This window comes from Centrocercus urophasianus, unplaced genomic scaffold (genome assembly GCF_019232065.1).
Source record: "Centrocercus urophasianus isolate 14NV4802_14NV808 unplaced genomic scaffold, USGS_Curo_1.0 seq_10, whole genome shotgun sequence".
In the NCBI taxonomy this organism is placed as follows: domain Eukaryota; kingdom Metazoa; phylum Chordata; class Aves; order Galliformes; family Phasianidae; genus Centrocercus; species Centrocercus urophasianus.
Genome location: NW_024884142.1, coordinates 77,781,142 through 78,069,499, shown reverse-complemented (window position 1 = coordinate 78,069,499; position 288,358 = coordinate 77,781,142). Strand labels below are relative to the sequence as shown.

The window sequence follows — 288,358 nt, the reverse complement described above, 5'->3', positions numbered from 1 at the left end:
TTCAGCATTTTGAAGTGTGCAGCTGAATCATAAAAGGATGGAAATTTTAATCTTTTAAAAAATGATCCTGTTCTTTGTAATTTCCATATGTGGAGTCAACCCAGTCCATTACAATTCAATTCACTGATTCCAACAGCAAAGAAAACAGCCATTAGCTAGCAATCTATAAAGATTTCCTTTCTTCACATAGTTCAGAGCCTTTAATCTTTTAGCAAGTGCAAGTAGCTGCTGAAGAGCATTTGTTCAGAGCTCAGTTTAACATGTGGATTAATGGAGTTGTAATACTACAGAAAATGAGGATCTTTAGCACTCTTCCTAAATGTTACAGCTTGTCTGCATTAGGGTAGATTCTTTTAAAACAGAACTACAGATATTTCTGAGAGTTGAGTGTCCAGTTGTTTGCCCTTTTTAGAAAAAGAATCAAAAGGCAGTTTAGCTGTAATTGAAATTTTGCTATGCAGCAACTGCTGTAATTAGAAAGCCTCCGTTTTTCAAACCTCTCATAACAACATAGAATAGCAACTGTTAATGGAAATATTAAAAAAAGAAAAAAAGAATAAAGAAAAATAACCACTACATCAAAAGGTAATATAGTTCTTCTTTTAGAAAAATGAGTCTTAAATAATGTCCTGAAATGGGTAACAGACAATCAGTCATTTTCAGTAATGACAACAGGTAATTTATTGTCATGAGCACGCCACGCAGTTAACAAAGGGGTCAGCTCTAGGTGTGTTAGCAGCAGGATTTCTTGAAATAGATGTGCAAGGAACAGTCACAGTAGTCTAAAAATTGGCAAAGATTTTCTACTTTTTGTTTTAAGCCATTCTTTATTAGAACAGCAAAACTTAGGTGTTATATATACCTACACCTATAATAACAGACATTATATATATTAACAGATTACTCCCTGATGGGAATACAGAGCCTACACAGGACGATTAAAAAAAAGCCATGCCAAAACAACGAAAGCAAGAATGAAAAAGTCTGATAGGCTACATTCTTAAAAATTGAGTCATTTTAAGTATTCAAGAGGAGATAATCTATTAATATAGCCAGATTATCTCAATTTGGGTTCAGCATTCTGTGGGAACAAGACTTCGTAAGGGGTTTCAGGTAATTCCCACAAAGGCAGGGCTTCAGGAAACATACCTGTTGGTTCTTGTGCAGATATGTTGTGAGCCCATAAACAGGTACTGAAGTGGTCAGGTTCACGCAGTGATCAGCCCTCAGCAGGTTCCTGCACTGCTGGAGTTCTGCATGTCAGTGTTTGTGCAACCAACGTGTCTGCTCCGCAGGCTTCCTGCCTCCTTTGAGAGAAGGATCCTTTAACGACATTATTACACAGAAAACCCACAATGTGGTCATACTCGGTCTTAAAGTACAACTGCACTATTTCCACCAAAACTGAATTGCCCTCCAAGTGAAACTAATACAGAAAGTACCTGGAAACCTGGCCATCAGAACAATGCCTCTCATTATTACTGTATATAAAGTCATTGGAAAGAATCTGGATGATCCCTCGTGGAAACCAGTTGCCAGTGCTCCCCAAAGCCTTTACTCACCTTGTGAACACCAGCTGGGATTCATAAGAAGCTGAGACTTGCTGCCTTCATAATTTCACCAGCTTGGTGACATGTTATGAATAGGAGAAATATTAGAAATAATTTTAAGCATTCCTTCTCTGATGCTCCAAATGCCTTGTTTACTTTATTGCCTGAGAGCTGTCAGATTGACCCGTGAATTGACGAGACTTGAAGTTGAGTGAAGCTGTCAAACAGTGATTTGCAGTAGGCAGCCATCTCTGAAGGGTTTCAGTACACAGGAATTCTAAGAGAAACGATGATAACCTTTCAAACTCTCCCAGCTTTCTTCTGTTTGACATGCACAGAGTTTGAAGCAATGCCATTTAACACAAAGACATCAGACTTAAAGTAATTACTCAGCTGCACGAGAAGAGGTAGAAAAATACTTTCCTTTTTTTAAACAAGATTCCAGGTGGTGCTGATCTGATCTTGAAATTCAGAAAGTTTTATCAGATTTTATCAACACCAAAGCCTGGAAAAATACAGCTATAAACAAGCTTCTATTGCAATAACAATGCAATTATAGACATCAGTCCAAATTATTAAATTCAAATCCAAGTATGAATTGACCCAAAAATTTGAGTTTGTTTGGTCTGGAAATTTGATGAAGTTTAAACTCTCTCTCTTCCTGTATATGAACATAGAGAACATCTACACAGTTTAGATGCTTCTTATTTACACAGAGAGAATGGTTAAACTTGATCTGGAACTTATCCACAACTTCTTACCCAGGAATGGTCCTTCAGAATCCTCTCTGGACGTTGCATGGACTATTTCATTTTTGAACTCTGTTCTTTAAACAGCATTTTTAAGAGGGCCTTGAAGTTTGGTTAGTATTTCAGAAAAGTGCATACACTTTTCAATAATAAATCCATCATTAAATTTCTTGGCCTCGTGGCCTGCATCTCTTAACACCTTGTGCCATTTGTATGTGCTCTGAAAGGATGCTGTAGGTTGACAGGGTTTTGTTAGCAGCTCCACATTCAAAAAGGTATAGCAAGCTTTTTTTAGTAAGCTTTGCACACATTGCTGAGATATAAAAAGAAATATATTTAGCAAGAAAGTGCTTAATCTCAGTTTAGAGTCTGAGAGAGCAAAATAGCCTTGTTTGAATATACTCATGCTTACAACATATTTGTACATATATAACAAAATTGTGTGTATAAAGGCACGAATGGAGAGGAATTCCTAGTGCTTTATGAAGGTGGAAGTGTCTTCTAGGGTTTTGTAGAATATTGTACCTTTGCATGCTGTTAATTTTTAATAAAATGCACATGTGATTTATGGACTCTATAAAAATTTCACAAAAACAACTGTGCAGGTAATGCCTCTTTTATTAAATTAATTAAATCATCAGACAATCTTTCTCCTTCAGGCCATAAAGAAGAGAGCAGAATTCCTTATTACGTGATTTTCTTTAAAACTGGTCTAATAGAAGGAAATTGTTTTCAAAGTGATTGTATGGAAGCTATGGATTCATTACGTCCTTTTGTTTTGCAGAACTGTTATCCGCTATGGCCTTTGGTATGATGCTGAGCCATCTTCCACTTCAGCTTACTCATAAGGGTAGAAGGGGATTCAAGTAGCATTAGACATTTCAACTATATAAATCTTGTTCTTTTATTTTATACAGTGCTTACAAAAGTCTACTTTTAAATGAAGAGATTTCTGGCAACCTGATGCTACCCAAATGGCAATAGCAAACCCTAATCCTTTACAGGAGAAAATCTAGTTAAACGTAGTCCAAGTAACATGCACTGGATGAGAACTAACACCATTCCTAGCCAGAGGAAAAGATGCAACAAAAAGTGACAGATGCTTAATATCACTCCTGTCAGCCGGCAATTGACTGCAAACCACTCAAGGATTGTCCTGACACAAGAATGCAGAACTACACTCCTGGCATTGTGAAAAGCAAAAATTATCAAAAGGCAGCCAAACAAAGCCAAACAAAGCACCTGCAGCATGAATTTCTGGGCTTTGGCATGAGAATTAGATCATAGGACAACAATTAGGAAGGGAGTTTTTAGGCTCATAATTAAAGAGTTAAGGGCTTACCAAGCCCTGAGTTGCAGATACATTACGTGCCATAAAAGGTGTCAAGAAAAGTTCAGGATAGTTGTGAAGAAGTTCTGCCAAAACTCATGCCTGAACACATTTAATAACAAAATATGTGTACAAGACAAGCATGTCTGACAGTTTGGTTTTCTAGACACTACATCGTGTTTTGAAGAAACATTACATGCTGGTAGATCAGCTTTTTAAATTTAGTAGTACATATTGAAAGGAAAGAAGTGATAAACATTGCAGAACCAAACCAAAACGCTAATGTAGTTTCTTTCTCATAAAACCTTGGCAGCAAAACTTTTTCTTTTTTTCAAAGTAACTGACATACAGATATTGTGATCCTGTTGTAAGAACCATGTTAGGTTGCTGAAAATTAACAGTATTCATTTCAGTTTTGGATACTGCACTGCTTCTCCTCCGGCTCCATATTTGTTACTTGTTGAAACAAGAGATGTACTTCCATCCATCACAGCTGCTAAAAATGTCATGTTTTTAGTGTGCTTCATCTCAAACTGTTTGTGGTGATGGTAAGAAGAGGGGATCCACTCCTTCCAATGCACATGCATAAAGGTCTCTGTACCCCAACAGCAACCCTGAATCATGAGAATCTTTGGTGTGAGTGCTGGGGTTGTTCAACAATCTGCTGAACAATCAACTGCTTGAAATCCATGTATACATACTTGCAGACATACTTGCGGATATTATACAAACAAGCCTGTGACATTTAGTCTCAGAGATGGTGGTGCTCTCACATGCAAGACAGGGCCTCTTACAATACGACACATACCATAGGCATAATATAATCTTGTATCCCCAGCTGGAGTAACTGGTTTGAAGGGAGCAAAGCTATACTTGTGATTTGGTGATTGGAGCTTTGGGAAAATGTTAACACTAAGAAGGCTAACAGGAATGAGATGTGAGCATATTTTCCCAAGAAAAGCAAATTAAAAATGACATGATGTTAGAATAAGTCAGTCCAGAAAAAAAAAAAAAGAAAGTTCACCTGTAAGTAATCTTAATGTTGAGCGGTCAACACTGTCTCACAAATTGTCCCATGTTTAACTTGAAGTCCATTTGTTAATTTTGTAAACACTGCTGCTTCCATTTTGCACTGACATGCTATTGACAGTGCAACTCTAATCCTGCCAGGAAGGAAATATCAGGTTTCGGGCAGCTTCAGGGCACTTCTCAAGTCTATCTTCATCTGAAGGGCCTTGCCAAAAGTTACAGACAGAAGGAAATTTCACGCAGCATAGGCTCCATGTGAATGAAAGCCACCTAACATTTTCAAGCAGGTGTTAGGAAACATTGTGCAGTCAGTGCCTACAGTCAGCTCAAGTGGCCTTTGTGGCAGCAGATTTGTGTCTGTTGGTCATCATGGCACTGCCAGCATCCAAGACCTGCTATGGCTTCCAGCAGGTTGGCTGGGAGATCTTCATGTGGCCCCAGGGATGGCACCTTCAGAATTTGCACCTGCTGCCAACAATCTGCACGAGTTTGCCAGTACGATCCATAGAATCACAGAATGGCTAAGGTTGGAAGGGATCTTAAAAGATCATCAAGCTCCAACTCTGTGCCATGGACAGGGTTGCCAACCACTAGATCAGACTGCCCAGGGCCACATCTAAACTAGCCATTATCTCTCCTGTTTAGGGTAATGAAATGCTGGCTGAGCCAGAACTGTCCTCAGTAATGCAGACACCCTGGCTTAGAGGTCATGTGGGAGGTTATGACATCACACTTTCCTTGTTTTAAGCAAAAAGATTTCAAATAGAAGGCCTAGTGTCATGACTTTTAAATAGTTTCCCACTGGAGGATTATATTCAGATTGCTCAGGATCTGAGAAAAGAAATTCCACATCTATGATACTGGAAACCATAGACCTATATTATGTTAATAATGCAGACATGAAGGTACCCTAGGCAACTGGTACTGAATAAATACTAAATTAAGAATAAACTAGCTTCTAGCCTGAGCACTGGCAATCCCAGTCAGATCATTTTGAATTACAAATAGAAACGATTGTACACTATTTGATTAAATACAGGCTCTTGCTAGCTTTAGGCTAGTAGGTCCATATGTTGACTTTGAAAGTTAAAATAAATGTTTTGTTCTAAAATACAGGACACAGCAATTTGACAAGGGATGGGAAACTCTTCAGACTAGCAGTGTTTAGCAGGTTCTAGGCATCACTGCAAACTGTGTGCTGGCTCCAGGAGGTCTCCCATCTTGGGACAGTGATCATCCCTATCTGAATGCCTCAGACATGCTGCGGGTGGACAGGGTTACCCAGGTCTGGGACATGGCCACAGCCATATCACAGTCAAGTCACACCAGCTGCTGAAGGCAAACCTTCCATCACAGCCACCCTCTGCATTTCTCACTTCACCTTAGTGATTAGGACACGTTCTTTGAGGACTGACACGCAGCTTCTCTGTGGATTCAGCTCCAGAAAGAGAGGCCAAGTGGTACATATGTCTATGCCATGAAAATCTTTCAAGCTATTTGGTGCAATCAATTTCTGAGTGTAACACAGAGGACCACATTTTCATTTTTAAGACACAACCCCTTTTCCCTCCATTTACGTTATTTTTCTTTTAAGCCTTCCTTCTTTCCTTATTTGTACCTCAGGTATATATGGCATGAAGGACTAATCTTAAACATTTACAGCCTGAGGTTGGTTTGCGGTATTTATTTCAACTTATTATATATTATAGTATGTTTTTGATTATCTTTGACAATCAATTTGCTGAAATTTATAGCTCTCTGACTAATATGCTTTCATGTTGTACTTGCCCTTAATTTGTGGATTTTATGGAGAGTTTACTGAGGTTGTATTTCCTGCTTCTCTTCCCATTTGCATTTTCTTTTTAAATTTCTCTATGTGTGAATATATGACAGAGAAACAAAGTATATGAAAGCTTAATGGTCATAAAAAGTGCTAGATAAATGATCTCACAGAATAAAATCCACAGAACAGCCACAGAGCAGTCTTCTCTGCTCTGGTGCCATTCAGATGCCGGTTAGTGGCAATCCAATTTACCTTTGAGTTTGGACTTCTGGGCAGACATCTCTTGAACACGTGCAGGACCCGAGACAGCATCAGCAGAGGAGAAGAGGCCAAGGGCAAGAGCGGACTTGATCCAGTCCAGCAAGCAACACAGATGAATTTAACCCTTCCTGGCATAGCATCCTCAGCGTCCTCCTTTCTGTGTGCTTTCTTATTTCGACAGGTTTTAGGTAGCCTCCAAGCAGTTCCTGTTTAATGTTTCAGACAAGAGAAAAAAACGTTCAAGATTTTCCATAAACAGGATTTGACATAGTTCATGTTGGTGTGTTAAGACAATGAGCATCCAAAGTACAGTAAATAAGCTACAAGCAGAAGAAAACTAGTGAAAGAAGGAGGCAAGAATCCTACTGTGAATGGGGCATAGAAGAAAATGCAGGGCTCTCAGACAGTCTACCCACAGGCAGTGTTTACAGAAGTGAATAACTTTGAGAAGCATGTAACAACCATGGTATCCTTCTGCACAGAGATGCCTGACCTGGCTGCATGCCTTCCCTGAGCTGTCTGCTTGTACACATCAAAGGGAGAGCGGCACAGTTACTGCTGTGAGCTCTATCAAGGGAACGATAGGAGATGACACCTGGTAGGAGAGAGGGTGAGACCTATTAGAGCCTGAGGCTGCACTCTGTTCCATTGCCAAAGGGTCAAGCAGACATGGAGAAGCCAGATGAGATCACGACACAATGCATGTCCTACTCACCAGAGCAGGGGATGCTGTACCTAGCTAGATATGGAGTATGAACACTGACTTTTGCTGATCTCTCCTAAATTCTCAATTCAGAAAGCCTGGGAGCTGTACCCAAAGCCTGGCCAACAGAAAAAAAAAAAAAAAAAAAAAAAAAAAAAAAAAGAAAAAATAAAAAAAAAAAAAAAAGGAAAAGAGGAGGAGGTGTAGAAGTAATCAGAAAAGGGAAAATGTAGTCACCAAGGAGTCCAGGTCACAATAAAACTTAATGGGATTGAAATTTCATTGTTACTGAAATGCTTATTAAAATCTGACAACAAATATCTTCTGGCCACAGATAGCACACAAAATATAAAGCAGCTTAGAATTTAGCAAAGAAAACAGCTTTACTGGAAAATTCTCTAATGGATCTCTAAAGTTTAAAATACTTTACAGAAAAAGAAACAAGCTTTTAAAAAAATAAATATGGATTTTTTTTTTTTTTTAATTACATTTAATTAATTAATTTTCTGAAGATCTTTGCAATGGCACCACTGCTGTTAAACATGATTGGGCTTTTCCCACATCCTTTCTAGTGCCCGGCCTCTCTGTCCAGATTCTGCCCCTCTTTCAGAATAATTCTGCTTTGGGAAGTTGGTGTTTCCCACTAAAACACTGTGAGCTTTCTGAGTCATTCATTTTTAGCATCATTCTAATTCAAACTGCATCACCTGTTGAGAGGGAGGAGGGAAAGCATTCTGATGAGGGAATTTCCAGGGCTGAACAGCAATTGCTAAGTGCCTTTTGGGTGTGCAGTGTGACAAGAAAAGGGAAAGCACACAATCATTGCCCAGTATCGTGGACCTTGCTTTTCCTTTTTTGATATCCTCACTGAAAAGATTATAGAAAATTACTAGACTCCACAAGGACTGTAAAATGCTTTACTTCACTCAAAAGAGGGATTAAGTGTATTTTACCTTATGACACTACAGATCTCATGACACCACAGACTGGGTGAATATTTTGGGACATCTGCTCTTCTGAGCTCCTGCCTCAAGCTATTTCTCATTATTTACTGCTAACTAATGAGCAGTCAGGTGGCTGATTCTTTTAACAGAGGGCACCGTTTAGACTGCTGTATACCCTCGAGCGCCATTTACCATCTCACACTTTGGTCTGGGCTTTTCATTTAGGCAATATCTCTCTTCCCTGAAACACTGCTGGATATAACAGATAGAGAGGCAGCCATGTACCAAAATAGACATATTTCTAAACATTTCCAGCTGCTTTTAGGGCCCATATAGTATATGAGGTGAGATACTGTGAGGTTTCACCACACAGTAAAGAGCAGCCAAAGGGCATTTTCTAAACTTTTTTTCCTACTGTCTTCCATTTGATGAAAGACTTGTGGTTAAACCTTTATCTTCTATAAACATTTAAAAGTAGGTAACCTTTATTTTCACGTCTCACTTTTGTTTCATTGTAAGACAGGTTATACTGCAGTAATTGAGGTGATTGATACTTTGGATCACCTTCAGAAAAGAGATGTTAATGATCTGTATCTCTGTATCCCAGCACAGATGTGCGCACAGATGTATTTGCATGCAAGATGCCCACAAAGCTGCGTTTCTTTCGAATGGCATTTTTTCCTTGCTTTTACAGAAGGTAGCTCCTGTGCATATGATATGCATGCCTCTAGGAGCAGTGTTTCTGTGAAATAGCTCTCACTTTCCCTTTTACTTCCCACTCCTCAGGAAGAATCTCCATGTCAACTACCTAATTATTTTAATGCTGGACTGTTGCTGTTTCTGTGGCACACATACCGATGTGGCTTCCTATCAAGAAATTCCACAAATGAAAAAAAGGCTTTTCCTCTGTTTCCTTGGAGTGATTTGGCTGTACCAGCTGTTATTCCTAAATTTTGTCCGCCAGTTCCTGCTGCAGTCTCATCACTGAGGAAAAGAAGTAACATGTAGCCCACAGGTGGGCAGACATTTCCTGTCATTTTAAAAGAACAGCTAACCCTGTTTAGCACCAACCCACACCACACAGCTGCCCAAGCAGCAGCTGTGGCTTACACCAGTAATGTCACCCTTAAAAAAGGGGGGTGATCACATAGGGCCTCTGGAAATCATCAAATGCAAATGGCTCATGTTAGGTGTTTACTATCAATAATATTGTCTCCCTTCTCCCAGAGAAGAAACCACAATGGCTCTACTTACAGCACATTGAACACATGCGCTGAACAGGAAGGAGTTATCAATAATGAAGAAATGCCTAAAAAGTTTCAAAAATCAACACTGAATAAAAGCTGCACATCTGCATGAACATTACTTCTTCAGTAAGTAGATGATGCATAACAACTTCATAGGTAAACTGTTAATAAAACAGAATCTCACACAGGAGAGCTGGAAATAGTGAAAAAAAAAAAAAAAAAAAACAAAAAAAAAAAAAAAAAAAACCAGAAAGCAACAACAGATTTCAAACCTCTCTTGTCTTCAAATTTTATTTTTCCTTAGCAACAAGACTCAGAAGTCTAGAGATGCCAGAAAACTATGAACTTACTTTAAATGAGCTGTGGAAATCTCCCGCTGTCCCATGTGTCTCTGCCTGAAGTTATGACCTTCCTGTCCTAATGTCATGTGTCTGATAATATAAAGAAATAATTCATAGCACACTTCTCACATTTTACATGTTAATCAAAAGATTGAAATTACATTACATTATATCTTATTTTTGTTCAGTCCTAGTCAACACCCAATGTTGAAAAAGTGTGGGATTTTTTAAAATGTTTGTTTGGTTGTTCAGTTTTTTTAATCAGTTTTTGCACATTTGCAAAACATCAAGATGCTGACCTGGAGAAAAGAGTTGTTGGTGACTTCAGGAGAGAATACGTAATTAATTGGTTAAAGGAAAAGAGTGCAAGCTCAAAGCTTTCAGAAATGTATGTACAATAGAACTGTCTGAAGTATGCTTTAAATAAGTCTGCTAGAAGCGTATCAAAGAAAAAGGCAAACAAACCCTAAAGTCCTCTTAAAATCAAAGATCCGTGATTGAAATAGGTGCTTTTGTTTACTAAATCCAAATATTTTTCCTCAAATGAAAAAGCTTTTACATAAAAGTCATTTCCTAACCCAGGTAGTTAGGTCTGTTACAGTAGCAGTTTTAACTTAAAAAGAGATTCTGTTTTGAATATATGTCCTTACAACTGTGAGAGACAGATGAGCTCTTTCTTCTCAGCAATCCCCACCTCCCTTTTAGATGTCCCCTTCAGTAACACCGATGCCAGAGTAATAATTCAAATGATGGTTGATCTATAGTTTGAGAACACAGGGAAAAAAATCCATGGAAAAATTAAACAGCAGCAGACAGGTGCTTCCGTGAAAGCAGCCCAGGATTTCAAACTTCAGCCCCAAGAGCTGTGGCATCTTACATGAGAAAATCAGTGTGTGATTAATTGATAGCACTTCAGTCTCTTGAGCTTTAGTTTGAAAGTCTTTAAAAAGGGCTCTTGAGGGAAATACAGATTTCTCTAGTGAAAGAAAAGGAAACTGCAGATTGTTTTCTCTGCTGCTCTTTAACTTAGTCAGCCAACTTTCTATGTTTATTAATCAATTCAGTTAATCAGCAAAATAAGTCGGGGGGGGGGGGGGTTCCATTCATTTGAACAACGTGTGAATGTTGGATCTACGGGACTGCTGCTCAGGGGGAATGAACTTGTCTTGCATAGTTTGGAGAATGACTTGGCAGAAATAATACGCTTCAAGGAATACTGTCAGGACCTTTTCCACAGCAAACAGGAAATCTTGCTAAAACACCCAGGAAGAATAACACATATTTTGCTAAAGCATATGCAATAAAGTGAAAGCTTGGCAATTTTAATTTCAGTAGTCTGGCAGTTTATTTCTATCTGAGATAAGACAGCTTGCAAATAATAAAAAAAAAAAAGAAAAAAAGAAAAAAAGAAGAAAAAAAGAAGAAAAAAGCTACCTAGTGATCTGTATAATTCACCACTAACAAAAGAACAGTCTTGCTATTCAACTGTATGAGTCTTGAGAGATGTTGGATGAGACCAGTGAAGAAATGCCTCCATTAACACACTCCCACACATCTAATCCCCAACTCCCTCCCTCCTATGCTTAAGGAACACTTAGAAGTCTCCTAGCTTTACTGCGAGCACGAAGTCCCTTCTCTCTCTTTTATACATTTTTGTCACTTGGTGCTGATAACCAGTCTTGCCTCCAGATCACACATGTGAACAGAGAATTATGAGTAATAGCAGCTTCCAGTCTTGCCTTTTCAATCTAAGCTTCATGGGAAGGCAGAAGAGTGTTTCTGAGCATTCCCAAACCTGCCTGGAGGAGCTGGGTCACCAAGGGCCAACCAGAGGAGAGGAGCCAGCACTGGCTTATAAAGTTTCCTTATAATACTGTTAGTCACTCACATTTTCTTTCTCTTGTTGTCAAATATGGATTCATAGAATCATTAAGGTGAGAAAAAGCCTCTAAGATCATCTAATCCAACATATATTGAGTCCAGAATACATGTCCCACTCAAACATGTGATCACAACACACTTCTGCCTGTGACTACATTTGATCTTATACTGTAGGTTGTGCTGCTGTACCATCCTGAACACAAAATCTTCACATTCAGAAGCTGTCAGACACACAGCAGCACTGGTTCCATGCACACAGATATGAAAGTACAAAAATCTCAAATAGTTGGCCTGTCTGATCGTTACTCTTTAGCTTTAGCTTTGCTTCAGTGGCTCCCAGTGAGTTCATTCCCACAGCCATACTAGTGCTGTTAAATGTCCAATTTCTTGTGTCAAGTAATTAATCAAATCTAAAAAGCAGTTAATTCCCCCCAAAAATGGCTTCTGCTTGGGGTCATGCTTGATCTTCTTTAATGGATAGTCTTTCTCTTTCAGCTCCCTCACTGTCATCTATCTCCTTTAAAAACAACCCGTCAAAGAAAAATTTTACTAAAATAATGCAGCCTTCCTCTCTCTGCCTGTGGCTGCAGCTGAGGTTGCTGATCTTTGTTGGCTCCATGGTATGACTAGGAATTAATACTTTCTTTTCCCTGCTAAAGGAACACATCTATAATTTTGGGGCACAGAGAAAAGAGGCTGTCACCCATGAGTTGGAAAAGCTGTTGGCAGTGGCAAGGTCAATCAAAGGCTCCACACTGTCAGTAGGATAAGTGCTAATATTAGTTCTGTTGCAAGTTGTCAAACTGATTCCTTGTCTCAGACTGCTGATATTCTGATAAAAGGCTGAACCAGCTCAATTATTAGGCCTGACAAAACTTAGAGCAGCAATGAATGCCTTGTATCGAGAAAAAGCTCTGCCACCTATTGCTGCCTTCCAGGAATAAAATATTAACTCACTGAAGGAAAACACAGATGTTGCTGCTAGAGAGATGACCCAAGTCAGACAGGCAACTGTATCCACATCTTGGGGCCAAGACTGAGGAAGAAAGTTTCCCGAACTACATCACCTCTCCCCTTTAGCAGTGACCCCAAGCTACATGTTACACCATTACACACTTCACATCATCTCCACTGCAAGCTGCAGCACTAAAATCCAGACACTAGAACCACATGGGAGACATCAGTCCCTACTGTTAATTCTGTATAATCATAGACAGATTGGGTACTCTAAGACATTTGTCCTATGTCTTTGAACTTTGTCCCAATTTACAGTGAACAGCAGTGCTCACATTTGCTAGGTAGCTAGGTAGACAGAGGACATCAGAGAACCAATCCATATTTGTGCCAAGGCTTTGTAAATTCTTAGTTCAAGCTAGAGCTTAAACAGCCTCCTTACAAGGCAAGCCACACTTGCAGGATGTGGCTGCAAGGAGACGTAGGCGACATTGCTCAGTAGGCAGAATCCCAACCACAGCACAGCACAAATGCCCAGTCATTCCTTTCCTGGTCCACAGCCTGCCAGGGGGTGTTTAGGTTGCAAGTTAAATGCAAACTGTTTTATGATTTTCTCATCAAGAGAGCTTAAAGTCAGAAACAATTTACTAAAAACACCCAAAGAAATTTCCCAATCAATTATTGATTACTGCACATAAATTCGTAAGCAGAAATGTACAGCAGTCCCATAAAGTCATTCTTATATTTTAAGACAGACTTTGACATTGAGGCTAGGAAAAATTTGTCTCATTTTGAGTCACGTTTTCAAAGATTTATGTACCAACTTGCTCCATGGAAAAAATCACATACACAAATGGAGCCATTACTTACATTCTTGCAACTGCCTGATTTTCACTCTCCTTACCTGCAGAGACAAGCACACAAGTTTTCATGTTGCTGAACGAAACCACTTGACATAATCCTTTTGGCAAAACTCCATCCATATACAAATAAAAAGCTCAGACTCATTATAAAGGGGGAAAAATATTGATTTTTAAGTGATTAGTAGCTTACACTACATTTAAAAGCACAAGTTCGGATTACATTTATAAGATGTTATATCTGCAGGGTAATGAGGTGCACCCATGCTAGCCAAGAATAAAACTCTATTTTAAGGCCTAGGACACCCTTGAAAACTTTAGGAACTCTCTCCTTTCAACCCCTGCCTCCTGGGAGGCAGCAGCAGGGACCAACAGATCTGACACTTCCAAATGCACCACCTCAAGGAAAGCAACACATCCAAGCCTGGCTATCTGCTCTGTTCTGCTGTAGCTTTGCTGCAGGAAGGGGCTGTTTAATCAGTACTTGTCAAGTCCTGACCTCCTATAACAGGGGCCCAGAGTGCTAGTACAATAAAAGTAATAAATTTGTACATCTGGACAAATGAGTTCGCCTTTTTCCTTCAGCGTTGTCACCTTGACTTGCACGCTCCCTTCAGAGATGTGAACAACTGGCAGCTCTGCTCAGGGAGATCACTGATCTAATTTATTTTCCCTCTCCCTTTAGGGAATGCTATCACAATGCTCTAAGATCATTGCCTCGTACATCTCACTCCCCTCCCCTGATGAAATGGCTCTGAAATGTCACTACCTGATGTGCGGGGGAAGCTGCACCCTCACAAGCCCTTCCATTAACTATGCCTGCTGACAGCTTGTAGCTTCGTTGGTGAGCTGTCTGTCCTCACCCAAGGGAGTGCTTTTGCAGGACCTTCACAGCTGGCTTTTAACAGCCCTCTAATCACAGCTCACAACACACTGGTTGACACAATCCTGTGTTATTAATATTTTATCCTTGACACTAGCTTTTCTGTGATGTTGCTCAGCTTTAACTCAGAGATGTTACTTCCATGCCACCTCTCGAAGTGTCCAATGCTTAACAGCAAGAGACATGTTTGAAAACCTAAATAACTCCTCTGAGATCTCAGATTATGCTATTTTTTCTCATTCATGTGAATGCTCTCAAGAAGGAGAGGAATTTTACAAGTCTGTGCTTGTTCTCACAGTATATTTGTTCTGAAAAATCTTCTTCTAAATGGCTGATTTGGGGTTGTATTCAAACTGGAAAGCATCTTGGAACAGTTGGATAGGGAATGCGTTAAAGTGAATGCAAACAGTCATCTGGAGGAGTTGCTCCTTGGGGGTCACCAGCCTGTACTGACAGAAGAATGTCAGTCTTGGTTGGAAAGCCATAATAATGAAACACAGGAAGCCCTTTTTCTACAAACTGGTAATTTTCAGTGCCCATGCAATACCTCCCTGCCTTGTATTCTTGCATTCTTCCAGTCTGGTCCCTGTCTCTGAGATGACTTTTCTACTCCAGCTCAGAGAAGGAATATTTTAAAAAATAAATATTATATATTTTTTTCTTTATCAGCAAAGAAGTTCCTGCATGACTTTCAACCACGCACATGATCTCCCATGGCAGCATATTTTAGTAGCGCACAAGTTATACATCAACTTAGCTGTTGGGCATCAAGAGCTTCAATGAATAATAGAGCTGGTGTTTTTAGAGCTCTCTATGTTATGAAGTATGGCTTTTTTTTCTTGCACTGGGACTAGGAAACTGGGAGCTTGTTCTCCATCTTCACTCAGAGCATTCATTTTAAAAAGCAGTTCACAAAAGCACCTTTTTTTGATCTATGAGAATTCACTAGAGCTTACCTTACCCAGGTTTTAACGAGCTCAGTTCTGCATTTTCCCATATTTATCTCCAATTCTGTAACATCAAGTAGAAATCAGACATTAACACAGTAGCATTAGGTACTTCAAGACAAAAATAGTTAATTGATGCAAAAAAATTTGTTAATTTGTCATTATTAAAGTCTTATCTTACTCCTACAAATTAATAGCTAGGTTCTACATAATGGAAGTAAATATTCTGGTCATTTAAAAAAAATAAATATTAACTTAAATTAAAATTCTTTAAAATTGTACCTAAAAATAGAACTCAATGCACATGTCCAGCATAGGCAATTATCCATTAATCATAGAATCTTAGAATCATAAAATGGTCTGGGTTGAAAAGGACCACAATGATCATAGAGTGGCCTGGATTGAAAAGAACCTCAATAACCATCTAGCTTCAACACCCTGCTACATGCAGGATTGCCAACCACCAGACCAGGCTGCTCAGAGCCACATCCAGCGTGGCCTTGAATGCCTCCAGGGATGAGGCATCCACAACCTCCTTGGGCAACCTGTTTCTTTGCTTCACCACCCTCTGAGTGAAAAACTTCCTCCTAATATCTAACCAAAACCTCACTTGTCTCAGTGTAAAACCATCCCCCCTTGTCCTATCACTATCCATCCTTTTAAAAGCCGTTCCCCCTTCTGTTTATATGCTCCATTCAAGTATTGGAAGGTCACAATGAGGTTTCCCCAGGGCCTTCTCTTTTCTAAGCTAAACAAGCCCAGTTCCCTCAACCTTTCTTCTTAGTGGTTCTCCTCTGGACTCATTCCAAGATCTCTGTGTCTTTCCTGTACTGGGGGCTTCAGGCCTGGATGCAGTACTCCAGAAATCTCCCATTGCTCATTAAAATGCATGAAGATATTTTTAAATATCATTGAAAACAACAAATTTATATAAATTCACTATATGAAATTACTGAAAGTAGAGACTTTAAATGTATTAGCTGAAGTACTATTTCACACAGCTGCCAGAATCTGTTTACATACATATGCATGTGTCTGTATATACATATACATATAGAACACATATGTATATGTTCTTCTATGTATGTACTTCTATATATATATGCATGTATAAAAGATAAGCACAACGCAGAGAAAAGAACTTGGCAACCACAGAAGGCAGGTGTTTCCCATGGCTTTTTGTTAAGGAGCATACTGCAGTTAATGATGTTGTGAAAGTCTGTCTGTAGACCAGAAACATATGCATCAGCAGAAGACTAGAGCCATGAAAGATCTGCAGGTATACTGGTAAGAAAACAAAGCCAAACATCAGCACACTCAATATCTCAATCCTATGTCAAAAGCATCTTTAAACAAAGCTGGTGCCGTCTAGAATGATATATGCACTAGTAATGTGGGAGCTAAAAACACTGCTACTTCTGCTCTGGAATAAAATCAAAGGCTAAGGGCCAGATTCCTTTAAAATAATGTTCAGTATCCCACTTCCCTCTTAGGTTACATATAAGAGAAAGTATTGTGTAGGGTCAGATTCGGGTCTTTTAGCTGTACAAAAGACCTTATTGAAGATGCTATGTAAAAATAAGCAGCTCCCTACCATGCCATTTTCTACACAACATTTCTGTCACTTCTAACTGGAATGAACTGTGGGCCTGAAAGCTGTCAGCTTTCTGGGCTTTAGACCAAACACTGGACTGCAGAGGGAGTCTGACGGGCAGGAGGTCCTGTCACACTCAGTTCTCCTCCTGGTAAAGTTCCCAGCCCACTCTGTGGTGTTAGTTACAACACATCTTAATATGCAGCAGGAATTACCTTTCAAGAAATAAAGGTAATTCGATAAAAGAAAATTTGAAAATGCACACCTTGGTTAATGCCCTGATCATATGTTCATAGCTTGTCTGGCCCACAGCAAAGAACTGGGCAGTAATCCTACCAGGCAAACAGAGGTCTGAGGAGTGGTGCAGCCTTGCAGCCTGGACTAATTCATCTGCCCAGGGTTATCTCTTTCTTCCAAAGCCAATCATTGCCCCTCCTTAGACCTAGCCTGGCCTTTTTATAGTCAAAGATCCAATAATGCACATCAAAAATGATTCACAATACAGCTGGCTTTCCAAATCTGGTAGCCAGCAATGGCTTATTTCTAGCTGTAAGTATTGCTCTTCCTGAAAAAAAAAAAAACAAGCCACAAATCCATATATCTATGTATCTATATACATTTTCCTTTAGTTATAAAAAATAAAATAAAAAAATCTGCTTTCTCTATAAAAGACAACATTAAGACTCAAGCATCTCCCACAGGAAATGATTTTCAACCCAAGAAAATAGCAAATGCGAGGTATTTTCAGATGGGTGTAGTTCATGTTGGTCTCTCATAATGTAACCCAAAACTAGAAACCCCAGTCTTATCATAACCCACATAGTTTCTTTGTCTTTACCTGTGTAGGCTCTAATCACCTGTGGAACATCTGTTGGTACTCTAACGCTACTGGCGAGACACCAAAATAACTGTATTCTGTACAACAAACATTTGTTTTCATTTCTCTCCTGGTAAGCCTGTTCTGATTTCAGAATCCAGAATAAACTCTTCCTGTCTGCCAGGATAGGAGATGTCCCTTCAAGGGTGTGATAGAAACCAGAACCTCATGATTATGGTATTTATTTAAAAATATATCTTTGGGTAATTTTCAATTCCTGTATGAAAGAGTAGAATTGGATGATAAAATGTAAACCACAATCAGAACAGCAAAGTCAAATGCCAGGCCTCTCTGGATGAGAACTCAGAAGCACTAAAAGGGACAACTAGCTATATCCTTCATACGTTTACAGTCCATCAACAGCCACAATTCCACTTTTGAAACACATGCACAGATATGTTACCAGGTTTGGGGGCACCTCTTGTTACTGTATGACAGCATCATGTAAGAGGAAACACAACCACTGCGGTGAAACATTTCCATATGTGCAGTGTCCCACTCTTAAAGGGTGTGCAATTAAAACAGACCATGGAGAAGAGCACAGGGAAAAAATCAAAATCTTACTCAGGTTTGCAGGGCAGGCTGTAGCTAGGAAGGAGACAATGTCTTCTTTCCTAGGTCTGTGGATTTCTGGAGACCATGGCAAAAATGACATCAATACTGTTGAGGCTCTCAGGGTCTTCCTTTTCATTCATCTTTTCCCATCCCTCCAATTCCCTACAGCGGACATTTCAAAAGATCTGAAGGGCCGCAGTCCTGTCCACCAAATCACAGAGCAAGTAGGTGCTCCACCCCTCAGGAAGAACATAAATCCTTCCACCGTTCACCATCCAGCTCCATCAGCTTCACATCCTCCCCACAGGCAGGGATCAAAGAGAGAACCTTCCAGCTACAACCCAAGTGTGAGACCCAGCTGCGATGACGGAAGTGTCCAGGCACACAAAAAACTGCAGTTGTCATATCCGCTGCTTACAGTTCTAGGAAAAACAAAACAAAGTTATAGGATTACATGAACACTGGAGGATTACAGGGGGCCATAACACAACGCTGATTAAGATCAGTAAAGTTAACTGAAGAAAACACAAAGAAGGTCGTGTATGCTTATATTTTCAATTTATAGCTTACTTTCTCCTCTTGATTTCCTTCTCATATCGTCCAAGGTGAAAACAAAAAGACAAACAAATCCCCCAAGGGAGAGCACAAGAAGTACATGTGGTTGAGGAAAATAACATGCTTGTCTATTTCTGAAAATATTTCACACACTTAATTATTTCAGGTTTTCCTCAGAATTTACACAGATGTTGCCAACCATTTCCCTTTTATACTGATCAGCTTTTTCCAGGAAACATTTTCCAAAAACACTCCTTTCCTTCCTGAAGAGGTCTGTTTCATGATAAAGGATGTTTCTGTCAGAGTTAAGACAGAGTTATTTTTAAGATGAAAATCTTATGTAGAAAGTGACCACCCAAGACTTGTGAAAAGAATAGCTTGGGAAAAAGAAAAAGTGTTTTAAAACTATCAGTTTTATTTTTTTTGAAGAAGGCCATTTTTAATTGGTTTTGAATAAATATAATTTCATCTGTTCATCTCATACAGAAAACGTTCATATCAAATATTCTAAAAATATTTTGATAGGTTAAGAGCACATAGGAGTAGAAAGGAGCTTTTCTCAGCAACAAGAGAACTGTCATACACTACAGGTGTGTTGATTCCTGCTAAAGACTAAGATTAGCATGATATGTATTTGGTATTTCTGGGATGGGAAGCGGTGCAAAATTTTTCGAACTCATGGGACTTTTTCTGACTCTTTTCTGCTTCCTAATACCATTACCAAAATTGTTAAAACAGTACTAAAGAAAAATCACATATATAAAACATAGAAGCAGCTTGAAAAAAATCACAAACTCAGGGGAGGTTGTGTTACTGTAAGCTATTTTCATTTCAGAATTACTATTTTACAAAACTTGAAGCAGCCAAAAATTCAGCTCTGAAGTTTAGGAAAATCACCACTCAATCCACAAAACTACTGAAAGACCACAGCCTACAGGCCATGCTAGCTGTCAGGTTTTTTTCACTCTATTCAACATAAGTTTCAGTTTTCTCACTGCCCCCATCATGCTCAAAAGGAGAAGCCTCACTGCCACTGAGGAACCAGGGGGACTGAGGAGGTTATCAGCGATTTCCCAGTTCAAGTCATAAACCTGACTCACTTGTTCAGATGTGACTGAAATCTTGCAGATTAGCAGACACCACCATGCAGCAGTTTGCAGCAGTCAAGGGCAGAACTCTGGCATTTACTCCTTCAATTGCCAATTATTCTCCTCTTTTTGGTAACGTCTTCCTTGATAACACACCCTGTCTGGCTTGAAATGGGAGGGATCTGTCAGGCTCTTGTAAGTCCCTAAAGAAACGTATAACAATTTGTGAGTTAGCGTGGGCTGGTTAGGCTAGCTGGTCCTTGTAGGGTCTTTTTGCTCACTGAGAATTTATAGCCTTTAGTTTCCTGTACTAGTGCCTTCCCTGTTAATCTCATTCACCAGTGGTATGATACAGCCATAAAAATAATACTCAATTGTCACTCTCTTGGTTTGGGGTTTCTTACCCAAGTGATGCTGGCAATGCAAAAATCACATTTCCTGGTATGTTACAATGGCTGTGAGCGCGCACATGCTCACATCTACCGTGGGCACATGAAACCACACACTGGAGCCATCTGTCATAATCAGTTTCTAAAATATAAAAACATTATTAGCACAGAGACAGGAAGGAGCCTCAGGAGCAAGGGGAAAAATTGCTCAGATAATGACTTTCCCCTAAATAACCTGACAATCTCGCCTTCTTTGGCATTTTTTAATCATTTAGAAAGACAGAACATAACTAGGCAACTCACGTGACCAGTGCCACTGGTTTAGGGTTTCTTCAAGCAGCTGAATTTATACTGCTGTAGGGTAGAATAACTTTACTTTTTAAGCTTAGCTTATAACTATGGAAAATCCTTTATAAGCATACTTCCTCTTAACACACAGTATCTATCCAATCTATCATGAAGCATGAACACTGACCCATATTCTTCCTTTCAAAAATGGCTGCAATCCAAGGAATTTTTCCACTCCTGAGTTTTTGAGACATCATTTTGTGTTTAGGGGCTCCTTTCTTCCTACTTGCTGGGCTCTACAAAACCAAGACAAGTCTTTTGAAAGCAGACAGTCCTGAGCAAAAGGCACTGTCATCATGAGGCATTTCTTGCCTGCACATCCCTTGGGAACATGGTTGGAAAAATACAAGAAGTTTATCATTAGTGCAAAACACCCATCATGTGGCAATGCTACAAATGCAGTGCCAGGCTGGTATGGGTAGATCCACTGTAGAGCTCTAATGGAGCTTAGAGGCCCATTCAAAGACAAAGATAGCACGGGAAATAAGAGAGCAGAGTGCAAATGCAAAATAAATTTGTTTATTCAGTGTGTAAGCAAAGCACAGCAGAGCTGCATAAAAGCACCAGATGACGTGGTCAATGGGAAAGAAAATACCGAGCATATAGTCCTAGGCGAACAAAGATAATCCATCAATCTAAGGCTGAAGAAAATGGAAAATATGATCACAAATCTCATTTAAAAGGGGGAAGGTACTCTGATAATTTCACTCCATTCAGTGAACCTTCAATTTTTCACTTAATCATTGAAACAAAGAAGGGAGCTTGCTGTTGATGTCTGTTCGGCTGTTCTTAATGTAAGACATTAAGTGGATTTCTTATGGATGTTACAGTGAATGCTGCAGTGAAAACACTACATTAGATCCTAAGCAGCCAGCAACCTGATCAGCAGATAGAGATCATTCTGCATGTATTTTACTTCCTTTTCACTTAAAAAATACCTCAGCATTTTTTTCCACCCTCTGGGAATTTTAGTAATTGTTGTGACATTCATTGAAAAAGTTAACAAAATCTTCCTTTAAGTTTTATGGAGAGAATAGATTTCATTTACAGATATGCAAATGAAGACTGAAAGTACTGTTATGGCTAAGGAGTATCTCAGAGCCACATTTTGTTGTTGCAATAGCCATTTGCCACACAGTGATGATTTTTCATAACCATAGTGAGCTGTGAGCAGCTTAGCCCAGAGGGGACTAAAGATGCTCTGCACATTTCCAGCGAATTATTCACACTTTTTTAGAAATAGGCTTTTGTATTTGTAGCAACTTGAATCAAAGATGAACTACTAGAAGGGGGGAAAATACTTTTCATAGACAGATCTGAGCTGCAGGCTTCATCCCAGCATCTTGTTACAAGTATCCCTCTAGCTGCCTTAATAAATTTGAAGGAGCTCTCATTGCAGGACAGTTCTATTTGAAGGAAGATATTTATCTTAAGATCGATGTGCAATTATGCTTTATGTTAAAGAGTCTTTTCTTCTCCAATAACTCTGCAAGTATGAAGCAGTGCATAAATGCTTCATAGAACAACTTTAGTTGACTTATAATGAAGGAAAGGCATTTATTAAAAAAAAAAGAGTCAGTCTATTTGGCTCCATACTGTAAAATTATTTTATGTGAATATAAGACCAACAAAAATTGTTCCAACACTTACCTTTCATTTTCTATTACTTATTCTATAATAAATTAATATACGCAGCAAGATTCACACATTAACAAAAACATTCTGTGAACTTTTCTTACAATACTCATGGTTAGATGTATAAACTTGTTTTTATTATTCTCACTCTCTCACTGTCTTCGGAAGCAGTGTGCTACTTAGCTAAATTAATTTGTCTATGTAGAAGGCTCAATGCAAACTCTTTGCTGCTGGCAGCTGAGCCAAAGTCTGGTCTAAACAGCACAATTGTGCCACATACGTAAGCCTGTGGGAGTTCTATCAGAGAAACTGGTTAAATGTTCTCTTTTTCCACCACGCAAGTTGAGAGTAGACATTGGCTCTGTGTAGACTTAGCCCGAAACAGATAGAGGCCATCTTGGTATCTCAACACTTTCTGGTATCAAAAGCCTCCTCCCCTCTGTAGGGTTTTGTCTGTTCTCAGAATTACGCATAGATTCCCATCAGGCTCCCATCGAGACAGCTGCCAGATGCAGCCAATAACACAGGGAATCAGGAGGCAGTGCTGGTGTTTGCACCGAGTTGACTGTTTTTGAGACATAACAGACTTCAGAATTGCAAATATTCTTATTCTTTTCCTTTATTTTTCTACTTCTTCTTCTTTTTTTTCCCCTTCATTATTTCATTATTTTATTTTATTTGTTTATTCAGGATGTCTGTTGCATAAAAGCGTCCTGGTTGGCTGAGGGCTCCACTGACTATGGAAAGATAAAACTTAGGCTCAGCAACAGAAGTCTTTTGGAACCAGCTCCTTATATTTTTAATATTACAAGAAATTCTGAAGAACACAAAGTCCAGCATGGAAATCAAAGTAAAAAAAAACAACAAAAAACCAATAAGTTAAACAGATGAGCATGTGTTAAAACTGACTGCTCAGTGGAAGAACATTTTTACAAGTAATACAAAAAGCAATGAAAAGGTTCTCACTAGATTTATAGAAATATCTCTAGGGAAAATCCATTAGAAATACATTTTCAATCAGTCCAGTATCAAATTTCTACTGTAAATGTGGCAATTAAGGAGGTCGAGTTACCTGAGATTATATAAGAGCATGATGAGCAGTTAAAAAGGAATTTACGTTGAGAGAAGTTTGTATACACTTTGTCTTTTATTCCCTATTAAAAAGAGTCACACTTTCTCTTATTTGTTACATGCCACATTCACAATAATAGGCTACTGCTATAATGACCAATTGCTGGTTTGCTAATCTCTATATTGCAGATGCTTCAAAATTGTGCTTGAATCTGATGCGCTGATTAGCTGTGAGCTGAACTCATGCCAATAAGAGAACAGCTATAAATTGTTGGATGAGTGTAAATCATACCCACACCAGTGGTGTAGCAGGGAAAAATATGTAACTTGAGATTATGAATGTCCTGCTGTGCCATAAATAGAGAGGAAAGACACTTAGTCCAAGGAGGGCTGTAAACGGAGGGTTTAAATCCATGAGTCCAACTAATGTGTATGGGTAGAAAACTGATTAAGGAAGTGACTATCCTCTGGTGCACTGTGGTTTCTCAATAAGAGAATTCCAGGAGCAATCCTCCCTTTACTCACACACCACTATGCATCATAGTCACAGTTGTGCCCACAGATCCATCTGGGAAAACGCACAATGAACTAGATCTACAAACACACCCGTACCTGCAGGTAAACCACCTTCCTCAAAGATCAGAAATAATTTTGAACCAGGATCTGTTCATCCCTACAATTATTACTCACACCGAAGTAGCCTGTAGGTAAAATGCAGCTAATCCAGAAGACAGGTGCAATGAATATGTGCACAACTACAAACTCATGCAGTGTTCACAGCTCTTGGAAAAGTGACTGCTTGAACCTAAGATGGCAAGAAGATCCAGCAGCTCACAAATCTCATCACTCAATGACACAGATCCAGCACTACAGTAGAGCTGCTGCCCACGGCAGCAAGCGGTGACAAGAATGTGAGCAGATTTGTTCTGACCCCTTTATTAACAGCATGTGGGTGGAAAAAAAGGTAGAATAAGAAGCCTAAAAAGAGGTGGCACCAAGAAAACACAAATAGAACACAGAAACTGCAGTGTGTGGTGGTGGAAATAAGTAATCTGCAGCTTCCAAGAAACCTTTTGGAAGATTGCAGGGAGTAAACAGTAACCATCTCCAAAGGACAGACTCTAAGAATGAAATCAGACCCTCAGAGAGGGTGCAGTATGAAGGCAGCACCAAAATCCCCACCCATTGCCTCCAGCACGTGGTCACCAGACTGGAGAGAGTTTTGATTATGTGTGGGGAGACTGATCCTTACTGTGAATGAGTCAGGACTAGAGAATAGCATGGATGTGGCTCCTTCAGGTGTTTAATGTGTTTACTTGTTTCCCCTCAGTGCACTGCCAAAGCACTTCATAGTCACTGAAGACTTTTTCCACAAGACATCTCTCTGGAGACAGCATGTTATACCCATCCTGCAGGAAGGAAGGTGAAGAGGATCAGTGTTGCTTACCCATGTAATAGAGGACACCTGGAGCAGAGCAAGGAAGTGAAATCAGGTTTCCTAAGTTCTCCCATCATATCCTGCTTTATCCTTTTCTTTTTCTTTCTCATCTCTTTTGAATGGACAATGATCCAATTTCCCTAGAAGTCAGTATTTCCCCTGAAAAGAAAACAACTTCAGCTAAACAGTGCATGCATTCAGTCAACGGCAAACCAAAGGTGATAATTAGAGAATAAAAATTTATAGATAAATAACAATAAGAAGGAATGGATAGCAATTCATTCTAATTTAGTTATGATTCTTAACAAAACATATATGTAAAAGAAAATAAAGACTTCAGGAATCGTATGAGATAGACAGATTTCAGCCAGAAGAATAAAGATGAAGGCCTTTTGTTTATAAACAAAAAATTAGTCCATGTATCCTTGCTTTCTGTAGAGAGAAAAAAAGCATACGTGCTGACACTGTATACAAGATTAAGAGAAGGTATTTATTATCTTTTTTTCTTGTTTAGTACCCAAAAAGAAGGATGATTTAAATGCAAGGATGAAGGAATACTTCTCAAGCAAGTGTTTAGCCAAATATTTAATTGGTAGGTGATGGATATGTCCCTCTAATAGAATATATCTGAGTCAAACAACAACAGCTAGAAATAAATATTTTTAAACCTTCTGTCCTGAACAAACTGCACCTCTTAAATCTATCAGAGTGTTGGCCAATGAGAGCTTGGCTCCAGACTTCGCAGCACAATAAAGTTTCAGGAGGTCATGTAGGCTGATATTCAATGCATAGGACATTAAACCTAAGCAAAATAATGTTAAAGTTAACAAAATTACAGTAAATAAGGCCTGCTCATGAAGCATGCTTTCACTTTTTATTAGCATTATAAATGTGATTGATAAAAGTTCTGTGAAATTTTGCAAAGGATTTGAACCAGCGTTACAAATACCCTAATGGTAAATGGCAAACAGCTTTCAGAAATAAGGTGTTGATGAGGAGCTGCCATTCACTGGTTCAAGAAGTCAGCGCTAACACAGATCATATTCAAATTTTCATTAAAAAACCCCTAGTAAACATAAAATCTCTGCTGTTTCAATGTGTGGGCAGCAGAAAATTGATATTGTAAAGAAATGATGAGAACGACAGTTTTATCAAATTGTTTGGATCATTTGATGACCAAAACGGTTACAAACAATAGAAAGAAATGGCTGAAGACTAGGAAAAGAGAGAAAGGAATTCACTCAAATACTGAAGGAATATTCTTACTTACAGACTGAAAATGACATTTCTCAGTTTTATCTTTAAAATCTTCAAAACTTATTTTAAGATATTCCTCCCCCACCCCCCTTTTTTTCTTTTTTTTTTTTTTTTTACCTTTCTTTTCCTTCAACCTTTTCACATTTTTTTTCTTTTTTGATTTTCTTCAAGATAAATGCAAAAAAAAAAATTTTTTTCCCCCTACTTCTAGGACTTTAGCAACTGCAGAAACAGCCCCTGAAGATTAAAAAGTCTTCATGCAAAAGTAAATTTAATTCGCAAACTTTAAAATTAGCTTTGTTCACACTGTTCATGCACTTTTATATCAATTGCAATGGAATTTTCCTCTGGCCTTAGGATTTCAAGGAACTCTGTTCCTATGTTTGATCCACACCGCTGCATTGAATATGTGGTCTTTTAATGTCCCGTAGATGTAGCCTTATGGTTTTGACTGGAAATAGAATGTTATGGCTGACTTTCCACATTTCTATGAGGAATTCACTTCCAGCTGACATATTCTCGTTTCCCTGGTCATTCACACAAATGGCTTTGCCAACAGAAAGATCACACATAGCTTCAGAAAATTCACAAAACTTGAGAAATTACTGATTACTGTAATCCTGAAACAAAAGTGTTTCCATTTCAATTTCCAGTAGTGTTTTCATTTTCCCGAGAACAAGAAAATTCACAAGGCTCTTACTTCCTCTGAAATAGATTCTGCTGGCAGCCAGGAAGTTTCCAATTCCACACTGGCTTTAAACTACAGCCATATCAATCTGTATCAATAAATGTAAATAACCTCTTTGCTATCCACAATCATGCCCATATGTTTAGATAAGGTTTCCTTCAAACTCATGTCCTTACCTTATAGGATACAGACAAACACTGCATGAGATGAGAGTAACACCTTAATTAGCAGTGTCACTGACACATTTTCTGCAAGAAAATCTTCCACTGAACCAGAAATTTCCCATATGCTTCTTTATCTTGATTTGCACCTGCTGTTGCTTCATTGCCAACAAGTACCTGAATAGAGTATGAAGCTAATACACAGGTCGTGTGGTACAACCAGTTCCCTAAACTGGAGTCATTTAGAGCCACCAGGCACCAGGAACAGCAATGCAAACTCTAGCAGGATGAAAAGATGAAACTTGCCCAGTGCCAACTCAGCACCAGTACTCACCCTGAGTAAGTAAACATTAGTGTTCATCTAAATGTCTCCAGAGAGAGCAAGTCCAGCCATCAACCAGGGAATGCTTATAGTCAAATACAAATGGAACAAAAACAGCGCACAACAGTCCATGTCACCCAACATGTACCACATTCCATCTCTTTCTGCTCACATTCCTGACCCTACTATACCAACTGGGTGCTGGGAATAGTATTTTGGAGCCATAGTGGGCATTGCTTTTCAAAAAAGTGTCCATTCAAGGTTCTTAAATCACAAAAATCACAAGATGTCACTATACAGTATATTGTTGGAGCTTGATTATCCTGGATGTCCCTTCCAGTCCAAACCATTTTATGATTCTATCACTGACACTAGCATTTACTTCAAACACTTTGTATATATACCTTTTTTTTTTTTTTTTTTTTTTTTTTTTTAATGTCAGTGGAGACAACCGCCTGTCTCACACTCTGCACTTCTGCAGTGGTAGATACACACACCAGAATCTGATTCTGCAGTTCTTTATAGTAATTAATTTATTATTTTGGCACCTCTTTGTACCAGCCTGGAGACTGGTACAATGGTGGTATAGTGGTATAGAGACTGGTATAATGTGGAGTAATGCTTATATTATATAATATATATTTAAATATATTTAAATATATAAAATATATAATCATATTATATAATGCTTATATAATGCTTAATAATGTGGAGCACACACTTAAGCGATGACCAAAGTGAGATTCAGTCTGATTATACTATATCTACTATATTCATTGAAAAATGCAACTAGTATACGCAGTCCTCTGATCAGAAGTGCCTTCTAGTAAAGCCATCACATAAATGAGAGAATTATATTCTAGGATACACATATATAGTTACTCTTAGCCAAAGCAAACAAACCCATCCACTCTGCTTCAAGGGCCAGTTTTCCCTTTACCATCAACATAGACTAGTTCAGTTCACTTGGCTTGTATTTTTGGCACAAGAGGCAGACCTGAACTTCTTCCATGTGACTACTATTTGAGGCCAGTAAAAAGCATTTCTGGCCTTTCTCTGAGGTTTTCCAATCCCTAAATGACCTTCATATGTCTTTTATATATTTTTCAGTAACACCTTAGGAATTACCATCCTACTGCTTTTAAGCAAAATTCCATACAGAGCTAAGAGCTCTTCCTTCACTTTCTAACGGGTTCCAGTAGTATGCTACCTAGCCAACAGCTTGCCAAAAATTTGACTGCAAAGAAAAATTGAAAGCCTCATCTTCTGCTGGTATAACACCAGTCCTCCTCTTACTTGAAACTGAACAACAGATATTTGTTTATCTATTTATGTAGCATTTATCTAGCACAGATCTTTAGGAACACAAAAATTTTCCCTTATTTTTTATTCAAGGAGCTAATATAGCTGAAAAAAGAACCTCATGAAGAAAAGAGATGATAGAAAACTGTGCAACTGCAGATCATGTACTTGAGTCCTTTGACTTTTTCTGGTTATGCATACACACCAAATCTCCTATTTTTAACATAATTAAAAAAAAAAGTATAGCATATACCAACTGGAGGCATAGATATTGCCCAACTTATCTAATACCCAGTTCATATTATCATCAGGAACACTGCAGTGTTCCCTCTTTTACAAAGAAAAGGAAATCCTCAAGTCTCAGATAACATCTCAGTGTCCAACACAGTCCAGAGGGCTGATGAAGAAACCATTTTCCATAATATTGCATTGATGGAACCTGTTCTGTAAAAGAAAACCTTGGACACATGTTCAACACCTAAAATGTTCTCCTGCTTCTCTTTTTATAAAATGTAGTTTCCCAAACTGTTATCTAACTCTCATCTCTATTACCTAAACAAGATTGCCATGTGAGACTAGCTTTTGTCTTAAAGGTAAGTCTCATTTCTCCCAGTATTAAACAAGGGCAATATTGACTCATGTCTGAGTGTTCAACAGAAGATTTTAAACAGTCTCTTTTGCTTTCAGATAAAAGTTCTGTTTTGCTGCAACATTGCCCATCACTCCTATGAAGAGTTCTTTTCATGCTGCATGCATTTTGTCATCAGCCACGTGCTATGCTGAGCTTAATTCAGTATCCTTTACTTTCTGCTGCCTTTGGAATCTATGGCTTCTCACTTCAGGTACACCTCTATAATCCTATACATTTTTTATTTCATCCAAGTTATCTTACTTCTTACCAAGGATACACCCTGCACGTACAGGAAGAAAACCATGCATTAAGGTTGGATCAGCCCCCCATGTGAGTACACCCATCACTCATTTTAAATGTAGCCTTAACTTCCTAAATGTAGCTCTTAATCTTAGATCACTTACATGGATTTTTCGCTTTTGTTTTCATAATCGCAATTTAAAACACATAATTCACATGCTGGGAGGAGGGGTACAGTGGAATGCAGTACTTCCCAAATGTGTACTGTGTAGAGTAATAGTCAGTCTCCGTTGTCCAAGTTAGATTAAACCTAGGAAAAACAAGAGGAATGACAGAAATAAGGGCATCTTATAATTGCATTCCCTTAGCAGGGCACCTGCTTCCTACAGCTCCAGAGAAGTGCTGGTAAAGCTGCCTTCAGCTGTCTCCACATCTCTGGAGAGTTTCAATTTCTGATGGATTTTAAGAGCTTCACAGCTTCACCCAGATATTTTGTGGGTTTGTTTTACATCTGGAATATGTGCAGGTAAACACACAGCAACACTGCAGAGAGACAGAACACGCTGAGGTCTGACAAATGAACATCCAGCAGCTCCAGCTCCTGCACAGCATCATGAGCGGAGCACAACAACAGCTCTGCGGATCTCCACCAAGTGGGCCAGCTCCAGCTGCCCCTGTCACCCTCCTACAGTTTTGGTTGGGATTGAGAGTCCCTAGTTTCCTGATAATGGGAAATTAAACTGCATAAAGCCTCAGAACTGGATTAGGAACTAAGATCAGGCCAGTACCATTTGCATTTAAAAGGAATTGCACCTGAAAGGATTGCCAGTGTACCTACCACTCGTCCTTGCCCAGACTGCAGTGCCTGCTTCACTGAACTAGGATTCCTGGGGTTAATTCCATTGTCTGGGAGGCCAATTGGCTGTTTACTTAAAACTCGATTTTATTTTTAAAGGTTTATTTTAAATGGCCCCTGTAAACGAATTCTAATTTGGCCTCTAATTTGAACTAATGATCAGTACTAATATGTACATGAACCAGACATGGGGCAGTTCATAAATCTGGGATCAATTCTTTTTTAATTATTTGCTCACTGGGACTTACACATAAACTACAATACGCCACAGACTGTTAACAAACATGCTCTCTCCTTATGGATCAAAAGTCAAAGTGTTCCTCACTCTCCTATTCATTTCTTGGTCTTCTCCAAATGCATTCAAACTTTATCCAATAAGTGTCAGTAAGTGACAGTCATATTGAATAAATGCAGAATTTGTAAACCCTCTAATTCCAAAGTGTTTAGCTTTAGAGAACAAGAAGTTAAACACTTTCCTGCAACACATTGTAAACATGTCAATGTGTTTAACATTTTAAATGTGTTCTGTTCCCTTGTGCATGTGTTTAGAAAAGAAGCAGGTTATGATATTTAACTAGTGAATGGATATATGCGCTCATTCCTACCAACACTTTTTAAACACTTGTGGACGCTTAAAATTATGATGTGTTTAAGATTTGAACACGTTTGCTTTTCTACACTCCTAATCCAATGAACGTTTGATGCACTTATTTAGAACAGCAAGGTTTTGTCAGGCAAGCAAAACATACAACTTGTAAACAGCAGCACTTCATTTTTTTTTCCTAATTATTTCTTTATTTTGCTCAAAACTAGACACTAAGCAGGTAAGATTTTAACACAGGATAAGAAGATTTTTCTGACCGATACTATTGTGCAAAGCTGAAGCTGCTTTCTGCTGTGAAATGCAGAAGCAGTGACAGTTTCTAGAACAGGCATCTTTTCTCAGAAAAGATGCATGGGAAACACAGGGAAACTGGAATGAAAAATGCAAAAAGAGAACATCTGCATACATTTGAGGGCTTTTTATTACGTGCTCTGTAGTTGGATAAAAACATAAATTATCAGGGAATAAACCGGCTGTGCTACCCCTGTACGAGCATCTGTGAGGAAATGGCTATGCCCCTGTGCCTTAGACTGCTGCTCCACCTGTATTCTGCTCACCCATCTAGCTTTGCTTGGGCTATTTCTAACACTCCAAACCACAAAACAGCTGCTAACAGCTGTCAAAAAAAAAAAAAAAAAAAAAAAAAAAAAAAAGGAAGGAAAAGAAACAAATGCCAGCAATAAAATTTTATCTATCATTCCTCTAAATTAGCTTAACCAGAGGCCAAGCACAGGCAATGCTCAGCACTTACACCCATGACATGCTATTTCAGGACTCGTGAATGATAAAAATGGGTTCTTTTTTAGTGTGATAATTCCAATTTCCCTGTAAAATCCAATTGCAGTGGTTGTCAACCATTTCCAAACATGATCCTATTACAACAAAAGAATAGTTTTATGTCCTCTCTCCTGCTTCTCCTCCCATCTTCCACTCTTAAATGTATCTACAGCAAAATCAGGACCACTCGAGATTCCCTGAAAGACCTTTATAAGCCAGAAGAACAACATTTAAAGTCTTTCCAGGATTAGGAATAGACACATAACATTCCAGTATGTAGAAAGGCAAAGTTAAATCTATTGTATCTAATGTGTCTAAATCATTTTGTTCTTCAAGAGCCAACAAACATGGATAATTCTGGAAAACATAGGCTATTTTCAATTTTATTTGTGTCCCAGACACACCAATTTTATGTATAAGTCTTGGTTATTCAGTAGTGCGAGTAAATTCAGAAACCAAGATGCCACTGTCCTAGGAGCTGCTGGGGGAGACCAGGCATCCGTGAAGAGCCAAAGCACAGAGCACCAACTTTTCCAGTTGCTACCAAGGACAGGGGAAAAAGAGCTCAGCTCCTTTTCATTACCTTATGTGGCACGTTACATCACCATACTGCAGAGCCACGCTGCAGGAAGGGAATGGGTGGACGGCTTACCATGGCCAAAGAAACCAAAATGCTCACATGAACCTTGTGTCAGCCTGTGAGATGGGTAACCTCACTGCTGAATTGTCAGCAGAGGCTTCACCTCACCATTTTACAGAACCATGAATGTTGGAATGACCACTAAGATCAGCTAGTTCAACTGTCAACCCATCCCCACCATGCACACTAACCACGTCCCTCAGTGCCATGTCTACACATTTCTTGAACACCTGCAGGAACTTGTGACTCTACTGCTTCCCTGGGCAGCCTGTGCCAATGCATCACTAATCTTTCTGAGAAGAAATTTCTCATTGGCCATCTAGCCTGAGCACAGACCTTCTGGAGCTCTGTCCTGAGAGAGGGAGCCTTGGACTGCTGCAGGATCTAGATATCTCTGTCTGGGGGCAAGACTGTACCCAGGGCACTTGTACTTGCCTGCATCGTAATTATCCGGAGTGCTTCTTGCAGTTTGTTTTCAATGACAAGGAAACGAAGGAGATGGGATTTGATCACATGGTAGGTACAAGTTTACCATGGAACAGGACTCAGAGGCACGTTCTGAAAACTTTCAGCCTTTGCCTAAGTAACAGCAGTGTAAAAGCTCAGCAGCGGAGCCCTTTAAACCTAGCATGCCAGCTGCATTTTTATTGGCAGTCTGCAACTTCAAAGGCCTTTCCTGCCTGGCTGCTCAGACAGGTAGCCTGCACCAAAATCCCTCTGCCATGCTGACACACTGATTTTGAACTGATTTTATCTGCAGGCATGCCAGTTTCCACGCATGCCTGAAAATGTACCTTAAACATATTGGGGCTGAAACGAATTTCAGCATCTTATAGTTCAGCTAGAGCACTGACACTTAATCAGGCAGGGGAAGGTTCATCTAAAACATATAGTAAAGATGTTCTTTGTACTCGTGTAACCCTTCATTGCTTATCCAAGAATTTAAGACAAGAACTTCAGAAAAGCAGACATGCTGCTGCTGCGCCAAGATTTTATTTGTAAGAACAGGGAACAATGAGGAAATTCAGTTGGATGCTTAATGTATTTTTCAGTTTCAACAAACTGGTCTTTACTATACCACTTTATAAGAGCATCTAAAGTCCTCATCCCAGATCAGGACCCCATGTGACTGCTTGCTTTGCTATAATAAGAGACAGACCTTGCTACAGAGAGCTTGCAGTCTAAGTGGCGGAACTGCACACCAGTGTAGTGTTCCATATACCATCTGTCCATAGGAGAAAGGAAATTTTGTCGCCATATAGTGACATTTGCCTTAACATGTGAAAATGGAGGGATTATTCAAGATGCACTGGGCCATAGTCCTTCTGGTGCCACAAATAGCCTGAGGCATCTCTAAACCCTGTTTCACTGCATGACTGGAATGAGCTAAAAGACTCCAAACTGTTGCAGACATGTAGTCATGATTGAACATATAAAACTCTGATCTTGAGATGCTGTTGACCCATAAGGAACTCCACAGAAACCAGTTTTATAATAAAACGTTGGTTGTATGGCAAAGATACTATTAAGAAAAAGTCATTTCTAAATGATAACTTAAAAATGCAGTGAGCTCACTTATTTCAAGACTACCAGCAGAATATTAAATTTTGATCTTATTAAAATACTGGGATTCAGTGAAGTGGTCTGAAATAGCATTCATTATTCATTATGCTGAATATCTGAAATCAGAACCTCAGTATACCTCAGTATAACAGTGATTTTAATATATACAGATGAATCTTTCAAGTGAATTTCAAAACCTACCTGATGTCCTTGATTTCCAGGAGGAAAGCAGGTATCTCAGTGATTCCTCCTTAGCTATTTGGAGTAACATGTTCAAGGAGATGAGGAGATCTCATCTTCAGTGATACTCAGAGCCCAATATTTCTTTCTGCTCGTACAAAGAACCTTGACACAGAATATCTGTTAAAAAAGAGGGAAGATTGAGATCCTCCATTTGTGAGCAGGGAGGGAAATCTTTTCAGCAGGCACGTGCCAAAGTAATAACATTAAAGATAATTTTCAAGTGGGAGAGGGAAGAGGAAAAATGGGGCTTTAGCACATTTGGGGCAAATCTCTTTTTACTGTCTGCTTGTCATCACATGAGTTTAATGCTGGAAGCAGAAACAAACACCCTGTCAAAATACTTCAGGCATCTGCTACTTAAATAGATCTCTTTGACAGGTGAAACAACAGACAGAGTTGGAGAAGGGGGGAAAAAGTGATGCGTATTTATTAACGACATAAGCATTTAAAAAATCTTCAGCAGATCAACAGGAATGTACTTTCAGGATGATTTTACACTGAAAAGAAATCCACAGGCTTGTAGGTAAAGCCATGTTGAGAATCAATAAGTCAGCAAAGGAGAGTTTGGGGCAGTCAGCAGTACCTGTCTGGACTTTAGAGCAGGAAAGCCTTTGAAGTTGCAGACGGCCAATAAAAATGCAGCTGGCATGCAAGGCTTACACATCTCAGCATAGTATTTATATTAGTAATGTTTAAACCAAAGTTGACCAGCTTGAGCGCACATACAGTTGGTAATCAGGCTGGACACTACTTCAACACATACAATCTAAACAGCATAGACAGCATATTTATTGTGCATGCACACTTTCAAGGAAAGCTCAATTGCCCATCTTTACATCTTCCTGCATAGCAGTGTTTTCTAAACTGCCCAGTTTTGGCTTTGCTATGAAGACATTTATGAGTAAATCATGTTTTAAACATGCAAAATATACTTTACAACTCTTTCATTATAATACCACAGGAAACTCTCTTGTCTATTGTTTCTTTTTTTTTTTTTTTTTAAAAAAAATTCTATAGAATTCATATTATTTTTGAGAAGTACTTCTACTTTGGATTAGATTTTACTGTATCGTTTATCAGATAGGCAGTCCACTAACAATGACGAACTACGAATCCTATCTGTATTTTAATAAATTTATTTAGATGTATATATGCTGGAGGAAAGGAGGTTCTTCTTCAGCATTTCATTGGTAGAATGGCCTCCCAGTGAAAGCAGAACTGGCCCAGTAAAATAACAATGTCTGCTATTTTGACTTTCATCTTTACGTGTACAGATCTCAGGGTTTCCAACTGATCTGACAGAACACTTCCTGCTTAGGAAATAAATGTGTCAAAAGATTTCTTGATTTAAAGTGATGGATCACAGTAGCTCTCTGTACTGCAGGGGTGCTATTCTCATAAAACATATGCAACCTTTATTACTGAAATGAAGGGGAATTACTCCAATATCACTTAGGGCAATTTCCTCAGCAATCATCACATATCTCCAATGCCACAAATCCCAAAAGGAACAGAAGGAGGAGTGGGAGTCGAAGGTAGTTCGAATCCTCTGCTTATTTTGGTGGGGTAGAAAGGAAAACTAGCATGTTATATTTGGAATTGATGTAGTTCAATTTAAAAGAAGAAACTGAAGCCCTTCTTGAAAATAAAAGTTAAAGTTCTATGTCTTATATAAGCTTTATGACATTTATTTCTAGAATCTCTGTGACGCTCATAAAGTTCAACACAAAGTTGATGCAGTGGTGAATGAGGGTAATGATAGGTCTTTCATACAGTATGATCCAAGTTGCCTAATGAAAAGGGAGGAAAATCATGTTTTTTAATAATATTCATCACGACTTTAGAACTCAGAAAAAAGAACTAGGTCTTTCATATATGATTGAAAACAAGAGGACAGTGCCTTGAAAAAGGACTAAATGGGGAAAAAAGAGTTACCAGGTATGTAACTAAGCAGGTTAACATGTCTAGGTCAACCAAGCAGAAAAATATTTAGTAAGACTACTGAGGGCTTACTTCCCATCATTTATAGCGAAAGTGATGTTCTCATCACTGTGGACCAACAGAAAGCAAGAAACAACATTCCAAACAGGTCTTAATACATAATACTGGAAAAGAAGATGAAAATGACAAATAGCTTGAAAATACTAAGAATGCTATGTATGCCCGAATGGAAATCTACTGACCTAGACTACGTCCAGATGTGAAGAGAACTTGGTCATAGTCTGCACATACTCACAGGGCAGCAGATATATTGAAGGAGAGAGCACTTTCATACACTGTATAGACATAATAAGACTTCATATTTGATATAGGAATTTAACTGAATTTGTATGACCTGTCCCTCACACATTTCTGCAGATGAAGTGATCACAGTGACTACCTCTTTTCTTAGTGCTAGAGAACAGCTTTTTGCTAGTTCCCCACGAAAAGCAGTATCAGTACTTTCAGCAGGAAGAAAACAAATTGCCTAGTGTCTCCACTCACAGCAAATTACAGAAATGTTCAAGCAGAGTTGCATAAGACGAAAAATTGAGTAAATATATCAGAAATCTTATCTTATTCCCTTAAAACAATCTGATTTTATTTGAATAATCAGATAATCCACAGGGTTAGCGTTCAAACAATCCCTGATGCAGACGCTTTGTAATACTCTTCCTGTGCTAATGAGATGTGCAGCATTAGAAAAGATCTCATTTTATCTTATTTCCTTGCAGCACCATTTCTGAATCAAAGTGCTAAAGTCAATTCCTTCCAGGCTCTTTTCTAGGCCAGAATTGGGCTGATCCATTTGCTCCATGGTTGCCAAAACAGACTTCTCAAGCTTGATTCCTACAGATTACCTTACAATTCATGAAATTAGTTGGAATTTAAAAGGTAAAGTAACCTATTGTATGACTGACATTAGCATTCACATGCTTATATGAAGACAACCTAGGCCTTGGTCTTTTGACTCAGTTTTACTCAGTGTTCACACAAGCACAGCAAGAAAGCACATCTGTTCTAGTTTTTTGTGCAGTGAGTACAACAATATGCAGCCTACTTGACTACAACAGAATTGCTAAAATAACACAGGCACTCCTTACCAGCAATACAGGAAAAGGGAAGAATGTAATCTAGAGGGATATTCATTCTTGTTTATGTAAAAACTAGCAACCACCATGTGAATTTGGTTTGGGACGTCTCCTGTAATTGCATCCTATATTTGCTAGACAGGTCTTTGTTGAAAAGCTGAGCAACTTACCACAGAAAAAGGAACAGAGGTGACTCTTGTTCTCTTGCCTTTTTCCTGTAAGAGAAGACACTAAAAAAATTTTTCTGAAGGAAAACATGAATTTATTCTACAAATAACACAGTGCCAGTAAACTGTCTTTGAAATGTATCAATGACAATTGAAAAAGGGAGGGCTTTTTATTGCTACTTGGGAAGAATATCAGTTCTAAAGAAATTGATTGTAAGATACTGCCTTAACACACAGGACATGTGACAATTCATAAAAATTACTGCATGGAAGTCCACCGACTACTAAGTCATCTTGCATTTTATATCGTCTAGAAATATATTCACTAAAAGACAAGACTAGACAAAGGAGGCATCAAGTTAATTTTGAAGGAGAAAACATCAAGAAAAATGCCATGCTTCAGAAGCAGGAGAGGAAACAAATTGCTTTTTAATTTCCTACTCAAATTACTTCAGCACTTCAACTCACTGAAATCAGAAGCCCTTGAGACTTGACACTGTAAAACACTTCTTCCTGAGGAGCTTCTCATTAAGTGCTGGAGACAGAGTTGGCAGAACACCCAAAGTGATTTATCCATCTTCAATCCATAGGACAGTGGCAAAAGCAAGTTTAGGAAGCCCCTTCATTGACTTATAGTCCATGTCCTTTTTTTGGTTTCCTCCCCTCTTCAACCAGACATGCTGTTAACACCGGTAGTAAGTGGCTCCATAGAAACAATCAGATTTCGTAACAGGGAAAAAGCTGTGAAAAATACTTACTAGAAGGAGAGAGGGGAAAAGGACACAAATTAGCAACAAGTCTGTCTGTTTTAGCAAGTGAACACTTTAGCCTGCTAAACAGGAGGCTAAAATACAAAAGACAGGACAGCTACCAACTACTGCTCCTCTTTCTATGAAACATGAGTTTTGTATCTTAAGCAAAGTTGCACTTTCCGTTTTAGCAAATAGAAATAATCCTCTCATTGATATCCACAACAGCATAAGAGTATGAATTATTGATACTCTTTGACTTTAATATTTTATGCTGCTGTGAAAATAGATAGCAGAGCCAAATTGCAGTCTGCAACTAAATTATGAAGGTCATCTAAAAGAATGTTAAGCAACAAATGTCTGCTTCTCTAGATCAAAGGAATGTCTGCAAATTTTCAGTTGAGTTATACTTTCCTCTATTCCTTATCAGTCATAAAGCTGAGCAAGGTTTGAAATAAAACATTAGAATATGAAATGCATTCCAGGAAAAAAGGCTTGCTGTCATCAGCACATGCTAGTGACTGCAGCATTTTGTAATGACCTGTAATTTTCTGTAACAATCATTTACTTTTTTGACAGAGTTCAAACCAACTTCTTGCAAAATAGACTGAAGTAACATCCAAGTGGCAATGCTAATTGCAAGCTTACTAGGTAAAAACAAAACGTGTAGCTGAAGATGGTGACCAAATGTCATTAACTGCTGACGTTTCAGATTTCTCAGAGATCTTTACAATTAGAGATCATATTCAATAGCTTACCACACCATCTACAATACTTGAGAAAAAATAGCATCTGTAGCACAGCTGGAACAGCTGTGTTGGAAAATCAATCATTGCCTGGCAACTGAACAACTGATTTTCCATCAATCAATACACAAGGCATTCTGTTAGGTTTATAAAACACATAAATTTGTTGCAGTGTCTGCAAATGCAATAAGTGGGTTAGAAATGTAAGAGCAATTGATAAAAGACAGTTTTAAAGCAGCTATCAGGCTTAATAAGAAAAGAGCAGTATTTATGCATGCTATATATACAATATTATGGTAAACGAGCATATGAACTGCTCAGCGTGATTAAGTCTGACAACAGATAGAGTCAAGAGTAATCCAGAAACAAGGACTTATTCCACCAGAGCACACATCTTGTGCTATAGAACTCCGTAATTTTTCTTTTTGATAAAATGAACATTCATGGAAACAGTTACTCATACTTGTGCCAAGAACTCATAAATCCCTGTAAAATCCTGCAGCTTAAGCTGTTTTCTAGAATTTTATTGGTCTAACTGAGCCCGTCAGTAATACTGCAAATCTTATCATTCTGTTGAGATCACACCACTTCTTACAATAATTTCTCCAAGCTCATTTTTAAAGGACAATAAAGATGTTAACTGTTCTAAATCCAACATAAAAGAAGAGGTGAGGATGGTGGAGTTATATCAGAAATTGTAGAAGTTATTACTACAGCTATGATATTTTAATACTCATAAAACATAAACCTATTGCTGAGTGTCAAGCCTCAGAAAACAGGCAGAGATACATCCATGTGCGAAGTAATAGCCATACTTATTCACCTCATCCAACATCCCTAGTAGCCAACACAAGAGCCCAAGCTGGCAATTCTTGCCAAGGTGATTTCCTTCCCTTTGGAGACACCTGCTCCTTTCTGGCATGGCCATCTAGAAGGCAATAGTCTCATCATATAGCTTTCCAATCTAATGTTTGGAAGCTCCATCACTCCTGACTCCATTTAATTCAGGAGCACTACCTATACTCTGCTGAGCCCAGCCTTTCTTCTTGGTGTCCTTCAAACCATTCCACAGTGACATCAAGTTGATTCACAGCTGTGGAATATTTCATAGTCTTAGGAAAGTGAAAATAACAAAGATCCATTCAATACACCTGCCTCAAGCGTGCCCAGTGGAAGAAATATTACAACGGTTTTAGAAAAATATAATGAATGCAGCTAATGCTTAGTATTGCACAAAGAATGAGCCAGTTAGTTATTAATACAGTGAGGGAACTGCAGACAGAATAAAAAGGTAGATGTAGACAATTCAGAACAGAGAAAAGCTGCTTTCAACATTAATTATTATAAAACTGTTAGTATAATTGACAAAACCCTTTCAGAAACAACAGTCTGGGCACCTGGGAGATACAAAGAATAGCATAGGGGCTGTTTCCTCTACAGAACGAGTCATTTTCTAATTCAGGCATTATGTGATCCACTTAATCCTTTCATCAGTTATAGGATTGCTTCAAACAGTTGATTTGAGACAGTTATTTCTAAGGCTGATAGGTTTACTGGTCACTATGCCATATACCGAGAACTTAAAATATGAAGACTAGAATGGTATACCAGAAAAAAACATAAGACTGGTAAAAAGCAGCTTAATCTTTATACAATCCTCAGCAGTAAAATCCTAACATGTGGTGCCATCATGTACAGTCCTATAACAATACAAAGACTGAAAGTGTCTGACTTAGCCAGACCAATTCAGGTAGCACATCAGCAACGGGGTTTTTACTTTACATTCACAGATATTGTTATCTAAAACTTCTGAGACTGCAGCATTGAATTGTCCTTTGTAGAACAGTATTTAGGAAAATTTCAGATGCCTGAAACAAAAACAACTCTTTTGGCAACTAATAAAAAATTTCAGTAATTTAATATTTATCCAGCCCACAAGAACACTTCCCCACTAACATCTGTAGGAATGTTGACACAGCATCTTCTTTTTAAAAGTGAAACAAAATACGCATTTCTAGTTATTTTCTACACATTTCCCCCACAGTCTACTAATTTGAAAAATTTGTAAACAGGATTCAAGATCCTTAAAGCTCAGGGCAAATTAGAATGCCAAACAGGACTCAAACATTCCACTGACAAAAGATTTCCAGTTAGCACTAGCTTTGCAGCTCAGAAGACAAAATTAATTTGCAACATATTCATAAATACCTGTTAACTCTAGAAGTCTTTGACGTTAGTTCCTACTCTAACAGACAAGAAAATGCAGAGGCACATTTTAATTACCTGTCAGGAACTAAATAAAAGATTCGTTTTATTGAATACTCCCTGTGTGTAATATAACTATGGAAACAAGTCTGAAATCCAATTGACTTTCTATTTACAGGCTCCTAAAGAGCTATTAAAACATAAAAGTGAACTGCTTAAAACCTGTTTGAAGTTTTATTCTTCTTTAATGTATTTTTCACCTGTTTGATGATTGTTTATACTTTGTAGCATGATGAACTGTGACATTTTTTGCCATTTCATGATGTCAAAGACTTTGCTATATTTCAATCAAGACAAAACAATGTTTGCCACCAAAAAAAAGAAAAAAGCTGTTGGAAGAAAGCTGACCAGAATGCGTTTCAAGCCAACAGTGACAGAGCTCTTCATGTTTATTTTTAGGCTCTTACTTCAGTCCCTTTTCAAATGCGAAGAATGGGGTAGTTTTTCAACAGAAGAAGGGATCATCTAGAAGCAGTCAGGTTAGAAACAATAAGAAAGAGGAGATGTTCTTACCACTGTTGCAGATACAGTAAAATGAAGCCCACAAAGGCAACTGACTAGCAGAATAGTTCTTCATGGATCACGGTGGCAGGAATTGAACTGCCTATTGCCATGCCAGTCAGTAAGTAAACACCAGCAATTATTTACATCCATATTAGCAGTGAAGAAATGATTACCAGATGATCACTTTAAAACAACATAATTCTCCTTGAATAAGCATCCCTATCATGAAATGCCATGCTGTGATCTCTGTGGCTACTAGAAAGAAAATAGTCTGTGTCCTCACAGAAGATCAAATGCAAGATGTTGGTCTCCACAGAGTAGATATTTTGGGTCTCACTTTGGGTAAACTTCCAAATCTAGCCAGAGCACTGCATAGGTCTAGTGCAATATATAGTTCTTGGCTTTCTAGCAGATTGTAACGTATTTTCTTTTCAACTGTAAACTGCTTTACTGATTCATTTTGAACAATTCTTCCATTTGTCCTATTCCAAAACAGCTGAACAAGCAACATGCCACCAAGATTCAGATTACCAACAGTGCTTGCTTTATTTATTATTCAACTTGTATTACCGTTCTTTACTATCAGTTAGTGCCAGAATCTGTAATAAGACTGTGGATGAATACCTGGTGGCAGAAGTACATCTTATGGGCAAAATAAATTACTTCTGAGAACATACAGCCCTTATTTATTTTCCTTTGGTTAGTTCCACATTTTAGAAACACTGATGTTTCAAGTGGATATTAAACTGCAAGTAAAAACAAACAAGCAATTCTTCTATCATTTCCCTTGTTGGCTGAGGGGAAATGATACTCCATTCTATCCCATCAGGTGATAACCTGCATTTACTCACATTATGTCTTCATTGGGAATGGGCTATGGCATTGTGACATAACGACATAGGAAGTACTCAGAACTTCAGAAACTTAAGCTCTTTTCAGTTACTAGAATACCTCAGCAACAAGTTATAGTTGTGGCTGCTCTGAGCAGGGAGATTAGGCTAGACAGTTCCCTGTTGTGCCACTTCCTATATAGTTGCATGTTTTTTTATTCCATTTCATTTAATTCCATTTCATTTAATTATGAGTATAACCTTAGTCTAAAACTACTAGTCTTAAATCTGCAGTGAGGTATTACAGGGGTAGTTCTATTAATTTTCAATTTCAGTGAACCTCATTCATTGTGTTCCAAAGCCCACGAAAGATGCACACTTTTAGAATATCCCTTTCTCATATTAATGGAAACTACAGCAATACACAAAATTCAAGTTCTACTAGCCATGCTGCATACAGTTTGCCTCGAAACTTGCAGTCTCCTGAGCTTTGTCTTTGGATGCAGAGAAAAATGACAGTGCTGGCAGTGGCAGTCATAGATTTTATGGACAGTGGGGCTTCTGATATTTCAACTCATTCCTCTTTTCATGCAATATAGCCCAAGTACAACATTATTCTGACCACACAACATATGCCCTGCTCATTTGTATCTGTAGCTGAAGTCACAGTTTGAGCTCAGAGACAGTCTTTTACAGTAAGTAGAGGGAATGCTATCATTTTATTGGACGTTAGCTCAATTTAATTCTGTTTCTAGACCATGTAACATGCATACCGGCTGAGAGGAGTGATTAGCTGGAAACTGTTCAGCACAGTTTTGGAAGCTCTGTGTCAGTAGTCTAGAACTATTCGGGACTGTATATTGGGTTAACCCCTGGGAAATTACCTTCAGCAATTATCTAATTAGGCAGAGTTTTCTCTCACTCCTTTTCCATCGATATCCCATCTCTATCGCCATCCTAGCTGTCATCTCATTTGTAACAGTCATCCAAGAAACATATAACGAGGAGTTCTCTGGCCAAGTTTCCCACTGCTTGTACAAAAATGACAGATTTGAAACACATTACATTCCAAAGGTAGCCCCAAATACTCATTCCTATTATGTGAAATCCATACTCTGCTACGAAGATGGGAAAGTCATACAGCTCACAAAAATTGTTGAACAAATTTTTCAGAAATTTTGCATGCATATGCTAATACACTCACTCTGCTTAGGTAGAGGTGCTCCCTGTAGCATCGCTGATTATCAGATTATCTAGGAGACACCACATTTTTAATTTAGCTCTGTTTTTTATAAGCTGCGCTAATAAAATCTGCACCCTATGGAAACCCCCTGCTCATTAGCTATTACCCTGCCTCAGGCAGCACAAGTCTGTTTACATTACAAATAAAAGATAAAATATGCTCATTGCCAGCTTTCCCCTTCCCTAGGGACACTTGTCATGAATCTATCCTGCAAAACTCTCTCTTCACTACTCTCCCCTGACTTCCTCTTGCCCCAGGATACTTTGCCTTCATTTATCTCTTTCGGACTTAACAAACCACTACAACTACCTTAGATCAATTTCTCAAATCACAGTTTAATTATTTAGAAGGAAGTGAGCTTTTGCTCTCCATTAAAACAACAATCCTTGCCCCCAAGGAACAACATTAAATCATTGTTTAATCCTTATTACTGCCTTAGGCCTCCCTTGGTACCGCAGTGTTGTTGAAACTTCATTTCAATATTTACCACTTAGATCACTTAAGGGCTGTCAGCTTTAATAAAATTTTATCAATTGGATACTTATATTATTCACAGTTTCATAAAAATAACAGGACCTGTCTTGGTGTTTCACTCAAATATGGGCTAATTCTTTTGACTGCTGGGGGATTTCGTTATTAGCGTTTATATACAACGTGAGTGATTTTTTAAGCTGATATATATTGCATGGATTTAGCAAACCAAGTCACTGACTTACATGCATTTTAGAATATGCATCACTCAGTTTACAACTGCGATACATACAAATGAAACTGACAAGGCAGATTTCACTGTGCAGCCTCCTAAACCCCTGAACTTTACATAGCTTTGTCCATCTTAAACTCTCTCCATAGAACATAGTCCAGTGACAACTCTTTACAGTGGGTGCGCAGTACAGATATCCTAATTTCCAGTTTTGCAGATGATTTTGTTGTCAAGGAACATGTTCATGTGTCTTCCTATAGTAAGTGAACAAAGTACACCAATATCATCCAACAGAGAATGCACCAGCTCAATCAATATGTTGCTAGTAATATTATAATATTTCATATTACCTCTCAGATCTGAGGTGTGAGCTATACCAGCACTGAAATTCTGAAGGAAATTCCAGACTTCCAGGATTCAATGACATTCATTTAACTATGGATGGATAATTTCAGTATTCTCCTACAAGTCTTTCTTTGAAAAGAGAGATTTGTCTTAAATACTACAGCTACAGCCCTTGCACTTCCCAAATTTCTCATGCAAGCGTGTAGCTTGTGACTAGCAATACCACAATCTGTTTAAAGCCAGGAACTACAGTTACTATGGGTCTGCACTATGTTTCTCTGAACATGTATATCGCCATACATCTGTAAGATAGATGTCTCTCTGGACTGGTACTTCTGGCAGAGTCAGCACCATGTTGATGAGATATCAGCTTTGCACAGACCTGGCTTCCTTATCTTATAGCAGAACTTCAGACTTTCTTTTAAAGGAATGGGCATGATTTTTCCCAGCTGTATGTGAATTTACAGACAGAGATACTGCATTTTAAGAATAAATATATTGCACAAAATGATGAGTAAACTGAACAGTTCAGTGCTAGAGAAGAAAAATCTACACATCGTTACAGAAGATGATTCTTATTTTTTTCCAAAATGAGTGATTAAAGAGCAACTAACATTCCAGAGGGCATTCATGTCTATCCGTTTTGCCTTTGCCTGAAAACATCTCCCACTCCACACCTGAGTTTCTTTCTAGGCTTGCCTCCTTTTATTATTCATACTATTATACTCTTAGCTCTATTTTTAATAGGTTCTCATTGTGGCAGACTGTCTTCTCTATTTCTTCTTTTCATTTTCTGACCTCCATCAAAATAGAAATTTCCTGCAGATGGTTTTGGCTTTTTCACCAATTTAAATCCCTCTGGTTGAAGAACCTATGTATTTAAAGAACTTAGATTAAACTTCGAAGACAACATAGAGGACAGTGAAAATCCCATTTTGTTTTAAATATTGAAACATACACATAGGAGGCTGAATCTGAAAACATCATTTAGAGGTCAGGATGCCATTAAGTCACTTCCAGATACAGGATTCTTGACAGCTTTCTTACACATAGTCAAGAGTATTTATTCAGAATTTACATGAAACTGGATCAAATTGAACAGTAAAAACATCTTCCTGGGGAATAACAACTACTGTATTTTACTTTTATAGTTTGTCACCTCGCTTTTAATTTGAATTCACTTTTGAACATAGACTAAAGTACCAAAGTCACATGGCTGCTTGCAGATCTACCATCACTCAGATCTGGTGAGCAAGACTTGATTTTGCATTTTAGAAGTGATAGGAAAAAGTCAATGAAAAAAAAAAGTAAATGAGGAGTTACTTGCATTACACTCCTTCAAATTCAGCATCATTTTGAAAACAAATTTTGCCAGCTATAACCAGTCAACTCTGCTACAGACATACACTCTACACTCATATGTGCAGACTTTCATTATCTCATCAAAAATGGTGATTTCAATTTTGAAAAGAGTAGGGCAACTATATTTGGGAAACACCACTGGTTTATCTGAGGTTGTAGGGATGAATTTGCACACACAGCCATTTACAAAACAAGAGCGACAACTGCACCCCAATCTTGGATACGTTGATGGAAATTCTGCCATCAGTTTCAACTGAAGCTAGGCTATATCTGTGAATTGTTAGTATGTTTATTATCATGTATTATTATCACAGGAACATCACAGAATCACAGAATTGTAGGGGTTGGAAGGGACATCCAGAAGGAGATGGAGACTCCACAACCTCCCTGGGCAGCCTGTTCCAGTGCTCTGTCACCCTCACTGTAAAGAAGTTCTTGGGCACATTTGTGCAGAACTTCCTATGCTGCAGTTTCCAGCCGTTTCCCCTTGTCCTGTCTCCACACACTGCTGAAAACAGTCTGGCCTCTCCACTCTGCCCCCCACACCTCAGATATTTATAGATCTGGATCAGGTCCCCTCTCAGTCTTCTTTTCTCAAGGCTGAACAGACCCAGTTCACTCAGCCATTCTTCATAGCAGAGATGCTCCAGACCCTCCGCTTTGTGGCCCTCCATCTTTGTGGCCCTCCACTGGACTCTTTCCAAGAGATCCCTGTCTTTTTTGTACTGGGGGGCCCAGAACTGGACACAGTACACCAGATGAGGTCTTACCAGGGCAGAGTAGAGGGGGAGGATCACCTCCCTCGACCTGCTGGCCACGATCTTTTTAATGCACCCCAGAATGCCATTGGCCCTCTTGGCCACAAGGGCACACTGCTGGCTCATGGCCAACCTGTCATCCACCAGGACACCCAGGTCCCTTTCCACAGAGCTCCTCTCCAGCAGGTCATCCCCCAACCTGTACTGGTGCATGCAATTATTCCTCCCCAGATGCAACACTCTACACTTGCTTTTGTTAAACCTCATCTGGTTTCTTACTGCCCAGCTCTCCAGTCTGCCCAGATCTCGCTGGATGGCAACACAGCCTTCAGGTGAGTCAGCCAATCCTCCCAACTTCATATCATCAGCAAACTTGCTGAGGGTGGCCATTATCCCCTCATCAAGGTCACTGATGAAGATGTTGAACAAGATCGGACCCAGCACTGACCCCTAAGGAACACCACTAGTTTACAGGTCTCCAACTGGACTCCGTACTGGCAATGACAACCCTCTGCACTCTGCCAGTCATCCAGTTCTCAACCCCCCTCACTGTCCACTCATCTATTCTACACTTCCTCAGCTTTATTGTAAGCATATAGTGGGAGACAAATAGCTGGAAACTGGTACTTCCAACAAATTCAGCAATATGTCAAAGAGCTTTCAGCCTACAAATAAGCCATATCAATGCAACTGAGGTACACAATCAAGAAAACAGTGCAGCTCTTCTGAGCTGTGTAATATGCACTGGTCAGTTACCCAGCTGCCTAGGGCTTTATAGTAATTAAAAGACACCAAGAAAGGCTTAACTTTCAGTGTAGCCTCATAATTAACATTAAAGTTGAAAGAGTAGTAAACCAGACAGCATGACAATTAAACATGCCTGAGAATGTAGATCTATGGATATGAAGTGCAGAGTGAATGTTGCCAATTTTCAAGTCAATTTTCCCAGTGAAAGCTCTAGTGGGGCAGACAAAAAGCAGAGCTTATAAAGGAACATGGTTGCAACCTTAGCCACAGAGACTTGACCACAGCTCCATAATAAAATTACTACTATATTAAGCATGTGAATGTGGGGTGATACAAAAAAGAAGATGGGGGCCCCAAGGCTTGCTGGCACGCCAACTGTGGTTTTAACTAAAAGCAGATGCATTTCAAGAGAGAATAGGTGCAACTTGCTCTTTTATGCAAGTCACGCTCAATTCACAGCCATTTTCTTAGATGTACACCTTCAGCACAGGAGTTCATGTGGCCTAAATTGAATGTAATAATCCAGATGGGAGTATAGTGATTCTGCATCCTTTCAACTAGAGGGTCATGTTACGCAGCTCTCCTATTTAAAAGCATATAAAAACGTGAGACATTCAGTGTGCAGCTGAAAGTGCAAGAGCTTTAATCTTTACACTGTCCATATGAACGTGCTTTCTATTTTTGTTTATTGTGCCATACAAATCTAATTGCTGTGGCTTTAGAATGAGCAACCACTAAAGAACAACAAATAACTTCAAGCAACGGTAACACCAACTGACTTTCTGGCCACAAGATTTCACTTAACCCAGGTCAACTGGAGCTGAAAGCTGTCACTAGTTGGTGGCACATGCAAAACCAGAGGTCTGAATCCACCTGCTCACATAAAAGAGAGCAAAAGAATGCCCAGAAATAGCTGCACAGTGGACTGAACAGCAGTGTGAGTGGGTAAACTGAACTGCATCCATTTCTAAGAAGGATCCCTCTATGCGAAGGTGAATTGAAGAGCTGCCCTCATTTCATAAAACACTATCAAGCTCTGTGAATGGATTTCAGGCTCTGGGATCTCCAGACTCAGCCAGTTTGCTGAAGGACAAAGCCCTGCCAGCATCACAGAGCTGTAGCCTTACTTTGCCAATCATTACTTTCTTAGCCAGCACTGCAATTTAAACACACTTTCTTTATCATTTCAAGTGAAATTTATTTGCTCAATTGATAAAATTTACAAGATGTTTCCTTGTTTAGGTGCAGCTTATTCAAATTCCTTGATAAAGGGTTGGTGGGAGAAAATCTGGTGAACTACTTTATCTTTTTTTTTTTTCCCCTCACACTTTCCATTACTAGATTGTAATATGCCAAACCACACCAGTTGGTACCTTATGGAGATTCCTACTCACAAGAAGCATCTTTTGTTACATATGGAGGTGTTAATCCTTTGGCAATCAACAGCTTAATTAGCTCGTAATGAAGATGGAAAGCTCCCTGATTTGTGTTGTTGCTGATCCTTCTTGTTTTATGTTATTCAAAGAACTATGTATGGGGTGTTAACAACTCCTGCAATAAATCAAATGAAAACAAGGCCAACTGGTAGCTTCATTCTGGATGTTGTTCACACTAGGAAAGGCAGTTTGGCCTTGTTGCAGGCTCATTACTACATGCCCATGCAGTGAAAGAAGCACAAAAACTTCTACACTTATGTCTCCTGACCTTCCTTCTGTGTAAACTTATCTATTAATACAAGCATGTCACATTAGCCATTTTCCATTACAAGTGACCCCATAGCTCCAGAAAGAAAGAGATTAGAACAAACAGAAAATAGTTAGGGTGTAATTCTTGCCTCATACGTCCTCCATGTCTGTGATTTGGACCAAATTTATGAGTGATCATAGAAAGGTCAGATATTCACAGCTCATCTGAATTTTGTCTTGTTCAAAGTAGAAGATGGGGCTGGATGTTCATAAATGTATATTTTCACCAACTCCTCACAGACACATTTCCGAAAAAGATGAGATTTAACCAACTCTGCCGCCACTTATAGAATGATTTATTCTTTTTACTGAAAAATTATACCATTAAAATACCTTTAAGAAAATACAATAAAACTTTCAAGTCAACTTTTAGTCACCTTTTTTTTTCTTTTTTTTTTTTCTTCCCCAGAGCATCCCTTCAAGGTGGTATACAGTGGGAAATCTGAGCCACAGAAAAATTGACAGAACTCACCAGAAAAACCCAGAAAGTGTCTAAGTATCTCAAGTCTAATTGCAGCAACAAGCATTTTTTTAACTTTGAAATATTTCTACAGCTTTTACAGCTGCTAGCATGGCACCATCTAATTTTCAAACCATGTGTAAACTGAATTTACACCTGGGTAATAAGGTAATAAATAAAAATAATATTATGTGCTTCCTACCATGTGGGAAACAGTACAAATGTGCAATTCTCTTAACTGGCTGACAGCAAATTGCAGCGCAAAAATGCAAAATGATTTCAATAAAATGATGTCTTTCATTGGTTGCCCCTTCTTGATAATAGGAATGGAAATCCTACAATCAGGATTCAGACTTGCAGAAATGGCTCTGTGGCCCCTGCAAGAACTCAATAGGAATTTCAAATTTTAAAACAGCTTTTATGCATGTGAACAAGGACTGCAGGCTCATGTTTAAACAGTCTTGAAGATAGGTTTATATTTCAATTTCATGTGAAAGAAATGTTCACTTCCGATCAGTCTTCATTTAAAGGGTGGGTTACAATCAAAGACACAATGCAATTTCGTGTTATAAAGTGATCAAAATAAAGGAAGGGAAAGATAAATCAAAATGCACAAAATCAAATCTATTTATGTTATTTGGAGACACAGTGGACTTGTCAGTTACTCTAGAAGAATTTTATGAAAATATAATTTAACTCCAAAATCAAATCACTTTTTTCCTTCATTATATATAGGCCACTTTATAACAAGGCACATCAGGAAACCTGCCTTGATTTCATGATGAAAAAAATCCTGTTTACTATTATTATCAAGCATCATATTAAGAACTGTAGCCTGCAAGTGCCACACTACCTTTTAAAGAAACTAATTGCAAGCCACTTTCAATATTTCTTCTGTTTTTAATTTAATATCCTCAGAGAGACATAATTGGGCTGGAAGGGAGAGTATTCACTGAAGTCATGAATTTGCTGTATAAATACAAACAAGGAGGAAAGCTAATACAGTAAGGGACTATGGGATTAATTTTGAAATTGTCTGATTAGTGGATTGTTGCCCACCAATAATTGCCTTATATTTTCCCAAGGCCTCATCTTTATTGGAGTCTGGCAAGCACATCTGCCTACAGACTGCATCAATCAGCTCCTGCAGCTGGGAGGACCTTCAGAGGGATCCCAATTGTGAGTCTGCTGGGGCAAGTTGTTAGACAAAGCAATATATACCAGGCGAGATGAACAGTCAGTCTCCGTTCCATTGATAACATTTCACTTCCTAAACACCTTTCATACACAGTTTGGTATAAGCTCCTTCAAGAATTGTTACTGTGAAGTACCATTTACCTGAGTTCAAACGAAAAAATAACATGGGTGGTTCTGTGGGATACTATGAGAACACAACACACTTCAATAAGAGTACACTTGTGTGTGCCTTGCCTTTCTCTTTTTTTTTTTCTTTTTTACTTTTCTGGGTGAGATGAGTCTTGTTCTCTTAGGGTGCTAATAGGAGAAGTATGCAATACCAGAATTTCACAAGTTCACAAGAAAACTGTAGAAGTCACCCACAGATTGAAACAGATGTTGTGAAGGTGCAAATTCATTTAATTAACTCTTTATATAAGTAATTGCCATAAGCAGTTCTAACTTCAGAAAGCGAAACAACAGCCAAAATGCAAAACCTCAGCCAAATGAAATTTGAACAAGTATTGCATTGCATGTTGAACTGCTGATCTGCAGAGTGAAGATCTGATGACCAAAACAATCCCATTTTCAAAACCACTAAAATGCATCTTTTAAAAACCTCTGGATAGTTTGTTTATGGCATGACCATTCCTAGACATATTTATGTCTATCTAGATAGCAATAAGCCAGAAACAGAAAAAATAGATTTGCCTATGAAGATAGCTTACAAACAGAAATGAAATAATGGAACAGAGATGTCATACATATCTATACTTCTGGTCTGTGATGAGTATATTGCACACCCATTTTTCAGCTACATTTACACTTTCTATAATCATCAAGATACACAAAAGCTCCTGGAATGCTGTAATTGATTTACACACAATGGAAAGTTAACCACATCTGCCTCCAAATCCAGTGTTCTTTGTTTTACAATAGCCAAAAAAGCTTCTGTTTCAAATGCTGAGCAGCAACATAAATGTTGTATCTAACAGTACTTTGACAAGAGGCTGATATGTCTGAAACACAGCTTTGTCCATACTGAAACACACCACCTTAATGTAAACCTCATCTGAACACTCACAGCGCCATTCAGATGCAACAAAAACTCACTGAAGTTTCACTGAAGTTGTGTTGGGGTCCCCGCTTTTTCTTAATTGCAGAATAGCTTTTGCCAAATAAAATTGCCAAAGTGGTTTCTAAAAGGAACTCAGTAGACTTACTGAAAAGATTTTGTGGTGGGATGCTTGTGATGGAATGACATTGAGTCCAAAGGAACCTGTATTCAAGACTGTCTTCCTACCTTCTGCTTCTAATTAGTTTTTACTCCTTTGGTCTCTAAGTAAGTCAGGAAAGGACATTAAAATGCCTCCGAAGACCTTCCTTTAGACTGCAAAGTCAAGCACTTAGTGGCTAGGAAATACCATTTGCATTTACTTTTTACTTCCTAGAATTACAAGTTAGATTTACGCTGTTCTACTGCCTTGACTTAAACAGCATAATCATACAACATTTTTTCCAGTGGAAGCCATGCCTCATTTAGTTCAGAGGATGGGCTCACTAAAGGACAACCTTAAACACCTCCCAGCTTTCAGATAGCTGATTTGTCAATTTAAGTACAATTCCTTTATTATGTTAGATTTTAAAATCTATTTTCTCAACACGCCCTCTGTGAGCTGAGACAGTCTGCAGTTAAGCCTTCCCACGTGACTGTGATCTGGTAATTCAGTTAACATCATAATTATTGCTCTGATTATTAGGCAAATGTTCTAGTATTTCTCACAATGAACTCAGATAGGAATAACAGGTAAAGGACAAAGAATATACGCTGAAAATGACATTTGGAAATAGAGCTCTGCAGTGCTCTATCTTATATTTGAGTACATACCTGAATGCAAAGAATTTAAAAAAAAAAAAAACAACAGTAAAAGTAGCACAGAAAAACATTCTGTTCAATAAGAAAGAACTGATTTGAAGCCATTCCTCTCACAACAGGAAAAGAAGCAGGACTGTTTCAGAGGGTTTTGACTGTGGCCAGTCTTGGTTTCAGAGATGAGTCAAAGCTCGACTCCATAGGAGGGATTTTTATTGTTGTTTTGCCTTAACCAGGGCCAGATTGTCGCTGGCACAGTAAAGTCTGCAAGCAATGGAAGGAAAACACAAAGTGACATTGGTCTCCCAAGAAACACACTACTGCAATTTGATCCAAGTGAGAAGCTTAACATTATGAAATGTGGGAAAGAAATTGTGACAGAGCCTGCCAGGCAGACAGTTGCCAGTTATATCATTTTGAATATATTTATTTTTCATATAAGCTTTACAGCTCAACCTTTCCTTCCACAAACTATGCCCACAGAAAGTCACCACACACAATAAACTAAGAGACTGTAAACAGCAAACATAGGAAGATAATTCTTTTAGCTCTTAGATTATCAATCCCTTGTGCGTCTGAGAAAACAGAAGGTTGATGTGCTCAGGCTGCTTTAGACTAATTCTAAACAACACGTTACATACAAGACAACATGCTCTAATTTAAAACTGAGTAACCTGTCTCAACCATAGAGTACACCAGGACATATGGTTTTTGTGAGATACAAAGATTTTCCTTTAGAGGCTAACAACCATGTGCTAACAAAAAAAGTTTACAAAACAGAGCAGATCCCAAACAACTGATTTCATATGCTCTTACAAAAAATGCCACCAATCTAAACACCAGGCATATAGCTGGATTTTCTTCTATTTTCATCTTCTGACCTATTCTGTGCCTATCATCATGCACTGACGATAACAGCACACTAGCTTCAAGAGCTCCAAGGAAACTGTGACAAACTACTTCCAAGGACTTTTCCCACCAGGTGCAAACAGGTAAAAGTTCTGGTGGCTGCTGCCCACTATTGCAGGAACATTCCACAATCCCTTCTGTCGATGGATGACACACATGTTACATGACAGCTGCACGCCTGCCATCAGAAGTAATGAGTAAAGACTGATCTATTTGCAATAAACTAATCAGAAACAGCAACACGAGGAAATGAGAAACAAACCAGCCAACAGCACATAATTTGTGGTTCCCTCACTCAAAGTCAAATGATTCTATGCTACTTGTTAGTAGCAACATGCATTGCTATGTGACAGACAAACTTCTTCAACTATGGTGAGTTATTATATGCATCCTTTTTACCTTCATATGAGGAACAAAGAGTAATAGACAACTGGGCTCAGAATCCATTACCACAATACTGCCATCACATTAATACCTTCTTCAACATCATAACTTCATTCCTATAAGTTCATTTACATCTCCAAGATGTTCTTCCCCAATCCCTCCATTTCGTTCCATTTCCTCTTTCCTGTCCCTCTTTCTCTTCATCACATGAAAACAGCATTCACACTGCCAATATGCAGCCTATGGTGTGACAGTTTCCTCTCTGCCAAGCCATTGCATACGTTTAATTTTGAGGTGAAAATGTACTTTCCTAAGATTTCATTTGTATGCAGACTTTTAAGTGACCCCCATATTACTTCTTATGACACCATTTCACATACCTCATCATGAGTCAGTGCAATAAATAAATAAATAAATAAATAATCATTACTTAACCACCAATGAAGACATGGTATTTAGTAGAAACATGACTGATGAGATACAAGAATGAGAAATTCCAACTTAGCTAACTGAATATTGAAAACACACTTTATAACACTCAGGCATAGTAGGGTAAATGGGTTTGTAAGATAATGAGAAAAAAGCACCTACATTAACTTTTCTGAAGTGGAAATCTTCTGATTACTTGTTGAAGACAGACAGCCTCTTTACAAAAAGAGTCTGAACTCAACCAGATTTAACAAAGCTAAGAATAGCATATAGCTGCTCAACTTACTAAGCTTTCTATTCTTTGTTGTCCCTGGAGGACAAGAACCAGATGAAAACAGAGAAAAAAAAAATCTTTCATGACATTGCTTGGACTGACATGTTGTTCATGCTTTAATAGCCTTCAACTCTAGAAGAATACAAGTAACGTAAAAGCACTAACAAGCAAAACATGGAGTAAGCATGACTATTTCAAGAGCTGGTTGGCTCCTAAACAGGCACAAAGAGCCCATGAAATGAGCAGGCCTGAGTGCTTTACTCAGAACTTCTGGTTATACTTACATTTATCAGTAGGATGAGAGTTGTCCTGCTCTGGGTATGGCTACCAGTCCTCTCTCATTTCTAAGGAGTCGTAAATCTCTAAGAACTGTTGATGGAACTAGGAGAGACCCAACGGCCATAGGAACATCAAGAACCCCGGCAGATTGATTACCAGCAACAAGGCATGCTATACAAACTCACAAAAAAGCATTGGTCCAGCACTGGTTCTTTCCAGCCTAAAAAAAAATTGACAGTCAATCTCCAAGCTGTAGTAAGACTGAGATGCAATAGTGTCACATGGGCTTTTTAAGATTTGCTGTTCAACTGTAGCTCTGTGGAAGTTGCTATGAAGTGCAGAAAAAGTTTATGAGAACAGGTTGATCTGTTATGAGTGATTCATGTCTAGCTGGAACTATAGCCGACCAGTGAAAGTTACAAGATTAGATGGAAGCAACTTAGTTTTTAGAAACACCTCTGAACAAGCAGCACTCTTCAGTCACCTCTTGACCAGAGGTACCCACACAGCCAGGATAGTGTGACAATCTCCCTTAGAAGCTCAACTGGAAACGAGTTTCTCTTAAAGCTAGTCAGTTAGTTTCTCTTGTAGGAAATGTATTTAGTCTTTCATGAAGCTTTGTGGCATATGGATTCACAAGGATTTCTCAAAATTGACCACCACTAAACATTTATAGCTTCTATATGTGAGGATGGTGAAGAGCAGTTTGGACCAGTGAACAGAAGTGCTCTGAAACCTGTAGGTGGTCCCTAAAGGGGAAGGATGGAATTACTGACTTGGTTAGCTGTTACATACACCAACAGGCACTCCAATGCCTTCATAGCTGTTGAGGAACCCTTGAACAGAAGGGAGTGACAGAGAATAATGGGGACTGGCATAACCAACAGGATCCTACCACTACTTTAATGGGACTGATACTCTTGAAGTTGGAAGTTCTTAAATGAAGCCAGTTGGCTATACAAATTACCCTCCGGAAGACTAGGAAAGCAAAATTACTATTCAGTTTGAACCAAGAACTCCACACTCGCTTCAGAGGTGAGGCTCCTTATGCATAAAGCTCTGAAATTAAGCAAATATAATTCATTTGTTTTGTAGCTTCCAGGCATAAAATTTCTGAGTACATTTGTTGTTAAATAAATACAGACACCAAGTTCAAGGCAAACTACCACAAAACTGCTAGATTATTTATTCTCCTGAATTATGCATTACCTTCACTCGGTATGCAATTTTTCTAATGGAAGTACCCCACAAAGCCCCAAATTCCAGCATGTCTATGTGCCATATGGGCAAGCTTCTCCAACTGTCTGCTCCTCATGGAAATTCTATTTGTTTTCTTATTGATTTTATTATGTTTAACAGCATACTAAATCATTCCTGAGTTTGACAAGTTTCTGGAAAATTGATATATGCTGTCTAAAACTGCCTGGGGCAGGAATAAAACCAAAACAAATGACTTCTTTTAAACTCTTGATTTGCATTACTACAGCTCAGCATACAAGTGGCATCTTGTTTGGTAGAATTCTTCTCCTCTGAACAACATTTAAAGTACAGAATATCTTTAGAAGCTCTTCTTTTGGTTCTGTATATCAGAGGAAGGAGATTGCAAAATTCCACTATTAGATTGAGAGAGGGACTAAAAATAAAGTAGACTGTCAGCTAAGGGAACGGGCTGGTTTTTCTCGTGGAGAGGTGAGACAGCGTGTAAATGCCTTGGAATCTCCAGCTCAAGGAGAAATAAAATTGTGCTTAATTCTTCACCTGAGAAACCATACCTGGAAATTTTTGCGTAAGATTACGTTGAAGCAGTGATTTTTTGTTTTGAATCCTGGGAACATCATCACTAAGGGATACAGAAACTTGTTCCAAAGACTGAGCTGCACAGGGAAAAGCACTGTTTATCTAAAAGGAAAGAAAACAGCAAGTAATCCTTTTCTTTGGTCAGAAACTAAAGATAAAATTGAATACAAAAAAACACACTCTTGTTGCATTGCTGTCAGATGTTTGAAAGCCATAAGAATTCAAAAGTAAAATGGATTGAGAAGGTAGAATTTTAATATTTCCAGACATAAACTGACAAAAACTGGAAGGGCCATTTAAACACACATTCATCCTTGGTAGAATCTCATGAAGATTTTAAAAAGGCCATTTTTGGGTAAAGAAAAAAAAACCCAAACTTATGAAATATTTTTGTGGCAAGCAATATATTGAATTAACTGATATATTGAATTAACTGATAAATGATCGGACTAAATTTGCAGAGCTGCAGACACTTAGGATGTTAGTAGCCAAACTTCCCATTTTGGTGCGATTCAAAAATTCAGAGAGACTTTTTCCAGTAGTGTCTTTGATGCCACAGAGACCAAGATTCTGAGTTCTCCTAAGGAGCAGCCTAATCTCATGAGCCAGGCACTATTAGACAGAAACAACGTGCACTGTTATTAATACAGAAATCTAGACAAGCTTTGCAAACATCTACAGATAGCAGAGTTTATTAAGGAGAATCATATCTTTCTGAGAATCATTACTTTCTGTGAGGGCAAATATTGAAAAATTATTCTCCACTCAGAAAAATAAATTCTGACAGACAGCAATGAATGTCACACGAAAAGAGTTCAAGACAGACTAATAGAACTATCTTAGAAAAGCAGGACACTGTAAGCTTATGATGTGTTCAGAGATACAGGCAAGAAAGTACCTAGGAAAAACTGACCCATCTAGCCATATTAGCCTGATTTCGCTAAGGCATACATCCAGCTTCCAAGAATGAACAGATTTTTAATATGAAATTTAAAATATTATAAATACAATGAAGGCAAAAATCTCCCGATCTTACTGACCGTACTTAAAAGATTTCTAAATTGTGGAGACTGTTTTTCTGCTACCACTTCAGAATGCCTTCTTTCTTTGTATCTTATGGGACCAACCTGTAAGTAAATTCTACAGAATTTCCAGTAGTTCTTGTTTCTTCAAGACTTATAATAATTAAAAAAAAAAATTAAAAAATTACCTTTTTCATTTTCAGTGGTTGCTTCTTGTTCATCATGAAAGAGGGATCAGGAAGCACCACTTCCTTTTTCACCTGCAGTACAGACAGACCCTGCTAGTTTCCTTACATGATCCTGCTAATCAGAACATCAACTACAATGGAAGAAACTACCCTGTCTGTGAAGAAAAAGAAATTCAGATGTCTACCAAAGAAACTTGCCCCACAGGAAATGTTCTCAGCTCATTTAGCCTTTTTCCATTTGAGAGAACTGCTTAGGCTACTTCTCTATTACTTAAATCCAGTTCTTAAGATATCTTCCACAAAATCAACATGGTGTAAAGAGTAGATGGTTTGACTGATTGTCTTAATGTACTGTGGACTCTCACATCTAACCTCTATACAAATGATATTTCTGACAGCTAGAGAGAATCTTCCTATCACTTATGAGATTTTATTATGCTTTTTTTTTTTTTCCCCAGACAAGTCTGATCTTATACTTCAAGTCTCAAGAATATTCTATTTCCATTGATTATACTGAAAAAAAACCAGAAGGCTCAATTCATGGGAAGACAAAACCTAAGGGAAGACATTTTGACAACTGCATCCTCAAAAATTGCATTCTTAAATTGAAATATTAATAATATAACATGTCAGAAAGAACAAGAAAGGATAGTTAAAACACTTTTAGAACAAGTACACTGAGAAAAGGTGGACAGAAATGTTTTTATTTTGTACATGTATAGTACAACATAACATCTTTGAGCAACGTTTCTTAAACCCTAAGGTATATCCAAGTGTGTTAATCAATACAATAACTGAACAAGCAATTGTAAGAGAGGAAAACAGACCTCCTAGCATTGTTGCTCAAATAAAATGGAATATTTCTGAACCGTCAATAGTATTAGCAGATGTTCTTTTCTTCAGTCAACTTTTGAATCGATATCATCACCATCTAACCTAATAAGATCACTTTTTTCTACAACTAGGTAACCCTTTTTCTGAGTCTCTTCCAGAAAACACGGAAATTATATCACTGTTTTTTGAAGGGGAACAGTAGATGTCTGCTGGTATAGTACTGACCAATAATTAAGACAGCAAATCTTGCACAGACAGAACAGGTAAGAGATGTGTCTGACAGCACACTGCAATTTCGTTTGTTCTGCAGACAAAATAACCAGGTTTCTTGGAGGTAACCCAATAAACTGCTCTAGAAATTATTAACAGAAAGGATTCAAGAAATGGGGAAAAACTGTTTCACTTTCAACATTCTCAAATGTTTGAATATCTAAAACCCTATTAACACTTAAAATGAAAACTCAATCATAAAAAAAAAAAAACAACACCCTCTCATAAAACACGAATAAGATCCAATGTTATCCTTAATCGAGGAATATCGACATTAAGCACTTTAACTTCCACTCTTTCTCCAGGACCTAACCCAAGGCTTCTTCTCTTCTTCACTTTAGAAAGTTTAGATTCTGTTATGTTTCGCACTGGAATCAAACCTGCTTTTCCCACACCAATATCAACAAAAACTCCAAATGGTGTTGCATTTTCAACTTTTCCAGTCAGAACAGTACCAACACTTAAGTCTTCAAAGCAGACAATGCTCCTCTTGAAGTCAGGTTTATCAAAATCTGTTATAAGAAACAAGAAACAAAAATAAGACACTGGAGAAGAACTCTGTATTAAGATTTGTTTCCAGTTAAAAGTTTCTAATTAAGAAATCATGCCAAAGTAGATCTAAAGCACCAAGTACTGCCTCACCTATAAAAACAAAGACACAGATTTTAAAATGAAGAAAAACAACTTCTTCTATGTTATTAGACACCTTAAAGGGCTGTGATAAATAGAATAATAAGTACAATGAACTCAGTGGTATGAAACTATCATACAGTATGTATGTAGTGGAAGTATGTAGTATATTAGCAAGTGATTGAAAAACTCCTTTAATGTTCTTGGAGCTAGTAAGAAAAGACTCAAGGTGACTTTTACTTGAGCTGCATAAATTACATACATCATTCTTTTCAGGTCACAGATTTGCATACAATAAGGTGAATACCCAGTCTTCATCACATACTATGCAGAAAAATCAAGAATGCACTGTTCTTAGGCATGCTGTTCACCTGCACACAGAGTCACATCACAGAGTCTAATGCGACAACTTAAAAATCAGATGTGTTTTCAATAGGTAACAACCTAATATATTAAGTTCACATTCTACAGTTACAGGCACAGATAGATTTTGTTAAATTGTCATTACTTTCTTACCACTTCCTGCTCCCACAAAAAAACTCTCTGAGCCATCTTAAAAACTTCTCTTTTCCTCCTGCTGTTTTACCTTTTACAGTAGCGCTAAGATTTTCCACAGAGTACACCACGAAATATTGATTCCAAATATTTTCCTCTATTTTATTTTTTTAGGCAAATATAATCTGAACAAATGTATAGCTAAAAGGTGCTTTGGCAGGCTGTGGATCAGACCCCAACTTAATACAGAATCTTCTCATGGCATCGATAGGTTTTGAATGACATGAATGTTTCCAAAGAATGAATGCACCTAATTGCCCAAAACTGAACAATTCTTTTTCACATTACATCACCAGTAGCACTTCAAACAAACAAAAAAACTCCAACAATTTGACAGCTACTCAGGACAATGACCATAAAGTTCAGAGGAAATATGGGAATTCTTTTCATTGATTGAATTTTTTCCCCCACTCTGGCAGATTTATCACAGTTACCAGATTAGTTCAGCTTTAACATTAAAAAGATTTTCTTGCAAGAAATTCTTTGTAAAACTTTTAGAAGAAAAAGACTTTCAGAATATGATAAAATGTTCCATCTTTTCAGTTTCATCCCCAGAATCTTGCAATTTTCCTTTGTACTAATACCATTCAGAAAAAATAAGCAACATTTAAAAGGATAGAGAGGAGAACTCTTTCTCTGTAATTTTCTTATGCCACATCTCCACTGTTGGGAACAACATCAGAATTTAATGTTAAATCAAGATATATATATATATTTTTAATTGGGATAGAATATAAACTATTCAGTCTGCCTAAGTCCTGTTTGGTGTGATTCATTTCTTCACTAATTAAATCATTTATTCACTAACAGATTTCTTCATATGTTTATACTTCATCCTATCACAATTTAGACTGAGATGCAAAAACACCAGAATGAATGGAGACATGAAATACTCATTTTCAAGACCACTAGTTGGAAATATTTCTAAAACCTACAAGGAAACTATTCATGAAGCCAAAATGTAGACAAAAATGTTACTTTTTTAAGCACAGGTTTGTTATTTGTTATTACAAACCTGCATCTTTGCTGTCTTTTCTTAATCTCTTGCTACTATAAGCTTCAGTAAACAGCATCTCCAGATTTTTTACTTTACTGCCTACTTTATCTTTCTTTCCCCACCACTTCAAACTACTCAGCATTACCACAAAGTTTTAACCTAAATTCTGTCACAAGCTGTGTGCTCCAATTACTCTAGTCTCCAAGAACTAGTGTAATAAAAGCAGAACTACACTCTACTAAACTACTGTTCCACAGACTTTTATTACTACTATTTCAGCAGCATTCTTCCCGTGATGGAAAACCAACACAGATTTAATCAGTATCGAGTCAACATATTGAAACTATTTCATTTGTTAACAGCCATACAACTCCCTCTTCCTATGTCTGAAAAGGCCATGATTTGAGACAGGATTCACACTCCTTACTTACTGGATATGGAAAAAAACATCTGATTATGATACAGTCTTTATCTAAGAAAAAAAAGAGAGGTACCCATTCACGAAAGTCTGTCTCTGACTTTAGAAGATGAAAACATACTGATTTAAAGCTGGTAAGATGAACAACTGAAAAGAGATTATGGCCCTCTAAACAAGAGTTTACCTGTTCGGATGTCAAAGCCTTCAGGCTGAGTCAGACCATCAATGATTAGCTGCAACGTGTGCACTGTTGTATTTAGCCTTTTGGCTGTCCCTTCCAGTCCTTCCTTTTGAATTACTGCGTTTACTTTTTGCTGCATATCTGATTTTCCTATTTCATTTGTGTTTCCTCCAATGAAGGATAAAAATCTGTGAAATTCAAACAGAGATGCAGAGAGATTTGTAACATCCTTCAGTAGGAACTGAACTTGTACAACACAAACATTCTCATCTTTTGTAATTGTTGCATACATAAATAAATTGTATATTGAGAGAAGAGTGACATCTAAAAAGACTACAAAGAAATACTTGATGAAAAAGCATTGATCTGAGATCTCTTGAAAAAAAAAAAAAGTTGAAAAAATCTCAGGACAATTATTGAAATTTTTGTTCAACAATGTTGGAACATATGCTAAGAAGCAGATAAACAGTGACAAAAACACACATGCAGACTCTATTCCTATTTTCAAAAGTGATAGCATAACAATTTTTATTTATCACTGAGTAAACATCCTTATTTTGGTGAAACACTTAAACATGGAAAATAAGCGTTTAATATATATAAGCCAAAGATATGACACAGCTCATACAAGTCACATTTACACTGTACTAAGTATTGCAGTTTGTCTTTCTCAGTTAACATTTCAACGAGCTGTCCAGGCACCAAGCTCCACAACTCAAAGTTCCATGAATAAATCTCTCCCACCCTGCTTTATCATGCTCTTGGTGTTTGAGAGTTGTAGATTTTTTTGGCATGTTCTCCACAGGAGATAGGTAGAATAATTTTTCCTATTTTCCAGACTTTGAGTGAAAGTTCCCCTTACAAATTGCTAGACAAGATCCCTACTTCCTACTATTATCCTGCATCATAACAGGTGTAAACTACAATGAGAAAAAGAAGTGTTGATCAGTAGGTGCATGCCCTGCACTTGGGAGCAGTGGGAGGCATTCAGTCTCCAAAAGAAAGCAAGCGTCCTGGTACTCAGCCTGATACTTTAGATTTTTAAGAGTGCTTGCTGTATTTTATGTAGAACCAGACGCTGATATTGCTTTTGGCAGGAAACTAAACTTTTATTTATTTATTTATTTACCTGAGTAACTCAACTGACAGGATTCCAGGTAGTAATTCATTAAATGTTATATGCACTGAAATATGTCAGACTTACTTTTGAGAGAGCAGAAATCAAAGGAACATAATTAATGCAATATCAGATTTTTCAGTAAATCATGGTTCATATTTGTGCCTAAGAGCAAATCTTCATTCCAAAGTGCCCAATGATTTCATCTATAGAAAGACAGCAGTCTAAAATTGGCTGTCAAGACTCCACTCCTTTACTGAACTCAAATACAATCATAGTGATTCAAGCGTAAGGTAGTGTTAGCAGAAATGCATACATTTTACTTAACAATGATAGAAACAATTTTTCACATTAACTTTCATGGTCTCTAGAGATCATCCCTATGGCTGCATATGAAGAAAAGAAATTCAGTAGACGAGATTTTACTCAGAACTCACTGAATTTTAAATGACCAGATTTCAACTTTGACATCACTGAAGGTTTTCGGGTTTTTTTTTTGCTTTGTTTTTAAGTAAATTGAGGTGGTTTAGAAACAAACTTAATATCAAAACAAATAAAATTGTTTAATATTAAAAATAATTTTTTAATTTTTTGTATGCTAACAACACTACCACACAAATATTTTTCCAATAAAAGCCTATTTACAAAAATACCAGAATTTTATGAAAACATCTTCTGTCAGTTGCAATGTCATGACAGCAATATTGCTGGAACCACGTGTAGGCCCAGGGAAGGCAATCCTCACAAAGCTACTCAGAGCTGCAGACTGCTACCATTGATAGACGGACAATGCCACCCACTCTGGCCACTAGTGACAGGAAGCAGCTGTCTGAGCTGTGAGTGATGTCAGATGTAGCATGACAAACCCAACCAGCCTCATGATTCAGCCTTCTACTTAACATATGCTTTAGCCAGTGCTCCCATAAACAAGTTTGCTGACGTTCATGTACTTTGCTTTATCTCACTTCAAATGGATACGCAGCATGCGTACCTCCAAGTAACATTTTTTCACCATCAGAGTTTCATATGAGCAAATCCATGCTGTAAATCGGTAACAGTGTGGGTTCCACTGTTAGTAAGTACAACCACATGGAACAGTCACCAATGTGTAAAACACCTTATGTACAAAACTTTCAAATGTGTGGATAAATGTGCACTACATTACGTGCAGGCTACTGGAAAGAAAACCAGCACAAAACAGGACACAGCCCAGATGCCTGATCCCTCAATTACTATTCATGAAAGTTATTTGCCTCCTCCACTCCTACCTCTTCTTCTCCAGCTCCTAGAAAGCATTTATCTGATATTATACAGGATTTTTTATTTGAGCTAGGATAGTGCCTCTGGGCCCTTTGTTATCAATTGTAGTTATTTAAATAACTTATTAACATGGTTACTACTCAGAATAAAAATTTGTCTCCAGCCAAAAGCAGCTTAAATATTCTCTCAGCTCTAAGGATGTAAAAAAAGTCCTACTGCCCTCACCTAAATCACTCAAGTTCAGCATTTGCTCGAAAATATTTCAAAATTATATGCTGCATATAGGCTTAGCAGATCACTGCAACAAGGCAACAGATACACAAATGAAAAAAAAACATAATACAAGCAGCACAAATTTATTTTGGATATTTTCATCTTTGTCAGTTTAGTAAGAACAATTACGCACTAAAGTATTTCCAATTAAAAGTAATTTCTTATGGATTACAGACAAAATCTTTTAAAAATACTGTTGAATCTAATTACATATTTAATGTATCATTTTCACTCAAACACAGCTTGAGGGCACAGACTAAAAATCAATACGAAGCATAAGTCTAAGGCAGAACACTGGTGCATTATACTGATCATTTCTAACCATAAATGTCATTGCTACGAATACAGTTTCCTTATTTAAAAAAGCAACCCAACTTCCTTTGAAAGTTACTTAAAGTCAAAAAAATATAAGAGGATATAGTCAGCAACAAGACAGACTGTGACATGGCTACTGTGGAAAAAAGAGGTTTCCCTTAATTTCCTTATTTTGATCTTTGTAATGGTAAACTATCTCACTACAGTCTTAAAAAAAAAAAATCCCACCCAATTTGTAAATGACAGTTCCAGTTGTATAACCATAAGAACACGAATGGTCTGTGTAAAAATGTAAGCCCTTTAAGCATTTTCCTGGCTACATAAGTGAACTAAATTACATGCTGCAGCAGTTCAAGTGCTATGTTTATCTACCAGAAAGATTAAACCTAAAGAAAAGTTAACAAAAATGGAAATGTGAAAGACAAGATGCTTTCTCAGAAGTGAAGTCATTCTTACAAGTTGTACTATCCTTATTTCCTCAAATGAGTGTGAGTGTATGGTGAACTTTCTGCTCAAGGAACAGCCAGTCAGAGAAAAGTCTTCCAGGACTGTCATTCAGAACAGAATGGGATTTAGCTATTTTATGGATTTAGAGTTTTGGAGTCTTGAGATTTAGATGATACTTAGAAACCTTTGCAATCCTGGTAATTTAAAATGCTTGTTTGCAGACTTACAGGACCTACAGAGAATGGTCATGGCTAAATCACTGATGGTTTTTATTTAATACATAATTTCATCCATCTTACCTAGATAAAGAAAGAAAAGTAGCATAAATGTAACAAATAAGCACATCATGTTCACTTAACATACACATCTGCACAAAATTATAGCACAGACCTTGCAATGCTCTAAAAGATAATGCAAATTTCAGTGGAATGTAAATAAAGTCTAAAAAGAGTAAAATGGTAATATATTAAGGGAAGTTTTCAGAACAATTTTAAGTCACCTCAGACCCCCCCCACAAAATGAAACAAAAAAAGCTTCTTACAATATGCAGGAGTTCTAAAGCTTTGCAAGGGTTTTAGTCACAGTCGTTCTGTTTTATGTAATCATTTCCAGCAACACAACTTAAGAGCTGGGAGTACTGGATTCATTACATTAAAGCAACATGATATGCCATTACATCGTGTCACAGTGCACACATGAATTAATGGTAATGCAACATAATCACTCTGAAAACAAAACAACTTTGCATTAGCATGTGCTTTGTTAAGTAAAACGTACATTCATGACAGTAGCAAACTTAAATTATGCAGGCATTGATGTTTTAGTAATGTTTTGAAATACAAAAGCATCATTTGTATAATGCAGATGTTGGACTGTTCTTGTTTTCACTAGTCATGCAGGTCCTCAACGTTTCAAATGGTGATGGGGATTATAAATCAAACACTATCTGTGCGTTATTCTGCAATTACACAGTTGCTGGACACAAAGTTAAGGTTTCAAATCTATTCAGAACTTTCTATATGGTTTAGTCAGATAAGGATATTTAACCAGTGCTTTTCCTCAAATGAATAATTTATTAACTTTATGTATGATCTGAGTGCATGCAGAAGACCACAAAGTGCTCAGTTTACATTTTGAAAGGATGCATCAGGAAACAATGAGCTTCTAACTGAGAAGAAATTCAAAGACCATTAGATTACAGCATGGCCACTTTGCAACAATGCTGCTAGGCATACTGTTGTTAGCTGTTCTCATAACTACCAATATATCACATAACTGAAATGTAACCTGAGATACTGAACAGTGAAATTCCATCAGTTATCCACCAAAAAAAAAACCAAAACAAAACAAAAAACAAACAGTACAAGATACATGAGATAATTCCATTGAAGTTCTTTTTATTTGTGCATTTTAGTCACATAATGGCAATTAGCACTGAAAGCCTTTTTTCTGCTATTTAATTAACCAAGACAATATTTCAAAAAATGTCCTCAAAAATCCAGCTACTGATAGACTTGAAAATGAGCAGATGTTCCACAATGACAAATATGAATACCTATTGGACTTAATGCCCCTCAATCTGCAAGTGCTCTTAATTAGGGGCAGACATTTCCTACTGGAAATAAACAAAATCATTTAATTTACTGACCATAAGTTTTTCTAACTTTCTTAAAAACAAACAAACAACAAAAAAAACTACTCTAGCTGTGTACATTCTAATTGAAGCAGACAATGATGATTTTGAAATAAAGCACTTTTACAGTGCTTTACTGTCAGTCGATTTCCGTTGCTCAAACACCACACCAAGTAAGTGATCCATCACATCCCTGATTTCTATTTTCCTGAAGGACAGAATTGAGCCAGGCTGGCAGGGATCTGGAATTGCTGTCAAAAGACAAACATGCCATTGTATAATGGGCTGAAGAGGAAGACCTTTCTTTACAAGGAGAGTGGTTAGGCCCTGGAACGGGCTGCCCAGGGAGGTTGTGGATGTCCCGTCCTTGGACGTGTTCAAGGCCAGGTTGGACGGGGTCCTGGGCAACCTGATCTGAATGTGTGTGTTTGGTGGCCCTGCTAGGCAGGGGGGTTGGAACTACATGATCCTTGAGGTCCCTTCCAACCCGGGTGATTCTGTGATCTATCTTTTGTTGGTCTCTTCAATCAACAGTACTGATTCTGCACTTTCTTAACTGTCCGTACTTGGCTTCAAAGCTAGCTAGTGCAGCTACCTGGCGCAAGTTCTCAACAGAACAGAGATGTAATGGATTATTTGCTGAATCCACCCATGTACCAGAGTGGTACAAACACTAGAAACTTTTGAAAACTGATCCATAGTGAGCAACGATGAAATATAAATCATTATCAACATGATGGTCATTTCAGCAAAGCGTCTAACTCCAAATATTTATTTTGGTCAAGAATAAACACATGAATACAAGCTTTGCTGAATATTCTTGGGATTTTGAAGTCCTTTTGGGGATATCAACAAGCACTATCAACACAGAAACAAACAGCAAGACTGCTCTTACTGTCTGTCAAAACCTGTTCTTGAGGCAGAACCATCCACAGCAACCAGTACTGTCTCCTAGCAGGCAAGGTCCTGAAATGTTGGCCAGCCAAAGAAGACACCCATCTGTGTTATGGTAAATCATAACTTTAGATCTGTTAGAAATGGTTTACCAATATTTGTAAGTCAGACTGACTGGAATACAACCTGTCTGCCAGATGCTTCGATATGTGAGATGTCAATATACGTTCTGATTGCCAACTTTTAGCAGAGAGTATTTTTATGACATTTCTATAAATTCAGTAAATGGTAAGATCCAGTTATATGAGACTAACTGCACCCAACAGACTGATACAACAAAGGAATGACACTGCCATTTCTTCCCAGCATTTTGGTTTATAAGCATAACCTGGTTGTAACTTCTTGGGACTGCCTAAATGTTTCCTCAGTTTTCCTAGCAGTTCTTTTACATTTTGTACCAAGAAACTGGATATGTTCTACATGTTGTATTAATTGCACGTAGAAGATCCTGCCTCTAAAAACTGTTTTTCACATATAGACTTCTCAGAGATTTAAAACAGCTCTGCTTTGCAGGAAAATATGCTGCATACAAAGTATTTTAAAAGAATTTTTTTTCTTTAATGTTCAGGAAATTATGATTCATAATAAAGCTTGATCACTGCACGTGACACAGTCAAGCTTTGACAGCGTGGAAACCATAGCAAAAATGTTTTGGTCATCTACAGAGTGTGTAAAATCACCAGGGGGATGTTTTCCAGTTATTTTATAGAAATTGTACAGAATTGAAGTTAAATTGTCTAAGTGCCATAAATCAACCATACCAGCACTATTTGTGCCACTGTAGTAAAGATTACATCAGTGTTTCCATTATAAAAAAAAAAAACAAAAAAAAACAAACAAAAAAAAAAAAACAACCAAAAAAAACTTTTTCAGGGGTTTCTAATTCAGCCATTAAAATTGGCTCCAGTCTAAAACTCGGCAACCAAATTCACCACTTGGGAGCAATTCTTTTAACCATTTTTTTTTAATGGCTTTGGCTTTCACGCTACAAAATACTTCTGAAAAAGAAAATTCGTGGTTTCAAATTTTGGTGAACTTCCACCTCTCAAAAACATTGTTTTAAAAACTGATAATTTTGCGTGACATAAATCTGTAATGTGGACTACTGCCTCCGGGTAATTCAAATAGAAGCAGTGTATAAAAATTGATGGCTTGTTTTGCTTAAAAATAAGTGCAATTTCCCATGAAAACTTTTAATCCAATAAAATTTTGATGAAAGTCTTTCTTATGGTAAAATGTGGTAGACATTACACGAGGAAGCCTTTATGATTAATTTACGCAACATCAATTCCATCCATTTTGATTTCTGTGGTAACAGATACTGTATTTTGATGCCTTGAATTAAATCTGTCCATCATATTCATCAGAAAAATTCTCCTTTTGTTAGCACAGATGCACCTGTGATCATGACACGGTAACTGATAAATTGTGCAAAGAGCAGAAGAGAAAATGACACTTTAAAAGCAGCAAAAAAAAATAGGTAAAATGAAATGGATTTTGTTTAAAAACATTTGTATTGAGCTCTGATTTGAACCCACTTCTAACAGTCTCAATGATTCTCATGAACAGTAGATTTAAATTACGTTTTAAACCATAGAAGAGTTAGTTTAGTACTCTCATCTTAAGAAGTCTTTCAGACTTGGTTTTTTTTGAGAAGTCATTTAAAACACAATCGTTACTAAGTTATATTAGATGACTGAGGGCAGGATAGTATGATATCTGCTTCATATTTAGCCCATATTTTATTTTTTTTATCATATTTTATTTTTTTATACTATATTGCTTGGTTTGCTTTTTTTTTGTTTTGTTTTGTTTTGTTCTGCCAGTTTGCTGCAGAGCTATTCTTTTCATATGGCTATTTGCAAAATAAAAATATTAGAAATATTTCCCCCCTACCTTCCTTGCATTACTTTGGGGGATCAAGCTATGCCAGGTTACCACCTTCATATTTCATGAACTTTCAAGAAAAACATTTTTCTATTGAAAGAAAAATAACATTGAACATAGACTACATTCATAGAAAACACTCTGAGACGTTTTTATTTAAATGTAAGAAGTAAGATAACAGAAAAAGTCCAAAGGAAATAGAAAAGACTGATTCTATTACAGGAACAGATGCTATGCTTATTACTTAAGGTGTTTCATTAACAAATGTTATTATATTTTTATACTTGTTTTGTTATCAGTTGACTTTTTTTGTGTAATGAAACTTTATGGTATAATACCTACACAATGTGCACTTGGATTTAAATATTTCACCTGAAAATTCAGTCAAGGAAGGCAAAGTGTTTGGTAAGAAACAAAGAGCAGACAGTGGCACAGCTGGAATCCTACTTTTGAGAAACTGCACTAGACAAAGAGAAATGAAACATAGCATTGGTCTGTAGCCACATCGTACTTCTCTAATGGCTTTGCAGCTCTCAAAGCCCACTAAGTTTGACAGGGAGCTTATTCTAAGAAACTCCAATGTATCTCTAAGCAATGTTGGCAGGACAATAGGTGCCAGCCCCCTCGCATAAGCCTGCAACTCCAACCACCTACTAAAACTGTCTCCAGAATTTCAGTTATACGTGAATATGTGAACTACCCCATACAGCAATACTATTCACTATTTCAGATATAAATTAACCTGTGTTAATTTAGCTTCTGTGATGGCATAGTACTAGATAAAACCCTATAATATTTTACCACTAACTGACTACTGTTTTCTGCCCTGAATTAGTCTTTCCACATCAACCAACCCTTGAGCGAAGCTGGTAACACTATGAACACTTTCTTCGATTATATTGTTGTGCTAGAGCTGGAAAGCCAAATGAAACAAATCCTGACTACTTAATATTTAAATACTTAATATTTAAATTGAATGAAATACAATGTGGTAGATCAGCATTAGTGTTTGCTTATTTACCTACATTAAATTCACTCTGAAAAAATCTGAAGTAAGGATGTCTAAGGTTTCTCACACTCTAAATCCTAATCGTAGGATCCCTGATATCAGGATCTTGTTTTTTAATTTTTTTTATTTCATTTATTCAGCTATGGATAGGACAGAGAAATAGTAACAAATGGTGATGTATTAGAAAAATGGAGAAAGAAGGAGCAAAATAAGAATCCAAAATTACCTATACATTGTCAAAAGAGTAGGGACGCTGGTAGTCAGCTTCACACTGGCCCAAGAATCACGGCCAAAAGAGAAGAATATGTGGCATGGAGTGGACAGGAACAAAAGTGCCAAGCAGAAGGAAAGAATGTTCACCTATGTAGAGGAAATTGTATATGCAATTACCTCTTCTAGAGAGCTAACAAAGCATGCACTGTAGGGAAAGTATTCTAGAAAAGCAAGGTTAAGAAACTTGAGCTTCATGAACTCAGAAACTCAGCATCTCTCACTGGGGCTTAGAGATTGTTTTGTTATGAACAGGTAGCAGAACGATGTTTCTCCAGGAGTAATATTCTCAGATATCATGAGAACTCTGAAAGCATTTAACTGCTGATGAAATTATCTCCAGCATGCCTTAAGAAAAGAACCTGTTCACCGCAAATCACTTACAAAAATAAATATGTGCTGGTTTATGGTAGGAAATAATGTTTTCTCAAGAGGACAAGCTGAGTCTAATTTCAACCAGGACTGATGATAGGAAAGATCAAATCTTATACTAGCATTCACCAGCTGCAGTACCTCCCTGAAGAGAGGCACACATGGGTTCCTAATTACTTCGTATGACCTACAGAAAAAACATTCTCTTCTTTTAGCTGAAGGTCACATACTAAAACCACCATGACATTCATGTATTTGGAAACTTAATATAGACATCTTAATCAGATCTCGCAACATCAGAATTTAATTGTAGAACTTCATAATAATGAGGCGTGCTTATATATGCCCATGCATTCATGTGCACAATCATGCATAAACAAATTGTGGCCAAAATTCATGGAGAAGGAAGTTTGTTTGGCACATGCTGACCTCAAGTCATGAAATAAAAGCAGTTGTTAACGATACAGAAGTATTAAACTACCACTACCTGAAAATTTGCACAGTGTTTAAATGAGATTATTTTTTAAGAACAAATACAATTATTTTTTATTTAAGATCCTGAGCAAAGTAATACATGAAGCACAATCAATAATGCAGCACAAGATGAATTAGATGCTTTCTACTAATTTGCTCAGAGCATAAAATGAGCTAGTACACTATATTGCAAAGTTTTAAAATAATCCACTGATTTCTCTGAAATTAGATGTCTTACTAACAAACTTGAGGCCAACAATGAAACTGCATATGCATCAAAAACACCTAAATGCTTCAAGTTTCATCAGATTCGGTAGAATATCTTGATACTTGGGCATTCAAAGATACCAGAAAACATTCTCCAGTATTTGTGTAAATTCAGCAATGAAGTGGTCAAACCTAGTTGTACATGCATTTGCTGAAGGGAAACATTTTTTCCTAATAAAGTCAGTGGTATTGCCGGGTAAGTTTAAATGCATGGAAAAAATGGGAAGTATTCCTACATGAAAAAAGTTATCCCCCCAAAATTCTTTAGATAGGATTTGAGGGCAAGGGTAAAGACTAAAATCAGTTGGAACAAATGATTGGTTTCCACACTTTGTGAATTAAAAGTAGTAATGCTAATATTTGGCATAAGAAAAGCTGCCAAACAAAAGGAAATTGAAAAAAGTAGTCTCAGTAAGGGGGAAAACGGTGATATGAAGTAAGAGTAATGAGTGAAACATCTAGCAAACTTTAGAAAACTTACTAGTTCCCACATTGAAAAACAACTGTGAAAACTAAAAGCAAAAAAAACCTGCTAACCAACTAAAAATTTGCATGCAAATCTTTTACCTACAAAGATAAATATTCCTGCCTCAAAAGACTGAAAAGGCTGTTATCAGAAAAAAAAGCAAAACAGTAATTGCATTTTTTTTATATCGATGGTTCAAAAACTTTTCCACTGCTTACCTCATTGCAATGCTGTAAGACTCTGGATGGATACAAGTTTGGTCCAAAGGATTGGGTTGGTATGAGGCACTTGGTGTCGGCTTGCTCTTCTTTTTACCTTGCTTCTCACTGGTGAGTTGTGTACCTGCTTTAGTGAAAAGTGCATGACTTCCAAGCTGAGTTTTCTTATTACTGTCAGAAATAGAAAAAATGGGCATGTCATTCAAACTGAACAAGGTCCTAGCACAGTTCTTAAGCATTAAAATTGCTAATCAGATTTTTATCTGATGTTCACTCTCATCAAAAAGTATATCACTCCTAAATGGTCAATGTGGATGAATCTTTACAACATCACAGCATAAAAATCTATCATATAGTTTTATGCATAAATTAATATAGAATAAACAGACTGTGTTTCATCAAAAAGTCTGTGCAATGCCAACATTAAAAAAAAGTAACATATGAAGTAAAAAAAAAAAACAAACAATTTGTAATATTAAAGCAAATGAGAAAATGAGAATATGAAAGTGCTGATAGTGTAAAATTCCACAATATACAACCTACTGTTTAGTCTGCAAACTGGATAGTACCTTCTGTTTGTAAAACAGGTACAATTGTATTTACCTACTTGATAAAGATCATGTGAGGAAAACTTTCACAATAAATTGTCCGTTCTTAGATTGCCATTTAAAATAAAAGGGATACAATTAGAAAAAACTACAACAAAATATCTTGTTCACAGCGCCTTTAGGTAAGCAAATTGCAGAACAAAGTCACAATGTTTAAATAAAGTCCTTGAATAACATTACTTCACTCTCTACATTTAAGCTTCTGAAAACGTATGCTCAAATATGGGTCAGGTTTAAACATGAAAAATTTCAAATATGAAAAACTTAAACCAGTAAAAACCTAAGGGCCAAACCTACCACTATTTCAGAATTTAGAAATAAGTACCAGAAAGGTAAATGTCATGTTCTGTACTTCGGATGGAATAACACCAATCACATATGTAGACTGGAAAACAAGTGGCTGGAGAGCTGCTCTGCAGAAAAAGATCTTGGGGTGCTGGTCAACACTAAGTATAACATGAGCCTGCAGCATGCCCAGGCAGCCAAGAGGGCAAACCATGTCTTGAGATGCAATAAATACAGCATTGCCAGCTAGTCAAAAGAGGTGATCCTGTTGTTCTATGCCTAGTGCCAGTGTGGCCTCACTTTGAGTACTTTGTGCACTTCTGGGATCCACAGCATAAAAAGGATGTTAAAGTCTGTGAAAGCATCCCTAAGAAGTTATCAAAGCTAGAAGAAAGGTTGGAAGTTGTGTTTTGTGAGGAAATTACAACACTTGGGCCATCCAGTCCAGAGAAAGGAGGCTTAGACTGCTATTAAACTGCTATTCTCTACAGTTCCCTGAGAAAGGAAGCAGGAGAATCTCTGCTCCTGGGAACCAATGGCAAGATGGGAATGGTACAAAGCTGTGACAGAGAAGGCTCATACCAGACATTAGGAAACATTTATTTACTACGAGGATGGTCAAACCCTGGAGCAGACTTTCTGGAGAGATGTCCCAAGCTTATCAGTGTTTAACAGACATCTGGGTAATGCTCTCTGTAAGATGCTTTAACTTTTGGTTTGCTCTGAAATGCTCAAGTAGTTAGGCTTCAAGATTGTTGAATATCCTTCTCTACAAAACTACTATATTCTGGTTTTGCAAAAGTGTCCTAATACAGCCTTCCTTAAAACAGTGATTACAATCTTGACTCCTAGTCGGTTATATTCAGCTACCATTTGAGTTGATCTGTTTTTCTTTAACTGGCAGGATAATAAAGGTTCCAAAGTCTCAGGGAGCCCCATGGACAGATTTGCCCACAATGGCAGGAGGACTATATATAACAGCAATGCTGCAACAGAGGAGAAGAAAGAAAAAGACCTGTTACAGATAGCATTCACACTTCACGCTCTAACACGGAACATACGCAGAAATGTAGGCATAGCTTTTTCTTTCAATATCAGTATTTTAAATAATGACTATTGAAAAACCACTAACTATATAGTGGCCCTTCAATACCTCAAAGGGAGCTACAAGAAAGAAGGGACAGACTCTCTTTAGCAGGGTCTGTGGTGACAGAACAAGGGGAAATGGTTTCAAACTTAGATGAGGGTAGATTTAGGTTGGATATTAGGAAAAAAAATCTTTTACAGTGAGGGTAGTGATGCACTGGAACAGGTTGCCCAGAGAGGTGGTGGAAGTCCTGTTCCTGGAGACATTCAAGGCCAGGCTGGAGGAGCTCTGAGCAACCTGATCCAGCTGTAGGTGCCCCTGTTCATTGCAGGAGAATTGGACTAGATGACCTTTAAAGGTCCCTTCCACCTCCAAGGATTCTGTGATTCTATTTGCTAACTTGCAAGTACAAAGTACAAAAACTAATTCACACAGCACTCTATAGCCATCAACATGACTGGAGAGGACAAAAATAAAATCCTCCCAAAGTCCATTTCAGAAACTTTTGATCTTGCTATCTGGGCCCATATGGACTGTTGCGCAGGCAATGCCTTTAGAGCTTTATTCTGGCCTCAAACTCTGAAGCTATACCAGATTTTTCAAGTTATACAGTGTTTTCAAGTTTTATGGAATCAGACTAACATCAGAAGTGTGCTCAAGAAAGGAAAAAAAAAATGGTGTTGTTAAACATTTCCTTAGTGAACTTCAGAAAAAAAAACACCAACATGGCATCAGCCTTCCTTTCCTCTATTGTACTGCCACATTCACTAGAACAGATCTGTTCAACATAAGGCCTATAGATCATTTGCAGCCTCAAAAATAAGTTCTTTGGTCTTCTGGTGATTAGTGTGCACTATTTGGCCTGCAGCATGCGCCTTCTTGCCAGATGGGCAACCAATCTGTATCCCTTCCACTCGGGCGGTATGCCAGTCCTAATGTGCCTACCTCCTGCTTGGAAGTTACACATGTTCAGTTTGGCCAGCAGCAACTGGGAATACAGTATTGCTTCTGAGAACAGGGTTGGAAAAAGAATAACATGTGCTTCCCTGGAAAATATTTCTGTGGAGATGAGAAAGCAGCAAAAGGGTGGGGATAGTGCTATCACTCTGTCCCTTCTTAGTTCTTTATATTGGATAGAGAAATGGGAAAGACAGGAGAAGGAAAAGAGATGCTGTCCTACAATGGGCATTTTCTGTTACGGCAAGGAAGCATTTTGGATGAAGAAAAAAAGCAGAATAAACTTGCAAGAGGAAAAGGCTTGATACAGAAATGGGAAGTGAGACGGAAAGGAAAAGTATGACTCAGTGTTGACAAACTGGAGTTAGTAATGGGCTTCTTACATATTTGAGAAAGCAAGAAGTCACATCATGCCTTATAGGCACAGCAGAGCCTAGCCCAGACAGCTTATTTAACTTTCTCTCTCCAGGCACTGGAATTGAAACTCTCCAAAAATCCACTCTAGTTTACTACCAATGTGTTCTGCAGAGTATCAATCTTCACCACACTGAAATGGATTTAACAATCTCTAAGTTAAATATGAAGCACTGGGCTGTAAGATTTTAATACCTCATAGATAATGACACTGCCACATGTCAAGTTTTTTCTGTTGATTCAGTTGAAGAATTTGCCATTAAACTTGTATTCTTATAGAGACTCTAACTTAGAGAACTAGACTAATAAACCATGGTGATGCAATGCAAAAGCTATGTTCGACAACTGACTTAAAGAATTTAATTTATTTCTTTCAAAGTCTGAAGACCCAGTATTCCTCAAGTTTCAAATCTGAATACAAAACAGAAGGTAAAGGAGTCTTCCCGTAACATTTTGGAAAATGTTGTCATGATGGCTAACATCATTTTTACCTGCAGAAAGTCTTTATATAATCTTGATTGAATCTGATGAAGCCAGCACACTGTTGGAAAGTTTTGGGACCCAAACCTTTAACTTCCTTGAGCTGTTCTCGATTTATAAATGGTCCATTCTTCTCTCGCCATTCAATAATATTTCTAGCTCTGGTGGCATTCAATCCTGCAATATGTCTGAGAGTAAAGTTTACAAAATACATTTTCACCATTGAATAGTCATTAATACAAGTCTAATCCATTTCAAGTACACGCATTACTGCAGAAAATTTGGTTTGAAAAACCTACAAAAATTAAACACAGCTAAGAACGTTGTAAAGAGACTCCTAGAGCAAAGGAACAGTCTGAAAAAGGTTCTTTTCTCTGAATTCTGTGGAAGGAATCCTATGCAGTCAACAAAACTTTGTACAGCAATAGGGTTCTGCACATGCCTAACTAGTAAGCCAGGAACTCATAATTTATGATCTGTGGGCTATTTCTGTAATACCAATTTGATTTGTCATGTCTTATGGCCTGCCCCCAGCTGCCCTCTTCAGGAAACTACGTGGGAGGAAGGTTCAGGACAGACGAATTACTCCTGTGAGAGTAGCCCCTCTCAGCTATTATCTTCCAGTGATACTGCAACACCTTGCCCCAACATGAGGCACTGGCGTCTGCTACCCAGAAAGAGAGTAACTGAGAGCAGCTTGCCTTCCTTACACGATTTCACAGATCCACACAGCTTGTTCCTTTTCTCTCAGCTGCTCTTGAAATATAAGACCAGCTGGGAACTGACTTCATGAGTTGTTCTGAGGGCAACTTAGATCTGGCAGAGAACATACCTGTACAGCGTAACTGCAATAAGCCATATTCCTTCAGGAAGCAGTGTGTTTGTTGCATCTCTTCTATATGTACATACACACAAAGTTATATCCAGAGTACAACAGTCACAGAAAGAGATAAAAACTGTGTTGGGCATTTATTTCTGGAGAAGAAAATGTCACCCAGATGCCCACATGGGTCCGAATATGAGATATTGCTTTAAGAGACCTGTCTGTGGAATAAAACTGATTCTAGAAAAAACAAACTTGGCAGAAATAGCTGAAATGGGGAGTGAGAATAAAAGAAAAAAAAATCTGCTATTCTCATTTTTAAGCAGAAGTATAAAAAGAAATCCAAAGTCAGCAAAAACTGAGACACCTCTTTAACCATAGACACTATATTAGGCATAGAATTTATTCCAAAAATTTCATAGAAACATTAGGAAACACAGCTTATTTTCACTGTCAAAGCACTTGATGATCTTAAGTCTTTCAAGTAAAACACTCAAAAGTCATGCAGGTACTGTAATGTTGTCACCCTTTCTAAGCGTAATATCTAGCAACAAGTGCACTTGATGCATAGGAAAGCATTATCAGGAGAGAAATAAGGAGAGAACGAGATTTCTAACCCAGAGAAATAATATTCAGAATATTTTTCCAAATAATTATGGAAAAATTACTTAAAAAAATCATGTTAAAAAAAAGAATCCACTTGCAGAAAATTTCCCCTTAAATTCTTCCCTTTCTCCTTTGCCCACTAGATTTTTATATTCTTCTTTGCTTAATACATACAAAAATACCTTTGAATGGACAGAAGGTACAGTTGAAAAATCCTTTCTTACTGCAGAAATACGCACTGGTTATATTCAAGTTTTTCTAAATTGCAGTGTTGGTTCAAATTTTTTTAACCTGTTCTCCTCCAAGGTATAGTTTTATTTGGAGAATCACACATACCCTTAAAAACTGAATTCCAAGGACAGTGAAATACTGTGTTACTGTGTCATTTTCTTGTAATTGGAAATTTAACACAAGACCCATTTGCTTCAGCTGAGTTGAAGTCAGATGGCAGACTAAACAGAGACTCTGTGATCCGGAGCCATGTAATTACTGGAATAGGAAAATGTTTGACTCACCTTAATAGTATTTCTGAGCAGATGTTAATATCAACTCCTACAAAGCTGACACACTCTTCAACCACACTGTCCAGAGTTGCTTTGAGCAAGGTCTGTGATACATCATGCTGAGAAACAAAAGTGGAGATATCAGGTTACTGAAATATTGAAGCATACTATTGTTTAAAGTTCTTACTTATGTAACGTTAATGCAATCCTTGCTGGAACTTATCAATAACTTACGTGATGGTACCTGTTAAAATCAAACAGTAGAATGCTTTTTTTTTAAAAATGTCTTTAATGTTTTTTCTTGCCACACTTCTGTCATAATAAAAATCCCTAGAATAAGTCTCTCCTCATATCAGCTTTTCTTTCTTGTTTAATAACTATTTATCCAAATTACATAAAAAGCAAAAATACATTAAACATATAATGCTTTCTTTAAAGGAGTAATCTTTCTGCTCATTCATTGTCTTTAATCTGACATTTATGTATAACCTCACTTTGAGTTATTAAAAATAATACTTTTCAAAATAAGGTATTTGGAGAAAAGATCATAAATGCTGCTCTTTTTCACCCACATATGCATTTGTGAAATTGTCCTATATATTACCATCATACTACAGTACAGGCACTAGAATAACAAACTAAGTGTGGATAATACATTAGGTACATATCAACCCCGCAGCAATGATGTGTTTCAGATTTTAAACAGATTTCTAGGGAGATTGGCAGTCCCTTGACAGAAGCACCACTAAAGGAAATTCTTCAATTTTTTCCATTACTGTTAATAACGCTTCCTCTTTTGCTCCACCCCTTCAAAAAAAAAAAAAAAAAAAAAGAAAAAGAAAAAAAAAAGAAAATCTATCACACTTGTCAAAGATAAAAGATAAAAGTTCTGAAGCTCTAAGATTTCTTTCCCTTCCCAGCACAGGCATACTTCAATCTGTAACTTCTAGCTCCCCACACATATCCATCAGTGCTTAGAAGTCTAACCTGGAGGGAGAAGCCTCTCTGAATGCAGGAGCTAATTCAATCACTATGTTGGCTTAGCTTCAGGGCTCTTATACGTCACTCATGTAAATCTGAGTTGATCTGTTGTGGTTTTGTGATGCATTCATTTAGGACACCAGACTGGAATTGAGCCAAGGCACCAAACACTTCATCCACTACTTTGTTTAAACTTCTAAAAGCTATTCAGATCTTTTAAAGTTTTCGTAATTAAATTTAACATGCCAACAGTATCAACTTCCATTTACTAATATTGGTAGTTCATTAATGAGTGATTAGTTAATACCTATACAGAGCCTAAAACTTATGTCAGTGTATCTCTTAGACCTTCATTCCAAGAAAATGCGAATGTGTTTTATTATGATACCACTTACTATGACATTTTATTGCAACATACATAAAATGTCCTGAAACAAACACAAGAAAACCAACAAAAAAAACCCCATCGTCTTATATTTCTATACTTATGTCTTTCTGAAGATGCAGCTTCTCTTAGTAATTACGTTCTATATATTCCTTCCTTTTGTCATCAGTTGGGTATGTACTAGAGGATTCCAGCTCACACACACACACACCGATGTATTTACGTAAACAAAACAGTAATACCAGACTAACAGATGGGCATGAGAATAAAATACCAAAATTGTTTAGGAACACCTGAATTTTCTGTTCTTTGACAAGTACAGCTGCAAAATACAGAATTTGATTTTCCATGAAGAAGCACAAAGTTAAATTTAGTAATGTAAATATATTTAACATTTTTCTTTATGATGGAGGAAGGCAAAAAGCGTTAAAAATGCACAGTACTCAAAACATCCTTCTGCTTTTGAGAAAGGACACTGACTCAATCGAACGCACTTGGAAGCTGATTCACAAATTCACAATTCTTGATCACTCTTTTAATATATATATATATATTAATATATTATATATATTATATATAAAAATATATATATAATTTGTTTGTTTAAAAATTAATTAGAATAAAAAACAGCAAGTCTGTGATAATGATTGGGTAGAATGCTGTTTCCATAGCTTTCAGTCTCACTCCTTAAAATGATGATTATTCTTCAGTAGCAGACATATACAGCCATTCAAATCAAAATTGAGACATTCATCATCATCTCCACAATACTTAGTAGACTGGAGTACAGCAAAGAAGGTAAGGAAATATATAGATTTGGCCAAATCTTTCTAAGCAGTTCTTTGTATGAGACTTGATTCAGCAAGAGCATTATTTCCATTTCTGCTAACAGTGAACTCAGAAACAAATCGATCAACTATACTACAAATAAAGTGGGAAATGGTATATTATAACCCAAAATAAAGCATTTGGAAATACTTATGTTAATGAAAGAAAGATCAGTGCTCGTGATTCCTCAGGTTCGTAAGTGAAAGTGGCATTTATCTGAAAATTTAAGATTGTGGATACAGTACTTTGTGTAAAATTCAAGTAACAGAATGCAAACAATTTGGCAAAAATAAAAAATAAGAAAAAATGTAACCGTTATTTCTTTGGCCAAGAACTCCTGCTCCTAACAAGGAATTCTCAGGTCTCTCAAAGATTATTTGCATCTTTTAACTTTATTGGCGCTTGACAGTCACATTAAAAACAGACAAATATCGAAGGAGCAAATAAACACAACAAAGCAGGGCATGCACAAACTCTTTAGTACCAATATCTGACAGAAATACCACTTGGAATGCATATCCCTGCACCTACGTCAAGGCACGAATGAGGAAAAAGCTGAAAGGTGTGACAGATAAAGATAAACATAAGACAGTGCAGCTGTCTTAGTAAACATGTCTCAAAGCTACCAATACCTCTCAGATGTAAAATACATTCGAGCTAGAGAATGAAATCAAGTTGCAAATGACAGAAAACTCTCCAGACAACAAATTTGCCTTTCAAGACCTTCACAGCTTCCTTTTGCTGTGATGGAGAAGTTTCTACATCCCTCTTTACGTTGATATGAAGCAAAGGGTAGCGTTACAAGCACAGTTTCTGAAAGTAGTTAAAAGCATTACTTTATGATCCTAATATCTTTGTAAAGACTTTCTACTGCTAACAGATTATACTTTAGAAAGGTTTAAACATCTTTCTGTCTTCCAGAAAATTTATTTGCCTTCTCCAGTATCAGAGGTTTGATATTATATACTTCTGTATACTATTTATATGCACTAGGGTGATATCATATTATTCAGACACTACTAGAAGCCATGCTACTCACTTGCTTCAAATAAAAACTGTGACCCTCTCAACGAAAGAAAGTAATCTGTGCTTAGAAATATCAGACACTGTAACAGTATTTTAGTATTTGTTTTCTAAGGAATTACCCAGCAATGATTGCTGTCTTGCTCACTCTGAAGAGCTATGTGCACTCACTGGAAATAATTAATGCTACTAAAAACCTTGAGATGGTGCTACAACACCAATTGAGAGCCATTTTTCAAAAACCTGTTGTAGAGATCTCCAGCAATATAGTCCCTATAAAAGTATGTGTGTCATTAGCACCAGAAATTTATGAAAGGATACTGTTCACGTGTAGTCTGGAGGTGTGCTGCATGTGTATGAGAATGGATGGTGGACAAATACCCTGACCAAACTCTCAGAGTACCATAGCTAGATTAGAACAACCCTAACCTGCAGCATTTTGTGACAGTAGCATCAAACAAACAATGTACATAACCAGTACACTCAGTAACCTTTTCCAACGCTGTTATAAAAATCATACTTTCAGGAAATAAATTAGGATTGTGTTTTGTGTGAAAGAAATAGTTTAAAATTCTACTGCAAAACACAGTGACTTTTAAATACATATATTTTATATTTATTAAATTAGTAGAAATCAACAAGACCAGCCCACACTTCATTATTAATTTACAATACCCAGGAGTCGAGCCAGCCACCTTCCAGCCCAGTTGGAAAGGAATCAGCCACTCCCCAGTGCCCACAGGCTCAGCACAGACATGACCTAATGCTGCTGCCCACGAAGTAGCAGGGAGGGGAAGAGCTCACGACCCTGTGTAACAGGCATCAGGTTATGGATTCAGGCCAGGAGGAACAGTAACACGGCCAACATTTCTGATCAAATTATACCTCACTTGTCCTTTGAATCCAAGTCAGCCTTCAATGAGCAAAGAAGTAAATGCTTTTTTTTCCCCCCTTAAGTTCTGAAACACTTCTAGCAGCTCATAAAACATTATTTTGTTGGTACCTACCATTAACTTCTGTACCCACAAATTTTAATATTGGCATGTGAGACTAGCCAACATTGCCCTTAAAAACATATATACTTTCTGTAAAAAGAAGTATAATCTTGCAGCCTGAATGACATTTACTGAATGAGAAATTAGGTGAGACAACACATGCTAAGCAAAGTTCAGAACTATATCACGTTATAGAGAGTCAATCCATAGAAATGTGTTTTGCTTAAAATTTTTAGAAGGGAAAAACATTCCCTGCTAGTGCTGTGGCTAATATACAATCAGTTGCACTTCAAATGCTTGTGAAAGCTGGAAGCAAAACGTATTCAAGACAAGCTCTTAAGTACAGCAGGACTAACGCAATGAAAATAGTCTAATGATGAGTAGTTTTCATGAGCAGAATTAGAAGAAAATTAAAAGTGTACCTTTTTCACCTTTGTCAGGCAGAAATACTGGAAAATTCAGACTAGGGTTTTAATTTCTAGCATCCTCTGGAAAATCCCTTTCAGTTAAGATTCTTAAGAAAACAAGCTTACTCCTCTGATGTTTGATAAAAGGCCCTAACTTAAAGAATTTCTTTTGAAGACTGTGGCTTCTCCAAATGTTATATTGTTATAAGATATATTGTTATCTTAGGTACTTAACTCTGATTCATTTCTTGTTTTCAAAAATCTGAATTCTGTTTATTTTAATGGCACATTACTATTACTGAAATACCCCAAGAGAAATAGATTTCTGTTTTCAAAGAAAATGATAAAACAAAAACAATGTCTGTTAAGATTCAACACTGAAAAAGAAAACAAAAATGCACACTTGATCGCGTCAGTGCTTCAAGTCACTTGCATGCTGCTGAAATTCATCTTCTATTTGCTATTTACTATTTACTTCTTCTTGCACCCTACCAGATGCAGTAAAAGTGATATTCCAGAAGTCTAGGAAGAAAATGTACATTCCCATTTCTGTACAAAACATCCTAGGGTTGAAGCTCCTATGGAGATTATCTGCAATACTAGATGAAGACAAAGCAGGGAACATCAGGAGCTTCACAGGTGATTTCAGACTTCTGAAATGCAAGTGTCATTCAGGGATTGTTCTGGAAAATGGCAAAGTATAAAAGAGGAAAACAGAAAAAAGTAAAAATAAAAATAAAATTTACACTCAGCTTCTATTCCTTTTTCAGAGGGAGAAGGAACTGTGTCTTTCCAGAGGAATGCGGGAATTCTGTTTAGTCTGAAGCCAGTGACCATCCCTCTGCACCCAAAAGGGTGAAGAACAGCAGCAATAGATATAAAATTCCAACCGGTCTCATTCAGGGCAAAGTGAGACCCCAGAAGATGTTAAGAGCTTGACAAAAGTGTGTACAAACAGAAGGCCTCCGCAGAAGCCATACTGCAATTCCTCCTACTTGACTCTCATAAGAAATGTGATACTTACAACACTATCAACTACAGCAAAAAAAAAAAAAAACCAAACAAATCCATTTAAGGGTATACACAGTTGATGCACATTTTACTGCATTCTGCAGTTCTAATATAAAGAACTTCTCATGCTCACTGGCTTTCCCAGTGTTAATGTACACACACTTAGCAACTGCTCTGTGTGGTGATTAACATGGTATTCATATCAGCAATGGAAAGAATTTATTTTTAAAAATTACACATCCATTCTCTCACTAGAAAAAAAAAAAGTATGTATGCCGAACAATGACTTTCAGAGGTTTTCTAATCTCATACCAACAGGATTAGTTATGACATGATTAAGTAAAAAGAAATATTTTTATCTTATGTGAAAACACTCATGAGACCCTTTCATCCCTCTCACCTCAACCCCTTTTCTTTTTTAAACAGATCTGTTCAAATTAAATATCCTTAAAGAACAGCTTCAAATCCTGTTCTTCACTTCTCTCTCAATTCTCTTTATCTCCTCCTTTGCTTTCATTGAACACTCCTCTCTTCAATTCCAAACTCTTCCACTGCATAGCTCAAGGCAAAAATACACTAGGAATGAAACAAAAGGCAAGGCACTGTTCTGTAGAAAGCACAGGCAAACTTAAATAAAGCAAGCTTATTTTCTCTCCTTGCTAAAAAGCAGGCACTTGATTTTGATTGACATACGGCATCACAAAAGAGTCAACCAGAGTAGTGTTTATTGAATGACCCATGAAAGACAAAGCTGACAGAAAAATCAGGAAATGTGAAAAAAACAGAAGTTTGTTCAGCACCAGTGTTTATGGATTCAACAGGCACAGTACATAAGCACCCATTGTGTCATTCACATCTTTGATAACTGAAACCAATTTCGGCACCACTTATTACATATGACAGCAAAGTTATATTTAAAGCAAAAGTACAAAACCCCCTCCATGATATAGGAAACTTGTGCCGGCTCTGCACTAAGATTAACAAACTTTGCATTAAAATGTGTATTCAGTTCTTTTCCTATTACGCATATAACACAAGAAAAACGTTTGCATATTGAAAAGTTGACAGGACTGAATAATAAACCAACTGCACTAACTTTTCAGCAACAAAAATTACGCTGTGACAACTTTTTACAAGTGAACGAGAATATCAATGTTTTTCCCATTCTCAAAATGAAGCAGCACTTCAGACCCACCACTGCTGTTGATAGCACGTGATAATTACCAATGAAGTACTTAGCATAATATAAAAAACTGAGATCAAACTAGATGAATGGTATTAACAACAGCAAACAAAAGCATTTATTATACTGTACGTTGAGATAACACAATTGACTCCTTTTGTAATGCTCTTTTTTTTTTTTTTTCTTTTTTGAACAGAAGTTTTCAGCAGGTATGAGGAAAAAGCACAATCAAAGAGCAGTAGATTTCCAGTATTTCTGTCAGATAGATACTGCTTTGTAGCCTTGTACCATAACCCCTTTTTCTTTTTTTAATTCAAGGTCTGGAAATTCCTTCAAAAGGCTTTTTGCAAACATAAAAATACAGTTTTTAAATATAACTATCAAAGTAGAAAATAATATAAAATTCTGTAGAGTAACAAATTAATCAAACACAAGTATTCTCTAGTGGAAGATTTGAAGATAAACATCATTGCTGCATTATTGTTATTGACTTAAAGTTCACAAAGTTTAAGCCTCTAATGTCTGAATATGAATATATTCATTGTGAACATATTTAAATATATTTAATTTGACAACAGAGATAAAAATCACATCTTAAAAACTCATCTTTTCCCCTTCAAAAAAAATCTTTCTTCATTTTTTAATTAATTAATTTAATTTATGTTCAATAATTAATTTTACACATGGTTAAAAGTAATCATGAAATATTAAAATAAAAAAGGTATTAGAAAATGTAAGGTTTATGGCTTTGAAACTCTTAAAAACTATAATTTTAAAAGCATATGTATTAGCTTCAATTATTAAAGGAATTATTCAAAGAGGCAACTGTTGTGCATTCCAGGACTGCCTCAGGTTTGTTTTTGCTCAAGTGTAAAAGGAAGGGAGAATAGAGATCTCTATTTGAACAAACTTTTAGAACTGCAAGCTGAGAGACCGGAATATCATCAAGATCGAAAAGAACCAAAACTACTTTTGATTTAGTATCACACGTGTCCACCTCCCAGTATTCCAAAAGCACACCACTACTTCATGATGAGGAGAGCAACACAGAATCAAACCTGTTCCACTGAAGTCATCAACTGATGTGGTTATTAACGGCACAACTTCAATATCAGTTTTATCTGTGATTTGCAGGATTGACAGTTAAGGGATGAGATATCAGATGGCTCCAAGCAAATCAGAAAAGTACCTTCAGTGTGTGCCTTATTACTGCTCAAGAACCCAGAATTTTCAAATATGAAAAAAACTTAATGATTGTATATTCCTTTCTGTACCAAAAGACAGTCGTTATTCTGAACAAGAATCAACAGAAGCATGAAGCTTCTGACTTTCCATCACATGAGGTAGAAATTGCTCTGATCAGAAATTAGACAACTGAGACTCCTTCAGTCAGCTGTGACCAAACTTCAACTTCTAGACTACACAAAGCTTGGCAAAAAAGCTCAAGTGAAAGTCCTGCAGGGAGGTCTGCAGCATGTGCCTGGCTAGGCTGGCAAAAGAAGTGAATTTAACACACTTATGATGGGAGGAGGTAGAGAACTTAGCCTGGCAAGTCCTTGTCACCAGCCATGGCCCAAGTTCTATCATCCATCACAAAAGAAGGACGCATTCTCAACAACTAAAGTCGTTTCGTAAAACATTAGAAGTAATCTATTCTCCCAAACATTCAGGGAGACAAAAGAGATAGCCGGTACTATGGAGATAGCAAGTAGTAACTTTTGGTATTGGCGTACCAGTTCTTTGGTCAAAGATTGCTTTGACCTAGAGTAACAGTTCTGATTTTGCTAGAATATCTTGAAAACACAACAGCAATAACATCCCTTGCAGACATATGCAAAAACAATGCAGAATCTTTCACCTTCACACTAAGATATAGGTACATAAGAATAGTCCCAGTTTTACAGATGAAAAACTAAAGACATAAAAACTTAGTAATTTCCCTTAAGCCATACAGAAAGTCAATGAAATGTAGTCAATGAGAATTCAATTCTTCATTTCCTGTCTGCAACCTAAGCATAATTACCCAGTAACATACATACTATACTCCCCAAATTTTATTATGTTCATGCACTCAGCATTATGTTCTCTAATTGTGTGGTTCAGGGGCAGCTTACAAATGTTTTTTGCATCTTTGCTTTGAGTTGTGGTATACATACATTGATGGGAAACTTTTTTTTTTTTAAATAAAGAATTCTCAGTTTTAGGACCTAAAAGTCATTTCCCATTGAGCACTTGTCTTAGTTATTACAGCTGGAGAGAAAAATGCTGCAACTGAATCCATTATATTTTGGTCCTGGGGAAGGGTCTATATGCCCACCCTAGAGGTCAAAATTAGGCTGCTCCGTTTTATAAATTGTTTCCAGACAGGTATCAAGACTTAGATGAAATTAGGCTATATCATTAGACTAAAGATTTAAGATCTCAGTGAGAACTGCTATTTAATAGCAATTTAATTAAATACTAAGAATGTGAATTTACAACCCTAAAAGCTGATCCCAAGCCCTGATGATGCCAACTATCTGCTAAAATCCTCAACGAAATCAGCTTACATGCATAACCAAACAGGATGAATACCTCCAAAATTGTCCAAGGTAATTTTATTCTTAAGATACTGATTTTGTAAAACAGGTAGAAAAGTTAAAAATGGCCCATGCTGGGCTATTTAGAGAGGATTTAAAAGGAGGAGATTTTTATTATTGCATGTATGCTTCAGAAAGAGAACAGGGAAACCAGCATCCAAATGGTTCCCAGACTGATTACTGTTTCTTATGCTCAGCTGTTCACTTAAAATAAATTCCTTTTCATTAAGTGGAAAAAAAACTTGATAGCTGAATACATACATTCCTCTGTTTTTATTTCAAAGTGGTAGGAAGAGGCCGAAAAATTATTTACACAATTTTGTCTTGCACTTTCCATCCTGTCCAAATTAGAAAGGCAACTAGTTGTTACGGGATCACGACTTCTATGACTTCATTCAAAGTCTCAAAGATAGCCTTTCACATTTCTAATATACATTGTATAACAGTTCACCAAAAAATAAGTTGAATTACCACGGTTTCCATTTCCTCTGAGGCATATTTATTAGAAAAATGTGCGCCCTTGTTGAGTAACTTGTTAATAAACTTAAAAACAACAACAAAAAAAGCAAAAGATGTCACAATAAGCAAACATCTAGTCAGTAGTCTGTGGTACTTGTGGCTCTGTACCTTTCCCCTCTGCAGGAGAGATGTGAAAAAGGCTAGTTTCCTCTAATGCCTGAGCTGAGAGTTGTATTTTCTCTGGCACAATAAAATAACTGTAGTTTGCCATTAAACCATACAGATCATGAGTTGCACACAGGTTTTCTCCAAAGGCAAACCAACTGAGATATATTTTATTCACCACTTCGCTAAATCAGCAGACGATGAGCTTTCAAGATAGCAAATGCACACAGTATTTTAGATGTGAAAAACTGAACTCATATTTTGTAAATGAAGGGGAAAAAAAAGGCATAACAACACATCCTCTCCCCTCAAAAAATAAAACATTTCTAAAAATCAGGATGCAGACTTTCAAAAAAACCAGAAACCTTAGCTCTTAGCTAACTTCTTCCCAAAACCCTCAAAATTAAACTCCACAACGCATTAAAATATGCCTTTACCTGGGGCACTGGCTTTTCGGAAAAGATTATGAACGAAGGACACTGGCTGAGTAAATAGAGCTGGGAAATTATATAGTACCTAGTAACAACAGATCAGATATCAGGATGCGATAAAAAAGAAAGACAGTATAATGATGTGTGCTCAGAGGGAAGGAATGCTAAGAAAAGAAAGCACAGACATCCTATTTTGCATGTACCTCAGGAAAATTCTGGGGCTGTTATCCTTCTTATTCACATCCAGCAGAATATCTGTGTTCCTTAACAGTTCTATTCAGAGGTACTTCTAACAGCACACTAAAAGTAGGTCGCACTGAACGTAATGCCTCCTATTAATGACCATGGAAACTACAACAGATACAAAAAGTACAATAACACTGTTTGATAGAGCACACTTCCAGCTACATAACACTAGTTTTCAACACAGTCACTACCATCAGCTGTGCATTTTCACCCACAGTGAACAAGAGCCTGCATGCCACACTTGTAAAAATCTGCATCAGCAAAGGTAATCTACTGTTGCTGTCACCACTGCTGAAACACACCACCCACTGCTTCACTGTGCTCACATCCACTGTCCAGTCTCCATAAACATTCAGCAAGCATCAGTGAATGTCAACAGGTGCCATTTTTTCCTCAAGAAGAAACCAGCTCTGCACCTTTGCTTCGTACGCAGTTCCACATCAGATGCCATTCTGTCAGGCTGCCTCTCTGCTGCCATCTGTCACACAGCAACAAAACGTAATGGAATATCGGTGGGAAGGTTCGACCTCTACAACCAACATGCAGCTCTGATGTTGTGGGCCAACATAATCAAATTATTTCATTATTTTCAGAGCAACCCTTGTAGACAAAAGGAGTACAGGTAATCAAGAAAAATCTATGGCTAAAATATTTAGATCTCCATAATATTACTTCATCAAAGCATATACAAATAACATTGATGCAACATGTTTTTACTACCACTGTAGGGAGTTGCACTAGCAGAGACGAAAGGATGGGAACCTGGCCATCTTACACTTTCTGAGAAGACAGGACTAATGTGCCCTTTGAAAAGCTAAGAGAACAGCTTTTCCTGGAAAAATGCATTTATTATTAATATATAGATGCAGTCAACATGCTATGCTGTAAAGACTATCTACAGCACAGTGATCAGAAAATCACTGCAGTGCATTAGAAAAACAGAGAGGCGCAGAAGAGGCAAATCAGAACTGAGGAGGATTCTACAGGGACATAAGTTCAAAATAACTTTTTTCCATTACGTATAAGTGGTAAACAAGATACAGTTCTCTGAACACGCAGAGGAAAGAAACACCAAAAGCTGCATACAAAGACAGATATTTGACAACCCAGTCAAAAGGTATGCCAGCAAGTTCTGCTCTGCTACAGAGCAGCCAGGCCAAAGCTGGGTTTGCCTTCAGTTTGAAGTCTCCAGTTGTTGTACTCTACCACTGGGGACAGCAAATATTTGAAATAGGAAACTATGAAAAATATTACTAAAAAGACTCATTGTAGCCAGACATATACACTAAGATAACACTTAAAACTGAATTGATGGTCCTTCACATCATGTTCGTTCTCTTCATCAATGGAAAGTGGATTTTTTTTTTCTCATCTATGGAAAGCACTCAATAGCAATATCTGAAAATCCTGTTGGTTATTACGTAGCAACCTTAGGTAGTTTAAAACATATGTGAAAACTGAAGAAAAATACTTGAGCAACTGTATCAAGAATGATATTTTTATTATTCTTTATCAATAATTTCTTAACGTTCTGTCAATTCTCTAGATCCCCTTTCACTAGATACTGCCAAAGAGACAACAGAACAATGTATTGTTTAATAGGGATAACTAATGCTTGAAAGGTTGCCACGTAACACCTACGTAGCAAAAGCTTCTGGCAACATGCATTCAGCTTACTGCTGAACATGAAGCTTATTAATTTAATACACACGTCTGTAAAAAGTTACAAAGGTTCTGGACACCCAAGTGCTGGACTGAGTAAAGAAGGCATTATGGCTTCTTCAAAGCAAATTTCAAAAATCTTCCAGTAAAAGAACAAAAGCACACCAGAGTAAAAGTAAATATGTTGACCTGATCATGTTGATCAAGTACTTCAGCTTCTTTAGAATGGACATCTTGAGCAAAAAACTTGCAGGGCAGTTAGATGATGAAGGACCTAGCAGTAACCCACCAGGCTCACACCTGCCCAAAGCCAGCACTCTGCAGATATAATCCAATGAGTACTAAAAAGAAAGGGTAACAGCAATTGGATTGCATTGCCAGGAACTGGTAAACTGAAGAGTACTCAAACAATTCTGTCAAAAAGATCTCTCACATCACCAGTTTACAGCGGCTGGAAGGAGAATGGTAATGAAGGCTAAACCTGAGAAGCATTGCCTGGTAGGAACACTCACTCTGACCTCCTATATTACAAAAACTTAACTGTTTCTTGTAAAGGAGTAAGAATATGTGAGCAGCTGTAAGAGCATGAAAGCATGCACAAGAAAACACAAGCTGCAGGAGAACAGAAATGCAGAACTGAGCTACAGCTTCAGAAATTACTCCACATGCATGCATTTGGGCACAATACATGTGGTGATGGAACAAGGAAAAATATGCACAAAATAATTCCCTCTACAGACTTGCAGAAGTGTAAGGGAAACTAAAGGATGAAAAGTGAAGGACAGTATATCCACTGTGCAACTACAGGCCACGGCCTGCATTTCATCATTATTCAGGAGAAAATGGGATCTGTAACGGAAAAGATAAAAATTTCAGAGGACAAAATAAAAACCATGTCCTCAGCTTCTCACCCCTACAGCTCTTTCATACATAGTTGCATCCATCAACCCAGTTAAAACAAAATAAAGGAGAACTACGCATCAACAAAAAAGAGTGGGGAAAAGAATATCTAGACAGAAATAACCAGTCTCCAAGAACATTTATTTTGCTCTGTAATAATAATAAACGCTACGTACACCACTGTCAATGAGGATAACACTTGTTCTAAAGCGAGTCTGAAGATCCTAAATACATGTTTGCCTGGTTAAAATGAATGCTTTTCTTTAAAGTTTCATTTTATACTCTCAAGATTTCTGTGACTGCAAACCATTCCAATGTTTCAGACCTTAATTTATTGATGAACATTGTCTCTACAGATTCTTCCAAAAAAAAAAAAAAAAAAAAAAGTGACTATATAATAAAAGCAAAGTAGCAATATTAAATGTTTAGTCCTATTGCTGAAGTAGAAATGGGAAAAATTGAACACTGTGAAGCAGCAGCACACTGATCAGTCTCTCCTGCTGTCTACATCCTCCCATGCATTTTAAGTGAAGACTGGTCATTTACAAGTAAAAAAGAAAAAAAAAGTCTATTTTCAGATTAGAAAAATAACATGGGGAACAGCATATCAAAATTTTAACTATATTGCACTGTTTTCAACAGTACAATAGCCATTTACTTCTTGTATATGCTAGTGCAGTACAAGGTCCCACACTGTCCTCTGCATTCTACGTTTGCAAGGGCTCAACTTTCCCTTGAAATGCTGCCACGCTTGGTCTGTTTAAGAATGAAAACTGCTTGCCCTTAGGGCTTGATAGAGTTAAAGGGCAAAATCCTGGCTCCATTTAAAGTCAGTGGGCAGTTTGCCATTTAATTCAATTGGTCTAGTATTTCACAGGGACCTTATGGGTATACTGAAAAGCTTGTACCCATGTATCTTTCTTTTGCTTGGAGGAATAGCAGCAGCATGTATTAGATTCTAAGAGTAAAGTCTGGGTGGTAACCATAGGACACTGGCTTTTACTTTCAAAGCTCACATCAAGCTCAAAAGCATTCATTCAAAATTCTGAGATAAAACTAAGTATTGGTTCACCTAAAGTAAGCTTCTAGTTGGTACTCAAAAATTTATTCTAAAATTTAGAAACTACAGTAAAGGCATCTGAGAAAACATTCACTTTCATTTAGTTCAGATGACTTAAAAGAAAAGGATCACAAAAATCACATTTTATTTCACAGCAGGAAGGCACATGTTATTCAATACTAGCAAAAATGTGGCTGTTCCCAGTGCTATACTGCAACTGGCTTGGGAGATATTTGCAGAGACAGCATAGGCAGGACATTTTAGATGACCCCAACCTCAGCATTCTAAACAGACTATAAAATGTAACTAACAATTCACAGCAATAATTACACTTTCATATTTACTTTTAGAATTGTACCTCCAACATACCTCTAACAACCTAAGAGGTACAAACCTTCAAACGAATCATGGGGAAATATCTGTTTAGATCCTTAAGACTTATCTGTTTTTATTTAACCTTTTGTTTATTCTGAGACTTTCACCCTGGTGCCACACAGACATGTTCCTAGCACCAAAATATCTGGAAGTTCAAATCAACATATAAGAAATACCTCTTTGACTAGGAAGATGAGATGACACGCAGAACTCCCAAAGAAAAAAATGCACACACTCTTCAAAAAGTAATTACTTCACTAATATAGGGTTGCATAAGGACATCAATTTATGTCAGGTGCAAATAATTGCAAGGTTTTACTTCTTGCACTCAATTAAAAAAACAGTAAACACAAGCAATGGATACCAGGAAGTTCAAATTTCTAGGCCTTATTCTTTTTCCCCAGTTCCTTTACATAAATAGTCATCTGTTTTGAAGTTAAAAATACTTCTCCTCTCAGCTAATGCATATGGGTATTCCTATATCTGTCTTCAGAAGTTTGGAAATAGATGCAGAGGGTAACTGATTTTGCATAATGTCTCTAATTCCACTGTCAACATTCTGGCATAATATAAAGACCAACCTGGTAAAGACAAGGGGAGAATAATTATGTTATGCACTGTTTCCTCATTTTCAATTGGAAATTAAATTAGTAGCCATTGTTCAGAAGATTTGTTAATATCATAAGCTTGCCCTCACCCCCAACACTTCAAAAATTAGAAGCAATAAAACCTGCAGATAGCCACTTTTATCTGAATTCATACAGGCTGTGGGATCTTTAAATTCATAAAATCCATTTTCCATTTATTTTCATCATGTCAAATGAAAATATATTCCAACACTTGAACTGGAAGTGCAACCTGACAAAACCTGATAGCTCAAGAAAGAAAAAGAAAGGGAATGCCAATTAATGCAATTACTCACAGAAAAGATATGAGGATGAGTACCTATCAGGTCAGGTTCAAAAACATATCAGAAGCACCAGTGTTAAAAAGAAAATGAAAAAAAATCTTGCACTCTCTATGTTGAGTAGCACTATTAAATTCAGATGCAGGGCTCTGTTTAGATTGGACAGGCCCCAACAGTAGAACAAAGTCAGTCTGTCTTAGTACCATAACCAAATTCTACAAGTTAACAGCTTTTCATGAAAAGCTGCCATTTCAAAATGTCAATCAAACCTGAATATAAGTGGGAACTCCTGCAGAAATAACCAGCTGCAGGTTTAAAAAACATTTTTCACTGAAAGTGGAAACACAAAAGATGTTTGAATGAGATCTCTTTTCATTCCTGTAACAGTAGACGGTCATTTTCACAACATCAAGGACAAAAACACAAGACAAAATTGCAAATAATGTCTTGAAAGAACCATTTGCAGGGGTGATGAATGATTCAAGTTACAAATGACAGAATTATTGGCAAATGGAAACTCATTAATATGAAAAAGCTTCTCTTACTAGGCTATAGCTTGACTCCACTTTTTTTTTATTGCATCTGAATGATTAGGATGTATGTATTTATTTCAATCCATTTAATGTTCACTTTCTCACCTTGAGGCAGCTGCTTGCACCATGGACATCTAACTTGCAACAAAAGCAGCATGTCTATGCTATTGTGTGTGCTTATTAAACAAATATTTTCAGTTAATCAAAACACAAATTCTAACAGAATGAAGTTAAAAATTTATGTCCTGCCCACTGAAAGAACAAGTTTTCTCATCAAGTAAATATGTGTTTTTATTCAATATACAAGGACAAAATATTATTTACACTAGCATGTACTGTAATGGAACATAAGCTTAGTAATAACACTTTGGATACATTCTCTTTTTTAAAGGATATAGCAGGAACAAATTATTTTTCCTATTCTCTGAAAAATATGGACTCTGAAAATTAATTTGCTACCTAAATGCCAGCTTCATCCATTTTCTCATGTAATAGATCGATGTAATCATTGATGTATTTACAATTGTAATTACATTGATGTATTTACAAACTTCTACATTCGATCATGGGAAATAGATTCATCTAATAAGGAAGGCTTCCTGAATATCAGATATTCCTGCCCTAAGAAAGGTCAGAACACCCATACTATAAAATCAGCATTCATTACACAGTTCTTAACATAAACATATAAATAAGTGAATATACTGCAAAGCAGATGAACACCGCAGTATGTCATACAGTTTACAGTATTAGTGTAGACATTCTGCTTCACATATATTTGCCTCCTTCCCAGTGTGACTATCACTGGCAATGACTGCTGTGCAAATGGTATAACATTAACTCTTCTGAGCAACAGCACTCAGGTTATGCTTCTCAGTAAAAGGAAAACAAAACTTATGAAGTGACATAAAATTCAGAAATAGTAACAAGATAAATTAGCACAGCTGTATTAAATAATTCAACCTATAGGAATTAAAAGTTGAATGAGTAACGAAAGTTTAAAGATATGCATCTTCAGCAGCATTCACAGAAACTAAGATGTTGCACAGCATTACATTCAAACAACTCATCACTGCAACCTTGGTGTACTGAGACATTAGTCACATCAACTTGTCTCACACTATAGCACCGTCTTCTATAGCATGCCAACATCTTGTGATATCTAAATCCTTAATCCTTATATTAGATCAAGCTGCATTTCTCTAACTGTAGGTTCCAGTCTCGCACAAAAGTTACCTGAGAAGGCTTTTGTTACACTCCAGCTTCAGTAGAATCAGAACAGAAGCTTATCAGTAAGGCTTGTGACAAGAAAACAAGAAATATACGGAGAATTTTCATTCTCAATCTGCATTGCCAGCATTTGCTTCCAAATAAGCTGCAGCATATAATGTCTACTCCAGTTTTCAGGGACTAATAATTAGTATAAATAAACAAAGTAAGATTAACTCAGCCAGATAATGTTGCTACCAAGCCTATTTAAAAATTGAGACAGAAAATAAAGGGAAAGGAGGAAAAAGAAAAACGGTGCCAAGCCTACTGCCTTAGTAAGCAGAGTAGTTTTTGAACATTCTCAAAAGCATAAGGATTTCCTATTTACTTCAGGAAGCAGCTTACAAGTCAAAACGTCCTGGAGGGTTTTTTTTTTTATTTTGTCAGGAGCTGCCAATTGTTAGTTAAGATTATTATTCATTTTACAGGAGTGTTAAGAATGCAAATGGTTAACAGCAGTATAAACTATATACTTGGTTTAAGTTTGAATGTCTAAAACTATTACACACTGCATTCATCTGCATTCCCTGTTTATGGGAATGAAATATGTAGTCATTTGAAGTCCACAATATGTATACTGTGTTTGTAATAACTGCAGATTTTACAAGCACATTATTCTTTCCATTAGGATTAAAACCTCACCGAATAGCAATTTGTGAAAGAATTCTAGCAGGGCCCTGAGCCCAGAACTCTGACCTCTGATGAGATGCTTGGCAGCAACAAACTCTAGGTCTAAGCAAAACATCTGGTTTGAGTTAGACTTCCTGAAAAAATAGCCCCTGTACTGGGGAAACTGGTATTCACTCAGCTTTGTCTATACACTTTGACTGACTTCAGCGCTGCTGCAGGAAAAAAAAAGCTTTGCCAGAATGCATGTCAATCACTGTAGACTTCTTGGTGGCCTCCAAAGAGCCAGGCACTTACATTAAGAGATTCTTTTCTTGCTTCTTGGGCTTTTTCCTATTGTACTTCATAGCAGCATTTGTTTCAGAATTAGTGCCAACACTGAATTATCTAATCCAAAACTACAGTCAAGCTCAAAACATAAATTATTCCTGAAATAGTTTCTGCATTTTTTTTTTTTTAAACCATAATTATTTTGACTTAATTTTTCTTGCAAATTTAGACAATCACTGTCACCATGAAATAAAGGGGAATATTCCTGAAAGAAATACAAACTGGAACTGCCAAGAAATTGGTAAGAACAGCAAGATCTTTTGACTGGCTCCCAAAACATTTTCTGTGTTCATTTCACAGACAATAGAAACACAGAATAAGTGTAGTAAGAATGCTGATAAACTGGGTCAAGGTATGCTGAGTCTATTGCTGTGTGTGACCACCACAAGCTCCAGCAAGGAAGGATGAGGAAAGGACAGAGCTTACTTCTCCTTTTCCTGAAATGAAAGGTGCATTGTATCACAGGAAAGGTGAAAATGAAGAAATGAACAATACCTTGCAGGCTCAGTAAAAATTGCACTTTGTTAAAATTGATGACCTGGGTAGTGAATAGCTCAGAGCAGAGAGTAAGATGCAACTTCCATTACACATGAGAAGTACAAGGCCAAACAGTGCTACACTCACTGGAGATTTTCTGTTTTTAAATATCATTGGGAAACTTTTGAAACTATTTAAGCTATAATAATGAACCAGCATCGATACCTACTAAGATGTGTTAACTAACAGATATAGAATGGCATCAGTTGTCTAATTTAGGAGTAAGAAACTAAAAAATAATTGAATTTCAAATTAACAGATACTGAATTTAATGGAGAGTTCTGCCAACACATCAACTGATGATGCATAACGTGCACGTACACAAGAGATGTATAATACCACAGTATCCACACACACAAAGGTGAATTCACCTCTGCTTGCACTAGTAATAGGATGTCATTCTATCAGCATACATCTTTTCTGTACATCCTCTATTGCCTACCTTGATTAAAAAAAAAGAATGGTTTGGTGAAAAAAAGAACCTGAAAGAATATTTTCTTTCATCTGCTCTACTTTACACAAGTCTGCTGCGTTACTGTATATTGCTAATTTACACATAGTTTATTACTTCCTTTGATTGCTAATGCAATAATACTTTTATGCCTGACCTAGTAGTAACTCCATACTGGAATTAAATGCCAATTTTTATTTTTCACCCCAAAAATTCCGAACTAAATGCCATACATATGAACCCCTGCATTCAAGCAAAATGCAGCCACCAACCCACAAAGGTACACTTATAACATGAGCCTTGCTTGTTTGAACTGCAACACTGCTGTCACTGGAGTTTCACCCGGGAGACATAAATAAATAAAAATAAACCGAAGTAATAAACACCATGTTTTATGGAGTTGTGCACGCACACAAACAGAATTCCTCCTGGCAAACTTAATAGATCAGACTTAAAAGCTGCCTCTCTCATTCCGGAAAACTCCTGGCCTGGACTACTCAGAGACCCTTGGGCAAGCCCAGCAGCTCAAGCAGCCCCATTCTGCCTCTGCACCGCGACGTGGCTGCCCTGCCGCTGGACCATGGCTTGTGGCAAAATGGAGCCATGCTCCCAATTCAGTCAGAGTAGAGATTGCCTGGTGCAACTGGAATAATGAATCCCCTTGCTAAAGTCTCTAGCAGCAGAAGGTATGCTTGAAAAAACTGCCTTCTAGCCATCTAGTTTGCAGAACATAACATATTGCTGAGATGTTATGTCCTCTGAGGAGTTCATGTATTCAACTACTGATGGTATTCCAGTGGCCATGTTATTCACATTCTGAAGTGAAACTGTTTATTTACTTTTTTTTTTGAGGAAATAACACACATTTGTCCATAGACTTTCAGATTTTGGAAGACTGAACATAATTTTAGAATCATCATCATCAGCTGGCTGACAGCAATAAAGACAACATTCACTTTAAATAACCCTGAATTATGTACAGTTGAGTAAATTTGAATTTGTTTTGATTTAAGGTCTTCCAAAGTTGAGGCCAACATGCTGAACAAAAATATTAAACTATCTATAACCCTGTGTCAACATATGATGCTACTGGGAATGGTAAGCGAATTAATTTTCCAAGGAAAATTAATTACTTATGACTTACAGTTGTAAAAGCAAACAACGTAACTCTGGATTAGGACACATTTAATTTCTGTTTGGAGTAGTGATTAAATTAATTTCATATAATTCATGGTATGTAATGGAAAGCAGAACAAAGATGAAATCTTAGACAATGACTGACATAGAAAAAAGTGTATATTTATGTTCGTGATCCAAAAATAAAGGTCACAGATATTAATCACTGTCTAGAAAAACATGAGTTTAGTTTCTGAAGCGATGACTTTTTTTCCAAAACTGTTTGTTAAAAAAGTGTTATTAGCAAGATAAAATCTAAAAAGCAACAAATTTTAAAAAAAAAAGAAAAGAGCAACTTGCATTTTACATCTCAGAGAAAAGTACAATTTTCAGTGATAACAGCTGAACGATAATAACGGTCACAGGATTATTCTGAGGAACACCAAAACTGAATTATTTTACACTAATTTGAATTCATATTAATTTAAAGGCAAAATGGAATAATTTGGTCACAGATCCAATACGCATACAAATACATGTATTAGTACCACATTGTAACTTCAACCCTAATGTAGGATTTTTATCAGTAACTGAATTTTTCTAATAAGCAGTTAATGTGAAAAATAAATCAGTAGCTAAATGAAACTAGGAAAGAGTTCTTGCAGCATTCCATAATTTCGTATTTGATCAAAGAAAGATTTTTTTAATGTATTTCAGTATGAAACATACGAGTTCTTAGTTTAGATATTTAATCACAGAAACCACACATATTAAGCAACAGTTTAAAAATTCAAATTCATCAAAATGCCAAAGGTCATTTTTGGTGTCCTTCTGAAAGCAAATATTAATTTATTGCTGATTTCAGGTTTGTTTGTTTTTTTTTTTTTTTTTTTAATATCAAGTCAACAGCTGCTATGCCATGAACTACATTCGAAACACTCAAACTATGATAATATTATTATTTTTCCATGCGTCAAGTGAATATACTGTTAATTCATACAACCAAAACAACAGATGCAATGCAACCATTCACAGCAAACAGTAACTATGGAATTCCACTAACGAAGAAAAGCTACATTCAAAATGTTTAAGTTTACCACACACGCACATTCAAAGCAAGCGATTCACATCGACTGCCACTTTTACTTGCCTTTCAGCAACAGGGAGATGCTTTCACTACAGTCATAGTTTAATAAATTTTATAATTTAAATATTTAAATTAAAATCTGACTAGAACTTTTAAAGGATGAAATTACTTCACACAAAAGATTAATGTTTGGAGTCAAATTGCAAGTTCTATGTATATGACAAATATTACATCAGGGATATAGATAATGTCAGTAGTAATTTCCAGTGCACTAGCTGTTATTTTACTATAGGATTTTCAAGAATGCTTCAGAAATTGTAAAGATATTATGAAAATTTAAAGCAAACCTAGATGAAAGGAGCTGCAAAATTGTTCTTTGATAAAATTGTATGTTTTTTACCCAAGGTAACTAAACACTTTAAATGTAAACAGAAAACACAGTATCTTCTCTCACATTTAGGAAACTGATCAGTCAATACACTTTTGAAAAAAAGATAGGCTTTATTGCTCTATTTTGTTTCAGCTGTTAGATTATTGTTTCCAAACTGATGCACAGATGAGCCACGGTGAGACAATTTCTGAATCCCAGACTTGCAATTCACATTTTGCTCCTCTTTCCACTTGGCTTCTGCATCATAATATAGTCTTGCAGGAGTCTAAATCTACCCTGTTGGCTCATAACTGATCTAGCCTGTATTTGAACTAGCTCTGCCCAAGTACACTTACGGAAAGGCAATTCCATCTGAAATATTAAACAGCCTAGCACAGAGCATACACTGTACCTGAGGAATTTTGCACAGGAGCTCATATCTGCTTCCTTTGTGAAAGTAAACAACTTTCTCACCTATTTTACGGGAAACTATAGGCTGTGTAATTTTAATACAAGAGTGCAAATCATGTGAGAAATTTTTCACCAGTCTATTTTCATTTGCTGACAAAAAGCTTCCTAATAAGCTTCTGCTACTAGAATCAGTAATTAAGCAATCAGAAAGAAACTGACAAGTGAGGACAAACCTGTCAAACAGCTGTTTCCTATCAGCAGGCTTAGGTTATTCCCCCTCCATATAGCAACATCTTTTCCAAAACTTTCCTACTTTTGTTAAAGTCTCAAAAGCTATGAAAAATACACATATGCAGTCATAATATTAAGTAGGAGCAATGCAAGATGGGTATTATTAAAGTCTAAAATTTACCTGCTTTCACGGAAACATCTCTGACAGTTTTCACATGCTTTCTACTACGCATTTTTGTGACAGCAGTGAAAAATAGATGCAATCCATTGGCAGCTTCATGAGTGACATGTGCAGATGCAATGATACTGCTGTGCTCTTGCACTCTTTGTAAATACACAAGCAGAATTTTACTTCATTTCCTTAAAGGGACAGTATCGCACCTCACTGAGCTGGAATGTGTCCTAGGGGATGCCAGGATTTACAAAATCATTAATAACAAATGCCATCTATTTTTTCTACATATATTTTTTTCCTCATTATAACCAGATACAACAGATTATCTAAAGATTACTGTATTATTGCTGTGCTATTTGCCCAGCAGAGAATAGGTAGCCACAAGCAAAGAGACTGCCAAGTTATCAGAGGTATAAACCATACCCAAGCATCAGAAAAAGTCTCTGAAAATTGGTTTAAGTTATGCAAATCTGCCAGGTGTTAACTTTTCTTTTTTTTCTTTTCTTTCTTTTTTATTTTTTTTTTTTTAAGAGAGGAACCAACTTCACTGAGATGAAGAAACATCCAAAAACCATTATAGACTGCCCGCCTCTTTTTTGACAAAGCTGTCTTCAGAGATTTTCTTCCCATAGGTGTTAGATGGCTTAGTTCACAGAAATTTACTCTTCAAAATGAAAAGCACATTATTCACCCTCAAAGTGGTGTTGGGCAAGAACATGTATGATTTTTGCTTAGTTTCCTAACAGAGCTAATACTTTACCACTACCGCGCTATAATTAAGAGATTTTGCAGCCAGCAAATTGATGGTCTGCAAAACTTAGCTGAAGGTTGGATAGCTAATCCTAGCAAAAAGATTCCGTAATTTCCTGTGCATTAGAATTCCTGAACTGAGCACAGACGTGTGTACCCATCCATTTACTTTGCACACCTCTTCCCCACTGACATTCCTTTGCCTGCCTTTAATGAGATTTTATGAGGAAAACCACCACACTCAAAGTTTTTTGTACACTTCAAAAATTGGAAGAGTACCCCCCACCCTTTCCTCAAATTTCAGAGCAACTCTTTAGAAAAAAAATAAGAAATTGTGAGAATAGTCCTCTTTACAGGAGCCTAGGGGTTCAGGAGAGAGATTAAATTTTCCTTTATTGAAAAGTTGAGCTAAGAGCATTCTTGTGCAATACTATCCCACTTGCCCATCTTTAAAGTCACAATGAATTTGTTCAGAGATGAGGCCTAAGTAGAGGAATTAACTGGGCAAATCTGTGCTTTTTTTTTTTTTTTTTCTTTAAATAATGGCAACATATCCTCTAGTCTACACTGTTTATCAGAATTAGCCACTTTCTCCTACAATGCTCTACAGTTACAGGCAGAATCCAATCTACAACAAATTTCATGGTTTTTTTTCCAACTTGAAGTACATTTCCAGTTAACCAGTTGACACAAGATGGCCAAAAGCTGTGATAACAATAACATCACAATAATCAGATTGCCAATAATAAGTAATATACCTAGAACTAAACACACTGGCATACATAGACAACGACTGTTTAAGCAAAGTTTTCTTTATGCAGACATTTCAGTTAAAGTACAAAAAATCATAAGCAAACTCACAAAAAAATATATTATAGCAGATCCAGTTCTGTGCCTAGCTGCATGCCTAAATTCAGTGTAGTAATAAAGAAAGAATGCTAAAGCATTTTGTAGACAGGCTGTTCAGCTTACTGTTGAAACCTGAAATCTATAGTTCCAACCATCAAATAACATTCCTGCTGAACTGAGTTTTCCACAGGAGCTACGTGAATCATAGAATATAAAAAGCACTGTTCACCTAATAAATAAGATGTCCTGTTTTCTTAAACACAAAAAATTAAGTTGCAAACCAACACAAATTTGTTTTGATAAGCTTAATAAGGCAAGTTCAATTTTAAGCTTGTTTTGACAATCACGCCTCAGAGATTAAGAAGTCTGCTCTCTTGCACGTCATAAATCGTCATATTCTCACATCACTTATAAGTGATCCTCCTATGCGATCCAAGTAATACACCTAACAATTCATATACCCTATGGGTCAATTAATCCAAAAAATAGAAAAAGGAAATAAAGTTCTTAAATACTGAAATGAAAAATGTACATATCTGATTGAAGGAACAGCCATCTCCAGTAGTTTGGTCCACATTATTTAAAATGTAGAGTGCTCCACAAGTAAGATCGCCTATTAATTTCCATGGAAACCACAACAGATACAAAGAGCACAATAATGCTATTTGATAGAGCACATTCCCAGCTATAAAACACTGCTTTCAACACAGTCACCACCATTAGCTGTGCGTCTGCATCAGCAATGAACAAGAGCCTACATGCTACAATTACAAAAATCTGCACTGCTGAAATTCACCACCCACCCCTTCACTATGCTCATATCCACTGTCTGGTCTCCACAAATGTTCTGCAAGTGTCAATGAATGTCTGAATAGAGGAAACTCAGTAACACACCTTTGCTTCATACGCACTTCCACGTTAGATGCCATTTTGTCAGATTGTTCCCCTCTGTTGCACAGCAACTAGATGTAACAAAATATTGTTGGGAAGGTTCAGCCTCTGCCACCACACCACCAACATCCACCTCTGATGTTGTGGGCCAACATAATCATATAGAAGGTGTTATTTTCAGAACAGCCCTCATAAAAGCATAAGACGCACAGGATTGATATTCAAAATCAGATATCAGTAAGTATGCCTCCTGTTTTTCATCATCAAAATTTTGTATAATTTTAACAAAAAATGACGGTGAAGTTTTTCTTAAACTGTACACCAATTTTTTCTTGTGATGGCCAGCATTAAGACAACGAAGATGCTTGTTTGTACTTATCAGATACTTCACAGCTTTTCTTTTTGCTAGCAGTTTCTTGTTTAAATATGAAATTTCCAAGTTTGTACTTTTAGAGACAATACAACAATGCTTAATTTACCCAAAATACTGAGTTCAATACTAAAGAAATTCATCTAATGATAAAGTTTAAGCCTCAAAATAGCTTAAATAAAGCTAGCAAGTTATCTTTGCTAGAGTTTTGTAAGAATAGGCTGACAAATGTCCCTTTCATCGCAGACAAGCCAGAATTTCTGGCAGAAAAGACAGCCCATGGAAATAATGCAGAGAGTTGTTCACCCCACAGTTGCATCAGGCTGACCAAATTGTATTTGATCTTACTGCTGGATTTAGAGATACCCTTTAAGTTTCTTTGAGTTCTGCATTTTTAATGTTTTGCTACAGTTTGGCTCTCAGGTATCTCCAAAATTATTAAACCTTAAACATTAATTACACTTAATAAATACATTGCCTCAAGTGAATATTTTTCACGATAGGCGTGCAGAACAGTAATAAAATTTAAAATGATGCCACTGTCAAAAATTAGGTTAACGCTTCAATTTTTTAATACCTAATCTGTCACCACAGACAACAACTGCAGGTTAAAAAAAACATGACATGCAATGCCATGGACATATTTGGAGAGAAGAAAATTAAAGAATGGAACAAAATGAAAGAGCTGCCTCAGTTTAAGCTGCATGCAAGACAGGCCAGTAATGTTCTTGCAGCACTGCCCACCAGTTTTGCATCATGTGGGAGCTGGCAAAGAAAGATGCAGGGACAGCCTGCAAAAAAGCTGCATCCTAAATTACTAAGGGTCCCACTGCAACAAGACAACAATGGGAGAGAAAGTGTTCTACACAGTTTCATATGAGAAAGGAACAAAATCTCTTCCTTCCAACAGAATCTGAGGTATTACTTCAGTTGGATGCCTCCCTGTTAACTAATGGGCTGTGTTTACACCTACACCACACCATAATTAAGATGCAACCAAGCCTATTAAATAAAATGCATATCTGATTAAAAGTATTTCTTAAATCACATTGCCATTTAATGCAACACGTCCATCCTCTAGGGTAAAAAAAAAAAAAAAAAAAAAAAACCAAAACACCACAATTCAATGACTGTCAAATTTCACCTGAAACAATAAAATGTCACACAAGTAATCAAATACTAAAACTGATACACTTCAATAACAAGCAGAATTTCAAGAAAGAAAAAGATGAGAGGGACAAAAAAGGCATTTCTAGAGTTTTAACTCGTATTATTATTTATGCAAATTAGGCTTTATGAAATTCTCTTCAGAAATGTAAAGAGACTAAAGCAAGAATTGGCTCAACTTTTTTTTTTTTTTTTTTCCTTCCTGAGAGCCACTGCTGAAGATTTATCAGTCATAAATTCTATTTCTTTGACAAAAAATGTTCCAGCTACATCTGGACTCAATGCACTTTGGAGGTTAGAAAGCTGCATATATTATACCTTACATTCTTTTGGAATGTTAATTCTCCAAATGCGTTAAATAATAATTATGCTACCACAGTCAAAAATATATCATGATGAGGGTTTTGCACTATAAAGACCAAATATGATTTTGCAATTCAAAATCAGAGATATAACGCATTTGTTAATAATTATAGCTTGTCAAACACTTTTATCCTTCAACACATACCATATATTGTATTCCTAGATGAGCTCCACTGCCACGACTATTTTCTCTGTTGAGGTTACTGTTTTTCCAGCATCCAAGAATTTTGCATGTCAAATCAAAAGCAAAGGACAAGCCAAACTTAACCTAATCTCTTAGCATTCTTTTTCCCTTCTCTGTATTGTAATACACATTCATACACATTCTTATTTTGACTTTTAAAAGCTTTACTAATTTAATTCCCCTTTTACCTGGGGTTATTTTGTTTCTAATAGAGAACAGTGAACACTGTGCTTATCCCAGTGCTGGTTTATTCTCCTACCAAAATTTAAGTTAGTTTTCAATTTGAGAGGAAGGATTTTGGTGCTATAGTTTGTTTTTGTTTTGTTTCCCTCTAGGATTCTACTTTTTAATCCGTTTTCTTTTGTCTAGAATTGAAATCCCTAGCCACAGTCTTTGTGAAGAAGCTTTTTTCTCAGCTCTTATCTACACCATCCAAGCACATAACAATTGCTGCGGTGATTCAACAGCCAAAATTCAGCTTGCAGTACAATATAGTACTTGAGCTACTAGCTGCTTCACACATAGGAATTAAGCTTTGAACTGAAATTGGGAGGTGACAAAGCAAACACATACTGCATCAGGCAGGGCCTGGGCATCATCCTTGTGCTTGACTACAGAAGAAATCATACTAATATGGCCCGAAGGTGATAAATTAATTTTGGCTAGGTTCCTGTCTGAAAGAACGATTTTCCTAATGAGATAAAGATGAAAGAAGACAAGGACCTCTAGGCAACTGGAATTTTGGACTGAGAGAAACTGTAATAAATCAGGTGATTCTTTCTCTCGGTTTAAAAAAGTACTTGTTAAGAGATCAGGGGTCTGTTTATTTTTTTCTGACAAACCAAGCTTTTGCAGCAGTTTCAAACTCAGATTCATAACTTGAAAGGAGAATAAAATCAGCTGGTCATGTATTCAATTCTTGTTGGACATCTAAAGGAAGAAAACACAAATCACAGCTAACCAGGCTCAATTTCCAGAGATCTGCTGCTACCTGGAAACTCAGATTGAAGTACTCATACCCAAACACGAAAATTTGCTCGGAAAGCTTCTGCTAGCAAGAGAAGAAAACATCCATGAACAGACATGCATGTGAAGAGGCACTAACAGTACCAAGAGGACAGGAAGTGGGAGGGATCCAAAATGACATGGAAGCAGTGACTACAAAAGGCTTGGCTCCTTCACACAGCACTTACACAAGAGGGTGACTCAGTTGACCATACACACCTATCCTGTGCCACAGTTTGTGAATATCTCACTGTAAAAGCTACAGCCTATGTCAGCTAGGTTCTTCATAATCTATCTCTTACTTCAGAGAACAAACTCCCAGAAAAGATGGCAAAATTCTCATCTCTTGGCTACTATCTTTCAAACAGTAGAGTAGTCTGGGGCCTCTGTGTTAAGCTGATAGAAAGGTCATATCCATTTGGTGGAAGTATTTAAAACAACAACAACAACAACAAAAAAAAGACCACGACCACTACTTCAGGGAGCCAACATTTTGGTTCACGTACAGTAAGTGTGCAACCATCTCTCATGAAATCACATTTCTGATTTGCTACAAGGCTTTCACGGCAGTCAACCTCAGTTGCCTCTATCTGAGGAGTAATGAGCTGACTGAGCACAGGACTACGCACTGTCTGTCCTTCAGGACAAGAAAGTCCAAGTCTAAATTTGTCCAATTTCGATTTATCAACTTCACAATCTTTAACAAAAGAGATGTCATATGCAAATACTAGGTTTACAGTTACAGTGGGCTGATAAAGTAACTCCAGTTATATTTTTGATCTAGACTGCACTTCTCATATTTCATCAAAGAAATTAATAAAAAATTACAGGTAGCAATCAGGTTATAAATTAAAGTACAATAAAATCTCTTGTATAATACCAAATTCTGTACCTAATGTACTCTTTATCTGGAGGAGTCTATCAGCTGTTAATCTGGCATTGTCCATAGGATAAAATCACTTTTTTGATGCCTGGCTTCTGAGATGAAAACAACTGTTCTCTTGAAGGAGAGCAAGTCATAATCCTCACACCTTCTTTTTACTTGTTTGTTTTCTGCCTTTGAGCAAATATGCTATGGCTTCTGGGATGACACTTAAAAATCTCGATGAGGTTATGTCCTTCTCAGGGGACTTAACAAAACTATGATGAGACTTAGAAGTGCAGGCAGGTGGGGAAGAGCAACTTCAGGGATTTTACCCTTACCAAGCTTTTATATTTCTTCAAAACTTTTCATATAACCATTTTGGACATGGAAAAAATAACATAGTTAGATGTTTATTAGTAAAGCATCACCAGTGGATCGAGAATCTTCCAGAAAGAGACAGAAAAACAGCACTTATCAGTACCATTACAGTCTCAAGTAAATCAGTCTCAAGTAAATCACACAGGCTTCAGCAGTAAAGAGCCACTACAATATGGTTATTGCAATAATGCTCCCCAAAACACACAGTTACCACCAACTCCTTGCCTTTTTTTTTTTTTCAGTGTATGCTTGTACAAGTTGCACATGGGTCACAGTAGATAGTGTACATCTAAATCAATGCCTTCTAGCCAAGTAATGAAAATTAGGAGCACTGAGGAATCCACAGTATATAATTCAAAGATAACAGTTTTTAATTTTTGAATAGACTTTAAAAAAAAATTGTTAAAAATAATGAATTTTTACTCGAAGGGCTTATATTAGGACATCACATTTCAAGTTTTTTTTTTGTTTGTTTTGTTTTAAAAGAAGAACACCGTACTTTCTTCTACCTTAAAACCAAGACCAAGGATAATCTGTATGATTTGTTAATACTGCTACTTTAAAAATTAAAGCAAGCTATCTCCACAAGTGAAAAACAAAACAAGTATGCTTCAGACTGAATCTTCTTTTTGCCAGAAGACCACCCCAGTTTTGGCTGCCACCATTAAAACCTACTTTTACTGAAAATCTGGATACCTAAGTTAAAGAACACTTCAGTATTTCAACCTTTATATCTAACCTTCCTCATAAGCTGTGGTATATTTCATAGTGACAGATTATGACATAAGCTAATTTTACTGCTAAGTTCCACAGTTAGCAAGGAACTTGAGAACATAAAACGTAGACTCTGGCAATATAAGTACAGCTTGCAAAAACAGCACTGAGTACTACTTCTACCAACCAAAATGTTGACCTCGGTTCCCTCTAAAAAAAGCCAAATAGTACAATAATCCATGATACACATCTCTTCAAAACCTGTCACGTGACAGTAAATGATTCTAGTCTCTTAATTGTAGCCCACCCCATTAACACTCACACACCGATCCAAAAAAAGTTAGAGTACTTTCCTTTTTGACTCCCATTTCAGTCTTTCAAATTTACTTACATTCTCTACTCTCAAAAATAGAGATAAGCACATACTAAAGTTTCTATTTTATTTTTTTTTTAAACTTCTCTGTTTGCTTGGAATAAAGTATGTGAATAAATGTTTCCCAGCATCGATGCTAATGTACTAGAAAATGACAATGTCCTATGTACCACTTCTGAACGATATTCCCTTGGTAAATACACTCTGAAGGTAGATGATACTTCCAAGAAATAACCTACAAAGATGTAGGAAAATAAATGAGTTGCCAAACTTTTTCCAGATCAACTTTAGTAAATGCAAAACTTCAAAACAAAAGTTTTTATTATAAACTTCAGAGAAATGTATCAAATAGCACAAATTAAGGGCTTCTAAATGAGGGATCAATATCCTATTGTATTTTACACAAAGAGCTAAAACCCCATTGCTGTAACAATGGGGAAAAAAGGTTTTACGTATCAAATTACCTGTCTGATTTGATGTTTTTAATAGACTATAAATCTGGCTACAGCAGTTTCTGAGTCTCAATCACAATCGTTAAAACTAGAGATTAGAGAAGACGCATTCTTTGACTTTTTCAAAAGCATTTTATTACTACTTCACGAATTCTACAAATATCCCTTAAAGGAGACGTAACTAGTTGGCACTTGATTATAAAAAAGCATTTTGGTTTTGCCTTCTATCATGATGGATTACTTAAATGATATGTATTATCTTACCTGATACATTCCAACTCCTATGTGCTTGGGCTCAATTTTCACTAGCTCAGCTAGTGGGTCTTGTACGCGTCTAGCTATGGAAACTGAAAAATAGAATTAGAAAACAACAATTGTTTAAACAGAAAATCACAAGCATATAACAGTTTTTGCTATTTTTTCCCGTGTTCTATGTATTTAATTTTTTTTTAATCTGGAAATTATCAATAATAAAATTATTTTCCACTGTTAGACACAGGAGATAAAGAGTGTGTTAATCAAACATTTTTTAATTGAATAATTCAAACAAAGATCTTAAGAAGATTTCATACTGTAATACAACATCATATCCAATACTCAGGCCACAAAGTTAAACAGAACTGCGTACAGTAAATTTCTCCCTTGTCTCAATACTAACATTTATAAACATTTAACAATTTAAATTACACTCTTTAATGTTAAATCAAAGATATGTAGCAACAAATATGCACTAAAAAAAATGAATGGAGTAGCCATCCAATATTTCTCAAATACTGTATTTTCTAAGTTAACCTGCACATTTAGAGTTGAAACTTTTTATATAATTCAACCACAAAATTCAGTATCGACTTCAGAGAAAGTTCTCAGGTAGTTGACTCCTTTGCTATCTTTTAATCAAATCTGCATACCAAAACACATCAATATACAGACTGTCATTGCCATAACCAGGTAGGAAAAAATAAAGCTATTTCCAACATTATTGCCATGGAAGAGCACAGGGGAAAAATTTCTGTTTTTCTACATCCTAATACTTGAAACAAGCCTGAAATTTTCAAGTCTACTTTAATGATTACTACTTTACTTATCATAATCTTAGAGAAAATACCTATCTACAAATTTCAAACTTCAAATTCTCAACCTTTGTCCAACTCTGCTGATACTGAGCTACATTCATATTTACAACTGTGCTCCCTCCTACAAACACTGAAAGAGGTATGTTCCACTGTTCAGCATTACATTTATAAGCTTCCTCTCCCCCAATTCATTTTTATATCAAAGAAAACATTAACAAACAATACTAGAACCTGGAGTTACTCTTAATACTGAAAAACAAACAAAGAACACCCTAAACAACTACCAAAAAAAAAAAAAAAAAAAAAGCAGAAAATGAAGTGCACAAAGCAAACCTAGCCCAGAGATCTAAAAAATTTGATAAACTCAGCAAAACTGAGTTTCACTGGAGCACAGCTTTTCTTAACTAAGTTTTCAAAGGCCAGGTCTTGTTGCCAAAACTGCTTTACCCTCCAGATGTACTTGTGTAAGAGCGAGAAAAGTAGGACAGAAGATGACTGCACTACTTTGAAAACTCTCTCCAGAAGGAACCCCGCACTTCAAGAGGTGATTTCTAAAATTTATTTTACCTCTGAATTCATTTTTAAGAAAATGAACAGTGGGTCAGAGGGAGAACAGACAAGAATCAGGAATAAAAATATATATGCAATTGGTAATTTGGCCAAAAATACCTACGTAATCATTTAGAAAAAAAAAAAAGCAAGTGGAGATAATTTTATGTATTTATATACACATATATACATTAGCATACAATTAAATGACACACAATTATACACATATAGTTAAGTAAAATATTTCATACATATAAAGCTTTAGATAGCTTTCTACAGCTAGGTATAAAGTAAATATAAGAGATAGAGAAGCTTTACATAGAATTGTTTACATTCAACAGGATCTTTTGAGATTGTTTTATCACACTTCTTGTTTTCACGCAAAGTAACCTAGAGAAGATTGTCCAAGACTGTGTCAAGTTGGGTTTTGAGCATCTCCATGGATGGAGGCTCTACAGTCTCCGGGCAGCTTTTGCCACTCTATACACTCACACACAGTAAATAAGTAGTTTTTGTTTGTTTGTTTGTTTGTTTTTTTTTTTGTGTGTGTGTGTGTGTGTGTGTGTGTGTGTGTGTGTGTGTGTGTGTTCAGGTGGAATCTTCTGTTTCAATATGCCTGTCCTTTTGTCCTGTCAGTGGGAACTACTGAGAGTTTGCCTTGTTCTTCATTCTCTCACAGGTATTTCCACAAATCAGTGACATCCCTCCAAGCCTTCTCTTCTCTAGGATGAAGGGTCACAGCTCTCATCTGTTCCTTGTATGAAAAGTGCCTCAACCCTTTAATCAGCTTGGAGGCCCTAATTTAAATGACAGCTACCGCTACTGCAGATTGTTAAAGACTTGACAGCATTTTGTAAAAGAACTCGACTAAACTTTGATACTTGAAGCCAAAACAGTATACCTAATGCTTATTAGTTATGCAAGCTCCTCGAACCATAACCACAAAACTTATCATTTGAGTACAGCATTAGAGATTTCAGTTTTAAGGATTTGCACTGGTAAATGTACAGTTAGCACAAAGTTCACTGCTCGGTCATGCAAGACTTTTTCATACCTTCTATTATCAATTTTAACATGCTGACAATGGCAGTTTGCTAGCTCAGCTCAGAGAGCACTATACTGGTGACATCTGATACATGTGCTTCTCCAAGAGAGAAGTTCTGCATTCAAAGGCTATCACATATGCCTTCTTGTCAAAAATCAGAAAAGGTCAACCAGTGCAAGTACACTGATTATAGCTCACACAAGTATAGCTTACTACAGAAATGCTTTCCTGTAAGTACTGCATTAATTACTTTGAAACACTAGAGGTACCTATCATCAGTCCCCTAACAAACAAAAATGGAGCACAACACCCTTGAAAGCAGTGTGGATCCAGAACATTCAAAAGATTTTTCCTAGCCAAATGCATGCACCAAACATTTTGTTTACCAAAAAGTTGTCATAAAATCAATATCCAAATAAGTTTTTACAGAATTTTTTTTTTTACTTCATACGAAAAACATTTCAAAAATTGCATTTTAGACAAGCTGAGTGCAAACATCTGTCACTGCCCGTATGTCCTTTCATTACATCTTTTAGGACATTTCCAAATATAAACTTCTCTAAAGAACCTTCAGATAAAAGGAAAACTTAGATACCACTTTTCTTAAGTTAGGTTGACAGTGTCATTGTATCCCAATGAAGTTTCCAGCAGAGATGTGGGTCTTGACCCAGACAAGCCCTTCAGCACAGATGCATGGTAGTATTCCCACCCAAACCAGAGAAACTCTTCACATGCATAAAGTCACACATAGTTAAGTGCTTGCCTGGATGATACAGGAAATCGTTACAATATCAAAGATTAGCGGTCAGTTGTATGGTTTAAGGGATGCAGTTACTACATGTGCCAGTGAGACGCTGACCTGCAGTTTCCACTGCACTATTTTATTCCAGAACATTTCAAATTCAAAAGGAAAAAAAGCAGAACAAGGAAAACAATAAGAGTACGCTATCTCTAGGAACCAATTCACTTCTACACTGAATTAAGATGAAAATCTGCTGTCCCCTGTATAGGCAAAGCCACCTTTTCTTACAGAAATAGAATGCTTCAATAGGCGTATCTTTTCAGGTGGCAATAAGGCTCCACTCTGTTTCAGCCATGATCTAGATTCCTGCAATACAAGCACAGTCTTACTGAAATCATGAGGGGTCTGCAGATATGCAAGGTCTGCTCCCTACAGACCAGACTGCAAAATCATAGGTAGTAAAACCTGACGGTCTTACATCACTACATTTTGAGCATTTTTCATACTGAAATACTACACTAATATTTATTACACTTCAATATTTATTAAAGACATTTTTGTATGTTTGAAATACATTTCAGGAATGGCTACAAATAATGAATTTTTAGAATAATGACAATGAATTAGGCGGTACATTCTTACTTCCACTATTAAGGTATGTTTCAATTTTGCTCCAAAAATTCAAAAATATCATGACTGCATGTAGGGCAAGAACAGAAAACAGGATTTCTCAAAGTAATCAGTGAACCAAACATGAGACATTTGAAATACAATTTGCAAAATATGATAAAATGGAGAAAGAAGTTATTCAATATTAAAGGGTATTAATATTGTGGATACATGGGCTTCTTGGAGAAAACCACAAAAACTGCATACCAGATAGATGCAAAGCTTCTTCAAGTTGTCAATTAAGAAAAAAACAGCATTGCAATATTTGGAATGACAGCAACATATTGTGCTGCCATGCAGTAAATTTATATAAAATTTTAAAGCTAGAGGGGACAAGATTGCCTAGGCGGTCCTCTGACTTCAATGCAGATGAACTTCACCTCCAAACAGAAAGAAAAAGAAGGTTGCAGAAAGCATATTTACCCAAATCCTGCAATGTCATTAGGACCTTCTCTGTTGTTTTGGGAAAAAAAAAAAAAAAGAAAAAAAAAAAGGTAATTTAACTGTTTGGTGGTCTCAGTTCACACCATCCTTTGGTTATTTGACAAGACAAAATGATAGTTATGTCTTTTTGCCTGTCAGTGATGACAGTGCGGTGGGTGAAAAGTTTGCGTAAGAGCTACTTGCATGACTCATGTAAGTCCCAGACTCATCTTTACAGAAAAAAACAGGATTATATTAAAATGTTTTGTTTACTGATAGCTAATGAGAAGATGTGCCCTCCTGAGCTTGCAAAAATACTTCATTATCTGGATACCCCTATCTAAAAACAGTAAGTCTCTCATCATCCCCAACTAAAAAAAATCTAAAATTAAGACTACACTGTCCTCACAAACACAATTACGTATTTAAACTTTGTTTTTACTAATACTTTCTACAATCAGCAATATCATTTTTCACAGAGATTAGAAAGCAGCATCCGCTGTCAATGACTGATAAGACTTATAAATTGGGGTACCTGCTTCCCCTGAGTAGTGGAATAGATGTCAACTAACAATTATGGCCAAAGTTGTATGCGTACTCTTATAAAGGTTCAAGAGCAGCAAGAAAGCTTGTCAATTACATAACGAAATAGATAATAAATAATCTTAAGTATTGCACCTACTTTTGGGGCAGCATGCCAATTTTTGTGGTCCAGACAATCACATATTGTAGTAGTGCTATATGCAAGAGCCATGCTGAAGCAAAAGCATAATGCCTGTGGACAGGGAGTGAAAATGAGCCAGGAATGACCATGGGTGGAAAGAGAAAAAAAAACCTCAAATCTCTTTAGTTACAGTGGAATTCAAGTGCTGCTTGCTATGACAAGCAGCAAAATAATTTTGGACACCAAGTCCCAAGTTTTATGGCGGCATCTCTTTAACACCCATACATATAGGTTTTACCTAAAGAATAAAGAAAAGAACGTGCCCCCAGCAGCAGCCGTGATGATTTTTCTGCCTCAAGAGTGGGAACACTCATCTATGTTTTGAAACAATGAAGATATGAAGGTAATGGGTCATGTTACATTATCATTATTTTTAATAAATAGATAGCAGCCACAAGCTACAACTTCAATTTTGTCATAAATGACATTTTTTTGTGTTATTATTATAATTCCTGTATTTTGTTTCGATTGAGACATGCAACTACAAGTGCTTCAAACTAAACAAATCCCCTTCCCATTTTTAACTTAACCTTTACACCTTAAAAGTCTGGGTGAAACAGAAAATGTCAATTAAATAAAAATAATGTATTAATGTAATCAAAGACTAACTCATAAATGCACATGTAATTACTGCCAATATATCATATGAGGGTAGATATGGAAACATTACGACTTATTTAAATCCTTTTATAAAGCTTATTATTGTGTTCAAGATCAATTACTCTCCATAAGTATCTGCAATAATGTTTACTCAGTGATCGATCGTTTGGGTTTCCTGAGTCCTGGAAGCTTTCTATCCTGTTGACCTGAATTTCACCCTCCTTGCAAAGGATACAGTGAAATGTACAGTAGTCTTTTCATTAAGCATTCTTTCTCAGTAGGTCAGGATTTGTGACACAGTTTTGAATCCTCATATATCTTCTTGGTGGGTTTAAAGTATGCAATTTATTTTAAGCAACTGCTCAACAGCTGCATTTCATCCAAAATTCTTCTGTGGCAAGTGAGCAGGTTTTTGTTTTAAAAAGGTTACATTTTAGTTTACTTTTAACTCCATAAAACTGATAATCTGTTATTTGCTTAAGATTAATGAAATAATGAATGACAATGTTCTATTTACTTACTACAAAAATCTTTAAAAGAGACTGCTCAAATACAAAAAGCAAGGAAGAAATAAGAGAATTAAGAGAAAACCCTCAGTAAGTGAGTATTGCAATGCAGATTTTTAAGTCACTATTTCCTTCTTAGAAACACCCCAAAAACCCACTTTTCTTTAGTATTAACACTTTTTATATCTCAGTCTATATCATGGGGTTAATAGTTTTGCTTTGTTTTGTATGTTTTTCTCCGAATTCAATCTTAGGTGGGAGATACATAACCATTTAACTGAAGCATGATGTGATTGTTCTGCCCTAGAAATCAGTTAGTCTTGCAGGATGGTTTGAATTCAGAAAACTATTTCCCATCTGCTCAGCTTAAGAGGTAAAAACTGTCAGTACACTTTTCACATTCAGATCTCTGGTCCTAATTTTAACTGCATCACCGTGGCACTGATTATTATGACTACAAAATGTGAAAACTTGAAGTTCCATACCTTACAAGAGTTATTTATTTATTCCAGCAACGAAAATAAACATTTCTGAAGTGACCAAAATGTCCTTTTCTATGCCTATAGTTAAAAAAGAAAACAGCAGCAGTTTGCGTGAATTGTACTGCTGCACTAAAAGCAAAGCAAAAATCTTCTCCAATTAGAGAGCAGCCTTGTATTTGTCACTCCCCTGGCTCAATGCTTCAAGGGGGTAACAAGGTCTTTTAAGGAAAGTACATATAATACATGTACATAATACATATGCATAGATCTACATGCACAGGGAGGGAAACAAACCATTTTCAAATCTAACACTAATGGCAACTGCCTTTACCAGAGCCTGGACTAAAGCTCTACTTGAGGAGATTGCTTTTAGGTAGGACTGGTGGCATATTTTCAGATTGATCGTAAGTGCAGCAAGTAATACTCTACATAGAAGACAAATAGAAGAAGACAAAGTCCATCAGCTGAACTCAGATCCAGATAAGCACATGAGAGGAAGGTGAATGTCACATCTTTCCACAAAATATGCAAAGATTACATATCAGTTGCAGACTTTAAAACCCATTCAGAGAACGGCTACATGCATAAACCTTTCTTAGCTTGGTGAAAATACTTATTCAATACAGTGAAATAGGAGAGTTTTCATCAAGCTCAGGATAACCACCCATTTTTTCATGGCAGGAGTCTAGAGGAATTGCAGAGGGTCTGGATTTCAGAAGACCAAACTCCTCCAACTCCACTGCTACATTCTACTGCTTCAGAGGAAACAGTGCAGATTAGAAGGATGTTGATACAAATACACATATATCTCATGTATGCCATCAAGTATGCATAGATTGGAAACATGTTAGATTCCTGTCTAGAATAACAAGAATAACAAGACTGACAAACATCTCTGACAGCTGTGTAACAATTCATTCAGAACTAGCACTATATTACTACTGTTCTGCTTAACTCAAATCCATTTCCCTATTTCTCAAAAAGAACCCTGATGCTGGTACACGTGTTCATGAACAACTTTAAGAAGCCCCATCATTTTCAGACAACCTGTATTTATGGACTGTTGCTTAAGCAGTAGAATCCAGCTCCCACTTTCAGACCAGCTTCTGCTCACTTCTAAGAGCAGTCCTGGCGGAGAGAAGGAACAAGCCCTCCCTCCCTCCTGATGCTGTTCATCAACCATCCTGTTTCCAACCATTGCACCTTCTGACTTTCAACAGCACAATAAACTCATTTTTAAATGTAGAATGCAGCTCATGTAATACAAAACGTAATTTCTTTCTCTTCACCTGGAATTGCATGCAACCCAACTAAACAGGTATGACTTTGTAGCAGAAGTAAAATGTTTTTAATGCACACAAAATTCAGAGCTTACTTTCCTTTCTTCTAACTCTTTCTGAAAACTTGCAGATCTTGCACCAATCATCTACAGAAAGCTGTAGAAGTAAGCTTCCACTCAGAAAGCAGCATGAACAGTTTAACCATAAGATTTCTGTCCAATAAAGTTTTTGAGAAATGACCTTCTCTCTTGGGTTGCCAAGGGCGAGTAGTGCTCTTTTAAGAAGATGAAGAAATTAGCTCAAGAAGACAACAAGGCACGATGTCCCACACATCTAATCATCAAACTGTTTTACTTTCCTTAAGATAAAGTCAAAAGAAATTATATTTTTTCTGATCTTTACCTTCTATCTGCTGGCCATGATGACAGCTCTGAACTGCATGTCTCTATCTTTAACAGCACCCAAGGGAATAAAACCCTGTAGGCGTGACAGTCTCAAAGTCCTAACAAGCCCCAAAAGCCTGTAAGGCTTTCTTTTGCAAAGAAAAGTGCAAGTGGTTTGCTGAACTTTGAGTGTACAATAATCCAATGTATTCTGCCCTGTGGAGAGAAGACAAGCAGATGGGATTTGACAATGCTAAGGCAAGCTGTGCTGTGTGACCTTTTGGTCTCCTAGACTCTTTATCCTCAGAAATCATCCTTTAGAAACAACACAGTTTCTGTACGAGATCATACCTGTGCATGCCGCATGACACACATTCTGGCCCTCTCACTACACCAAATCTTTTCAAAAAGTAATCTTATGCAGCACTTTACCTACAGTCATTATTTTTCTAACTGGGTGACGTGGCTGGGGGAAAATGAGCACTACACAATGTTACCTTACGCACAGTATGTAACTTTTGTTTCAGCAGCTGAGCAGAGAAGGGCAAATTAAAATCCAAATGCATTGGATCATATTCAATTATGGAAGTAAATGAGGCTTCACACAAGATCACTTCTGAGAAGAGTTAATACAAATACAATGTCTGAAAAGACATGCCCATTCCCACCTCATTCCATGTTTAAATAAGTCTAGTACTTATGCTTGTTATGCATGACTTTCATGAATCTGTGCAGTGAACATATTTTTTAATTTCCTTTTTAAAGAGTGAAAGAAGCCTGCTTGCTTGTTAGAATGGTCATATAAAAATGAAAGGTAATTCATCAATTTAATGAAATAATTCCTCACTTAATGTTACTGAGTGTGTATCTGATTGGGGATACACAATTACCTCATAGCAATTCTCCAACATCAGGTCAGATCTCAGCAGTTTTCTGTTTCTTAAGTGTTTTTAAGCCTCTTCAAAAAGTGGCTTAAAAAAAAAGGTGAGTATTCCAATGGATCAACTGTCTTTTTACAGAGCAGAAAATAAAAATTCTGATTTGAATATATGCCAAACAATGGTGCATCACTTTGCACCAAGAACAATAACAAAACACTATTTAAGATACAGCTCAAGAAATTTTTCAGGTCTCTGGGAAGGACATAAATTCTGTCTTTCCGCACATCAACCCTTCAATGCTGAGAAGGGCCACACGTACATATATTTCCTGTACAACTTACACTGTCTCTCCCCATCCTCCCATTTGGTCTAGTGAACCTTATTCAACCAAAAATTCTGCAATAAAAAGGAATTACAGAAGTGGAAGAAAAAAAAAAAAGTATATTAAAAAGTCTGGTGGCATCTACACAATGACAGCCACATGGATTCATTTCATTTCTTTTCCTAAGAAACCTAACTTTCTCAGCATTACAGATTCTGCACATCAAAATAAACCCATGGGCAAAATTACACAGAAAAGGATGGAAGTAAAACAAAATACCAAGTTTTGGAAGATCCAAATTCCATCGCTCACAGGCTCAGTGACACCAACCAAAACCAAGCTGATATTGACTGCCACAAAGCACATCTGAAAGTGGCATGGAGTTTAGCTTTTTTCTTTCACTCATGCAAAGACAATCTTCTGAACCAATGGTGATGGCGTGAATAATGACTGATATATTTATACTGTTACACAAGTTCACTGAACGTGGTTCCTACAGATACTTCAAAAGGAAACTAGCATTCAGCCTTCCAGTAAGAAAAGCTCGAGCAAATCTCAACCAGAGAGCCCCTCAGTCTATTCTAAAGCTTCAGGGATGGAGAATACAAGGAAGCCTTTTACCCTCTTCACTCTCAAGTGGCAATTCGATTGCCAGTTCATCCAAAACTCCCAGCCATTGCACCCCAGTAGACAAGCTTTTAGACAAGCTTTTAGACAAGCTACCTCCTCAACTGCTGCAGCTGAACTTCCTCAGCCTACCAAGTAGGAAATCTTTTTTACTTCTCTGTCCTACAAGCTCTTATCTCCTAATTCTGTAGGGCTGAAAAAAAATAGCTGTTGTGCTCATTAATCCTATAATGACTATCAAATGGTCATATATACCTTCTCACACTACTAAAATAGAAATAACTAGATTTCATCAAGTTCTTTACTATGTACTTAGTTGAATCCCCCTCTACACAATTTTACAGGAAATGAACCTGAAGTACAGAAGCTTCTACGGTTTCATGAAATATTCACATTTAGTGCTACAAAGATTATAAGAGAACCTGGTTCAACATAAAGAATTAATGTCACAGCTCATAATGCCTAAGGCCAGAAAGAGGTACCCACCTGTGGATGACGTTTCTAAAACTGGACAAATCCTCCTCCATCGACTGCAACATGAATACAAGCTTTTTTGCTTATGAAGTGAGCTTTTTTTTTTTTTAACTAACCACAACAGTGGTAAAAAGCACTGTATGAATGACTATAAAGAATTTCCACTCTAGTTTAAGTATGTATAATTAGTTTACCTTTCCTATTTATTTTAGGCACCCACTCATTCTACAATCTTCAAAGGCAGCTCAAAGAGAATAAAAATAACCAGTAGAATTCTTGACTTAACTAATATATCCAATTAGCAATCCCAATAAATGCATTTTCCCCCCTATACACTTAGCCAAGGAGTTACTAGGATAATAGATTTATTTATTCAAAAGTAGGATTTATGTGTTCTATTTCTATCTGTAAATATATGAAATAATATATGGAATTTATTACAGTTGCTAAACTGCAAATGTCAGATTTCACAAGATTTGAAAGTTCTAATATTGTATGTTTAATATTTTACATCCATGTACCTGGCAAACATAAGCCTACCTGTGTAACTAAAAAAAACCTTAAGTTTGCATTGAGAGAAATGTTAAAGTGGCAAACTGTGTTAAGATATCTCACATCAGTTGTACCTTTTATTTTAACTATAAATGTCACACTTCATCGTGCAGCTGTCAGCTTCTTTTTGTGTATTAAATGCTATCATGTAAGCACAGAACTTGACATGATGTAACACAACAATTAAAATAAAAAACAAGTCAGCTTTGACACCATGTCACTTTTCCATTTGGTGCAAATTAAACAAAGGAAAAATCAAAAGCACAAAAGTTAAAGCTATTAAAAACATTTGCAAAGAAAGACAATGGCAGTTACTATTTCCCTCTAATGTTGTCACATTTTTCTGTTTAGCTAAAAAAAAAAAAAAAAAGTGTCTTCAACTTCAGTTCAGCTAATTACAAATTGACACCAAAAGACATCTAGAAAAATGTCAGAAGTCTAAAACTTCCAGAAAGATTCTGCTGTAGAAAATACATTTCTCACTGTCATTTCCAAAAAAGCTGGCAGCCACTGATCTATGCAATTATTTTGTTTTCTTTCTACAGTATCGTATTTTAATTGATATCCATTCCGTGGTACTGCTGTGGCAGATTAAAAGAGTTGATTCTTTTCAAACTTTTCAAATGCAATAATGTTCAAGTTATGCCTGAAGCAACCTCATAGTAATAATGGAGAAATGATGAATACTAGATAATTAATACTGAAATCAATCATGTATTACAAATTTGATTTTCATTTACTGTATTGTGTCACGCAACACAAAATAAAAGCGTCTGAACATTTCAGAAACTAACTTCAGTAAAAAAGGAAAACTGCCTATATTTGGAAAAGTAAACTGTTAATAAGTAGACTTTCCCCTTCGGAGTGTTCCTCCGTACATTTATATCAACTCAAATAACAACAGAAAAAACTTCAGCCCATGGGAAAGTTAGTGGCATCTGTCACAAACATATAAATGTCACATGCCTAATGTTTGCTCAGGTCATACCATGACACAAGCAAAATCTCTTTGGCCCAGGGACAAAACGATGAGAGTGGAACCAGTTTGCAAGCGGGAAGGAATGAGTCAAGCAGAAAAAGGCTTGAGGTCTGTCTTGGGAAGGGAATGGCTGATGCAGAGGTTCGAAACAAAATCCTTGCAAAAGCTTTCTCTTAAAACATTGAATTAACACAAATTCCCTTTTCTTTTTGTGGAAATGGGAGTAAAGAGGAACATGGGAAATCCTGGAAAGTTTTACCCTCAGATACCACATAACTTCAGAGCTGTTTTCTGATGACCAATTTTGATGCATTCCTAACAATTTCCTGGCCAAAAGGTTACTAAAAAAGATTAAGAATATCATCATTTGGAGATTTATCTAAGAGCTCTACTGCAATTTTAACTGTGCTTTACTGGATTGAGTATGATAGCAAATTGTAGGAAAAGCAAAAAAATGAATAAAAACAAGCACAAGAAGACACATGAGCAAAAATATACAAGTGAAGTAATACAAAATAACCATAGACCTGTCCTTACAGATGTTTCCCAATCAACAAACTCCACAAGTAGTTCAGACAGCAGTGAATTTGCCAGGAATTTCATCTTTGAAGACCATTCCTTAAGAAAACTCTGAAAACGGTAACACTGACACTTGCATATTTCTAAGAAATTACACTGCATTACCTGAGTAATATTCATGCTGAATGGTATAAAAAATAAGAACTAAATAGTATTTCTGGAGTACTACATTCCATTGCATGAAGTCCTGGAAAGTAGTCACAACAAATGCAAAGAAAGAGACATGATCATCCTTCAAGATGACAAAATCTTAAAATAATCTGTTCTCTACTCTCAAGTTTTTCTAGGCCATAAAATGTTTAATTATCACAGACACTTGTTTACCTACAAGGAAAAAGAGAGAAGAACTTGCTCGTGTGGGCACGAACATGTGAAAGTTTACACAATACATCAGCCATATTTAATCCCTCAAAACTCTCCTTTACCATTTTGGTATGGGACTGTATCCAATGGAGCCTCCACACTGCAGGCCTTGCTAGACAATGACGTCACTGATTTGAACACCTAGGATCTGAGATGTGAAGTGATCTAAGAACTTAAGTTCAAAAAGAAAGCAGACTTCTTTTTTTTTTAAATATACTTAGACTGTTATTAAACATTATATTATAAGCAGTGCAGTCTGAGAATTGAGCTTCACGCTGAAAAATGCACAATACCTGCACTTCTTAAGTTAGGGTCGAGGTCTGGCATTTCCTTGGATGCTTCTGGACTCACGCTGTAGATAGATGCTCCTGCTTCACTGACAATGCTGCAAAATAAAATGGTGAACAATCAAACAACAACTGAGAACAACGCACCTGAAAGACCTACTGTTTACCTAATTTAACATGTTCATTTTTTTTTAAAAGCGTCACAGCTTTAACAGTTTTTCAATGAAACGAATACCTATAAAATTAAGATAGTGCAAAGGAAAACATCTCTAAGCCAAAACACCCATCCCTAGCCCACAACATCCGGTATTTTTCAGTTTTGTATTATAAATATCAATCTCTGTAACACTTTCATAACATAAAAAAATGCGTAACCAGAACTCAGCAGACAAACAGGCTTCCAGACACAAAACAAGCAAACAAAAACCTACCTGATAATTTCATTAAAAACACCTTTATGGATGGGAAGTTTAATATCTGTTCATTGACTGTGTGAATGAAAGTCATGTGTGTGCACACCTTGTCTAATGCTAACTGCCTGACATGCTCAGGACAAAGCCTCACCTCTGCACAGACAGAGCTGCTGAACTGCAGTTTGCTCCTCAGTGAGCATTTAATTCTGTCTTCTCCACGCTCTTAATGTCATCCCAAAAGAAAACTGCAGACGGAATATCTTTTGCTACTAACTGTAGCAATCTCAGCTACAGTTTGTGTATCTGCAGCACACCTCAAGCTCATTCTGGAATGATAAACTCAGCGATTCAAATCGCAGCATGCAATTAAAAAAACCCTGGAGTGCTCAGTTTCACTCAAGAGAAAACTGCACTCAAATATTCGCAGTCTAAGTTTATTTGCAGCAGGGAAATTTTGACACCACTGAATAAACAGCATATTTCTTCACAAAACTTCAACAGAACTCGAATTTCAGGTTGATAATTAAAACATGGTACAACATCTACACCGAAAGAGTTACTATTAGTTTCAGAACTGCTTTTACTTTTATTATTTCACCCATTATAATAACTTCATCATTGCTGTAAGAAGGGAAACCTCAACCCTTAAGCAGCTGACCTTTCAATAAATTCAGAACTTTGCTTTATAGAGTTTTTCTTTAAACGAGGCTATAAATTTTTCTTTAAAGAACTTTTAGTACATCAAATGTAGGAATAAAAAAACTGAAATTTAGAAACGCCCTCCTTTAGAAAAAGCTGGAGAATAGTAGGGAGATAAGACACATCCCTATCGGTGTTACAAGCATGTTAAGCTTTAAATAATATAAAATGCAAAGATAAAAGTGATGTACATTTCTTATGGTTGCTGCATACTGTAATGCTGTATTGTTTGCTACTCAATCTAGGCTTGATTTTTTTGCTGACACACTGACTTTGTAGTTACTGGAATCTCAAAAACTATTCAATATGACAAACAGATTGGATCATTCAAAAACACAGAGAATAAAATCCCATGCATTCCTGTAATTTCAGAACCTCTTGAACAACTGGTTTAACAGAGCAAAAAACTGCCTGGACCCGATGGGCAGCAGTCTGGATACAGCAAATGGAACCAAGACTCAGAAGATTCAGCATTGGGAGCATAACTACAATATAAATGGCATATGTCCTCCAACAGAAAGAACTGACAGCCACCAGAAAAACTAGTTGCAGAACACAGTCTGAGATCACAAAAACACGACTGCTGAAAAATGAAGATGTTGACAGAAGCCATAAACTGATTTTCCTGAGAAACTGGTAGTTTAAAGAACAACGCAACAGAATGTATTTCTTAACCTGTTCACACATTATAAAGGCAGCATCTGGCGAGTTCTCCCTTTCTTCGTAAAAGAGAAATTGCTTCCAAAAACCCACACACATTAGCACATACTTCCAACAGCTTTAACTAACCTCTATTCAATCTTTTTATTCCAACAGGTCCAAAAGTTAACCTCTTGAGCAACTTCTAAATGTAGCGTCTTTTCTACTGGTACTGCCTTCCAATAAAAAATTGCTATTCACATTCATTATTTTCCACGCTATTTTTAAATTACTATTAGCTAAGCAATGCTGTACTATAAACTGTATTACTGCACAGAACACTGCCTGATAGCCCTCAGTACTTTGTCTGTTAACAACAACAACAAAAAAAAAAACAACACAAAAGATTTGGATGGGGACTTAAGGACACTTAACATTTTATTGATTCTCATTAATGCTGCATAGACAATGTTCAGAAATGAGGAATGTGGTAATACTCAGATTCTGCAGTAGTAAAAGGAAATCACTGTGCCAAATTTTAAAGTAGGTAGAACTAGAGCTCCTTACTACAATAAGTAAATAAAATTCAGTTCAGGATGAGAGAGAAAAAACAGTCGAAAAGAGCACATTTCCTTTTCTCACGTGCAAGAAAACTTATTCACAGGGCAAAGGGGTGGGGGGAAAGCCAAGAAAAGAAAAGAAACATATCTCAAGCAGGAAAACAACATACAAAAAACACTTTCAGAAGACGCATACACAGGATATTTGACAGCCACTGTGAGATGGCTTTGTATATGCACACGACTATCCCACAAACTATTTGGTGGAGCAGACTTGAAATAGGAGGGGGAACAGACCCGCACTGCTGCCCAAGGACAGCGAAATCCAGATGTTAAATACATTGAAGTCGTTACCCACAGTAAATGCACAGGACCACAAATGCCAAAGAAACCATTCTCTGGGTCAAGCAACCGTAGCAAAGCAAGATCCTACGGACATATTAGCGGCTGTTGAGAGGTTTTACTCACTGTTTTTAGCTACAGCGAGGTGGTTGCTAATGTGACACTGGCACACACAGCGCTCGAGCATGGAGCTTCGCCACAGTACAGGATTACAAGCAAAACAGGTTTGGGGATTCGCGTTTGCCGTTTTCCTGGATTTTGTTTTTTTGACTGGGTGAGAGTGCCACTTTGGTGCGGAAATAATCTGGGGGACTGTTTTTATTCTTCTTTATTTAACAATTCAGTGCTATCTAGGACAATTTTACAGTAATTTAATGTTGTAAAATGCTCTGCTTTCAAAGAACATGTTTTTTTTTAATGTCAGAGCACTTTAAGCCAAAACCAAACCTGCTCAAATTACTGGGCCACATAAATTTATGGTGCTCCACGCAGTTCTTTACACACCAACTTTTTTTTTTTTTTTTTTTTTTTTTCTTTTCTTTTCTAAAGGATGCAATTTAACAAGAGCCAGAAGTACTCAGGACCCCAGTAAGAGTTGTTAAAAATGGCACCTAAAATCTGTAGGTAAACATGTATTCAAAAATAAGCATATATCTATATTTTTTTCTCCAAATGTTCAAGCCAAATAATCTAATGAAAAATTATTTCCCCTTTCCAAGGAAAATTAAAACATAAATGAGACTAATTTCTGTACATTCCTTAGAAGGACAATTCTCGTACTGAGTAAAATGACAGCAGTTAAAACAGTATTAACAAAAGTTTTGCTACTGAAAGTCATTGTGTGGTAGAAGAATAAGCAAGTGATCATAATAGGCTATACTCATAATACACCGATAAGCAAGTTTCATGTAGTGCTCTCTTTATTAAAAAAAAAAAAAAAAAAAAAAAAAAAAAAAAGATGGTCTCTTCCACCTATAACACAATTCATTATTATTATTTTTAATAAGAAGAGTCCAAAACAAAGCTGCTATACAATATTTCAATTTAGCCATGGTAAAGTAGTTTTGTTAAATAGATAATAAATGTTTGTACATCATGCTGGTCTCATTTATGCTCTATTTCAGACATTTCATGTACCACTAATGCAACATAAAGTGTATTCCATTAGCACCACCTGGTGGTCTCTCAGCTTTATGCCAGAAATCACACCACACAAGCTGTATTCAAATGCTTTAAGTATGTCTAAGATACTAGGACAAATAATCTTCTCACTGAGCCTAAATAAGCATTACGTAGTTGATATGAAGAATCGTTCAAATTGTGCACATTTCTAATCTCTTGATTTTTTTTTTTTTTCCAGGAAAACTAAAAGATCAAATAACTAAAAAATGCCAAGATATTAAATACCTACAAAATGCATAATAATAAAGAATACATTTATAACAAATATATTCAAAGTTAAATCTTGCAACTTCATGTACATGTGTATAACAGTACTTTTTAAATATTTTTAAAGAAACTTGGGAGTTTTTCGGTAAGTTTTTAATGAAAGCCTTTTGAAAACTGTAAAAATCTAAGGTGCCTTTAAGGAAAGACATACACAAACCCTTACACATACACACATCCCAGTCCAGAGGTTTCTTGAGTTAAAGACATATACAGTTCCTGACATTTTCATTAACATTACCAGTATTTTGGACTGCTGTATTAAATTGAAGTCAATTTCTCACAATCAAATGCAATGCCAGATTAATAACAAACATAAAAGTAACTTTAAACAATTTTCCACAATCTCCAAAATCCTGATTTACAACTAAAAGCCTTTAAAATAACATTTCGAGAAATGGACACATCACAAAGAATTGACCAGTGTTACTATTTGGAAGAATGTTGTGGTCAACCTAAAAGCAAAGGGCACACTGACCTCAAAACGGGTGCAAGTTTTCTTCTTTGATTATAATAAGATTATCTGCACCAAAATACAACTGCCCTCACAATCAAAGTTTAATTCTGACTGTGGTTAACTAACCTAACAAAACTTTAAACAAATTACCTAAGAAATCTATTCTTCATAAACCTGTGTCGACAAAACCAAAGGCTCTGCTTGAGGAAGGAAGAAATAAAAGATTATTGCGTGACTTCTTCAAATAACTGATAAGAATTATACAGGGGAGGAAGAAATCCAATGATGAAAGGTCTGCTAGAAAAGAATACTACTTTACATTTATATGGAAGTCCACCATGCAGTAATCAGTCATAGAATCACAGAATGGTCTGGGTTGAAAAGGACCAGAATGATCATCCAGTTTAAACCCCCCTGCTATGCGCAGGGTCACCAACTACTAGATCAGTCTGAGCAGAGATCCAGCCTGGCCTTGAATGCCTCTAGGCATGAAGTATTGCAGTCTCAGAAGAGCTTACAGGGACTGCCAATCAATCAACTCTGGAGAGAGGAATGACAAGTTTTAAAGAAGAGGTCCCACTAAGGAGCTCCGTAGGGCACAAGCTGCCCTCACACAGCCCACATGTTTATGAGTGATACAGATCCCACATTTTTGCTCAGTCACGTTCTGTAATTCCCCATAGAAAATACTAGTTGAAACTGCTCACAGTCTTCCAAATTAACTAAAAAAAAAAAAAAAAAAAAAAAAAAAAAAAAAAAGTCTATATATGTTTCTATCCAAAATGAAAGAACTTGCTCAGTCTTTTGCCAAGTTTACCAGAAACTGCAGCATGCAAAGAAGAAAGCAATCTCAACTTGACCAACTCAACCTACTTCTTGGAATAAAAATTATACTGTTTCAAATCAAGATAGTCATGCAGCAAATTCAAATACAGGACAACAGTATGACTTTCAGTCACTAACCCTACATTTCCAAAAGCTTTCTGAACTACGGCAGGGGCAATAATCAGCTGATAGACCAGCTTCTGAAGTGTCAGAATTTCAAGGCAGCCATCACCACATCAAAGTTAACATAACCAATTTTTCTTCTCTTAATACATGGTATTACATATATTACCTGACCCGCACCAGGCAGGTCAATGGCATTCTTAGTAGACAGCTCAGATTTTTAGAACCTATTGAACAGAACAATAGAGAAGTTAAAAGGAATTCCAGAAATCAAAGCCAGTTTAACTATGCAGTCTGGTTGAAGAGCAACAGTCAGATCATAAAGAACAGGTGAAATGTGTGACCAATACTGGAAAGATGGAATTATATTCAAAAATGCAGTTACTGAAATCATTATTTTCAAGTACTACCTACTTTCTTGTAAGCTGGAAAATATTAGGACTATCAAGTGCCATTTTACACTCTTTGGAGTGGAGAAGAGGACAGCAAGTTGATTTTATGTATTCTGCATGTACTCAAAGACAAAAGGCTATTTCAAAAAAAAAAAAAGAATGACTACACTGAGACATACCATGCGACTGCCTTGCCTCTTCATGAGCACAAAGCAGGTTTCAACAACATGAGGGAAGCAAATGTGGCACAGGATTTAAAAGCTTCTTCTTTAAAATAGTAATTACTTTGGAATATGTAGTCCCACTCTGTTAGCTTTCTGACTTAGATGAACACAGAGAAACTGTCCTACATGAAACACTTCATCGACTAAAAGAGTTCAAAATGTTCTCATTCTAATCTTTATCTACCATCATTCCTGCCTGTCCCCAAAATCCACTGGTGAGAAATATCTTGAGTTAAAACAGTGGAACAATTGCTATACTTTACCCGTGCAATAAAATAGGTTGTAGAACCCCTGCAAGATGTAACAATGAGTTATCATGCTTTAATATTTTCCATATTAGCTGTTCCGTAAGCCCCTAAATCAAACAGAAACTACTTAATGTACTAAACTAATAAAACTAACTGTATAGTTATGGCCTGAAACCCTTTATTCATTTGTCTACAAACCATGCCCTCTGCACATCTCTGTGAAGGGAAGAATGATCAGATATCTGTCTTCATCTTGTCTGAAAACGATGACATTTTTCAGTAAGAAAAGGGTCCAAATGGCAGGTGTCAAAGAGCTTTAGCTTCACACGTGCTGCTAGGAGGCAGAAAAAACAACAGCAGCGTGTGGCCATGTCAGAGCTGTACAGAAGCTGCCGTACAAGTGCATATCTGAAAAGAGCAAACCTCATAGCCTGTTAAATCAATCTAGTGCCAGATGCTGTTATCAGAACAAAACTGGTGCTACGGATTCATCCCCAGAAGAAATACATGTCCCATGCCCATAGTGAAAAGTGAGCGACCTAGTGTGGCACATCTTGAGACTGAAAGTGACAGCTACCTGCGACTGCCCCCACCGTTTTTATTGACAGTTTCAGAAAACAGATTCTGTCATTGCTCATAAAACAGCTGGAGCGGAAGCATCCTTCTGCTCCTGCAGAGAACTTTAAAATCCGAACTACATGTTCAAAATCTACTTCCAAGTTAATCATCCAACTAAAAAGCAGTTGGGTCATTTACTTTTCCTTTAGACACTGTAGTATAAGAGACAGAATCAACTACAGCTCCTCTCCCTGTTGCAGCAATGCTATGGAAAGGAATCACTGCAGTGTAGATCTTATAGAATGCTACACTACCTTAATGTAAGACAAGTTGAATTAAAAAAAAGCACCTTTCATGTGATTACAGTATGACAGCATTTAAGTCAATCTAGAATCAGTAACAGTAAATGCTTTTACATCTCTTAAAAATCTTTCCTTTTTATAGCCAATTAACATCAATATGAGAACAAAGGAAAGACAATAGAAAAGGTTTCAGTATTGATAGGGGAAATGAAACTCCAATTAAAGAAACAAAACAGACGTGAGAACTGGTTGTTCTTTATGAATACACCCAAAAATTTTAAGACCACTCCTGCCAAAGCTCAGTCAGTTTTAAACAACAGAATTATCCCAATGTCCTCAGCAAAACAAACATTGAGGATTTTACCTAACTTCATTCTACCCTCAGGGGTTGAAGTGGGAGCAAGGGAGTCAAAAACACAACTGATAAATGTAAGTATGGCTTCAAAAAGAAGAGAAACACTAGCGATGCAAAATGCTCATGTTAGATATGTTCACAGACTTTTAAAACAATACGGCCTAGATGCGTTCCCAAAAAGATTACACTGTTCCCCACAAAGCGTAGCAAAATCATCCCAAACCAAAGAGCACAACAAGCCTTTTCAACCCTTACCCCTATCAGGTCCTGCAAGCCCAGCTGGGCCAGAGCCTGCAACAGCCCATAGGGAGCTTGAGGCACCGATAAGGAGCCCACTGGCAGCACTGCCCTGCCAGCAGCCCCAGATTGGCTCAGCCGAGCGGAAAGCCCTGCAGCAGCACGTGGGGAAAGCTGGTGGGTCATGCAGCCTGACTGCAGCAGAGCAGGATCCTGCAGATGTAGGAGCCAGCCTGGCTGCTCTGAGAAACAGCAAATGGTGCAAATCCTGGAATGCATCAGTTATACATTCACGCAGCATTATAAATCTCACAGAGAACTGCAGTCTAAAGGAACAAGTAAAAGGCTGAATTATTTAATTTAAAAAGTGATTTCTGCCAATAACGAAATAACTATAAACTTGGTACTATTTGTATTTCGTGATGTCATCAAGTTTTCTAATTGGGAAAATTGATGTCTACCTGATTTCTAAGATGTTTCTCTGCTGCATGCATGCACTGTCCTATCCACAGCATTGTTCTAGTATGGGACACCAGTCATTCAAGATACGGATGATCTCTGAAGGAAGATCACAGAATCACAGAATGGCCAGGGTTGGAAGGGACCTCAAGGATCATGAATCTCCAACCCCTCTGCCACATGCAGGGCCACCAACCTCCACGTTCAATACTAGACCAGGGCCTCATCTAGTCTGGGCCTGAACACCTCCAGGGATGGGGCATCCACAACCTCTCTGGGCAGCCTGTTCCAGCACCTCACCACTCTCTCTGTAAAGAATTTCCCCCGACATCCAACCTAAATCTTCCCTCCCTCAACTTAAAACCATTTCCCCTTGTCCTGCAGTTACCAACCCTTTCAAAGAGTTGATTCCCTTCCTGTTTGTAGGCTCCCTTCAGGTGCAGCTTCTTTGCCTAAGACTTTAAAGAGAACACTGAATTAGTCCTACACAAAGTGTATCAAGAACTGTTACATACTATCTATTGAAATTATCTAGGAAGGCTACAATGAAACATGCTACTCAGTTGCTACATTTTTATCTGGAAAATGGGCAACAGGGAGGCAAGAGTTGAGACAAAAGTCCTGTTAGCCAGATAGATGCTGAAACTTCAGGTGATGTTAACTCTCACAGAGACTCTGTCCTTAGAGAGGAGACAAGACCACAACATATGGGAAAAAACGTCTCTTGGAGGGCTGTACCACTAGCAACTCCCATTCTCTTCATCACTCATTTAAAGTCCTTTGGAGGAAGCCCAGTATGTGTTCTAGTGCAACCAGTACCCAGATTCACACAATTCTGACCTGTATCTTTGGCCTGCTTCCTTTTCCTTATGACATCTCTGATCTTGTATTTCTCCTTAGCAAGTTACCCTCTCCGAGGTGCACACTGACTATGGGAAGCTGTATGGTTCGCTATGTCTGCGCCCCCCCTGCAAAGGCTGTGCAATACCATACAGACTGCTGAGAGGTAACTGCTCTTCTCACACTGCTCCCCTCCCCAACCCTATTAAGAACTAGGCTGTATTTGACAACACTATTTTAAATATTTCCAAATTACAGACAGTCCCCAGCACAGCACACTGAGCTCTGAGGTACCAAGATTTCCCACAAACTTGGAATAAATTAAGAATGATTGCTGGCAAGAAAGCACCTTTGATGTATTGTATCATAAAGAAAAAGTGTAACTATTACTATATAACTTTTCTGGCATTGATGTTTTTTCTTACTTTTCTTCTATTTGGAATTCACCTAGAAAACTGTCTGCTCCAGCTCACAGCAGATATGGCCAGATATGTTTATTCTCTAACTCAACACTCTTGAGACAAATGTTATATAGAGTAAATGGTGCTTTAAGAAGACCTTGTTAAAATTATATACTGCTGCCTCGAAAGTAATTTCTGCAAACTTAATCATCACAATGTTCTTACAATGTTTGAAGTCCCCATTTTTCTTTCTTTCTTTCTTTTTTAATGCAGGAAAAACATTGGCTTTTACACTTTTATTTTATGAAAATTCAAAGCTGACATTGATAAAAAAAAAAGCGTTCCACTTTGTCCATCAACTGAATAATTTTCTTTACTGGAAGCCTGTAAAGTAAGGTGCTATTTTAGTACTTCCAGCAAAATCTACTATTACACACCTGTAAAGGAATAACAGCATTATAATAAAGAAAATATCACAGCAGATAAGAAAGAAAGTCAAGAGAAATGCACACACACAAAAAGGCGTTACTCTTATTCTTCAGAAAGTATCTTTCCTCATGTAAAATTCAGAAAAACTAGCATATTCTGATAGTTCAAAAAATATACAATTTGCCTGTAATCAGAAAAAGCTTCTTAGCATTTTTTTTTTTTAATAGCTCACCTTCTTTCAAAAGCAAGATGTTCTGTTTAAAATTAATCTTTCCTTACAGTCACTTTCCTCAGCCATAGATTTAAAGACAATGACAACCTAAGTGTCTATAGAGCATCACGAGTAGATCTGATGCTTTGTTTATTAAACTATACATTTCTCTCCTTTGGGGCCTCTAGGGTTCTTTCATGTCTTCTCTAGTGCTCCTCACTGTCATGGGTTTAAATATTGTTATTTCACTGATAAAATATGCAACCACTGGGCACCTACAGTAAGTGATGTGAATCTGAATCAAGTGTGTCTCCAGAAGAAAGCGAGCTCCTGTTGTCCACTGCTTAATCATTTAAAACAGTAATACCTTCTTATTTTTCTTTACAAAGCCTCACATATCAGTGGAAAAACAAAACAAGAACCCCCAGACACCCACAATTGTGAAACAAATTCTGAATAAGCATGCAATTCATGAAAACATAAATTCCTTTAATAAGAATCAAACCAAAGAAAAAAAGCTGACTCAATTAAAAAAAAAAAAAAAACCAAACCAAACAAATCAGTAAAATAAAAGTTCAGTTAGGCAGTGCTACACTTGTTCCCACCCACCCCCACTCACACTGCCTTTTATTCCCCCCCCCCCCCCCCCTTTAAAGAGGGAATAATTTGTTCCCTCAGGTTGTGACAGATCCACACTGGAGACTTTCCATGAGCAGTATCACTAGAACTGGCATAAACATATGCTCAAAGACCACTTCATTTAAAACACATTTTTCATCCACTTACAAACACTTCAAAAAAACTTCCTCTTCTGCACAGAAATTCCTTATGCTTCATTTCTAACTAATTACTTTTAAACTGGAAAAAAGTCAAGTAGAAACTTTTTTTTCTATTTAGTTATCCAAATATGAAAGCATAGGATAAGACAGATTTCTTACTACTGAAGAGCTGGTCTTATATCTGAATCATCAGAACACAATGTAATTATTTGATGTCCTATTTTTTTACACCACCATTTGCAAAGTGTTCTTCTACTCATAGATATATCCCACAGTATCCAGGTAGTCAATCACCTGCAATTCTAGCAGTAAAAATCTGTTTAAAACAGTGTAGAGTTATGTTAATACATTAACATGTATTATGAGTCCAAGTATAAATATTTTGTTTAAAGAAATCTTGGAACTACATCTTTTTAATCACTTTAATCCTTCTTGAGGCCCATTTTTTAAGAAGAAAAAAATTTCTTAGAAACACATAAGGACTTGTAGGTGACAAATACACAACTCTAAACAAACGCACCAATGAAAATCAAATCTTTTTCAAATACAACTAGGTTGTTTTCTCTAACAGAAAAGTCCACATCAGAAAGGTTGGAAAAGACCTACAAGATCATCTAGTCCAACCGTCCTCCCATTAATTGCTACCAGAAGCTACTAAACCATATCTCATAGCTCCTCACCCAGACGCCTCTTGAACATTACCATGTACAGTGACTCCACCACCTCCCTGGGCAGCCCATTCCAGTGCCTGACCACCCTCTGAGAGAAATAGTTTTTCTTATGTCTAATCTAAACCTCCCCTGGGACAGCTTGCGGCCATTTCCTTCGGTCCTGTTTGTTGCCTGGGAAAAGAGTAAGAAGGAGAAGGGGAATCACACACATCACTTCAAAATGAGAGCAAATTGTTTCAAAACTTTCCTCCCCATTCATATCCAGAGAGCATGTGGCAAAGCCAGACTGCAACTTCATGGGAGGGTCTTTGGGAAAGCATTCTGTTGGAAGAGAACATGATCTGAACCCACTCCTAGGAACACCAGCAGAATTTCAGGTACTATGTCACATAGGCCATGCACACGGACTCTGAGTGCAGTGGCTCAGTCATTGGACTCTCATGTCTGGATCCATCAAGATAAACAAGCAATGAAGAAACAGGGCCTTGCAGTGATTCTTTAGATTTCAGAAAAGCTGGCTTAGCCTGACAAACAAATGGAGCCTTAGAAAGTAAACAGCACTGCACTGGAAAAATTCGAGCTTCCTCAGATGCCATAAACAAGAAACAAAACCTATAATTCTTTGGAAATTGTTCAGAAATGAATAGAAATATTTGTACTTCTGATCCTTGCAGTAAAAAGCCCACTTAATATTGAGTGTAAAGACTCTTGTAGATAATAACTAACTATCTGTTATTTAAAAACAACAATAGCATGGATATCATGGGTGCAGAAGAAGAGAATACAATGTCACAACAGTAATCGTCCAGATGAGAACAAGAGTTCATGTGAGACTCAATGGCAGTGCTGAGCCAGAGGCTGCAGCAGGCAACTCCTGCAGGGGGTTACAGAGAAGATATGCCAGCATGGAACGCACAGTACCCTGCAATGCAGCCAATCATCCCATGCCCTCAGGCACCCGCTCATTCTGCTGGCTAGCGTGGTGGGTGGAAGAGCCAAGCCTCCTCCTTGGCCTGCCCCTGCAACACAGGCCGGGTGATCGCTGCCTCAGCAGCCGTCAGCCAAGAGGGCACGAGGCTGCCACCACTCAAAAGCACTGTCATGTGCCACGATCCATGCTGGGTCATGCCAAGGCTTTTTCTAGCAAGGCTGTTTCAAGACTGGGAGCACTTCCTACACCCACTGCAGAGATGGTGTAAAAAGCTCCTCCTCCACCACTAGTGCCAGATGGAAAAGCACAAGGCAACAAACATCAAGTATCTACCCCCAGAGGAAGGATATGCTGCCAAGTCTGAGCACAAATACAAGTTCAACTAATTCAGCTTTTAATTCTGTTAAAATGTAGATTTTAATATTAAGGGTCCAATTACCACCTGCCCTCAATTTATTTCTCCCCCTTAAAAACTGAGAACAACCTAATCCTAAATACCACTAATCCCAAATGCCTCTGAAATACATATTTGGAAATCTGTTTCCAAAGTTACCTAAAGGCAGATGTGTTCAGCATTCTGTTCAAGCTGAAACATTCTCCTGCACAATACAAACAGAAGTTTGAAGTTACAAACACCTCACACCAGAGGGGGCCGGATTTGGGTTTCATCAGACCCAGAGAACCAGAATCAGCATTTCACAAGCACTAAGTCAGGATTTCCCCTGAAAGTCAGAAGGGCTTGCAACCGCATCAGCACCACAGTGATTTATGCAGTTTATTTACATCAACTGTGTAGTAAAGGAGAAACTGCAAAATGACATTTTGTCACAAAATCCAGTCGAAGCTAACTCACAAATCCATTGTTATTCATAAATAAATAACAAGTAGACACAAACTTAACTCATACCAAATTTTCAAATTCAGACCTGTTTTTAAGAGTTTCACCCTCTGTAGAGTACAAAAGTATGTAAATGAGCTGTTTCATCCTAATCTTATTGTAATGATTATATATTTTTATCACAATCTAGAATTAAGCAAAATCATTCTTTTTTTTGCCTATGATACTGATATTTGAGTTCAGCTAGAAACTAATCCATTTTGCCCTTATTGCACTGCATAGTAAATTAGATGTACTTACACAAGTCATGAACAGCATCTAATTTGAATCTTTAATTTACAAAGAGCTAGAAGAAATATCTTACACATGATAAAATGTAAGACCGTGCTCCAAATTAGATGTCACCAGTTTCTTCTTACTAAGCAATGGAAGAACTATTTTTTCTTATTTAATTCTCATCTCAGAAAACACTGCTCCTGTTGGAAGCCAACCCACAGCAACAGGTTTACCAAAAAGAATCCAGTGAGAGGAAAACTGATTTCCTCTGACTTGCCCTGCTCATAGCACTCAGCAGTGGTGCCGCTGGTACCTGAAGAAAGAGGATATATTAAAAGGATACTATATCATGATTTCAGAATTATTTTGCTTTACAACATCTGAATTGACAATGTCTCTTGCTATTTATTTTTACAGGAAGAAAATGTTAAATCTTCAGGGAGAGAATCACTGAGAGGAAACACAGGAACATCCACTACGATTTACTTAAAAATGACAAACTAACTTCCAGAAAATAATTTGAATAAAAACACAGCAAACTTTGAGGTGCAATTATACGTTATGAGGTAGAAATAGGCCAGGAAGAAGTAATAAAGACATCACTGCTTTTTACTGAATGTCCACTTCCAAAGCATATTTACAGTACAAAATCATAGTAGTGACAAGAGAACCATCCAGGGAAGCTGTATGTCTGAATTGTTTTTCTGAAACACTGATGTCAAGTTCAAATGTCAAAATGTATTTTATTCAACTGATACTTCCAGCACACTCCAATAAAAGGGCTGAAAAGGCAGTGGGCATGTTGCCTTGTCTGCCAAGAATGAAATATAAAAATGATACAACATAATGAAATACAAAAATGAGCAATGAAATATAAAAATTATATAAGTTTGAGAGATAATTTTTATGTAACACTGATTTAAAATTAGCAATAGCGATTAGCTGCATCTCGATGGACATCTCTCTCTCTCCCACCCAGTTTTATATTTGGAAAGCTCCACAGAAAACTAAGCTGCCTGAATAGCATTTGATGTTATTTTATATAACACCACACAATTGGAAGTCGTAATCTTACTTGTAATTACAAACAGGATTAAGATGAAACCATTACTTCTGTCTCAGTTGCACACTTGCTTTCAGGACTTCTTAAAGGAATGGAAAATAAATAATATACAGAATGGCTTAGAAAGTCACAATTTCCATCTCTACCTGATGCCATCAAAGCAGCAGGCTTATACCAAAACTGAAAAGAACAGGAGAAAGAACCTTCCTCTTCCCTTTCCCTACCCAGTTCCAGTTGTCCTCGTTGCTCCAGTGAGAAACTGAAGGAAGTGCTTCACAGAAGCTTGTGCTTTTTGATGTCTCTTTTCAGACATCTTTCTTGTCTTCATATCACACACTATGACAAATGGATCATTTCTTACTCCCTCCACTTACTCATCATTGACAAAACCACTGGAATCCAGTTATAGAAAGGAATTACTCTCAATAGGCACCTTCAGTTACAAATGTCTGACACTGCAGTCATCTAAATCTAATCCTTTTTCAAGCTGAAATAAGCTACTCAAAGGCCCTTTGAGACACAGCACGTCTACATTCTTTGTCTCTCAAGTCCTGAAAACATCACAAGTGTGCTGAAGCATCTCCTGTTGCTGTGGCTTCTTTCAGCATCATTCATGAAGCTTTTAAGACTGCCATACACTTTCTTGATATGAAAAATGAGCCTAGACTAGCACAACTCCGTTTCAGCACTGAACAATAGTACACCAGCTTCATGTGTGACACAGTAGTAGCAAGCAGCTCTGCACTGCCAACAGACTCCATGAACAAATAATCTGAAATGAGGGATAAAAATGAGAATTTATATAACTACAGAGTAAAAGAGCTCTAGCTTTACTAACCAAGGCATTGTATTTACTTTTCTTCTTCCCAGACAATTTTCAGTCTATCAGACCTGAAAAGTCACTGAAGAATATTTTGCAGATGTCCTTAAAATTCAAGTAATTTTCTTTTTTTATTGAGGCTTTTAATAGCTGATCTTGTGGCACCAGGGGGAGCTTGTTAGTAGCTGTACAGATGTCTGATTCATTAGGTTTACTATTCAAAACAAACCTCAAAACAGACTGTCAGAAGGAGAGACAGAGTTTTTTCTCCAAACTTGGGATGTGACAGATGAATACCACTGATGCTTCAGAAAATAAAGAAACCCTCTTCCCCATTAAATGACAGTATTTGTATATATGTGCACTGTGCACTCAATTACTTCAAGATTCCCAACTGTTCTATAAAAAAATATATTAAATCTGCACAGATACGCTCTAACAGAGATCTAGAATGAAGAATTTAATCCCAAAGATAACTGACAGTTTAAAGCCACTGAAATTAGGGTATATCATGTAGAGCACTAAGCAGCCTAATGTAACCTGAACACCTAACTTAAGCTTCTGCTATCAGCATCAGTGATAATAGCACGACATAGGCTTAAATAAATAAATCTGTATATCACAATAAAGGAAGCCCCAAAAGAACTGAAAGGCAGAACACCAAACGTGGTTTCACAAATGAATAGGTATGAAGTTTGGCAGAATCTCAACTTAACTAAAAACACATTACTGGCAATCTCACACAAATGGAAAAATGCTTACTTTCCCCTTCTGTTCCAACAGAACGTCTGCTTAAAGACAAAACACTACCCAAACATGCAAACAGGTCAGACTGTGCCATAATACTCTGGCTTAGTACCTCACAAATCAAGGAATACGTCTTGTATTTATATCATTTTAATCTGGACGCTATCAATATTAATCATTCTTTATATTTTGATGCTTGTACTTAAATTCTCTCCTGACAGGTTTCCACAAGTAATTCCTCCTGGAGTCTTTTTACATAGTGAAGAGCCTAAATGAGTTTTCCTAGCATTTATACTAGTAGAAAATTTACCAGTTGTCACAGCTATTTAATGACAGTGACTTAAAGTACACGTGTATTTCTGGCATTTCTAAGACAGAGAATAACAGAATAGAACCCCGAATACCAACGAGAGGAAGAATTTCTTAAACATGATTTCACCTATTTCAAATCCAAATTTCTGAGTCTTTCTATTTTTTATTACTTCCAGTTGTTTTCATCCTATGGCTCACAGCTATCTTCCAAAAGGGTCCACGGTGGAGAAGGAAGGAAGCTAGTCTCCTGTTAGTAGGGTTACACTCTCAGGAGCTGGTGAGCCAAGAGCCACCCCAAGGTTCAACAACCCTTTCAAGAATCAAAGAAGCCCTTCAAGGAAATATCTTTGAAATCAAACTTTATGGCATTGACCAAATAGCACAGACTTCCAAAGGCTGTAATCATATTAAACAATAACCTAAAACATTTCAGTCTGAAACAGAAACCCACTAGATACGCTACCACCTCAAAAATACCACACATGCAAATGAGCTAGTTTATTTTACTGTCACAATCTAGCACATTTAAGATGTAGTTATTCATTTTTCTTTTAATCCATCATTTCTGGGCCTTGGAAGTAGGTTTGAACACAAGACTTCGTGCCTCAGTAACTGTTTATGGCAGAAATAGTAGCATTTGCTTATTGCGTATCCTTTGCACATCTTCTTTAAATAACCTTTTACCTTTACAATTTCTTCTTATGTCTCTATGTATTTTGAATGCTTCCTATGTAATTTGCAAGAGCTGATTTGAGATCAGCACGTTTCCAATTGAATAGCACACAAAACTATTCATAAACATTTTGTCACAAGCTTAATAGCTTTTTGTCTCAAAATCTTCCCTAATTACATAAAAGTTAATTTTCTGCTTTTTTCTATAGTGTCTTTAGAAGGTCTGAAGACATTCACACATTCAAAATATGTAACTTCTTAAACATGACATTACTGTTGGTGAGATTTTCTCTCAGAAAGAGAAAAGAAAGAAGGGAAGTCATACGAATTTCCTCTTACCTTCCCCCAACTCTTTTCCCACATACTGTTCAAGATCTAAGTCAAACAACATGATCTACTGGTCTGGAAAAACTGACTTTTTCCTCAAGATTTAGATTTCTTCCATTATTTACATTTACTTCCTGTCCACCACCACTTCCCCACCATTGCACTGTTGAAGTCCAGACTCCCTATATATCTTACTCTTTCTATACTTAAGGCATTCATAATTTCCTTAATCACACTGATGTACTTCCAACTAGACTTTGTTTTTAAGTTAAAAAACTGCAAATCTGTTTGCCTATAATAGAATTCAGCAGATAGTATTCCATAATTATCTCTCAAGTGATATAAAAATATAGAGTTATGAAGTTTATTTAAACTTATAAAGTTTATTTAAACAACTTCAAAAATCATACTTCAAATTATCATCTCCTATTTCACCTGTCCCATTATGTTTCATTATTGCTTACGTTGTTTTTTTTTTTTTTCTTCTCCTCTGAGATAAGGAAAATATAAGAAAAGAAGAAAAGACTACAGACTGCAATGATTTCTACAGCAAACTTTCAAAACAAGTAATGTAGCCAGGACAACCTTTGCTTTTTTGGATTGTTTTCAAATCCAAGATGACTTCTGAAAATCTCTTCTCTAAATACTACAGTCTCAACTCATCTTTGATACCAGACTGTGGATGGATCATGAACAAACGTCAAGTGCTATTTTGAATGGAGACACTTATTCCATTCACATTATGCTGAATATCAGACTAATTACTAGCTAAAATAATGATAATCAAGAATAACAGGAGGAGAAAGTTTCTATGCAGACTGAATATCTTATTTACAACAGTCTGAAATATAAAGATACGCAAAAAAGTTTTTAATTTGAAACATACACATTTGTTATGTCCAACTGTTGTGGTAAGTAATCAGAAATATACTAATTTTAGATAAGAGGCAGAGCACAGTTTGGTTGGAAAGCGTGATTTAAAATATTTTCACTGATTATGTTTTCACACACATTTTTAACTTATTTCTTCCTCACAGTATTTCTTTGTTGTTTAGGACTCCACTACAGTCTGCAACAAGCGAAAGCAGAACAAAAGGTCTTCAGTGCATATTTCAGATGTCTGCAGATTCTGTGAAATATGTATTCCTTTCACAATATCTCTCCCTACAGTCTTCTACGTTTTGAATTGGGTTTCTACTGACCTAAGGTGTGTAAGTGCAAGCATATGTCATCAAAAACAACTTAAAAGATAATAAAAAAGAAATAGGAATAAAGTTTCCCATATTCCTACCTCCTTTGTACTCTCGACAGACTTGAAACAACTGCATTAATGCAGCAAGCAATAGCTTGTAAAAGGATGCAAACCAGCTGAAACATTTGACAGACAGTGTTAAATACCAGAGGATTCATATCAACCACTTTATTTGAAAAGGTGCTTTGATGTTGTCTATCTTTCATGTACCTCTTTCATGGCACATTAATAAGGAAAACTGAGATGGGGTAAATTAAGTCCCAAGGTCATATCTAGAGTTACAGCACCGTGGGTACCCGATGAAATACGGATTAATGCTGCATGAGCACTGAATAAATAAAACCACTTCTGTTAACCACTTAAACAAGTTTTACAAGTAGTTCTGAACTTTATTCGGCAACTAGACTTCAGACATCTTAATCCCCCCACACTGCTTTGAAACCTAATTATCATAATGTGAACCCGAATGTTAGGTCCCTTTCAAACTGCGAGTGCTATGAAGCAGAAAAGTAATGGGAATTAAGCTAGTGTAACATTAGAAATGTAGAGGCACGGAACTTGAAAGTGGCATTTGTTAAAGCTGAGAGAGCATAATGTAGATATTCAACAACATAAAACACACATTTAAATTGAAAAGGATATTTAAAGCATGTGCAGACACCTATAAAATACAAGCGGACCTGAAATCCCATAGAACAAACATTTCTAAATCAATTTCTTGCCACCAAGGTCCAACTTCAAAAGGTATTAAACAGTCCTATTCTACCTTAGCAGAACTTTACTAAGTATTCTATAGCAGACAATTTAAACATTAAAGAAAACCAAATGAGAACTTCACAAGACATTACAGACTTTCCCCTATTTGTCACAGTACAGAAGTGTTTGAACTTAAACAGCAGTAAATTATTAATTACACCGCTTATAAAGCCTCAAGAGCAAGAAAAGATTTTGCTGAAAGCAGTAGAAAAAGATTTCAAATCAAGTTAAATCTAAGCATAACAGAAAAAGAACACCAAGCTGTTGAAAACAACCCTATAAAAATACATTTGCCTAGCAGCAGTGCCTGATACCTAACAAACTTACTTTATTTCCCAAAAATGAGATGGAATAATACAATTTAAGTGTGCATTAATAAAACAAGCATGGAGGAAAAGCTGGACTAGGAGTGCTTATATTGTGACAATGCAACCACAGAGGCAGAATGAAAAACTGTGACTTCGTTTTTCCAAATACGATGACTGAGCTGCTCACGGCATCCAGTTTTGGTATTCACCTGTCGTTCAAACAGTTTTCATTTCCAAGAACAGGCAGCAATTAAAGAAAAACAGTTGCAGTGATCTAAATATGGAATAAGATTGGTGACTTTTTTTCTAGATTTTTATTTAATCCAAAATGGTCAATGAAATCCTAAAAGTTTATAGTCTGCAATGTAAATGCTGAACACACTGTTGTCTCATTTGCATTTCTGGTCCTGCTGAAACAAATACACTTGTCTAAAAGAGAACATCTGTTTTGGTTATAATACAATGTATCTTTGGCAGACTCACAATAGAACTAAGAGAAATAATCAAGAATATTTATTGAACCTTGTAACGAAAACTGATTTGTAACAAAAAACCTGAAGACTAGATATGACGGTCTCTGGGCTCTAGTCCAGTTCTAATCTAAGTCAATAAACATTGACTCTAAAAGGAAAACTGCACTTGCAAAAGAATCCTGAAGTTATTTAGGTTGGATGTAGGTACTGAAAGTGTGTTGGTTATAAAAATAGTGAAAAATATTTGCTTTAAATCAAAAACTGTCAAACTGAGTCCAGACAGGTTTTAAGGCTGCAAGAAAAAGTATGCTACATACCTTATATTCCTATCATTATCTTAACTCATTTGTCTTCTCTCTGGAAAGCTTCAGTAAAAACTTCATTAATAATCGCCATTGCTGAGAACCTGGTATTCTAACAGACTGCATTTTGTCTATTTATTAGCACTAGAAAAATATAAACTAGTCATCAAATAAAATAGTTGAGAAAAACTGGGTCCTATAAACAAAACTGTTTGGGAAATCTCCTTTGATATCAATGCAACTGAAATATTCTAAAGTGAGAATCAGTTAACCTAATTATTGCCCCTACTTCACCTCTTTAACTGTGTGCTTTAGTTGAGGTTTGTGGTTATATGCTCATCGAGTTAAATTCTGAAGTCAAGGATATCTTCATGCACAACTCTGAAACAATTGCACAGGGCTTGACCCCTAGAGAGAAATTCAGCATATTTCTGCATGTAATGCACATACATGCAGTCACTAAGTATTCAACTGGCGTTATTTGCCAGAGAAGCCAAAGTCTGCAATACCGCTCTATTTTTCTGAATGTCATTTCTGAGCAATAGCTTACGGAGCTGACTGGGGCTTTGGTTTTAAGACACTATAAAACAACAAAGTCTGGTCATTTTACATTTGGATTTCTTCAAGAAAAGGACTGTAAATGTAAATACCATTGGCAATTCTCTGAAACTTGTACAGAACAACTAAGAGTTCAGTTTTGTCAGGCAAGCATTTCCACCTTCACACAGTTCAGTGCCTTACCAAGATGTACAATGCTTTGCCAAAGGTATCACGTAAGATGTAATTGATGCATTCTGTAAGTTTCAGTACGGTGAGATTTTTTTTTTTTTTGCCTGTTTTTGTTATTTTTCTGTACAAATACTCAATTGATTTGTAATTTCATTTTTCATTTAAAATTGCCTAAGCACTCCCTTAATAATGAACTATAATGTACTTAAATTCACTTGATCCAAAAGCATACAGTGGGTTTCCACTGAATTAAACTGAACTGTGTTCAGGCTACATACAATGCTCTTACTTTTCCCGTGGTGAAAAAACGCATATGAGAAAACAACCTAATCAAAAGATGACTTTCTAGAGCCAGAAAGCAAAGGAACTTTGCAAGATTCAGAAGCATCTCTGGGCAACTGTGGTACTGGTTAAGGCAACGAGATGCATGTAAACTAGTTTAGCAGAAATAGCAACATGGGAATCACAATCCTCAAGAAATAAACTGTCTAAACAGTTAAACTAAACACTAAGACTGCAGATCCAGCTTACTTTGTAGAATCATAGAATAAACTTAAATAAATATAGGCAACTTCAATAAACTTAAATACATACAGGCACACACAAACAGTATGACTCCATATAGGTCAACAGAAGCAAGCATCCCATATAGTATACCACACAACAACAACCACCTTACGTTTTTTGACTGTATTTTCTAAGCAGGATCTCAGTGTTCTACATACAGAACCTGACATAAGGACCAGCTTCTCATCACAAAGGAGCAAAACAAGGAAACGACTACTACTATGAAAATATAAACACCGAACAAAAGCAAAAACTGTTTTCATTCTGCTAATTTTCACTCCCAGGAAATCTTGGAGGTGAAGATTGCATTTATATACTTTGATTGCTCCAGAAGTAATGCTTTCTATTTAATTCCATGAAAACTACAACAGATACAAAGAGTAAAATAACATTGTTTGATAGAACAAGTTTTTCAACATAATCAACAATATTAGATATGTATTTTTGCCAGCAATAAACAAGGACCTGCACGTCATGCTCATATAAATCTGCACCAGCAGAGATTTATCTACTTTTCATCGGCCCAAACACATGAAAGCTAGAAGGCACTAAATCCAGACTACAGATCTGGTGTGATAGGACAGCCAAGCCAAAACTGATAATACGCTCCATATTCCTCAGACTGGTATAGGGCCTGGCTGCAGAAAAAAAGGTTTTCTTCTTTAGGCTGACACTAGAAGTCTGAGCCTTCAGCCTAATCCACATCGTAATGTAGCAGTCAGAGATGGTGACATGTCTGGAAATCTAGAAGGATCATCTGTTTCTTATCCCAGAAATGTGCACATTACTTTACCTTCTGAGGGCTGTATTTTTTTATTTTTTATTTTTAATGTGGAATTCACAGGTAACCACAACATAGACTACCATTTTGACTCCAGCTTGCAGTAGCAACACCACATCTCATCACCAGTAATGATGTGATCCAGGTAACTATCACCTTCAGCTTTGTATTCATTCAATAGGCCCTGATGAACTTGCATACAGTGTTCTTTCTACTCCTACTGTGTGAGCATTTGTGGGATCCACCTGATGCAAACTTTCCAAGATCTCAACATTGCCGCCATTGTTTCCAACACACTGCAGCCAGCTTTCAGCTCTGTACACAACTCCCTGGACATAATCTGCCAATTCATGCAGATGAACTGATCAAGATGTTCCTCCTTTTGTGGTGTGACCATCCAGAACACGGCTTGTCTTTCATGCTGCTGTTGCCAGTGCAGAAATGTACCACACACTACCTGACAGTGCTCACATCCACTGTTTGGTCTTCAGAAACATTCTGCAAGTGCCAGTGAATATCAACGGATGCCTTTTTTTCCACACGGAATTCAATTACACACAACCATACGCACTTCTATGTCAGATGTCATTCTGTCACACATCTCTTAGCTGCCATTTGTCACACAGCAACTATATGTAATAAAATATCGGTGGGAAAGTTCAACCTCTACTGCCACACACACCATTAACATCCATCTCTGATATTGTGGGCCAACATAATAAAATAATAGGCATTACTTTTGCAGCAGTCCTTGTATTTTTTTCTACAAATATCACCAAAAGTTTTGGAAAAAATGAAAGATAGAAAATGATCAGATACTAATACAAAAAGCAACTAACTTGGTAACCTGCATGACTTCTGCCTCAGAGCATTTATACCGATTCCTAAAGCTTTTATTCACTTCTAAATGCTATTGCTCCTGCCCCAATCAATACTTTGTTATCTTGCAGATTCTATAATCTTGCTTTACAATATTAAAAATATTAAAGCAACCCAAGAAAAGAATGTGAAAATGATCTGCCACAGAATAGCAGAAATATATTCTTCTTGTATAGGCTAAACAGTCATTTTCATTTTGTATATGATATCAGATCATTACTGCCTTCAGACAAAATGCTTATGTTAACATAATTGATGTTTAAACTACATAAAGTGAACAAAACTAACATAAATATTTGCCAGAAAACACACAGTAAGAAGTGCTTGTCATTTTCTACTGACTATAAAAATTCACCGTTTTAGAATTGGTTTCCTGAAGCAGATGCATAATTTCTCAGAAGTGTGAACAGTCTCCATCCTTTGCAGAAAAAAACCCATATGCCCCCCCCCCCCCCCCCGCTTGCCTCCCTTCCCCCCCAAAAAAGCCCACCAAACCCATCACAACAGAAACACTGCCTAACAACATCAGAAAATCCCTGTCTCTTAAGCAGCAGATGCAATTTTGCATGGAAAAAAACAATATGGTTCCATACAAATAAAAGGTAGAATAGTTAGAATTTGACAAACTAATGGATGATGTTTTAAAATTAAAGAAGATAAATACCTTCACTACTTTCTGCTAGCTATACATAGGGTATTTAATTCCAGACAAATTAATATTAAGGGGATTAGTAAATATTCCATACAACAGTCAGACAACACAAGGTTTAACTTGATTTATCAAGAAACGAATATATGATCCTTGAGCTACAATTCTCACAGACTTCAGCGTGATAACAGCAACAGTATGAACTTCAGAAAGAGAAAAACTGCTTCAGTGAGTCTCTTGCAGACTTAATCTACCTTCATGCTCCAAAGAGCTACACTCCTTTTCCTTCGGCTAAAAGGATGGATCAAGCTTGACTTAAACACAGATAAAGTAACCAAAAGAATAACTTAACAAACATTACACTTAAAAACAGCTGTTAGGTTAAAAGAGGTTGAACAGCTGAACATCACAAAAAGCAAAGTAATCTTACCAGTAAACAACATCCAGTGGTGCAAAGTATTTCTTCATAATTAAATCAGCAAAGTAAGCTTCTGTTTCTCTGCAAGCCGTGCCATTGCCAATCACAACAGTGCTACAGCTTTGAATGGAGTAGAAAAAAAATTTTTTTTCAACTATTGTTTTAGACTTTTTCACACAATGCTCAACGTACAATGACCTATACACCTTACTTTACATAATAGGATAACTGCATTTAATAAAAACATTCCTAATAATACCACATTTTGCTTAAAAGCTTTTCAATACAACTTAAAAAGACGAGTCAAAAACGTCACTCACTTGTAATGAATTTGAAGAGTTCAAAAATAATAATATTGATATTTATATAAGAAAGGTCACGTGTTTACAGTCCTCAGATCAACTCACTTGATATTTCCTTCATCTACTATAAATCATGAAAAAGTAGGTGCCAAAGCAATCAGAATCTTAGTTACAGATTATGTCTTGGAATGCCCCAGTACAGTCAACTAGTCACCAAATCATGAGGTTTAAAGCCAATCCAATGCTTAAAAACAAATTGGCTCATATACCCTGGCAGTTCAGCAGCTGATTCACTGGACAAGATGTCTGCCCATTGGGGTTCCCAAAGCATGTAAATACAATAACCTTGTAATTGTGTTCCCTGTTTGCTATTCCATCTGGAGATCAATCTGGGTACGATTTCCTTTGCTTAATAAACTTCTTTCAAAAATTGTATCTGGCTTTTGGAACAGGAAAGGATCAATGAGTAGGTTCAGGGTGGGAAGAAGGAAGACAGCATGTCTAAATTTATTCCTTAATGTTAATTTCTAATCCTAAACATAAATAGAATGACAGAGTTTTATGGAAATACATTAATAGCATGCAATCTTAGTCATACTCGTTGCTTCATTTCATATCCTTCTATCATACGCAAAAAAGTAAAAAGCATGAATACATTAAGAAAAAATAAGCTCTAAACTACAGAGAAGGATAATTCCATTAAAATCCATAGTATTTTGATTCTACCCAAAGGCCAGTATCGATGCAGCAAAGATTTTTCATTATGTTAAGTAAGAATAATAAGTTTCCTCAACATACCTGAACTGCAGCAAAAGCCTCTTTATCTTCTCAGCTTCACGAAATCCTTGACCAGAATGTAAGTATACAATATCGGTATGGAGTATCTGACCTAGAACAACAACAACAAAAAGCTATTGAATACTTTTTTTAAAAAGACATTCCAAGGCTATTTCCTCCTCAATTACTGAAGTGAATTTGATGATTTACAAATAAAGCGTTTTAAAATGACATCTTTTATTTTTGTCTCTGATTAGATGAAAAGTATGGTAGGCTGCCAAAGCTAGACAAGTTGATATACTTTGTATTTCCCTGAGGACATATCCAAATAAGAAATAATGAGCAGCAAATTATATAATACTTTATACTCTTAATATTATCAAAGAGAACAAAATTCACTGCAAAAAATGTAGTGCTATAGTCTACTAATTTTTATTTACTTGTTTTAAAAGAGATCCATCAAAGAGAGATGAAAATTAAGAATCCATTTTAAGGACTAGAAATACAGGAGCTCTAGAACTTCAAGGCTCACTGCTCATTCCTGCCATATTCCCATAACAAATTTGGAAATAAGCCTGTATTAAACAATACCGATAGCTAACGGTATAATGCAAGCTAAAAACTATTTACCTCCATTTCATTGCCATTTTAAGACATAATAAGAGCATATCTTCTCTCATTCCCTCACTGGGTATGTATATTCTCAGCCAAAAGTCAGAGACAAAAGAAAAAAGATTCCTCACAGCATCTAAAAAAGCATGGATCCCCAGATCAGACTAGGATGCACTGGAAAGGCTATGATTTTTATCTATCTAGAAACTGAATAATATAAGTTCTGCAAGTAAAAAAACATTTCTGATTTCTCATGTTAACACATAACCCTAATCAAAAGCCCTGATGAAGTGTCCAGATGTTCAAGATGCTACCCAGGAAAAAGCTAAGTTATAGCAAGCACTTAAATCCAAACTCTTTGTTAACAATAAAAATGCCAGGTGTTCTTACATACTACTGAGAGGCACAGTTATTTGAATCCATATTCAAGAAGGCTGAGGGAATTTGAAATTCTATTTTATTGAGGAGTAGTAATATCACAAGAGACACTAGAATGCATGTGCAAAAAATTTAACCTTATATCTGAAGAAAGGAATTTCTAAGACAGGATGTGTGGAAATTACTAAAAACTTAAGAAACAAGCAAACATATATTTGATAAAATGAACGTAGGTTACTCTGAAAGTAGTGCCTTCTATTTATTTCTACGAAAACTACAACAGAGCACAATAATGCTATTTCATAAAGCAAATTTTCAGCTACAAAACACTTCTTCAAAACAGTCACCATCATTAGCTATGCATCTGCAGCAGCTATGAACAAGAGTCTATATACCGCACTTGTGAAAATCTGCATGGCCATCTGGAATGTGACTCATCGCTCACATCACTGTCGCCACTGCTGAAATGCACCACTCACTGCTTCACTGTACTCATATCTACTACTTAGTCTCCAGAAACATTCAGCAATTGTCAATGAATATATATATATTTTTTTTTTTTTGCATAGAGGAATTCAATTCTATCTCCTTGCTTCGTACACACCACCAAGACAGATGCTATTCTGTCAGACTGCCCCTCTGCTGCCACCTGTCACACGGCAACAAAATGGAATGGGATATTGGCAGGAAGGTGCAGTCTCTGCTGTCATGTTATCAACATCCACCTCTGATGCTATGGGCCAACATAAACAAATAGGAGGCATTACTTTTGGAGCAGTACTCATAGCTTTTTGAAACTACACTTTCCCATAATTGAATACATGTTTTTTTAAACAGTCCTTCCAAACCTAATAATAACAAAAATTTGTATTGAAACTCACTGGTTGGTGAAATAATAGCCAACTTGCAGCCATGCTTGTATCCAGGATCTACTCCCATCAAAGTACGACCTCTCACAGGGCTGGTCAGAAGCAACTGCCGGAGATTTCTTCCAAACATCATCACAGATTCCTTTTCTGCATCAGATGTCAACTTTGATCTTAGAAGGATGAAAGCAGAAGTCATTTTTACTTCAAATTTCCTTTATGCACTTTCAATAGTTCCAAAGTCATAAATTTTTCCACTTCTGCTTTCATGCTCTCTAATTAAACATTACACTTTCAGTCATATTTTTTACACTTTCTTTTTTATAGGGGTCAGTTAGAACCAGATTGAGAGGACTGTATAAGAAAATAAGAAAGAATAACAACAGAAATACCTATTAAAAGTGTGTATACACAAACTAAAATTCAAACCTCAATTTTGACTGGAGGATAGCTTCCTAAAGAGCTGATATCTACTTGCAGAGATTTGAGGAAGGCTTGGATTGAACTTAGAGTAACTTCCCACTTCTTGAGAAAAATCACGACCCAGCAAAAACAGGACAATCATTTAGTCCAGGAGATACCAGAGGGAGCCTGGAAGGACTAACACATTACAATTCTTGAGCCACACAGCTTCATCTACGAATTAAGTTCTTTGACAGGAATTGGAGAATCATGCAGATTTGACACGTCTGTGAGGTTATCCTGCTTCCTCAAAACCAAAGCAGGAAGTTGACAGAGTTAATTCTCCATGTTCTTCAACAGAAAGAAGAGTTGGTGCACCAACAATTTGATTTTGATGACTTCAAGAATACATGCACAGCACTACATGAGACAAATCACAGCCGTGTTGAATGAAGGTACAGAAGATGCATGATATTCGTCAGAAGTGGACACTGAGAGAATGACTATCAAGAACAAGCATTTTTGACACTGTATGGCATCTTAAATATAAAAAGCCAAACTGAAAAAGCAACAAGGACACAAATATTCATTATGTAGTAGATTGTTCCTATTTTGCAGGCAGTCATTACCATTTTCATCCGTATTGCAGTGACAATAACTACAAGAATTTAGACAAGCAAAAGCCTTCACAGAACTTTAAGGGTTGCCAAGGCCCTTAATAAGCTTTTCTTTCCACCCATTACTGAAAAAAGTAAGCTCTAAGTGCATTTTCTACAGAGAAAATACCTGCATTGCAGTAAACCAAACCCTGTAAAAACAAGTGACTGAAATTGTTCAGGTCAACCAATGCCAGACAAGCAGGTTACAAAGAGTCCAAATAACTCACAAAGGCCATTTGACATGACTCAATATGAAGCTGTTCAGAGTAACAGAAAACCTAGCCGAGAACCTTAAGTCTGATTTAAGCATCCCCAGGATCCAGCAAACACACAGCTCAGCACTGTACCACTCCACAGTGGCAGAGATGGATCTGGAAACTCTGCATTGGCTGTCACTTGCAGACTAGAGGTCCTCTTGCTAGTCTGTGGTAATGCTCTCTCTCTGCAACTCTCATTCATTCCTGCATTTGAGTTCAGAAAGTCATGCTGCTGTCAGCAGTAAATTCTACAATCCTGGGAGCACTTCACAATACGTAGGCCATGGCCAGCCCATTGTGACCATTTTGAAAGTCAGAGCAACCACGGAAAAGAAAATGAGAAAATAAGTGAACATATTGACTGCAACACACAAGTACTGGCTTTGGAACACACAGACAAGTGGTACACAGGTACACTAAACTTCAGTTTCATGGCTTCCTGTTAAAGTTAATCAGCTGTTCTCTTTCTCACATCACTGTGAGAGCATTTGCTGAGGAACTGTGCAATAGCAAAATGCATCCCCTTTTTAAAAAAAAAAAAAAAAAAAAAAAAGCAAAAAAACCTCTCTACGTATCGACTATACCAAATTAACATAGATATTACTCAAATCAGTATGGTTAAAGTTACACAATGCTCCCAAATTTTATTCTAGCCTCCAATTATTTTCATCTCAGTATTTCTGAGCTTGACATAGCTCGTTTCTTTAGCAGCTGACAACAAATCTCTTGTCCAGTTACTCTATCAACCCACACACATCTTGTGTTCTCAAAGTGCTTTAGCAGCAAGGTCTGCAGGTCTATCACAAACTGCAAAGAGCTGACTTTTTTGTTGGAGGCTTGGTCTGTTTAATTTTTAAGGTTGGCCTAGATAGCAGAAGAGTGAAAGTTATCCTTGAAAATTCTGCACCATTCTTCGCACTCCACCTCAGTAAGTCTTCTCTTTACTAAGCTGAGTCATCACTTACTTGATGCTGAAAAATTACTTGAAAATAAATAAATAAATAAATAAATTACACCTTTCTATCTTCAATACCTTCCATTCACTGGGAGATTTCCAGACCTAATAAAAATACAAAGAGATAGCTATTCATTATTTTTTCTGAGATGAGGAAATCAGAATTCCAAATATTGGCAAACTATACCAATTATTTTGTTCTGATTTTACCCTGCAACTAAATAATCTTATCTTCTGAATGCTTAGCAACTACATGGAAATACCTTCCACAGTGCCAAAGACTGTCAGGGCAGTTCAGAGTTCATCATTTTATATATAAAAAGAGAATTACTCGAATGTCACTTTACTGTCGTTTCAGTTGCCATTTCATTTCCTGCCATTCAGTCTTGCAGCGTCCTTCTGTAATGCAATACAGTTCATACCACCCTTAAAGTGTTAAATAGCCCAAACCACAGAACCACTCTTTTCCAGAGGGAGTCCAGGGATATTGGTGGAGGTGCCAGTTGAATTCTTGCCCATAAAATTACCATAAGTACTTGATGTATTTTGTGAAAGACCAGCAACAAAAAAAGCAAACACTTAAGCCTCCCTCAAAACTGCATGGATCTTCTACATACATGCACAACTAAGGTTCAGATTGCACATGTGTGCAGAAACAAAGTTAAAATTTGTCTGTAAACAACAGAAGATTTGAAGCTCTTGAACTAGAGACTTTGTACACAGACAGGCTGAATTCCATCTCTTCATCTATCCCACAGATATGGGCTCCCTACAGCCCACAAGGCTGAGTCCTCCCACACTGCAAATTCACGTCAGTCTATCTGTGAAGGGAGCCTTGTGCTGGAATTAAAATTGCCCCTAAACACATGCTATTAGTTATGTGCACCTTATGGAAATGGCATTTAAAATTGGCATGGATAAATGGATATACCAAAACTTTTATAGTAACAGGAAATGTTACTGAAAGTGCCAGGTGCGTAGGGGGAACATAATGTATGTCCTTTCTATTACATAATATCCTGTATTTTTTAATTTCAAATATAGATGTTCCTTTTCCCTCTAACTGTCTCTCACTCAACACTTGTGTCAATGACATGATCTACTGTTGCAAGTATTGGCCCTTCATTTTGAAGTTGGAATAGTCATTTGATCCTTGAACAAATATTAAACTACCTCAAACAATGTAATATCTTGCTGTTTTTCACTGTACCATTAGTTTCTTCCAAATGGCAAGATGCCCAGACTCATGTTTTTCCAATTTGTGACAATTCTCATTAATGAGGTAGAGATATAACACAGAAGAGGATAGCAGCCCTTCTCCTCAAACAATCAAAGAGCAATTCTGTAAAAAAATATTTTTTAAAAGCTGCAGTTGCTAATTTACTAAAAAGTACTGACAGCCAGAATTTCATGTTCCTTCTTTGAACTCTAAAAAGCACTCAGATTGTATATCACTAATAGTTACACTGTAATAAAAGCAAATAACCTAATTGTGACCTATTTGCTTCTATATTCAAAGTATGATGAGTGTGTCTTTAAACTGAGATTTAGAAGTCCCCACTTCCATACACAGTCTAAGAGGTTACCCCTTCCCTGGAAAAATGTCTGCAAACTAGCTTCAGGTGTGAAACAAGATATACAGAGAAACGTTTGTGTCCCTGAAGACAGAGGAGAGAAAGTACTCGCTTCAAAAAAGCATGGAAAATTAGGAAAGGATTATCCATTAAGAAACGTCCATGCCACATCACTTGCATCAAATCCTTATGGAATCCTCCCATGAAGGACTGCAACAAAATAAAATGTATTTCAAAGTGCCAAAAGCAACACTGGACATTATTATACCAGATATAAAAAATTATGGTATCTGACAGAGTGGAAGAAAGGAAATTAAACAATAAATAAGGTAACTCCTGCTGGCAAGTTTTATCCTTCTGATCACTACATGCACTAGAAATTTCAATACATTCTTGGCAACTTTCTGTTCCAATGTTTAATGACAATAAAAAGAAAAGAGAAAGAACAGTATGGGGTGGATTGCAGATATTAATGCTGAAAGTAGGTATTGAGTATTTTAGCAGCCCTTTGCAAGAGTCCTAAAAATCAGCTCCCGGTGTGGGGGAAGGGAATGAAAGAAGGATAAGGGTTAAGTGGTTATGCACCAGGAATACTACCGGCAGGTTCCATGCATTCTCCTCTGTGGGAGCAGCTTCAGCTTTTTCTAGTCAGACACTGCCAATCATACTGAACTATCACAGCGAGTAAAATACAAACAGGCAACCACTCAGGAACAAACAGCAAGATTTGTATTCTTTAAATTTATGCCTTATACACTTCATCTAGAAAGTAGTAGGGAAATAAGATGTTCTTGTTACAAGGTTTTCTGTTCATTTAAATACAAAATAACCTACTGCTGCAGTAGCCCTCATAATGTTACACACAATACCTCTCCTTAAGATCTGAATAAAAAGTTAAATGTGTTAAGCCATGAGAATCCTGTGATAGGAATCATGAAGCAAAAATATGAGAAAAGAACCATTATGTCACAGTTTGACTATTTATTTTATGATATCAGACTTACCTTTCAGGTGAGTTTGGTTTTATTTGCATTAATAGAGTCTGAATGTGGACAAGGCTAGGAATGACAAATACTTTCACACCCATTTGACAGAAGCCAATACTTGCACACACTGGCCATGAGATGTTCCTCACCTTGGCCAAACAATAGGTAGTGCCTTCCCTCAAGCAGCTAAAGATACTAAGGTCACAAAAATGAGTCAATTCAGCACTTCAAAAACTTGTGAAATTCACACACACACACAAAAAAACCACTACACAAAACACAGGCTCACCATGGAGTGACTAAACAAAAGACGTGAAGCAATTTCACTTGCAAAAAAAAAAAAAAAAAAAAAAAAAAAAAGACCAAACACAGCATGCTGCAGTGAAGAAATCCAAAAGCCATGACAAACGTCTGCTGTTCAAAACATATAGAACATTCATCCAACAACGCTCTGAGAAGCAAATGCCAGGAAAACTGCTCCAACTTGAACCAAAACAGAAGAGCATAGCCAGGCTGGGAGGGAAGAACTATATATCAGAATGTGACTGAGGATTTCAGGTACTTACTATGCTGAATAACCAATACAAGTTTCAACATTTATGATCTCAGAAATAAGGTCTCTTTAATAAACTCCAATTGAACTGCTTCAAAACAGACTTTAAAACCTAAAGATCACGTATCAGGAAGCCTCTCCCAAATCAAACACACTGCCTGGGCAGTTTCTCTTGCATTCAAAAAAATAAGCATCACATGATCAGTACTGTTAGCCAATCTGACAATATTCTTGTCAGGTGATTTTGGGGAAAGAGAAGGCCTATTCTTACTCAGGAAGGAACAGAGTTCATTTCATCTCACATGCTATGATTAATTCAGAAGGGTGGAAAAAAAAAAAAAAACAGTTGTAATATGGACGGGTAAGATGTAGCAGGAATGTGCTTTTGGCCAGCTACATCCTCAGAGGAAGAACAGACTTTGTTACTCTTCCCATCTCATGCTTTAATTACGAAACACAGGAGGCGTGACCTTTCTCCTTCTCATGAGAATAGTCTGGTAAGTGGTCTGACAGTCAAATCTCTAGCCATAAGGAAAACTTCAAATACAGATCAAGCCCAACATCTCATTTGAAGACAATTCTGGAAAGTAAACTTTCTGACATATTCAATCATTTCAATTATGCAGTAAACTCTTTCACTTCACCATGAAAATACCTTACCTAAAGTTACTTAGATTCTAAGCTTTAAGCTTCCTTTCAGTTTAGAACAACAAAATAGGTCTTACAAGCGACAATGTCTAATGACATCATTACTACGGTACCACCAGAAATAACACTGACTTCTCTAGAGACAATTACAATTTAAAATGAATAAATAAATAGCACTAAATAGTACCTCTACCACAAACTTCAGATGGCAAACATGAGGAACGCTTTCAGCCACAGTAACTACTTTCTTCGTTTCTTTTAAACAAGTAAAAGAAATGGTGTCTGAAAAGTGTGACTGACACTGCTTTAATATGAAGGGATCCTGCGCAAATTCAGGAATGTAAAACTTAGATGTTAATATGAGAATAATTATATAATTCTGCCATGGCCATGTAACTCCGTACTATACTTTAAATAAAGATGGAAACATGCAAAACATTCAAATTGTCTTAAGAGAAATGATTTCCTTATCCAAGTCTAAACCAAGAAAGGTCACACATTTAATCAACAGAACCAAGACTACACAGTTCTGAAAATACAGAGAGCAAAAACTTTCCAATATTTTCAAATGTATAAAAGATATTCTAATAACAAGTTAAAGAGAACAGTTAAGAATTCAGTAGTATGAAAGTACGCATTCATTCTGGGATTACCTGAATTCTCTGCAAAGAAGAGGATATATGAGGCGTTTGTATGCATCCTCTACTGAGTTTCTTAGTATCCTCATTAACTCTGGTTTTAAAAATTGTTTCGGTCTCCATCTGTATAGGAATAGAAAAACAGAAATAAAAATTGCTTTAAGCACATACATGAAAATAAAAAGGGGATTTTCAAAAGTCTATTAAATTGAGTGCTTAAATGCAGTGTTCCATAAACTGTAAAATTACTACAATAATTAGGCAATGAAGTCATAGTTTTAAATGTGACTAGAATCATATCTAGTTCTTTTCTACCGTCAGACAATGTAGGAGGCCTGTCTTTTTCTTATGTTAAAATGCAATAATATTTTACAATTTTAAACAATTAAAAAATTACTCTTCACTTTGAGAAGCCAAACTGTCTCAATTGAATAAGAAACTTTAACCGATATTACAATTAACACTGTTATTTACTGTACCTTCATACAATAAAAAAAATGCTGAAACATCTTTTTTGAACATCATCAGAGCTCTTGATACAAGGCAACTGTGTCCAGACAGAAATTCAAGTGCTAAAATAATATCAATTAATAAAATCCAATTCTAATACAATTTTGAATGTGCTGAGTACTCTATTCAAATCCAATGAAATCTACCCATTTGGCAGCAGTCCCATTTTAAAAAACAAACAAATAAAAAACCACCCCAAACAATTAGGAAATGAATTCTCAATAAGAAATATCCAACAGAACTAAGATCATTTCCCATCATTTTCTAAACCAAACTCTTCAGAGTACACAGTTTTTTTAGAGAGAATTTGCACAGTATTCATAACAACAATGACCATTTCTTTAAATTTTGACCTGAAGTACACCTCAGCTTCAAAGCTAACATTCAGAGTTTCCTTCCCCTACTGTATCTTTCACATGCCTGGGTCTTTAACTGCAAAAGAATTAGAATACATTTTTAAATGCCTGGATGCATTTTATAAAGAAAAACAGGACTGAACTTAACTTTTGACTCTATTTAGTTTACCTGCACTCACTCAGAAATACTAAGACTCCTAAACTGACTGGTCCTACCCAGGCAGTTCTTCAGCTATTTAATGGAATTCCACAATTTCCCAAGATAGCTTTTCTCTTCTAAGTCTATGTAACAGCTGAGAAATGTGTGATGAAGTCAACACTGTATCAACACACAGCCATAGGAGCAGAATTAGGCTTGCCATTTAGTTTTACAGCTTTCAGAGTTTTGAGTGTTTAGCCACATGACCTTATCACTTTGCTAATAGTTTTTGCAAAAACTTTTTTGCTACTAGCGACTCTTTCCATACATATGTAAAATTGTCAAAGGCTTCAAATTCCCTTATTGCCATCCATTTCAATAAACATAAAATTCATACAGGTGGTAAACATAACTACATTCCCCCCAGAAGATATCCTCAGAGCAAATAAGCACCAATTTTGAAACTGGTAGTTCTTTAGCCCTTCTCTTCTATGCATTATTGCTAGCCAGCTTGTATTTTATCTGTAAATAGGTTATCACAGCAGATGTTTTTATTACCTACATACACAACAAAAAATGATGGGCAATTTCTATTAAAATCCTAAACTGCTACAAATTAAAAAATAGCCCAGCAGTAATTTCAATTCATAGCAAATACTGTATTTCAATCATTCCAGTACTGCATAAAGAAGAAAATCCACTCTTATGACAGTACAAGCATGTGCATTTAATAATTAAGCTTTCCTATAATTGCAGATTTTCCTCAATTATTTAATCAAGAACTGACAAAAGCCCTTTAAATAAAGCCCTATTAAGCAAAGCTCCATATAAATGATAACTTACTCAACTCATCACCTCTATGTGCACTTGTGCTTCCAACAAGGATCACCATAAACATAAATGGCTCAGACTACTGATACACCTCAAAGGGTGAAACTATACATTAACAAAATCAATGGAGAGCATGTTAAGGACTACTAACATTAATTAACAACTATTACAGGAAGAGCACAGTCAGGCTTTTAAGCCTGAAGCACAGAAAGCAGAACTTTGTTTTCCTCCAAGATATCATATGAAACTTGTATGAAATCAGTGATCTCATGTAAAGCCTGTAACATGGGCTTTACACAGCATCTGAGAATTCTGTCTAGAAATGGAACAAAAACACTGTCAGATCCTGAACTTCATTTCCAAGGGGTCAATCCACACCTTTATGCTCAAATCCAGATCAAGCAGCTTCTCATTGCTCATTCACCCACCTCCCACTTCACATGCAAACCTTCAGGATCAGTGCAGTTCTAGTATTAATTGACATACGCTGTCAACCGAGAGACGCTGTTTTGTGGGAGAAGTTCATCCCACAAGGTCTGATATAAGGGTACTCCTGAATTTTCAGTGCAATCTCAAATTTCAAGAAAACTTAGATGGTACTACAGGCATAAATTAAATGTCCTAAATTTGTGAAGAAAATATAGTTTTTATAGAAAATGTCTGTGTAGAGCTGAATGCAGCGGTAAGGAATTTTAGTCTTTCAAACCCATCTTCCGTTCTGGTGGTATGCAATACTAAAAAAGCCTCAGAAGAACAAGAAAAGGTCAGTGTATTTACTACTAATTCAAAAAACAATATATGATACAGTCTACAATCTAGGACATTGGTCAAAGGTGGTGTTTATGCTTCTACACCTGACTATGTCCGCGAACTTCTGAAAACGAGTGAGTACAGTGGTAAAGTTTTGAACTCTTTATCCCAAACAAATGTCTTGACCTTCTGCTCTAACCAATAAATGAACACACTGAAAGTAATGCAAATCTTGGACTGCCACCTCCATGCTTGTAAAGCAGAAGGCACATTAAGTAGGAAATATCTGTCTATTTTGTAACAGTTGTCAATCTAATGAAAAAGTTGAATCTGTCACAGATGTTAACACACCAATATCTAAAATCATTCCTTCTAAAGTTTTCTAGTGCTGAAGAAACTGCCTTAAATAGTAAAAAAAATTGAGCATGCATAGCTACATACATAGAATTCAGTTGCTTTCTTCACTAATTTAAAATTTGAGCCAGTCTTTATTCATTATAATCATGCATATGAAGTTATTTTTCACAAGTTAGAAGTATGTTCTAGGGTGGATTCTTCAAATTCCTTTCAGTAAAGAGCTACATGAATAGCTACATGAATGTTAAGTACTAATAAGTAGTTCCATTTCCAAGGTCAATATTCTTTTTATCTCAGAATGACTCACAAAAGTGTAACCAACTAAAAATATCCCAATTTACATCCCACTTTAATTTGTGTAGCAGCGACAAGCTGTTCCATTATCTGTAGCTCACAGATGCAGTAAAACCAAGAATGATGGTCATCTTCTGCCTACAGAACATACAGTGTGAGGAATATGGAATTCCATTGAATATATTAAATCTAAAATGATACTTATGTGTGTTTATTAATCCTCATACTTTAACAAGAAATAACTTCCTGTTAGTACTAGATCATATTATGTTATCTGGCAAAGCGGAACTAAGTCTTTCAGAGGTTTCCATGTTGGAAGAACAATTTTTTTTTTTCCCCCCACAGTGGAAGGGTATGTGTATATATATATATGTATATATATATATATATATATATACACACATACACATAAATATATACACATATACACATAAATATATACGCATAAATATATATACATATGTATATATATATATATATATATATTTTTTTTTTTTTTTAACCACATCCCTTTCTTGGACTTACTGTAGAATGAAAGTACTTGCTTTTAGATATTAAAAAGCCTTCATACCTCCCCTCTCCCCCCCCATCTTGTTTTCTCTGTTTGGTAATTGAATTTTAAGACACAAACTTCAAGGTTTCTATAACATCCTCATAACAATGCTCCATATCTCAGTTAACAAAGATAAATCTGTATTTCATACGCGCAAGGAAGATGCAGAGTTTGGACAACAATATTCTTCAGTGGAAAGCATCGAGGTAAAGTACAGTTTCCAAGAAAATGAGTATCAGAGATATTGCCTAAAACTATGCATATTCAACCAAAACTTCATTAAAAAATTGTACACCACTAAATGTGCTTCACTACAAACATAAAAAAGTACTTGTCAGAAAAAATAAGCAAGAAAAAAACCAATCTCCCAGAATTTAGAGCCTGGTTTTCTGAAATAGCCAGAGATCAGAAAGCAAGAATCAAGTCACAAAGTATGTGAGAATTACGGATCGAAGACAGCCACTTTTAGGTTGTCAGTTAAATCCAATAGATTTTCTTATTTTTTTTAAACCAGATCAATGAATGCAGTTCCTCACATACACAGAATTCAGTTGCTTTCTTTACTAATTTAAAATTTGAGGCAATCTTTATTCATTATAATCATGCATATGAAGTTATTTTTCACAAGTTAGAAGTATGTTCTAGGGTGGATTCTTCAAATTCCTTTCAGTAAAGAGTACTGGATGTAATGCATATTGCAAATTAAAAATACATTCACATTTCATCATGTCTTTGTTTTTTAAAAATTCAATTGCTTGAAGAATGGTGCCAGAATTCCCCAAATAATGCCAAAGGCACATTTTTTTTTTTTTTTTTGGTGTAGTGCCACAACAGTGGGAAATGTAGAATAAGAATTATCCATATGTTAGTTTCATCTAATAAGCAGTTGTTTAAATCAGTCCCTTAATGTAAGAAGACATGTGAGGTACATTTCAGCATGTAGGTGTCTACAGTAAAAAAAAATAAAAATAAAAATTCTGTAAGAATATGTATCCATGCAGACCTTTCATTGACGCACCACCAACAGAATTCATTCTTCACCCCGTCAGGAATGTTGACCTTCACTGTCAGGATCTTCAGATTTTCCCCTCGGTTAATGGCCAGAATCTGAGTGCAAACATAAATGGCAGAGACAGATGACACACAAAATATCCAAAAGATAAACTTATCAACATTTGTGTACGCGCTTGCTTGACATTCTGTAGCAAATCATGATGGTGGTACAGTAAATCAGTTCACCAAGTACTAGGTTGTACAGATAACATCCACAATTTAAACACAGATTAAATCATGCTGTGGCATAACAAAGCATGCCTTTTTCCCTGAGTCTGCAATCCCAAGATCCAGTTTTATCTTAAACACTTAAAAGCACAAGTCAGCATGAACTGAATTGGTCGGATAAATTCATAAGATAAATTAAAACTCAAAATTGAGTTGAAAAAGCGATTACAATCAGAATAAGAAGAAAAAAGTTAGTTCTATGATTCAGGCTTCATTCTACTTCCCGAGAGCATCACAAATTTAAAAGTAATTATGAATCAAAATTTGAAACACAAAAATGCTCAGCCTCATTTGATAGAGGATTAATTTCAGTTATTCATGCTTTGCTCATGAACAACTGAAAATATTATAGGTATGTTCTCTATATTAAGGCTCCAGCCTTTCAGCATATGCACAAATTTCTGGCAGTCTTGTGTAACACAACTGCATCTTCATGGTGTGAGCATAAATCTCACTGTAGAAGTGATAACTGTATACAGATTTTTATTTCAAATGGGTGTAACCATTTAAAACCAGGACGACAACCAAGTGGTGGATCCCAGTGGGTATCTCCTACTCTACCCTCACTCTGAAGATGAGGAGTAGCCACCTAAAGCAGACCTTTTAGCATTTTGCATTTCAGAAACAAAGTAACAAAAGCAGCTACAAACAAAATACATTTTTAGAGCTCATTTTCCCTTCACAAGTACTTTAAAAAGTGCAAAAATAAAAATAAGAAATCTGCTGCAAGTTGACATTCCTGTATTACTACACATGTTGCTGTACGTAGCAGGCCCAAAGCACTGTCACAACAGAGCAGTCCGTGTCAATCATGAACTTTAATTCAATCACTAGCTAACTCAGACATGTCACATATGTTAAATACAATGGTTTTAAATGACTCCAGGACATAGTACCAATTTATATTCCTCAGCCTTACTGCTCCTGTGACATACCAGGCCTGACATATCATTGAACAACAAAGCTAATAATAAAGATTGCATGTGAAATATTATAGCATCTGGTACCTTGACTGCCAAAGCAAATGTTTTCATGTAGAGATTAGAAAGACACATTTTAACAAATCAAATGCTTTCATGTTTATTCTGATTTTATTTTAAAAAAAGCGAGAAAGCTAAATGTCAAGCTAAAACGAAATCAAAGTGATGCTCAGGACAAAGAATGCATCTGATAGAATTATAATGTCATCATTCACCGTGCTGTTAGCAGGGTCAAGATTTGCATCACATGCTGTCTATGGGCACTGTCTGTAGAATGTGCCAGTCACCTGAACTTAAAACAACTGCACAGCACCAACGCTTTCTTACATTTTTAATCTCATAATAAAAATGCTAATCTGACTCTCCTCTTTGAAGTCATGTGTTCAGAGAAGGACTATCATCTAGGAAATGCTCAATTCAGAAAGCAATTAGTCAATTTCTCCTCTTAAGATAACAAGGCTATTTATTATTGTTATTTAATTAACATTCATAAGAACTATTCTAGACAAAAGTAACCTTTCAGTTCTGGAAAACAGACTGCTTTTAATCCACACTGGAACAGATCCAGAGGACGAGTTAATGGTGGAAAAATACACACTTCAAAGCAAGAACAAAAAGTGGATCTAGTTGCAAAATGCATCAAATCTAATTTTGTTTATCAGAAAAATGCAAAACCCTTTCTATTCAAAGCTCTCCTCTGTCCCAGATTTACTTACACACACTAAGTTTTGTATATTTTGCCAAGGACATTAATTTCCAATTCCTTTTTAAGTATGAGATTGAAAATAGAGCACTTGCCTCAAACATTATACTTCATGAATAAATTCTTTTCCTCCCACAAATTCAGACTTTTCCAAATAGAGGAAAGCAACTTCAAGGCATGCACAACAGCTGAAAAAATCAAATACACTCCTGAAGAACTTTTTCCTTAGTCGCGGCAGCATTTGCACATCCTCAAAGAGCCCATTTGGGTTCTCTGCTGCCAGGTGAAGGAACCATGGCTAAACTTCCTGAGAGCAAAACCTTCCAGCCGTAATTACCCACAGCCATCCAGCTGTGTCAAAACCTGGAGTTGGACTCATTATACAAACAAGTTTTCTTATTTCAGGTTCAGTATTTTAACTTTTTCAATCAGAATCTTGGCTCCATCTCTCCTAATTATTTCACAGTATGTCTCAACACACAGAATTATGCTTTCAATAAACAAAGAAAACACTAAACTACTACACATGCAATTACAGATGCACACAGCTGTACAACCACAGAACCCAAGTACAGCTTATTGCACACCATTCTACCTTTTAATATAGTTTTAAAGGCATTCTCATGGCTTCAAATACTTCGTCATAAAGACAGTCTATCCTCTTATGGGTGACACTAGTCTACTGCCTTTTACCACAGGAACTCTAGAGATATTTAACATACAGTCCTGTAGGATTAGGATTTTTTTTTTTTTTAATAAAAAAAACAAAACCAAAGTCTTCTTCAAGTTTCAAGCCTCTCTACATTTTCTTTCTTTCATTTTTTGGTCCTGAACCAAACTAGAGTACTTCTTCAGTTGATTAAACCCAGACATTTCCCAAAGTATATTTAAAAAACCACCATTTAACACAACTTTCTGAATGCAGAGAAGACTTCAGTGAAGGAGATGCTAAAGATACAGGCATTAAAAAAGGAAGGTTCAAAACAGAGAAAAAAAGAAAAAACGATCACTTGTATTAGCAAGGTAATAAGGCTGGGTAATAAAGAAACTGAAAGTTATGAGAAAGATTTCAAGAACTGCAATATTACAGTATAGGCTAAAGGAAGAAATGGCAGACTACAAAAAAAAGGCCACCCCTGTTTTTCTTTCCTTATTTTATCATCAAAACACAGAAGTTAAAGAAATGAACTGGAAAACAAATAAGGAAGCAAAAAATCAACAAGAAATAGAACAAAATATTTTTAGAAAACAAGCAACTTAAAACACAAAGTGCACACATGCTTTTTTTCTTTTATTTGTCTAGCATAAGCAAGCCCTGAGATACCCAGGGCCTCAGTGAACTGCAAACAAGATTTATGCCAGAAAAGTAATCAATACATTAGGATAGGCAATAACAGTAATATGCAGAAAACAAAAGACTGCAAGTAGGACTACAGAATCACCCAGGAGCAGCAGCAGCAAGAACAGTGGTTATTTCTTTACTAGAGAGTAGAAACTGGCACAGAGGCATTAAGGTTACTGAGAGACAAAAGGAGAAATAAACCGAAACATACTGAATTAATCTTGACATCAAAACCACAAAATCAGTACACATCCTGGATGATAAACAATACAGCCACAGGGTCAGAGTGCCAATCAGGTTTGAGAAATCTGGTTTTGAGTCCTGTCTCCATCTGAGCAACAGTTTTCCTCACTGGTGGAAGAAAAGGATGCCTTGTCCTTTTTCTTCTGAAGTAATTCGTATCAGAAAACACTTGTATGGCCAGTACACCCTGCATATAAAGATTGAACATTTGAAGCTCTCAGTGCAGGAAAAACTATATAGTTTTTGGTTGCTGAAGTATCCATTCAACAGAAAAACAACCAAACAAGACGCAACCTTTTTCTCACCTAAGAGCATACATATTGGGATGTCCAGGGAAGCGTGTATGAAGTTAGCTCACACATGTTGTGAAATGATTTTCATGATAAATTCATTTCAATACACGCAAGAAAATACTTTATTAATTCAAATATGTCACTGCTTTGAAATGGCAAGGAGAGAAAAAAAGAGTAAACAATAGATATTCTGCAGTGCAATAAGGCAGGCAAAGGATATGTCTGGTTAGAAGCAGCTGACATTGTTCTTTGCTTGTTTTAAAGCTACATACACAACCATGACCAAACCAGAAGACAAATCACTCTGTGATTTATGATGAATTAGAGCAAAGGCCTTGACAACTGTATTGAGTGCAGCCCGCTACAACCTTTGAAGTGCAGTTACTGGGGCAGCCTTACAAAACATCAGTTGATCTTCAGCCAGTAAGCTTACTCTGTGGCCCATTACTTTTCCTAGCCACATAGACTGGGGCTTGGGGCACAGGATAACTTAAGGATGTATCAGAGGAAAGAATGCTGATGATATGCAGAACACACTCGTTTTCAGGGGCAGTGCACTGTTCCACTGAGCCTGTTTGGACTGTTTAACTTTTACATTAAGTTGCTGTTGACAAGAACTGCTTTTGTAGATCACCTCTGATTTCAGTTTTCTGGATCCTCCCTTGGCACTTTTCACCAGCTTAATCTGACAGGCTTAGTACCAAATGCTTGCTTCAAATACTTACGCTTTAACCAAGCACCTTCTAATACCACGTAACACCCTATTTTCAGATTTTACAGATGATAAATTATCACTCCGCCTTTATACCTATCCTGATAACACTTGCCACATACTCATCACTGCTGGAAGGGAGGGTGAGCGTGCTGAAAATAAATCACACCAGTATAGAAATTCCAATACCTAAGCCATTATAAATATTCATTCAATAAGAATTAGTTAGACAATAGACATACTCAAGACATGGACCTCTGTCCTGTTTCTTAATGAAAAGATTAACATCTCAGACCTGTGTTTGAAGAATTTGAAACTCTATTGCCTTTGGTAACTGGAAAGGGGAAAAAAAAATAATCAAGAATCATTTAAATCAGTTTCAAGCAACTTAATCTGAAAGCAAAGTCACCCATGCTACAGCTACAATTATAAGAAGAAAATAATTTGTAGGAGTACCTGATGATGTTGAATGTTCTTTATATTACAAGAAAACTCATGGTATATTTGAAATTTATCAATATCTTTTTCATTGCTATTTTTGGATGACACTTTTGCCAATGCTGACTGGATACAAATGTATCTTTGCTGGCATCTGAATGAAAGAAACAAATGTCATTAAGTTACTTTACCATGAAACTTGTAAAGAGTTGTTAGTGTTTGTATTAAATAAAAACCAAAGTTTGCACTATTATAAACTACGTCAACTCTGTAATCACTTGCAGACTTTAATGCTGAGGCTGACATGACATATACTGACTTGGAACACACTAAGAGAAGAAATGCAAAGAGACATCCAAAAAAGCTGAACGCTGTCTTCTCATGAAAGGAATAGACAATCAAAAGCCACCATCTGCACTTCAGTGTGGTCAACTTATTCTAGAAAGTTTTGGGAAGTTAAAAAAACATTAGAGTAGTCATTTACAATATAAAAAGATCTATAGATATATACTGTATAGATATAATGTAACCTTACATTATTAGAAAAACTGAATCAGCATGCTAGGAGACCAAATTTTACCATGTAACCTAGAAAGTTTATAAAGTGAAATTTAAACTTACAATCTCCTGATAAAATCCAGTGTATCTTTATCCTTAGCGAAGATATCTGCTAGAATATGCTGAACTCCAGCCTCTACTTCCTGAATATTTGCAAGCCCTTCAAAGGGGAAAAAAACAGTCAGCAATTGTAAAAAAAAACTAATAAAAATACACAAACATAGAAGCACTAGGAAAATACACACAAGCTGAAAAAAATTCATGCAAGTTATCAATCAGATTTACAGAGGTTTTGATGAAGAATACTTGTTCAATGATTTACTTTTTTTTTTTAAATGGAGCTTCTTTTCCAAGGCATCTGAAACTGCTACATTTTTAATGAATATAAACTGTCTCACGCAGCCTCACAAACTGAAATGACATTAAAAGTAATAATTTTATGTTTGATACTAACAGATTTTTACATTTAGGATACAGATTAAATATTTCCATTAGTAAAATTGAATACTGAAGTATAACTTGTGAGATTGTAATGAGACAATCATAGAAGAGACAATTCGTAGATGATATGAGACAATAGATGAGACGTAGATGAGACAATCGTAGAAGGTTACACATTTTGCTCGTGATATGCAAATAGCCCCAGATCCTTGCAGGTAATTCTGTCCTTTCCCTGTGTAATAGTTTTATACTTCCTTCAGTTCATAGCAGGAGCTTGTACAGGTCCAGGTACCCTCACTCACTACCACAAAACACTGTTCAAAGAGTGAAGTTACAAAACGTCTCTGCAGACAAATTATTACAGGGACCCAACAGCAGAATCATTTAAGCACACAGAACCATCCCCCACTTCTGAAGACAAAAATAACACATTATTCCACCTCACACTGCAATTGTTCTTCACCAGAACAAAATAAAAGAATAAAAAATAAAATCTTGTATATTAAAAAAATCAATCTATATAATCCTATTCCTAACAGTGGTCAGTAACAAATGCGTCAGAAAAAAAAAGCACAAATCCTACTTTGGCAGGGGCTGGATTAACCATCTCCCACAAAGCACGGTTTGTAATTGCTTTCTGGTAGCCAAGAGTATCTTGAAAGAGATACTTCTGAGTCATTTAAAAAAAATTTGCATAGCTGATAACTAATACTTCTACAGAATTCTTAACCAGTAGGAAGCTGAAGGCACCCTTTTCACTGTTGGGTTACAGCAGATGGAGAAAATTGAATATTTGTCTTCTCCAGACCACTTTTTTTTTTTTTAACATAACTTAAAAAGATTTGCTGAAAACCTTTCTGCACAACAAAGCACTCATCCCTTTAACAAAGATTCCCTCTGATCTCAAGCTTGCGTATAGGCTGTCAAACTAGTTTTCAAGTTGATAAAAGTGATCCCATTTTTGTGTGTATATACATACATACAGTTTCTGATGCACTCCTCAAAACGATTATATAAACCCAACTACACTATTTTTAACACAGAAGTGAAAATAAGTACACTGGCTTAAAAAAAAATAATTGAAATGCTGCAACGAACAGCACTCTCATCTAAAGTACTTCTAAATAATTCATTTGAACTTTCAAAGTGAAGATTTTATTTTGGCTCTTGAGAAGTCCAGAATAGCCAAATATGTGGTTGCAATATACCACTTCATGAAATAATGACATGTTTTTTTTGAAAACTAGATAGTAAGTAAATAATCAGAATAGTTGGTAACTGATTTTTCAATGCAAAGTTGTGAACATTTTATAAATAAACAGCTGAAGTCGTAAGAGTCAGAATCAGCCTCACAAGGAAGTTCACCACTTTTACGTTCAAATTCAAAAAGTATCAAGAGGACGGAAAAGAAAAACAATTTCACTTTGACACCACACAGAGGGTTGTAACAATTTCCATGTTTTATTGTCAGAGATTGCCCCCTACAGATTCACCTGTAACTGCATTCACAAGGAAACAATTCTGCAGTCTATGTAAGCAGCACATTGTTTGAGTTCCTGCTCAAACTTCAGAGATTAAAAATCTTCTGTAACCCCTACTGTCATGCCATACAACAGCAACATTTCTCCTGCTCATTCCAAGCCATGAAGATCTGCTGTTATTAAAATATACTCTGAGAGATTAAATTAAATTTAGTAAACAGTAAGAGCGTAAGTCTCTTCGTTACACAACCAGAGTTAAAACTTCAGTTGACATTCAAACATAAGCAGAACCACAGAGATGTCTCAGGTATGAAGTAACCTTTCTCTCTCTTAACAGTAAATACAGACTTGGACTATTACACCTCCCAGACTTTTGACTCTTGCATTACAAGAGAAAATACTATTTATAACGTAAAAAGACAGGAAAGGGTGGGGAGCTATGGCAGTAAATGTAAGTTCTATTGTATCTTGCTAGAAGGTACAAAAGTATTTTACAGTGAGAATAGTGAGGCACTTGGACAGGCTGCTCAGAGATGTGTTTGATGCCCCATCCCTGGAGACTTCAAAGTGAGGCTGGATCCAGCCCTGGGCAACTTGATCCAGCTGTGCATGTCCCTGCTCACTGCAGGAGAGTTGGACTAGATGGCCTTTAAATGTTCCTTCCAACATTCTATGATTCTAAGATCTCTGGAATTTAAAGTAGTTGTAGAACTACTAATACAATTACATTTATTTATAGTAATTTACATTACTATATACAATTACATAATCCCCATCATATAAACTACTAAAAGTTTAGGATATTGCTGCTCATAGAAGCAAAGAGCTTACCTTTGGTACTGGGTCTAATATAAGAGAAGAGATTGAGTTCCATAGGACTCTGCAGAAGAGAAAGAGCTGCAGGTTCTAATCCCAGCTGCTTGGCCCTCTGGGCTTTGGTGCCTTTACTCCCCGTTTTATAAGGTGTAGTCTTAAGACAAAGCAAAACTAACACAGTTACTAAAAGGCAAAGAAGTGTTTAAATCACACTATCGGCATTTACTTGATGTGCTATTTAGTATAAGAATACATTTAAACTAAAAAAGGACTAGCATACTGACCACATGGTCCAATTCTTCCAAAGTTCTGCAATTTAATAATGATGTAAACAGGCATCCTGATAGTTTCCCTTCTTTCTTCAACTTCTGTATCACTGTATGTGTCTTCTTAGCAACAGTACTAAAATACAAGAGATTTATATTATCAGCCACACTTCACGGTGGATTAAAGTGCCTTTTAATTATGACTCTTATCTAGCACACTGATAAAGCACTCAGAAAACACTCAAGATTAAATCTCACACTAATCTTCAAAACTTGACAACTCGAAAAAAAGTGAGTTCCTATTATCCTCTCTCTTTAATTCAAAATATTATCAAAATATATTGTGGTGGCCTTAAGAAAATTAATCAAATAATAGTCATAATCATTAATGTTATCAACTCTTTTTTTTCTTTTTTTTTTTTTTTTTTTAAAAATTATTGGTTTTAAAGCCAAAAAAGGAAAATTCAAAAGATAAATCCAATGTCAATGAGCACTAATAGCTGTATTTCGTATCAAGAGAGTTCTGCAGCATGAAGTGCAAGGTACCACATTTTAAGCTCTTAAATGTTTTGTAAGGTACCTGTGACATTATCTTACTGCAGACAGTAAAGGTATTTTGCTATGATTTAAGTAACTTCTTCAGACTACCTCAGGCCACGTTCCCTCTTTGGAAAAAAACTTTTCCCAGAGGATATCCACAGAGTATGAGTATATGCAAATGCAATGGTCCAGGATGGTTTAACCAACTCTCCTGTATACTACAACCTCAAGTAGTACCCATGACTAGAAGCTTTGCTGTTCCAGGCAGGGACTTGAGGGATTCTTAGCAGTTTTCAAGGGGCACAGTTTACATCTAGTTGGACTACATATTTCCAGGATCTGTAAGCTACTAAAATTCCAGACAGATTAATATCTTATTTTTTCTTTGACAATAAGTGATGTTAAATTTCGTGTTACTTAAGAGTGGAAAAAAAAAAGACAAGGCACCAAGCATAGTTAACTCAGCTTTAAAATTTCTTCTTTACTAATTTCTTCATAATTGCAGCGTGTGCAAAATGACAAAAGAAGGGGATACAGAAGCAGCAGCAGGCTGCTTCCTACTCACCTCCTTCTCCAGATACCCCCTTCCATTAGCTTACTTACCGTAGCTCTTCTAATGTTTGCTGCACTTCTCGCAAGGCATCAGCCTCCAGGTTATTGATGAGCTCTTTTCGATACCGAACAATAAAAGGAATTGTATTTTCTTCTTTGAAGAGGTGAATTAAGTTTGCACATACCCATGGCTCAACATTTGTTCTATCTGACAAAACCTGCCACAAGCAAAAACAAGTAAACTGAATTAAAAAACATTTCAGAAAGGCAGTATGTTACTTTAAAGAGCCTCATAATCAAGTTCTAAGCCTCATCCAGAATAATATGTTGACCAGCAGCGTCTACTGTCATCTCTAAAACAGGTTTTCAGGTTTCCCATGCATCCAACAACCATGTCAAAATCAGACATGTAGCAACCAGTGGTTCCAAAGCCTTGTAACTACAACAAAAGGGAAGGAAAAAGTAAAGAGGAGTCTCTCTTGGAAATTTAAAGAAATTCAAATTTTTAAAATTCTTTAAAGAAATTAAAGAATTTAAAATAAATAAATAAATAAATAAAATCATTAAGAAACAAACCATCCAACTCAAAAATTCTGAAACAGTTCCTTTTAAGCCAATCTCACAGTTAAACAAAGCAAAAGAAATCCAAAGATGATCCGAAATCCATTTTGCCAATTGTTAGAAACTAGCACAGTATTACTACAGGTTTCAAAATGAATCAAATTTTCTACCTTTTTATGCAGGTAATATTGAATATGATGAATAGGATAAACCCAATCTATTCCCATGCAGCTCATATTAAAACATTCCATAGCAATAGACAGTCCCCGAGAATGAGAGCTGTCATTATTTGAATGGCTCCAAAGTTAGCATCCTACAAAAGCAAAGATGATATCTCCCTTGATGTCACTGTTGTTCCAAGGGAAGCAGCTGAGGGAACTGTGATTTTTCAGTCTGGAGAAGAGGAGGTTCAGGAGAGACCTTACTGCTCTCTACAATTGCCTGAAAGGTGGTTGTAACAAGGTGGGGGTTGGCCTCTTCTCCCAGATAACTACTGGTGGTGAGGGGTTGACAGTTCAACTTGATTATCTTAGAGGTCTTTTCCAGCCTTAATGAGTCTATGAATTCTACTAATTCCTCCTCCATGGTAATGCAAATTGATATACACAATCAGGTGAACCTTTACAATAATGCTCCTAAAGTTCTGAAAACCCAACTCTTTCAGCATGCATTCCTGTAGGAGGTTTAGTTGACCACATCTACCCAAAAAGAAATGAACAAAAAAAACCCAACACAACAAACCACATGTGCTAATAAGGAAAAAATATGCAGGAACCTATTACAAGCAAGCTTTGTACTAAGGACTGCATAAGCCATAGATGTTAGAAAAATGTTGAAGTTTGAACTTCTAAGTTATCTACCAATACTTACACACGTATTATGCCAATCTAATCAGAGGTTAAGCGAGTTCTTCACAGCACAATGACTTTGATGTTCCAACTGATGCCAAGAGGATTCAAATTGTATGTTAGATTGCAAAATCAAATTATGTAGGAAACTGTAACACTGGCAATTCAAAAAAGGAAAAGATCTTATACCTGTACAATATCCCAGTTCATTTCAAATTCTTCTTTCACTTTATTGCCTCCTAGACTCTTTACTGGCTTTCCTTCAGGAGATGTAGCCGATTTCATCTTTTTTAAAGGTGGTTCATCAAATGCAAAATCCTCCTCAGATTTCTCATGTTTCACTTGATTTTCTACTACAGGAGCACTCGTTGAAGGTTTTTCATCACTCTCTAAACTTTTTACATTCATTCCTTGGAATGGACTTACTTCAGGCTTTTTGGGCAGTACAGGCATTTGCTTTAAAGTGTTCAATTTACTGCCTACATTTTCTTCCTTAGGCTTTTGAAGTTGTACCTTGTTATCTTCTGCAGGAGCAATAGGAAACGATACATCCTACCAAGAAGATGTGAAACTGTATTAAGCACTGACTGATGTAAACGAGCTCAACAACATTTCGATTAAAATCACAAAAAATTTGAAACCAGATATTTTCTCCAGTGATGTCTCTGTCTGGTAGGGAAATGCCAAGATAGACATCAAGTGACACGAAATATTCCTTGTGTGAAAGAAATGAAAGGAAAAACATGCCAAACAGAGTCGTGATTTGCAAGATCAAATTTAACTATCTGAGCAAGACTTATTCAGGGCTCTCCTTCAGAAGATATTGACCTACAGTGCTTACTTCCACTAATCTGAACAAGACTGGAAATAGTGTGGCAAGGAAGCAAACTTCCAACAGAATACAGGGTGCAAAACAGGGGACTGGAACTACGGTTTGGTCTGCTAAGATACTATTTTGCCTTAAACAAGCCACACATTAATTCCTGAGAGATTCTTAGGGTCTGAGAACGTATTTCTCAATATGCCACATACATCAAAACATTCAGTAACGTTAATATAAACTAGAAGGACTAGCTTCTGCCATGACCTAATCTAACTCTTCATATTAAACTTTGACAATAGAAACAAATTTCTGATAGCAGCGTATCTTATATTTATCATAACTTCTATTCTTACTGAGTTGAACAACCATGCAAAGAAACTTAAGTACAGGCCTTCTTTTTATTGTGGCACTGAGCTGGTAAAAACATAGAAGATATCAAAGGTGCAAGACAGAAACCAGAGACAAAGAGACATTAGAATGTTTAGGCTTTGTTATAGAAAGAATAGGGGGGTTTATTTATTTCTGTTGTAGAAAGAGAATTTCATAGAGATCAAGGCAATAACCAGTAGACAAAATTTTAAAGGACAGGCCTTTAGATTTGGAATACAAATATGTAAGAAAGCCATGTTTGTCATACACATTTGATGATCCAATCATTCAGTCAGGCAATCAACTGAACCAGAGTTGAAAAAATTCAGATTATGTTACTTGCCCTCCACAGGCATTAAATTTCTCTTGCGTGCAGATAGACACTCACCATTTCCTTTTTTATTGCTATCTTCTTGACTTTTTTCCCAGCCACTCCTGACCGTGGAGCAGCAATTCTTTTAGGTTTTACCTCGTTTTTCTTTGGCAACCGAGCTCTTTTGGCAGTTTTGCTTTTTGGCTCCCATTCCTCTTCTTCCTCCTCTGATTCAGAGCTCCTGGAAAAATAAACAAGTAAACAACACTGTTAGTTAGATGAATAGAAAGTACATAAGAAAGCCTGTCTGGGTGCTTTCTGACATTAAAGAAAGTGAACAGGAAAAGTGAACAGAAAGGAGGCAGACTCAAAGAACACAGGTCTGCGCTTCTGTTGCAGAGTCAGTGGCTGGAACAGTTCATCAGGTTTTCCTGAAGCTGGTCACCAGCATGCATACACGTTTGATTCTGTTTGGACAATTGGTCTAAACAGTTTCAATTCAGTTTTACCCTATCATCACTGTAAACACAAAACAGAAAAAGTAATTTGTGCTTTACAACTGAATAGAAACTTTATGAATTAATTTTATCCAACCTCCCAGAAACTGAGTGTTATTCTTATTCTACCACTCAAGCTTAGTACAAACCTTTGAAGAAAACTGTTGTAAACATATATGCAAAAAAAATAATACCAAAGAAAATATATAGATAGTGCATAAACAACACACACACACATAAAACCAACAAACCCCCAATCTAAGAAAGCAGTAATCTTACGAATTAAGAAATGAGGGTAGTTCATCAACTTCTGAGGTAAGGGCTTTGGCTTCAGATTTCACCCTCCTTGGTAGAGATGTCATCTGAAACAGAGCACAGAAGAGAGAAATCAAACATTTGGTTGAAGTTAGCCTCTTATTCAGCCCTTTAATTCCCTGCCAAGTGCGTCCTTACAACATCTTCACCAATCAAAAATCTCTTCCAGAGTAAGTTCACATTTCATAGTATCCAAGAATTCAGGCCACAGCAGCAGACATCCAACAATGATTTCAACTAAGCCAATAAACAAACCAGCACTAAATTATTTTTCTCAATTGGAGATAATTATTCCAGCTGCATGCAAAGCTACCCTAGCAAAATGAATACTGGTTCTCAGACGTATTACTGTGTGTTATGTACTGTGCCAGTCCTGCCTCCATCAGTCTTCTAAGAAACAATAAAAGTAAGATCCAATAATGTAAGCTAGCATATGGTTTTGATGTGAACAGTATTACAAGGACATTTTCCATTTAGATCTTGAATTTCATCTTTAAAGACTAGCTGTTGCTTGTGTGCATATTAAAAACAAAAGTTCCTTGTATTCTTCGTAAAGCGGTTCCAGAGTTAAGTTACTTAAGTGACGGTTGTCAGCACCATAGCAGAAGAACTATTGGAGATCTATATCAATTAGCACAACCTAGTAATTACCTTGCTTGCAACATACAAGTATGTAGTAAACATCAGAGGCAACAACAGGTCAACTCTCCTGTGCTGTTTCATTGACTGAAATGCTATTGTGTGAATGGTCAAAACACAGGTATATCACAGGAAGACAAATCTCCTCTGAATGCACAAAAAATTACTTTATTACCTTATTAGCTTTCTGCTGACTTTTCTTCACTTGGAGTCCTGAAACAACTGGCAACTTCACCCAGACACTCTGCTCTCCCTTTTTCTTTGCTCTTCACAGCTAAACAGTTATTAATCACAGGCCTGAATTAATTGTACATTTCTTCCTGTTGCCTCAGGGGCATGAAAATAATGTTTCCATTCTATACTGTATTTTAATCTGTGAAAGGGAGAATCAAAAACATTATTGATGTTTGCAAAACTGAGATTTCAAGAATTAAGAAACACATTAGTCAGATGGATTTCTGATTTTGCAGGCACAGGAACACGTTTCAGAATGGTCAAGTTTTACAGTTCTTTCCATTTTCAAACTGGTATTCACTAGAATACACTAGATTAAATATATCACTATCAGTCAAGCTCCTTCAGCTAATCCAACTAGTATTTTGTGGTGTTCCAGGCAATTTTTGAAGGTAGTAACCAGCTTTTAAGCAGTCAAAACAGCTTCTTCATGATCACTCCTTCACCACAGGGAGGAAAAAGGAACAAATCTGAGGTGAGCATTCCCCTTAGATAACACTGCCCTTTTAACTTCCCTGCAAGTTTTGGTCACTCAGCACATTACCTTAATAGTTTCGAGCTTGCTCAAAAGCCTCAGTAAAAGGAAAAACTCATTTGGATTACCATTTTTTTTTCTGCTAGTATTTCCTTATCACCTCAAGTGTCCAAGAGTCGGGTGTCTAAGCATCTCAATATTTGTATTCTATACTAAGCAAGAACCAGGGCAAAGCAAAAGTTTCAGCTCTACTTCCTGTCAGTTAAGTCTTTGACTCTTGGTGTGAGCAAAAGAATAGAGATGAGCTCCCTTTTTTTTTTTTTTTTTTCCAAAGCCAGACATTTTCCATGTTCTTCATAAACAGATCAGTATTTGCTCCTGCATGCTTAAGTTTTTATCCAGCACACCAAATGAAGCAGAAAAAATACAGCAAATATATATAAAAAAAGGGGGGGGGGGGCATAAGAAAGCATGAAATAGAATAGAAAGTGATACGCAATACAGCTAAGTTTCTATGTAACAATTCAATGTTTATTTTTCTTTTGTTTTTGATCCCCCGAATTTTCCATTCACAAAGTATTTTGACTGTTTTCTCCCCTTTTAATGCAGTCCTTCACAAAACTGGAGAAATACCAAATACACGTGGCCAGATAGATCAGCACAGAACCTGTCCTCTGCCCCACCTATCAGTAACATGCCAGTTCTTAAATACAGGTACTGAGATAGGACTCAGATAGATTCATAGTATTTAATTAAATAGTAAAAGTTTAGTTTATCTACTAGATTTTCTACCATAACTTGTTCCTGAAGGTGTTTGTACATACACTTAAAACTAATTTGGACTACCATAAGTTGTGAATATTAAGTACAACACTTATTTCTAAATAACTCTGTGAAATAGACAAGCTATGCTCAAAAGCTAAAATGGAATTATACAACTCTACAGCTCAAAGTAAAAGCTGAATACCGTAGACCATCAAAGCATGGGGATCACCAAGGAAAAAGTTGGGATACTTCAAGGTGAGGTGGGGTCTAATCAAAAACAACTCCTCTTCCAATAAATGTATACACCAAACTAGCTATAGTCCTAGAAAAACAATCTTGTCCTTGCTACATATATTCTTTTTATTTGCATAGAATCATCTTTTTAAGTCCACAAACATACTTGTGATTCCAAATTGTCAGACAGCTGTCTGCTAAATTTTACTCCTGACCTGCCTGCACTAGAGTGTGCTAACACCCACAGTTAATGACTAAGAAAAACTGTCCTTCTGTGATTCACTGCAGAGGGAGGCAGGGAAGACGAGAAAGCAACGAGTCTAAATGCCACTGATGATGATGAACAATTTTATTATTTTCTTTTTAAGCTTAAGCTTTCTTTTTGTAGGTGAAGCAAAGCAAGAAGACTCAAGAAACAAACACAGATACGCTTCACAAGGGTACCTAAAATGTTCACTGCACAGACTAGACAACAAAGCACTCACAAGCCATTGCCTGCTTTGCTCTCCTTTACTACTTGGATGTGATTCCCTGTGTTCCATGAAGTAGACTTCCCAAGACAAGTGAAAAAAAGTTTCTGTCCCGAATGCAGAGTGAGTTAGGAAGGGCTTCATTCACTCCACAGTACATTGGAATCAAGACAGCACGAAGTTAGCCTCTCGTCTATTATATTCTCTGGTTAGACTGACCTCAGAGGCAAAACTGCCTTAATGACTTCCCTCTCTGTAGCCTCCAGCTAAGTGAAGGCTGTTTCTGCCTCAGGAAAGAAACTCTAGCTTATACAGAAATGTATTCCTTGCTCAAAGACAAAAAGCAGGAGAGCCAATTACACGGCTGACTTCCTGAAAAATGAAGAACAGAATTTATGCCAGAGAGAGAAGTCAGAACAAATGTTTTCCCCCCCCCTACCTGAGCCTCTGTTGAGTGTTGCTGTACCTTATGGCAGGCGCTTGCAGTGCCTGGATTCTGGAACTATCCAGCAAGGCACATAACTAGTTAACCACACTATGCACCATTTCACTGGCCTGCCATTCAGTGTTTTGAACTCCTACAACTTGGTTCTAGCAGTTCTCCCTAGCAGCCAAAGCCAGCAAACCTCCAAGTGACATTTGTTAGCATATTATTTTTAGTTATTTTATGTGCTTGTCAGAAGTTTCGTGGTAATTAAAAATGCTCTTCCCTGAGAAAAAGAGCTCTTAACAACCATCTCACCAACAGTATTTTTGTTAAAGGGCAATCCAGGTTTCATTCAGAAACTTTAAAAAGGATGATATATTTCCAGTCTCTATATTCATGCAAAGATATAGCCCATTAAATATAAATTTCATCAAATGTGAATCCAAGTGGCATAAGCAACTATTCGTAAAATAATTTAAACTCCTAACAATTAGAATCAGATGAAAAAGTCTCTCTAAAAAAATAAAACCAAAAGGCTATTAAAAAAAAAAAAAGCCAACAAAACCCACCATTACCACAAGGCTGTGTAGCTCAACTGCTAGAGCTACAACTTGCAAAATCAGAAATTGCTCCACTGATCCTAACAGACAGTGATACCTTCTACAGTGATACCTTCCCTATCTTCTAAAGAAAAGAGTTGTAGAAAATATTCTACCTTTGAAGCATGATCAAGCAAACGTCATCACGGTAGGCTTACATCTCACAGCCTTACTACACTAAGTGACATAAGCACCGCAAAGAGAAAGAGAAATATAGATGATAGAAGATCTATACCGAGATCAAAGACAACAAAGGCACTGCATCTTAAAACCCAAAGTTTTTTCTACCTGAAGATACAATATTTACAAAACAAAACTACTAAGAGGCCAAACATACACTTGGAATTTTATTCCAGGACCTGTGAAAAGATCTTCTCCAGCAAAAAGAATACTACTGAAACTTCTAAAGCTTTGATTCAAAATAACACATTCTTTCCAGGAAGGAAATCTGCCTTCTCAAAAAAGTCTTCTCAATCACTGCTCTGCTGCCTCCAATTTCGTAAGGTGAAGAAAATGCAAGGATAATAACATTTGATATGTTAACGTAAAGCACACAGTCCTAGCCAACCAACAGCTTATTATAACATCAAGCATCTGGAGCAGGACAGAAAAAGCACTACAAATCCCACATGACAAGCGGATTTCAGACCATTATTAGCAGCATCAGTAGAACAGCCCTCTCTTATAACCCTATTGAGGCTTTAACAGTTGGGTTTTGCTCATCATTTTAAAACACCTCCATCGAATGCTAGAACTAAGATGAAAATACAATGTGAGCATATAGTCCAGCAACAAAGAGGAGAGAATGAGGCACAGACCAGTGGTAAGGAATTATACTGAAATTGTTCTATGCTCCACAAGGTTTTTGTCACCTTTAACAACTGTGTTGTACTTCAAACATAAACTCAACTTACAGTGATCCTCCTGAGGCCCAAACCTTGGAGAACTGCCAGGGGTACTGCACAGCAGAGCTGGCGCAGCAGATTTCCAAGGGCTTTTTCTCCTGCACAAAGTCAGTCAAGGCTACCTAGGAGAGGGATCAGATGCACACTGTGGGGGCTCCAGAACCACCTGGAAAGTTAAAGCCAGAGACAGACACGTATAAGGCACACACATACAGAAAACAGTCATCAGTGCTAATCACAAAAGGTGTATGACTGCTAGGAGATGCAAAAAAGTATCACCACAGTGGCAACACGTCAAGGCTACACCATAAGGAAACACAATTCACCCAGACCATCTCAACCCCGGGGACATGAGGGACATAAGATAGTGCTGTCATTGAACTGGGAGAGGCGCCTCGGAAGGAATGCCTGAGCACCTCCATGTGCTTACCAGACTACACACAAGCAGGTGACACCGGCCCAAGCAAGGCTAGGGGGGGCTGTTCTGCTTCATGACAGCAGCCGGCAGCGTGTTAGCGGCTTCCTCCAACTCAGCAAAGCAGCCATAAAGCAACACTCCCGTTCGGTTTAGTATAAGGGGCTGCCTTATTTCCTAAGGACAACGAAGCCGTGCACCTCTTCCCTTTGGCAACGACCGCAGAATGTGTGACCATGCCGCGTTACCGTACGCCAAGCACCAGCCAGCTGCGAGCAAAGCAGACTCGGTGCTGTCGTCCACCAGCACCGCACCACTGCTCGTGGCCCAGAGACGTGGCTGGGCTCCAAACACCCACTATGCCCTCGGAGCCCAGCTCTCTACCCCGGAACCACCTCCCGCGCCGTGATACGCTGCCGGCCGGGAGCATCTCCCCTCCAGGAGACCCCAACAGCGGAACAAAAGAGAACCTTCCGGGGCCAGCGAGGCCCCCGGGGCCACAGGCCGCTCTCCGCTGCCGCCGGCAGCCCTGCCCTGCTCCTGCCCACGGCCCAGCGCCCCGTGGGGAGGGCGGTGTCCCCAAACTTTACCCCTGCTGCCGCGTTTGAAAGGGCCGCCAGGGCTTCCGCGGCGGAGCCGGCCGCGCCGCGGGGAGGAGCAGGAAGCGGCGGCCGCGCCGCGTTGCAGGAAGCGGGCAGCGAGCGGGGCGGGAAGGCTGCGAGCCCCGCCCTCCGCTCCGCCTCGCGGTGCCCGCGGCCGGCAGGGTGGCGGCCCCGCTGGTCCTGTCCGTGGGGACCACTTAGGGTTCGCCGCCGTTAGGCGGCGCTGGTGGCCGGTTCCTTGGGATGGGACTGGGGCCCGGCTAGGGGTAGGGAATCGGTGTGGGCGCGTTCGGGCTGCTGACAGTCGTGAGCCTGAATCACAGCATCGTTAAGGTTGGAAAAGACCTCTAAGATCATCCAGTCCAACTGCCCAGCTACCACCAATATTGCCCACTAAACCGTGTTCCTTGGTACATCTACACACCCTCAGGGACAGCAACTCCACAGAATCACAGAATGACAGAATCACCCGGGTTGGAAGGGACCTCAAGGATCATGTAGTTCCAACCCCCCTGCCTAGCAGGGCCACCAAACATACACATTCAGATCAGGTTGCCCAGGACCCCGTCCAACCTGGCCTTAAACACGTCCAAGGACGGGGCATCCGATCCACCACCTCCCTGGGCAGTCTGTTCCAGCACCTCAACACTCTGAGAATATTTTTTCTCCTAATATCCAACCTGAACCTCCCCTGGTGTAACTTAAAGCCATTCCCTCACGCCCTATGGCTGTTTGCTGGGAGAAGAGGCTGACAACCACCTCACCTCAACTTCCTTTCAGGCTGCTGTATGGAGCAATAATGTCATTCATCCCTGCCTCCTCCAGGCTGAACAATCACAGCTCCCTCAGATGATCCCCATAAGACTCCAGACCCATCACAGCTTCACTGCCCTTCTCTGGACAGACACAATCCAGGGCCTCTAAGTTTTTCTTGTAGTGAGGGGCCCCAAAGTAAACACAGTGCTGGAGGTGCAGCCCCACCGGTGCTGAGTACAGAGGGACAATTACCTCCCTGCTCCTGACTGATAGGAGTTCAGAAACTGCTAGAAGTGTCTTTACTTCCTTCGGATCAGAACCCACCGATACTGCGCATCATTTCTTTCTCTCTGAAGTGAGGTTAGTTGTTTTCACAGGGATAGTGGGAAGCAAAGACCATATGTGTGTGATGCTGAGATACCACAGAATGGGTGGCCACATAAGACATGTAAGTAAATACATATTCTTTCCCTCAGCCCACAGCAGTAGCATGAGATCTATATAGATCCTGTTGTTCCTTTACCTCCTGCTAACTAGATCCTGTGTTTCTTTCTTTTTCTTTTTCTTTTTCTTTTTTTTTTTAACTACACCACAAACATCTGCACTGTTCTGTTAGAAAAATTGTCAACATCATGATCCTGGCATGAAGTTTCAGATGAACTTATGCTTTCTTGTGATCCCCATATTTATTCCTTTCTCATTGTATGTAAGTTCATCTGCTTTCAGCAGTGATCCTGTGAAGCCTGTCTCTTATGTGGAAGTTAATGGGTTCTGGTTTTCTGAAATCATTGCTCCAGGAGTGCAGCAGTAAGCTGTTACACTGAAGCTGCCTTTAATTCTTCCATTACCCTAAAAGGTCTTCTGCTTTGTATAATAAATATTTGTAACTTGTGGTCATAACTACCAGCCAGCTGTCCTTGTGTCCTGGAATGGTAACTTCTTAAATAGAACTAAGGTGTAATGAACTTAAATAATTCATAATTTTTCATCTTGACTTCATAATAAATCTATGTTTAACATCTAGAATTACTTTAAACACAGTAATGTTCAATGCATTCTCTGTCTTTTCATGAAGTTCACCTGACCTCTATAGCTTTCAGGGGCCCAGACACAGAATTACGCACACGTATGTCTATGCATGTAGTTATATCTATGGTGCCAAATCTGCAGCTGATATAAACTGTCATAGCCCTGCTGATTCAAATAGGGCCTGTGATTTACACAAGTTGAGGACCTGACTTGTAGACCTCGATAGGATTTTTTATATGTTTAAAGGCAATTGAGTGCATGCGTTTGCAGGCGCAGAGCTGTTTCACTTGGAGCTTTGTCCTATTAAGAGCCATTGCTACAACTAAATTTCTGTAATCTTACTGGCTAATGTGATATGTATTAAGTCACATTAGAACTTCAGACAGTTATTCAACTGAAATATCTTCATTTGTAATAGGTAAGATTCTGATTTGTTATGTTTCAGCTCAGATGCTGCTCTTACACCAACAGGGAAGTAACCTTGAAATACAAGAACCCAGTGCACTATGTAGATAAGGACAAAAGATTGTGATTATAAATAGCTTAGAAATCACATTTAAGTAGTTGGTGTGATTACATTTTGTAAGACTTACAGTGAAACTTTGCATTGTATAAAAATACTGCGTCATCTGACTCCTTTGATGCATTGCATTAAAATTCCTATCCCTGAGTACATATCAAGGAGTCAACTTTATTTCTGTTCTATTAATACTCTGAAATTAGGTCACCACTCTTACAAGGAAAAGCTAAGTCTGTACAGCTGATTTCAGAGAAATTATATGGATAAAAATGTTCTTTTTTCATGTTCATATGCAGTGACACTTTCTTACTTATATCCAGTAATTTTCCTATCTGTTCTGATACATGTATTTCATGCTGGCAGAGTTTTGTAGATTTGTTTATAGTGACCCCTGCTGCAAAGGATTAAGATTGACTTTTCTCTAAGCCTCTAAAAAGGCATTTACCCCATTATTTCAGAGGTCAGTTCAAAAGAACCGGCCAGTTGTAAATTCAAGTTAGGAATATAACATTTGAAACTCCCTAATGTGGATCATTCTAAATAAAATCCATAGTTAATTATTTTCTCAAATGTGTAAGATGTACTTTCTAATGCAATGCAATTTAGTTACAAAGTGAAATAGCTTTTCATGCCCCAGATGCAATGCTTACTTTTGTGTTATTGTTCTGTGATAAGAGTTAGACTTCACACCAAAAAAAACATTGTCTGAACTGCTGTGTGTCAATGGGTTTAGAGTTCCACTGAGGAAAGCACATATTTATGTTTATTCAGGATAGCAAAATGGTAAAAAAGCAGATTAAGGCATATAACTAAGTTTAAGTATTGATTAACCATCTTGTTTCTGAGGGACTTAAATGTCAGTCTATTCCTGTATTACCCCAAATAGAATGCTTTTTCAAACTTGGGCTTAAAGATATTTCAGTATTAGGTAAGGGTATGCAGCCTTTTACAAGCAAAAGATCAATCTATGCTCTGCACTGGCCAAAAGCCATGTAGCTGGTGCGTCACTTAACCTGAACAACTAGAACATGCAAATGGCAAATATATGAGCTGCAGCTTTGTGCTGTTGTGGCTACCTAGAGGTCTGCAGGATGGACGAAACACATTTATACTTGCTTGCAAAAGTCACTCCAGGTATATCCACAGAAAAATCCTCCATCTATGTATTAGTGTTAATGCTATTTTACAAATATATACGCTTGATGCATTTTTTTTTTTAAAGTTGTGTTTACAGAATATCATTGAGGCTGCAAAGCCAAACCAAAAAGCATATTTAGAACTACCTATGTTACCTTCATTCTGCCCACTGTGCAAATATTTACTGATAAAGGTAGGCATCCCATAGAAAAATGTGAGAATAGCATAGTGAAATAACCACAAGGAAATGAAATTACCATCTCAGAAGCAACTTGAGTTTTACTTATCCCTCACACTGAGTCCTTCATTTTCCATTCTCAGTAGCTTTCTCGCATGGCTGAGTGGAATTTCTTAAACTTGACAGAAATGTAAAAACTAAATTGAGTGCACTTGTGTCGTATACTGCATTACCAGTGGGGTTTGAATCCAGTATCTTTTCCCCAGTTGCCATAGTTCAATACAAAACCATTGGAATTTGCCATCTTAGTGTAGGAGCAATGGATTATGGATCCTAACAGCAGTCAGTGGGAAGAAATACAGCAGATTCTCTTTTTCCATGAGCTGTAAAAATCATGTCACCTGAAGTGCCAGGTGAACCACTAAAGCAATGCGTTTGGGTCTTTCTCTCTCCTCCTGGAGAACTGAAAGCAATCCAGTCCTTCACAGTGTTCCCAAAAATCAACCACTGGGGACAGATGCTGGATTACTTATGGTATGAGAGTGCAGCCTGGTTCTTGGCTATGATGCAGGAACATGCTGAAGCTCGTATGGTCTATACTCAGGCTACACGAATGTGTCATCCATACTTCTGTTTTCCACCTCACCGTTGTGGCAGCTCATGAGTTAGCTTCTTTTGCAGCCACTAGTGCTGCTTTGGTGGCAGTTTGAGCTGAACCATGAGGTGCTCATGCGTTTTGTTATCATCTTGGTAAACTGACAAAAATTTCCTTAGGAGTGTAACAGGGAGAAGAGGGAGAAGGTGTTTTTTAACAGACTATTTCTCAACAAAAGGTAGTAGAATGTTGTGATGCCTGTACACAGGGAAAGCCAGACAAACATGAGAATTCTGCCTGTGCCCTGAGCTTGTCAGACAGAGGAAGGATCCCATCCAGAAGTAAGATAACTGAGCCTCAGCTAATAAGCACTGCTGAGAGTCAGGGTATGTTGGTTTGGGTACAGTGCCACATTAACATGACTGTATATCCTCCAGAAAGATGCTAACTTATATCTGGGAAACTCAGAGCATGAGTACAGCTTGCTTGTATCTGTCTGCACCTGTTTGTATAACCTTGCAGAAGAAAAATGTAGTAACTCCCCAATTAATCAGAAAAAGCCTCTTGCAAGCAATGCAGGGATGAGAGCATTTGTGAAAAACATGTCCTGCTTTAAAACTTCCTTGATTTTTCTATGTCTTCAAGTCCTAGAAGAATATGGCTAGTGAAGTAATAGTCGATCTTGCCAATATAATCTCAAAATGCCTTTGCAATCCCCATCTGTTTTTGTTTTCTTCTGTTCCTTCCTGTCTTATATTTATACTGAATTGTCTCTGAGAGGAAGACCATCTGACTGCCTGTGCCTGTACAAAAATATGGTGTGATGGTATCTTCATCTGTGCCTCTGACTTCTGACCACTATCGTGTGTCTAGCAGTGAAATAGGTGATCTGCATTAAATAACCACTTGTTTTGGTACTGATAACATCAGTCAGCAAAAGCTGAGATCTGTCAGAAAATAATTTTCACTGTATTCGTACTTTCTACTTGCCAGCTGGACAAGGCACTGCTATTTTTATTTGGTGTTGTAATGTGTGCCTGTAAATCAAAGCTATGTCACTATCCTTCATCACTACAGTAATCTTATTGCTTTAGTCAGGCCCTAATTTCATCTATGCCCTGCCTATCCAGAAAACTAATGTGACCACAAGTGCAGAATGGGAGTCCTCCATGCTCAGATCCACTTTGAAGAATACACTGCAACCAGCTTTCATAGTCCAGCACCGCATCCAGGACAATATCCTACATCTTCAAAATCCATTGGTATTCCATACCTGATCTGTTAATTGCACAGCTGCATGGCATACTATAGTATGGTTCTTCCCTCAGTCAATCCTGGCGACTTTTTTTGCAGAATTACTCCTGAATCTCTGTTATGTGTTAATACATCAAGACTGTATATGTAAGGAGATGAGAAAAGAAATCATGGAAGGAAAGTCAGGGATGAAAAAATGTTTAGACTGAAGTATAGGCTGTTGTCCATGAGTTTCCACACACATCTAATTCAAAGAAGATGGTCTTTTCAGAATCAGAAGTAAGAGGTAGCTTAGGGATTTCTAGAGGGCAGTTCTATGTCTGTAGAAATCAGTTCTGATTTCTGTAAATAAGTGTGCTTAAGATTATTCTGAAGTTCTTTGGGGCTTACAACAGTTTTTTTGAAACAGTTTCAATTGGCAGAATCAGAAGTAAAGTATTTCACTTAAAGTTAGTCCATCCAACCAACAAAACCCAGCATTTCTGAACTACCCATATAATACAGTAATAGGGAAAATATTATCCACATAAAATCCTCTATCCTGTTTACTTTATCATATGTATTTTTCCATATGCATTTGCCTAGCAGTTCTCTCTATGTGGGACTAGGAAGTCTCAGAGACAAATCAGTCTGTTTCCTTTTTTGCCTCTGTGGAAGCGCCCAGGTCAGGACCTTCAGCAGCCACAAGGCCATGTGACTCGTTATGGACAGATTAAATCCATCTCTTCTGAAAGCAGGAGATGATGTTGCCAAGAAGAGTGGCCTCAGAAAGTGTGCATTATTCCCATCTGTTCGAGTAGCAGTTAAGTGCTTGCAAATTGATCAGATGCTTTCAGCAAGATATGAAAAGGGCTTTGGTCTAGGGAACATTAATCTGAATCTCAGATTCAATTTCCTCCTCTACTACAGACGTCCTGTGCGACCTTGGTAAGTTGCTCTTTCTGTTGTGCATCAGTCCCTCAACAGTAAAATGGCCTGCCAATAATGTTTCCCAAAATGTTCTGTGAGGGTAAATGATGACTATGATATGCTCAAATATTAGCATAGAAGAATCTTAGATTTTAGTAACTGAAAACTCCTGTGGGAAAAAAAATCATCAGTTCCAGCACATAGACAGTACCAGTATCTGTTTGCTTTTGTCTGTTACTTGTTGGCAGAATAATTTATACAGACATACTTATGCAGTTCCTATGAAATAATCTGTGGATAACTTTGAAACAAGAATGTTTGTATGTAGGCAAAATGTATCCTTAGTACTGCATGTGACACAAGTGATCACTTAGAGAACTTCATTTCTTAGTCATCATTTCCTTTCCTTGTCTGTCTTCTAAAGCAAGATGGTGCTTTACAAGTCAAAAGATTTCAAGAGATTTTTATGTATGTTTCCAAGTCCACATAACTGTAAGCATCAAAGTAAAGTTACTCAAGGCCTTTTTCACATACCTGGAATTCCATGTCTGGAGATTGATTAGTCTGGTCCTAGGGCTGAACTGAGAAGGCCACAAAACTTTGCCCTTTGTATCCATCAGTTCTGGAACTGATGACTGCAGCCATCAGCTACAGTTGGAAAACCACACTAGCTCACAGCATGGCTTTCCCCGGATGAAGTCAGAGCTTGCTTTCTGATTGCAAAGTATGTAAGTCTAGTCTTTTTTACTAGTACAGCAGCCTGCAGTTTTATTAAAAATACTTTGAAGATCATTTTATTGGGAATCCTGGTGACAGGTGGTTTGTTGTTGTTGCTGTTTTTGTTTGGTTGGTTTTTGTTTTTTAAATAACTGAAGAATTTGTCACAAAACCTGTTGAGTCCAAAGTGCATACAGTATTTTGTAACCAGACCAAAACTTTGGAGGTAGCATAAGCTACTTCAATATCTCATCTCTGCTAAATCTAAAGCAATGTTGTTAGAGTTAAGAAACAGCAATTCAGCAATCTCTGCTTTAGAAGGAATAACGAAAATGAAAAAATGGAGTTTCATTGATTTCATGTCTTTTTTTTTATTCTGTGCCACAGCAGATCAGTCATTCTCTGACAAGAAGTTCAAGAAATTCCAGTGAATGGATAATGTTTACACATAAAACTTGGTTGCTATTTTTGCAAAATAACTATTACAGTAACTATATATAGTCAGAAGCAATTGCTTCTGTAAATAAAATACCAGTGAACACATTACAATATTAAAGAGAAATCTTGAGCTTCCATCACATATACAAGTATTTGCCCACTCCCATTACATACACACTATGACTTTGCAGCCGTAATTCTGCAATGCTGTGAGACTTAATTTGGGATACGCTTGGCATATTATACTTCCTCACATTCTTAAATGAAGTGTTATTCCATCAGCTGCTCGGTTCTCATTTTAGCCAGCCACTTAAGCATTCATTTCTGTAAAGAAATTTACAGTCATTTCACTGAATATATGGTAATGCAAGGATTTGTTACCATTACTACATACTTAAGATTTATGAATGTCTAACAATGATTTAGGAGACTGGGAATCCAGATGTATTATTTAGGAAATATTATTTTGAAACTCCCACTCTTTAAAAAAAGCATCTTTGAAATGTCTGTGATAGGTAGCAAAAGCAAGGTAAATTACTGGCAGATCAGATAAGAAGAGATGTATCGATACAGATATGAGAAATCCTTGAAAGGGAAGGAAAATTACTTGAGGACTGTGCTGCTGGTAGGAAGAAGCACTGGTTAAGTATCTTTTCAGATACATTTACAGTGGTCTGTATCCTTTACTGAAGGGTAGAGACTTGTCTATAAATGGAGGGAGCGTTGTTTGCTAACTTAGGCAAAGTTAGAAAGCTTGCTCATTCTTTATTGCATTTAACTGAAGTACGGATGTGAAAAATACAGAGGGCACCTACAGAAGAGTTTGAAAGTCACTTGTTTCTTTCTTTTCTCATGTGTGATTTTTGAGATGAAGCTGTCTTTGTATATCAACTAGTCAGAAAGAACACAGGTCTATTCCTATGAAATACCTTATACTGATTCACTCCTTACTATTAACATTATCACAGCAAACAGGAGCTGCTGTGCTGGAGCAGGACCCTGCCAAGCTGTTTGCCAAATGGCAGAACAGAAGCAGAGCAGTACTGGACACATTTACATGCAGTGTATAAAGGAGGGTTTAATTGAATGGGACATTGAATGGGTGGATGGGCATCCCCAGGGCTTAAGGGCAGCTTAGGAAAGGAGACTTGTCTGCATGTTAGAGACAATGATCAGAAAAGGATGTTGACATCTTTTTAGGAAAAGACTTATTAAGGCAGAGTGGAGATGGACTGTGTAGTAACCTGAAGGGGAAAAGGAACAGCATGAGTTTACTCAAACAGGAATAAATGAGAGTAAGCCATTTTTAATTTAGGGAAAAGCCTATGCAAACCTTTAAAAAGTTATGAATAAACAGGAGTGATGCAGGAATACATCTGTCACAACCCAAAAAGCAGAATCTTGCTCTTGTACAGGTTGTGATTGAAGATTTTATTGCTGAAGAAATCAGCAAGACAAACTCTGAAGATAACTCAGAGTAGAAGTTGACATCTATGTTATTAGATCTGACAGTGGTGTGACAAGAAATGAGATTACAAGGAAAGTTCACTATGGGAAACCAAATCATATTAACTTTTTTGATTTGCCTCTTTGTATTTCAGTAAGTTTGCGGGTATTCAACATCAGCTTCCCCTAAAAATGAAGACATTTGTGTTCTCAACTTATTGTCAAATAAAATGTCAACAAGTAACAGCCTATACTTCAGCTGGTTCTGTAACAACAGTAATAAATACTGCTGGTGGGTGATAACCCAATGTCGCAATCATATCCCAGCACTATGCCAGTTGTCAATACACATGCTGTCAAAGGACATTCCCATTTGTCCTCTTTTGCTCTTTTTCCTGTGGCCTGGCTCCACTACTCTGTCTCCTGCATTTCTTCCTTCTTTTTCTCTCTTAGAGGTACAGTGTAATAACAGATGCAGTGGATAATGGAGAAAAATATGCCTGAGTTATTTGTACCTATCGCTCTGGAGACCTGAAGGATGAGGATACCCCTGTATCAGCCTGGGCTGCAGCCCACTTAAAAAAAAACAAAAAAACAAAACCAACAAAATGCTAGGTATGAGTCTCCATCCTCTGCCATTATTGAATGATTCAGGCACAAAATATGCTACTAAAACATCTGAAAAATGTTATGTTAATCCACACATAAATCAGAAATGTTTGGAATTACTCAAACTTTTATATATGTATTAGAAAAAAAAATCAGGAAAAGACAGAAAAGTTTCAGTTCAGAAGAATTTTGTAAAGTTATAAGAATATCAGCACAGACTTGGAAAATATTTTGGAATCATACCATGTAATAGCCATTTCTTTGATAACAAGTGCTTATTAAAGATAAAATCATATTGCATTTTTCAACCTGATTGCTTACTCTTTCCATCCTCTCTCCCTTATGACTCCTTACTGCGTATAGCAGCTTTCTGTATTTTGGAGCAAGCGTAAGCTACTTCTAAATGTTGGAGGAAGGGGTACATAAAAGAACAGTGCTCCTTTAATATAATACATGTAATTGTAATAAAGCACTAACATTTCTATGTTTATTGGCTAAATCTAGTGCTAAAAGGCCAAATACAAACTAGATTATAAGAGCACAAATCAGAAATCTCCTTGCTTTGAAAGAGTTACAAAAATTTGTAAATAGTAGTATAAACAGATTAAAACAAATAAATGGGGGGAAAACAAAAGCGAAACATGATTGACTGAATGAACTGAATTAATATAAACTATTTTTGCCTTATAAAGATGTTTTGTCTTATAGAGATGTTTTGAGGACTGTGATACCTGTGAGAAAAGTAGAGTAATTCACAAATGGGAATATTAGTGTTTTCTCTATACTATTTTTTCATGCATCACATCCAGACCTCCAGATGGAGTAATTTTCTCGCACTCCCAGTAAGGATGAGCGAAGGACACCAGATTCCCTGGGATCAGACAGAACCTTAGTACCACAGACACTGAGGATCTCCCAAAGGACTCCTTCAGTTGTGTTAATAGTAGAGGCAGGATTGTTGAACAGCCTTTTAGAAAAATGCTGTGCTCTTATGATCCTGACACACATTTTCATCCAAATATTTTGACAGTACAGGAATAATAATAATTTTAAAAGTACACAACGTTTGTATTAATGTTTAATCTTTTACTTTATTTACTTATCCTAAGAAACATTGTAAGAAATCTAATCTGGACACATTAATTAGTATTCAGACTACCTGGAAATAATCATTTGGACAACTTGTCCTACCTTGAAGTTGGTAAGAGTCAGTATCCCTACATTCGATTCATTTAGATCAGTTAGTTACCTGCTTGACTTAACATTAGGGCAAGTATCCCTGTATACGTTTAAGTCCAGGTAACTAGAAGTAACCAACATAACTGTATGAGATTTAGATGAAAGCAGTCAATTCTCATGTGTTTCTCTAAAGAAACTTTGCTTGCCTGCTTTCCTTAAGATAAAAATGAAAAACAAAACAAAACAAAAAACGCACTTTCTTTTCGTATAAAAACTTTAAAGTTCACGGTGGATCATTTTCAGCTGAGAGCTAGATTGTTTTCAGATACTGAACATTTGTAGTCTATGACATTCCTTTTTTTTTTCTTCTTGCTCCCAGATGCTTGATATATCCTAAGCCTGAAGTATTTATGATTTATGGTAGGAAGCAAAAGAATGTCTCTTAGAAGTTATCTGCTAAACACCTAGAAGTTTTGACATGTTTCTGAGTGTGTTTACATATCATTGAAACAAACAAGAAAACAAAACTCCAGTCTCATTTTCCTTGATTTTTCATAAGGAAGAAAACCTGTTTTCTAACTAGATCAAACATAAATGTTCTTTGCCTTTACAGAACAGCCATCAAATCCTAATTGAATGTATAAAATTCAGGAGTGTGCTCTGAGAACTGATCTGCAGATCTGTTGCATTTTTGCTTCAGTGGGAGTGGATCATGTGTTGTCTTTCCAGAAAAGTACTGCTTCATAGGATCACATCCTTTGTTTTCTACTTATCTTGTGCTGCATTAGGAATTATGCTTCAGGATGAAATTCTTTGTTATAGTTTCATTATTGAGACCTTCCACCACCCAGTTTAGAAAAAGCTAAGACAAACAGACCAAAGCTTTAAGATGGACCGATGATGAGGTGCATGTTTTGGGCACCTGAATGCAGAAGAATGCAGTATGAAAAGTTCCCAATTAAATCCACATCATAACAAGAAGGAACAAAAGTAAAATAAACTGTGGGGGAGTAATTGTGATCAGGTTATCCTCTACGTTTTTATGCTGCACGTAAACTCTGAAATCACATATATGCATAATATATTTATATAATTTAGAGGTCAGCAGTTGTCTAGTCTGTGTTTGCCAGTAGAGGCCCAGTAGGCATCAGCATGTGAGAAAATATGTTTCTGTCAGTCCACACCTTGTAATTTCTCCCAGCATTTCCTCCTTCCTTCCCTCATGAGCAGTGTGCTAGAGCAGGAACTACGTCTTAAAAGATTTTACACTGTCACCTGTGCTGGGAAACAAAGTGCGGCTTTAGCAACTTAAAACAGGTGAATATTATGTAATTATGTAGCTAGATACTAAGTTTCAGTTCTCCAAAGACATGTGTAAGAATAAGTCTTCTGGAGAGTCCTGAATTCTAACGTACAGAATTGTGTTCTTCACACACACACTGGCCTTTTAAGGCTCTGGGCAGAATTGTAACTGGCTAACGATGCAAGGCAGAAAGCAAAGCGAAGCATGTCCTACATGTCCTGAATGGCAATATTCCAAATACTATAAATCATTACATCACTTCTTTATTATGCCTTGCATTATCAATTTTAAAAGTGTGAATTCTTGATTTCACTACCGTGGGAAAAGGCTGGAGGAAGGCTGTGGGAATTGTGAGATATGGATTTTATTAATGACTCCTTTAATGACTTCACGTTTGATTTTAAGCAGGTGATTAGAACTAAATGCTCACAACTGTCTGCTTAACTTCAGATACCTAATATATTTCATCAGATATTTTGCAATTAAAGCACTCAAAATGCAGTGCAATATCAAAAATGTAGTCCTTTAATCATCCTCTTTCTCAGTCCTTCTCTCTGCGAAATGGTGATACTTTTGAAGTGTCTGTTATTTTTATATTGAATATATTTTTACTGAATTGATGTATCATTTAAAATCATAAAAGAAAAAACAGTGGAAGCTGGTAAAGATAGCTACATATTGGGCACACTTACTATTTAGCGATAACTTATCAACTGTGAAATGAATTTACCTTGGAGTGTCACATGTAATAGCAACAGATACTCCAAATCCTGTAGAGTTCTTAGAGACAGTAAGACAAATCCCAGCAGTGCTTGAGTAAAGTCCATCTGCCCTGCTACTTTTCTCAGGACCCATAGAACACTCAGTCCAAATGTCCAAATCAAGAGCAAATATCCAACTACTATGACTTCCAGTTTGCCTTATTTTTTACATTTCTTTCAGAGTGCACATACTGAATATTTGTTCAAGATATTCTTCAAATGGCCATTACCTTTGATTACAGTGCAGATGCCCCACTCGGTACACAGAGGTACTAAAGTTAAAATTTCCAGTGCATGCTGGCCATTCCAGATCGTGATCTCAGTTACATAGCTGTAAACCTGCAGTTTCCCCATCATAGTTAATGGAGCTTTTTCATTACAACATTTGTGTACCTGAAGTTAGAATCTTCCCCCAAACACCCATAACTCAAACACATTAACATTTAACAAGGTATAAGGGACAGCTGCACCTAGACTTTGCGTGAATTTGTCTTTATCTACTTCAGCAGAACAATGGGCCTTTCTGCCTATTCTTCTGTATCCTGCAGGATGTTTTATGGTTTGCAGTCCTGCGGGGTATGAGGAAGCAGAAAGAAAAACATATTTCCTGGAGGCAAATACAGAGTTTCTTTTCAAGTCTACCTCCACTAGGGAACAGTTTCTAGCAGGAGCTGTTGTAGAACTATTGTACTCTACAGATAGAAATAAAAAAGGCAGAAAGCCAGGATTATAGATAAGTGACAACCAATCCCAAAACACAGTGGGTGTCCAGCCTCAGGGGTGGGGATTTCTTGTTTCAGAGAGGGGCTATGAGGATGGTGAGGGGTCTGAAGCACAAGCCCTATGATGAGTGGCTGAGGGAACTGGGATTGCTCAGCCTGGAGAAGAAAAGGCTCATAGGAGACCTTATCACTCTCTACAACCACCTGAAGGGAGGGTGTGGAGAAGTGAGCCTCTTCCACGTAACAGCAACAGGATGAAAGGGAATGGCCTCAAGTTGCGCCAGTGGAGATTCAAGTTGGTCATTATGAAAAACTTCTCTGAAAGAGTGGTCAGGTGCTGAAACAGGTTGCCCAGGGAAGTGGTGGTGTCCATCCTTGTAGGTGTTCAAGAAATGCTTAGATGTTGTACTGATGCACACAGTTTAGTGAGAAATATTGGTGATAGGTGGATGGTTGGACTGGATAATCTTGGAGGCTTTTCCCATCTTTGGTGATTCTATGATTCTATGTAGTAAAGAATTGTATGTAACAATGGACTGTTCTTGCTCCTCACTTGAAAGTGATTAACTGGCAGACAGAGAAGTCTGCCAGCAAATACTTTCCCCTACTTGCAAGTTCAGTGGGCTTCTTTTGTTTGTTTATTTTTGGTTTTGCCATGATACAAAATCATTCCTTTAAGCAGCACCGGTACTTGATTGTTTTTCTGTGTGCTGCTCAGAAAGCAACAGAAAAAATTACCCAGACAGGCAAGACTGAAGCTCATGTTTCTATCTTCTTTTGATACAGAGAATGAGCTGTACCTTTAGAAAAACATTTCTTGCAATGCTCTCCTCATGTACATAGAGGGGCTGATGTAGGGCAGGGTTCTCTCTTGGAGTCTGATCTGTTCCAAAATTCTCTGCAAGGTGGTGCAAAGCCTTGTTCCTCTGACCCAAAACTATTCCCAGCAAAGACAATCTTATTGTGTCTGAATGTCAACAAGCTCATATTATATTTCAGAGAAATGTCAGTACCCTGCAAGCTTGCTTACCCAACAAACTTGTAAATTTTCTACATGAAGGTTGATAAATTGAAACCACACCTGGGTTTTACCCTTTGCAAATTTCTTCATAAGCTCCAGTTCTAGAATAGAGCAATCCTGCAAACCCACAGCAGATGCCACTGAAAAGGAAAGCTGTATGCATAAAGGCTGAGATGATGGAGGTAGAAGACCAAGTGGAAGCCTATACTAGGGATACATTTCCAGTATGGAAATTTCACTGCATTTTACCAGGTAGCTATTACAGTGGTAAAGATTTTTGTACTTGTATAAAAAGTCACCATCCACAAGCAAAAATAAACTAAAATAAAAACATAATGATGAGAGTCACTGGTACAGCTGTGTTTTTTTGGGATCACCAGATCTACAGCCCTGACTCGGTGAGTCAGAAGTCTCTGGTCTAAATGTGACCTAAGCATATGGTCTACAAGTCTAGAAATGTTTTTGTAACATATGCAGATATGCTCAAGCCAGCTCTAATCTAAATCAGATAAGAACTGTTCAGACAGCATGATATCACGGGTTTCAGTCTTGGCTAGAAAACCAGGTACATTCTGAAAGTCAGACTAACTGGTGGCCACTGCGTTGAAGTCAATACGTCTGCCAGAACTAGGTACCCTAATGCAGCAAATCCTGCAAACCTGTATCAGCTGCATGCAGGTATGGTGAAGACGATGAAGGGTCTGGAACACCTCTCTTATGAAAAAAGGCTGAGTGACCTGGATCTGTTCAGCCATGAGAAAAGAAGACTGAGAGGGGATCTTACTAATATCTATAAATATAAAGGTCTGCACTAAGCAAGAACTTCTTAATAGTAAGGGTGATGGAGCACTGGAACAGGCTGCCCAGAGGGGTTGTGGAGTCTCCTCTGGAGACATTCAAGACCCACCTGGATGCCTAGCTGTGCAATCTGGTCTGGGGAGTCTATTTGGGCCAGGGAGCTGGACTTGATGATCTCTAGAAGTCCCTTCCAGGCCCTACAATTCTGTGATTCTGTGACATGATCTGAAAGATTTATTAACAAGAAAAAGTAACAAATAGAGTTTAAGCATGTTCTTTCAGAAGTGGTTGGGAATGCTACCAAAATTATAATTAAATGAGAAAAAGTTGGAAAGCTTTAATCACACGCTGAAAAGCTCTTTTTTGCTATGACATTTCACAAAGAACATAAGGAATACCTTCAGTAACTTCTTCAGGTACAAGCTTTGCAAGAAAGAATAAATTACAGGGAATTGCTGGGACATGCAAGGAAAACTGCTGGAGTTGAGTTGGAAGATGAAGCAAACTCAGTGAGACTGGTTTTTTTTTCCTGCTTATTTAGAAAAGAGAAATTAGTTACTGGTATACTCTACAAGTCAATTGCAATATGATAGGAATAAAAATGCTCTTAATGATTTTTTTTTTTTTTTTTTTTTTTTTTTCAGGGCTGTGTGTCAAAAAATTAGATAACTAGATAGTAATTTAACTTCCAGAGATATTCACTATTCATGACCTATCTTTGATTCCATTGAAGGGACCAATCATGCTAACACTCTACTATTTCACTTGCATAAGAATATACGTTAAGTTTAGTGGAATATAGTGGATGTATTGATACTAGCCAACTTCTTCACAAATGTGATGCTTTTCCTACAGGCTTTTACATACATCATACTTTTCAGACCTAGGGTCTGATTTTTAGGTGGTCCTGTGTTGAGCCAGGAGTTGGACTCAATGATCCTTATGGGTTCCTTCCAACTCGGGATATTCGGTGATTCTATGAATGTGTTTATGTTCAGAGTCAATTCAGAGCCAAAGTTTCACAAGTTTATAACTTGGGTTCTGGGTTTTATTTCATTTCTTGACGTGAATATATTTCTGAAAATCTCTCCTTGCATGCAAGTTTGATTTTATTCTATTAGCATCTGTTTTATATAACTTTTTTAAAAAATAATACTTCTTTTAAAATTAAACCTAAACATTTTTTTCTCTCTTTCATTTTGCTGTACACAGAAAAATTCAGAAAACATATCAACACTCCTCAGAGGGTGAAAAATTTCTTCAGGTAAGCTATAGAAACTGAGAAAAGCATCAATTTTATAAAAACTTAGCTGGATATACTCACTTGCCATTCGCACTGTTAAAAGGAAAAAGAAAAAAATCTCTGGAAACCGCGGCAAAACTATCAGCTTTGGGCAAGACCACCACTGAAGCAGTTACAATTGCGGCTCTAATAAATGAGCACAGCCCGTGGCTGACAGGACTTTACACACTCCGTCCACCAGATAGTGCTGTTTCTCCATAGAGCTCGGAGGATTCACGGGCCATGGAAAGGTCAGGGGCTGACTCAAGGTAACTAGCTGCCTACAGCTTGCCCACTCCCTCTGTGTCGCTGCCACTGCAAACCAGAGAAAGCACAGACGGATTTAGAGGAGTAAAAGCAGGTGCTGAAAGGCTGTTCTTTGCAGATGACTGCATGCAGTTTACTAATCTGCTGTAGCTTTTGCAGTAGGACACAGAAATACAAGTAGAGTGCATTCTATTGTCCTTCTGTAGCAGAAATCTTGCATGTGCTGTATCTTGTCCTTAACACAGAAGGACACAGAAGGAATAGCATTTGCCTTTCAGTTCTTAAAGAACCAAAGCCTCTCAAACCCACAACAGAATTAAAATCAAGAAACAAATACTTTAAACTCTTTCAAGTGGAAAATGGCACATGCAGTTGGAATATTTTCTGTCACTTAGAATTTTTCAGACTATTGCTCTGTTTGTTTTTTTCTGAAGGCATTTGCAGAAAGTATTGTAATGCTGTTCACTATTCTTCAGTTACTGAATTTTAAGAATATTGTTCTGGGTCTTTGGTAAGTTAGTAACAGCTTCATGTAAAAGATATAGGCAAGTTTTCCCAAAGTTCATTTTATATGTACATAGATCACTCTGAAAGTAATACCTCCTATTTATTTCCACAGAAACTACAACAGATACAAAGAGCGTAAGAACAGTACTTGATAAAGCACATTATCAGCTACAAAATGCTCTTTTTCAACAGTCACCACCATGAACTGTGTACTGTGATGATTGTTATGGTGCCTACATGCACCAGTGGACGTGACCCACTGTTGTTGTCACCACTGATGAAACACACCACCTACTGCCTCACTGTGCTCACATCCACTGTTTGGTCTCCATAAACGTTCAGCAAGCCTTGATGAGTGCATTTTTTCCTCATGGAGGAGCCCAATTCCACACCTTGCTCCATCCACACTTCCATGTCAGTCGCCATATTGTCAGACTGCTTCTCTGCTGTTGTCACATGGCATGAAAATATAATGAAATATTGGTGGGGAGGTTCAGCCTCATACCACCATAAGCGACCTCTGATGATGCAAGCTAACATAATAAAATAGGAGGTGTTACTTTCAGAGCAGCCCGCATATATCAAAAATTAAAACGTTTATGAAATGTGTACTTTCCTAACCATTGTAAGTATAGACATGACTAATGCTAAGTCAGTTGGTAAATGCTTATTCATGCAAGGCAATCTCCTTAAAAAAGATTTGTGAAACCAAACCTTAGCTTGTTTCAGTGCCTGGAAAATGGAAAAGATTAGATGGGCCAAATCAGACGCCAGAGCCTAAGTACTCATGTATTTCCAGTAGGTTAAATACATAATTAGTGAAATATGAGATTTATTGATATTGTTCTGTATAGTGCATTAATAGCCCATATTGATTCAGGCTATATGCAGGTGTCATATGCAGGTGTGACCTTGCAGACACATGGGGTTATTGAACTCACCATGGAGACTGTGCTTACTTACATCCCACCGGGGCATTCAGACTATGCGTAGTTGCAGGTCTCTTAAAAAAAAAAATCAGTGAAAATTAAACACTGTATCAGTTCAGCTTTTGCATTTTCCCATATTTAAAGAAATTGAGCATATTGTTTACATTGCTATACAAACACATCCAGGGGAAAGATTTAATTACAGAGCTCTTCCTCACACACTAGAATTGAGAGTACGCAGCTGAATACGTAGTATGATATACTCTAGGTTGTGAGTAGGGCTGGGAGGGAAGGAGGGGTTATCTTGGTATTTCTGGTGGGGCCTGTGAGCACACTCCTTTACAAAAACAAGTGATAGATGTATGACAGCCGCTGGGAGCACAGGGAAGGCTGAATTGGGAGGGAAGGCTCCTATAATTGGGCCTCATCATGGCTTTGTATCAAAAGATGGCACTTGGGGACTGTCAGGATAATGAACACGGAGATGTTACTTTTACTAGCAGATAAAGCAGCAACTGGCACAAAAAAAAAAAAAAAAAAAAAAAGCTTTCTTTCATTATGTGAATGCTCTTGTGACCCTTAGGCTTCATTAGTACCACATTTTCTACCTGGGAACTAGTCTGGAAACAGATGCCAGAACTGTTTCATCAGCTCCACACAGCGCCTGTCTCTGAGCCGCTGCCTGCAGAAACACACTGTTACTGTTACCTGATCACTGCTGCCACATCAAGAATACCAGGTGCAGAGACAAGCCTCGGTGCTCGTTTGTCACAGACTTACTTGAGTGTGTCCTGGCAGTTGGGTTCTTCCTTCGTGCTGCCTCGAATTCCCCCACCTGCCCTCCTGAACACAGAAGCTAGCCTGACATTTTTCTTCTGAGAGTAAAGTCACTTCAAATCTTGTGCAGTCCCCTTTCCCAATGACTTTCTTAAAAGAGCAAGCAAACAAACAAAAACCAAACAGGTTAAATCATCAACTCAAAATTATTCTGGGGAGGAGAAAAGTTCTCACAAAGTTTCCTGATTGTTTAACACAGCAGTCAGCACCACGGCAATACAAAGATGCACAAAGTCAAATCTCTAATACAGCAAGCACGCCCTTTTAGGAGATTTATTTCCCCTTTCAGTATCTTTCCAGCACAGCCACGGTTACTCCCGGTGGCGCTTCCCCTTATCGCCGGGGGCGGCGGGGCCAAGCTGTAGCCGGGGCAGCATGGAGGGGATGGGTTCGCCCAGCACCGCGGCCGGGCCGGGACACAGCCTCGTTCCTCCCAGTCGGGCAGCGGGAGGCCGCTTCCCCCGGCGGCGCACGGCACTTCCCGGAGCTCGCACACCGCGGGGAAACTCTTCCTCCGGCCCGGCCCCCGCTGACGTAACGGTGCCTCTGCCGCCGCGGCCCGGCGGGCGGAGGCGGCGCGGCCCGGGGTTCGGCGCTGTCAGGCGGCGGCGGTGCTCCGCAGCCGCTGTTCGTCGCGGGGCCGGGGCGCGGCCGGAGGGCTCCGAGGGGCGACTCTGTAGTGAGGAAGAGCTAGCGATCTGGGCTCAGGGGAGTGCGTCCCTCGCCCGGCTGGTAGCGCCGCGCGACGACCTGGGGAATGCAGGAGTAGAACCTGAGGGGCTATTTAAAGCCTGGGAGGAAGGCGATCGAGGATGTTTTTTTCCATGCCACTCTTATCCCGGGAGGAGGGAATAACAACAGCGATAATAAGAGTAATAAGGAATAAGAAATAAAATACGACGCGAATCGGTGAAACGCGGCAGGGAGGGCCGGAGAGCGGTGAGGAAGGCGGCTGGGACGCAGCTCCCGCCGCCGAAGTTTCCGCACGCCCTCCTGCTCCCGCTGCCCGCGCTCCCCGCACACGCACGCACACACACTCGCTCGCACACTGACGTCTTTTGCGCATTTCCTGCACGAGCGGCGGAGCGGCGGCGGGAGGCGGGTTGGGCTGCGCGCAGCGAGCGAGGGAGGAGAGCAGGAGGCAGGCAGGGAGGCGGCCGGGCGGGAGGGAGGGACGCGGGCGGGGGGCGGCCGGCGGGAGGGAGGCGGCGGCTCTGCCCATCGCCAGGGCGGCGGCCGCCCAGCCGGAGCCCGCCGAGAGCCGCGCGGCCCGCTCGGCTCCGCTGCCGTCGCCCCCCCGCCCCATGCGCGGGGGTCGCCGCGCCGGCTCCTCGGCCTCGGCGGCGGAGGAGGAGGAGGAGGAGGCGCGGGACGGGCGGCGGCCGCCGCTGCCTCTGCTGGAAGGTGCCCGGGCGGCCGCTGGGCGAGCGGGGAGCGCGCAGTAGCAGGGCTGGTGGGGCGGCCGGTGCCTCCGCCTCGCGTGTGCGGGTATTGTTGTGCTGCCGGCGGGCAGGGCTGGCGGCTGCGGGAGCCTCGGGTCGCCGCGCTGCCCCCTTCGAGGAGCCCCGGCCGGGATTATGGTGTAGGTGCGGGGAGGAGGCTTTCGCTCGGGGTCCGCGCCGCCCGGATCGGGATCGCCTTCGGGGGTTCCTGCAGCCTCCCCCTCCCCTGCGGCCCCCCTCCCTTGTTTTCCGTTAGAAGCACGGGCGAGAAAATAAATGCATTCACTGGGTGTCGCAAGAGCGAAGGCGAAATAATCCAAGGTAACGGCGGCGGCGACGCGAGGGGACCCGCACGGCGTCCCGCTCCCCCTCTCCCAGACCTGCCCCTATTTATTGGCGAGCCCTCCTCCCTCTGCTCTGTGCGAGCGCGTCGTGCCAGTGCCTGATCCCGGGAAAGTGCTGCCGTCTGTCCAGCCATGGTGGTTTTCAATGGCTTGCTGAAGATCAAGATCTGCGAGGCAGTGAATCTGAAGCCCACGGCGTGGTCCTTGAGGCATGCGGTGGGCCCCAGGCCGCAGACCTTCCTGCTGGACCCTTACATAGCCCTCAATGTGGACGACTCCAGGATTGGGCAGACCTCCACTAAGCAAAAGACCAACAGTCCCGCGTGGAACGATGAATTTGTCACTGACGTTTGCAACGGCAGGAAGATAGAGATGGCTGTTTTCCACGATGCCCCCATCGGGTACGATGATTTTGTAGCTAACTGCACTATACAGTTCGAGGACCTGCTGCAGAACGGGAGCCGCCACTTCGAGGACTGGGTGAGTGCCCACGCTGCCCATACAGAGATGCGTGTATTGGTGGCATTGCTCTGGGTGCAATATCTGTATTGCAGAGCTAGGTTGCAAGGGCATGCCGTGGCTCAGGAGGCTTTTCGTTATTTCCACACCGTGTTATACCCAGGTAGTTGTGATTACTGTCTATCTAATGCATGTGATCTGTAGGTATGGGAAGAAAGAAAAATACGGCGTCTCTAAGAGTTGTATAATTATCACTTCTGAAATTATGTTACATAAAGACAGGTCCAGTTATCTTGCTGTTCAAAGCCCTCAAGCAATCCATCCATACAGTATGACAAAACCCAGAGCCAGCATTTAGACCGTGTTCGGTGTGAAGTGACAAAGCCGTGACGAGGTCATGACAAGCCTTAAAAACCCAGGTCTGACCTCTGATACCAGACACTTCAGGGCCATCGTGTCACTTGAAAGCTCACTGCATCAGTGCTGATGCTCCTCCTTCCCCTAGATGGTCTGGACCCTTATGCGTAGACCTAATGCGGTGCTTCTTCAAATGCCTAAAATTGATAAAAGGATTCTGGTGGATTTTGGCCCGAAGCAGGCAGATGCTGCCCATATACACAATGTGCTGAACAGCTTCTACTGCATCTCAAAGACCCAGAGGCGAACGTGCCTCAGTGGGAGTACAAAAAAGCCACAAAATCCTTGGTCTGACTGCCTCAGGTACTGTGATTTAGTGCTGAAAATAAAACAAGAAGAAGCACAGGAAACAGGAATATACACATTTCTGCTGCTAAATGGTTAAATGGTGTATTCTTTAGATAAGATGTATAAAACAATAGTAACTGCCTTCTAATTTTAAATGTGCCCTGCCTGGCCATCCATCTGAAGTGCGTACACTCATCTTTGCATGTTTATTTGTTATGGTTAGGGTGATGTTTTGTTGGCAAGTGAAGAACCCGGGGCAAAGTGAAAATAGCAAGAGTTAACAGCTCTTTGCTTCACATATCCTTTGAAGCTCCTTTACTTTATGCAGTGGTATAAAGAGACATCAGAACAATGGCTAGGCTCTTTATGCTGATTAAGACCTAAATAACTTCACTGTTACAACTTCTACGTTTACAACTTCAAAATATTGTTTACTTCTTCTACATGTTACATTGTGATAACTAAGATCTAGCTTAATCTGGTGCTGTATAAAAGCTACACATTAGTAAGCTTGGATCATAAAACTCAGTGATAGGCAGAGAAAAAAAAAGCCGAATCAGGAAAAGACAAATGCAGCAGTATTGCAGATGTCTTTTACCTGGATTGAATGATAATTGTGTTGTGGTTCTGAAATCAGAGGGTATTTTATCGTTGAGACCAATGGAATGAGGATGTCATCATGGATTTTTAGTGAAGGAATAATAATATATTTTCCTTCTGTGCGTGGTACACGTTCTGAGTGTGTTGCCAAATCTGGAAGGACCTTGCAGGTTACTGATGCCAGGTTTAAATTTTGTTGGGCTGGCGTGTGAGGATACATCCTGGCTCTAATTTATGACGTGAGTTCAAACATCCAAACCCGTATCCTGGGTGAATAGTGGAATTTAACTATATAAGCCCATTATAAACGCGTTCTGGGGGGAACTAAATAACTGAATCAGATAAATGCTGTATTTTAATGCACCAGGATTCATTGCTGTCCAGCATCCACTGGGTGGGAGGAGACAAGAGAGGGATTGCTGTTGTGTGTTGCGTACAGAGTTGAGTATGTGGCACTGGATCGTAATTGGTTAGCTCAGTATTAAATGGTATCTAAAGCATCGTTTACTTCTTTTTTATTTTATTTTTCTGCTGTAAGTCATCATTGTCCTTGTGCAGTGCATATAATACGCAGAGAACACCACCCCCTCTGAAACACTGTTGGAACTAGAGTGTGCAGGCATTTGTAGAATTGTATTTTACTTTTCCAAAATCTCCAATTTTACAAAAGGTGTCTTTGTTATTGTAATACTGAGTGTGTTTATTGCACTGTTAATAGTTAAGGAACCCCAGAGAATTGGCTTTTACAAAATCACACTGTTTGTTCATCTGATTTCACTAACTTAAGTAAGACCAGTGGCTATGACATCTCTATAGAGCGTACAGTGATATACATAGATTTATTGTTATCTTCACCAGTGTCTGGTGTCTGTATTAAAACTTGCAAAAAATAAGTCTTCTCTGAACTAAGTTGGTTGAATGGCTGTCACAGGGCACTGAAAATGCACATGGCCTAAATCAATGTAAGACTAAGATGTGATATGCTTCTGTCTGTTTTGTTTTTTTTTTTTTCTTTCTGTTTAGTAATAGGACTAATTCCTTCATTAAGCTCTTGGCATTCAAGGCAGATGTTTTTGTAGCACCCTTCCTCAACTCTGTGGCAAGCAAATTAAAAGCAGCTATCACAGAAGCCCATTCCTCCTTCATGCTTGAAATACCAATATCAAGCTATAAACATTGTTGGAGAATATAAAATATTTTTATGCCATTCTGAGTGTTTCCCTCTAAGGAGTCCTAAAAGTTGGAATGGGTACCATGTACTTGTTGAGTTTGAGTCTGTTTGATGCAATTAATTGCATTCCCACCCCTTTTTACCTTCAGAATGATGCAACAGATCTTGCAGGATTGGACTGTCACTGTTGAAATAGCTCTGAGAAAATGCTCATATTTTGAGAGCAGCTCTTGCCAATATACTAATTGCTTTAATGCACTGAATTTTGCATAACACTGCATGCATTTCTGTAAGGAAATTTCAGTATTTGTTTTATCTGCACTAGGCCCAAGGTTATGACTTATGCTGTTACATATTTCTAGACTTGTCAGAAGTCCAAGATGAAAAAAGGACTTGCACAGAAATAATGTTTTAGCTCTTTTTTTTTTTTTTCCCCTGAAAAGAAATAATTTCTCTGTTTTGCCCCCTTGCCTACCTTGTTTTTTTTTTTCTTTTCTCTTTTCATTTATTTATTCGTTTATTTATTTTGCCATTGTTTTCATGTGCTTGTGTGTTTTGTGAAAGATGAGTTTTTTAGGAAAATACTGGGTATTTTTCTCAGTGTTAAACCTGTGCTATATCCTGGTGCCATGGTTACAGTGGAAACACTAATGATAAACAAGCACAAAGCTTGAAATCATGAGAGCGTCTATTGTATTGGAATGGGTAAGATAAATGTGCAAAATTCTAGTTCCTTTTTTCTGCAGAGTATTCAGTGGTTGCATGAATGATTTTTATATTTTCTGTCTATTTATGATATTTATATTTTCTGAACATACATATGCAGAAAAAAATGAGTTGTGGCCTAACATGCTAGTTCATATTTTACTAGATGGAAGCTTCTAAACAAAATACGTACATTTCCTTTAAAGGAGGGTCAACGAGAAAATATTTAGTTTGGTTAGTGATAGTTAAGGAGATGGCTGCTTTTCCAGTGGTGCATCAATACAGACATAGCATAATCAAAATATCAGTGTTGCAGATTTTTTTAAGTGCTGGCTACACTGCAGTTTCAAAGCAAGCTTTCAGTTGCAGACTTATTCCTGTAAGTGAATGAAACGTTATACAGAACGGCACAAAGCATTTTCAAAAGGTTATTGAGGGACTTACGCTTTGATAAATAGAAAATTCAGAATGATAAACAACATGAAAGTTCTTATTGGAAAAATAAAAACTGTATTTTTTGAGTTAGGTGATTTGTGTAATAACAAATTATTTCTTCATTTATTTTTCTTACATATTGAATATGTAAACACAGTACATGTTTGCAGCACAGTTGAGTTGATGCTGTGGCTACACTTTTATCTGTAGATTTTAAACCAGAAAGGAAGGTTCCCTTAACATCCAGCCCTGTGATTATACTTTTGTGAATTAGAATGATCAATATTTACGGGTTTGGATGACTGGTAGTATGGCTTCTGAGTTCATGTCCACTTTTCAGAGTTGGCAGTAGATGAAATCAGTGTAGCTGGACCAATGCCAAACACTCCATCTAAGGGTCTTAGCCATTAGCTTGACTGTACATGAGAAACCCTATTGAGTTGTCCTAAGAAATCCTTTTGCAGGCTGAGTAGCAGAACTTAATCAGTCAGAACGTCACAACATTTAGCAAGAAAAGCCTGTATTTCCACTCAGAATATTTCACAGCTGTATTTAGGTTAATTAATCAAGTTCAATTTTCTGCTGTTTTAAATAATCCCTAGCACTGTCAGTGGAAAATTAAAACACAGATTTCAGTGAGCTTCTCCTCGCTAGCCTTAAATATCTTCTATTCTTCCTTTATTTCTTCTTCATTGTTGCTTTGTTAAGATCTTTTTGAACATGCTTTTAAAAGCATTCTTTCATATTATTAATATTTCCATATTATTAATGTGAAGTTAGTCATGCAGCTGTGCCACCATTGTGTAAAGCAAGATTCTTATGAATTAATGCGATATCTCAGCAGCAATTTGATGGTGAATTATGGGAGATGGAAGGGGAAAAATGGACACTGTTTTATGTACTCATTTTGCTACTGAGTTACATGGTTTTCTATCATGCTTATAGCATACTACTGATGCAGTTTTCCAACTGGAAAGACTATGTCTTGGGTCTCCACGCTGCGGTCTGTAAAGTTAGGGCAATGCCACTCTGAATGTCATAATGCTTACCTCTCATAAGGTGTGACTGATGTAATGAGCAGATGCAAGCAGACTGTAGACATGGTCTGGCTTTGACATGGCTAGCAATAAGAAGAACAAGTATTTCAATGCAGTAGAAAATCTAGCAGCGCTTCAGAGAAAGGGCAATAAGGAATTGAGAAGGGAATAGCAGAGGAAGAATTAAAACACATCTGAGTCCTCAATCCTGTGTGCTGTCCATTTACTTGGGAAGTAAAGCCATCTCCTTCCTGCTTCTCATCCAAACTAACTGGGAAAACTGCTCAGGGACTTATCAGAGGATGGGTTTCTTGGGGCGGACAGTAGTGTGTTCATTTATTTAGTAGCCTTCTGCCTTTTCTGTTGCTGAAATGACACCTCATTCAGGCAGTAGATGATCTCATATAGCTGGTGAGCAGAGAATGGGGGTCACAATCATCTTATCATGGGTCACTGAATGAGTAACTGTTGAAGGTTGTCATTGGGCTAGCAGCATGTGATTGCAGTGTATTTTCATTTTTATTTTCATTGACCAGCTGAACAGGTGGTGCTGAAAGGCCTTGCATATTGTTTGTGAAAGCTTTACATTTCATCTAAGCTATGGTTCACAAGCTGCTGAAAAGCATTATTATCAGAAGAATATTTGTTGAAATGGAAGGGAAACTACTGTCCTGTTGGATAGGTTTCTGCATTACAAGGCTGGCAGTGGGCAAGGTCTGTGAGGCTGTGGTGTGAGCAGTGGCCAGCAGGGCTTTCACATGGACTTCAAGCAATTCTGAGGGTGGGCAGTTGTGAAGGGCAGAGGGACAATGTTGGAGAGTGCTTAGTACAAGTGCTTTGCCTTCTCCCCCATCCTGTCTCCATCTGAGCCTCCTCTTTTCTCTCACTGCTGTGGATGTGGTACAGTCATCATGCAGCTCACCCACTCGCTCATATCAATCCCTTTCTGCAGCTGCACAAGTCTACTCCTACTCCTTGCTAGAAATGTTCTCTCCCATCAGCTCCTGCTCACCTGCAGTGCTTCCCAGCCTTCTGAGGAGTCATGGAGGGCGAAAAACTGCCTCTGCAGCCACAGCTGTGGGGAGAGGAAAAGGGCAATGTGCGGAAAGAAAGAGATGTGGCATGGAGAGAAACCTGGAGAAGGATTATCAGTAGTGGCTGCTGCTCCAAGTACTCCAGCTGCCTCTTTAGCAGCAGCAGAAAGGTGTGTTTATAGGAGACATGATGAGCAGGCATAGGTAAATTGACTAGTTAGTGGGTGGTCTTCCAGTGCTCCCTAACCTATTGGTCATTGTTTGTTTGTTTGTTGTTTTTGGATTATTAGTATTTTTATTTTTATTTTTGCTTGCTTTGCTCAGGCTGTCAGTTTTAAAGTCCCAGAGAGTGTAGTCGAACGTGGTTTTCACTTAGCACTGAATCATCGTATTTGTAGGTCAAGATTTGACCCTATGACTGACTGAAGTTCCTCTTACTGCTTCTAAGAACAATGCTGGTACTGACTAGGACAACACTTCTACTGAGCTCTGTAGAAACTGTAGGATAATGTTGCCGGTAACATAGTTCAATTTATAGGTATTACTAGTTCTAAGCTGGACTTCTAGAAATGACCAAATCTGATGACAACTGTTCCTATGTTTTCCTTTTGAGCCAGTGTTTAGACAATGCACATCACTGTAGCCCAAGCATTTCCATAGGCACTGTGCAGAACTTCATGGCCTGTGAGTAACCCACCAAGTTCAGTGGATTCACTGGGCTCACTGAATTTTATTCAGACTGTTAAAATTCTTTCCTGAACTTAGGCCTCTGTTCCAAGGGAAACTGAGAATAAATACCAGTTAACAACATCCTTTACTTTCATTTTACCCTTACTGATTTATTCTTCTTCTGAAAATCTTATGTATGCAAGCCTGGTTTCTGCTTTCCTCAGCCATCAAAACTAAATCTCTTCCCTCCCCATCCAGAATTCTTTAAATACTGCTGAAGTGAGGATTTAAGTTGGAACTGTAGGACTTGGCCTCTAAGTGCAATTAGTTTCCACTCCCTGAACTAAACTTTAAACAAATTGGGATTGGGGTTTCAGATTTTGAAGGGATGTATGTGAATACTTTGTATAAAAAAATGTAGGTGAAAATATTTCTGATTGGAATTGAATGGTTGAATTCATTTCTGCTTTATCCAGTACTGTTTTAATCCCCTTTCCCTCACTCCATTTACTAGACTGTAAGGCAGAAAAAAGATCTATTCCATCCAGTTCATGCTGAGAGGTTTTGGAAATGATACGGTATGCCAGTAATGGGAAATCTGTAGTCAGAGGGGAGAGACTTTCCCTCCATACACATGGAAAGGTGGGGCTGGAACTATCTGGATGTGGAATAAGATCAGAAGTGTAAAGACAGCTTGGAAAACAGCCATTTTGAGGGGGAAGCAAACTAACCCTTTTGTCTCTTGCAAGGAACTAGACTTAGTAAGATCATAAGAAGAGAGCTGTTTCTCTTGTCCTTTTAAGTCATGCAAATTGTAGCAGTTAGCAGGAGTTTCTGCCATCTGGGGGCAAAGTAGTCATTACAGAAGGCTGACAAAAGTTTCAACCTTGTGTTTCTAAGTGACCACTTTCCTATTTGTCAGACAGAAGATTTTAGAATTGGCATATTTGGCAATATTAGCATGAAACTGCAACTGTAAAACTAAAACTGCAAAACATAATTTTGGAGATTGAGTAAGTTTAATGATAGTTATGTACTTTATACCATATTGTATAAGAAAAAAGGCGAATGAGTAGAATTTAAGAGCATGTGCAGAATTGCTGTCCATTCTTATCATTAGTCACAGTATCTTGAATTGCTTGTAAAGTTGATTTTAGTGTCCTCTCGCTTATATGAATTCATCTCTACGAATTAAAAAATCTTAAATTTTCATTGCTGTGACTTAATAAAAGTTACAGAAGCCAAAATCTCATGTCTGAACAGCACAGCAGAAAGATCTAGTGATGTTGTCATGTTCATCTTAAATCTAATAGGAGTTATAACATTAGTTTTATTGGAAACAGTGTTAGAGAGATGCTACATGGTTCTAATAGGATTTCCCCCACTCCCCCACATAATTCTGTAGGGCTTAAATTGTTGAAAAACAGAAGTAAAAAATAAATGAAGACTTTTGTTTTTTGAATATAAATAAAAGGCAAAGGTTGATTCCATCAGAGTTTAGCAGGCAGCCCTTTTTGCTTTGTATCAACTAACTTGAGTTGATTTAATTGTTACAGACAACAGAATCATTTTGGTGGCTTCTGATATCCTGCAGGGCAATTTCATTGCCTGTGGGAGCAAAACAGCATCAATAATGGCCAGGTGTTACCGAATAAATTTCATATCTGCCTTGTTTGAACAGCTCACATGGTATCTCTTTGTCTTTAATCTTCGTTTAGGGTAGGCAAACTTAAATTAGGTTTCAAACTGAGTATCCTTCAGCTCTTCACAGTATCAGTATGTGTCAGGCAATTTATTATGGGGAACCAGGGTTTCATAGCACATTTTAGAACTGTCTTAGTTTCATTTGGGACAGAGTTGTTTTCTTCAGAGTATCTGATATGATGAATTCTGTCCTAGCAGAAACTAAGGCAAGAACTTGTCATTTTTTTCAGGACATTGACCTTTTTAACCTGATTAAAAGTGTATGGCTTTGCCAGATACTAAAAATTTCAAGTATGTTTAGACAAGTAGTAAAGTGGCAGCAATGAAGCAGATATGGTAGTGTTATGATTCTGAAGAGAAGACGTTGCGTATTCTAAGAGAGTGTGAAGGAAATGGTTGTAATGACATTGCTTTGTTTTGTGGAACACAAGCCAGAATGATAGCAGTGTTTTCTCCTTCCTTGTTTTCTTTCAGTTTCCTTTTTATCATCTGTTCTGACTTTATGCTGCCAGTTCTCCACCGTCCTTTATCTGTTCTGGTTTCAAAACGGTCAATAAACGATACTGACCTTCACAAGATTGCCTAAGATTTTGTTGTTGGCAATGCTAGTAGGCTACATGAATGAAATATCCTACAGACAGCTATTGCAAATATAATTTTCTTGCTGGGACCATATTTACTCATTATATAAAACTTTGTGGCATTTGTCAGCTTCTCTTTATTTTGAAGTTAGGTTGATCCATGTTCTGTGAAAACAATGAAAAAGAATGTGTTAAAAAAGGAAAGGCTAGAGATCACACATGCTGCATTCACTTTTGTTTTCTTTCTTATGTGATTCAAGTTGGATTTATTGAGTAATCTTTTTTTTTTTTCTGCCTGAGTTTTTTTTGCCTTTTCCTTCCCCGTTTCACTGTATTGCCATTACACCTCTAGAACATTGGAGCTCATACCTTGCTTGTTTTCTCCTCAATTGATTGTTATCACCACATCCTTAAGGCCTGTGTCCTACCTTTTATTTCAGGTTTTTTGTTTTGTTTTGTAAATGCTTCCAAAGATATCCCTTATTGCTTTTATTCCCATTGCTCCATCACTCCCTCTTGTCACTCTGTAAGCTCATGTCAGTAGAACTTAGAAGCATCTTTGGTACCCAGAGCTCTGTGGCCTTTGCCCAGCTGTTCAGCTCTCAAGCTTGTCCCCCTCTCAAGCTTGTCCCCTCTGAGCTTCTCGGCAAGCAGCAGGGAAGTGACTGAACAGAACGGTGGCTGGCTGAGCAGTTATCTTCAATCAGAAGTGATGCACTGGATTTCCAGTTAGTTATACTTCTGAAGTGGTTTAAGAAAGAAATGTATTGTGGTAGCTTTGAGCTCCAAGCAAAATTCTTGGGTTTTAGCTGTGGGTGGGGCATGGAAGGAAGGTGATCCCTCACTGAAAACTGAGCTTTCCTAAGTGATGGAAACAGTGTTGCAATTGCAATTTTAGTAGGTACTGACTACTGGAATTAGCAGCGACTTTTTCTCACAGAAAATCCCCCGTACTGTTTGGTGGTTTGGTTTGTTTTATTGTTGTATTTTTTGGTTTTCTTTCTTTCTTCTTCTTTTTTTTTTTTTTTTTGGTTGGCTGTTATTTTTTTTTTTAATATAAAGGAGAGTTATGATTTTTTTGTCTTCAAAAATTTGCAGACCATGCTCAAGTGAAGAGTAGGCAGGCTGAGGAAGCCAAAAGAAACAGTAAGAAAATACACACTAGTATTAAAAGTTGCCATAGCCTTATTAACTGACTTTGACTTGGTGTTCCTAACTCAGAATCTCAAGGGGAGAGGCAACAGTGGCAATTTTACCCCACGTATATGAAGATCTGCATGATGTGGTGTTTCCTCCTTCTGGAGCTGACAACTGACAACCCTTAAGATCTAGCTTACAGTTCCCAAATTTCTAGGCACTACTGAGTGTCCCATATTACTTTATGTGTGTTGGGATCACACACTTTTAGGGAATCAAAGGGTTTTTTATGTATAATTCCATGAAAGCATTAACTGTATTATTACATTTGAGCTTTTTTTCTTTATCAGTAGTGGGTTAGAGCACTGCCTGTGCAATAATCAAATACAGATGCAATGTATAGGGTTAATGATAAGTATTAATACCACTTGGCTGAGATAAGATGTATGAAGTTTTGCTTCTCTCCTTCACTCTTTGTGTCTGCAAATTCTGAGAGCCATGTCAAGCCTGAGAGGAATGAAAGAAGGAAGACTTTTATTAACATCCCACAAATGTTTTGTAGAAATCGTAACACTTCTCACCTAAAAAAGCAAAACTTTATCTTTTGGCTTTTTCTGATGACCTTATGCAGTACTTTAATGTATCTATATTCAAGTTCATTACATTGAAAAGAGTATTGGTTTAGTGGTCACATTTAGGAGGTGCTTTACATAAGCATTTTTTAAAAGGTAATGTAAAAGCTTTTAAAATACAAATTCAGCTAGACTGATTTTTAACTATTCCCTGCTGAATTAGCAGCCCAGACACCATGACCTACACAAGTTCCTGTAGCCTTTAGGTGCTCCTTCCTTGCCCACTCTCACCATTTCTTTTGCCTGCTTTGTCCGTTTGTGACAAGACCCTTTGATTGGGGGGAATCATTTAGTAGGACTGAGGGGTCCTGGTTCTTTTTTGAAAGTCGTTCACTTTCCAAACAAAACTGTGCAAATGCTTTGTGAACTGTTTGTGAGCACACTCTTCAGAATGGTCAGGTTCCCTTCATGAGATTTCCTATCTGTTCGGTCAGCTGGTACATGTATTTTTGTGTTCTTCCAGTGGATATTGTTTAGGGAGTTGTTTCTGACTGGTTCTTCATTAGTAAATCAATAGTGAATAACTGGATATTTGAACAAAGAAAATTAAACTGATCTCTAGCTTCCTTTGAGTGTACGGTGGACATCAAACTGATCTTTTCTCACTTACTCCAACTATTACATCTTATTTAAAAAGTGCGTGCTCTCCAGCCAAGCACTGTTTTTGCTCTATCAGTGCTACTAATAGTACAAAGCTCTAGAGATCCTTAATGTATTCTAAAGTTTATATCTTTTTAATATCAGATTTAAGATCAGATATGAGATGTGAGAATGTCACTTTAGATTTTTATGCTGTTCCTGGGAGACTGAGATAAGAAAATATACATCTCTTATTGACATTGAATGCAAATATGGTGAGAAACAGGTACAGTTTTGGAGAAAGCTCTCAGCCCTGCAGCCACCTCCCTCTGTAACAGTATAGGCTTGCTCTGTTTGGGACTTGGATGTAGTCGTGGCTATCATCAGTAAGACAAACTGCAGGCCCAGTATTTTGTAGTACTGCCAATGAGTCTGCAGCTCTTCCAGGACTGTGAATCAGTCCTGTGTCCTGTTTGCAGACTAGCAAGTAAATTTTGTGCCCCAGCATCAGTGTGCAGTCTGCAGAACCCCTTTATGCACAGTTAAGTCAACTTTATGATGCAAATAATATGAAGTCCCAGAGACATTTATGCACCCATGAAAATTTACTCAATGACAGGGATATCCCCAGTAAAAGAGGAATGAAGCATGGAAGCCTTCTCCAAGTGTGGATGCATACATTTGGTAGGTGACAGTTTTGAATGTACGAGTTATTGCTTTCTCTTTGATAACATTCACAGTATGTTAGGTGGTGCAGTAACAGAAAATTCATAGCTCCTTCCTGGCAGACTTTACACTGTAAAATCAGGTAACTTATTATCCCACTTTTGGATGATAAACTACAACATAAGATCGATAAAGGTTCTTTACCTGTATATCAAGATAGAGGCAAAGTACAAAAGTCAACAATATGAAGCCATTCAGTAATGGCTGGTTATTATTAATAGCTGGATTATTATTAATTGGATTACAGAAATGGGGAACACCTTTATGGCTTTATTTTAAAAAAGTTTCAAAATGTCGTAGCATATCACAAAATAAAAATAGCTGCTGTTGATATTATTTGGTTTTACTTAGCATCAGTGGGATCAGGTGAGGTTCGTGAGTTCATTTTCAGAGTGCACAAAGTTCACTGTTCCTGGTCCTTATTACTTTATTGTCTGAAGTCTTTGTGGGTGTGAGATAATGTTTAAGAACTTCATCATAAAATTGAGTGCTGTGAACTGGTCAGACAAGTTTTTACCCACTTAAATTGTCCAGCTTGTACTTGTGATATAACCTTATCTCCTCTCTCCTCTGTAATTTTTGACTTTAGCTCCACTCACATAATTCTTCAGAGAAATGAGGACGTCAGTAATGAGGAATGCAGAGATGGTCACTCACTCATAATTGGGTATAAATCTTCTTATAGAATGAATAGTCCAGCCATTTGTGTTAATGGTTCTGGAAGAGATCTTTTTCAGTTTTAAATTTAACACATAGTGTTACATAGATCTTATCTATCTCAGGTAGTAATGAAATTCATTAGCCAAATATGTAAGTCTAGAGAATCTTGAGCATAGTCATCTTCATAGCATTCCTAAGAGGAAGTGTCATGGTTGAAGAAACTATTCTTCCATATCACCCAGAAATATGGCAAAGGCATTTTTATGTTTTTCATATTGGAACTTTGCAGTGGAGGTATTGATATCCTTATTTTTACTGAGAGGAGCTTGGGGCTGAGACCTAGGCTCCTGAAATGCCACCTGAGCCTGATTAATACTTGTTAGAGCTCTCTTTCTGTCTTGCAGCTTCTTCTTCTTCTATCCAGCATTCTTCTTATGCTGCTTTTCTTAGCAACTCTGTATGTTGTTCTACTAACTCATAATGTTTTATATTCCAGCAGTTGAATTTAGCATGGTAGAGGTCGAGAACAGACAAAATATAGTGTTTGTTGTTTGAAAATTGAGAAAGGAGACTTCTATTTGGATCACTCATTTGAAGAAACCGAACATTTGATTTTCCATTTTTAAGGACTTGCCTTGGACACTAGCAGTAGTTGTGATAGGTCTTTTAGACAGACTGAGGAGCGCATTTGATTTATGCCCAGGAGCAGCTGTGTGAGGCAGCAGAGCCCAATAGTTCAGTACCTAAGCATGTTTATGAAGCAGGTACAGTGAGGTTAGGGTGGTGTGCCTGCCTGACTGGCTGCTGACCTGTGGTTTACTTGATTTTGAAAAAGCCACTGTATCAGTGGACTGGATATATTAACATGTCTTGGGGTTAACATGCTATGCTTCAGTGGGACAAAGTTGGTGCAGATTTAAGCAACAGAAGTTTTATGAATTTGAGAGAAAGGGAGACAGTGGGAATCAAACGGAGGTGATAGTTTGGTTACTCACAGTTGCTTTGCAAGGTTATTAGTTGGAGCTCAAGTCAGGAGAGGAAAGAATGCAGCATACCTGCTGTAATCGTTTCTCAGTTGCATTCCATTAGGTCGTTTGATCTCATGTATATATTACTGAGCTTCCTTATCAGTATAAATGTAACAGCTGGACTTGTATGCATAATGAAGGTTTTTACTTGCAGTCTTTTCATTTGAATGGTATTAATCAGATGCTGCAGAAATGAATGTCAAAATGTGAATTGTTAAGGTTCATCATACTAAAAGAATCCAGTGACTGGAGTATCACTTTTGTAGTATAATGTAGTGCTGAAGACATTGGAGTAGAAAGGTGGTGAACTCCTAGTTTCGATTGCTTCAAGTTTTTGTCTGTTCCTGAGAATTAACTTTAAACTCACAGCTTATGCATCCCTGGATGGCCATCCAAAATTTGATACTGACTTTGCAATACACTGGTCAGTGATCTACAACAAGAAATTAGCACTCTTAGTGCTAGTCATCTCTTGGGTTTGCTTTATTTCAAACAAATGTGACTCCTGAAATACAATTAGAACAGTGGCTTCAGGGTAAATTAACAGCCTGATTTCTTACCAAATGCTTATACTAGCGTGGCACCTTTGGCTGCTGAGAAGCTATGATTTTCTTTCACTGTTAGGCAAATATGAGAAAACTTGGTGCCTAAATACAAACAATTCTCTTCAAATTCTCCTGGTGTAGCAGGTTTACTTTCCTGGAACAAAAAAACTGATAGAGCATGAGTTTTGTTAAGAAGGAATATTTTGGGTGAATAGTAGAATTGAATGAATGCTAGATGAATGCATATTTTTTTGTATTAATGTTGTTGGCAGGCCTGCTGGACAGTATGAGAACCTATCACTCATCATCACTTTCATGTGAAGTCAGCATCTGTGTCCTCACTTCTTAAATTAGGAATGTAGTACCTTAAATGCTCATCTCAAGGCTGCCATGTTTCAACAGCAAAAAAAGAGAGCATGTGGGATAGAAACCCATCAGTCGTGAAAGCATATCTGCTCAAAAATTCTGTTGCCAGTAAGAGGTGCAGTTGAAGGCCCCAGGTGAGCCCCTCTGTGTCTCAGAAGCCTGCAAGCTCAGATCCCACATTCCAGGTCTTGTGTCTTCAATGTCTCCTACTCAGCGCTATTTTCCTTCAACCCTACTGTCCAAAGAATTGTGCATTTCCAATAGCACGTTCTTCTAATACCTTGCTCTCCCATTGGTACTTGCTGTCACTGTTTTGTTGGCTTCTGTTTGCATTTTCTCACCTGAGAAGTACCTCACTTCTGCTCCTGGCAGAATTTAAAAATCATTCTGACAGCCTGCATTGATTGAAATTCCTGGGAGGCGTTCTGGTTCAGACAAAGTGGATATACCCAAAGAAAATCAGGGGTGTAGTGCCTGATTAAAAACAGAAAGAAAAAAAAATGGCTTTGGCTCAGTAAAACTGTAATTCATGAGGATAGGGAGGGATTAAATAATTTATTCTCATCTGTTTGGGTGCATATATCTGACCCATTCTTGATTTTCTTTACTATGAGAAATATAGAAAACTAGATGCCGTTCTCTACTTCTCTCTTTTTCCCCTGGAGAAAGACTGGTAGCAACTTTAATTACAGTTAACATATTTAATCATTAAAAAGCTTAATTTGAAGACCTACTTTGTTCCACTATGTTCCCCAGTGGCCTGATCCAAATGTGCTTGTACTTCTAGTGTCATAATACATTAAGGCTGTGAGTGCATGTCGTAGGAAGAGGTTACACTGACTGGAAAGGGGCACTGTGGGCAACCTCCCTTTTAGGGCTGAATGATAACTGTGTGAAAGCAGCTACAGAAGGAAAATATGTTATTCAAAGAGAACAAAAGCGAGTTCTGTCAGGTATGTCAAGGCTGAGGCGACTCAGATGAGTTATTACTGGCTCTTATTAGCATTCCTGAAAAAAGCAACGTGATTTTCTTCAGCTGGATGGCCCTCAGAAAGGGGTGAGATTCTTTCCTGCCTTTTGAAATCATCAAAGAATATGAGAGCAATCATTTCCAAAGTTATCTCTATGTCGGAAAGCCTCACTGTTCAGGATAAGCCAGGGTAAACAAAGGACAAATAGGAAGTGACTTTCAAAAAGTATGGGTTTGAACCTGCAAGATGCTGAGTGTCTCCAGTGAAGTGCTGAGCTTGCTTGATTTCCAGTAAGCTTATGGTTCTCATTTCTGACAAGATCACATCCTAAGATTACGATGACTCTCTGAAGTAAATCATATTACTGCTGTCAGCTTTTTGGGGGGGCTATAATGCTTGCAGTGCACATCATCAGTGTTCTGTATGTATATAGACTTATGCAGTGCTTGAGGAAGACAGAAACTGATCTACAGGGACTATATCACTTTCACATTTTAGTTGTTTGTCTGCTGTGCTGCTGAGAGCACTGATAAGAAAATGAGACATCACGGGGTAAAGCAAAATACCAGATGCTTACCTGCAAAAGGAAAAACCCTCTTCGGTTTTACTCCCTTTATTTGGGAACATTTCTACATGCATTTCCATAATCTACAGTCAAATAGTTCCTGATTTGAGTAGTACTTTTCATCAATAGATTTCTAAATGAGTATCGCTTTGAATGTATTGAATATGCAATCAAGACCATTTGGTGAAGGAGCTTGTAGTATTGCTTTCAGGTGAATTGCAAAGTCCTTCATGTTTAGCTTTCTTGACTTCAGTGGAACCATTCATGATGCATAGGCATCTCAGATGGCCTGTAAGGAGGTTCAGAACTTGTCCAGGATATTTGAATTAGACTCCTCCTCTCCCATTAGTGCATACTTCACTGTCCATATGAGGTTAACTTGCTACCTGTATTCTGAATGGAGTGATTGTTGGCATTATTTGTACCAAGGTTGGGTACAATCATACTTTGCTGCTAGTCATGATGAAGGGGACAACTACTGTTTCTTCATTTTGTAGTTTTGAGAAGTTACACAAGGAAATCTGTATGCTCTATAAGCATGAGCTGAGAAAAGTCTGTACACTATTCAGATCAATTCAGTCTTTTCTAAACTCATTACTATTATGATGAGCATGTGGTTAACATTTTTATGTATGAGTTTTGCAGTATGTGGGAATAAAACTCAGTCTGATTGGTACTGAAGCTCATAGTGACATGACAGAAATGAAGTATGATTCCTTTTATTCTGGCTGAAATATTAATCTGTGTTAATATTATGTAAAAGTTTTGGTCAACCTTGAGTAAAAGAAATTTTGATTGTATTACATTTTTTCTGTTGTTGTTTTCTGTAGCTTGAATAAAACTAATGCATTAATTGACCCTTCCAATGTATGGATTATAAAATATTTGGAGGCAAAGGGGAGGAAAAATTAGACAGGCTTTTAAAAGAAATAGTGTTTAATTCTGCAAACGCTCCTGCCTCAGGCTTTAGTGCTCAGAGATTCATCAAACAGGTTCTTCTACCTCTATTTCCTCATTCTTCCTGAGGAGAGTCAAGCTGACCATGCTCATTTAATGATGAAGTTTTAGCCTTCCTTGTGCTCCACAGAAACCTCAGTGTCTCCATGCCTGTGGACCTGCAGCACCCAGAAAGTATCCAAATTACAGATCCTGTACTTTGGCTATTTGGCAGAGAGGGGTTGAGTTGTTTTCTTGGGCAGGTGTTTATTTTTTTTTTCCCCTGTAGGTGTATGGTGATGCCTTCTGGGAGGCCACAGGGAAGCTGCACTGAATTTAGCAAGCAAGAAGGGAAGTTACTTCTTTGGAGGGGAGGAAGTTTCCTCTCAAGTCTGAGGAGCCTTACTTCTTGTCTTGAAATCATCCTTAATGATTTTCATCATAGCAGAAAATAGTAAAAAGGACAAGTCTGGGAAATATGATATATTCCTTAATGTACATTAATCTGGAGTGAATAATACTGCATGGTTATGTGACATCATCATGTAGGACATCCCAGTGTTGCTCCCCGTAGCTCAAGGGTGATAATACTGAGACGCACGGTGGGGCAAAGGGGCGCAGTTACATTTCTGAGACCCTTTCTTATCAGAGTACAGAATTTCCATTACGTCCTCTTGAGCCCAAGTGTCTGGGACAGGACTTCCCTGGACGGTACTGATAAGAACAAATACTGTTCCTCTGAAACATTTGCAGAGTGTCACTTTAAATCTCAGAATTCTTAGCATTAAAATAAATGTGTTTCAAACTGTGCCTACTCTGAACCAGACAAAGTCTTACCTATCACCATATAGAAAGGATCAAAATTAGTTGAATACTAGGAATTCATTTTTATATGGGAGCTATGACTACTTTTCCTGCAGCCAGGTCTGCAGTGATTCTGTGATGGAGAACTAAGAAAGAACTGTTTGCAGTTGGTTTACCGATACAATAAGTAACTGTGTGATATTTTTGGCTCACAGAGTGTCTGCTTCAGAAAAACAGGCCAGAAGCCTATGCAGCTTTAAAAATACCTTGTGCTGATTTTGAATGCAAGGGCTAAATGCTCCTACTGTTTCCCTGAGTCCTGAGGAACAAAAAGAGCCGTGTTTGTCTCCTTAGTTTCCCTAGTATCTGTGGAATAAAGGATGTGTGAAGGCAGGCACTGCCCCCAACTCTTATTCCTCATTTGTGCTGAATTGATAATCAATGATGCCTCTGCTGGTGTTGGTTGGTTCAGTCTGCATTCTGCAGGGTGTAGTTGAAGGACTCGTGGGAAGGTCTCACGTGGGAGGTGATGTCCTGCAGAGGTGAAGCTGTAACAGACAGTGCAAGGTATTGCGTTCATGGACTGTTGTTTGGAAAGATTTTGAAATCAAGTGTATGTATCTAGGGATCTGACAAGAGAATGGAATACTTCTCTTGCATGGGTAGGGTAAAGCTCAGACCTCCCTCTTCTCCTCTCACCCCTTGTTTTCTATCAGAAAGGGACATCAAAGCTGTCGGAGCTTCTGGGTAGCAATGTCTGACTAAGGAGAGACAGTAATGAGAAAACTGAAGTCATGCAAGTGACCTTAAAAAAATAAAGAACGTCTGGAAATACTACAGTATTACATCAGATATTGATATTGCTCAAAAGCATATGAGAAATGTACCATTGCAGGCTGCATTGCAGCACTCTGTGGTCTTAATATGTTGAATAGTCTCTAGTGTGATTGTGTAACCTGGATAAAACAGTTTTCTGATAAGATATTTTGCAAGGTTATTGGATTGCACCTAAATTATTCCATACCATATGATTTATACGATTTGTTTATATGCATTCTATTTATCTTTGCCACCAAGGGCATGGTACATTTACCTGCAGAATGGAGTGGGGGGGCTATCCTGAGATGTGCAACATTGATCAAAATCTCATCCTCAGGTGGTTGTGCTTCTGAATGCATGAAAATGTAGTTGGGGTTAGGAAGATGCCCCTGCAAGTCTGGTTGTTCAATAGTTGCCCACAAGGAGGTTTATTGCACCTTTTCCCAGTGTGTTTTGAGAAGTTTCTTCACTCAGACCATTGCAAAAAGCATGGCAGTTACTGTTTGCTGTCTGAGGCTGCCAGAGGCAACAGTTATAAATACTGCATCAGTGGACTACCCGATAGCTTTTTCTTTTTTCTTTTTTTTTCTTTTTTTTTTTCCCTAGCTGGTGTGTTTGATCACTGGGTGCTTTGATTAACCAGTTCTGGGGCTTGAAGTGAGACAGTTTTTTTTTTCCATTCTTTGCAGTGCTTTTGGCAAGAGGTGGAGAAAATGCAGTTACTGCTCCCCTTTCTGTCTGAGATCGTTTTTGTTTTTTTTCTGCTCTTTGTGCTCAAGTTTGAAATGAAGTGGCTTGCAAATAAACTGAATGTTAAAACGACACTCAAAAGTGCTTCATATTCCCTCCTTACAGAGCCTGTGTGAAAATAAATGGGAACAGATCATATTGGGAAAATATTTTTTTCCCCTGGTCCTGGAAATAAAGCAGTCTCTCCATTATTGAAATTTTCTGCAAATAAACCACAAGCAGTCGGGCTGAGTGTAAACAGCTACAGGATAATAGCACTGCTTTTGTTGTTGTTGGGCTTTGTTATGTTTTGTGTTGCTTTTTTTTTTTTTTTTTTTTAACTACAGCTTTGACCATTGCAAATTGAACTGCTAAAAGCACAGCAGTGTTATTTTGAAAATTCACAACATATTCAGCTCAGACCAGGAAGTGAGGTGTTGTCCTTTTAAAGGCTGATATACAGAAAAGGGTATTTCTGACGCATGACCTTCAGTGAACAGGAATTCCTCTACTCAAAATCTCATCCTTACCATGAACTTCACTGCCAAAACTCATCCCCTCACAGCTGCATGAAAAGTGACATATCATGGAAAAAATAGGGCTTTGTAAGATTTTGATCTGATTTTCTTAAATAAATAACAAAGGCTTACAAAATACGGATCACACATTTTTGCTGGACTGTTTTACGTGTAAATAAATGCACTTTTAGATTACAAGATATATATTTTTTTTTAGTAAGGTTTATTAGCTGTTAGACAACAAACAAGCCTGTTTGAATATCTAATCACAAGCATCATAACAGACATTAATGGGGTTTATTTTTTATTTTTGAAAATCTGGTTTGAATTTTGTGCGGTGAGCATTTGAAACTTCACTCTGAACAAATCTGGCTCTGCATGACCTTTCTTGCATATATTTGTTTCCTTTTTTTTTTTTCCCACTTCATTTTCTCTTGCTCTTTCTCTCTGGTCTAAACACACTGCCCAGTGTCAGGTCTGAGAACTATGCAGAAATGTTTTTGCAGCCACAGCAGGTAACACACGATTCTCAGTCTGTCATGGACTGAATTAGCAGTAATAATTGTGTGCAGATATTGACTATGACTGCAGTTAAATACATGCAAAAATTCAGCCTTTTTGCCAGAGATCTAAATTCTGCAGGCCATTGAATTGAAGCTTTTTTGGAGTGGGAAAGAGAAGTATCTGGCAGACACTGTTTTAAACTCCGCACTTCCAGCATTTGCCAATTCCTGCTGCTTAACAGCCCAGATTTTCTAGCCTCTAGGACGCACTACAATGCCTACGTTTCTGTGTCTGGTTTGGTGTGGAAGTGGGTGTTGGCTAGAAATAGATAATGGTGGAGAGGGGATTTCTTGTTCAGATTGCTCTTTTTGCTTTTGCTTTTGTTTTGTTTTGCTTGCTGGATTATTTTATTTAACCTCGGGCAATTTATTTCTGGTACTTAATTTTAAAAGCTTGCCAGTGACAGATCACTGAGTGACATTCCATTGTTTGAGCAAAAAAATGAATAAATAATAGTTTTGTAACTCAAATTCCCTATAAAAGTTTTGCAGCTGCTAATTCTGTGGAGCCTGTATTGTTTTTATTTGTAGGATATCATAAATGTGTAAGGATTTGTTTTCCTTAAGAAAAAATAGGAAATAAAGGTTAATGCTGTGAATCCAAATAATTGTATATGATGAGCCATGGAGTGGAACTAAACATCTTGTACATCTTGTAGATATGATGAGAAGGCATTATAGCATAGGCATCGGAGTTGGTGCTGACACTTCCATGCATAAGCAGGACAGATTAGTCAGTAGAAGTTTTTGATTATAGGCCAACTTTTAAGGCATTCAAGTAGAAATCAAAGGGCTTGTATCATCGTATACTTGGAGAGACAACACTATGCCTCGTGTAGGAGATATGTAAGCAGTGTCAGATGGCACTCATTTGTCATCGCCCAAAGAAGTTGCTCACATTTAAGTTCGTTGTGTCATTACTGTTAATGAACTTCTGACAGCAAAACTGTTTTTAAAAGTAATTAGAATTAATTAGTCTTATTCAGAAGCAAGATTGAATCGTATTTTAAAGTGCTGGAAAATAAAGTTTTTAACAACTCAATACCAAAAGTTGTGAACAGGCATAAGCCCCACTTTAAAAAGGCTACGTTATATGACTTTGCAGAAAGTGTTCTAGCTTAATGATAGCAATGTGCTTTGAATTTTCCAGTGGGGTCATTTATTTTGAGGATATGTCTCGTCTCTTCTTACTGTAACCACTAATAAGCCTGTTGTTGGGTATGTGTTGTCTAAGCGTTGCACGTAACTTTCCTGGAATTTGTAAAGCTATTCTGTTTGACATTAGTTGGCATACCTTGTTTGCAACCCTTGTAATCCTAAAATAAAATATTTATGTGTCTCTAGTAGCAAAGTACAGAGTGCCATATTAAGAACAACCATATACGGGCCTTGCTCTGTAAGATGCTTAGTGTTGTCAGTTCTCCCTAGATCAGCATTTCATGCCATCTGTCTCTTTTAAACCCTGCTGGAACTACTCTGAAGTTGCTACTTTGAAACCAGAATCATCTTGGCTGTATGAAGCGGAAAGAGGCTGAACTCTCCTGATTTAGGATGCTATCAGAGCTTAAGTGCTGCTTTTGCAGGCAGATATGGAAAAAGAAGTGATCTGCCACGGTTGCTACTGGCAGCAACTCCCACTTTTATCACCAAAGTAAGAGGAATTTTTGGATGAGAGAAGGGCTGTTTGAGACGCATGCAGGGCAAAGTGTGCCTTTCTCTAAAATAAATGCTTCTGATTAAGTACTCATTTAGTTTTTATCCTTAGCTTAGCATGATAGTTTTCCTATTGCTTTTTTTTTGTGAGTGAAGGGAAGGGAATAAGAGGTAGGGAAGGCTGGTAAGTTTTCAACCTGCTTAAGGCTTCGATGGTATCTTAAGGATTTTCTTCTAGATGAATACTATGCCAGTGACTTGATCTGCCAAAGAGTATTTTATTATTTAGCACAGACAAGTAAGTTTACCTGCAGCTTTTCCTGGACTATCCCTTTTTTTCTCTCCCTGAGTCAAATAATTCCATCGTAAATTAACAGTAAGAAAAAATCCTCTAAAAATTATGCCATCTGCATGCCTTAGGGTTAGCAAATCAGGTGTGCAGAGGTAGAAGTGGAATATATAGCATGTTTCAGCGTTGCCCATCCATAGCCAGAGGTTTATGGGGAATAAAACCTATCTGGATTTGATTTAATACTATGTGCCCCCTGACTTTCATTTTGCATTATACTCTTTAGCACAGAAAGGCTGAATAAGAAGCAAGAGGAATAAGCTGAGTGCTGCTTGTATTGTTTCAGTGCCGTGGTGAATTTGCCAACTGACTTTCTCTTTACTGGGACATAAAAATATGAAAATTTCTTACTTGCGATTCAGCTGTATTGAACAGGGTGTTTTTCTTGCAGACAGTTTTCTGTTTATTATACGTTTAGCATTTTACAGGGGAATTAGCTGATGGAATATAAAAAATCATCTGGTCTATATTGGTAATTACATAATCATTAAGAGGATGGGGTCAGTAGTTACAGTATCTCAAAACAAAGCTACTTCAGGCTTTAAAGGTGTAACCAGAGCACTGCCAAACAGATGCTCTTCCTCTAACTGCCCTGGGCTTTCTGTCTTTATAAGGACTTGCAGGAACTGAGTGGAAGTCTTGCTCTGGTAGGGGATGCTGAGCCCATCCCATAGGAAGCTGTTGAGAGGAAGCACATGGGTGGCTGCAGGCAGGAACACAGTCGCTGCAAGTCACAAGTGGGAACAAATGCAGTTAGGAAGCAGCCAGCTTGCGTCGTGGTTGCTGTGAGGACAGTGACATTTTCTGGCATTGGGATTTGATACTGAACCAGAATAATGAAAAGCAGTGTTATGACTGTGGGCAAAGAAGGGGGTGAAGACAGTGAAGGGAGAGGCCGCTTGAGAGCATACAGCCTGCAGAACTTCCTGGAAGTTTTTTTGATGCTATACATTTTATCATTATGCTCCAACTTTATGCTAATTGTTGAACTTTGCCTATAAAGACTTACCTCCACCCTCCTTCTTCACAGGTTTTCCCTGGGAGCTCCTGTTTGTGGGATTGTGTGATTTCTTAAAAATTAACCTACTTAAATTTTGCTTGTCTAATTCACTTTTTTAGTGAATCGTAGAATCATGGGATGGCTTGGGTTGAAAGAGGCCTCAAAGCCCACACAGTTCCAACCCCCCTGCTATGGGCAGGGCTGCACCCCATCAGCTCAAACTGCCCAGGGCCCCATCCAACCTGGCCTTGACACCTCCATGGATGAGGCACCCACAGCCTCTCAGGGCAGCCTCACTGCCCTCCGAGTAAAGAATTTTCACCTAACATCTAACCTAAATCTCCCTTCCTTTTAGTTTAAAGCCATTCCCTCTTGTCCTGTCAGTGTCAAACCATGTAAAAGGTGGGTCTCTTTACTGCTTATAAGCTCCTCCTCAAGTACTGGAAGATGGCAGTAAGGTTTCCCTGGAGCCTTCTCAAAATATATAAATTTTAAGTATAATTTCTACTTTTGTTTGAAGTATTCCTGGAACTATTTTTTGCAGTGGCCACCTTGCACTTTCAAACATTGAAGGTGAACAGTTAGCATTATATAGTTACATACATCAGTTAACTTGTCTCTTCAGCAAACAAGAATATGAGTAATGCAAAAAAAACTACAGATAGAACTTGAGTAATACTTGAGAAAATGTGGGGTTATTTTTGCATTTTTATTTACAGAAATTACATTAGTTTATAATAAGTCTCACACACCTTGGAAAAAGATATAATAGGCTGATTTTCAAAGAATAAACTCCATGCAAAAACTTTGAACTGTAAATGAGCATATATATGTATCTTCTGTATAGCAAATTTCAAAACCAAATAGCACACTGTATAGAATTTTATATATGGTTTTGATTCATAAGAATGCTAGTACTCTCTTTCCATTGCTTCATTTATGCCAAGAACTGTTCTAACATTTCAAGACTTCCAGCAACATAAAACTGGAAGATTGTTTTTGGACTTTGAAGGCCCAAATATCAAAGTAATGATGCATTTTATGTTTTTCTTAATAAATATGTGCATGTGTTGTTAATTCATGTTTGATTGTGCTGAGAAATATTACGACAATTAACACCCTCCAGGAAGGACAACGACTTTGTTCATGTCTGCATTCATTTTAAAGTCGCCATCCTAACACTGTGTCTAGAAAGCCTGTATACCAAATTATAGAATAATGTTAACATGGCAATCACCATTTGCTGACTCTGGCCAATGCAATATTGGAGTGTGTCAATTTGCACAATGTTTCTACATGGGTCCAAGTTCCATAAAATTTGAAATGATGTATAGTGTGCTATTTTTGTTGAAATATACAGGCAGTATGTGCAAATTGAATGTTTATTTGCATGAAACCAGTTCTCTTACACTTCATTTTTCGTTGTAGAGTAGCCAGATAGAGAGCTTTTCTAGTTTAGATCCTTCAGAGGCTTGTAGTTAGAAAATAGCTTGTAGAACGCTTCTGCTGTCAGTAGCCTAGAGGGGTGCAGGATTTCTTGTCTTTTTTTACTGACGTACTTTGAGTCACATTTCACAGAATGCCACACATGTCATCATATACAGTGGGTCAAACATTTGTGGGTGTTGGTGCATGTACCAAAGATGCGTTTTGCCTGGATGATCGCTTGATAAATCATTACTGTGTAGTTTCCATTGTCTATGAAGCTAAGCTATAAATTCCTTGGCAGTCAGAGTTACCTGGAGACTAATATAAAGGTTGCTAGTATAAAGGTAGCTTGCTTTGTTATTTCAGATGTACAAGTGTTCCAAAAAGCGAGGCTAATGGTCTGCATTCCAAAGCTCATGACAGAGCCAAATCAGCAAACTGGAGACCTCTTGTCTACACTATTCATTCCAGCTGGTCAGGACTTTTTTAGTAATTCAATTTTTATTTTGAAAATACTGATCTGTCACAAGCATTTTTTTTTTTCTGTAAAGCATAGCAGTTTTCACATAATTTACACTGGAGAAATATTTATTAGGTCCTGGAAGGAATTAATACTCCTAGCCAGGAGCTCATGATGAGAACAGCTTGATGGCACGTAGGAGAGTGCTTTCAAGGCCCTGATTCTTTGCTTAGTATGAGTTTCTGGTGTCACATGAGTAGCCTGCGTTTCTGTTTGGTGGTAAATCTCTTATCCTTCCCTCATTTAACTTCAAGTCCACTAAAGATATTTGGATTAATATGCAGTAGAGTGTTAATAATAGAGAAATTCTCACATTTTAATGGCATGGGACATGAAAGCCATTTTCTGACCTATGCAATAGGTAGTACAGTGGGTATGTCCTAATGGTGTGTTAGAAATACTTTGTCTTTAAATCTCAGAGATGATCTTTATGATAGGAGAGTGTGAGAAATAAAAATTCCTGATCTGTGGCGACCTCGACAACTATATCTTTCTCTTCCACACATATCTAAGCACAGAAGAAATTCTGTGCTGCAACACACTGTCAAATGAAGTTCATTCATTTCTCGCTTTCTTTTCACTGTAAGTTTTGTTGATAGCTGTTTTAAATCTCTGTGAAATAAAGGGTGCAACCACTCCTTTTATGATGGTGGTAAGGATTAAGCTTCTTTATACAACCAGGAAGTTAAAACAATAGTAGCCTCCGCCCTGCTGTGGATTCTGGGCCTTCTTAGTGTATAGTTTAAACGGTAATCTAAGCAGTACAGATGCAGTCAGGTTGATTTCCAACAGTGAAGAGATTCACTAAGGTTAGTTTTCATGTACCTGCATGTTCAATAACTACTTCATTTATAACGCAAAGTTTATTGACAAATTCTTAAGAAATGACCAGTTGTAGAGGGAGGCTTGATCACTGTCATTGATTTATGTCTTTCACTGGCATTTAGGACATGATTTGTGGCATTTATTCATGGCTATTTATTTTTCAAAATATAAAATGAAGAAAACAACTTAATCTCCTTTTTCTTTGTATCTTGTTGCTTAATAATTGTATCTATGTATTTGATTTTATTAGTGATACTGTCTTTCTTTATAAATGAGAAATGATGTACCCTATTTGGTGCACCTTTCCCTAGCAGACTTTGTATCACAAATTACATTTTGGAATAGTAATTAAATGAAGAAACTAGCAAACTGTTGCTAGTTAGTTTAGTTAGTATCAGGTATACAACTTTGCAAGAACTTTGTGAGGAGATAGCCTTGTTCTAAATGGAGATGAAAACCTCATATTTCTATTTATTATTGTAATTCCTCAGGCTCTCATTTTGGTTATGCTGTAAGTAAACAAATAGGATCTTTTAAAATAGCATTTCATAAAATTAAACTGCTGTCTCAAAGAGTGAATGACGTGTTAGTTTTTTTTTTTTTGATGTTAATTGATTTAACTTGAAAGGGAGAAGAAAGAGGGATGAATTTATCATAATTCAGTACTCAGCTCTCTTATGTCCCTGATCACTCTAGTGTGTTCCAAGCATAGATTAACAAAGCAAAAGATCTCATCTTCTGTATTATCTCAGAAGATGATCTTTTGTTCTGACCTTTCCCTAAGTTGTGAGATAACATCAATTTATCTGAAACTGGGGTGCACAGAATACAAGAGGTGGAGAGAGAAATCAGGAAGAAGAATGAGGTGACTCTGGAAAAGAAAGAACATTGGTTGTTTCCCATCAGAACAAAGTCTCATGAAAGTATCAATATTCTTTTCGGGTTGTGAAAGTCACTGACATGATACTTTTAGTCTTATGAACTGGAATCTCTAGTTGGTACGTGCGCACCTACTTATCCTTAGGAAGGAGGGGAGGATCTTCTGTATTCCAAGCTGTCTAGTATTTCAGTTTTTGCTGTTATTCATAGATGGTATATAACTATCTGAAGGCAAGAGATCTGTTATCTTAATGTTATACAAGTAATAAAGAAAATTAGTTTTTATCAAAATGATTCCACTGTCCTTGATGGACTCAGCAGATGTCCAGGATAGAAGGTTATGCTGATTTTTGAAACAGCTTTGGGTTTTTGCATACAATTCAAATGTCTAGATAACCTCCTTTCTCAGTCAGAGGTCAGCCTCACAACAGGCTTCCAAATATTACAGTCATTAGCAAGTCTTTCTTGAGGGGCTGGAGGCAAACCTGTATTTCCTGGATTATGTGTTGATACTAACATTTGTACTGTTTGATGCTGCCTCTTCATTTGCTGTGGCTGATGATAGAAAGAACATTGATAATGTTCTTTGCCTGGTGATTGTTCTTGTCATACATAAACTCACAGAGCAGAAGTTGCAATTATTATTTTCCCTAAATTTAATACATTCAAATTTAGTCACTGCAAGACTATGATCGTGATCACTGTGCATAGTCCTGCACACCTTGGCACATTTAGTCTGCTTCTAAACACTTCCAACTCTAGGTGTGCTCTTGGAACTTATTACCAAGTTCCATATGCATTGAAAAGGGAAGATGTTTCACCTCTTGGATGCATATAGCTGTAGCTCGTTGTTCACACAGCAGTTTGATATTTCCTTGGGTAGATACACTAAAAACTAGAGAATGTCTCAAGAAAGTTTTCTATTGGCACAGTCAGATATTATAAAAGCCTATATTTTTCTTTTGAATATCAGAATATATCTGTATTTATGACCTAATACATTGGAAAGCTGTTCATCACCAGCACAGGAGAGAACTGTGACAACTTGGAAGTTTCTTAGAGATTCTAGCTGAGTCTTTGGACTTTCTATGTTCTTAATTTGAGAAGTTTTAGTAGAAACATGACAGTGATAATAGGCATGTCAGCTGAAAAGAGATGCCTTTTAAATAATTCACTGTATTTATGTTTCAGTGGACTAATTGAATCTTATGGTAAAGTAGTACAGAAAACAAAGATGAGTCCCTGTAATGAAATGCAGAAGAAAGCTGTTTGTCCTCTGATTTAAGCTTCTGTATGTAGCTCTATACCTAATTTCAAATTTAACCCAGAAGTAACTATTTTTACTTTAAAGAGTCTTCTAATCTTGCTGGAAATCCATAACTGCACGTTAATAATAGACTATTTTCGAAAACAGTGATCTCTAGTAGTTTACTGAATGCTAAAAGTCTTTAAATTCTGGATTATATTGAGGCTGTCAGTGTAATATCTTCTATAATTGTAACTAAATTTCTTGATATATTAATCCTCTCCTCTCCTCTCCTCTCCTCTCCTCTCCTCTCCTCTCCTCTCCTTTTTCCTTTTCTTCCAGATGCCAGCTTTTAAGCATTTTTTAGCAAATAAGGGTATCTCCAAAACTATCACTGACATATGAAAGATTAACACCATCTGTTGATCCTGAATTGTATTTCTTGATGTCCAGCTTGTGATTGTGACCTTTTTTTTTTTTTTTTTGCTGGTTTCACATAAAATTCTAGGTTATGACTTCACTGTTCACACACATTACAGCTTTTGTTACCAAGCAGAGTGAAAATAATGAACATAAATTTACCACATTAACTTTCAGAAGGTAAACCAATTCAATAAATTTAGTGAGATTAGCTAGTAATATGCTTAGGCTTCCTCACTGTGAGTGTATAGCTGGCTGTGAATTCAGCTGAATCATATGATTACCTCGTCTATGGAAGGCAACTTCTAAGAATGCAGCAACCAGATACCATAGTATTCCTTTAAAGGGAAGTTATTTATTTGTTAAGCACCCCACATACATCATCTGTTATTTCATGTGCTCCTGTTCCAGTGATTAAGTTTGTCTCTTCTGCTTGCTTCTGTGCTCAGACCAAGTGTAGTGCTTGCAAGCTTTTTCTGTTTCTCAGTTTGAATTCATCTATTGCTTCACCGTGTTCCAGCAAAGACTCTATTGCTGTGATCTCATACCATCTTAAAATATTTTTGCTTTCTTCATGGTCTTTTATGAAGTCAGCCTACGAGGAACACAGTTCTTTGTAAGAGTGTGTACAGTGCAAGAGTTAGTTCATAGAACGGGTGGTGTATACGAACAGAGAAAGAAAAAGTTTAATTTTCAGGATGGTAATCTGTATAGGCAAGCTCTAAATTCCTGGTCAGGCAGGAATTGAAAAATACTGATGTTGTGTCCTGAAATATTTTGGCAGGACCTTCCTATAAAAATACAGCTTCACAGACACTCCATGAATTTGAAATTTCCCTTTTTTTCTTTTCTTTTCTTTTCTTTTCTTTTCTTTTCTTTTCTTTTCTTTTCTTTTCTTTTCTTTTCTTTTCCTTTCTTTCTTTCTTTCTTTCTTTTTTAAGAGCAGGATTGAGTGAAGTCCTTTTTTTCCACAGAGTGAGTGGCAAAGCTTCGTGGACTTCTTTTGATTAGTGGGAGTTTTGCCTTACCTTCAGAGGATTTCATTGGGATTTCACTCTCCATTTTTAGTGCTCTTATTGAAGAATTCTACAGTGACTCATTGTTACTAGGCTTGATGCATGTTCAGATACTCATGAGATACATACTTGTTGGGCTGGAAGGTAAAATCTAATAGCTCACATCAGTATTACAGAACAACTTTTAAAATATTATTATTTATATTGTATATATATATTATATATTTTATTTTTAAAATATTCTTCATTTCCTGCCTTGGAACTTCTATGGGATTCTGTAAGCAGAGATTTTCAGCTATTTCCCCCTCACTTCAAAGAAAGCATCTTAATCCTGCCAACACAAACGAGAACTTCAATTATGATGAATATCAGACTTTTTATTCTTCTGAAAAGTCACATTTGCAGTAGCACTCTTGTCAAAGCATTTGGTGTGTAATTTCCAGTGAGTTGTTAAGAATTACATGATTTCAGAGGAGAAGCTACCAGAGGTATAAAAATGAAAGAAATTGTGAAGCTGGAAGCAAAAATCCTGGCTGTATGTATATTAAGCAGATCAGGAACAAAATAATTTGGAACTTGTTCTTCTGGTGCAGCAAATGCTGGATTACTATTTCCATTCTGAACTGGCTTCTCTTTGAGAAGCAAATGTTCCAGATATGCATCAGATGAAAGATTATAACAGTCTTTTTTGATTCTGTTAACTTTCGCTTTTTCATGTCTGTGTCCAGATTTGACTGGGACAGTTACTGTCATTTCACATACCAGTTTTTCTTATTAAAAACAAGAAGATCTAGGTGTTAGGTGAAAGATAGGAAAGCTTTGTAGTATGGTGTTTGCTTGCACACCTATGGCTGATAAATTGCAGAAGTGGGTATTCATTGCATCACTTAATCTAATAAATCATGTCTATATACTCTTTCTTTCAAGCATATTGCTTATAGTTTCCCTCCCAGATCTCCTCGAAGAAAAAAGGTTTCAATAGTCAATAGTTAATAATTAATTTTTCATGTTGAATTGTATGGAGTAGCCTTTGCAAGTATTCCTACTGGCTTCAAGGGGGAGATACAGGATGCACCCTTCAAGAAACTAAGCATGACAGTTAAGATTAATAATGAATTTCACTGAATTTGACTCATTAAAAAACAAAACAAATCTTAAAAAAAAAAAATCTACTACCTTAAGGGTGTCAGTTGCAATGGAAAGGAATCAGAGTAGGAGTCCACAGCTTTGTGCCAAGGAATAGCAGAGTGTTTACATTTACTTACTTGCAGTGAAGACTTTGGGTTTGTATCAACACAGCAGATTGCAACCAGTTCCAGTTATAACCTCACTGAAATAGATCTCTACAGTGCAAGCACATATTCTGTGCATGTACAGCATTGTGCTTGCTGACTGTGGGAGGTTAAAGCCACTAATTGCTTCATGGCATGGTTAGCACAAAGTGAGACTGAAGGTGCTGCTGTTTTGCTGTTAAAGAAAACAACTACAGCTCACTTGAGTCATTCCGTGACAACTGCAGGCTTCAGAGTTTGTACCTTCTTTGTTATTACAAATTCGAGTATTGCAGCTTCCTTGATTAACGTTTGATATTTACCCAAATATTAAATGCACATTGAAAAAGCTCTTTTAAACTAACATACCAAGTGAGAAAATTTCTGCTTCAAATGCTCTTTTTGATGCTGTGAAATTAGTAGATCATGAAAAAGATATTGACATGTAAGAATATTTAATATTTCCTGGCATTTGGGGAACTTTCTATGTTCTCTGGAAAACTTTGGATGGAAAAGAAAACTGAATGAAACGATATAGAATCATAGAATCATTAAGGTTGGAAAAGACCACAAAACTCATCTAGTCCAAACATGAACTCATTACCCATGCCTACTAAACCACATCCCTCATAGCAACATCTAACCTTTTCCTGAAAACATCTAGTGATTGTGACTCTACCACCTCCTTAGGTCCAGCCCATTCCAACCATTCTCACCACTCTTTCTGAGAAGAAATTTTTCATAACATCAAACCTGAACCTCCTATGGCACAATTTGAGGCCATTCCTTCTTGTTCTGTCACTGTTACCAAGGAAAAAGAGGCTGAACCTCACCTCGCCACAACGTCCTTTCAGGCAGCTGTAAATATTAGTCAGCTGAATTGAACTGTTTGGTTTCTTTTGAAGTCTAGGTACATGGTGCATGTAATTTGCTTTAAAAAATCATGACAATCACTTAACTGTCACTCTCTGAAAAGAAGTCCTAGAGTGGCACATTTTTATTCTGCAATGCAGATCCTGAACACATTTTTCTGGATTTATTCCAATATAATGAATACAATCTGTAATATAATTAAATTATTCATTCTTTTAAACATTTCAAGCACCTTCATCCAAAATATGTACGCAGCACATATATGTCTAATAGAGATAAGAGAAAGTGTTGATTAATACCCTGATTTTCTGAGCAGTGTCAGTGTATGTCATATACAAGTTCAGTTGGAATCCATCTGTATTTGTGTTGGTTGTTGATTTATAATGACTTGTTGAATTATGGTGTGAGAATAATTATATACTATCATGAACACATACAGAGTTCAATTGCAGTCTTTACAATAGCATCTAACTATACTAGTTCTTTAACACAATTTGGAAAAAGTAGTTTTAGAAAAATTACACAGTCATGGGTGTGTTATATTGTAACTTGTGTGCTTTACTATGCAATCATTCTAATGTACATGTTTATGTTGAGATGTGAAATGCTTTTAAGTCCAATACCAAGTTCTCTGGCTTCAGTGATGCAGATTCAGCACAGTGGTGCAGAATTTAAAAACTTAAATGGACTGGAGTGTAAGAAAAAAAATATTATGCAATAGTGGTAATATAATAAATCTGATATGGTGAATTTTGCTAAAAAGAAATTATTTCACTTAAAAGGTTGTTTTAGTAGGAGACTCATATAAGTAAATGATTATTGGAAAAATATACAGTAAGATATAGAATGCTTCTGTGTAACAAAAGTAGTTCCTGCTACAGCTTATGAAGATTTCAGTAATAGCTCCATTACTACCTGTGCCATCTTTTCAAGGGGTGTTTATGAGAGATAACTGTATTATCCAAAAAGGATGTTTCTGAGATAGATCTTAACTAGGAGAATGCAAGCTGAATAGTACATTTTAAAGAAACTGATGCTGACCATCTTCTTTTAGGAAGATGGTTCTCCACACTTAAAATAATTTGAGGTGGGCTTAATATCTAACTTAACAAAAAGTTTTTCAGCCTGTTGACACTTTTGGTACCAGTCAGCTATACCATGAAGTTTTTTAGGTACATTCCATCTCATCTCATACAAGTGTGCTTTCAAGTCTGCTGTGCTCCAACCGTATCTTATAGCTGGAAGGAAAATATTCAGGGCTACTCGATGGAACAGCAGCAATATTTTTTTTATCAAGGAAAGAGAGAAAGTTAGAATTATTGTTATTCAATTATTTTTGTCTTAATCAGAATATAAGAAACAAACTCAATCATGCATTTATATATCCTAGTATGCCATGACCTTGGAAATTTTAGAAAAAAAAACACAAAACCCTTTCTGAAATAAAAATATTTTTATTTTAGGTCTGAAATGCAAGTTAAAATAATTAATGAGGGAAACTTTCATAAAAAAATTATACATTTTAGAAAGGAAAACTTTAGCCAAAATGGTATATGAACTGTCTGTATTCATTGAGACTGATTTTATGAGTCTTTGAGGCTGAAACTTTTCAAAGGATTTTACCAAAAACTTAACAGACCTGAATGAGTTTCCCTTGGCTTTCACTTCTTGAAGCATTCAGTAATCAAGTTTCTTCAAATGAAGAAAACTAAACTACTGTCCTGAACTGTGGGTTTTGTATGTCTCAAATCTTGATGATTAGGGTACTTCATTAATTAGATGAAATAGCATTAAGCACTAAAATACGATAAGAAGCCCTTTATCTATAATTAATGATATAAGGTGGTATTAAATACCATTGGAAGAAATTAAGCCTTGAATAGAACTTCTAACGTCATGCTGGAGCAAGAATAGGAAAGTTTGCAAATTTTAGATCTTTGTCATTGTCATCTAAACAAGTTTCACAGAAGAGTCAAATTTACATAACTTGAATAAACACGGGAGTTTGAAAACAAAAGAAGGGATTAAGTGGCAAATTCATGAGTAAGATCCTGGCCAAAGTTGGAAGCTTTTAATTGTAAAAAGAGCAGGACTTCAATCTTGTCTGTTTTTATGGATCCAAAAAGTATATTAAATCCAGAGTAATGAGCTCAAGCTTTTTTTGAACGTGCACCAAAGTGTGCTGCCAGCTAAACCAATTTAATATTTGTCATTGAGATCTCATTCTCTGAGAGCGATGCTGATTTAGGGTGATCGCAGCACTTCCTTGGCTTACTGTATTCACTGTGTCTCAAATACAGCCAGCTCTTAGCCCAGCTTGATTATCAAGAAAGGGAAGTAGTATTTGGACAAAATGGTAAAATAAATATTGGAAGTTACAAAGAAGAATCTTTTAACTATTTAAGAAGAGATGATTAAAAACAGTATTCTTCACATGAACATATCAAGACGTGGCAAGATGATGGTGACAAGATTGTTTCTGGAACAGAGTGTGACAGTTTTGTGCATGGCAAATAAGAAAACCTAAGGGGATAGAAAATTAAGTTTATAATAGGCGTCCTTAGATTGTTAGATGTTGGTGTCTTTCAGTGGCATTAATGAAGGGCATACTGTTGTTTGCTTCTTCCTTGCCTAATAATATGAATCTCACATTCCTGGGCTTCAGTGGTCATTTCAGAACCTCAGAAAAAGATTTAACTATGAAACGTATTTCTGATTCTGATTTTTTTTTTTTTTTTTTTTTTTTTTTTTTTTTGTCTGCTGACGTATTTGACAAATGTCATAGAAGCATTACATGTTGTAGCACAATTGCTGAGTCATGGCCTGAAGCATTGATTGAGCACCTGGTGGGAGGGCAGGGCCAACCCATGGGAGCTCAGGTGCATGCAATGTTCCTGAGTGACAAGAAGGGGTGGAGCCAAGATCCACACCATCCCAGACCTCATTTAAGGGTTGGTAGTAGAGGTAAGAGCCTCTCAGTAGAGGTTTCTGTTTACCTGTGGCCTTTTAAAAGTAAGTAGATTTATTTTTCGTTTCTCCCTCTGTTGCGTTTGAGCAAGTTCTCACTTGCTGCAGTGTAGGACTTTGCTACTTTGCAGTTGTTGCTGTAATTTCCGTTGTGTTGGCATTGCTTCGCTCATTTGGGCATATTAGGTGTTTCATATTTATGAGCTGTTTCTAGGGTAAGGAAGTATTTATAACCCTTGTTGTAGAGGCAAGAATATGGTCTGGGTCAGTACCATCCACAATGCAAGAGGTTTTTGTTTACTTGTTTGTTTATTTATTTGTCACAGATACTTAGGTTCTCTCTGATTCTCTTTGTCTATCTTGTGTGTTTCTATGGCACCTTAGAGGCATTGGTTTTGCAAAATTTGTTTTTCCTTTCCTATCACGATTCTAAAAATACTTTTTTTTTTTTTTTTTTTTTTTTTTTTTTTTTTTTTTTTTTTTTTTCTTCCTTCTTCTGGGACACTTTATTAAGTGAAAGACCAGTTAGTTCAAAGCGGGCAAAAGTTTACTATGTATCTTACCTGAAAAAGAACAGAGAAATTTCAATTTAACTTGTACTGTTTCATCTCTGCTGTTCCCAGATGTCAGTACCTCTCTCCTCTGTTCTTGAATCCAGCAACACTGCAGTGAGCTGCTGTGATCATGCTTCTCATTAGAAGGCATCCTGAAGTGCTTTCTTTTGCATTTTCATCTAAATTTTGGAGAAGCATGACACAGTTTCATAGAATCACAGAATATCTGACCCAACTCCACACCTGTGAGCTCTTCCACAGCTGCAGCTCACACTGATGGGCATCAGCTGTGTTCTGCATTCTGTGGCATAGCCCATTAGTGTAGGGATTGCCTGTTCTCTCCAGGTCTGATTAGCTAGCTGGTAACTTGAGATGAGGGATCTGGAAGTACTCCTCCCAAAGAGAGGCATGACATAATGCGCTGAGGTGAGAGACGTGGCTGTGAAATGTGGTAGAGGGGAGATAGAAGAACAGTGATAGTTCTGGTAGGAAGGTTGTATGTGATACCAAAGAATTGCTGCTGGTATAAATGTGTTTATCTAAGTCAAAACCCTGGAGAGGACTGTGGAAAGAGAAAACCAGGCTCATACCAGTGGGTTGAAGGATTTTTCTGCTAGACCAAGCTATGGGTGACATAGATGTCCAATTTTGACATGTAATAGCCTGTAACGATACATATTTTAAGGAAATCTGTTGTATAATTTGTGTGAAGAGTAATTTAAATGTATAACATTAAAATAATTAACTACTGCAGTAGCTTATGTGGAACAGTATTTTAATTTATGGATGTACAGATATTCTCAGAGTTACTCTTAAAATAGGAATTCAATTAAAAAAAAGAAATAGTTTTACATTGTTTATGATGCAGCTGCTGATTATTATTATTTTTTAATTTGGTGCATGTTGTATTCAATGCAGTTGGTGCTTTAGTTAGTCCTTAATATGTGTGGAAATATGAGTGGATATAAAGTTTGGTTCAAAAGTACCTTAGACTGTTGCCAAAAAATTGTTTCATCTGCAGAACGCCATTTAGGAGTGATTTCACAGGATGCCACACAGATGCTGTTGTTGTGCATATCTGACAAGAGCTGTGAATTTTGTGTGGAACAGAAATGTTTTTCTTCTGCTCACTGTTAAACTTCCTACATGAAGTATGTGCTTAGTATTCAGCAGATTTTACTACTTTATTTTATTTTTTTTTTTTTTGGTGTGTTACAGAATTCAAACGTTGCCGTGCCATGGTACTTGCTTCCAACCAGAACCTCCCTTTGCTTCCTCAGCCTGTTTGTGTTGTGTGCTGCGTAACTAAATCATGTATTCCTCGTGTCCATGACTTCAGATTCTTACCTCTAGTTTGGATCAGTTAATGTATGCCATGGTGGTCGTGGTCTTTCCATTTTACTTTGCTAATGATCTGTCATGTGCTTAAGATGAGAACTTGTCTTGAAAAGCAGTCCCTCTTATGTTGCTGAAGTCCCTCACGTACTGCTCAAGTACATTTGTTCTTTCATGTAGCATGCTTCTTAACAGTTTAAGAGAGACAATATCAGATGTAAAAGAACCTACAAAATCTTCTTTTGAATACCCTTGGAGCTGTTGCAGTAGTTTCTGTTCAGAGCTCTGAACATAATGCAATCAGAGCTTAATTTACCTTCTTCTGGAATAGTTTATAAATGGATCATCTCTACTTTTGCAACTCATTTCTCACTTACGCTTATATGGGAATGAAGGGAATAGTGGATGTTATTTTACTCTTGCACAATCATTTTATTGTAGCTGCGGCAGCACAATCTAACTGAAAGCCAGAAAGCCTGCAAAGTCCTTCTGTTACCTTCCAATCAATTTTGAAAAATTGTCTGTCTTTTAAAGAAACGCTTGAGTTTCTCTGACAGCAGTGCCTCTATGTTAATATAGAGAAAAAGGAACTATTTTGCAGTATGTATGGTCTGCACAGCTCTGCTGTGAAAATAATGTATAAGTTCATGGCATCTATGCCCTATAGCACAAGTTCTGCTGACTTCCAAGTAGGCACCATGCCATCTGAACAGATGGGTATTAATGTAAGTGTTGGATATAGATGTTATGGACATGATTCCCAGTTTCGAATCTGTAAGAATATTGTCAGTCCTGAACTCCCACCACTGAGTGTAAGGGATAAATTGCAAATCCAGCTAAGTGAAGAATTAGCTTTATAGTATTAGAAATGTAATTCTTGAATCGACTGTGTCATTTTCAGTATTGGCTTAGGGTATGAAGTTGCTCAGAGGAACTTTCTTGTTCCCATGAGGAATAACCCCCCCAGAAAAGTACCTATGGCATTTACCATTTTCATATGAGTAAGTTATGTATTGTGAAGACACGGTGGAAGAAAAGGATGTTATGATTTTTCTGCACACACAGATGGAGATGGCAATTCATGGGGAATCTGATTAACATCATCTAGCTCACCAGATCTGTCTATCCCAATGTGTAATGTGACTATTATTTATGGTGAAAGATTCTTTTGTTTGCCCTTTCTTCTTCTGCGTTTTTCTTGTAAGCCTGTAGAGTAGAGTTGATACTTGCTCTCTTAGTCCTTGCTCCTAACAAGGGGATCTTTGGCTTTCTGGGTTCTAAACATTCTCCTGATTCTTCCAAGGACTCCTCTAGATTCCACTGAATTATATTTCATCTTTTTTGCCAGAGCTTTTACGAATCTTGCTGTTTTCTGAAAGATTTCTGCTTGCAATGCCTACTCTGCATCCTAACTTGATGAAACAAGAGGTATCTTGAGCAGTCTGACAAGAGGTGCTTGGTGATGAGCTGTGATTTGAATTCTGAAATTAGAAAGTAGCCATGGGATAACAAATAATGGCATCTCCAGTTGTATTCTGTGACTGGAAACAGTGTGAAGTGATGTAACTGGTCTCATTTACAGTCACGTAGCGGGGAGGCTGCCTTGGAATTCAGATGTGGGCCCTATCTCTGAGCATTCTCTGGTGTTAAGGATATGACCAAAATCCTATTCATTTTCTCTTTTTATAACACTAAGAGATTAGAATATGTATTTATACTGGAAGTCAGCTTCTTTTTTACACGATCAGATTATTTATCTTTTGCATCCTGCCAAAAGTGAACATAATGCCATTTGTTTGTTTTCTTGGCATTTCTAAACTATCTTTTGAAATGATGTCTTTTGGGTAGTGTCAGCCCCCAAATTGTTAGTTTTGTTACAGCATGTCTAGTCTGGATAATTTCAACAAAAAAGTTGATGTTAGTGGGATCATCCACTGAGGTCTTGGCTCTCATTCAGTCTGCACAGATGTTCTTTAGACTCTTATCCTGTCTAGATAATAGGAAGCATGCCTAGTAAGCGACCATGGAGCATGTTAACGTAATTCATGTAATTCACAGTACCTCAGCGTTCTGCCTGAGGCTGTGGAATCCAAAAATAGAACCACAGATTTTGTACAGCTTAATCCTACCTGCTTGTCAGTCATTATCTTCTTAATAAGCAATTAACAGTTACTGTTGCTTGTTGAGAATCTTGTATTCAAACAAGTGTGCTTTACATTTGGGAAGTGATCAGGACCATGGCCATCTTCTGTAGAAAAACATTGTGACTGAAAGTGTTGATACTAAAGGGTTTATGATTATTTTATTTTGTGTGAAGCTAGAACAAAGAGGAACAGATGCTGGTTAGTTAGAGAGGAATAAATTAAGTGAATAAATAATGTGGAATAAATGCAGTGATTTTTCTTAAATTTTCAATTAAGTTTTTAGTTGGGAAGGCTGTTTGATAAGGGTGTGATTGTTTTCTCTTTGAAGGCGTGCAGGTTGTAGAGGAGGGTGCACAGTTGGCCCTCTCTACAGACATTTTTCCCCCTACACCTCTGTTCTTCATAAGCAGCACATCATGCTGCTATCTTGCGAAGAGCTTGTTCTAAGACAAAATATTCACTTGTGTTGAAATGAAAATAGTACAAGAGAATGGAAATAATTTTATTTTTGGCAGTATGAGAAACCAGAAACTAGAGTTTGATTTCTGCAACTTCTACTGTTATCTTTTTTTGTAATTCTTAAATACACCTACCTACGGATTTTATTTTTATTTGTATTTTTTTTAGCCTTCTTGTACTGATTTTTGTATGCTTCATTGTTTTGAATGGGAGGATATGGTTTCCTTTGTGTCTTTCTGTGAGAAAGAGAAAGAGACAGTCTATGCAACCACAGTCTAGTGAAACTCTCAAGTTTGGCTTGAGCCTTTAGGTCAAGCAGTAGTACAGCCTACTATCCTACCTGACAGGAGTGGAAGGAGGGGTGGGGGAGGAAAAATTGAAATGTTAGTGTTTATGGAAACAACAAGGCTGAGAGAACACAATCTTTTTAGTATAACTGGAACAATTTTAGGGTAACTTAATCATTTTTATCTGTAAGGGGAGTTCACTGTTTAAGGATACAGAAGTCCTGTTTGCTCCAATTGTTTCTTTTTGAGAATAGGACCTAGGTATCTAAATTACTTAAGCAATTTTGAAAAGTTTATTTGTTTTATGGAAGTGGGTCAATATACTGGTAGCATAGCAGTTAAAGAAACGCAGCAGAAGAAAATTAATACTTTTAAATTTAATGATGTTTATTACATGTGCTGAAGATATGGATGAAATTTAAAACTTTATCTGCATATATATCTACATATAAAATTTATTTGCATGTATTAGCTGACTACCAAAGACAAAATAGTTTGACTTCATTTTCCAATATTTTAAATCTTGCTGTTCGTGTTGAATTATTTGGAATGAAAGCAACCAATGTGAATTAACTTTTTGCTATTTGTATATATTAGGAAAACTGTAGATTTTGGAAAGTGTATTCTTCAATTAGAGGCAAAAGAGAGCTGAACTGGAAGGCGTCAGTTACTGGTGTTGTCCCTGGACGCTTCTGAGACAAAGTGTGCTAGTGATTGCCTAGACCAAATTTTGGCTGCTATTTGAAGACAACACTAAGGCCATTAAGTAGTCATTCTGACAATTGAGCCTCTTTTAGATTTCTTCTGTAGGCTCCTGATATATGAGCCATCCGAAACCATTAGCCACTTTTCAAAAGCTCTCTCTATTTGCCTGAGGATAATAAGGTTTTAAATGGCACATAAAGCTACAACCTAGAATTTTTAGTCCTTGTTCTGTTTTTCTCAATTCGTACATATTACTGTTAGCATTGGAGTTCTGAAGCTTTGACCAACCTCCAGGTGAAGGTTCGGGAATGCCTGATTGTCTATAGCCAGCAAGCTCAGATTTGGTCTCTTCAAGTAGCAGAACTTACACAAGCATACTTAAATATAATTTTGTTGTTTGAATATACATATCTGATCACTGCATCAATCAGCAAAATTGTCTAGTCTAAAGCAATATAGCAACAAAGACTTTACGCTCCAAGGCTTTGAGGAACTGGTGGATTGCACTGACTCTCAGAAATACTACGTGTAAGTGAAGTTGGGCTAAAATTTGTGTGAGGAGGCATGTTTCTTGATAATCACCCAAATACCAAGTGGATTTAATGGTTAGTTATATTTTATGTATCATTTATGAGGTGATTAGTTCCTAAATATGTGAAATTGATCATCTAACAAATTTCATCCATTGGCATCTTCTTGAACTCAGCATGCTTCGGTTTTAATGCCAGAATCAAATTCCCATGGAAACTGTAGTTTCTTGTTCCATTATTTTGCTTCACAAGAAATTATCAGCTGCTGGTATCCTTCACAAGATCACAAATAATGCTGTAATGCTTTTTAAGTCTAGGGTATGCCCGTAGTTCATAATAAGCTGTCATCGTACAGAGAATGTGTCTCTGCTGCTATTCAGACAGACAAGAATACACTTTAAAAGGTTACTGTTTTGTACTATTCTTCTGTTCTATGGATGTGTATTAAAAACTTCTTGTTAACAAGCAGCACAAATTGAGAGAACTGCAACTTTCTATGTATTTCTTCAGTCCCCAGATTAACAAGAAAACAAAAACTGCAGGGGAAGAAGAGTAAATCACACTACCCAAATCACATGGTTTCTTCAAAAATAGAAGCATGTTCAATGTGACAGATACTTGAGAGCTTTGATGTGACTAAAGTCACTGAAAGGGTAGTAGACTGTCGTAGTTGGGTAGCTGTTTTCCTGCCTTGGTGCCTCAGGGATTGGCTTGGTTGGTTGGTACCTGTGAATGTTCTGTGAAGAAGTTCCTGTGCTTTACTGAAGGAATTCAGTGTTTGGCAGGCGGAGGCATGCTGTGTAATGCAGAATACAATATTTTTGTTTTCTAGATGGTCTAAATGACTTGAATACCTGAAGCTATAACAATAATGATAATTATGAAATAACTTGAAGGGTAAGGATTTTTTTTCCTTTGGAGCTTTGGAAACCTTATTTTAGCAAAGCTGGCTTGCAGGTGTATTATCATGAGATCTCTGAAAACATGTAACGGAAGCAGGTTTTATGTGCTCTTCTGGAAGACCAGTCGTACTGTAGGACAGACATAGAATTAGGCAAATGCTTATGTTGTGTCAAGAGATAAGACCTGTTTCTGTGTTAATGGAAGAGGATGTATTAGAAGTATGCTGACCTTTAAGGACTTCTAGAAAGGAGGCTGCAAATGTAAGTTAGCAGTATGCTTCAGGAAATGCAAAATATTCAGGGAATCCTGTTGTTTTCTCTCAATCTATGTTCCCAGTCATCAGTGAGTCTGTCTCTAGACTTGGACCCATCAATTACTTAGTCACTGCAGGAGTCTTGATGTATTTATTGTGCCACATACAAAAACTAAATCATCTGCGGAAAAAAAAAAGTAGGTTTTTTTTTTTTAAAGTTGAATGTTTCTGGGATAGAAACTTATTTGTCTGGTTTCTTGGAGTAGCCTATTTCTTCATGAAAGTAAAGGTATTGTTATGGCAGAACTCTGCTTTTTGTTTCTGTTGCCCAAGGCTGTATACCTGAGCACAAACCCTCACTGGAAAAACAGACCTCCCAAGAGATAGCAGCAGCCCACTCAATTGGTAACAGGATTCCGCTGGCATAACAACTCTCGAGTTCTACTGTGGGCTGCAGTGAGTGATACTGCCTGATGGTTACGTGGTCCTGTGGCATCTATTGGGCAAGCAGCCTGGTGCAAGCAAAATGAAAAATAATTGTAGTGGGTTAGAACTGGTAATCTTTTTGTTTTCTTGATATCGAGCAATTGAGTTGTGCTCAAACTGACAGCACACCATAGATGTATGAACTACGGATTCTTTAGAAATAGTGAAGTCAGAGTTCTGAACTTTTTTGAGAGTGACCCTGGCTGATGGGAGTGGAGAAATATTGATGGGGGAGTACCTGCATCTCAGCTGTTCTTTAGGCAAGTGGAAAACATCAACCTGACCTGCACAAGCACAAAACTCACATCTGTTCTGTTTTAACTCCAACTGAAATGGAATTGCTGTTTCTCACAGCAAACCCAGCCCTGCTCCTTGACTGGATGCACAAATTCTAGTGCTCAGCTCCTCTTTTATCTGCTTGTGATGAAAGCTTTTCTCTCTGTGCTAATAACTTTGTTGTTGTGTAATTGTTCCACTATGAAAGTTGACATATAATTATTTTTTTCTTAAAATATCTGTGAGCTCTGCTGCCAAAAGCCAGTGAATCTTTTTTTTAATCTTATTGCGTAAATTGTTTCTAATATGCAACACATTTTTAATTTAGCCCTCACACCCGCGTTATTACTATTTAAATGCCATAGCATATCTGTGCCACTGTTTGATGTATTCTGGATGGGAAAGGAGTTCTGCTCGAGCAGTATCAGATGTAACTCCATATGGCATTGTTGTGTGAGGCAAAGAAGCTTGCCAATTCCCATTTGGAACATGACATTCAATGCGAATGTCATCTTACAACTGCATTGCATGGATTGGAGGTGATTGCTATGCTCTGCTGGTTATAGGAATATATGGTTACAATATCGAGGCTATGGAATTTACTCTTGCATTAAATGCTTAATGAGGTAGAATTGTATATACTCAACAGTAACTTTTTTCCTCTCTGTCTCATGAGTATATAATGCACTAACAATTGTGTGAGTAAGTTAATCTTTCTTTGCATGGCACAACTGAGATGCCTAGTACACATTGGTGTGTGTGCTAATGGTGTAGTACAGTACATACCTTCTCCAGGATGAATAAAATATGTACTGACTGTGACTTACCTGAGTCGCTGCTAGTTAGTTCTCAAAGATTCAAACAATGAGAGAGGCAGCTTTGTGAGAGTGGGTGAGAGTAAAGCAACAATCTGTCTGTTTCTTTGGGAGCTTAAAATCAAGGCTCTCTCTTACAAATATTGGCACCAAATGCTTGAAGGGACAGGTGGTTGGTGGGTTGTTATCTTCCTCTTCCTCCCTATGGATACCAGCTAGTGGGCCATAATGTCACAGTGGAGATCATGCTGTACTTTTTAAAGGCTACCCATGCCTACAGGGATGTGCAATGCAGTATACCTTTTCCTGCCACCTCCTTGTTGCACGCTCTGGTTTGCTCTCTTTTTGCACTACGTTTGCAATGATAGTGGACTCTTGTAAGTCCTATGAAAGATATGCCTTCTGTGCATAAGCTGGCATACCATCATTTGCATACCCTTGTAGTGTTTTTTCCTGAGTTCGTTCCTTGTACATTTTGCATGTCAGCATATTCATGGTTCTTGAAAACATTCTTTCTAATGTTTTCTTTCTAACTTCAGTATGTAGTTTTTCCTGGAAATAAAATCCATATCAAACATTAATCCTTAAGGAAACAAAAATGAATCCTGTAAGTTTTAGGTAATGTGCTATTAATTTTGACCCAATAATTATCTGAGACAATAAATGTGTCCAGAATTCTTACTGATAAGATAGAAAAATCACATGTAGTAATTTGCAATACAGCAAGACTTCTAAAAAAGAATGAAAATAGGGGATTAGAAGTAAAAGCACCTGTTTGGTTGCATTTTTTTTTTTTAAGTGAACTATGTTGATAATTTAGAAATCACTGATTTTTATGTGCCTCTTATAAAAACATTTTTGTTTTCTCCCATTATATTAGAACTTTTTAATGTTATTTTACATGTGAAAAGATGGTTTTAAAAAAAAAAAAGACACCTCATGGGCATAGCAAGAACAGATGCTGATTAGGTCATCTTGTTAGTGACTTAAAAACGTCACTGCAGTTTGGTACAGAACTGACAGCCCGTGCTGAGGAATGTATCACTGGTAAGTTACACAAGCTGCTGGAGGAAAAAAAAAAGTGTGGAGATTAAGCTAAATCTGGGTTTCTGGAAACATAAATAGCAGGATGAAAAAGCATTCTGTTGTCAATAACAATCCCAAATGCCTGAAATAAAATCCATTTTCCATAACTTGTTGGATATTGAAAAAATGTCTGACGTTTTCAAGCTGTGTGCAAATCAAAAGGACAATTACTCAGAAATCCATATTATAAAATATTCTATATACATGATAAAATATTCTCAAATCTTCTTAAGGAGGCTGAACTTGGTAGCAGATGCTGCTTGCCACAGCTATGGTTGCAGGAACAGAGGTTAGTGGTTTGCATGCTGACAGTTGTGTAGCTATGTTGATTGTAAATCGGTATTAGACATGACTATATACATCAGTTTCTAATCATTTGCTACCTACAGAACATGAGATGACTGTACTTTTGTGCATGGTGCTAGTTATAGAGATGAACTGGCATGCAAAACATTGGGTGATGGACCTCTGATTAATCTTAAAGAGTAGAAGGTTCAAGTAATTATGGTAATTTGAATTTGTCTTCTAGCTTATAAGGCTTCCATATGTCATACTTTTAAACTTTGGCCTTCCTGGTAGGGTCTTAAAAGTTTGAAATTTAATAATAAGCTATACAATTGAAAGCTAAAATTTCCATGTAACTGTTTGAAGCCCCAGCATTTGAAGTAAAACCACAAATTATGCAATGCTTAGGTGATCTGTGAACTTCCTTCCTCATCATTTATCCACACGATACTTTTTGTATTTTTTGTCACTTTAAAGACATAAGTTGGAGGAACTGCATGTTGCTTGCTTTGTCAGTTGTGTAACGTGTTCATGCAAATTACTGATAGGCCTGACCTCCAAATGAAAGACATGATTCATTGAATATAATCTGTAATGGTTATGCAACCATCATTCTCTGACCACTTCACATTTCTCTGTTCCTTCACGTGTTGATGTAATTTGATCCCAGCTAACTTTATTTTTACATGAATTTTCTCTTTTTCTGGTGTCTCATTCTTTGCTTAGGCTCTACGCATATGAGATACAAAGCTCAGCTTTACATTAAGTCAACAATTCATTCACAAAAGTCACCTTTGCAAGGATTTCATTTGCTCAGTAGTTCTGAGTATAGTTTCCTGTATGAAACAGGGAATTTGCATTTCAGTTAAAAAGAACAGGATCTACCTGTTTTAGTGTTTTATACTTTTTTTTTTCCCATCACCATGGCATCATTGCGCATGGTAACTTAGCAGGCTGAAAAAAGAGCAAGCCATGTGTAATAAAGTAATAGAGAAAAAAAAAAAAAAAGATTTGCTTGATAATTCAGTACTGTTTAAGAATGCTCACATGCTAGGCTTGGCAAAATTTGTGCAAATACATTAACCTGGAGTATGGAGTTAGTATAGATGTGAATAAGCTGGAAGCATCTATGATATCCTTCTCTGAATTATCTTTTCCTGGAAAAGATGATATACTGGCATGCTGTGTGCCTGGGAAGCTTAGAGAAATGAATATAGCTTGGAGTAGTGCTGACTGGTACACAGTATGACCTTGAAAATAACTAGATGTGTAAGCCACATCAAGATTCACTGTTGAAACTCCTTTTTTAATCTTAGAGCAGCCCTGTGTTCAGCAAGAAGTAGATCAGCTTCTGTAGCCTAACCATTTGCAACAGTGTTTCCTGACGTCACTACCTGTCTTTTCCATCCCTTTATTTTTGCAAAGAAACAAAATCATAGAATGGTTTGGGTTGGAGGGGAACTTCTAAGATCATGTTGTTCCAGCCCCTCTGCTATAGGCAGAGACACCTCCCACTAGTCCAGATTGTTCAAAGCCCTATTCAGCCTAATCTTAACAGTGGTTACAGAGAACAGCTATCATAAGAAGATCTTGAAGTCCTGATTTATTAGAGTATTTTGAGGACTGCTAAATCCAAAAAACGAGTTGAGATTCTTGGTTAACAAAAAGAAACAGGTTGAAACGCATCTTAAAACTAATCCTCCATATGATGTTGGTCCACTCTGTTTCCTTTGCCCTTTTCTAAATAAGTGCATTTGGAGCAAGAAAAGCTATATCTCTGTGACTCATTCATTGATTTTCTTGTACTTTAAGCATTGCAAATAAAATCATGTAATCATCAAAATGCATGAAACTCAGCAAGAACTTTTTTCTCAGAATTTGACTAAGACTGATTTTCTTTTTCCATTTCTTCGTCACTCTCAGCTTCTGCTTTGAGCAGGGCAATTTGTAGCATGCTGACTAGTGGATTAGCTAGTTGTATGATTTTACTGCAGTGATTCATGGAAAAGAGAGACAAAGTCGGACGGCAAACTACGAGATAGAGATTGAAGAAGGGTAAAAGATACATTTCCTATGGCTGGTCTGATTATAGAAAGAATCAAGTAGGGGAAATGTGAGCTGATGTCCTTAAGAAGTGTCAGTTAGCTTCCAGGGTTTGTTCTCCCAATAGAAGTCTAAACATACTGAACTACAGTAATGTTGAATGGAAGAAACAAATTCTCATCGTTGTGTTTACTAGTGTAACAACTTCATGGCCAACTGGCAGACTGCTTTATGCCTTTTCTTTTATTGCAGATCAGTAAAAATCCCTGCTTCAGAACTTCTTTAGTATTTGCAACCATTGTCTTTTAGCAGATTCCTATATATCTATATAAATTTTATATATATATTTATATATATAAAAACAAGGACTTTGATCAGAGATGACTGTTATCTATTTCACTGTTGATATACTAGGACTGTATGTGTTTTCTACCTTGGACAACACATTGTTTTTGATGTCTTCATTATGGTGAGGTGAATTTTGATGATAGCTGAAAAATTCTAAGGCATTCTAGAAACTGGGTTTTATTTTCCTCTAGGGACATTTTCAAATTCATCTGTATTGCAGTTTATGCAAGTCTCGTCCCTAGAGCAAAGAGGATTTGTATTGTAGTCATGATTTGTTATGAGTATCAACAGTCTGAGTGAAACTGGATCAGATGGGATGACTTACAGAGGAAGCTCATTTTTTTTTTTTTTTTTTTTTTGCATGATTGTCTTCCATGTTGAGTCTATTCTGAGAGAAGGTGGTGCTGGTGAGTGGGAAAACTATGGCTTTTTCTTTGATATTATGTAGGTTTTTTGCACTGCAGTAGAAGGCAGAGAAAGGGAAGAAGTCAGGAAGCTGGAACTGCAGAGAGGTAGATGTGATTGTGTACCTAGCATGCGCCATGTGTTATGTCCCCCTTTTGTGCAGGGATCTCTTACTAAGAGGTCGGGATGTGGGATGTTTGTAGCATCTTGCTACAAAACATGATGTGAAAATGAGAACTCTGAATTGAAGCGGAGCATCCCAGTTGAAGTGCAGTTTGAGGTTACATGACACTAAGCAAGCCTGCATAAGGCATGCTGTAATACAGAAAAATAATAAACATAGCTGAGCAAAACAGCAATTAGACTGAAGCATAGCATGGCTTTAATTTACTGGCTTTTCTCACCAACTCAGGCGTGTGTTAGCTATGGCAAAGGAAGCTTCTCTCTTAACATTTCTGATTCAGTGCTGTGTTCAGGTTCTATGGTCATGAACGTACAAACACATACAGATTAACAAGAGGCATTAACCTTTATGAAAAGAGAAGAGGATTGTGGAAGCATTGAGCATTCCTGAAAAAAAAAAAAAATACAAGTGTTGTTCTGCATCACCTTTTTTTTTTATTGCTAGTCTAAAGCAAAAGAATGGAATTTATACTTTATGCTTTGAGCTGATGGAATTGAAGTGCAAATTACTGGAAAATATTCTATTACACCATCAAAGGAACTTGGGCCTTGACTAAAAGATAAGGCCTTTCATGTACGCCTTATCTGTAGGTTTCTGTATCTTCTTAATCAGTTGCAATAACTTCTGAATAAAATGAATGGAAAAACATAGTTACTGACACTTGGCAAATAAAGCATCTCCTGACTCTTTAAAAAAAAAAAAAAAAAACAAAAAAAAAAAAACCCAACAAAAAAAACAGTGGCAATGTATTGGTTAAATGGGAATGACAAGAGATGTTTTATCACTTGTTCGCTACCTACAACCTAAGTCTCTCTTTGTTGTGAAGGAGAAAGATTCAAACTAAGATCTTTAGGACTACTGGAAGAGGTATGTTTAGCAAAGTTCTGTGATCTTGAGTATCTTTTTTTTTTTTTTTTCTAGTTTCAGTTGCCGAAAACACTTTGGTCCTTAGTAAACTATACTATCTTTCTAATGCTGAAGCTAGTTCTCTCAATTGAGGATTCAGGTATTCCTAGCCTTGTAAGCAGCTGATGAAAGATAGCAAAAGCAGTAATAGGAGTAAAGAAGCTTCTTTCTTACTAGTAGCTGCTTTTGGCTTCTAATTGTCTTGATGGTGGCTAAAGGAAAGGAGGAGAGAGATGGCAAGGGGCAGTCCCAGCTCTCCTGGAATACAAGGGACTGGTGGCAGGTGGAAGTGTCCCAGGTCTCAGAAAAATTACTATAGGGAATATATTCATTTGAAAAAGTCAGTTCATAGTTATGCTTTTGAGGATGCTTACTCTAGGCTTCTGACAAAGAAAATAGCCAAATAAAGCCAAACAAAACAGGGTTGTTAGCATTGAGCACTTTTCTCTATGCCATTAGCGATAACTTCAGTGGTAGAAGCAGAACCTCCACACCTAGCTGTAGAATTGACTTCAGTGGGTATTTGGAGTGCTCAACCTGCTGTCTGATGGGCTGTCAAAAGTGAGGGGAGATGAACTGATGTGCACAATATTGTTCATTTAGATTAAAATGTTGAGGTATTTTAATATTTTTAGAATTCAGATTAAAATGTTAAGATATTTTAATAGTCTATTTTAATATTCTTGAGATATTTAATATTCTAAATACCTTTGCTGGCTTATGTTTCTGCTAAGTAGGCCTTAATCAATTACAGGGTGTAAAATAAGAGCACTTGTTCTAGCAACAGGAATGCGAGATAAAGCAAAATCTTGCAGGAAAGACTATTCAGACAGACTTCATTATGGAGCCAATTTTGGGAGCTCAACTGGGAAATTGTTTCCTGTGGAGGCAGTGAGTTAAAAGGTGATTTTGCAGAACAAATTAGAACAGTGGCATGTATTTCTAAGCAAGTTTCATAGGGAAACTGGGTTTCAAGTATAGGCAACCAAATTTAGATGCCTAAAGACTGTGTATGAATACTATCCTGCAGCATATGTTGCCATAGTCACAGGGAAGACAATCTGTATCCCTTGAAGTGTTTCAGTCTGGTAATGATTTCAATAACTGTTGCAGTCTTTGATTCTGGAGAAATAAAATAATCATCCCAATCAGGGTATTATTTCTGTGTTTAAGAATAGGATTAGATTGTTCTGTAGAAGAGCCAATGAACCAGAATATGTACAAAGCCCTCTCCACATCCTGCAAACTCCCTTTTGATTTCACCCACATTGATACTCAGAACTGTGATTTGAAGACCATTCAGACTTCTAATGTGCCTTTTCGGTGGAACATCTCATACCCTCTGTGCCTTTGTTTTATGGCAGTCACATTGCGTTTCTTTTCCTGCTCTGTGACAGATATTCCACCTCTCTGCGTGTTTCTTATTTAATAGGAGAGAAAACTGCCTCCTAGCCCATAGAGTAAATGTGAAATAGGAATGCTAATTGATACAAATCCATTGCAAAGAAACCAGAGTTAAGAGGAAACATTCATTTAAAAAGAAAAATAGATCTTTTAGAAAGCAGCTGTTACTAGTAACAGATTACGTTTTGAAATACACCACTGGTCTGCTTAATCACAGAAAGGCTTGGGTTGGAGGGAACTTAATATCATGTAGTTCCAACCCCCCTGCTATAGGCAGGAACACCTCCTACTAGACCAGGTTGCTCTAAGCCCCATCCAGCCTGGCCTTGAGAAAACCTCCAGGAAGGGGGCTCATGACTTCTCTGGGCAACCCATTCCATTGGCACCACACTCACAGTAAAGAATTTCTACCTAGTATCTAGTCTAAATCTACCCTCTTCCAGTTTGAAGCCATTTCCCCTTGTCTCCGTGCATGATGTTAAGCAACCACTGTGTGAATTTTGTGGCCACATCTCTTGTACTACATACAAACAGTTGTTTTATAGGAGATTTTAGGGCCCAATCTTTATCAGTAGAATTGTATTGACTTGGATGGAGTTAACTTGGGGACTTTACTTACACTGGCCTCTCTCTGTTTAACTTTGACGCTGCTGACCAGTCAGGTGGGAATCTCAGCCCCGATTCCCAGCTCTACTTCAGTGGAACCTGCTACCTTTCTTCCCTGCAGTGCAGCTTTCCTAGTGAGTTCTGTAAGGCTGTAAATTTTTCCATGTCAAATTATTGCGGGTGGTGTTTGCAGAATTAAATCAACATCAGATTGTTCTGTTGCTTAGTGAGGTCACTGTCCAACCAGCTTCACAGACTGTGATCGTGTACGTTCTGAAAGCTTATTAAAAGATCTGATGTGTACTCCATCTTCGTTAAATGAGTTTGTATCTCAGAGTTAAAAACTTCAAGCCAGGCTGAGAGGACTCATCACAGCTGCATATGTTGCCTAGTCCTGTAGATTGTAGGCTTCTGTAGAGTTTAATCAGAGAGCTTTGGAAATAAGACATAAAGGTCTATTACTAACAGCTGTGTTACAGCAACAGCTCAGATTTTCTTAGCAGATTTGACTAAATTCCTTACCAGCAAACTTCTTAGTTTCCAGTTGAGCCAATTGTCAGTAAGATGGTTCAGGAAGAGATGATACTCTAGTGTTTTTTAATGTAGTTAGTGATGCCCTTTGTGAATTTTAGCTTTCTATCTCTCTAAAATATTCAGCATGCTTGCCTGTGGGCAGTGAGTGGTTTTTACCCTCCAGAAAGGATTCATATCTCACCTTTCAGAGTGTAACAGTGAGCAGGATCAAGAGAAGAGGAGAAAGAGAAGTAGGTAACAGTGGGTAATAACTATTTGTCAGTCTTCTGTTTTTGGCTTAGGAATTAGAAGAAACCTTTTTAAAATACTTTCTCTGCTGCTCCATACTGCTGAGCGTAGACAAGAAAACGCAAGTTCTCTATTTGAACTTTACAGTATCAGCACTGTTACTGTAACTGGGTATGCAGGATAAATGAAATTGTGTTGTATTTCTGAAGCTTCATAAATTTAGTTATTAAATGGTTTTAACATACAACAAATAAGTTGCGTTTTACAGCTTAACTAAATGCGTTTTCAGTTTAACAGCAGATTTATTTTTTTAAACAACTTAAACTTTTTCATGTGGCTGCTATGAAGCGCTGGTAATTTTATGTGCAGTCCCCATGTGGAAACTCTTTGTATTTTCTTTTGACCACTGGAAACCTCAGCCACTGTTAGGTCTGCTGTGGCTACATATGCAATAACCACAGAAAGTTGTTTCAAACCTCTGATCAATGTTCCGTCTCTACTGGTCATAGCTTTAACATTGCTTCTTGTTTTTTTTTCTGTTTTTTTTTTTTTTTTTTTTTTTTTTGTAGCTGTCGCTTTCTTCTTAGCTTTCAAAATACAATAGCTACTGGGGCTGCCTGCTTGTTCAGGCCACATGGAGCTAGAGCAACAGGTATCATGAATAACTACAGTTTCATAGTCTGTAGAGTTCCAGTTACTGCAGTAGCCTGAAAATGTGGATAATTTGGCTTGTAGTTCAGAGCCAGAGCTGGGAAAGTCTCCAAATTGAAATTTTCAATGGAAGGTATTAACACAGGAAGAATGACTAAACAAAATTTTGCTTGAAGGCCCAGGATTGCCCTCTGTTAAGCCAGATATGCCTCATCACTTCTACACATCCTTTCAAATCTTGCTTTACTTTCTGTTCTACTAACATTGGGAAGCATGGGGAGTTTACCTAATCTATACCTTCTCTGTTACCATCTTCAGTCTCTCCTTTTCCAATACTTAAAGAACCTGTTAGAACTGCTAACCCACTATTCCCAAACAACAGATAATGCTGCAAGGGCGGGCAGAGCAATAAACACCAACACACCTCAATACTCTGCCAGGTTATGTTGTGTGGCTGGGACTTATTTCTCTTTGTAATGTAATGAAAAAGTGTATTGAAGGAACACCTTTGCAGCTGGAGTCATGGCTGCAGCATTCTCTGCCTGTTCCTGTCAGGTTCATGATGTCTCTGAGAGTGCACTCATAAATGTTCTTTCTCTGAGCTTCCTTGTGTATGTGTCCTCTTTATGGAAGGCCTGACTCAACACTGAAAAAGGCAACATCCACTGCTAAGAGATAATGCTGAACTGGACTTCAGCAATTTTTTCAGTCACTTTCCTAACCTTCTGAGGTCCAAGAGAAACCTCTTCAATTGCTGCAGTCTTTGTGCAGTACCTTTGTTTTCTTTCCTGAGCTGTTTTGTAGCCCTTTTAATGGGACATGGGCAGGATTTTTTTGCAACGGCGGGAATCCCAGGCAGAAGAATCCAGATATAGTCTCCTTGGTTTTAACTGAGTTCTCTGTTTGTTGGTGAAAATTTTCTGCTGTTGTTTAATGCTCAGGATCTCTGTCTGGGTCCTGAATATAGAATTTACCTGTCTTTGACATCTAAATATTTAGTATCTGTTTTTTTATCTGCCAGTTAGTGGAGTGGCTAATACAGGTCGCTGTATGATGTCAGATTATCTTGATACCACTGTGACTCCATACAGTAGCAATTTTGCACCTTGTACAGTCCAGAGTCACTAAGGCACAATTAAGATTTGTGTCACTGATATTTGCTAAAAAGCGTGCATCACCAGCAGATGGCATGAATCTCATTGCTGTTCAGGAATGCTTGGTACACAAGATTTCAGAGCTTAGGTTGTCTCAAGTCCCTCAAGGGTTCACATATGCTCGGGTTGGGTGGCCCAGCAGAGATGTGATAGCTAATGTCACCTTCCTTTGGACACTTCAGCTATACTGGCTCTGCTTTTGTGCATCCAGGGGTTGATGTGATGGCTGCTTCCAGCCCTGCTCCCTGGCCAGACCAGTCCAAACAGCATGTGCAGCCAAGATCACTGCATAGGTGCACCTCAACCGAAGATAGCAAGTTCAGGACTTTTCAGGCATGCACAATCCTCCCAGAAATCATAGGTTTTTGACAGAATGAAAGGCCTCTAGCTCAGAAGAGGTCTGGTGAACTGACAGACTATTGCTATTTTTTTTTTTTTAATCTTATGGGTATTTGCACAATTTGGAAAATACATTGCTTAATTGTGGAGTTGTTTGCGAAGGAAATAGCAAAAGTGAGGGCTCACTTTTACTCTAAGAAAAGGCATGTAAGATAGAGGTGTTAACACAGTAGTGCACTTTGACACTTTGAATTGATTACCGAATTGATGCAATCAATCTCCTTTCCTCATTTATTTATTTTTTTAAGTGTAGAAGAGAGGTGACCTGATGAATGTTGTTTAAATAGACACTGAGTGAAGTGAACTAGGCCCAAAAGCCAACTGTTGATAGGCACAGCCTTGTTCTGCTATGCAACTCAATGGCAAACAGCTTGGCCCCTTTTCTCCTGAAGGTGCTTTCTGATTTTTCCTCACTTTTGTGTGCCTTCATTCTTTCTTTTTTCCTCAGATTAAGGAGAAGTACCGTCCGTTTATTTTAGTGGCACATATTTCTGTCTGCTGTACGTTACATCTGCTTTTGTACAAAATGTTCCGGATTAAAGAGGAACAGTTCTGAAAGTGGTTGTCTCTACTTGTGGATGCTGATGTTTTGTCTGCTGAAAAACTGACATTTCTGGTCACTGGTAAAATGCATTTTTAAGGATATGGAGCATCTGTTCATAACTGGCCAAACAGATGGAGCCAACTAACTGATAAAATATTTTTTGTGCCCATGGCCTCTTTAAAGCATCGCCTTCCAGTTGCTTCTTTCTTTAGAAAGGGTGTCTTGCAGAAAATGTACTGAAGTATCTGGGTTTCTTGATAGGAAGTCTAAATTACTGCACTGAGATGCTGAATTAATTGCACTACTAATTGAGTCTGTATGGAGTCATTTGAGTAATTTTTGATAATACTTATACAGACATATATGTAAGGCATGCAAGTCGTTCAAGCGAATCTTGTGTTGCTGAAGTGTTAACTCCAATGGTGAGAGTCGCAAATCTTGTTGTCAGTGAGCGTGATAGTTTACATAGAGGAGTGGTAAATTAGTTGTTTATATTAGAGAAATATTTATTTTCCCACAGTAAGGAGAATATGGATTTCTAACTTGATTGAAAGACCAGTTTTTTTGAAAATTAAGTATATATAAAAAAAAAAAGGCACTTTACATGAAATGCAATTACCTGCAGTTAGCAGAGGTCACAAATAAAGGATGACTTATCAGTGTAAAGGCATCCTTGCCTTCCCTTACTTGGATAAACGGGCTTGTGTGCCTGCAGAGCTGTTGGCAGTGATGATTATGTGGCCTTCAGCTCAGACCTTCCTGCTGGCCCTGCAAAGGTGATCTGAGTGCTATGTGTTCTGACAGCTGCTCTGCCTTTGGTGACCTCTTCTCTGCAGGTATTTTTCTAGCTGTTCCTCTTCTGCAGTCGGGCAGCATGTCTTACAGCACTGCAAGCCTGGAGAAGGATAAAAGATACCAAGTTTGAAATGGAAGATGTGCACTGTTTGAGCACTTCTTTGGTGTGTGTTGGGAGTGGTCTTTAGAAGTGAATTGATTTTTATGCTAACACTTTTTGTTTTAGGAGAGAGCACACCTAACAGCAGTCTGCTCAAAATGAGAGGTGCTGCCTGAGCTAAGCTGCGAGAAAATGTTCTGCGATTCCATATTCTTTTAATAAAGTGAGTGCCAACTGAAAGAAGGAGAAATTTTCTCCTCTTTCTAATTTTCTTTTACTGTTGCTGCACACAGCGAGCACTCCTTCAGCCTTGTTAAGTTTGTGGTTGCACACTTCCTCTCTCTGCCTGACTGACCCCTCTTGTTAACCTCACACTTACACCCAATTTGCAGAATCTACATGTATGAAGGAGAATTCAGTTTTTTTCTAACGAAAACTAAAGAAAATTGCTAGTTAAATCTAATGATTTCTCTATCGATTTTTATGATTTCTCTATTTACTTCTATTTACAAAGAAAAGTAATATATATAAAAATTCTTGTTGAAGTGCAACCGACTATTCTTCTGGCAGGGTGTTTAAAAAAAAAAAAAAAAATCAACAAACAAACTGATGTAAAGTCTGAGCTATGTCTCAGCCATTTCTTTATTTCCCACTCTTTCTCTTCCTAAGTCCGCAGGCTTGCCATCTGCACTCTCAATAGGGGTCAGGATTTTGGCAATGTATGAAATAGGGTAAGACAGCTGAAAATTTGTTCTAGGAAAAATTGTTGCTAACTATGCTCTGCTTTCAAATGGTAACTGCTGAAAAGGAAGCATTAATCTGCTTCCATTAGTGATTTTTATCATGATTGCTGCTATTTTCATGTGCTTTGAGTTTATTTCCAGGTAGACTCTGTTACTGTTAAAGAAATATTTCCATTCTTGACATTTACAATTATAAATCAAATGTTCTTTTTACAGTTTCAGAAACCCCTTAATAGACATGGCTGAATAAACTGGGCTCAGCCTTTTAAAACATTCTGTATACTGCCTTTTTAGCCTGAGTTTGAAAAGGAGTGTAGATGGACGTTTTCTTTTTTTGAGAGAGAGCATGAGCCAAACTGTGCTGTAGGCCAATCCCTCTCCCTTCTTTTTGGCAACAATGCAGAATGGTTTATGGTATGTGGAGCCTGGTGCAATTCCATTGGAATTTGCTAGGGCTGCACTGATTTATACCTAGTGTGAATCTTGTCTTTCCAAAATACTACTGGTGCAACAGAAATGCAAAGTTAAAAGTCATTAAGTGAGAAGAAACAATGATATTTCTTTTGATTCCTGGTAAGTAGTGGGTCACTGTTATCACTAACTTCAGTTTTTATCATCACTTAAAGGAAGATACTTTCAAGACTATCAAAACAAAAACATTGATTAAAAACATCTTATTCAATAGTTTCTGGTGTAATATGTGGGAATAAGAGGAAAAAACTGTTCAGAGCAGAAGCTGTGGAGCAAGATAAACAGCATGAGAACCAAGGACACCTCTAGAAGAAAGAATATCTTGGCTCTGATTGGATAAGTGCCTGTGGGAATGGTTGAAGAGTGTTTTGTAGAATGCTCTGTTGACATGTAAAGGTGGATGGGAAAGTTGTAGGGATGGATGGAAAAGCTAGAAAAAGAAAATTTGTGAAGGTATTAAGTGATGTGAGAACTTGTAATAAATGATTTGGATCATTCACATCTGAGTCCATGCATCAGATGCTGCATGATATCCCTGAAACCATTCTGTAACTACTTTAAAAGCAGCCAGTGCATCTATCTCAAATTGACAGGCTGCAGACGTAAAGTATCCTGTAACTGAAACAGATGTTGTTAGCATTCCTGTGGGCAGCACATCCCTGTTATTTCCAGAACCAGTTTTTCAGCAACAGCCTAAGAGGGTTGGTTGTTGGAAGTACTTTTTTGTTTTGTTTTGTTTTTTTGAAATAATGGGAAGTGTTTCGTTTATAGTAGTGATTACTATGCCATTTTGTTTTGCTGTTGGAAAAAGATCTTACTTATGGCACCCAGGCCTTATCTTATGTGGTAGAAACATAAAATGTGTAGCTTTTGGAGTTTGAATCTCCACATCTTGCAATGGTGTATCTCTCTTTCCTGCAAACATCCAGGCAGTCCATAGCATTGTGGACTAAAAGATCATCTTGCCCCAGAAGGAAGTCACAGAGTAACAAACTTTAATTTAAGTTGTATATGATGTGATTCACTTCCTGCTTCAGAGTTTAGTTCTGTGTTCCTAGGCAGCTGAAGTTTCACACCCAAAGTCCTTTTTTGTGCTGCATTCAAACTGAATCCTGTACATGCAGTCAGGGCTCTAGAAAGGAGAATGTAATGTGTGGTTGCAGTTGCCTACAGAATGAAAGTTGCTACGTCACTACAGGGGAGCTCTCTGCCTTAATGAGATGCACTCCTTCATAACCAGTCTTTCTTTAACCTTTTACAATAGGTGAGATGTGCAGTGAGGGACTGTGAAGGTAGTGGGGGCATCTGTTGGAGAGCATCTGTAAAAGAAAAAGTATTGTTTATGGTAACAGCTTCAGGTTCTGAAGGTTAATGGACTGCCTTCCTCAGAGTTGTGCAATCGTTCTGTGGTATGAATACGTGCTATGCAGTGCTAAAAGCAAGGATCCACTGTACTGTCATGCAACAGCAGCCAGATAAATTAGATCTAATTATATGACTTCTCAAATTCTGTGTGCCGTGAGTTAAATTTGCTGCAGCAGCCAGTGTAGTTCACTGTAAGTTCACTGTTGCTGAATATTTATGAATGAATTTTTTTTTTTTTTGTTTTACAATGACATTTAGCAATTCATTACAGCTAGAGCCAAATAAAACAAACCTTCTTACAGAAAGAGCAGACTTGGGGGATTATGTCTGATCAGTTTCTCACTTTTTCTTGACAAATAATTTAGGGACCTGATTTGGAATTTTATAAATTACTTGTTTGTGAATCTGACAAAATCCTGACCTTGCTGTTGTTAGTAAGTGTTCTACTGCTGAGTACAGCAGTAGTAACACTTGAGTTCTTGCTTTTACCATTCTCTCTACTTCTCCATGGCTGAAGCGTGGTTTAAGTGCAGGGGTGCAGATGGAGGGGATTAGACTTCTCACAGCTCGAAAAGTGACTGCATGTTAGAATTTACAGAATTGGGTCATCTGGAGAGAATAAACTTTATTTCCTCACCCTCTGCTTCCTTAACTCTTCCTCCAACCCTATGCATGCTGTCTCTCACTCTGTCTTTGGAATTTTCCGTAAAGAGTGGGGAAGGAAAACCTGGGAGGGAAGGTTGCTGGTTATGAGCTCAGGCAAGTTCTACTTTAAATGTTTACTTTTACTGAAGGAAGGAAGGAAGACTGTTTGGATTTGCTTGATCTTTTAAGAGTCTGGACAATATTTGCATTTTCTCTGTATCAATACAATAAAGCCCAACACAGAGATTTTAAACTTGACCCTGATGTGCAGCATTCCATCTGTGCCCTGACCAGTCTGTCTTAGTCTGTATGATAACAATGTTTTCTTTGCGACCAAGTTGATCCAAGTGACTTACCTACATTCCTTCTGATGTGTTTGAAAGCTCTTTGCCTGTTCTGGGCTTGGAGTGCATCAGATAATTTATTTCTGATGAGTTCTCTGAAGTTGAGCTTCATGACTCTCTGGCCTCCGAGATTCTGTCTGCCCGTTTGTGTTGATGTAGTAAATTGTTCTAATTTGCTGTAAAATGTTTTCACTGAGATTTTGATATTTATAATGGCTGTTTCTAGGCTAAGGTACAAATGAATAGCATATGGCTATTGTGAGAATAAAATATTAATTTTGGCAAATTCAGTCAATTCGTAGTGGGTGTTCTCAGCCTTTAAAACAGAATTATCACATATTTGGCACAACAACCAAGTGCCTGGGTTTTGATTCTAAGTCTTTATCACCAAATGAAGAGAGCAGTGTATTATTAACGTATTATGAAGATGCAGTAGCTATGACTGTGTGAGCTGACACTGGGTGTTCTACATGGTTGCCACATGTTTGAAAAGAGCACAGGTCACAAGGCTAGGGCAGTATAGAACGATTAATGTGCTCAAATTGGAGTGGTCTGAGTGATGTGTTTGGATCAAGCATGCCCAAACAATTAATTTTGACTCAAAGCTTAAAAATTCTGCAACTATCTGGCTGCGTCTAGTGTTTGTTATAATCCAGAATGTTCAAATGTCTTTTGGTCTGTTGTTATTGTTGAGTCTCAGGAAAGAAGAAAATAGATTTTTTTTTTTTTTTTTTTTTTTTCAACTGGAAAACAGCAGAAGAGTATTTGGTGCTTAATTGGAGATGCACTGATTATAAATACGTGCATAGGACAGCATCTGGTGGTCAGTGCTGTTTGGCAGCAGCATAAGCAATATCACTTACAGCTTCATTGTGTGAAGTGCTGACAGCTCCTGCAGAATCTTCTCCTTGGGAAATGAGGAAATTCAATGTTACAGGGGAATGTTTGTGCTTTTTTTTTTTTATCTGCACAAATACATCCAAGTCACCTTTGCTCACTTCTGAATATCTCACACCCTGTCTGATTGCAGTCCAGAATAGTACTGGCATTTCAGGTTGCATGCTGTGGTTCAGTGGTCGTGTTGATAATTCTCAATTTCCAGGGCATTAACAAAGCATGGTCTTTGTTGCTTCTGTGCTTCACTGGAGGGTGATCTCCTTATGCAGTGTCAGCATGGAAAACTCAGAGTAGGAGACACGGCTATTCACTTTTTGGGTGTGGCAATAAATACGGTCTTCGAGTTCTGTCTGTTTTAAGATATTTGATGCCCAATGAAGGGGCTGATTTTCCTTCCACTGAAGGAGGTATTAAAATTGGAACTGATGCAGATGATACCAGCGCTGTTGTTACGTATCTGGCTAGGACTGTCAGCTGTAGATTCAGGAGCTGTCTTCTGGTGTTAGTATATTAATAACTTGGGAATCATCCATGTAGGATTTAGGGATCTTTTGAGGATGATGGGGAATTTAAGGTAGTAAGTGAAGACTTCCTATGATATAAACACTTCTCATTCACCTAAATACACCTTACCTTCAGGAAAATTTACATGTTTTATAAGAATACTTGGGAACATGCTGGTGTGTGTATGATATTTTTAAAATTTTATTTCTAACACTGTAAAATACCTGTGTGTGTATGCATGTGGGTTTTTGTGGACAGATGCTGGATTGGAAGCATGGATGTGGTTGGAGGCATGCAACTTTTGCTCCTTGTCTATATCCCTCTTAGGGTGCAGTAGAATCATTTCTTGTTGCTTGTGTGTTGTGTATCTCATATGGTAAGGAGAGAGAAACTGAAGAAGGGGAATGGGAAAAACTCATTCATAAAACAAAATTTTGGTTATACATTTACCCTTTCTAGAAGTCTGTGTATCAATACAAGCACATGTTAACCTGTTAGTCTAAAGTATTTTGATTACATACAAAATATCTTCTAGAAACAAAGTGATTAAGCAATTAAGAGAACTGTTGCTAAACACTTTCCTTCATTCTCCAGCACTGTTAAAAGGATCTGTCAGGCTTTTACTTATTTCAAGTCCTCATTCAGGAATGGGAATATTGTACCTGGGAACTGTACTTATAATATCAGCTATTGGAGGAAGGGTTTTGTATCATGCCTTCGTTTGAATGAGTCAAAATACTTAAATGAGATTACCTGTAAGGCATAGTAATCAACTATGAACAGGACTGAAATGAAAGTTTGCTTCATGTTCTAAAACAGCTTGATTTTTGTGAGTCAGAATTGATCTGTTATTGCAAGCAAGTATCTTACTTGAAGTAAGAGTGTAAGCCTTCTGTACTGTAAAACATGTCAGCATCATATCATAGCAGAAAGGGATCTCTTGAACGAGATGCTGGAGAACTGTCGTGTACTTCCTGCTGTACTGGGCATTTGTCTCCAGACTTAATCCAGGTTGATCCTTGACTTCCAGTTTGTGCATAATGGCGATTGATTAGCCTAGGTTCCTGCACTAAGTCAAGTCCACTTGACCTTGAACTTGATTTGGCCAAGTCCTGGGTTTGTAACCCCTAGACAGCATCCTCCATCTTTATTGCTGGAGCCTTTCTGTCATTCTTTGCACGTTTGTATCAGTGTTTGGTATGTGTCTGCACCCTGCTCCTGCTGCAAATTTTAGAGGGCAACGTTAAAAATACATGTTAATGGTATGACTGGCATCTGGCTAGCTCTTTTTACCTGTTTGCAATGGAAAACTCATTTTCATTTTTAAGCTTTAGGATTCATTATTTATTGAAAGAGCCTGTTTTTGTTGGAGTGATGGTTTCAATGGACTGGTGTGGTGGGCTTTTTTTTTTTTTTGTTTGGTTGGTTTGGTTTTAGTTATTAGGATGCTCTTTCTGGGCCTATTGTCATAGTGACCCATTCTCTCATTGTGAGAGGTGGAATTGGAGCACTCTTTGATTTGTAGCATCTTTTAACACTGCTCTAAGCTCCTGTTTAATGTTACAGGAGGTGGTTTGAGAGTAAATTGAGATGCTCTTTCCCAAAGAACTTAAATGTGCTGTTTTAATTGCTGTATCCTGCTGATAATGTGATAAAGGGTTAAAGGTTTAATTTGAGATGGGCCTAATTATAAGCCTACCAGCCTTAAAACATATTACATTTACTATTCATTTAGTGTATTTCTTACTGTAATCTCTATTTATGGCTTACTGCATATCTTGGTTTACTTATATGTGTTATGAAGTCTTTTTTTTTCCCCCACTCTTCTGATCAATAAAGCCTGGCTTGCATTTATTTTTTTTGCAGGAAATGCAGCTTTCAGAAAGCATGAAAAATACTGCAATTTCCATTCAATGAGAGCATATTCTATGCTTGCAAAAAACCAATATTGCCATCTAGTGGGAGTAAGGATTGTGACCTGTCGTGCTCCTCCCCATAGATTACTGTTTTGTCTGTTTTCTTGGAGTCATAACATACGTTTCCATTTAGTTTACTAAATGAACCATTTAGGTCCTTTCTTTCCCGTAAACTTGAGGAAAATCTCAATATTTTATTGCTGGACTTTCTCTTCTGTGTATAGATGACTAATGAGAAATATTTTGCACCTGCAAAATAGCAAAATGGTTTCTTTATGAGCTGCTTTCTAATATAAATTGCCAGAGGACAGAGTATTGCTTCTGCGCTCCAGTTTATTAGGTCATGTCACTGTCAGTGCCTCTGCAAAGTGCAGGTGAATTGAAGCATTTGTACTTGTTGATTTTCTGATACCTGTAATGTTTGTTAGAAAAATATCTTTTTATCTGCCAAGTCTTTGTGCAAGAATATATTGAAAATGTTCTAAGACTGCAATGGAACAGAGCAGGGGGAAGAATTTCGCTGAAGCTTTGGGATGAAGGTGACTTCCAAAATGCGTTCTCTTTTCTGCCTCAATATGTAGAGATCAGGGTCTGTTGGGAATTCATGGAAATGGAGGTAGAGTTTCACATGATTTTATTGTTGTTACCTTGTAACACTTTGTTTATAATGTTTATAATTTTTTTGCCTTGTTATGCTGAAATTTGAACTGGTTAGAATCTGCTCAGTAGCAATTTTTTTTTTTCTTGGATTTAATCCTAGCGCTTAATTAATCTCCCTTCTTTAGTCATCAGTCTTCAGCTTAGCAATGCAAAAACCTAAGAGCCTGAGCATTGCTTATAAATACATTAGTAATTACTTTTGTTTAATTCTCATGCCTAATCACTGCATTTTTGAATCAAGTGGTAAATGATAGATCACTAATGCACACTTCTTGACTAATCTCTGCCTCACTCTGCTTTTAAACCAGAGAACAACAGTAGATAGTTATGACAGCATCGCTGTTAACTACTTTTTCTTTTCCAGTCCACTATGAATGAAATGAATTAGATCGAGAGTACTTTACATATCTCTTGACAAGTAAATTGCTACCTGTCTTTCAGAAAATCTATATATCCATAAAAGACACAAATCTATGTTCTTTCCTCTTGTTCCAAACTCTAGTGACTCTTACTCATCTTTTTGTGCTTGAGGATGTTTATCTGTTTGTCATCATGTGCTAGTGGTGTAGCTAACCTTATTTTTTTGTGCTCTATGCTGCATCACCACTGGTGCTGTGTCTTTTTGCTCATACATGTTTGATATATGCATGAATTAACATGGGAGGCCAGAGTTGTGATCAGAGGAAGTTGCATTCAAAATATTCATTTGACTTGCACTGAGTATCTGGGATCAGATCTACTATTAAGGAGCACTGTGCAGTGTTTTCCTCTTTTATTTGAAATATGACACAGCATTGAGAAGTTAGTTATTATGGATCTTCATGATAGCAATAGCACTTCCCATAGTTTATCTATAGCAAGAAGAAGCTAAAGGTAAGAGGAAAAACTTGGACCAGGACCTGGTGCATGTAATAGCTGTGAGAGAGGAGGGACAAAGGAGGGGGAGGTATACTGTATGGGTATGTACAGAGTGTAAATGACTCCATTGGTCTGGATGCTGGTAGGGGCTGTGTACTTATTGCCTTTCACTTTAATCTGTATGTGACATTTAAGTGCTCTGCAGTCAAAATTCAGGTGTCTGCCCTTTTCCATTCCTTTTTCTGTCTGTGCAGAATTAAAATTTAAAATTGCTGCCTTGTAGTTAAGAACAGAACTTAAGATTATTCAAGTTTGATTTTAGAAGACATACCACTACTCCTGTTCTAACTAGCCAGAAGTTTTGAAGACAGTCATACAATATGTTCAGTACCAATGGAATATTTTTGTTCTAAAACTTAATGTTGCCATGCTGAGCTTCAATAACTGGGGCACACTTTAACTTTTCGAGAAGAAAGTATATCTACCTGTGGTCAAGTAGCATTCAAAAATATCCGCCAACAAAATGGGATTGAACAAAACTGTACAGAGACAGTAGAACTAGCTTTGTGTGTCAAGTTAGAAAAATCCATTCATGTAGCTGGTCTGCATTGGATCTACTGATTTTTGTGGTTCTTCAGAATTTAGTCATTCAGATGTGAAAAGGAGTTACCTTAAGCAAAAATGGATACTAAAATTCCTACTCTAGACAAGACTTTTTAAAGTGGATTTTTCTCCTCCAAATGTTTCTGAAATATTGCCTTGGATTCTAAAATATCTCTTTCTTTTGATGGTACCTCTCATATCAAATATATATTTTGCATGCAAAAACAGTATGTTTATTAGTAATTCTCTGACAGGTTATGCAACCAAGAGAAAAAGGTCAAGACAAAGGATGTGAAAATAAACTTACCAGCAATCAATAATCTTCGTTAAAGACATAAAATTCAATTAGAATTAATTGTAAAGTGCTATTGTATTAACATGGAGGAGTGACAGAAATACTTGCATTTTTCAGATTTTGCGCAATCTGGGGAATAAATGCCAAAGTGTTCTGAATTTTTCCAAAGTTCCTCTTTATTAACATTATCTCATTTATGAAGGAGGACTAGCATAGCCTGAAGTTATATCCATGGTTCTACTGTAGCCTGGAGAAAGCATTAGTTAAAGAAAAAGTTTAGCTCAGGCCAGCTGTCCTGATCTTCCTCCTCATTTTCCTGCAGGTCTTCAAATGCATTTCAAACTCTGTGCTTTAGAGTCACACAGCTACCTTTACGTGCATCTTTGTGGTATTGGTTGTTTTGAGAATTTGCATATATCTGTATGGAAATATAGTTGGATTTATTGTAATGGAGAGATGTGGTAAGGATGCAAGCATGGTACTGTTTTCCCCTTTAAAACCTTTTTTTAGAATGAATGTTCTGTCTTCACGAGTGTGGTAACATCTTTATTACTATCTTTTATGGTTTGTAAAATCAAGATCTTGCTTTTTCCTTGATTTCTTGAGCATGTGCTTTCCAGGTACATTAGTTATTCAGAGGTCCTCACTCTTTCTTCCTCCATACTCCTTTCATTTTCACTGACTATTGATCCCTAGTTCACTACAGTTCATATAGAGCTTATGTGTTTGTATGAACGCAGTTAACACAGTAACAGAATAGTCTGAATGACAATGTGTAATACAGGATCTAGGAATAAAACATATAAACAGGAAAAACTACTGCAGCAATGCCTAATTGTATTGCTTGTCATGTATTTTATGCTGCATCCTATTTATTATCTAATTATAAGTACATTTCCTATGCAGTCTTTTTAATTTCTCAAGACCTAGTTCTGTCACCCATATTGTCACTGAGCGGTTCCTTTAAACTGTAGCTATAAACTAGTTTCTACTGCAGAGAGCACTAACTGACTGTGTTAGAAATTAACAACCCAGTTAGATATTATAGAATTTGGCCTTGTCGATATTTACAGGCTTTGAAGAACCATCTATCACCTTTAGTTGTAAGTGCTGATACTGTTGTGTTTGTGTTCAGCAAAGTCTGAATTAACGTTCATTTAATTCTTCTGGCTTTCACTGTAGCATCTAACAAGCTCAGTAATGCTTTGGTATTGCTATTTCTGTATGTTATATTGCCCATATATTTTCTTTTGACAGGGTCCATGATTTGAACACTTGAAACTCTTACTGTGACTGCATTCCATTTGTCACATTAAGTGGATTTTCAATGATCTGAAAGTGAGAGATAAAAATCTAAAGTAAGGCATGGCCTGGTTTGTTATGATCATCTCTGCAAAGGAGCTGGAGAGTCGTTATGTGTGCTGGGAAGCAGCATAACCACCTGGGGTGCAAAAATGATACAACAGAACATTTATGGTTGATTACAAGAGAGGACTTTTAGGTTGTGATGAATTGTGTGTCTTGGAGATAATTGGTGAACCACAGCAGGCTGTTTTCTAGGTTCTTGCCTGGAGATAGAATTGTCATACAACTACTGTAGATACAAGGAGGATCTACAATAACGGCCTTTGATCCAGCCAGTTTTGTCATCTGGAGGGCTAGTATTGCATCTGAGAGAACAGAATGAAAAATGATCAAAGATCGATGCTGAATTAGTTTGAAAACTCAGATACACACATCGCATGTCTTTACTGTGGAGTTCATTTCAGTATTTCAATTTTTGCGCTACTTGGTATGGTATATTTGATGCTTCATCTCTTAATTCAAATCTATATTGCCAAGTCAGCCCAATATCTACAACTTTTTTTTCCTCTACAGAAAAAGAAGATTGGGTAATGGGAATTATTCTGTATATTATGAGTTGTCTCGTAAGTGGGTTCCACTGTGAAATTTAATTTTGGAAATACAAAGATTTGTTTACTGCAGGTAAAACACACTGCATAGGAATACACTAAAAATGATTTTCGGAGAAAATATATTTCCTATTTCTTTCGTACATCATTATCTTCTGAAATAATAATGGTAATCCTTTTCTTCTTCTTGAAAAATGATGAACTCCCCCACTTCTTTTTCATTTATAAGCTGTAGAGTTAAAAGTGCATCTCTGCTTCTGTTTCTCCCTATTTTTCTATTAAGGGCCATTAACTTTAATTTGGTAACTTTCAGAAATTTTCAGTCTTTGTCTTGTTGTTTATATTTAATTAAATCTGAGCTAAAATCCCACTTCTACTACCTTGTGTTCCACGGTCCAAAATTCTGCTCCAGGCTCAAATTTCTCCCAGTGGGAAGTGAGTGAATGTATTTTCTAAGAAACAAGAATAATGGTGATTGAGATGCACAAAGATTTGGTATCGTTTGTTACGTAAGACTATCTTTCTTAGTATTGTGTGTATGCATTTATGAAAATCTTCACTGTTTTTGAGGCAGGCTTCTAAATTTTGTTGTATTGCAAAAAACATCTCCCAGCAAGTATTCTGAAATCTGCCTTTATGCATGTAAATTGAATTAATTTTAGTTGAACTGCGAATGAGGGTGCTCTTCTATACCTTGTTGTTTGAAGTTGTGTATCTAGAAATCTAAGTCCTTCTAGAGATTTAAATGTGGTTGTGAATTCCAACAGCTCTATCCAAGATAAGTCAGCTTATTCATTTTCAGGTATTCCTGTGAGAGGAATAAACAGGCTGCCCTTTTCATCCTCATCACTTCGGTCATTTGCAGTAGAATTTAAGATACTTGAAACACTACTGGCAAACTGAATTTTCTAAATTCTGTTGGGTTTTTGGTGGTGGTGTTCTTTGGAATTGGAATTTAAAGCTGCTGATGCATGTTTGAGGAAAAGGACTGGAACTCCTCAAATGTATTCAGCATTTCTCACTATGTGAGACTAGTGTCCATATAGAAGTAAAATAAATAAATAAAGAACACTAGCAGAAATTTCCTTCATAGAAGTTTATTTTTTAGGTCCTTTCAAGATTACTTTCAAGTACACATATTAATTCTGCATCAATAGTTCTGTGCAGGTTTTAAGGAAGCTTGTTCTTATTCTTGTGGTGAAAGTGCTAGATGCTTACAGTGCTCTGTGGTGTGGCTTTTCACATCAAATGGAATATAGTCCTTTGGGTATCCATCAGACCAGTTCTGCCAATGGTTGCTTCAGAGAAAATGCTCCAAGTGCTCTCTCTCTGACTTGGTTCTGCTGTTCCTCCAAGTGAAAAACTTGAAAATCCTGCTGTTTTCTCCTTCCTCTCTGGAACGTCAAGGTTGTTTCTGGAACTATTTCATGGTGTTGGTACATATGTCTTTCTATTAGCTGTAACCAATAATTCCTCTGAATCCTTTCACCATCTCATATGATTCTGGGGAGCTTATCAAAGTTCTGGTTATTTGGAATTTACAGATTTTTTTTTTTTGGCGATTATGTCATAGTGTCATGAACAACAAATCCGTTAAATCTTATTTCCAGAAAACATTTATGATGTTTACAGTAATCATAGCTTGTAAGTGTAAATAGATTTAAAAAAAAAAAAAGGTTGAAACCTATAGAAGTCTGAGACTCAAAGGATGATTTTGTTTTGTTTGTTTTTGAATGTAAGAATTTAAAGTGAGAGCTGCACAGAAATAATCCTGTATGTTACAAGCTTGGAAAGTCTATTTTCCAAAGTTTTTGCTGGAAAGCTGTGTGGTACAGGTAGACTTTGCTCACTGAGCAAACAAAATTGCAGCAATTGCTGTGTACCCTGTGCTGCCATTGCCCTGCTCACTGCTCCTTGCACCCTCACTGCTGTGTTCTGCACATGCTGTCTACCTGTGCCAGACCCTGTCTAACCCTTACACAGGGGTGTACTTGCTGCAGTTCCACCACAGCAAATGTGGTTAGCTCACTGGTGAACACCTTCTAAGGAGCAGTGTTACTGATAGCTGAGTAATGGTCCTTTTAACTTTCGCTTGTTTTTCAGCTTTCAGCGATTGGCTTCTTATTATTGCTTCCATGGATCTATTTCAAAGCCAGCACAATACTTGTAGTTCAGCAGAAATAAATGTCAGGCAGCATCCTCAGTCTCTTCAATGAATAATGGACGAACAAGGGAAGATATCGGTCATTAATATCAGTAAGTAGATTGATGGGAAAGGCATGAAGGAATTAAACACTTATAATTCCATGTGAATGTTAACGTTAACAAATATTTGGCTTTTATTTAAGTATTTGAGGGCAGATTTGGAGTACTTGAAAAGTACTCCAAAAAGATTGCAAAGAGTATAAATTAGGCTTTGGCATTCATTAAATTTGCAGGAGTTAATTAACAGATGAAAAACTTAAATACATCTGCTTGACTTTTCATGACTTTCTACACCTACCAGATCTGGACTGGGGAAGCTGTTTCAGCTACCAGCCCCAGAACCTCCCTTTTCCATTCCCTTTCATGCATATGTTCCCTCCCTGCTTAGCTGACTTCAAAACTCTGCTTTAACTGGACAGGCTTGTCTTTGCCCACCAACAAGCTACTATACTTTTGTCCTTATCTCACTAGTCTCTGATTTGTGTCCTCTCTCATCTGGTTGTGGACCAAATACTCTTGAACTTTTCCACCTTAAACAAAACAAACCACAGAACCTTATCACCTGAAGACCTTCTGCTATCTTCTAATTCTCAGTCGTCTACATATCTGCTTTTATACAGTGCTGTGGTTCATACGAGTACTATAAGTAAGTTTGCTTTGTGAACTCCAATGACCTTAGGAGCCTGTAGCCTTCAAAGTTAAGACCAAACTCTGAAGTTAGGTCAGAATTCAACCTCACAAACTATTGGTTCTTTCTCAGCAGTAGATCATTACGATGTATGTATTCAGTGGAGAAAGAAAACAGATTTGTGAACTTGGGTGGATGTGATTAAAAAACATTTCTAATTCTGAGCAGCCACATCTCCCTGAGAATGCCTAGCTGGGGCATTTTATTTTTGCTTTGTTGGATTGCAAGAAACTTTGTTATTTCTAAGGTTGGCAATTATAGCTTGGAAAAGGTGATACACTAAATTTTTCTTGGCTTTTTTGTGCCTTGTGCTGGATCACTGTGGAGTGCTGGAGCAGCGGCACACATGTAAGGCAAAAACCTTCAGCTAAAGATTCATAGGTTCAAGTAGCACAATAGATATATGGGGTGCTTCAATCTTTTACAGCCGTTTTCTAAAGATTAACTGATTCGTGTATGCCATAGCAATCCATCCTGCTCTATCACAAGGTTCTGTGTGATAATTAGTAATGTAACTTTCCTTTTCTCTGTGAAATATTTATTGCCATGAACTGGTAATGCTTTGAATTGGACATTCAAAGCTCTTTAGCATAGTCAAAATTTTGAAAAGACTCTAACTGATTTTCATATAGTAAGGGCAGCATTTTAAGATGGGCAATGATTTTTTTTTTTTTTTAATCAAACATAAGATACTTCAATTTAAATCCTGAATGAAGGGCAAAACAGATGAAAAGCATGTGGTAATTTGGAGCTGGTTACCTCCCATTGCAGCAGACTTATTTGCATTGTTTTTGTTTTTTTTTTTTCCTTTATTTTTCTACGCTAAGAATTATGTGTTTAGTGTGTTTAGGGTGGATTTATGGAGCCTGACATGAGATTTTAGCAGAGCAGGAATCAGTGGATGTTGTTGAAATAGCCAGGCTTTCAGGAGCTATGATGTAGTTTTTAAATCTGTCCTTCTTCAGGCAGGTTCTCAGTGAAATGAAAATTGGGTTGAAAAATGTTATTGCTATATAAGTCAGAGAATGTTTTATTGGAGCAGCAAAGCTTAGAAGTATTGCAGTAGCTGTAAAGTATTTAATATGCATAAGTGCACCAGTTGCTATGGATGAAAAATACAGATGTATGTGTAAGTCATGACTGATTTAGCACTTGAAATTTTGACAGAATGCAGAAAAAAGTAGAGCAACCAACAGTGTTACAGAAGCATTAGTCAGTTTTAATTAGGGTGCATTCTTTATCTGTTCCAGCCTTGTTTGTGTGGCTGTTCACTCTTTTGAGATTTTCCAGGCTTTCTTTGTGGGAATTCTAATTTTGTTTTTCTATTCTAATTCCCTATGTTACTATTTCTTACTGGTCATACTGTGGAATTGGCCCCATGTGGTGCTAAGGAGGAGAAAAGTGAAGCCTTGTCCCAAACTGACAGACACCCCACGGGTGCTGCCAGCAATATGACAATATGGCTTAATAGAGCAGCAGGAGCTTCATGGGGGGGTGTTAACAAGGCTAATTGGCAACACATACTTCATTCCCAGTGACTACAGGATGTACAGCAAAAGTAAGCAGGGGCTTGCTGTGGAGCTGGTGTTAGGGAGTGCTTGGGGAGAGCTACAAGCTAATTTAGGTAGTTACTGTCCTGTGTATCGGTATCTACAATATGATGATAGGTTTATTAAACAAATGAATATGTAGAATAATTCAATTGAAGGGGATCTTCAGAGGTCATCTAGCCCAACTATTGGACTACTTTGGCCAAACAAAAATTAAGGCATATTAATGCTCTTCTGTAGCAGAATTACCAAGTAGCCCCTGTTGGTGCTATGGGCTAGAGACCCAATGCCTAGGATGCATGCAGGTGGTTACTGTTTCAAAGAGCTCCTTCTCCTGAAGCAAAAGGTGAGAAAAGATGGAAAGGAGAGCTGTTACTGCAGTGTTACTTAGAACAGCATTCACAGATGAATTTGGTAGACAATTGATAAATCTTATACTGTTTTGTATCGTAGATTAGGATTGTTCGTGTAACCTAAAATCTGATTATTTTTACTTAAAACAGGATGAAGTGGATGAATTTGAAAAATGTTTGTTTGGGTGGTTTTTTTGCTTTTTTTTTTTTTTTTTTTTTTTTTCTTCTGAAGAGGGAAGATCTTTCTGGACTTGTTACTGTCATTTTTCCATTTGACAGAGCCAGTGGTAATTTGGTTAGGAAGTGTAATTACAATTGTCCTGGCTAGGCTAATAGCACAAATCATAAATTGTTCATAAGCTGTTGTAATAATGCAGCTAATTTTCTTTTCAAATATATGTTTGCTTTAAATTATAGCTTCTTGTCAAAAAGTTATCAGTTTATAAACTTCTAGAAAGTGACAGTTATGGAACTATGTAAACTTATCCAGACACGTTTTAAATAATTATTTTTCACTGCAAGTGGAGATGGATAGCAATTTGAACTATCATAGGTACTAGAGTGACTTAAAATGTCAAATGACTGATGATTAAATCCAGACAAGCTGCTCACATTCCTTTTAGAATCACTCTCTTCTTTTTGTGCCATTTTATATTTCTGTAGCTTTGACTGTTGAGGAAGAAAGGAAATTAAGTTCAAACTGTTTCCCTGAAAACCAATACAATTGCAAAGAATCTGATTTCTGCTTGGAGAAAATGAGCTTGGGTGCATGGATGGACCACTTGTTTCCAGATAAATAACTTTTTTTTTTTTTTTTTTTGACAAACTGACTTGTAAAATTTCTGTAGATGAATTGCTTTTTCTTCCTTAGCTTGCTTATTGGAAATTTGGGGAGAGAATATTCTTAATTTTTAGAACTTTTTATGGAACTTTTTATGGACGAAACAAGGTGTATACAGACATGTAAATCCTAAAGAATTATTTTGCTCTTTCCAAGAGTATTGGTTTTAATTTAATAAAAAGTGTTTGTATGAAATTCAAAATAATTGAGTGGCCGTCCAAACCTTCCCAGAAACTGTACTACTGCTCTGTAAAAGAAGGCAGATCAAGCAGAGGAAACAGGCATGGCAGCAATCCAAACAGCTATGGGATTTTTGTTTGCCACTTGTACTTTATTCAAAGTATTCGTCATCTTTTTTGTGTGTGTATTTGTTTGTGTTAAATCTTGCATGGTGTTTTTTTGTTTGTTTGTTTTTTTAGCTAAGCATGATTCTGTCTGAGTTTCTGACTGACAATGCAGAAAGCCTTTCCATTAAGTCTAAGCCCTTGTTTTTCCCTTTATGGTCTTATAAAATGGTGTACTTCTGGTGTTTGGGCTCTCCCGGAAAACAACTTCCCTTCTGTTTAACATGAATGTCTATGCAACATCTGTCCATGAGAGAATGACGTATGGTCACGTTTGGAAGAACTCCGCATGGAATGTGCAGAAGCAATGTGCTGACACACAATTAGCTGCATGTCCCTGAAAGGCAAAAGGATGCAAGTGCCTGTGTTGCTTTAGGAGAGCTATTGAACGCAGAAACTATCGGGTTCTGCTTGGTTCTGGAGGGAGCACTTCCAAATCTACTGGGTGTTTCTGAATATCTCATTGTGTAAATTGAGAAAATAAATGGAGAAAGCAGGTGGAAATCTCTCGAGGGAATTTTGTTTTTAACTTGTTATAATGGTTTAATAGTTAGCAGTTAGAGCTAAGCAGGTGTTTTAAGAGCTCTTATTTAACAATTATCACTCATTTCCGGGCTTCCTGTTTGTTCAGGCTGCTGGAGAACATCAGCCAACTGCTTTCTAAAACCTATTTTAACCCTTTGTCCTCCAGTAAATCTGAGAAAACTCTAACACAGTAGGTTGCACAGAAAAGCACCTAGGCAGGTCTTGAATATCTCTGGAGAAGGAGACTCCACAGCCTCTCTGGGCAACGTGTTCCAGAGCTCTGTCGCCTTTAGAGCAAGTTCCAGTTTGTGCCCATAGCCCCTTGTCTTGTTGTTGAGTGATATAGAAAAGAACCTGGCCTCATCCACTTGATTCTGACCCATTAGATATTTATAAGCCCCCCTTCTCTTCTCCAGGCTGAAAGTCCCCTGGTCTCTTGGCCTTTTTTCATAAGGAAGATGCTCTATGCACCTCATCTTTGTGGCACTCTGGACTGGAGATGTTAAATAGAAGAAAATCACTTGGAGTTACTATCTGACCTACATGACAAGTGAATGAGGATTTATAAACTTCTTGGACTCCTGAATGTAATTTAACTATCCTTTAAATTCTGTTGTGTTACAAACATTCTTTTTTCTGAATCATCATGATAGAGTGGGATATAGAATAGTAGAGAACCCTGACTTTTGTTTTCTAGCTCTTGTGTTATCATGCAAAAATTTCTTTACCTACTCACAACTAGTGAACATGGGCCAAAATTAGTAGGATTAGTACTATGAAAGTACTAGTTCTAGTAATATAAGTAAAAGTGGTTTGAGTTTTTTGTATTTTAGTGAAAGCGTAATCAAGATTATAAAATTAAGCAACTGACGGAAATGTGGATTTTGATATTTGGATACAGAAAACTAAGACTGAGGGCTTTGTAACTGTAACAAGGCTGATCAAATGTCATAGTGCTGCTCTAAATATTAATCCTAAAATGCAAGCAGTTATTTTTCTGGGGTGTGTGTATGGTTTTTCAAGCAGGGGATCTTTAAGAAGCTGTCTCAGTAAATTCAGAAATACTCCACTCTTGAGAGAGCAAAGTGGAAAAAATACTTCTTAATTCTGCTACAAGTTGAAGTGCCTCTAGAGGCTTTAGAGATTGATAAGGAAGGACAACCAGCTGGCTAGTAATGGCCCTCGAGTGCTGAATCCTGCTGAGAGTGAGAAATCTTGGATATATACTTGTTCCTATGTTTGAATGCTGCGAATCATATTTGTGCCAACTTCAGCCCAGTCTGTGGTTTAAGCCTGTGCTTTTTCTACTGTGCCCGAAACTACTCCTCACCCCAGTGTAAGGGCGTCAAACCAGGCCAGACAGATCTGCTCTGCTCTGGTAGAGAGGCTCTTAGTGAATAAACTGCTCTCACCATCAGAAAAACATTATTTCAGAGTGGGAGAGAGTCTCAGTGTGCTCCATGGCATACAAAATCTGGCCATGGAGAAGAACTTTACCTACTGTGTCCTGCATGTATGGCAAGTCCCAGTGCTTGTGCTTTCACGGCTGATACTCAGAAGCTTTGAGCTGAATGGGACTGATAGTTTAAAAGGATTGCTAGGGGTAACAACAAGTTTTCTTCTTCAAGTTGAAAGAACAGAGCATTTTAGTTTCATTATTTTAATACACGTGGGCTGGTTTGCCTGATGCTGATGTAGTGCGTGTGGATAGAACTGATTTATTTGTGTGAAGCATGTAAGTAGTCACATTGATTTGCATCAGTTGTGTTCATTAAGCAACAGTTTAATAAGCTGCAAATGGTCTTCGAAAGAAAACAAAAGTATTTTTTTAGGGTGGTTCAATTTCTTTTCAATTAACCAGTTGTATGTCAAAATTTCTCCCATTTCCTTTTAAGACAAAGTATAAAAGCTACATTTTTTTTTTTCTCCCCTGTCCCAAATTCCTTATTTGTTTTCTCCAGCAGTGTCTAAAATCAAACAGAAACCTGTGAGTGGTTTCCAAGAAGAGAAGAAAAAGCATTTACTTGAAGTGCCAAACTATATCCACTTTGAAGTTCCACAGAACAGGCAATGGGTGCTTTATCATGTAGATGTCAAAGGGGCTAAAAGTTCTCACAGTTCTTCAGCAGTATTGCTGCAGCGATAATTTGTTACTCCTATTGAGGGTTGGTATTACTGTCTTCTAATGCTTTACCTGAGCTGAAGTCACTGCTGTCAGAAGGGTTGGAGGTTATATTTCGGGCTTCTCCTTCACTTTACAAGTTCAGGGCTCCTGGTGTAGGCACTCAGTGTTATTTTGAGTTGATTTTTATTTTCCATTTTTCCAAACATGTTGAGGATGCTGAGCACAATCCTTGTGGTGCAAGGGATTTTGAGCACTCAATTTGGAAGTGTAGCCTTAGTGAATTTCAAATGAAATTTATCCAAATGTAGATAAATCAGCTTATGAATGATTCTACTTTTTGTCCTTTATTCAAGTGTAGAAGAGCATGAATAACGTGTTAGGTGTTGTCTTCTGGTGCTGCACTTTCAATAAACTTAATGACTTTTCTGCTTTTGCTGTGGATGATATATTGTTTGTGTTTTGCAGTTTTTGTCAGTTAGAGCAATTTCCTCAAATGCTCTGCTTCACTGACTATTTGTTTAGTGCCAAATCTCCTGTGGAGATCTGTGTGCCATGGGGAGAAGTGTCGATGGGAGGGAGTTTTCTGCTGCTTGCTGGGACTCTGGGGACTCTGTAATGTGTCCTTTTTTACTCCCACATTGCTTTTCTTTTCACAGTAAACAATATAAATGTCTTTAAGCTATTTGGGATTTGTTTGGAATGACTATCATCTGTGTAGTTAAGAGACATAATTTACCACGATGTGCTATGGGCAAAAAATATCATGGTTAGTATGAAAGCAGCAGGAGCTAGTTCAGCAGTTGAATTTGCAGTGAAATTCAGATGAAGTAAATATGATATAAGAACATGTGAGATCACTGCATGCTCAAGTTAGTGTTAGTCTTTCATATATAGATTACTTTCTGATTATTTTTATTCCTTGTGATAATTTAAGAAGTAATTTTTTCCTTTTCTCTGTTGTAAACAGCTTCTAACAATTTTATGGTTTTAGCATTTGAAAGATTTTTCTCTTTCTAACACATGCTCTGAATAGACAGGCAATTTATAAACTTCTCATTAATGTGGCAACTGGTCATGGATGTATACATGATTCTGATATTCTGGAGCAGTAGAGGTGCTCTCCAAAGCAATAGGTAATTCCTGGGCAATACATCAGGAAAGAACAACAAACATGGAGGAAACCAGGCTTCTTGTAAAGGGAGTATTCTCAGCTCCAGGTGTATAAATCAAAGACTTTGTGAATTCCAGACTCTATTTTGCTGGGCCAGGAAACTAAACTATTTTCACATAGAATAAGGAATCAAATCATGTAGTTTTTACAAAAGATTGCAGAGTGCTTTTTATCATGTGATAGGAGACTCCTCATCAGCTTTCTCTTAAGGGAAGGCTTGCATTTCTTACTGTTAATCAATTTAGATCTTTTTTTCTGCTGTCTTCTGTAACAGCACAGGAAAAAGCCTTGCATTCTTCCTTGAATCTTCTGGCTTGCAATACAGCAGCGCAAAACTTTTTGCCTTTCTGAAACTTTAGAAACAAAGGAATTCAGTGAGTACAGAGGTTGCAATTCCAACCTATTAGTCTTAGTTCTGCCAAATGAGGATCAAGCAGATTTGCATCATAATTCTTTTCTAATGTGTTGTTAGTAGGCACATCATGACTGAAGTCTTAAGAGAGTCTTAATAGATGTAATGTTTCCGTTTGCTCAGTCCAAGATTTAGAGGGACTTTCACAGCAGTATTTAGAGATTGCATCAGCTTATAAGTATCAGATAGTTTACATAGAAATTTTGTGGATGCAAAACAGCAAATATGTGACATAGCTGAAACTGCAAAGAAATAAATAATAAAGTCTCTGTAGGCCTCTTATCTTCTGGGATTTTATCTGTTCACAATGGAGTTTGGCCTGTAAATGGTGTTCCATATTTGTCTATTTGAAGTTTTAGTGGCTGGTGTTATTTCCCATGTGTGTTACCTTTTTTTAATTGAGCTTGTTCTCTATTCTCTATGAATTTTTCCTTGTATTATTTGAATAGTACAACTGCATGAGATTCATGAGAGGAAACTGGATTAATTTTTCGAATAGCAGTTTGCGAGTAGCTGATATACTAAGTAGAGAGTGTTTTTGTTTTTTTTTTTTTATCATTCTGTAGAAACCACAGCTTATATCTCCGCTTCTTATCTTGCCTTCTTCAAGTAGCAAGTACAAATCTCAACTTTTAATCTGTTCTACAAAACTTATCATAGTGTGCGATTTCTTTTTTTTTTTCTTATATTTTCAAGGTATTCTATTAACAGCATTTGTGTGATGCATACCAATATAGAACATGTGGATCAATTGAACCTAAGGCTTTGGAACAGCACACTCAAGTACAGATCCATTGAGACCTTCATTGTTAGAGCCTTATAAAATACTTACAGTTTTCTGGTAGATCGGAAGCCAGAAGCATTGAAGTGATAATATGTGTTCTGGGGTAAAGTTTAATGCAGGGCTTAATTCAGTGTTTGTAGTGAAGTTTCCATCTCTCAAAAGCTACTCTGTATTCTTCTGTTGCTGCTGTCCAGAGATGGCTGCCTATGGCTTTTAAGACATTTGAGGGATAAAAGTATCCTGATTATGACTGTGGGTCATCTTTATTGTTGTGCCATTACTTTAGAGACACTTGGTAAAACCAACACTGCAGAAACAAGAGAATGTAAAGCAGAAGGAAAACGTGGGCATACCTTTAACCATTACTCCAGTTATAGATATTTGGATATTTTCGAGGAGAGTAATTTTGAAATAGATATCATGATTTTTCTGCTGCGAGGCACTGATTTTCTCTAGAGACCAAACATCCTTTCCTGAAGTGTGTTAGCTTTTTATGCTCTTTTAAAATGATGCACCTTTTTGCAGTGCTGTTCTTTAGTAGGAGAGATGATCATGAGAGGGATGAGATTTGGAAGAGTGGAACTAAACATTGTGCTAAGCCTAGACATTGTTGGGATGCCCTTTGAATGTTGATCTAGTAGAGCCATCAGTTCTAGTATGGCTAGAAAAGAATCGGTCACTAGCACCAACCTAATACAGGCTATAATCTGTAAGAAGTTTGGCAATTTGCTCGTGAGCATCTCATTATCTTTGAGATATCTTTGGAGTTCAATTTGTTTTATTTCTAAGGACTGAATCATTGTCCCTTCGAGGCTGCAGCCAAGTAAGACCAATGCCATATTCTCCAAAAGCTTCCTTTGGTCTCAGCCTCAAATAATGTCTCAAAGCTCTCTGGAAGAACCTGCTAGCTGCATAGTGTGTATTTTACTGGCTTTTAGTTTATAAATGGTATTTGACAATCATCTGCATTTGGTGTGAAGGGCAAAGCTGCCATAAACTAGCAATATTTCAGTGTGTGATCCAGCAGATAAGCTCTCAGGCTGCCAGTAAACTTTGTTATTCAGAGTTTTTTTCCACAGCGAGTTCTGCAGTTCTGATTTATATACGAAGTAAGGGAAGGTGAAAGAAGGAATAGTAGTCAAGAGTAAAGTCTATTTTGGTTTGCTGTGGGATCTGATCACTTAGCCATGCGAGAAAGAAGTCATGTTTTCATGTATAATAGTACCATTTGAGTAACTTAAACATTCCTAGTTATAAACAATTTTTTTCTAAATTGACATGGCACAGAAATAAGTAATTTATGGCTCTCAGAAAGCTTGGCATATTCATTTCCTGTAGCATTACTTACATGGTAATGACTAAATGCAAGTAATATGTTTTCTCCTTAGCTACTGTTATTTTTTGTATAAAAATATCTTTTTAAAAAGCAGCATAAATTCATAGCAAAAGCTGTAATAAAATAAGAATTCAAGAGTCAGAGTAGAAGGTATTTGAAGTAGTTGCTGCTCTAATGTAAGTTAATTGAACAGCAGTTCCTGGAATGAGCTACTGATTCTTGAATGCTCACAAGTTTTCAGAATTTAACAGATATCTTTTTTTATTGTTTTAATGATGTGCCTTGATTCATGGTTATTTAATCAAAGCCATGTGCTTTGAAAGTAATTCTCAATGAAGTACTGAGTCTTCAGTTTTTTGGGTGACTTTTGTACCTGAAAAATCTATGAGAATCTTTGGTTGTTTAGATAAAACATCAGATCTCAAAGCAGTGGTGATTCTACTTTGTATGCGTTATCTTTTTTCTTCTATTTTCTTGCCAAAAGGTCTGTTACAGCTTGTGAAATCCATGCAGTGTGCCTGTGTGTTAGATAACCTAATCTTTCTCTGTCACTTTTAATGTCAGCATGTTTGATGTTGTTTGTATGTTTCACTGTATGGTTCTTTTTTTTTCTTTTTTTTATGAGAAAAATTGAAGAGAGGATGAGAACCCTATCCTTTTAAATGATAATAAATTTAGTTAAGCTAGCCAGGTCTTAAGTTCAAACTTTTCTGGATCAGAGAAATCTGGTTCCTTTCTTTGATACTGTTTTAAGCAAAGCCACGTAAAAATTTCTTTGTAGTACCCCTTTGTGGTAAATATGTGATAGCAGTCAGAAAAGCGGTCCTTCCTCCAAGGCCAGGCTACAGTTTGCAGGGAAATGTGAAATCAGTGATTAGTATTAGGAGTGCTTCTGTCTAGCTGATGAACTGTGCTTTCCTCCTCCTTCTAGTGTAGGGTGTTTCAGGATGTATCTGCCTTATACAAGTTACTTGAATGTATGTAGGATGTCGGGTGTTGGAGAAGCAACAGCTCTCCTCATTGCTACGATACACAGAAAGTGTTCAGCCGTGTCATGAAGTGGAAGCAGCCTTTATTACACTATTGATAAGCAGCTGGCAGTGTTCCAGAGTTATTGTTGGGACTGCTCCTTGTGTTAAAAGCAATTTTCTTATTAAATGATCCAAGATGAAAATGAGATTCAATTGCTGATCAGGGTTCAGAATCAACCTGTTTTTCTTTAGGTTTTACCCCCCAAAAAATGTGTATATAAATTAATCAATAGTCTTAAAGAAGCTCCAACAGTGAAGAGGTAACTGCATGTTTTTTTTTCCCCAGAATTTCCTGGTTAAGTTTTATTACTTCCATTCTGAAGACAGAGTTCCAACATTGTACTCTCTCTTTTTCTTTTTTAAGGACTACATGAGAAAGTGGACTGAGTTACCCAGAATTAGTCCATGAATCTCTATTGCCAAATACCAACTGCTATTTGAGTCCAATCATGAGAATGCCAACATTTATATTTTTGTTTATTAAATTCCACTGCATCTGTATCTGCAACAGTTAGGAACTTCACTGGCATGCACCCTGTATGCATTTAGGGTTTTCAATTGGGGAACTTTTTTTGTTGAAGGTAGAGTGACTTCCAAGTTTGATAAACTGAAAGCACTTTTAAAGACAGCTTCTGTTTTGAAAATGAAATCTGAAACAATCCAAAGGAGAAACTCTGTAGGCTCCTGGGAAAAGTAAAATGCAACATATTTGACAGAGTCACATGCAGCACACACTGGATAGGATCAGAGAATCAGGAATGGAAACTGTCCAAAACTCACACTCAGGCATGTTGGGCAGACATCATGGAGATCTATAGGATTCCCTTGAGAGCCTTATTTAAAGGGAGGTAACCCAGGCAGCTAACAAGGTCATACTTGTGCATGAATTATTCTCATTTTTATTACTGTGGGGATTGAAAAACAAAACAAAACAACAACCAGTGCATTGCAAAGGAGTATCCCAAAAACCTGTCTTTCCATGATGTAAAGGTAACTTTACTTCCAATTCTGTCTTTGAAATCTCTGCGGTAAAGAGACTCTTGCTGCTTCTCTTATCAAATCTTTGGGAACAGTTTCTACGGTTTGATTTAAAAAATGTAAATATGTAGTTTCCAGTTCAGTTATTGTACTGGAGAGTGGTTTTGAAACAAACTTGTTTTAGAAACAAATTAAGTTTTAACCGTTTTAACCCATAGAAGATGAATATAGGGTTCTTCAAATCTGAAATCTCTGCACACTCTGTGTGGTAGTGCTTAAGAAAACTGTAGATGTCATGATTCAGCATTTAAAAAAAAAAAAAAAAGGCACTACTTTTGGAGCAGCCCACATATACTGGGGGCCAAATAGATTTATCTTGCTGTGAGGTGCATCTCTGCCCTCTTTTGGGTGAAATTAGATGTGCCTCATTCTGTAAGCCCTAAATGGAACTTAAGAATTTTTTTCTGTAAATCAAGCATTAGGGGTCATTGCTTTTGGGATATGATATATGCAGAGATACTCAAGTATGTGAAGGTGTATCAGTAGGCTACTATAATGGTGGTTTACTTCTAGTTAATTTACCAGTTCAAATAATACTACTAACATGGGAGCATGCTTAGAATTCATAAATTCCCATGTAGATAACAGCAAAAAGATCAGGGTCTTATTGTATAAATGTGATAATATAGAGCCTTACATGTACTAAATAAAACAGTAAGAGGCTAAATGTGCACCTGGAGGTGAGTGAAGGTCTGTGCTCAGCTGGTCAATAGCAGAACTCGTAGTGGAACATAGAGAAGCATTCAAATTGTGGAGAGAATTCTTTCCAGGGAGAAACTTGGAGCTCGTTAGTTTATTGAAAAGGAACGATTGGGGGTCACTTAATTTGGATATATAAAAGTACCATTAAAGAGAAATGGCTTTTTAATCTGACAGGAGTAAAATAAGAACTAATGGTAAGCCAGGGTGCTGAAAATGAACAGTGAAGCATCAATTTTTCACATTAAAGGTGATAAACTAATGAAACCAGTTAGCAAGGGATGCAGCAGATCCTTAATCCCAAGGTATTTTCGGAAAAGACTGAAAGCATTTTCTGGAATATATTAGCTTAGATTTATTAGTTTGACTTCTTACATAAGGAAGCAGGCAACAAGCTATGCCCTCCCATAACAAAACTGAATGGTTTTTCTACTTGAAAATCCATCCTAGGCTCTTCCAAAGAAATCATGCGGATCTGAGTATCTCTGTTTAAAAGAGGAAAAAGAGAGAGGAGGGGAAAAAAAAAAAAAGTGAAATGTGCACGTATATGACACCACACATCCTGTTTCATTATAGTCTAGAGAGGAATGACCACACCACTACAATATAGCGCAGGATAAATGACAGGTTGCCCTCTCCCCTTCTGTCTCCAGGAAGTACCAAAAAACAAAGCTGTCTGAAAATCTAAAAAGCCACGGTAAGACTTTAAAAAATCTTGAGCCAGCATCTTGCACATCTGTGTCGATTTGTATCTAATGTGCGAACTCTGCAGCTTCTCTAGTTTGAAGCTTATCAACAAACAAATATAAATACTAACCACATACCAATTAGTGCAGCATACATGAGAATGAATCTTTTGCTAGTACTGCAATCCTGATTAGTGGAGTCTACTGTCTGACTTTTTAGGAATAGTAATAATAGGAGCGGGTATTTTTGCCATTTCCTTTTCTGTAATCTCTGTATTCAAGATGTTACATTCTGGTCTGGTTTGACTCATAGAATATGACTTCCCTGGCAGCATCTGCCAAGTTACTAAATTTTACTTCACTCGATTTCCCTTTTTTGTTTCGCACACAGGTAGCATGAAATAGAGCAGTTTTGTTTTGTAGTAGTATTCTGTAGCAGACGTTAGAGGATCTCAGAATTGTTCTGGGTTTGTTATGGCTTAGGCTGCCAGGAAGTCCAAGTGAATCACTGATAATTCTAGTCTTCAGGATAGCTGCTTTGCTGGCCGAATTAGCTTCATTAATCTTTCTAATATGGTAATTAAACACAGTGAGCCATCAGCAGAGCTAGATGAACATGCTGGGTTTTTGGTGTTTTGTTTTGTTTTTTTTTTTTAAACAGCAACTAAAAAACCCAGCAAAATGGTTTCTTAAGAACTTATTATAGTACTAGCTAAAGTAAAGCAGAGTTGAGGGTGTTGCGTCTTCAGAGCTCAGTGATGTCTGAAACAGTGATGAACTGTGCTACTCCCCCTTTCTTACTGTGTTTTGGCCTGATGCACTGGAAAACTTATGAGCAGGTTGGAGATCTGTTAGGCAACACCATGAACCGTAACTATATAGAAGCACTGTATGGAGTTTACTGGGCAATCACACACGATTTTGTACTCACTGTGCTTATCCTACATAGTGAAGGTGGCAGCTCCAAGATTGTTCTTGCGGTGAGTTACTTAAATGGTCCTTTCCAATTTGGGGCCAGGACAGTGAAGTCTGGGGGTTAGGAGTGGTACCTGCAAGTGTGGTGTCTTACATACGCTCTCTGCGTTTGGTCTCTGTGTGGAAAAAGGGCAGATAGATCCACATGGCAGCCAATTTCTGTGTGTCACCTTGTGTGCAGGCAGAATGAAGTCTTCCATTCTAAGCTAACAGATAAACATGGAAAACAAAGATACTTTTGGAGGTCACTTTTATTTTCTTAACTCTGTTTTCTAGTTTCTTCTTTTGAATTTCTTTTAAACTTTTAGTATAACTTGAACAAAAGTTCTGAATCAATGCAATTCTTGGCATGCTGTAAGTAGGAGAGCTATTTCCAGGAAGGATACTTTTGTTTAAATACTTGATGCCAATTCTGTTTTTTTTCTATTGTGGTTTGTATATCATTCAATGTTTGTTTATTGTAATGTTCATGTTTGTTGTAAAGCAGCTAAGGTTACAGATGCATATGTGCAAGGGCAGAGAATATTTGTGTAGAACATACTTTTTCCTTCCATCTTTAACCCGACAAAAGATTGTTTATTCTTGAAGCCTGTGTACTCTTGCTTTCATCTTAGAGCTTGCTGGAGAAAGAATTTAAAAACAAAACAAATTGGAACTAGAAAAGAAGTATTTTTGTGTCACTTCTGCAATCTTTTGTTTCATAACCAAATTTAAGTAATTTTATTTCAAGGTGACAAGCTTGTAATTCCATGAAGGAATATTACAAACTCTAAGTCATCAATTTTTTGGTGTCTTGACTTAAAGATTGTCTTGAAGTTGTTCATTACTTTTAAAAATCTTTGCCCTGTTAGGGGAAAAACGGTCTTTTAATGTAGTAGGATAGCTGAAATAGTAATGAGAATCACTGTAACATTAAAGAATGAGATTTAACAGGTAGTGTGTCTCTGTTTCCAGAATGAAATGTAACATTTTTAAAGTAATTTTAGCATAACTTTCTTTTTGAAATATTGTTTTACATCTATCTGCTTTGGGTATGATAGTTTCTTGTCACATCTGGCCCTTCTGAAGCACTGATCATCGGGCAAAATCGGACAAAGGATGCACTTCAGCTAACTGCGGTGAAACAGGGATTTTGTAGCATTAAGAGACCTATCTCCTGCAGAGAAAGGAGTGGCTGCAGTGCTGGGGAATTTTCAGACTGGTCTTGCTGGTTTTTAGAAATGTTTTGTACAAATAAAATACTGTTTGTTTTCTGGAAATTTTGAGGGAAAGCGTTTAATTCGTAGCCGTTTACTGAGATCAAAGATGCTTCTGGGTCCATCTCCCAGCCTATCATAACTGCATATTCTGTAGTTTCAGTCACTTTATTGAAGAGAAATGAAAATCTTATTAATATCTAAATCAGCTTGGTAAAGTAGAATAGTTTACCAACTGGGATTTTCTCTTGCTTGCTGATGAACTCTGCATCTGGTGGCTGTGTTGAAGACTAACAAGCTGCTTGGGAGTCCTAGTGAGTGTGAGAGAAGCACAGTGTGTTTGTTTGCAGCATGTTGGGTTGAGATGCTTCCTTCCTTGTGAAAGATTAATTTCTATCATGAGTACAAGTGGAAAGAACATTTTATGTGGTCGCCTTGCAGATAAGCAAAGCCTTTCTCCTTTCTTCCCAGGGAGCTGAACTGAACTTAAACTCATAAACAGTAGTTGTTTTAGTTTATTTTTATATATGTGAGTTTTGTTGCTCTTTGTCTGGAACAAAGCCAGCACAGCTTCACTTACATCTGAGCTAAGGTTGATTCCGTTCCCTGCTGCTTTCTTCTAATTGGTTAATTAATGACTGCAAATTCAGTATGACCTCTCTGGAAAGTTACTGAAGGGAATCATGCAGTAGTGTTTCAAATACTTGGTGCAGAACTCTTGTGGAAAGATCTGAGATGAATGCTGAGCTTCATTTTCTGCTGATATTTCATATAAGGTGTGTTAATTTGTAACTGTTGGTCTGGCAACGTTTTCCTGCCAATATAGGTAAGAGGAGTACTCAAACAATGA

At 37.4% G+C, this 288,358-nt stretch overlaps 2 protein-coding genes across 4 annotated transcripts in view; one reads left to right on the top strand and one right to left on the bottom strand.

The window, feature by feature from the left end:
- Positions 1 to 59,005: 59,005 nt before the first annotated feature.
- SRBD1 (S1 RNA binding domain 1) lies at positions 59,006 to 181,879 on the bottom strand. Of its 3 annotated transcripts, none has more exons than XM_042824618.1 (23): positions 181,800 to 181,879; positions 180,804 to 180,960; positions 176,861 to 177,058; positions 176,011 to 176,093; positions 175,310 to 175,475; positions 173,919 to 174,281; positions 172,372 to 172,538; positions 171,247 to 171,364; positions 170,978 to 171,116; positions 168,288 to 168,384; positions 167,685 to 167,820; positions 162,678 to 162,781; positions 157,900 to 158,007; positions 151,228 to 151,385; positions 149,378 to 149,468; positions 148,290 to 148,397; positions 123,574 to 123,665; positions 110,292 to 110,374; positions 78,945 to 79,051; positions 77,012 to 77,188; positions 73,170 to 73,340; positions 62,211 to 62,395; positions 59,006 to 59,938 (listed from the first exon to the last, which is right to left on the bottom strand). In XM_042824618.1, exons 4-23 carry the CDS (start codon positions 176,091 to 176,093, stop codon positions 59,649 to 59,651), a joined length of 2,943 nt encoding a protein of 980 aa, XP_042680552.1. In that variant the 5' UTR covers positions 176,861 to 177,058; positions 180,804 to 180,960; positions 181,800 to 181,879; the 3' UTR covers positions 59,006 to 59,648. The 3 variants fall into 3 exon arrangements, with proteins under 3 accessions (XP_042680552.1, XP_042680561.1, XP_042680571.1); XM_042824627.1 differs by lacking the exon at positions 181,800 to 181,879 and adding an exon at positions 181,225 to 181,546; XM_042824637.1 differs by lacking the exon at positions 176,861 to 177,058.
- Positions 181,880 to 202,609: 20,730 nt separating this feature from the next.
- Positions 202,610 to 288,358, top strand: part of PRKCE (protein kinase C epsilon) — a 271,209-nt gene continuing 185,460 nt past the window's right edge. Inside the window, exon 1 of the mRNA XM_042811519.1 lies at positions 202,610 to 203,271. Coding sequence (XP_042667453.1) covers positions 202,924 to 203,271 — 348 coding nt within the window. The 5' untranslated portion in view covers positions 202,610 to 202,923. The remainder of the gene's footprint in view (positions 203,272 to 288,358) is intronic.

Bases quoted from the DNA above. Each gene is read 5' to 3' on its own strand.
- SRBD1 (XM_042824618.1), bottom strand. From the start codon at position 176,093: ATGACATCTCTACCAAGGAGGGTGAAATCTGAAGCCAAAGCCCTTACC. The intron at 174,282-175,309 runs GTGAGTGTCTAT...TCTTCTTGGTAG, and splicing joins TAGCAATAAAAAAGGAAATG to GATGTATCGTTTCCTATTGC. The intron at 73,341-77,011 runs GTAAAAATGATG...TATTTCTGACAG, and splicing joins TATATAAAGACTTTCTGCAG to TAATAAGAAAACTCAGCTTG.